At 44.2% G+C, this 269,429-nt stretch overlaps 4 protein-coding genes and 1 pseudogene across 7 annotated transcripts; 1 reads left to right on the forward strand and 4 right to left on the reverse strand.

Annotated features, from left to right (window-relative positions):
- Nucleotides 1-3,911: 3,911 nt before the first annotated feature.
- On the reverse strand, nt 3,912-45,930 carry KIN10 (SNF1 kinase homolog 10). Its single transcript, XM_086486324.1, has 11 exons — nt 45,636-45,930; nt 45,171-45,537; nt 44,886-45,070; nt 6,131-6,313; nt 5,917-6,048; nt 5,608-5,793; nt 5,226-5,315; nt 5,067-5,150; nt 4,841-4,960; nt 4,501-4,728; nt 3,912-4,364 (listed from the first exon to the last, which is right to left on the reverse strand). The coding sequence occupies exons 2-11, from the start codon at nt 45,373-45,375 to the stop codon at nt 4,251-4,253; spliced, it is 1,527 nt and encodes a 508-aa protein (XP_086342450.1). The 5' UTR covers nt 45,376-45,537; nt 45,636-45,930; the 3' UTR covers nt 3,912-4,250.
- Nucleotides 45,931-46,173: 243 nt separating this feature from the next.
- On the reverse strand, nt 46,174-50,454 carry LOC147436931 (polyphenol oxidase 1-like; annotated as a pseudogene).
- A 6,800-nt stretch (nt 50,455-57,254) lies between these two features.
- Nucleotides 57,255-201,910, reverse strand: LOC147436932 (DNA glycosylase/AP lyase ROS1-like). 4 transcript variants are annotated; one of them, XM_086486326.1, is made up of 21 exons: nt 201,722-201,910; nt 200,570-201,296; nt 200,005-200,481; nt 199,566-199,916; nt 132,341-132,431; nt 131,711-132,185; nt 131,567-131,646; nt 131,406-131,490; nt 131,175-131,266; nt 130,844-130,912; nt 130,697-130,733; nt 71,131-71,213; nt 70,429-70,481; nt 69,830-70,349; nt 69,692-69,728; nt 69,553-69,610; nt 68,601-68,698; nt 68,443-68,508; nt 68,233-68,347; nt 68,073-68,111; nt 57,255-57,453 (listed from the first exon to the last, which is right to left on the reverse strand). In XM_086486326.1, the coding sequence occupies exons 1-21, from the start codon at nt 201,731-201,733 to the stop codon at nt 57,305-57,307; spliced, it is 3,714 nt and encodes a 1,237-aa protein (XP_086342452.1). In that variant the 5' UTR covers nt 201,734-201,910; the 3' UTR covers nt 57,255-57,304. The 4 variants fall into 4 exon arrangements, 3 of the variants coding, with proteins under 3 accessions (XP_086342452.1, XP_086342454.1, XP_086342453.1); XM_086486328.1 differs by having other exon boundaries at nt 200,570-201,439; XM_086486327.1 differs by lacking the exon at nt 57,255-57,453 and adding an exon at nt 67,618-67,901.
- On the forward strand, nt 126,811-127,845 carry LOC147436933 (uncharacterized). The gene is made up of 3 exons (XM_086485848.1): nt 126,811-127,061; nt 127,155-127,272; nt 127,657-127,845. The coding sequence occupies exons 1-3, from the start codon at nt 126,811-126,813 to the stop codon at nt 127,843-127,845; spliced, it is 558 nt and encodes a 185-aa protein (XP_086341974.1).
- A 51,161-nt stretch (nt 201,911-253,071) lies between the features above and the next one.
- LOC147436934 (uncharacterized) lies at nt 253,072-253,563 on the reverse strand. The gene has a single exon (XM_086486498.1). It carries the CDS (start codon nt 253,561-253,563, stop codon nt 253,072-253,074), a length of 492 nt encoding a protein of 163 aa, XP_086342624.1.
- Between the last annotated feature and the right edge of the window lie 15,866 nt (nt 253,564-269,429).

Here is a 269,429-nt window from a genome sequence, read left to right on the forward strand (position 1 = left end):
AAAATATTATGCTAAGCAAAAAAATATTATGGCCCATTTTGAATTCTTAAGCCTATCAATGAATCAACTTACAAATTAAGGTTACCAAGTACTTTCATAATTCCTTTCATGTGAGCCTCTTGAAATCATATAAAGGCGAGCCACCCAAAAGAACCAGTAATCAAAGAGCCACCCAAATTTGAGAGTCAAGAAGAGATCTTGCAGCCAGAGAGCATCCTATGACATGCAGACAAGGGTAAGAAGTGGTAAGACTATCCAACAATATTTTGTCAAATTTAAGAACTATCCTTTTGAAGATGCAAGGTGGATGCAAAACATCTAGCCAAAGGATAATGCAAACCCTGTAAATACTTGCAATGACTCTTGTGAAAGGTAAGTACCAGGTATGAACAAGTATGTTTTGTAAAGAATTTTGTCTTGTTTTGACTAAGATTTATTTTAAATGTTCATAAGTTTTAAGTGTATGCATATCGTGAATCAAACTTGCGAAAGCTTAGTCTCTCAAACATTTAATAGATCTTGCCAATCTACTACAAAAGATGATTAGGGCTAAGTAAATACATGATTGCCACAGCTAAGCCTTCTAAGCATCAAGTGGAGTTGGTTACCATTGTGGAAGAATGTCAACAGGTAAAAAGGGATCCTCTACCCAAAGTAACAGAACTAGCTATGACTTTATTTTCCCTACCCCATAGTTGAAGATGACTATGCTTTCAAGGGAGAGGTAATGTCAAGAAAATTATTTCTAAACTTCTAAGAGTATTTCTCATCTTAATTTGGTTACTTAAGTCTAGAAAAAATAAAAGAAAACAAGCGAAGTTGATTAAGTGTTTATGGTTCATCCCAGTCAAATGCTTGGGACCAAAAGGGGAGAAGTCCATAAAAGAGCAAGGATAATTGCTATGTAATTATCTCAATCATAGGTATGCATCAAGGAAGGATGGATATATCGTGAGAAGCTTTGATCAAAGGTACATGACAAAGGAGATGGCTTAGAGTAATTATAGAAGTTTAAAAATAGAAAGTAGTTGTGCTAAGTTCAAGTCAACTCCAAGTATAAAGTCTAAGAAGCCTTTGGTTAAATGTCTAACTTATCACAAATTGTCTAAATTTAGCGGATCTAAATTTAGCAAATTGGGGAGCAGCTTGGTGGCACCTCCAAAGCATTATTGTGCTAAGGTTTCGCACAAGAAGTGAAGTTTTAAAGCCCAACGGCGAGTTTTATTTTTACCAAAGTCCATCCTAATTTAGCAAGTAGCTTATAGCTCACGTCAACTTCATAAAGCCTCCAAGGTTTATGCAAAGCTCTTGCACCCGCGCTAATTAATTCAAAAGGTAAGTCTATGGTTTTTAATAAATGAGAGAAAGAAGATAAATTCTAAGGTTAAATCAGCCCTTCTTTATTTAGAAATTTGACTCCTCCTCCTTTTCTAAGCTTAGCTAGACCACTTGTCCAAAGTAGCACTTACTTTCTTTATGTGAAGTTAGCAAGTGTGTGTGTGTGTGTGTACACTTGTCAAGAAGAGTCCAAAGAAGAGGGGGGGCAAGTTGTGTAATCTTAGAAAGTGTGGACAAGTGTATGAGCATGCATTTTTTCACATTGAGTGTGCACTTCTCATTGGTCAAGTTATATGCATTGCAACTGAAGTCTAGTTGCAAATTTACATGAGATTAAAGCAAGGGCTGATTGAGATTTTTGCTTTGTTCTACCCAAGTTGGCAAAGCAAGCTCTCTCTCTCTCTCTCTCTCTCTCTCTCTCTCTCTCTCTCTCTCATGGGAGCTCAAGATGTGACCGTCAAGGTCGTGGGGAGGGGAGCAGCTGATCGCAGCCGTCCATCCCTTGTACTTTCTCTTGCAGAATCTAATAAGCGAACAGCGGATGTCAGCCAAATCAGCACTTGGAATATGGAGACTTGCAGACCAATAATTGCATCGCAAATCAGCACGCGGAATCACACCTGCTGCGGACACCTCAACAAACAGAATGCACGAGCATGGATTAATGCAGGGCCTGCCACATCAGCGCACAGAAAACTCAATCTGCCTATGCCTTCGTGACTGTCACCCGTTTGCAGGCTGTGTGCTGGCCCCCCTCTCTCACGACCATTGACGGCCAGGAATGGTCGTGCACAGACCATTCCCATAATCAGGGCTCCCGGCCTCCGCCGGTCGCCCATGATTAACGGGAATGGTCAGTGCACGACCATTCCCTACACCATCATGCTCAAGCACTTGGCTATGGATGCAAACCCAAGCAAGTGAAAGCTTCTATTATGTTAAGCTATGCTAAGCAGTTTGCATTAATCATATACAAAATACAAATTCTCTTGCTTGAAAAATATTTCTTTCACTCTCATCTACCTCACCCCACAATTCTTTCTACTTGTTGGAGCTTGAGAAACAGAGTTATACCATGGAATCTTGAAGAATGCCATCTTCTTGGTTCAATGAAAGCTCCACAAGAGTATAAGTTGTGTTATAATCAAAGTTATCTTCAAGAGAGAATTATAATACAAATACCTTTTGGAGGGGCGACCGGCTCCAAGCAAAGCTGGTCCTCATCAAGTTGTCAATTTAATTGTGGTATTCTCTTTAAATTTTGTGCATGAATTTAGTATTTTAATGTGTAATTGTGTAATGGAATCAGCCAAGCACAACCTCTAGTCTCCTCTTGTTTTAACTCGCTTTAGGAAAATTCTTTCCTTTCATAAGTTAAATTTTCGTTAAATCTAAAGTAAGAAAATTAGATTCTCTGACAAATCCAGAAATAATAGAGGTCAGAATCCATACCTACAGCCATCATGCAAACAAAAAAAATTGTTAGAACTCGTGTAAACATGGAATGCAAGTATTGAATAGACCCGACAGTTGTCATCCATGTCCCTGTTATCATTGCATACATGTTTGTTCAAAACAAACTAATAGTAATTCTTGTCTTGCATCCATATATGATCATTTAATCGAAGTTTACGTTAGAAGAATTAGATTTCTTTATCCAACATAGGGATGAATAAATTTCGAGAAGCTTATGCATTTTACATCACATCAAAAAACATAATGGAAGCTCAAGACTAAGGAATATAATATTTATGTAGCATTTGCGTCTAGTGAAATTCAACTGAAGGATCCTCTTTTTGAAAACCCAAAAAAAAAAACCATTCCCACATATTCTAAGGGGAACCTTAGCACATTCTCGAGAAAAAAACCTCCTAAAGGCAAGCTTTTGTAATTTTGAAATACTCTGATTTTGGCTTGTAAGCCAATGAGTGGAGATTATTTCTTTAATTGAGTTCTAAACAATTTTTCGTTAAATGAACGGTAGCCAGAACAGTTAAGTGTCATTATAAGTTACAAAAATTGCCGTTTGTTATCTATTTATTGAGTATAATGAGCAAACAACGCACCTTTGTTGAAGCGAGCACCTAAGGATCAATGTTCAAAGATTTGAAAGCATGTGTATGTACCTAAATAATCTGAAGTTTTCGTTGTTTAAAAAACTAAAAAATGCATAGAAGTGATCCCTTTGGACAAATTAGCTGACATAAACCTTTCAACACTACAACCTAGGAGTTCTGGTTTTATCTGATATGATTGTTTCATTACCATGTTTCTGGTATGGTCTCCTCCATAACCATTGGTGAGCGTGCACGAAGGCAAGGAAATAAGCGTGTGCTAGGCAATGAATATATTGCTGGGAGCCTTTGTATGAGGCAAAGTATGAGCCCAAAAAATATATCTCACCAAAACTGACTGAAAAGAGCATATTGGAACAATAATCCATCCTCAAAATCATGTTAGGCAACTGAATAAATGACCAAAGTAGGCAAAATGTGTCCCATGGCTGGTACCATGACACTCACAAAGGATAAAAGCTAGAAATGGGGCAGCAGGAGATGGGAGAGCTCAAAGAATTATTCCAAGTCAACCCAGCAGCACATCTCCTTAACTTGTGCAATTTCATTACAAAGATGATCGAATGTCTTTAGAATGTCAAGTTTTTTTTCTTTCAAAAAAAATGTCACCAAAAATCCGAGGACCCCTTTAAAGTACATTCAACCTGACCAAGAACCTGTAGGCTGGGCAGGAAGTCCACATGCCTGCCCCTCCTGAACTGGCATATGGGCCCATTCAGGGTGGCTTACTTGCCATGCCACCCTTCTATAGAAGTCCCTTCCCTCAACTCGACTCAATCTTTTTAAAGCTAATGCACAATATATATATATACAGCTGGAGAAAAGCCACCCGCAGTATCACAATACCCTCAGCTCTGCCAGAAACGATGCACAGAGATCCATGAAGAGGAACTGCGGTCCTTGAACCCTTTGCAAGTCCAGAAGATATTTGTCCTCCTTGGTCTTGTACAGCTGCATACCCCATTCACATCCTTGGTTATCTATTGAACTTGATAACTCATATTCCTACCTTAAATATCAGATAAACAAAGCATGCTTGAATAATGACAATCTCGCAAACTATATGCACTCGACTTTTGACCTCTACCTGAATTTCAAATTTCACCGCATCTCGCTCATCTCTTGCTCCATGGTCCATGCCATCAGTGGAGTAAGAACCTTCCTGCATAGACAAGGGGTGCTCTTGTCTATCTAGTGGCAGTGGAGGAAGCCACCTGCACTTCATGTTGTAATGCCCAATCTTCTTCCAGCATACTGCCAGCTCTTGCAAGGCCTTCAAAACCTCAGCCATTATCTCTCTCGGGTGTGCTCGTGACTGTCAAGCCAATGCAAGTGAGCAGCACACATCATATCTTCTCTTTCATGCTGAATTCATCATGAATTCACCAAGACATTATTTACATCGTCAAACGAAATAAATAGAGCACCTGAAGACCAAGCGCCCACTTTCTTTCTGTTTGAATGCGAGCTAACGAGCTTCCATTGTCATGAATTCGTATGGCCGGCGAGTTTACCTGAGATCCAGGGCTGAACGGTGGCCTATCGACCTGCAAATAAGTACAAATAACTACCACTCCAATTGGGATTTTCTCAGACACAGAAAATAACCTCCAAAAAATTTGAAAATAAACCCGATATCCTACAAGAGTTTACCACAGCCTCAGTAAGTTCCTCCCCCATATAGCCGTTTGAAATACGTCGGCAGTTGTCAAAGATGAGATAATATGTGACAGTTGCCTACACAAAGACAAACAAATTGAACACCAAGCATCTTGACTTGGATGAACCGAGCACAAAAACACTGCTGCTGACCTGATTTTGCACCCGGTTTTGTAAGGACTCTATAAGTTCACTTCTCTCAAATCCCAGCCTTATGACCTCTTGCACAATATCCTCATCCACCTGCTCAGAAAGGATTTTTCTTATTTCTATCACACAAACCCAGAATGATAAGATGAGTGAAAAAGGAAAATCAAATGCTTTCGCAGCTCAAAATGGAGCTTCTGCTAGTGGTAAATACAGATGTTTTGAAGGTACACTAAGCAAATAGCAAGCTGTTCATTTGCCTGAGGACCCGCTGTGTTAGACACACGTGCTTTAAGAATGATGCAGAAATCTGCTTGTGTGAGAAAGATCCAAGTGCATACGATTTTGAATTTGTCTGGAAAACAAAGAACAAGGGCCATATGTATACCCTTTTTGCCTGTTGGGCAGTGTCTGGAGGAGGCACAGCAAGGTACCGGGGAAGCCCAAATTGAAACCAAGGGTGCTGTTTTATTTCTGGGATCGAGACTCGCTTTAAAGGATCGACAAGAAGCATTCGGGGAATCAAATCTCTGGCACCTGCAGAGAGGTGGCTTGGAAGCGTGTACATACCATCCTGTAGGTCAAACAACAAAACTCGAGAATCAACAATATATGATGCTTCCAATTTAGTAAATATCCAAGCACTCGTTAGTACAGAACTTGATGTGCAATATGCACAGCGAAAACAAGATGCTACCTTTATTTTCTTAAAAAGGTTGGGAATATTTTCATCATCAAATGGCAAACTTCCACACAATAATGCATACAAAATGACTCCACAACTCCAAACATCCACTTCTGGGCCAGCATACAACTTTCCCGAAATAACCTGCAAAAATATACCAAGAACAGCAATGTCACCGACAAGCTCTAAAGGAAATACATTTCACAAGCAAGTATGGTGCCATCACCTCTGGAGCTGCATAATTTGGGCTTCCACAACTTGTTTTGAGAAAATGGCCATCGCGCATAACATTGCTCAGACCAAAGTCTGCAATTTTCACATTGCATTTAGAGTCCAGCAAGAGATTCTCTGGTTTCAAGTCTCGATGAACAACCATATTTCTGTGACAATACTCGACCCCTGAAATGATCTGCAGCAACATTTAAAAATGATATCAAAAACAGATTAAAAAAGCTGATTCTCAAGTGTGTACCAGCTCCAACTGATAATGACAGGTGAAAATTGAACTTGATAAGTGGCCAACTGAGCTCCTTGAAATGTGCTTAATTTTGGATAATCAAGCGCACACCACCATGGAATTCATCCCTTAAACCTTGCATCATTTTCAGTGATCGAGATTACACGCAACTTATAGTGGTTGGACACCGTAATTCTTTATAAATGTAGGCTTGGGATTAATACAAACTCTCCGTTTTCCTTATTGCTTGTACATAGCTTCTTAGCCTCTACCTCTCGTGCTCTACACCTTCAAGCACTAGGCTTCTCTCCTCTTCTCCATCTCCCTGGGATACGCAACCCTAACATGGGATCAGAGTGAGGTAATGATCAGGACAATTTTTGAAGAAGGAAAACGCTGTTCTGCACATTTCGGCGTCTCGCATGCAGAATCAAATTCTGCACTCTTTGAGAGAGATGTCAATTTTTCGTTTCTTGACTCATCGGCATCACGGCTTCAAGCTTCTATGACCTCGTCAATGCAAAAATTTTGCTGAACTTAGACAAATTCGACGGGACAAATTTTCACACTTGGCAAGTAATACTTTTTACTTTCGGTGAGATAATGTGTGGAGTACTGTTAATCAAACAAAGTAGTGACCGTTGACTCGAGATGCTGAGTTACAATGGCTAAAACGGGACGACAAAATATATACAATCATTACACTTGCACTTACACCTAGCAATGACTTCATTAAACATATTCTTGAACTCGGAAGTCCCACCAAGAAACTGACATCAAACCGAGTGTTGAGAACCCAAATAAGAGAACCAACCAGTTCCCGACACTTTGTAGCTACATCTGGGAGATCATATTGTAACAACTTCTGATTGGGATCCATAGGGGTTGAGATAGGTTTGCACTCAGTCATACCAAATGCTTCCACAACTCTTGGATATAGCGCTCCTAAGAGAGAAAGATGTCACAAACTTGGGCACCACATGCCAATAGAAAAGAACAGACTGAACATATTTTTAGCACTTCAATAACAACTGAACTGAAAGAGAGAGACAACACGCGACACGGAGTGGCAAAATTCCACCCCAGAGAGTATTGGCCCCAAAACTTGGCGCCCCTTTTGGTACTTCTTTAAATTACTTGAACTTGATACAATGTCCGTACTCACGCTATGCACCTTCTCCACGAAGCATGCCAGAGAATGAGCCCTCTGCACATATTTCAAGGCCCTTGGCCTTGAAAAGCAATTACATAAAAAGCAGTCAAACTCAAAAGCAACTGGTCCCAAAAGCACTAGCGCCAAAGCTACCAATGTCAACGCAAAATCCGAGATTCCATACAGGCTGCCACGTCATCACTTTTATGCTGTGTGAGTGTGTGTTGCCCCGCTCTAATTTTTAATGCCTTTAGGTCACTTAGGCCCCATCGGACTGGGTCCCATAAGTTGGTGGAAACTCTTCTTTAAAAATAGGCCACTCCATAAGACTTTGCAAGTTGGTAAAACTTCTTCTGTTGCTTCTGCTTCTTCACTTAGGGTTTAGGCCCCTCTATCGGGATCAGAGGGTTGGCTCTGTTCTTCAGTGACTTGGCACGTCAACAGTTTGTGACAAAAGATGTCCCCCTCTGTCTGCCATGTCTCCAATCCAAAAAAATAGTAAAGCAAGCCAAGATCTGTCATCTCAAACTCCTTAGCCAAGGTCTCCATGTTACTGCGGATGTGCTCAACATGGCTACCTGTAATCACAAGATCATTTACATAGAGGATAACAAGTGTCATCAATCCTCCCTCACAGTCAAAGTATAAATCTGGGTCTACAGAAGATCGTCGAAACGAGTGTCGCAGGAAGAAAAAGTCTATCTTTTGGTACCACGCTCGAGGGGCTTGCTTCAAAAAGCTATAGAGAGCCTTTAGCAACCTACAAACCATGTCTGTAAAGTCTGGATTCTCAAACCCTGGAGGTTGCTTCACATACACCTCCTCCTCTTAGTCACCATTGAGAAATGCCGAAACAACATCCATCTGAAACACAGCCCACCCAAAAAAGGAAGCAAAGGTAAAATGGTCGCCATCCTCGCAGTCGGTGCGAAGGTCTTGTCATAGTCCACACCAGGTTTCTGAGAGAAGCCATTGGCAACTAGTCTTGCCTTGTGCTTGTCCATAGAACCATCAGATTTGTACTTGGTCATGTAGACCCATGACACCAATCACCTTCCGCTTGGCAAGCCACCGAACCAACTTCCAAGTGTCGTTCTTTTTTATGGAATCAAAATCTTTCTACATGACCAGCTTCCACTTTGGTTGTGAAAGTACCTCCTCAACTGTCAGAGGATCTCTATCCTTGATCATTGTCGACATCAAAAGCATAGTTCACCTGTGATAAAGTCCTAGCAAGTCGAAGTCGCTGAGATCGTCGTGTAGTACGTGTAGTACCGGCTTCACGCCAATCGGGTGGAAAATCTGAAGTTGTTGAATCTCGCAAGGTCTCCAATAGCCACTTTGGTACCGCGATTTGAATAAGGTCACTCATGTCCCCTTTGGGTTTCAAGGATACTAATGGGCTGATACTATTCTGTTGTATGACTTTATAAAACGGAATTCCCGAAATTGAATATGATTGATTTTTACTCTCACTTGACTTGTTTGAGTGCAGGAACTGAAAGACGAAATGATTGCAGTATTTCGGTCTCATAAATCTCTATAGACATGATCGCAATAAGGATTACTTAATCGGGCATCAGTGAGGCCCGGGATGGATCTAGATGCGATTACTAAATATGTTGCTAGCAGTCATGGTCTGAGATTTGGAATGAATTTTTCTATGATTTGTCATGTGATGTCCTGTGATGTCACATGATATGATTGTCGTCTTTGTACAAGTGCTAAATGTGTCATATCTAGTGCGTTGGTACTAACAGTCAATGTCTACTAAGACGGTTTATGGCCTCTGTTTGATTTGCAGGCGTAATCGAGGGCCATTACAATGAGTAGCCATCTCATCCCAGACGAATTCTTGATACGCTCACCACAGTATCCAGTCATCTCATTCATATGAGAATCTTGATGCTCTAGAACCATTCAACATGCGTCATCATTCATTCATTCAAATTCATCATTCTTATCTCGAATCGAAAGGATTTCCAATTCATTCTTGAGCTGTCGTCGCTCTTGATCTCACCATCTCATCCTTGATTTCACTTGCAAAGCAGGCAAGGAGTGTGAGAGTGAGCAGCGGAGAGGGCGTGAGCCACTCGCGCCGAAAACACGAGAGAGAGAGAGAGAGAGAGAGAGAGAGAGAGAGAGAACACAAGTTCTTTGCAAATGATGCTCTCAATACACAATCTGAATGACTACAAGACCCTAAGCATTCTATTTATAGAATCTTAGGTTGAGGTAGGGCAAAATGTGTAACTGGTGCAAAAAACATAAAAGCACAAAAAATGGCTAAAAATGTGTGCACCCAGCCAAGCTCAGAAAATGACCGGCCGAACACGTGCTAAAAGTGTCCGCCCATGCAATCTACATGATGTACATTTGGTGGCCAACCCGCGACAATCAGTACTCGTACAAAATGGCGAAGCAACGGTGGTGTAACTCTAACACCCCCTCTCAGCACCGGATGCTGAGACAACACAAATGAGACGAAGGTGAGAAGCCAAGGTCCACTAAGGTACAGCCTTCGTGAAGATGTCTGTTGCATTGTCCATTGTAGGAACATACTCCAAATGAAGGTCTCCAACCAAAACCCGCTCCCGAACGTAGTGGTATTGCACCTCAATATGCTTTCTCCGAGCGTGAAAGATAGGGTTCTTGGCAATAGCAATGCAACTCTGATTGTCGCACAACAGATAAGTCGTAGCAGTATGGGGAAAACATAACTCTCCCAGTAATCTCCGTAGCCATATGGCCTCACGAGCAGCATAGCAAGCTGCTCTGTATTCCGCCTCTGTGGAAGATAGCGCAACGCTAGATTGCCGCTTACTGCTCCATGAAATGGGTCCCGAGCCGAGTATGAAAACTACTTCTGTAGTAGCGGCACCTTGGACCATGGTGTGTTCTATGGTCGCTCCAAGGCTAGCACCTTACTTGGTTGTTGCAATTTAGATTGGGCAGGAAATCCAGATACTTGGCGATGTACTGCAAAGTACGTTGAGCACACTGCCAATGTCGCTGACGAGGTCGGGTGTTGAAGGAACTGAGCACAAAAACTGTGTAACATATGTCTGGTCGGGAATAAGTCATCCATACGAGGCAGCCAACAACATTCCTGTACTACTTCAAGTCAATCCGTGGAGAAGTATCGTGAAGCAATATGTTCTCTCCAGGCTCAAGAGGAGTGTCAATCGGTCTGCAACCTGTCATCTGGAATCTCTCCAGGACAGCCTTCACATACTTCCGCTCAGAAAAGAAGATGCCGTTTGGTGTCTGAAAGATCTCAAATCCAAGAAAATAGTAAAGAAGCCCAAGATCAGTCATCTTGAAACATGTCTCCATAGCTTTCATGATTGACTTGATCCAGTTGGTCCATGAGCCTGTGAAAATGAGATCGTCCACATAGACAATCACTATCACAACCAAAGAGTCATCAGAGACAACATAGCAGTTGGAATCTGATGAGGTACGCCGTAACCCCAGCTTCACGAGAAACTGGTCAAGTGTGAGGTTCCACTGTTGTCCAACCTACTTCAGTCCATACAAAGCTTTCCACAACTGATAGACCCAATCCTGCTTGCCTGATATGCGAAACCCAGGAGGTTGCTCCACATAAACTTCTTTATCCAAATCTCCATTCACAAACAAACTTTTGGCATCCATCTAGCAGATAGGCCAAGCAAAGTTGGCTGCGAGAGCAAACACTGTTCGTATGGTAGTCATGCGAGCGGTGGAAGCAAAGGTCTCGTCAAAGTCCACGTTTGGTCATTGTGTGAAACCCCGAGCAACAAGTCTCGCCTTGTGTTTGTCGAGGGAACCATTGACCTTGTACTTTGTCTTGAAAATCCATTTCGTAGAAACCACCTTTCGCTTGTTGGGCCTGGGAACCAAAGTCCAAGTTTTATTCCGCTCGATAGCGTCCAGCTCTATCTCCATGGCACGCTTCCAGCAACCATGCAGGAGTGCTTCCTCCATCGAGGAAGGCTCAACTGGCGAAGACTGAATCTAGGATACTGCGCCGTCATAAACGTGCCTCTGCTTGAGGCGTGCAGAACGTCGAGGCTCTCCATGGTTTGGAGAGACTGGTAACTTCGTGACTCCACAGGAAGAAACCGTAGAGTAGAGCCAACCAGGTACTTGCTTCTCCTTGCGAGGTGGGACTGCCTCCACCAAAGGAGAACCATCATCCACATCAGAATCGGAATCTAACATGGCATGATCGGGTGAAGTCACTGGCTGCGGTGTAAAGGATACAAGAGCAAGAACAAGGATAGGGGTAGGATAAGTGTAGGAGGTGGACGAGGAGGAGGCAGGGAAGGTATAGGCTTGGATGCTGCCCCCTCTGCAAGTGTGCTGAAAGCTCCATGAAAGTCACATATAAAGCTGGTATTCATCAGACTCGTAAATAGCCCAAGAAGGTGAGCTTCTTCGCCTTGAAGTCTAACTTCTCTCGCTTCTCCTTTGGCACATGGACAAAGGTAGGACACCCAAAAACTCGAAAGTGTGAGACCGAGGGCTTGCGCCCGTAGTAAGCCTGATAAGGAGTCGTGTCCTGCAAAGCGTAGGTAGGAGAACAGTTCTAGATGTAAACCGCCGTGTCGCACGCCTCTGCCCAGTAAACCCGGGACAAAGAAGCATGTTGTAAGGTACGGAAGTGAATGTTGAACTTTGCTCAAGATGAGTGCTCTGAACTTTGCTCAAGATGAGTGCTCTGAACTGTGCTCAAGGGTTCCTTTTACTTACTAGAGAGAGAGCCTTCCTTTCCTTTAGTGAGAGAGTGCAAATGATCACAAACAAAATGGATAAACACTATGAATGAAGGTACTAAGACTGAGAGATAAAGAGAGAAGAATACGACACCAGAATGTTGTCAAACCCTCCTCCAAAGGCCCCACTCTCTATGGCGAGAGCGGTCTACTATTGATTGCACAAATCTCTACAATGCTTGGACTTGCCGACGATGTCGACGACGATGAGGACGACGACGAGACGGGCTGAAATCTGAAAACACTAAGGGCTGAAATCTGCAAATCTTTATCTGCTGAATTCTAACTCTACGTCGGTGACGATGTCGACGGCGATGATGCGACGACGCGCTGAAAACGCAGATGCTGAAATCTATGTTTTCCGGGCTGAAAATGCAAACTTTGCGGGATCTGACCGTGTGACGAGGATCTGTTGCGGGAAGGTGAGATCTGCGAGGTTTGGGACTTCTTCTGCTGTGTCTAAATGCAGAAAACTGAAAACGCTGGTCTATGGGCTGATTCTATCGCGAAGATCTGCAAAAACGCTGAGGTTGATCTGCAAACCAAAAACGCTAGGGGCTGAAATCTGTCTTTGCTGAGGAAACTGCTAATGCTAGGGCTGATCTAGTGTCGATGGGGAATCTGCTATCGCTAGAGCTGATCTACTGTGTCTTGTGGTCGCCGCGGCTGCTTTCTAATGCAAAAACGCCAAGGCTAGGCTCTACTGTTGGACAAAAACGCTAGGTTGGTCTTGGGGGGTCCTGCTGAGAAGGTGCCTGTTGAACCGAAGCTCTTGCTGCTTCTTCTGTTGTGGAATGCTAGCGCTAGGTTTTCTTATATACTCACTTAGCAAAATTGCCCTACCTACTTCACAACAAAAGTCACATAAAAATAATAAGTGAAAAATGTCAAAAATAGGGAAAATAGGTTTAATGCACTAGAAAATGCTCCTGATGGATTCCGATGGTAATGCTGATGATCATGTTGTGTGCAACCGGAGGATATGCATCGAATCCAAGTGTCTGGACATGCACGGTCTACGAATAGACTCACAAGTGTCTCAGATCACTTCCTACTCTAGACTGACTTTACTGAACTGAACCCTGGTCATGCTGTAGCTTGTCCACGGACACATAGGGTTGGATGTGTCAGGTGATGTCACAGATTTCCACAGCAAGACTCATTTTCAGCCCTAGCGTTTTTGCATCAGCTTGACATCCCAACGTTTTGCAAATTCTCGCAACAAAGTCAACCATTGCATCAACGTTTTGCAATTTCAACAGTCAGACTCCACAGTAGAACCCCCAAACCTCACAGATCTCACCTTCCCGCAGCAGATCCTCGCCGCACGGTCAGATCCCGCGAAGTTTGCACATTCAGCCCAGAAAACGCAGATTTCAGCATCTGTGTTTTCAGCGCGTCATCATCGGATCGTCGCCATCGACATCGTCACCGACATAGAGTCAGATTTCAACAGATAAAAATTTGCAGATTTCAGCCCTTAGCATTTTCAGATTTCAGCCAGTCTCGTCGTCGTCCTCATCGTCGTCGACATCGTCGGCAAGTCCAAAGCATTGTAGAGATTTGTGCAATCAATAGTAGACCTCTCTTGCCATAGAGAGTGGGGCCTTCGGAGGAGGGTTTGACAACATTCTGGTGTCGTATTCTTCTCTCTCTATCTCTCAATCTCCACACCTTCATTCACAGTGTTCATCACTTTGTTTGTGTCCATTGCACTCTCTCACTAAAGGAACGGAAGGCTCTCCCTTCCGTACATAAAAGGAATCTTGAGCACAGTTCGGAGCACTCATCTTGAGCAAAGTTCAACATTCACTTCCGCTCCACCTTACATTGGTATCAGAGCTTTGGCAGAGTTCTATATCACTCAAGGAAAGAACCACAAGAACCACTTTTTTTTTTTTTGCTTGTTGAGGTCGAACATAACCCAAGTCCTCTTGAGCGTGTTGATTCCTAATCGTGTTTTTGAAGAGTGACAAGAAACCCAGGAAAGAAGAGCTTGTCCAGCCTCCCCTTGTGCCGCTTTTCACTCATTGAGAGCGGACCGTGCACTTAGCGGCCAGCCAATCGACGTGAGGTGGGAAAAAGCAACCTTGGTGTGAGCACAAGGCTGCCTAGGGGTGCGCCCGCGGGAAAGAGCAAAACTCGGGTGAAGAGAAGATCCTTCTCTAACACGGATTGCAGGCGAAAGAGACCCCCAAGAACCCAGGACCCTCAAGAACCCAAGTTCCTCATGAACTTAAGAACCAAAGATCACAGTGTATGGTCATCACTCGAAGCGGAATGGATACTTTGCTTGGAGGTGATGAGCATGAGAGAGGCGAAGAAGAATTTTCCCCACCAGGAGGTTTTTCCAACCCTCCCCCTTCCCCATCTACGCCAAGGATTACACTAACTCCTATGGAGGAGTTGAAGTTGTTGTTTATGGAAAGAAAGTTAGAACGCGAAGAAAGAAAAGCAGAAAGAAAGGCCTACGAAGAAAGAAGGGCAGTCATAGATCGTGAATACGAAGAAAGAGTGGCAACCATAGAGCGTGAGCACGAGCAAGCAGAATTTGATCGCGAGAACAAAGAAAGACAAGCAACATTTGATCGCGAGAACAAAGCAAGACAAGCAGTGAACGACCAACACAGGAAAGAAATGTTGCAACTCTTTTCTCAAGTTCAGGCACAGATGCAAGAGATTCGAGAAAAGAAGACTCTCTCAGTCTCTTCTTCTTCCAAGCATGACAAACATGGCAAGCATGATGATTTGGATGACAATGACAAGCATGATGATTTGCATGACCAAGATGTGATTTCTCACAAGCATGATGATTTGCAAGATCACGATGTGATTGTTCACAAGGATGATGGTTTGGTTGATACTTTTTCTAGTGAAGCTAACCTCATTACAGATTCGATCAATCACGAAGAACCGATCTTGGCTTTTGAGTCGAGGTCCAAAGAACCCCCTGAGGAAGAACCGATCTTGGCTATCGAGCCAAAGAACCCCCTCAAGAAGAACCGATCTTGGCTCTCGACCCTAGGTCCAAAGAACCCCCTCAGGAAGAACCGATCTTGGCTCTCGAGCGTAGGTCCCAAGAACCCTCACAGGAAGTATTATGTGTTCGAATGATTAGTAAGCATGCATTGTTCAAGTGTTTCATTCGTGATCGTTTCCTGTATTTTAGTCAGCGTCTTTATGTGATCCCCTTTCATAGGCATATCATATTGTACGTTGAGCACGATTCACTCATGAATGAGCACGGATGTATGCGTATTTCTCATGAAGAGCTGAATAGTATGCATTGAAGGAAGTCACATTCCATGTCTCTTCCTTGGCATGACACAATCGTAGAAAGAGCACAAGAAGGATTGAGCATCAAGCATCGACATTTCCATTATCGACCCTAGGTCCAAAGAACCCCCTCAGGAAGAACCGATCTTGGCTCTCGAGCCTAGGTCCCAAGAACCCTCACAAGAAGTATTATGTGTTCGAATGATTAGTAAGCACGCATTGTTCAAGTGTTTCATTCGTGATCGTTTCCTGTATTTTAGTCAACGTCTTTATGTGATCCCTTTTCATAGGCATATCATATTGTACGTTGAGCACGATTCACTCATGAATGAGCACGGATGTATGCGTATTTCTCATGAAGAGCTGAATAGTATGCATTGAAGGAAATCACATTCCATGTCTCTTCCTTGGCATGACACAGTCGTAGAAAGAGCACAAGAAGGATTGAGCATCAAGCATCGACATTTCCACTATGATTTGTGTCACGTGACACATCCAAATATGTATGTGGACAAGCTGCAGCATAACAAGGTTCCGTCAGTCCAGTCAGTCTAGATTAGAAGTGATCTGGCACTTTTGTGAGTCTATTCGTCGATCGTGCATGCCCAGTCACTTAGTGTAGATGCATCTCCTCTGGTTGCACACAGCATGATCATAAGCATTCCCATCAGAATCCATTAGTATCTGTTAGGGGATTTTTCCAGTGCATTTAGCCTATTTTTGACATGTTTCACTTACTAATTTAAGTGACTTTTGTTGGAAAGTAGGTAGGACAAATTGGGTAAGAAAATATATAAGCAAACCAAGGTTAGCCCTAAACAGCAGATGACCCAAGAGAACAGCAGGCCATTGGCGACAGGTCCTCCCCTCTCTCGGCAAGAACCACCAAGCAACCCCTTGCCTTGGCGTTTTCCAACCCTCAGCCCTAGCGTTTTGCATCATCGCTAGCCAACCTTTGGCCTTGGCGTTTTTAGCAGATTCCGCACAGCCCTTTCCCTTGCATCTAACGTTTCCATCATCGCCAATTGGGGCTGCCAATTCAGTGTTTTCAGCATCACATAAGCCTGTGTTTTCAGCATTGAATCACAGCTGGACAGCAGCGTTTTCAGCCCTAAAACACAGAAGCAATTCAGCGTTTTCATCAGAGCAATTCAGCGTTTTTCAACAGCACCAAAACAGCCCCGAAAATCAGCACTTCATTCGCAGCAGATTTCAGCATTGAGCGTTTTTGGACAGCAGTTAGGATCATTCAGTTTTCAGCCCTATTGTCGTCGTCGCCATCCCGGTTGTCATCGTCGACATAGCCTAGATTTGCATCAGTTCATGCATCATCATTGTACCCGTTTGTGCAATCAATCATAGACCACTCTCGCCAACAAGAGTGGGGCCTTTGGAGGAGGGTTTTACAACGTCTTTGGTGTCGTATCTCTCTTCTCTCTATCTCTCAGTCTCATACACTTGCACGCACAATGTCCACTCACTTTGTTCGTGATCATAGCACTCTCCATTAAGAACGGAAGCCTCTCCCTTCCATAAGAACTAAAATGAACCTTGAGCAAAATATGGAACATTCATCTTGAGAAAGAACAACATTCATTCCGTTTCACCTTACATTGGTATCAAAGCTTTGGCAGTGTTCTGTATCACTCAAGGAAAGAACCACAAGAATCAAAAGATTTTTTTTTTGCTTGTTGCGGTCGCACGAACCCAAGTTCGCTGAGGCGTGTCGATTCCTAATCGTGTTTTTGAAGAGTGACAGGAATCCCAAGAAAGAAGGGCTTGTCCAGCCTTGTCACGTGACACATCCCAACCCTATGTGTCCGTGGACAAGCTACACCACAGCAGGGTTCAGTCAATTCAGTCAAGTCTAGATTAGCAGTGATCTCGTACTTTTGTGAGTCTATTCGTAGACCGTGCATGCCCAGTCACTTAGCATAGATGCATATCCTCCGGTTGCACACAGCATGATCATCAGTATTCCCTTCAGGATCCATCATATTCAGTCAAGGGAATTTTCCAGTGCATTTAGCCTATTTTCCTATTTATTGATATTTTCACTTATTATTTTTAAGTGACTTTCCAACAAAAGTAGGTAGGGCAATTTTGCTAAGTTAACATATAAGCAAACCCAAGTTAGCACTTTCTGGCAAAAGAGGGAGCAGGACCTTCCCGCTCAACAGGCAACTTCTCAGCAGTACCCCCTGCAGCACCATCGCCAGCAGATCCCGCTTCTTCAGCGTTTTTTCACAGCATCAGCCCCGCCATTGGAGTCCCCCCCTTCTGGCGTTAGTTCCCCAGCAAGTCAGCCTGGTCCTTGGCGTTTTCCGCGACCAACTCACCTCAGCCCTTGGCGATTTTATCCCTGCATGCTCAGCGTTTTTGCAACCAATCACTAACGCTAGGCAGCCAGCAAGACATCAGCGATTTCAGCCTTAAGTGCCAACGTTTGGGGATCACACGACCTCAGCAATTCAGCGTTTTGTTAGCATGGGAAACATTGCTGAACCAGCGTTTTTCAGCATGCAACAATAGCACCAAAAACGCAGCCTTATGGTAACAGAACATCAACATTGTTGTCTTCAGCATCAACCTCGATACAACCATTGTTTTCAGCCATAGGGACAGCAGTACCACAGTCATTTTCAGCCCTGAAACAATCCAAGAAATTCAGCATAAAGAAGATCACAGATTTCAGCCTCAATCGCCATCGTCGTCATCGGCATAGTCCAACTTGCATCAGCCATTGCATACGCATTGTACACCTTTGTGCAATCAAAGTAGACCACTCTCGCCGACGAGAGTGGGGCCTTCGGAGGAGGGTTTTACAAACCTCTCGGTGTCGTATCTCTTCTCTCTCCTTCTCTCAGTCTCATTCACTTGCACACACAATATCCACCCACTTTGTTCGTGACCACAGCACTCTACAAGACGGAAAGCTCTCTCTTTCCCTAAGAACTAAAAGGAACCTTGAGCAATAAAGATCACTAATCTTGAGAAAAATACAACATTCATTCCGCTGCACCTTACAAGCCTCCCCTTGTCTCTTTTCACTCATTGAGAGCGAACCGTGCACTTAGCGGCCGGCCAATCGACGTGAGGTGGAAAAAAGCAACCTTGGTGTGAGCGCAAGGCCGCCAAGGGGTGTGCCCGCAGAAAGGAGTAGAACTCGGGTGAAGAGAAGATCCTTCTCAAACACAGATTGAAAGCGAAAGAAAATCTCAAGACCCTCAAGAACCCAAGAACCCAAGACCCTAGTGCATGGTCGTCACCCAAAGCGGAATGGATACTTCGCATACAGGTGATGAGCATGAGAGAGGCGACGAAGAATTTTCCCCACCAAGAGATTTTTCCGACCCTCCCCCTTCGCCATCTACACCACGAGTTGTACCAACTTCGATGGAGGCGATGGTCAAGTCGATGTTGGACATGATGGCACAACAACAAGAAACGAATCGAGTTGCGTTGGCACAACTAGCAAGAAAAGCAGAACAACAGGAAGCTAAGGACCGCGAGCGCGACGAAAGAAACGAAAGAATTGCCGCACAACAAGAAGCAAATCGCATTAACATGATGGCCAAACAAGAAGAGACTCGCATTGCTTTGGAACGCGAACGCGACGAACCAAAAGAAAGAAAAGAACAAAGAAAGGAGGAAGCGGTAGCACGAAGCGCAGCCTTGGAGGCCGAGCGTGAAGCTCAAAGAGTGGCCTTCGAGATCGAGCGTGAGGCTCAAAGAGAACAGCACACTCAAGAGTTGGTTCGACAAGTACTTGCCTCGAATTCCGAACCAACCAAAGATCGTGGGAGTTCCTCAAGTGGCGCAAGCCACGATGCGGATTCCAACAACCCAGTCACAGAGAAGTTGACTTTCAGTAAGTATGATGGTAAGATGGATGCTACGGTTATTCATTCTTGGTTGCATCAATTTAATGCTTATTTTGCGACAACTAAGAAGACAAGGAATAGCAAGGTATTGACGGCAGCTATGTACCTTGCCGATGATGCCATCAATTGGTACCACGCATGGCAAGAGGCACAGCTAGCCGCACACCTAGAGGAAGCCGACGAACTCACGCCCCTGTCCTTTAGTTGGGCTGATTTCCAAGACAAGCTCAAGGCGCGGTTTATGCCACCTCAATACCTCGCACAATTGAAGGACGATTGGCGCGCTCTCAAGCGAAATGGTATGCCGGTTATGTCTTTCTCTAATCGTGTTTTGCAACTCGGCACTCAATTACGCAAATCGGATTCGGAGCGCAAGGAGGCATTTCTTTACGGATTGGACGAGTATATCAAGTATGATGTCAAGGTACTTGATCCAATCGATCTCAACAAGGTGGTAGCGATCGCTCTCGCACACGAGATGAAGCACAACAAGGGAAAGCCCAAGGAAAACAAGACTTCTCAAGGAACCCCGCAGAATTCTCAGAACACACAGAATGGTAAGAACGGTAAGAATGGTAAGAATGGTAATTCTTCTAGCCCTTCTTCCTCTAATTCCTCGGAAAAGAACTCTAACAATGAATCTAAGGGTAAAGCTAAAGCACCAGTAAAACCTAAGCTAACCCAGATGAAAAAGCTGCACAAGGAATTGTAAGAGGATACATCACGGCTGAAGAACAAGTGATTTATGCTAAAGAAGGTAGATGTTTTCAATGTCACGTCAAGGGTCACATTAAGAAGGCTTGTCCTAAGACAGCCCCACCTACAGAACAAAAGGCACCCACAGCAACCACAAGCACTCTCACACACCACCCTGAATCTTCTCATGGCTCTGACACACACATTGATAAGTCTCTCATGAAGTGTTATGGTCATGTAAAGGGTCAGTGTTTTATCATATTGTTTGATCCAGGCAGTATACATGATGTGATTAGTCCCTCTCTTGTTGAGAGAGCCCGCCTAGAGGTTACTCAGAAATCTCCTCTCGAGGTTTCTGGCTTCGCCTCTGGTATAGACTCTCTCATCACGAAGGAGTGCCTTGATGTGATGTTTACCGTTCAACAAGCTTCTTTCAGTATGAAATTTCTTGTGTCTCCTCTCTCAAAATGTGATATGATTTTGGGCATATGATGGTTCCGTGAACTCAACCCTCTCATTGACTGGGAGGCTCACACTCTCACTTTACATGCCAAAACTGATTCCCCCCTCATCATTCGTGTTGAGGAGGGCTTGCATTCTTTGCCTATCATCTCTCATGTGCAGGTACAGCGTGAATTATGACGAGGAGCACAAGCGGCATTCATCTATGCTGCCCCAGTTTCCCAGAGCATTCAGGCTCCAGCTAAGTATTCAGAGTTGTTTACAAACTCTTTTTGCAGGATGATCTGCCACCTCGTCTCCCACCCGAGCGGCCGGAGGACCATCGCATCGAGCTTATGGAGGGGGCACAGCCTCTCAGTAAGGCTCCCTATCGATTGAACAAGACACAGGAGAAAGAGTTAAAGCGACAACTCACGGAGTTGGTGGCTAGAGGATTCATACGCCCTAGTGTAAGTCCTTTCGTTGCTCCTATTTTGTTTGTTCGCAAGAAGGATGGTTCGTCTCGTTTGTGTGTTGATTATAGGGCATTAAACAAGATGATCGTCACGAGCAAGTTTCCAATGCCTCGCATTAAGTATATCCTCGATAGGCTCAATGGGGCAAAGGTTTTCAACAAGGTAGATCTCAAAAGTGGATACATCAAGTACGGGTATTCAAAGGCGACATTTTCAAGACCGCTTTTCGCACCGAGCGAGGGCAATGGGAGTATATTGTTATGCCTTTTGGATTGACAGGTGTCGTGGGTACATTCAATCGTCTCATGGTAGGTCGTTTCGGCGATATGGTTAGTGTAGGTGTGTTCGTCTTTTTAGATGATATTCTCATTTTTTCTGCATCGTGGGAACAACATGAAAGAGATGTCGAAAGGGTACTAACTCGTTTGGATGAGTGTCAGTTGTACATTGCAGCTAAGAAGTCTGAATTTTTCCTTACTGAAGTCACTTATCTGGGTTATATCATTTCTGCACAAGGCGTCAAGCTAGATCCCGCGAAGATGAAACACGTTCGTAATTGGGATTTGCCCAAAACTGCATATGATGTGCGTTCTTTTCTTGGTTTATGTCAAGCATATAGTTTGTACATAGAGAATTTTGCACGCATTGCTGCACCTATGACTGATGTTTTGAAAGGGGTAAAGATTTGCCGTCAGCACGTTGCCTTGCCCGAGGCACCCATTGAGGCTTTCGCAACTCTCAAGGTTGCGGTGACAAAAGCACCGTATCTTATCCTTGCCTCTTGGGATGATCCTTTTGAGGTATGGACAGATGCGAGCAATGTCGCCATAGGAGCTGTGCTTCAACAGCATGGTCGTTCTGTAGCTTTCTTTAGTCGGAAGCTCAATAGTGCGGAAAAGAATTATTCAGTTTATGATAAAGAACTTTTGTCTGTCATTTACTCTCTTAAGCATTGGAAGCATTTTCTTTACGGTAGAGAATTTACAGTGCGCACAAATCATCAAGCCCTCAAGTGACTCCAGTCTATGCCTAGTGCACATTGGAGTGATCACCAAGCACGATGGTCACAATTTTTTGAGCAATTTGGAGATTTGATTGAGTATGTGCTTGGAAAAGCTAACCCTGTTGCAGATGCGTTGAATCGCAAAGAGTCAAGATCCACATTTTCTATTCAAGGTGAGTCTTTTGACAGCATGAAGAATTAGTATGCGGATTCCGAGTTTGGTAAGCATTGACGAAAAAACAACAATCCATCACGAATGAGATAGTTGCTTGGCCCTTGGGAAGCAACGTTTATGTGTGTTGCCCTCTCTCAGGCCAACCATATTGCATGATACACATGATTCTCTCACGGGTGGGCACAGAGAAATGAACACCACTTGGAAAAAATTGATTGATTCTTTTATTGGCCTAAAACGCAAAAGATGTGTTTCGTTATGTAACACAGTGCACTATATGTCAAAAGGTAAAAGCTCCTCGGGGTAAGCAACAAGGCCTCTTGCTTCCGCTACCTATTCCCGATGGACCTTTTCAAGATATTTCCATGGATTTTGTGACTAACCTACCACCAAGTTTGCATTCAAGGAACACTCAATGTTTGACAATTGTTAATCGTTTCAGCAAGTTTTGCATGTTGATTCCTTGTAAAGCCACAGTTACTGCACAAGATGTAGCACGGTTGTTCATTAAGCATTGGTACCCCCTCTGTGGTTTGCCAAAATCAATTGTTTCAGATAGGGATGTTAAGTTCACGTCCAATTTTTGGCGCGCACTCTTTGAAAATTTTGGTACTAAGTTGAATTTTTCATCGGCTTTTCATCCACAGTCAGATGGTCAAACAGAAATTTACAATTAATTGGCTTTTGATGTTTTAAAGTTATATGTGCATGATCAACAGTCTCAGTGGGAGCTTTATCTCCCATTGGTACAGGCTATTTTGAATGACTCTTTTTCTTCTGCTATTGGTCAAACTCCGTATGAGGCAATATTTGGCCGTCTGTTCCAGTCAAATGCCTGATGCCAATGCTGAAAGTCAGTCATTGGATGAGATTTTTGAGAGAGTGAAGCTTCGACTAAGCAAGACTGATGAATCTTATTCACGGCAAGCTAATAATCATCGTCAGGATGTTTCGATCAAGGAAGGAGATTGGGTGTATTTAAGAATCATGAAGCAACGCCTTAAGCAAGTTGGAAAGAAGTGTCCAAAGTTGTCTTCTCGTATGTATGGTCCATTTCCAATCATTAAAAAGATAAATGAGGTTTCAATGAAATTGCAGTTGCCTAACTCATGGTCAATGCACAACGTTTTCCGTGTTTCTTTGTTGAAAGTGTTTCAGGGAACACCTCCAAAGGACATTTCGGAAGAAGAACAACCGGATATCATTGATGAAGCTGAAGTCATGGAGCCGGAGCAAGTGTTGTTGCATCGGTTTCAACATGGTTCGAAGAAGCAAGTGAGACAATACTTTTTGAAGTTCAAGGATCGAGGAACCCACAGAGGTGTGGGTAGACGAAGAGTTTTTCAAGGATTATCCAGAGTTGTTGGCAGACTTCAAGGAAGCCATGCAACTTGGTACCAGTACCTCACTTTAAAAAGGAGGGGATGTTACGTGACACATCCAACCCTATGTGTCCGTGGACAAGCTACAGCATAACAGGGTTCCGTCAGTCCAGTCAGTCTAGATTAGAAGTGATCTGGCACTTTTTGTGAGTCTATTCGTAGACCGTGCATGCCCAGTCACTTAGTGTAGATCCATCTCCTCTGGTTGCACACAGCATGATCATAAGCATTCCCATCAGAATCCATTAGAATCAATTAGGGGATTTTTCCAGTAGTGCATTTAGCCTATTTTACCTATTTTTGACATTTTTCACTTATTAATTTAAGTGACTTTTGTTGGAAAGTAGGTAGGGCAAATTGGGTAAGAAAATATATAAGCAAACCAAGGTTAGCCCTACACAACAGATGAGCCAGGAGAACAGCAGGCCATTGGCGACAGGTCCTCCCCTCTCTCGGCAAGAACCACCAAGCAACCCCTTGCCTTGGCGTTTTCCACCCCTCAGCCCTAGCGTTTTGCATCATCGCAACCAACCTTTGGCCTTGGTGTTTTTAGCAAATTCCGCACAACCCTTTCCCTTGCATCTAACGTTTCCATCATCGCCAATTGGGGCTGCCAATTCAACGTTTTCGGCATAAGATAAGCCTGCGTTTTCAGCATTGAATCGCAGCAGGACAGCAGCGTTTTCAGCCCTAAAACACAGCAGCAATTCAGCGTTTTCATCAGAGCAATTCAGCGTTTTTCAACAGCACCAAAACAGCCCCGAAAATCAGCACTTCATTCACAGCAGATTTCAGCATTGAGCGTTTTTGGACAGCAGTTGGGATCATTCAGTTTTCAGCCCTATTGTCGTCATTGCCATCCCGATTGTCATCGTCGACATAGCCTAGATCTGCATCAGTTCATGCATCATCATTGTACCCGTTTGTGCAATCAATCTTAGACCACTCTCGCCAACGAGAGTGGGGCCTTCAGAGGAGGGTTTTACAACATCTTTGGTGTCGTATCTCTCCTCTCTCTATCTCTCAGTCTCATACACTTGCACGCACAATGTCCACTCACTTTGTTCGTGATCATAGCACTCTCCATTAAGAATGGAAGGCTCTCCCTTCCATAAGAACTAAAATGAACCTTGAGCAAAATTTGGAACATTCATCTTGACAAAGAGCAACATTCATTCCGCTGCACCTTACAATTTGCCACAGTTGATTGATTTAGATCGGAAAGAAAAGATTCGATCTCATTGTTTGCATGTGTTGGATGAACGGTTTGGCACTCCATCTCTATGTTCATCTACATTGCATGCACAGTCTTTAGAGAAGACGAGAGCTTTTCCAGTCACTTTACATGGAATGGGTATGTTCATGTTTTTGTGTTGGAAGTGGTTTCAGGAATTTTCAGCCTCGGAGATTCTTGAAGAAGGTACACGCATGACTATAGACGAAGTTGAAGCAGTGAAGGAGCGTCAGAAGACTTTGTGTCGCTTCCGGCACGGCCCAAAGAAGCAAGCGTTGCAGACCTTTATGAAGTTCAAGTATCACACGACCCACGCATCAGAGTGGGCCGGCCAAGAGTCCCTTCCAGGATTCCGGAGGTTATTGGCGATCTCCCTCGACGCCATACAGTTCGGTACCAATACCTCACTTTGAAAAGGAGGGGATGTCACGTGACACATCCAACCCTATGTGTCCGTGGACAAGCTACAGCATGACCAGTTTAGTTCAGTCAAGTCAATCTAGAATAGAAAGTGATCTGGCACTTTGGTGAGTCTGTTCGCAGACCGTGCATCTCCAGACACTTAGATTAGATGCATACCCTCCGGTTGCACATAGCATGATCATCAGCATTACCATCATAATCCATCAAATTCCATCAAGATCATTTTACAGAGCAGAAAACCTATTTTCCCTATTTTTGACATTTTCACTTATTATTTTTAAGTGACTTTTATTGGGAACTAGGTAGGGCAATTTTGATAAGTTGTATATAAGAAAACCTAGCGCTAGCACTTTCTGGCAGAAGAGGCAGCAGGAGCACCTTTGCTCAACACGCACCTCCTCAACAGAACCCCCCACGACCAACCTAGCGTTTTAGCCAAGCAGAGACCTAGCGATTTCATCCACAGCAGAAGCCAGCATCTTTGCACTGCAGTAGCCTGGCGACAGCAGAAGACAAATCAGCCATAGCGTTTTGCATTTGCAGGACAACCCGGCAACAACAAGACAGCAGATTTCCACAGCAAGACTCATTTTCAGCCCTAGCGTTTTTGCATCAGCCTGACATCCTAGCGTTTTGCAGATTCTTCGCGACAAAGTCAGTCTTTGCATCAGCATTTTGCAATTTCAAGAGTCAGACTCCGTAGTAGAACCCCCAAACGTCGCAGATCTCACCTTCCCGTAGTAGATCCTCGCCACACGGTGAGATCCAACGAAGTTTGTAGATTCAGCCCGGAAAATGCAGATTTCAGCATCTGCGTTTTCAGCGCGTCGTCGTCGCATCGTCACCATAGACATCGTCACCGACATAGAGTCAGAATTCAGTAGATAAGGATTTGCAAATTTCAGCCCTTAGCATTTTCAGATTTCAGCCAATCTCGTCGTCGACATCGTCGGCAAGTTTAAAGCATTATAGAGATTTGTGCAATCAATAGTAGACCACTCCTGCCATAGAGAGTGGGGCCTTCAGAGGAGGGTTTGACAACATTCTGGTGTCGTATTCTTCTCTCTCAATCTCCGCACCTTCATTCACAGTGTTCATCACTTTGTTTGTGTCCACTGCACTCTCTCCCTAGAGGAACGAAAGGCTCTCCCTTCCGTGAGTAAAAGGAACCTTGAGCACATTTCGGAGCACTCATCTTGAGCAAAGTTCAACATTCACTTTCGCTGCACCTTACACGTGACATCCCCTCCTTTTCAAAGTGAGGTACTTGTACCGAACTGTATGGCGTCGAGGGAGATCGCCAATAACATCCGGAATCCTGGAAAGGACTCTTCGCCGGTCCACTCTAATGTGTGGGTCGTGCGGTACTTGAACTTCATAAAGGTCTGCAACGCTTGCTTCTTTGGGCCGCTCCGAAAGCGACAGTCTTCTGTGGCTCCTTCAATGCTTCTACTTCGTCCATAGTCATGCGTCTACCTTCGTCAAGAATCTCCGAGTGTGAAAATTCATGAAACCACTTCCAACACAAAAACATGAACATACACATTCCATGTAAAGTGACTGAAAAATACTATTCCTTCGAAAAAACTGTGTATGCAATGCAAATGAACAGAGTGACGGAGTGCCAAACCGTTCATCAAACACACGCAAACAATGGGGTTGAATCTTGACTGTCTGATCTAAATCAATCAATTGTGGCAAAACACAATGGAAATGCCGATGCTTGATGCTCAATCCTTCTTGTTCTCTTTCTGATACCGTGTCATGCCAAGGAAGAGACATGGAATGTGAATTCCTCGAATGCAACATTTCATCTTTTCATGAATCATCCGCATACATCCGTGCTCATTCATGAGTGAATCGTGTTCATCCTACAATGTCATGCCTATGAAAAGGGATCACATAAGGATGCTGACTAAAATATAGGAAACGATCACAAATGAAACACTCGAACAATGCGTGCTGACTAATCATTCGTACACATAATACTTCTTGTGCTGGTTCTTTGGACCTCGACTCGAAAGCCAAGATCGGTTCTTCGTGATTGATCGAATCTACAACGAGGTTAGCTTCGTTAGAAAAAGTATCAACTAAACCATCATCCTTGTAAACAATCACATCATTATCCAGCAAATCGTCATGCTCGTGAATAATCACATCTTGATCATGCAAATCATCATGCTCGTGAATAATCACATCGTGATCATGCAAATCATGATGTCATTGTCATCCAAATCATCATGCTCATCATTATCATTCAAATCATCATGCTTATCATCACGGAAATCCTATGTGTCATGCTTTGGAGAAGAAGATACTGAGAGAGTCTCCTTTTCCCGAATCTCTTGCATTTGTGCCTGCACGTGAGACAAGAATTGGAACAAGACGTCTTTCCTTTCGTTGTGCTCATGCTCTATGGCGGCCATTCTTTCTTCGGCCGCCAAGCGCGCTTGTTCACTCTCACGCTCAATAGCTACCTTTTTTTCTTTGTGTTTTAACTTCCTTTCCATAAACAACTGCTTCAACTCCTGCATAGGAGTTAGTACAATCCTTGGCGTAGATGGGGAAGGGGGAGGGTCGGAAAATCCTCATGGTGGGAAAAATTCTTCTTCACCACCCTCATGCTCATCACATCCATGCCAAGTATCCATGCCGCTTCGGGTGATGACCATCCACTAAAGCTTGGGTTCTTAAGTTCACGAGGAACTTGGGTTCTTGTGGGTCTTGGGTTCTTGTGGTTCTTGAGTTCTTGAGGTTCTTGAGGGTCTTGAGGTTCTTGAGGGTCTTGAGTGTCTTGAGGTTCTTGAGGTTCTTCTTTCGCTTGCAATCTGTGTTAGAGAAGGATCTTCTCGCCTTTTTCTTCTCTTGCTTTTTATCATCCCTCTTTGAATTATGGCGTGGAGAAGAGTGTGATGGTCTTCTCCGCTTTGGTGGTGATGGAGAGCATTTAGCCCGCCGTCTTCGTGGAGCCATCTACGCAGAGGTGGCAGGAGACTCACTTCTTTCTCGTTCCTTCGATGGAGACTCTTGAGTTCTCCTTTGGGAAGGAGATGCATCATCAAGAAGTAAGTTCTTGAGCCCTTCATATGGATTCTCTTCTTCTTCCCGAATCGGAGAGAGACCTCCTTTAGGAGTCTCACAAGGAGGCTTCCTAGGTGTTCTCTCGTCATGGTGATGAGCTTGGAGAATCCCGTGAGCACGGAGCTGCCGTTGCACTTCACTTTGGAGAGATGGATTGCCCATGGCTTGTTGAAGCCTAGAAACAAGATAGTTGTAACTAAGTCAGACTTTGTAAATAATTAATTTATTTACGAGAAAAGAATTATCTAATTAGTTGTGTGCACACCAGAATAGACCTAGCAGTTCTAAAGCCTCAGGTGAGCCTAAATGCGGGCTGGAACACCTCAGAGGGACCTTAGCAGAAATTACCTTGAAGCCCTAGTGATTGGGAAATCGGGTCTTCAGAAAGGGGTAAGCAGTAGCCTCAGATTTTAGGCTCAGGAAAAATACGCGCGTCAGTACAAGCACATGAATGAGATGGGGTCCTTAGAACAGTGACCCTAAGGCTAATAAAGCTAATAAAGCCTTAGGGTAAGTTTCGTTAAATTAAATTTAACGGTCCGTGCCCGTGCGGGCGGCCGGACAAGTGTGAACAGGTAAAGGCGGTGCAGTGCCGGTGCGGCATTGCGCCGACAGACCTTTGGTGTTCTCATAAAAGAATCATTGGTAGCAGTTGTTAGTTAGTTGCACATTTTTAATTAATAAGCTAGAAGTTTTTAAAGTCAAAAGTTGAATGGTTTTTAAGTTTTTAAAGTAAGTGTGCCAAGTGGCACACTTACCAATGCAAACTAACTCTCTCTCACTCTCACTTTCACCCTCTCTCTCTTCCTAGCGCCCCCTCTCCCTGATGGCTATTTAGGAGCCCCCCTCCCCCATTTTCAGGGCTGGCAGTGCACCTACCCCCCCTAATGTGAGCGTGCTCTACGCGGTGGAGCCCTCCATTGAAGCTTGAGAGCAGCCCCTTGCGACATATGTGGTAGCCTTGTGCTCCCATTGTCAAGAACAAGGGATCTCACAGTCATAGACACCTTCTGGTGAAGTTTCATCGCGAGAAGCTGCTATAGACGCTCTCTTAGCAGAGTGCGGCTGCTGTAATTCTCTGTTTTCAGCCCCTAATCACCTCGATTAGGGCTGTTTTCAGCAGATCAGCCATAGAAATTCTCTTCTCTCTCCTTATCCTAAGTCTACATCAAGTTTGGCGCGATTCCATCGCGAAGAAGACCTCTGTTTCGGCGTAGGGATGCGCACAGGTAAGAATTTCAGGTTATGTGCAGAAAATTACAGCAAGCATGTGCGTGTGCATTTTGCTTGTTTTCTCTTTTGTGTTCGATGCATGAATGAATGAGCATGAAGGCAATACATAACGGAAGATGGACTCTCCTCTGTGAGAGCTTCCGATGAGCTGTTTTGGAAGATAGACTCTCTTTTCGAGAGCTTCCAACCAGTCTCGCAGAAGACGGGAAATCCCCTAAGCAGAAAGAAAGTGGAAACACTTTCTCAGTCAGTAGTCAGAACAGAACAGAAGAAAGAATAGAGGACGGGCGTATGCCCCGTTCCTGTGCTTGTAAAGATTCTCCCTTAGTAATAAAGATATTCTCTTTATGGGGGGGGACCAGCCCATCTTCTGGTCCCCAATGAAGTGTCAAGTTTTCTCGCTCCCTCTAATTCTCTTGAGTATTTGAAGTGCAATTAAACGTCAGTTTACGCTTCCGTATTTTTGTGACAGTGGTATCAGAGCGAGGTCCTCTTGCTCTTCCTGAAGGGATTGACGACTCTTGGCAGACTGCAGAAATGGGAGGACGCGAGATAGAGTTATCTCTCCTTCAACAGCAGGTGGAAGAGTTGCAGAAAGCTCTCTCCCATCCAGAAGTCCAAAAGATTCTCCATACTCTTGAAAAAGGGAAGGAGAAAATGCCGATGGGGTCGGGAGAAATTCCGCAGAACCCAAAGGCGCCACAACCAAGAAAAGATCCTTTGATTGGAACTTCCCGCATGCACGAGAGGCAGAAGAAACCTCCAGAACGTCATGTGCGGTTTAATCAAAAGTTCAAGAGCAGGATCCCCCTGATTCCCCTCAGTTCTCTTTCATGAAGGATCTGGAAGACATAGTTTCTCCGGAAGACATGTTTCTCGACGATCCGTCGCAGCAAGAAGTACAATCAAGGGAAAGGACTCCTGTCCCCAAGGAGTCTAAGCATAGAAAGAAGGAGCACCATAAGAAGAAGCACCATAGGAAGAAAACATTCAAGCCGGGAGATAAAGATGTGAAATTCGACACCTACAATGGACGGCGTGATAATGACAAAGCTTTGGCTTTCATCCGCCAATTTGAAGTTGCATTTGCAGAAGGGAATTTCAAGGAAAGATCCAAGCTTCGCCATGTCAGTTTGTACCTGAAAGGCACCGCCAGCAATTGGTGGTTAACCCTTATCCTGGAAGAGCGCAAACCCCAAGATTGGACCGCTTTCAAGAAGGAGTTCTACGCACAGTTCCTTCCTCCAGACTATGAGGAAGAGGTAAAGAAAGAATGGGATCCACTTTCACAGTCAGAGAACGAAACTGTTCCACGCTATGTGGATAGGATTTGGGACGTTCTCTTGAAAGTCACTCCATTCAAGAAGATTGACGATTCGGAGAAGATGCGCAAGTTTGAAGCAGGTTTGCATGAAGCCTTGCAAAAGGCTATGAAGCTTTACCCTCGAGATAACTTGCAGATACTTATGGAATCAGCCCGCATAGCTGATGGAATACATGACAAGGGTACTCCCAGGAAGATGGAGCAAAGCACTTACCATGCCAAGCAGAAGGCTCTCCATGAGCAGCCTACCTCTTCTACTTCTTCTCAAAAGAAGAAAAGAACCGCCTCCGAAGCAGAAGCAAAGCCAAATCAGCCCAAGAAAGGGAGATATCTCTCTCCTGCTGAGTTGCGAACCTACATTAGTGAAGGAAGATGCTTCAAGTGCGGACAAGTTGGTCATATGAAGGGTGACTGTCCAACCAAACCTCCACAACCACCCTCCTCCAATGCAGTCCCAGATTTACAGGGAAATACAACCAAGGATGGAAAAGAAAGAGCTCTTCTCAAAGCATGGGGTAGTATCAACAACCAGCGGGCTCTTATTTTGTTTGACCCTGGTAGTACAGACAACTTCATCTCTACTCAGCTAGCTGACGACCTGAACTTGCAGCCCAATCGTTTTGGAGTCTCTATTCAAGCGCAATCAGCTTTCAAAGGGCAGAACTCAAACTCTACTCCAATCATAGGGAAGTTGAATCTAAAGGTCGACGACTACAAGGATCAAGAGTCTTTCTTACTAGCTTCACTTGAAGGATGCGATGTTATCTTGGGAATGCCTTGGCACTACAAGATGCATCCCATTCCTGACTATGTTCAGAAAACCTTATCTTTTGCTCATAAAGGAAAGGAGTATCTTGTACTTGCAGATGCACGTGATTGGTGCATTCCTATCGCCAACCACATTGCCATCAAGAAAGAAATGAAAAAGTGTGTTTCAGCGTACTTGATTTTTGCAAGAGAGAGAGATGTGTCTGTTTCACAACTTTCTTCCTCTTTAGAGCAAAAAAAGACTTAAGTTAATAGAAAGATATAAAGATTGTTTTGCAGATGAACTTCCAAATGAACTCCCACCTTCGCGACCTGAGGATCATACCATTGATTTGATCCCAGGAAGTTCTCCTCCAAATCAGCCCCCTTATCGAGTTAGTCAAATGCAGCAAGAGGAAATTCTCAAGCAGGTTAACGAACTTTTGGAGAAGGGCTTAATAAGGCCTAGTACTTCTCCATATTGTTCACCTGTCTTGCTAGTACAGAAAAAGGATGGCACATTCCGCATGTGCATAGACTATAGATCTCTAAACAAGATCACAATCAAGAATCGATTTCCAATCCCTCGGATTGACGACATTCTTGACAAGTTACAAGGAGCAAGTGTCTTTAGTCGTATCGACTTGAAGAGCGGTTATCATCAAATCCGCATAGCTCCTCAGGATGTGCATAAGACTTCATTTAGAACAACCTTCGGGTTGTATGAATTTCTAGTGATGCCTTTTGGGCTCACTAATGCACCAGCTACATTCAACAGAATGATGGATAGAATCTTCCACTCATACAGAAGCTTTACAGGCGTTTTCTTTGATGACGTCTTAATCTTCTCAGAGACGGAAGACGAACACTATAAGCATCTCGCCTTAGTGTTTGAAGAATTACGCAAACACAAATTATTTGTGAATGCTAAGAAGAGTGAGTTCTTTCTAAAAGAAATCCACTATTTGGGCCATATAGTATCTCACAACCAGGTGAGAATGGACCCTGATAAGATTCAAGCAGTTGTAGAATGGCCTACGCCAACTACGGTACATGATGTACGAAGTTTCCTTGGCCTCTGTTCTTATTATCGGCGTTTCATTCGAGCTTTTGCCGCGATAGCAGGTCCCCTCCATGACCTGACAAAGAAGCGGATTCCATTCCATTGGGGGTCTGGACAAAAACAAGCTTTCGAAAAGCTTAAGTATCTACTCAGTCACGGACCTGTTCTCCTGATAAGATTCAAGCAGTTGTAGAATGGCCTACGCCAACTACGGTACATGATGTACGAAGTTTCCTTGGCCTCTGTTCTTATTATCGGCGTTTCATTCGAGCTTTTGCCGCGATAGCAGGTCCCCTCCATGACCTGACAAAGAAGCGGATTCCATTCCATTGGGCGTCTGGACAAAAACAAGCTTTCGAAAAGCTTAAGTATCTACTCAGTCACGGACCTGTTCTCACTGTCCCTGATCTTCGCAAACCTTTCGAGGTATACTGCGATGCATCTGGAGATTGTGTAGGAGCAGTTTTGAACCAAGAGGGTCACGCGATAGCCTATGAAAGTCGGCGCCTTAAAGATGTAGAGTTGCATGCCTCGATATACGAAAAAGAGCTAATGGCAGTAATTCATGCTCTTTCCATTTGGAAACACTATCTATTAGGAGCTGATTTTATTATCAAGACAGATCATCAAAGTCTTCGCTACTTTCTCACGCAGAGAAAGTTATCAGAAAAGCAGATGAGATGGGCCAACTTTCTTTCAATGTTTCATTTTCAGATTTTACACACTTCTGGAACAAAGAACGCAGTTGCAGATGCTCTCTCCAGGCGTCCAAAGATCAATGCACTAACAACAATTTATCATGAGGAACTAGAATCTCTCAGCGAGATGTATCCTCAAGATCCAGACTTCGCCACAATTTGGGCAGATCTTCAAGCTGGTCACTCAAAGCCACCTTATTCTATCAGGGATAATACACTCTATCGTCAACAAGCAATATGCATAGCTCAGCCCTTACGACAAAAGGTGATGGATGAAGCACATAATTCTCCTTATGCCGGGCATCGGGGAATTGCTTCCACCACTAGTGCCCTCGAAAGGTATTTCTTTTGGCCAACACTCCGTGCGGACATTGAAAAACATGTACGTGAGTGTTTAGTATGCCAAAAAGTGAAGTATGACAGACATAAAGTTTATGGCAAGCTTCAGCCGCTCCCTGTGCCTAACACACCATGGGAAAGTATTGCCATGGATTTTATTACGGATCTCCCTTGATCCAAGAATGGAAATGATGCAATCTGGACTATAGTAGACAGATTCAGTAAGCAAGCCCATTTTCTTCCAGTAAAGAAGACGATCAAAGCTAATCACATGGCTAGAATATTTCTAGCTCAGATTTTTAAACACCATGGATTGCCAAAGACTATTGTCAACGATAGAGATCCCCGCATGACTAGTCTATTTTGGCAGGCATTGTTTGAAAACTTGGGAACTAAGCTTGATTTTTCATCAGCTTATCATCCTCAAACAGATGGTCAAAGCGAAATCGCTAATGCCACTGTTTTAGATCTCCTCAAGTGCTATGTTTCGGAACGACAATCCGAATGGGAACAGTACTTACCAATAGTTGAGTTTGTGTATAATAATACCATACATTCCTCAACTGGTAAAGCCCCCTTCGAAATTATTTACGGGAAGCCACTCTTACTTCCTATTATGGTGACCAAAGAAAACATCTTCGCCGCAGATGAATTTGTGCGCAATATTGATATTGCCCATCAACAAGTAAAGCAAGCAATTCTTCGTACTCAAGAGCAACAGAAGAGAAAAGCAGACAAGCACAGAAGGAATCTCAACCTTAAAAAAGGACAATATGTCCTGCTTCGGTTTGAGAAAGCTAGATTGAAAAAGCGGGTCGGCAAAGGGAAAGTTGTCAAACTTTCCCATAGATTCTACGGCCCTTTCAAAATTACAGATAAAGTCAATGATGTGACTTTCAGATTGGATTTGCCTTCTCACTGGCGCATCCACAATGCTTTTCATGTCAGTCTCCTCCGACCATATGTTGGACCTCCTCCAGTGGCGCCAGTACAAGAAGATCCTCCAGAAGTCGAAGAGACTGAGGCAATCCTTCAACCTGAACAGATAATACACCACTCGGAGAGGCAACTCAAGTCGGGGAGTATACATCGAAAGTATTTAGTCAAGTTCAAGAATTACACTCCTTTAGATGCAAAGTGGATGACTGAGTCCGATCTCAAGGACTACCCTGACATCTTGCACAGTTATGTTGACGCTCAACAGTTGAGGTCAACTGTTTAGAACCAAGAGGGATGTAACTAAGTCAGACTTTGTAAATAATTAATTTATTTACGAGAAAAGAATTATCTAATTAGTTGTGTGCACACCAGAATAGAACTAGCAATTCTAAGGCCTCAGGTGAGCCTAAATGCGGGCTGGAATACCTCACAGGGACCTTAGCAGAAATTACCCTGAAGCCCTAGTGATTGGGAAATCGGGTCTTCAGAAAGGGGTAAGCAGTAGCCTCAGATTTTAGGCTCAGGAAAAATACGCGCGTCAGTACAAGCACATGAATGAGATGGGATCCTTAGAACAGTGACCCTAAGGCTAATAAAGCTAATAAAGCCTTAGGGTAAGTTTCGTTAAATTAAATTTAACGGTCCATGCCCGTGCGGGCGGCCGGACAAGTGTGAACAGGTAAAGGCGGTGCAGTGCCGGTGCGGCATTGCGCCGACAGACCTTTGGTGTTCTCATAAAAGAATCATTGGTAGCAGTTGTTAGTTAGTTGCACATTTTTAATTAATGAGCTAGAAGTTTTTAAAGTCAAAAGTTGAATGGTTTTTAAGTTTTTAAAGTAAGTGTGTCAAGTGGCACACTTACCAATGCAAACTAACTCTCTCACTCTCACTCTCACCCTCTCTCTCTTCCTAGCGCCCTCTCTCCCTGATGGCTATTTAGGAGCCCCCCTCCCCCATTTTCAGGGCTGGCAGTGCACCTACCCCCCCTAATGTGAGCGTGCTCTACGCGGTGGAGCCCTCCATTGAAGCTTGAGAGCAGCCCCTTGCGACATATGTGGTAGCCTTGTGCTCCCATTGTCAAGAACAAGTGATCTCACAGTCATAGACACCTTCTGGTGAAGTTTTATCGCGAGAAGCTGCCATAGACGCTCTCTTAGCAGAGTGCGGCTGCTGTAATTCTCTGTTTTCAGCCCCTAATCACCTCGATTAGGGCTGTTTTCAGCAGATCAGCCATAGAAATTCTCTTCTCTCTCCTTATCCTAAGTCTACATCAAGTTTGGCGCGATTCCATCGCGAAGAAGACCTCTGTTTCGGCGTAGGGGTGCGCACAGGTAAGAATTTCAGGTTATGTGCAGAAAATTACAGCAAGCATGTGCGTGTGCATTTTGCTTGTTTTCTCTTTTGTGTTCGATGCATGAATGAATGAGCATGAAGGCAATACATAACGGAAGATGGACTCTCCTCTGTGAGAGCTTCCGATGAGCTGTTTTGGAAGATAGACTCTCTTTTCGAGAGCTTCCAACCAGTCTCGCAGAAGATGGGAAATCCCCTAAGCAGAAAGAAAGTGGAAACACTTTCTCAGTCAGTAGTCAGAACAGAACAGAAGAAAGAATAGAGGACGGACGTATGCCCCGTTCCTGTGCTTGTAAAGATTCTCCCTTAGTAATAAAGATATTCTCTTTATGCAGGGGGACCAGCCCATCTTCTGGTCCCCAATGAAGTGTCAAGTTTTCTCGCTCCCTCTAATTCTCTTTAGTATTTGAAGTGCAATTAAACGTCAGTTTACGCTTCCGTATTTTTGTGACAATAGTTAACAAGCATCGAAGTATCATTAGTAGCTTGCTCATGAGCAAAATTAAAGTTATCAACATTAATTTCACTCTCTTTACTATTGTCAGCCATTCTAACAACTTTTAGGTGTAAACTTTTTAGGTATACTTTGACACTTCAAGCCCTAGTTGCTACTCCTCTTTACCCCTTTAGAAAAAGCACTCAAGCTACTGTACCCGCGGCTCGAATACCATTAATTGCAAAGAATAGAAGAGAGGGTCTTTCGACACCAAAACAGCACCGGCTCTTGTCAAGCTTATAATAGCTCAATAATAGTGGTTAAGCTGTAGGCAAGCCCCATAGGACTCCACTATTAAGACCATAGGTCTCGACCGTGATGCCCCGTTAACTGCACAAAGGCAGGCGCACTGCAAGGCTGAAAAATCCCTATTCTACTTACTCACAGGCAATTAATAATACCAACCATTTATAGCTAGCTTGAGGACCTCCCTTCTTGAGCAAGAAAAGAGAAACCTTGTGCTCTGATACCAATGTAACATTTAATGGTCTAAAAACTTATGTGTAGCGGAAATTAGCATGAACATAGTGGGCATTTCATTAGAATAGATTCTTAATGAGAATTACAAGAGTGCTTGGGTGGAGAGAGCAACAAAAAGCATAACACCTAGTTAGATAGCATCAACAATACTTTCAAAAGAGAGAGAAATTAAGCTATTGACAACAGTTGAGGACCGGATTTGCATGGAACAGGTCCCCCCTCCAAAAGGCTTTGTATTATGGTTTCTCCCATCAAGAGAGACATTGTACAATACAATTCTGTGTTCCTTCAAGACTAGCTAGTGCAATGAAGATGAAAGCTTCATGCACTAAGCAAAACACTTAGTAAACACAACTTTAATTATCCCTGTTCTCAGACCCAAGACCTCACACACCTTCGAAGATGGTGAGAGCTAGCAGGGTATGAGAGTAGATTGAGAGGAAGAAGGAGTATCTTACGAGAAAGATGTACATCTCCTCACATAATCACTCATATTAGAATAGCTTTAGCTTAGTAATTAGCTTGGTAGAGGAGATGAGCATGCATTGAAGCTTGGCTCTTGGTTGGATTTGCATCCACAAGCCAAGAGTGTGTCGATGTAGGCTTCTATCTCACAAGCTTGGAGTAGGTGATGAGCTCTCCATTAAAGCTTGAGAAGAGATAGTCTTCTCTTTCTTCACACATGAGATTGTGTGAGTGTGTGTGTGATAATGCCTTGCAAAAATCAGCCCCCTCTCTCTCTTGGGCGAGCCCTCTTGCTATTTGCTCTTGCTGAGCCCTCATTGGCTCTCCCCAAGTCAAGCCAATGACTATTAAGCAGCATAAGTGATAGCCTTCTGACATGTGTCCCCCTTTCCCCTTTTATGAGAGCTTTAGGTAATTAAATAATTAAACTAAACTCTCATTGGACCCCTTTGCCTCCTGGCCAATAGGAATCAGGCAAGCCATTGGGCTCCTATATGCTCATTGGACCCCTTGGGAGACTGTCCAATAGTCTTCTAGGAGACTTAATTCTCATTGGTTCTTTTATTAAGTGTTTTTAAATTAATTAAACTAGATTTACTCTAGCCTAATTCTCATTGGTCCACCTCCAAGGCCATCCAATAGGAATTGGGCACACCTTGTGGGCATCTGGGCTAGGGAGCTGACATGTGTCCCTAATTCCCTGTGTGTAAAGGGAGTCTCTGTGTGTGTGTGTGACTCTCTCTCATCCCCTACTCCCAAGGCTCGCCCCCTCCTATGTAGGGATTTGAAAAGACTTTTTGGTCACACACAAAGCATCCAATTTCCCCTGGGGTTGACCTTTGGACACAACCTTTGAATTTTGGAACCTTAGCATTTTGGAAGTCTTAATGGGCTGAACCTTAGGGTCTTTTTAGCCCATTGTTGCACATGGCTCTTTTGCAGATGGCCCCCCCTTTGGATCCCTATTTTCCCTCCTTTGGATCCCTACTGTGGCCGGTCTGCTAGCTTAACCAATATTCTAGCTTTTTCTCCCCTGGCACTTCCCCACATTAAATGATCAGTTTAATATGAGAAAATCATTTAGCAGAGTTAGATATTGATTATTATGACATTCTTAAAAATAATAAATGAAAAATGTCAAAAATAGGAAAAATAGGTTTAATGCACTTGAAAATGCTCCTAATGGATTCTGATGGTAATGTTGTGTGCAACCAAAGGATATGCATCTACTCTTAAGTGTCTGGACATGCACGGTCTGCAAACAGACTCACAAGAATGACAGATCACTTCCTATTCTAGACTGACTTGACTGAACAGAACCCTAGTCATGTTGTAGCTTGTCCACGGACACATAGGGTTGGATATGTCACGTGACAGCAAATGCTGAAATCTGTGTTTTCCGGGCTAAAACTATAAACGTTCCTTGATCTGACCGTGTGGCGAGGATCTGCTATACGGGAAGGTGAGATCTGCGATGTTTGGGGGTTCTACTGCGGTGTCTTGATGCTAAAAACTGAAAAGGTTGATGCTACGTCTTGTCACAGAGAATATGCAAAACGCTAGGGGACTATGCTGATCCAAAAACGCTAGGGCTGATCTGAGTCCTATTGCAAAAACGCTAGAGGGTCTGTAATCTTGTTGTCGCTAGGTTGGCTTGCAAATGCAAAACGCTAGGCTACTTGCTGGAATCTGCTACTGCCGGGGCTGATATGCTATGCAAAACGCCAAGCTGTCTTAATGCAAAAACGCTAGGCTGGATCTGGGGTCTGTGGCTGAAAACGCAAGGTTGACTGCTCGGGGAGTCTGGCTGAGAAGGTGCTTGCTAAACACTTGGTTCATGTTGCCTCTTTTGCCCAAGAGTAAGAGCACTGGGTTTTCTTATATACTTGCTTGTCAAATTGCCCTACCCAGTTTCCCAACAAAAGTCACTTAAAAATAATAAGTGAAAACTGGCTAAAATAGGAAAAATAGGTCTATGCACTGTAAAAATGCTCCTGATAGGTTCTAATGGAAATCTGATGATCATGTTGTGTGCAACCAGAGGATATGCATCTACTCTAAGTGTCTGGGCATGCACGGTCTGCGAACAGACTCACAAAAGTGCCAAAACACTTCCTAAGCTAAGTTGACTGAACTGAACTAAACCCATGTCATGAAGTAGCTTGTCCATGTACACATAGGGTTAAATGTATCCCCTCTTTTTCAAAGTAAGGTACTGGTACGGAACTGTATGGCGTCGAGGGAGATCGCTAACAGCGTCTCGAATCCAGGGAAGGACTCTTCGACCCACTCTGATACGTGGGTCATGCGATACTTGAACTTCATAAAGGTCTGCAACGCTTACTTCTTTGGGCCGCGCTGAAAGCGACACTAAGTCATCCGTGGCTCCTTCAATGCTTCAACTTCGTCGATAGTCATGCGTCTACCTTCTTCAAGAATCTCTAAGGATGAAAATTCATGAAACCACTTCCAACACAAAAACATGAACATACACATTCCATGTAAAGTGACTGGAAAAATACTATTCCTTTGAAAAAATTGTGCATGCAATGCAGATAAACAAAGTGACGAAGTGTCAAACCATTCATCAAACACACACAAACAATGGGGTTGAATCTTGACTTTCTGATCTAAATCAATCAACTCTGGCAAATCATAATGGAAATGCCGATGCTTGATGCTCAATACTTTTTGTGCTCTTTCGGATATTGTGTCATGCCAAGGAAGAGACATGAAATGTGAATTCCTTGGGTACAAAAATTTCATCTTTTCATGAGTAATCCGCATACATCCGTGCTAACCGTGCTCATCGTGCAATATGGCATGCCTATGAAAAGGGATCACATAAGGACGGTGACTAAAATACAAGAAAGCATCACGAATGAAACACTCAACAATGCGTACTGACTAATCATTTGTACACAATACTTCCTGTGGGGGTTCTTTGGACCTCGACTCGAGAGCCAAGATCGATTCTTCGTGATTAATCGAATCTACAATAAGGTTAGCTTTTACTAGAACAAGTATCAACTAAACGATCATCCTTGTGAACAAGCACATCTTTATCCTGCAAATCATCATGCTCGTGAATAATCACATCTTGATCATGCAAATCATCATGCTCATGAATAATCACATCTTGATCATACAAATCATCATGCTTATCATTATCATGCAAACCATGTGTGTTGTCACTCGTGCTCTGGGAAAGAAGAGACTGAGAGAGAGTCTCCTCCTGATTCTTTTCAATCTTCATCTGCACATTAGAAATGAGAGATGAAGAATGAACAACTTGCTCTCCACGAATGACAATGGGAGAGTCACTTTTGGCATTGAAAGTGAACCTATTTTCCGCCCAATCAATGAGAGTGTTATGCTCACGAAACCATCGAATGCCCAAAAGTATATTACATCCTGAAAGAGGAGAGACTACAAATTTTATACGGAAGGACGCTTGTTGAACAGTGAACAAAACATCAAGGCACTCGTGCATGAAGAGAGAGTCCATACCGAGAGAGAAGCCTGACACCTCGAAAGGAGATGTCTTGCTAGCCTCCAAGCGGGCTCTTTCGACAAGAGTCACTAATCAAATCATGCATACTGCCTGGGTCAAACAATATGACGAAACGCTGACCCTTCACATGACCATAACACTTACGAGAGACTCATCAATGGGAGGATCATGAGAGACTTGGGTCACACACGTGTTCTCATTTATTGCACTGACAAAGAAAGTGGGTTTTGAGGGTTCTTTAGAGTCGTTAGATTCAAGCTTAGGACATGTTCTTTTTATGTGACCCTTGATGTGACAATGAAAACAACGACCTTCCTTAGAATAAATGCTTTGTTCTTCCGACGTGATGTATCCCTTGTTTTGTCTTTTCATCTGGAGTGAGCTTAAGTTTAGCAATTGTTTTAGCTTTATCCTTAGGTTCATTTGGAGAGTTCTTTTCTGAGAGACTATTGGAAGATTGGTTAGCAGAGTTACCGTTCTTACCATTCTTATCGGAAATGATGACGTGGCAACTGTACGGAGGCTTCGAAAATTACGCTGACATTGCTGACGTGGCAGGCTGTACGGATTTTCGCGATTTGTTCTGACTATTGACGTGGCAGTTGTACAGATTTCCATGATTTACGTTGGTAGCTCTTTGGCATTGCTTTTGAACCAGAAGCTTTTGAGTTTAAAAACTTTTCATGTAAACTGCTTTTGGAGCCTAGGGCCTTTAAATATGAGGCCGTGGGCTCATTTTCTGGCATGCTTCCTGGAGAAGGTGCAAAGTCTGGAGTACCAGCTTGTACTGTGTTGATGCAATATAAAGAAATACCGAAAGGGGCACCAAGGGTTTGGGCCAATACTCTCTGGAGTGGAATTCCACCACTCCGTGTTGCGTATCGTCTCTCTCTCTCTCTCTCTCTCTCTCTCTCTCTCTCTCTCTCTCTCTCTCTCTCTCTCTCTCTCTCTCTCTCTCTCTCTCAGTTCAGTTGTTATTGAAGTACTAAAAGTCTGTTCAGTCTATTCTTTTCTGTTGGCACGTGATGCCCGTCTTGTGACAATGGTATAAGAGCATCAGGCGTTTGCTTTTCTGAAAGTATACCGGTCCTACAAAAGAGTAGATAGAGCTATTGGACTTTCACTTGAAGTATCTTCGACCCCCCACCCCGAACTTATTAGCCACTCCCACCCTTACTTCATCGCACATCGAGAGCGCTCTCGTCTTCACCGCTCGTGTCTTACAAGGCATAAGCCATAAAGATCACTTGCAAGAGAAGGATCCAAGATTTGTTTCGAGCTGTTGTTTTTCTAAGAGCTAGAGTGCCATGCAAATGTTGATCTCTATAGCTACCAAGCCGCACAATCCAAGGACTTCGCAAGCTTTCAAGATAATTTTTGCCCGAAGTTATATGGTTTCAGACATCTTCCTTCGGAGTGCAACTTCTGGCACAATGGGGTATCCTGAAATGCTTGCCATGAAAACCCTAGCAAATTATAATTTAAAATTCCTCAACATCTCTCAATAGATGTCTCTTCACAAGCTGATGACCTCGGAGGTCCATTGTAATTGCTATGTCTTGAGACTACCATCGCCGCCAGAGGAACATTGTTTGCCCAAGAGCTGATGGGCCATGTTGTCGTCGGCTACGACCTTATGGAAGCAACCTAATCCTAATATTTTGATGCCTGTTTCAAGATGGAAAGTCGGTCGACTTTTCTAGCTCGACTGATGTCAAGATTGCTTTTTAAGTTTGAGTTCTATTTGAGAACTTGTTTGATCATCCTGTTTGGAATTTGTTTGAAATCGATGGTATCTGTTTTGAACCTATCTTGGTGCCGCTTTGAGATGTACTCTGATTTTAATACTGGTTTCAATGATTGGTGATTTTACTCCCGGGTGGAGTAGTGAGAAATGTTGTTTTGGTATTGTTTGAACCTCTGAACGACGTAGACGGGATGTCTGGGGGAGCGTTTGGTTGTATGCTTGAAAAATGTTGTTGTAACTTCGGCCTGGACCTGGATGGTTATGAGGGAGGAGTATTAAGAAGAGCAGTGGTTACTCTCAGCACCTCCAAACGACGCAGGCTACGGTCTGGGGGGCATTTGGTTGTAAAAGGCCTCTATATCTCCGGCCCGGACCTTGTTAGGCTATGCGGGAGAAGGTTCATTGACGACTTTATAATTCTATGTCTTGTAACATGCATATGTGAGCATTTGTGTTACACTATGATGTGCCAACCACTGAATATTCCTAATTGGATGAGATTGTCTGGGTATGTAATTTTAGTGCATCAAGACACCCGTACAAGATCAGTGTGGTCTCGACGTGATGGCTAATTTTACGTCGTTGGAATATCAAGAGTCCGACATGGACGAGAGAAGGCAACTCCTTGATCAAAAGAGCCGAGAGGAGAAGCCAACTCCTTGATCAGAAGAGCCGAAAGGAGACGCCAACTCCTTAACAAAAAAAATAGCAAACTGATTGTCCCTCAGAAAATTTTTGAGCTAACTTGAGTTGTTTTGCAAATATGCTGTAATCGCGGACGATTACTTTCTTTCAAGGGGGGATGTCACAAACTGCTGACGTGTCAAGCCCTAGAGAATGGAGCCAACTTGCAGATCCCGGCCAAGGGCCTAAACCCTAAGAAGACAAGCAACAACAAAAGAAAAAGTCCTACCAACTTATGGGACCCCAGTCAATGGGGCCCAAGGTGACAAAAGCATTTAGAATAAAATTGGACCCTCACACATAGACAACGTGGAACTGATGGCGTGGCAGTTGTACGGAGGCTTCGGAAATTACAATGACAGTGCTGACGTGGCAGGCTGTACGGATTTCCGCGTTTTGCGCTGACTGTTGACGTGGCAATTGTACGGATTTCCATGATTTACGCTGACAGCTTTTTGGCATTGCTTTTGGACCAGAAGCTTTTGAGTTTGAAGGCTTTTCATGCAAACTGCTTTGGAGCCTAGGGCCTTTAAATATGAGGCCATGGACTCATTCTCTGGCATGCTTCCTAGAGAAGGTGCAAAGTCTGGAGTAACGGCTTGTATTGTGTTGATGCAATATAAGAAATACCGAAAGGGGCGCCAAGGTTTAGGGCCAATACTCTCTGGGGTGGAATTCTGCCACTCCGTGTCGCGTGCCGTCTCTCTCTCTCTCTCTCTCTCTCTCTCTCTCTCTCTCTCTCTCTCTCTCTCAGTTCAGTTGTTATTGAAGTACTAAAAGTTTGTTCAATCTGTTCTTTTCTATTGGCCCGTGGTGCCCGTCTTGTGACACTGAAACATGAACCTCAACATGGGAATAGCTCCCAATCCTTAGATGACAGGACCCCATCATGCCGAACACTGTCAAACGATAATGTCAACTTGTAGCGGCCCACCTTTCGACTTGTGCCACAATCTCCATTGGCCAAGATCAAAAAATGAAAGCAGCATGGATAATGGGACACGTATTGGGAAGCTAAACCAAGAGGTCAAGAATGGGCTCTCTCGACAACAATACGCGGAGTGTCCATAACTCCTCCTTTTTGACATATGTCCACCAAAAGCTGCACCATGGGAATGGACATTGGGGGGGGGGGGGGGGGGGGGGGGGGGGGGGGGGGGGGGGGGCCTCAAACTTTGTGTCGGCTGGCTCTCATCTCAAGCTCTGTATGAAGGTTGCTCCCTAACATCCTCAAGCAGTCTCTCCAATAGATTGTATGTACTATGTGCTATACTGAGTGCATTAAATGACAGCATGAGTTCCATTCTATAAGGAAACATATCTACTCATTCCTTACCCGTAATCTTTCATTAATCCCTCTCGACCGCGTTTGTTTATGTTTTTTAAGGCCCCATTTTGCCTATTGTTCTTACTTGTTAAACAGCAAAACTGAAAGAGGACTGAAGAGAATATTAATACCTGTTGGAAAAACCGCCGAGCTTCATCCTCACCCAATCGCCCCTTCTCAACAATATAATCAAAGAGCTCTCCTGAATTTACGTACTCCATCAAAAGGTAAATATCTGTTGGAGTGTCGATTACTTCATAGAGTCGAATGATGTGTGGATGCATGAAGAGCCTCAGTATTTTAATTTCTCGTCGTACTGTAGAATGGGAGAAAAAATGATCAATAACCCAATGAGAAAAATTGACATGATTGCAAATATTATTACTATTACATGCCAAGAAATGAGTGCACGTTACCCTTTTCTTCCATATCCATCATTCTGATTTTCCGCTTGCTCAGAATCTTAATAGCTACTTTGTAACCTGTGGCTGCATGCTCGGCGACCTTTACTTTTCCAAAGGAGCCAATTCCAAGAGTTTTTCCAAGACGATAGTTGGCCAAGAATGATTCTGACCCACCATGCATGCTACCTCCTCCTCTCAAACTACCAGTGTTATCCATCTAAATGCCACTATGTGCATAACCTCAAATGAAGAGCAAAGAAGCCGTCAGGTTTCAAGATCGCTGGAACTTCGTGCTTCAGTGCTCACGAAAAACTTACTGCAGGTAGCCTTCCTTTTTTCTGTAAATTTCTGTTTATGATGGTAGCAAAATCTAAACAGCCTGGAGCAGAAATAAAACATTAGTAAGCAACAACATGTGTTCGTAATGATTGAAAGGTCAAGATATAACTAACGCGTAGTATGCACAGACAGGGGTACCTCAAGCAGTTAGAAAAAGGACAGAGCGCGTAGGCAACTTCTGCAGGAAGAGAACGCCCACTCCAAGCAGCCACAGGACGAGGCGAGAGGAGCTAGGGTCTGACAGACGGGCTCATCGCAACCTCTCTCTCTCTCTCTCTCTCTCTCAGAGAAGCTCTCAGATCCGAGCTGTCCAAATATGTCCCCGTGATCTTGAATTTGGATCAGGCCTCCTGTTCCCACACTGGAATGTGATTCGGGTGCAAGTCTGCAGACATCACCATAACATTTCCATGACTCTTTTGATTTGACTCTTCCGTCCTCGGAACGACAAAGGCCGATAGAACTTAGGCTGGGTTCACAAGGCGCGGCGGCAATAGGTGTCAACCAATTAATTTCCCCCAGGTGGAATTTCCCGTTCAGACGGCGCAGTGGGAGATTGTAAACTCTGCTCCACGTCACGGCAAAGGAACATGAATTTTCTTCCGCCACCCCTATGTGATCTTCCGACCCCCCCCCCCCCCCCCCCCCCCTCGCCCGAAGTTCCTTCCGCCCTCCAGCTCAACTCCCCACCCAATCTTCAGCATCCACGCACGCAAGAGCTTCTGACAGCCTTGAGCGATTCCGCCTCGCCTTGTGAACACCTGCCCGGTGGAAGCTTTCTTCTCTCTCACCTTCCGCCTGGAAGACTGTATGCTTTTGGCTTTCTTCCACCGGCATCGTCTGAACCCAGCCTTAGGGTGGGAGTTAGGACAAAGAACCCTCAAAACTTTGCCACTTCATGATAGCTGTCCACCATGACTTCTTGACAACAAGTGATAAAATCACAAGGCCCGCTCATATAAATATATTTGGAATCCACAAGAGAAGAATAGGAAGGTGGGAATGAAATGAAGATAGAGGGAATGTGTTGTGTAATTGTCATTGCATTCAAAAGAGAGTTACAAGAGTTGTATGAAGAGAGGTTAAGTCCAAAAAATTTGATAAATTTTTATTTTGTACATTGCGAGGTAAGTAGGGTTATTGATGGTGGGGATGGAGGATTGGATGCACCTCCTTTTCTTTTTTTTTTGGGTGTCTGGCCCCCCCCCCCCCTTTCAAGTTGTGTTTTTTTTTAAATTATTATTATATACGTTGATGAGTGATCACACCAAAAGCAAAATTTTATGGCGCTCATGGAATTCGGTCTTGGGTTTCTCACCCAAATGTGTGTGAGTGTAGTTTTAAGTCCCATACATAGCCAAGACTTTTCCCTTTAAAGCAAAAAGAGAGTGCATAGTCAAAATAAGAAGTGTTGGCAAGGCCTTTACTAAAGCAAGGTGAGAGCTACAATATTCAATCAAAGGGCTCTTCTTTCACAAAGTCCTGCATAGCTTTTTCACTTGGGATAGAGCAACATAGATTTTTTCCAACTTTAAGGACACACAAAATAACACAAATGATTGTTGGTAATTAACTACACAACTCGGAACAAAACAAAATAAGAGAGTGTCTCCCCCAGCCACTTGTTGGATTCGCATGCATCAGAGAGGTTATCTTTCACCTCTTCATCACTATCTACATCATAGCAAAACTGTAGGTGTAGGATACAAGAAACTTAAAATCAAGGAGACAAGATTAAAAAGTTAGCTAACCATTCATCACAAGATCTATTAAGGACCAAACAGAGCCAATTTCTTGGATTTAGCATGCTTAACAACAAAAAAACTCTCTAGTGTTAACTTGCAACACGAAAAAGACATTGAGGTGAGAGGAGGATGGGATGACAAACAAATATCCTAAAATATGTTGCTGCTAATGAACATCAAGTCTCATGTTTCTTTCTTTCAAAAGGCCAAAATGACCTATGAGACCAATCTATTACAAATAGTGAATCTGATACCATGTCTGGGTACAAAAGAACTAGAACAAAAATACTACTACTACTATTGAGAGAGAGAGAGAGAGAGAGAGAGTCATTTAAAAAAAAAAACTGATTTTGTAGTGATCATTTTTATTAAAAAACTTTTTTGTTGGTTGGCTACTTAACAGAGAGTTAATGGCAAATACACCATATCATAAAAGGAGTTTTGGAAACATGCTTTTGGGGGATAACCTAATTTCGTAGGTTGCTACTTATCGGAGAATAAATGGCAAATACACCATATCATAAAAGGATTTTTGGAAATATGCTTCTGAGAGATAATGCAACAGTAGGGATAGATAGAGAGAGGAGAGAGTGATCGTTTAAAAAGAACCCAACTTCCTAGGTTGGCTACTTATCAGAGTTAACGAGACATAGAAAATTGAAAGTGAATCATGGATGGAAAAACCAAGGGTGGGAAGAAAATTGGGCCGTAGAGATGTGTAGTAGAGATGTTTGTGTGTGCCGTAGAGATGCGCAGTCTCTATGGCACCGCATCTGAGCCTCTCCAAATGCAACTCCAACCTTCAAGATCTGGATCTTCCCTCCAACTTCATCTCCGAGCCTCTCCCTTTTGATTTGTGCCGCCGTCTTACATATCTAACTGAGATCGACCTCTATATGTTCAATAAGATCAATCAGTGCAGCAGATTGATTAATGAGACGGTGGCTTGGATGGCTCTCGCAATAGTGAGCTGGGGGGGGGACGAGCTCAAAGGCATGCTTGGTGTTGGCAACAATGTTGATGTTATCGGCCACCATATACTCGTTGATGTTCTCTCGAGGAACGCCCTGCTAGAAATAGATCGATACCTTGGGACCCTCCCAGTTGCCTAGGACCGAGAAGGGATCCAACTGGCGCCCCTAAAGGTCCACGAACAACAACATGCGCGACCCTACCTTCTCGAGCGGATTGGAGGGCATGGACATGTCACCAAATGGATCCCCGTTCAACACTGGTGTTGTCGCCAGTCCTAGCGTCACCATCGTCTTTGTCAAATCCAGTGACGCCCTCATACCCTGCCTGACGCCCTCATGCCCTGCCTCGCCTCGCAATTTGCACACCTCTGTGCCTGCCTGACCCCTTGTAAACACCTCCATCTGCCCTACAAAGTTGGGTCTGCTCAGCAACGTGGCCACATTTGCGTCCGCCTCCCTATAAACACCCTTATGTTGAACGGCCCGTCGAATGCCCTCTTAATAATCTTGTCCTCCACCAGCATCCATTTGTGCAGGCAGTCCTCGGTGGCTCGTACAGCTTCAGCACGTAGGCCAGCATCTGCGCCGGCGTCCAGCCTTCCTTCCTGGCCTGGAGGATCTCCGGATAGGAATATCCGCAGTCGGCGTCCACAAGGCGGACATAGTTGGAGTTGACGAACTTGTCTGCCTGTTGAGAGGCGGAAGGGCGTGAGCGGTGTGGTAGGATCAGCCTTGCTATCTGTCACGTCTATATAGGTGCCCTCGCTGTTGAGTTGTAGCTGCTTTTGCGAAATCCATGCTTGGGGGTAGCAGTGCTGGTCCACATTTGCATGGTGGAAGAAGAAAATGGGGTCGAAGGTGACAATTTTTGGGTAAGCCAGATGCCCGCCCGAGCCGCCCATGATGGTGTGGACGACGTCGTGCACCAGCCCTAGCGATGCGTAGTGCCCATACTGTTTGCCATCGCCATGCGTTTTCTCAGACCAGAAGTGGTCGGCGAAGGGCAGCCAATGGTTATGGTAAAAGACTACGTGCACGCACTCCACCAACATGGTGTTGACATTGCGCATGAGAGTGACATTGAGCTTGTCGTTCTGGGACTGGTAGGTGGCAGTGACATTGCGCACAGTAGGGTAGTGCTGAGGGGTGAAGGGGATACCCTGATCGGGCATAACATAGTGCGGCCTGGCGGTGGGGTTGAAAACATCAACAGAGTTGAAGGGCTTGGCGACATCGACGGGGACAATGAAGGGTTTGAGGGGGTTGGGAATGGAGGTGACGGAAAAGGATTTCCAGGCATAGACAAGGGAGATTTCAGTGGATCGAGGTGAAGACTTCAGGGAGGCCTAAGATGCGGGTGGTTTGGTTAGCACAGTCTCGGCCAATAAGGGAAGCGGAGCTCGTCGGCGATGGCGAGGACGGCCTGCTGTTCCGTGGAGTCAGAGATGACAGTGGAGGCGAGGACCTTGGCATGGCGGATGATGTACTACTCTAGGAGCATCACGTAGGGGCGGTGCGAAGTGGGGAAGAGAGGGCAGCCATGTTGGCAGACTGTAGTAGCCGCCCCACCGTTCAGGACTCCATGTCGTCGAAAGGGGCACGAGGCAGGCCATGAATGCCTGCTTTCTGATAGAAAGACCACTTGTCAGACGCAAGGAGTGCTTGCACAGCGCACAGAGCTAGCAAGAACACATCCCTCCTCATGTTCAGCCGATCCAGGCTTTCTTGCGCCATCTCACCGCCTCTCACCTGCATCGCGTGTGGGTAGAAAAAGTCCAGCATGTTCTCACGCACTATGGCCTTTGTCACATCCACCACCTTATCAGTATTAGCAGCACTAGCACTACTGTCTTGGCCGCCCAGCTGATACTGGTACACGATGGTGTCACAACCAGTTCTCTGGCCCCGTTCCCTCCTCCCTTCAGAACTTGAGGCTCCTCGATCTCTCCCCCAGGCGTAAGGCTCCTCAATCTCTCCGAAAATTCCCTCTCACGACCCATCCCTTCCTCTTCACTCAGCTCCTCATCCCCATCTGCATCACCAACATCGACTTTGGTTGGAACGAGATGGTTATGGAACGACAAGAAAGGGAGAGAGCTTGGCCTCGCTGAGAGTGAGAGAGAGAGTCATTCTCCCTCAAGGGAAGATCTCAAAAGATGCCTCAACTTTGCCTTTTCCCAAAATTACTCTCCTTGCAACGCGCCCCCTCCCAACACACACACACACAAAGAGAGGGAGAGCTAAACCGTCTGCTCATCTGCCACACACAAGCGCTCACAGAGAGACACACACACACACACACACACACACACACACACACACAGAGAGAGAGAGACCTTGGGCATCCTCTTCTGGACGAGAGAGAAAAGGAGAGGGAGAGCCCTTGGGGCTTCTCTTCTGCAGGCGGAGAAACAGAGAGAGAGAGAGAGAGAGAGAGAGAGAGAGAGAGAGAGAAGGCGATACCCTAAGTCTGCTCCATTGGGGGAGAGAAGCGGCCTTGAGCACATAAGAGAGAGAGAGAGAGAAGGTGTAACATTTAATGGCCTAAAAACTTGTGTATAGCGGAAATTAGCATGAACATAGTGGGCATTTCATTAGAATAGATTCTTAATGAGAATTACAAGAGTGCTTGGGTGGAGAGAGCAACAAAAATCATAACACCTAGTTAGATAGCATGAACAATACTTTCAAAAGAGAGAGAAATTAAGCTATTGACAACAGTTGAGGACCGGATTTGCATGGAATCGGTCCCCCCTCCAAAAGGCTTTGTATTATGGTTTCTCCCATCAAGAGAGACATTGTATAATACAATTCTTTGTGTTCCTTCAGTACTAGCTAGTGCAATGAAGATGAAAGCTTCATGCACTAAGCAAAACACTTAGCAAACACAACTTTAATTATCCCCGGTCTCAGACCCAAGACCTCACACACCTTCGAAGATGGTGAGAGCTAGCAGGGTATGAGAGTAGATTGAGAGGAAGAAGGAGTATCTTACGAGAAAGATGTACATCTTCTCACATAATCACTCATATTAGCATAGCTTTAGCTTAGTAATTAGCTTGGTAGAGGAGATGAGCATGCATTGAAGCTTGGCTCTTGGTTGGATTTGCATCCACAAGCCAAGAGTGTGTCGATGTAGGCTTCTATCTCACAAGCTTGGAGTAGGTGATGAGCTCTCCATTAAAGCTTGGGAAGAGATAGTCTTCTCTTTCTTCACACATGAGATTGTGTGAGTGTGTGTGTGATAATGCCTTGCAAAAATCAGCCCCCTCTCTCTCTTGGGCGAGCCCTCTTGCTATTTGCTCTTGCTGAGCCCTCATTGGCTCTCCCCAAGTCAAGCCAATGACTATTAAGCAGCATAAGTGATAGCCTTCTGACATGTGTCCCCCTTTCCCCTTTTATGAGAGCTTTAGGTAATTAAATAATTAAACTAAACTCTCATTGGACCCCTTTGCCTCCTGGCCAATAGGAATCAGGCAAGCCATTGGGCTGTTGAATGCTCATTGGACCCCTTGGGAGACTGTCCAATAGTCTTCTAGAGGACTTAATTCTCATTGGTTCTTTTATTAAGCGTTTTTAAATTAATTAAACTAGATTTACTCTAGCTTAATTCTCATTGGTCCACCTCCAAGGCCATCCAATAGGAATTGGGTACACCTTGTGGGCATATGGCCTATAGCTAGGGAGCTGACATGTGTCCCTCATTCCCTTTGTGTAAAGGGAGCTTGTGTGTGTGTGTGTGTGTGTGTGTGTGTGTGTGGCTTTCTCTCTCATCCCCTACATGCAAGGCTCGCCCCCTCCCAAGTAGGGATTGCAAAGACTTTTTTGTACACACACAAAGCATCCAATTCCCTTAAGGTTGACCTTTGGACACAACCTTTGAATTTTGGAACCTTAGCATTTTGGAAGTCTGAACCTTGTGTCTTTTTAGCCCATTGTTGCACATGGCTCTTTTGCAGATGGCCCCCCCTTTGGATCCCTATTTTCCCTCCTTTGGATCCCTACTTTGGCCGGTCTGTTAGCTTAACCAATATTCTAGCTTTTTCTCCCCTGGCACTTCCCCATATTAAATGATCAGTTTAACATGAGAAAATCATTTAGGAGAATTAGATATTGATTATTATGACAGAAGGCGGTACCTCCAAGTCGATCAATCGCAGTGCCGACAAAAAAAACTCGAGAGAGATGCTTCCACATTCTTCCTCCGCCAAAAAACTTCACTTTCCTTTCAATTTAAAAATCGACATATAGCTTTGATTCTCCTTTCACTTCATTTTTTAAAAATTGAACGAGCATACCACATTGGATCCTTCAACAACCCCCAAAAAGCTCAAAACTAAACCCACATATTTTTCATTAGAGGGAGCTCAAAATCCTTAAAATATTTCAAAACTGAAGACATGGCCATCATTAGAGTTACACACTCTTCATTTAAAATGAGTGCCCACTATCTTATTTCAACCAATCAACATTTTTGGCCTATCAACAAATGCTTTGAAATACAACTCAATTTTTTTCTATTTTAGTCAGCAAAAAGAGAATGCATCTCTATAGCCTTTGCCCTTTGGGCAGGCCAAAAAGATGGGGTGCCAACTTGTCTAGTCACGCGTAGAAATTGCACTACCTTCTCCCACCCAAACAATTGGCGCCTTGGTTAGTGAGCAGTCCCTTACGCACTTTATCAAAAAAGTTATCTGTACGAATTGAAGAAGAGACACGTAGTGGCTAAGGCACTTGCACTAACCGCTCAACCCAATTAGCATGGTTGTTTAAATGGTAGGAAAAACTCTTATTAGGTTGTTTCTGAATTGGGCAACGTTAAAAACTAAGGTCCTCATCCATGGGATGTCTGGGACTTCCCGTTTGTAAAAACAGCCTTATTGTGGTAGGGTCACTTAGCAAGTGGAAGCTAATAGTGTGCTTGATGCTCATCATTTAAGACCCCGTGCAAATAACTATGCATGCAACCCTCGAGCAGCCCCTTTCACCCCCTTTTCTCTCGATCTATTTCTTGACAAGACTACCATGTGGAGGTCAAGTTAGATTGCAGATTGAGTGAGTTTTTCACTGTACGTGGAATTTTCAAGCCACCACGTGTGTTGATATAGCACATTGGTATACGCTTATGCTACATAGCCATGAATAAGGGTTCCTCTTTTAGCTTCGTATTGTCACCTAGCATCTGGAACATTTGCAAAAAACCAACAATTAGTTGAGTGGCTTTTCTAACTTGGCAACGTGAAGTGCATTGCATCACTAATGAAAACTCAAGATGTGAAAGCCAAGTTCAGCCCAAGGACTACCGGAGTTGTTGCGCACGAGGGGTGGCCCCCTCCACCGAAATATGAGACAAGAGTAGGCAATGAGTACCCATATACAATTTGAAATGGTTATTTTTTGTGGATGAATGAGAAGTGTTGTTGTATGCAAATTGAAGCAAGTGTATGTATATGTCCCAAGTTCCCGGTCTCTCATAAGTGTATGCTCGTAAAAGATCTAGAATGGTGCTATTCGTTGCTTGTTGTTGTCTATTAAATTCCGAATGAAATACAAAAGTGAAGTCTATTTGAGTGCCTAGATTTGTGAAAACTGTCACCCAAAAATCATTGAAATAACGTCTATCTTGATCAGATATGATAGATTTAGGCATTTCGTGCAAACAAAAATATGTTTAAGAAACAATAAATCCGCTTGCTTAACTAAGAGGGTCTTCTTACAAGGTAGAAAGTAAGACTATTTGCTAAATCTATATACGATTGTCCAAATCATATCGTTTTGTGCATGAGTGAGTGGCAATTTAGTAGTAAATCCATAGAAATGTGTTGCCAAGGAGAGTCAGAAATAGGTAAAGGCATCAACAGACCAATTTGCTTACCATGATGATGCTTGATTCATTGACAAGCAAAACATTGTGCAACTTATGTAACCATCTTTTCGAAGGGAGGGCCGATAAAATTGAGATTCTACTATGTAAATAGTTGTGGCAATCCCATGATAGCCTATATAAGGTGGTTCATGGCACGTTTTAAGGACAAGTTGACGAAATGCAATGGTTACACATAATCGCTTTTCAAAGAACAAATAGCCATCGTGAAAAAAGTATTGTCCATGAACAAAAGATGCATGCTTACAAAAGTAATAATAAATGTCAAAAGTCAAAGTCACGATCATAACTATCAATCATCTTTTAAAAAGTTTCAACAAAAACAAAAATATTACTAATTGGTGGCATGCAACTTAAATGAGTGGATGAAAACTTTAAATTAATGATGTCCACTTTGTATGACGATCAAAGATGGTTGGTTGTGAAAGCAAATGCTGAATGCTTTGTTGATCAGTTGTAATAAAAAATTAAGCTCACATTTAATAATGTTTCCATAATCTCTAAGCATGCACAACATCTAGCAATTCTTTGTCATAAGTGCTATAATTGAGCTCATTGGGTTCAACTTTTTAATTTCATATGCAATAGGGATGATTGTCTTGCATTAATACAACACCAATACCACACCCACTACTATCAATTGTAACAAAAATAAAGGGTCTTTTGGAATCATGAATTTGTAAGATAGGGGCATGTCTGAGTGCATAATTGATGTGAGAACTTTTTGATGAAATATAAAGAATTTGGTTAGCAAAATTGGTCTTTGTGCCTTTCAATCTCATTGATTAAAACCAAAAATTGATTGTTATCTTTTTGAGCTAACCTTTTCGGTTGGATATGACTAAGAAGAGGTTCTGATTTTAGCTTTTGGTTAGCTTGTAATGTGAAAGATTTTTTATTATATGTGACAATGATTTTATGCTTATCACAATCAATCTTTGGATTAAAATGATGTATCCAATGCATACCCAAAATAATTTTGTGTATTGCAATAGTGCTACTAAAAAATATCGTGATTCAATGAAGTCTCCTAATTGGTATTGCAAATCTTTTACTACATATACATAATTTATTTTGATTCCTTGGAATGTTGCTTTTACTTTACAATCTGTGAGATTCATATATAATTTAAACTTTTGTGAAATAAGTACAAAAATGAAATTATGTGTGCTTCTCTCATCACTTACAAGAATCATCATTAATTTTAACTTGCATACGTTAAAAAACTATGTAGCTAAGAAGTAGGAGTATATGTGTGACCTCGGTAGTTTGAGTTAGCTTGAGGTTCTTGATTGCTATCTTTAAAAGTGTTAGCAATGTTGACATCCATCTTTATGTTGTGTACTTGATGATCATTATCATCTTCAATCCACTAAGTACAGTGTGAGGAAGGTGTAAATGGGATGAGGATGAGATTTATTGACCTCAACATGTAAAGTGTACTCCAAGTTGGCAATATATTTCCATTTGAAAAAAAATCTACTTTTTGAAGAGCAAGTAGTTACTATGTGTGTTTTGTGTGACCCATATCTCTAGCTTTCTCCTTGTATTGAGAAGAGGGAAAGTACTTCATTACCATTCGTTGAAATTTCTTTCAAGTTTGTGATTGTTTGTGTCGTTTGCGAGTCATATTCCACCAAAGAGAAGCACGTTCCATCATTTGGTTTGCAATGCACTTGATTTTGTTTTGTTCACTAAACTTTTGTCCTTGAAAATGGTCAAGGACAAAAGTAGCATGTTTAATCATTTGGTTTACTGCACATTTGATTTTGTTTTGCTCATTGAAATTAGTCAAGAAGCATCTTTCGTCATTTCGTTTGTTGCACACTTGATTTAGTTTCATTCACTGAACTTCTGTCCTTGAAATCAGTCATCTAAGGATGATAAACAAGAGAGAAGAGTATGCGTATCCTTTCTTCCATTCTACTTTATAAAAATAAATGTCTTTTTAGATATCTTGTTTTGTTTTGTCTTCTCTTGAGCATCCAAAGTATGCTTAATCTCTTTGATGAATCATTTGTCTTAGTCGTCATCTTCATGATTGCGCTCATGGAAACTCTACTTTTGTAACTTCTCAAGCTTTTGGTGAAAGAGAGTATGTGCAGTGTGTTTCTTTTTAAGCTCTTTAAAAAGAACATCAATCTTTTGATCCGTAACAAGAGAATCTTGGGTGGTCATAGTTGATTAATTCAAGAAAAAAAAAAGAAAAAATATAGATGTAAATGTAAAATATATAGGCAAGGGTTAAATTGCAAAAAGGAAAAAGTACACAAAAGAACAAAGAAGATGATATCTATGTATGTTGAACGAGCTAGAAAAAATTCAAGAAGAGCTCCAATGAGTATGTAAAGCCTTTAAACAATCCAAAAGGGTGATAGAAGCAATTGAGAGAGCATCTTCTTGTTTCATTGATGATTGTAGGCACTTCAATTGATTTTGAAACTAATTTTCAACACTTTGCGATTGTCCCTTGAGAGTGTATGTGTGCATGAATTGCCTTTGTTGCATTTCTTCAATTGCTTGTATCACTTTCTTTGAAGTAGGTTGTGCACCGCACTTTTCAGTAGTACAACTTCTTGACGCGGTGCACGTGAAGGCGCGCTTTTGGGATTTTCTTTCTCTCTTCATGCACAAAAAAAAAAAACGAAGTGGTTGCTTTTCACTTAAACTCTAAAATAGTAGGTAAAAGGTATTTCTATTTACATTGCTTCTTTTGAATGATTTTTGAGAATAAAACTTAAGCAACAATGATAAAATGTGTGAAAGTAGTAATAGTGATAACACAGATTGCTTGTCTTCCTTATGAAGTCTCCAAAGGTTGATTACTACCAAAAAAGCGGCGCACATAATAGCCATTTCTAGAGTGTCTCTTCTTCTGTGTTTGTTTCACCAATAGTTGAAGTGGACTTTTGTTTGCATGAATAGTGTCCATTTAGAGACTCCTTGCGGAGTCTTGAGAGCCCAATCTTGCTGCCAAAAAAGTGGCACACATAATGTTGTATTTTCAATGTGCTTCTTCTTTTGTGTTTGTTCCAAAAATATAAAAAATAACTTGCTTTTTACTTCAATATAACTAAAGACAATAGTTGAAGTGAACTTTTATTTGCATAAACAATGTCTACCTTAGAAATACACGTCTTCAATTGTTTGTGAGAATCAAAGGAATAATTACATGTGTGAAATAAACAATCATAGCCTAAATGCCTAAGATTGTCCAAAATAAGTAAATTGGTAATAGTCCTCCTTGTTAGAGAAACAATGTCCTCGGTTGTGAAATAAGAAAGAAGTGCAAGTCCACCAAAATCTGCAAAGGAAAGAGTCTCTTGGAATCTCCCACTCTTCATCATAATATCCTGAAAAGAGAATACCAGAAAGGTAAAAATTGAATCAACATACAAAAAATTGCTGATATAATTGAAAGATTCCTTCGAGAGTGGGCCCCCTCAACAAAGGGAGGCAAGAACATGGCAACAATGTGAAACTATTCAATTACCATATTGTTCAAAGGAAAAAGCTTAGTCAAATGTTGTTGAAAAGATGAAGGAATAGCTATCCAAAGTGTGAGGACAAGGGTCCTACAAGAAGATCTTGGCATGGGAGCCCTTGTTTTATTTTAAATAGGGGCCTCCATGGGAGGAGAGCCAAACTATCCTTACTCCTAAACTTTCAATGGCATCAAAGCAAAGGGGGGAGAATCGTGGCTTTCTTAATGAATGAGCATGCAAAAAATCGTGGATGTCTCTCTTTCTCTCTCTTGTTTTGGCCCTAACACGCACACACACACACAAGCTACCACTTTGGCATTCACAAATCAGAGCAAGGCTAGGGTTAAGGGGGTTGCCTGAAGTAAGAAATAAAACATGCTTTAGTGTCTCCTCTACTGGGGTAGCACACACGATGATGCATGCATCTCTCTCTCTCTCTCTCTCTCTCTCTCTCTCTCTCTCTCTCTTACAATAACAGATGGCTGCTATAGCTTGAGTTTGAGGTCTTTCATGTTTTGGGCACCTTAAGGCCACTCAAACGGGCCATCCCGCAAGGGGAGATCAAGAGAGGTACCGCAAGAGATTTGGATTCTACTAACCACAATGGAATCAACAAAGAATTGACACAAATTTTGAAGGCAAGTTTTGTATTAAAAAAAAGCAAAAAATTATACACATGGCAAAAGAAAGGATCAACGTTATTGACAACTTAAGAAAGATTTTTCAAGGTAATCATAAGCTACGGCTTTGATGGCTTAAGAATTATCGCTTGCATCAACATGCAAGCAAAGGCGGTGACCACACTAGCTTTGCAAGTATCGACATGTGTAGCAATGTGAACATACATTGATTCTACAAGAGCAAGTTATAAATGGTTCAACAACTTGAAGGAAAGTTCCTCTTTCCAAGCATTCGAAGACATCTACACCTATTCTCGGAACATAAATTTGAGGTAATTATTTTTTATTCCACAACAACTATTGCATCGTGTCTTCAGATATTCCAGACACCCATCACTTCAAATTTGAGCATGGCTCACCTTTTGTAGAACGAGTGACTCCTATATGTGATGTTCAATTGAAGTGAACTTCTATTTGCATGAAGATTGTCCATCATATAGTTACACTACTTCATTTCTTTGCAAGAATCAAATGCATATTTACATGTGTGAAATATCAAATAGTAGTCTAAATTTCTAAAATTCTCCAAAGTAAGTACATTGTTAACACTTACCTTTGCTACCTCCCTCTTAACCATTCCTTTTTTTGCCCTCTTTTATAGGGATTATTCTACTGTGTTGTCCACTCCCTTTTAGGTTTCAACTCAATAGTTTTGGTGGTGTTTTCCTATCCATCAAGTCCTTGCGCCTTGGAAACATCTTCAACTTACTCAACATAAAGCCACCATTGCTTTAGCCTTTGGATTTCTCCCTCTCTTTCTCTCCCCCATGCTCCCTTCTACTCAAAAGAGTGCATTTTTCGAGAGAAGTAATGAGAAGCCATGCAGCCCTTTATCAAGACACATCAAAATGACTAGGAATACAAAGCAATATAGGGATCTGGAATGCCAAGACCTTCAACTTGGAGGACATGGACAACAACTTGTCCTTACCTTCAATGCAGGAAGTAAAAACCATGCCATTTGTTGTTCTGTTGCACCGAGAGTCATGACTTTGAGGTATATTTTGTTGAACGACCATGGTATGCTTGCAACAATGAAGAGAGTGTTATGCAAAAAGAGATCACGACCTCCAAAATTAGACCATTGAAGCCCTCTATGTCATGAACAAAGAGATGGACATGGGCGATGAAATCCTTATATAAATGGCATTTTCCCCTATGTAGGACCCATTTTCCATGGGTGCACCTCTTAGGTTAGTTGCCCTCTATCCTTCAACCCTTAGGATTGTAGCCTCTAGGTTCTAGCCCCTATGTCAAGCCAAGGGCCAGAGGCCAGGGGCCAGTCTGAACCGAGATCAAGGGGAGCTCAAGGGTTTGACTATATAAGGGGCAAGAAGCTGAGAGGTGAGAGAGGTCAAACTCCATGGTCTCACGATGGTATCAAAGCTATTATGGGCAAAGCAAGGGTGTGGACCTATTTTTAGCAAAGTTTTCATGTGAAGCCGTGGAGTAGAAGGAGCTCTCTCTCTCTCTCTCTCTCTCTCTCTCTCTCTCCTATATATATATATATATATATATATATATATATATAGAGAGAGAGAGAGATATATATATATCTCTCTCTCTCTCTATATATATATATATATATATATATATAGGAGAGAGAGAGAGAGAGAGAGAGAGAGAGAGAGAGAGAGAGAGAGAGAGAGAGAGAGGAGGACACACGCGAGCACGATCGCTTAGGAGGGAAGGAGAGCTATAGGCGATCATCATCAAACTCAGCATTTTTGGGCTTGGTGGCTACACCCTACTACGGGAAGCAAAATACACTTCAACATCTGCGTGCTACAATCGTCTCTCTCTCTCTCTCTCTCTCTCTCTCTCTCTCTCTCTCTTGTTGCGTTACTCGACAAAAATCACCATCATTGGAGGTGTTGATTCATACAAGACCGCCCAAGGGGAGGGCCACTTACCTCTAAAATCCCCTACTACACTAAAGTCGGCCAAATCTTACAAACAAAATCAACAAAGGGTTGTGCTAAGCCAAAGCCGGTCATACCTAGTAAGATCTTCTTAATCTATTTGAATTGAAGGTTTTTTTTTTACACGATCTTTTCTGACGAGATTTCAACTTTATCAACAAGTATTTCAACTAGACGGTGACTTCAGACGTTTGCAATCAACATTAACGATTAATTATGAGTTGACGGTTTTGATTTAGCAAGGCTAATCGATTTTGTTTTGTGGTTGCTCATACTTGTTACTGTTTGATTTTGCAAGGCGACTTTTACCAAGGTACTTATTTTCTCTTGCTAGCACAACATGTTACGCCATGGATTCAAATATTGACATGCAACATATGTTTGATTTTGAGAATCGTACACCAGTTTTGCCTGCTACTATACTACAGCCTTACCGTCTGCCACTCTCAGGTAAGGTGCCCGTACAATAATGGGACCAGATGATAGCATCAAATTGCTTGACATCCAAGAGTTTAGAGCATTGCAAACAGATATGACTATTTTAGAGTCTAATTTTGCACAATTTAATGCGAACACCTGTGCCTAGCAGGAGCACCCCTGGTCTGCAAGAGCAAGGCTCCAATCTAGAGGGGTTGCACCTTCTCTCTCAAAAGAGGGGGATGAATGTCAAAGAATACCAAGCCATCAATTTTTTTAGGAGAGGAAAAGGAGCGTAACAAAGATACATCCACATTGCTTCCCTGAGTATTGACATATTGTGTATGTTAGTGCTAGATAGCTTTGCTACAGACATCCGTCACAACAATCTGCTATCACACACTCCTAAACGAGACATGTGAAATTATAGTATCTACTTTCCTCATGTTAGGTAGCCATTGCCGGATCGAAAGATCTTGGTATTTGATTTCTTCAATTTCATGTTCTCTCATAACATTGAATCCATTATTGAACTTATCCGTGAGGATATATTTTGGTAGGATTTCTCCTTTATTCATTTTAAAGACATAGGATGTTTTTATTGTCTAGGAGTGATCCTTGTTTGGGATTACATGCCATTAAGAGTTCAATTCAACTTCCATTTGCCCAATGGTAAACTCCTAAGTTCTTATAATCTAGTTTTGGTTTTTCGGTAGTTCATGAATGCAATAGCACATAACCAACTAAGCCAACTAGAGGTGGTTTTGTTATCTCCATTTTCACTATTGGTAGTACCGACTATCCCCAAACATTACATTATTGGAATCCATTTTTTAAAGGAATCTAGTACCCTAAGGGTCCATGTAGTTGTCCCGTTTTTTTGAGTTAGCAACAATTGCTCAAACTCAATGTCATGGTCATCAATTTTGAATACGACTCATTTAATGGGTTTGCGTAAATATGAGCTCCATGTTTATTCTTCAAATAGAACATCAGGTCACTCAAATACTTAATGGTCACCTTAGCTCCAGAGTTAGTTGATAAGGAGGCCTTTTTTGAATTAGTGTCAGAGTATAAATCACATTCCTCTTTAAAGATTATTACCGACATTTCCCTTTGGTTGATGCTCTCTTTTGATCTCCATGGATCCTAGGTTTCCTAGCACTTGGCTTGACCTAAGGTTCATAAAGTTTCCAAATCACCAATGAATTTTGAAGCGAACCTAGCTTGCTTGATTTAGCAAGTGCTCATCATCTGCATCAGTTTTTAGCTCCAACTTACTCCTTAGCTCCACCATCTCCAAAAATGCTTCAAGTCTATAAAAGTGTTGCTCCAACTTCATTCAAGTTTGATCTGACTTGCTTTACCTCATTGTCCAGACTTTGTACCACAACAATCATGGTCTCATTCAGTTCAGATGTTGCCTACTCACTTTGCTACTCCTCTTGAGCTCATAAAGGTTGGAGTGGTGGTTTTTGAATCATGCGATCTTCAACGCATTATGGGATTTTTTGATAGTTTCCTAGCTAGATTCTAGGTGATTTTAGCTACAAGCTCACACTGTTCTTGCCACTCATCCACTACCTTCTCCTTGTCTTTTGCCTTCCGTATTGATCTTTGTTCTTCCCACTTCTTGGTTTCAGCTGTTTGATTTTCTTCTTTTCTTCTTTTTCATATGGAATATCTTGAATGATAACACCCTTGCTTCTGGTTACCACCCTGACTGGCATTGGTCCTGGTGCCTTCTGGTCAGGTGTTTCTGGTTTGGCAGCATCAGGACGCTCGGCTACAAAGTAACCATACTTCCCACATGTGTAGCAATTCAAACCTCTTTTTCTTTTTTGAAAGTCTCCTCTGCCTTTGCCTTGGCCAACAATTGCTCCTTGGTACCTACCTTGGCCACTATCAATACCTGTGCTGGTTTCATTCTCTTTGGACCCATTGGCCCCATCTGTTTTGATCGCTTCTGGATTTGTAAGTGCAATCATTGACAAGTCCTTTCCTTTTTTAAAATGATGGATTCTGACACCACAGTTGTTCCATACATGACCATATGCTTTGTAGTATGTACACTGTGAGCATTCATATGATCTATGATATTTAGATTTGTATTTGGAACACCAGATCTCCATCTTCTTTATTGAAGGTCTTGTCTTAGCTATTTCAGCTATCTGTTTAGACATTTCCTCTAGTTTCCTTGTCCACGGTTCCTTTTTCTTCCCCTTACCTTGGTCGTCTGATTCACTTTCAAATGAATTGGAGCTGGGACTGGATCCTGATTCTTCAGTGGTTTGACTCCATGTCACTAGAATGCCTCTTCCTATGGCGTTTCTCTTTCATAGACTATTTGGATGAAGAAGTTATGATCAAAACAGTGAACTGCTGTCTACTAGGTCAAAAAATGACTTTGTGTGTGTGTGTGTGTGTGTGTGTGTGTGTGTGTGTTCAGATTTTTCAAATGAAAGATGTTGATTTTGATGATCTAATGTTGTCAGTCTCATATTGCTTAAATTAGATTTTGCAAAACGTTGATTAGGAGATGAAGGTTTGAATCCGATTTTACAAAATGCTCATGGAGTTCAAAGGGATTTGATGTTTTGAATGTTTTTCTTGCAAAAGGTGCAATCTTTGATGAAAATGGTTGAGTTGCAACGAGAAGACTGTTTGGATTCTAATTTGCCGAGAATGATGGATATTGAAGAGGAGATGTTTGTGGAGTATTTGGATTATATTTTCCATGGTTTGTGGAAGCAATTTGTTTGTTTGAGAAGATTTTTTGGGAATATGTTTGATGAATTTCAGATTTGCAAAGAGATACAGTTTGCAGGAATGCAGTTTTTAGTCATGCAGATTTCAAGGAATGCAAAGGATCCTGAATCTAAATTTGGCTATTTTAATTGATTTTTCGTGGAGTAAAAGCTTGATCATAGAACTTTGGTTCTACAAGTTTGTTTTGTATGAGCTCTCATGGATGATGATTTACTTGATGGATTCCCAACCTTGGCATGTTGCCAATAAATGGTGCACTTGTTGTGGTGATACACAAATTAGGACATGGTTAGAAATCTCTTTAAGGTTTATGGACGGTGTTTAGTGATTATGTAGTGTGTAGTTTGTGAATCTTGGATTAAGCTCTAGGTACTTCAATGTACACTTTATATAGTTATTAGCACTGAGTTTTTTTGAACAAGGTATTTGTGGGAATAGAGTCGAAAGTTTTTAATGGGAAAAGTTTCTATCACCGGGCTGTGCAAGGTGTTAGATACAAAATGGGAGTAGTTTCATATTTTAAGTTGAGTGTTTGTAGTTTTCAAAGGAGATGGTCAGTAATTGTAGTCTGAAAAGAGACAAACCTCTTCATATTAGTAAACGGGTTATTCCCTGATGGTTGTAACGTTTTGGATGTGTGAAAAGAAGAAGAAGAAGAAGAGGATTGACGCCTTGTGCAATGTCAAATTCTTGTTTTACTACGTATTTAGTTTTCAGTTATCAGACGACTAATGTCTGATTCCTCTGTATGTGTTGAACGTTGTTTGTTAAGAGATTTTGTGGATGTAATGGAAGTAAAGTCTATTTTTCTTCATTCTTAATTTCATGTTGTGGTTCCCCCATAACACAAAACTTGTCCTCAAGCCGTGCCAAAAGAGGGCTCTCTTTAGCCTCAAATCTCCTCACCTCTTCCAAGCAACTCCACACACTTTGCTTCTCCCAACCTCTCAAAATTTCTTCAAAAGAGTCACCTCGAGAGACGATCTCCCACTTCTTCAAATCCCAAGCCTCTCCTCCAAGAAATTACTTTTGCACCCCTCTCTTCAGATCCAATTTCCAAAAAATAAGTCACCTCACGGTGCTTTGACATAGGCCTGCTTCTGGATCTCCAAGTCTCTAGGTGTTGGCCATCGTCAGTGTTTTAAAATGCTCACTAGACGCTCATCGCTTGAAGCAAGTTCCAAGATGAGGGTGGGTTAGTGCTAGCAGATGGGGTTTCAAAACACCGTTGGTAGCTTGGGGTGAGTATCATCGGTAGAGGATTGCATGGGTAGCGTGTCAAAACACTGGTGCAGGGGAGACCACCGGCAACGTTGAAAACAACGTGTCAAAACACTGGCTATAAGGGTTGCGCCAAACTCCAGAACAAAGACCTAGCCGACGGTTGGGCATTTGTAGAACACATGCAAGAATAAGGGTGGGAGATCGGCGCCAACCAAGAGAAGCTCTCCCGCAGACGCTAGCAAACACTAGCAATTTGAAATGCTAGTGACAATCAATGACTCCTTTTGGCAGTGTTTTGCAATGCAAGAGACACCAAGGGGTGGAGATAATGCCGACGACGAGGGAGTCCAGCCTCTTCACGGGTCTTCTCAAGTCAGCTCCTCCTCCAAAGCTCTTCAAGCACAAAGCTCCATCAAGAGCTCTGATGCCATGTCAAAGTCGATGATGCGGAAGCGTGGAGACCAAGGGGAGAGAGAGAGAGAGAGAGAGAGAGAGAGAGAGAGAGAGAGAGAGAGAGAGAGACTCTTGAACCAATCAACCTTGGCAATGAACAACTGAATGCATAATATAATGGAGGCAAGGGGTTGCATATATACCAACCTTAGGAAATTGCCCTACCAAAACTAACGGGATCACATTGGGTAGTTCACTTGAGATGCCAAAACTCTAACAGGTACATAGCAACCCTTCGTGGATAAAGTTTTGGTTGCCTAAGAGATCAATAGTGCATAGCTCATGGTGGCTCCATCTATAAGGTGCTTTGAAGTGATAAACAATATACATCTAGGTCCAATCCAAGAGCTCCATTACAACATCTGACTATACTTTGGGGTCCAACATTCCTGGATTTTGGCTCAATAAACCATCAAGCAACACATTTTCAGTATGGAAATCAAGATATGGTTGAGAACGATTGAGTAATGTATTCACATGAAGAACCCTATCAAAACAGGGGGCACATTTAAACGTGCAACCAAGGAAGAAAACCAAAGATAGATACAATTGGGAGTTTGAACTTATGCAAAGATATCAAGATTGTGGACAGATGCATGTTTTCTAAGATTGTCCAGTATTATGTAAAAGAAAAGGAGATTCAAGATACAAACTAGCACCACAACCATCACACCAACAACCTCAACATTAGACCCCACAACTTCAAGGAAAACAAAGAATCAAAGTTGAAGTAGCTCATGTCAAGGTTGGTGGTCAATAGCTTTATCAAGTGGCTTAGGAACCTTGTACATTAGGGCTCATGCATACAAAGAAGGACTCTTCCTATTCTTCTTATCAAATGAAATCAACATAATGTGAAGATTGCTACAATAGGTAGAGCTCCATCTAAGGACGACTTTGGTTCAACTTCTACTTTTCCACATGTAATGCACATGCCACCCAAAACATGTCCATAAATTAATCTCAAAGACCAAAACCACAATAAGGTTTAACTTCAAGAAGTCTCTTCTTCATCATCAAAGACATCCGATGCTAGGTTAAATGCTTGTGCACAAAGTGGTTTTACTAACTTCTCCACTTCAACCTTAGCTAACATACTAACCTTGATGGTTCAATCTCCTTTCTTCAAAAAAGTATCATCTCACTACCAATCTTGCTACAATTTGGCTGTCAAAACCAGGTCTTCCTACGGGTTTCCCATAAGCATTGGATATGCTTCTCACGTGTCTTCCATTTCTAAACAATAAAGTTGACTCAAAATGACAAAGATGTTTCACAAGGTGGTCCAATCTCAAACAAGAAAAATCATTTTTCGTTAGCTCAACTTTTTCCTCCCTGTCTGTAGCTTCTCTCTTCACCATTCTCCATACCAAGACAATTATTTAAACATATTTGTTGCACACAAAATGGAAATTATTTTGAAATTGAAACAATGAAAATCTTTTAAAGAGTAAAACATGATTGAGGCACACTAAAAAATAAATGCCTGTAGGTATATGTATCTATGTATGTATGTATGTACGTATAATTCTTTATCAATATACCATTTTACATAAAAATACTGTGTCTTTAAACACACTTTAAAGGTAACACTCCATCCTAAAATTCAAGTTTCACCAGAATTTTCCAGATATTTATCATGCTACTTTTGTTTTGATGGACAATGTGCTTGCATGAAACAAACCAAGAAAATGCTTGTACAATTACTTCCATGCAAGTGCACTCAATCCTAATTTAAATAGTTAGGCTCTTGAAATTTAAATGTTCACGTGATATAGAATCGTAAAAAAGTTTATATCTTCATTTTTGGTAATCAAATATGAAAACGTACATAATTCTTTACTTTTTGCAAACAATTTTACAAGGAAGCCTCAAAATCCGAAGTACAAAAGGATTCAATAATACGTATTATATAATTACCAAAGGAAATATGCTGAAAGGTGACATTAATAGTTTTGCTTAGAAGCAAAGCATGAATAATGGATAATGGTGATGGCTTCTTTTCCTGGTCATTACAAATGAAGAATCCTTTTTCTTCCTAAATTTATCATCACAGATTTTACCTTGAGACTTTTGTATTATATAAATTTTTAACTTTTTAGTGAGATAGCCTCAGTTTTATTGAGAAAAACAAGAAAGTTATGATGAAAAGTTGAAAATTAAAAAATCACATTCTATAGTATTAGAAGAATGAAAAGTATTTGAAAAATTAGGCATTTTTTTTGCTATAGTCTTAAAAATTAAAGCTAGAAAGAAAATTCTTAGAGAAGACGTAGACAATTTTTTAATACTAAACTAAGAAATCCAATAAGTAAAGTGTAAAGTATGAGGCAATTAATTTTTTGTAATGCATACATTCTATCTAGAAGTGCTCCCATACTTCCCTTTGTATTGAAAAGGAGAGTAGACCTGTAATGTGATTTTATTCATGACATAGTTTCTATATTTATGTATCCTTACTCAAGATATGATTGGTTTTATGATTTGTTCATAAAGCAAATGCAATCATAATATGTTCTAGTCTATGCTACTTTAAAACATAGGCACTAATATTTTTTGATAATTCATGAAAGCTTTAAGAATCTTGGAAGTAGATACACCTTACATACATAATTAAATCAGTGCTTACATCATACAAAGATTTACATCTTCAAAAATCTACAATTGTGAATTGTTGATTATAAAAGTAGTGACTACATTTGAAAGCATCATATAAACATCTAATTGGTATCTCAATCTTCTAGTCTTATAATCTTCTTGCTTTGCTCCCTACTCTCACAGAGGTGCAATCTACACACTAAAAGCTTAGGAGCTCGACTACGACGATCAAATCCTCGCACACAAACATAACCTAGAGATAGCCAACAAGATAAAGTTCATCAATGCTAGTGTAACTACTTACATAAATATAGCTAAATATATGGCATGCTAGTCATTGACTTATTGAAGTACCATCTCTAAAAAAATCAGTGTACACTTTAAGATGCAAGTAAATTTGTTGAGATCATTTTGAGATTCTTACCATTGGAAAAACATTCTTCAATCTCATCTCTGGTAAATCCTATAAATCAAGAGGAAAAGTATTAAATAGATAATTATCATTGGCCTATTTTATGCATAAAAGATGATTGCTCTTATGTGTTTGTTTTGAATTGGAGAACACCTAACAAATGTAATTGTACCTCTAACTATTTGGGTCAAAGAAGTTCCAAAGTAAACAAGACATCTATGCAAGTCCCATATCAAAGATCGAGGAACTTGAAAAGGTTGTAAGCTACTTTCATGGTCTGCAAATACCTATAGAAAGCATATATTTTAAAATCCAAATGAATTAAAGGAAACTATTATTATTATATTTTCTAACAATAATGATGAAGAAGGAAAATACATACCTCATTCACTTGAAAGTAAGTTCCATTCAATGGAAATGACCCTTGGAGTGCAGTCTTACATGGAATCTGTGGACATAAGATTTATAAGGACCTTTATCTCACTAAGGCATATAAAATAATCATAATAATAATTTGAGGTTTGGTTTAAGTTTTCATACGAGTAGAGTGCCTGATACTACTTCATTAGGATCTTCACCCTTTGGTGACGAAGAGTCACAAAGGATTCCTTGATCTTGATTTGTAAGTGGAACCTCACCTAAAAGTCAAATTAGGTCAAAATTTGAGCACTTATGACAAAGCTAATCTAGTCGCTTACACTTGATAAATATTTCATAAAAATAGAAATTAAACACAAATTACATTAAATAGGTGGTAATTGTAGTTGCAATGTTGCAATTGCTCTATGATTCCACGCAAGATTCACATTGTCAATTTGAATAAGGATTGAAATTAAAAATTATAAATACATCACAACCATGTTAGAAAGCAACTTATAAAAAGTTATATGTTGCGATTGAAAAAGACAATGTACATAAAAAACATGAGCTTAAACAAAAAAGTATCTTTTTGAATGAAACCATTCAATGATTGAGAAAAATTTTCCACGAGTATTTGATTGTATTTGGTTTAGATATGTGGTCTTTTAAGCAAATATTAATTTTTGATATTTTTCCTTTTTGTACCAACCTCTCATATGCTAACGGGCCCATTCAAAAGCATAGCTGCTTTGGTGTAAACTTTGGGCTACTCATGTCTCTCATAGAATTGTTACTCATGTCTCATAATTTTTATGTGTGATGTCTCTTACCTTTTTTAATGTCCATTATTAGGCCATTTTTAATATGCATAGCTCCACAAACACATATGCAAGTACATGCACATTTTTGCAACCAAGGGAGTGCTTAAAAAATCTTTTCCTTTCATAAATGTGTATCTTTGTGCATTAATAAGTGCACTAGTTTGTATATCATAGATAAAATCATGCATATGTTATCTTTTTATGCATGTTTATCTAAAGAAAATGTATGATAAGGTGAACAATCAATCAATGTGGAAGAACAAAATATATACAAATGAAAATGAAGAAAAAGTGATAGAAAGAGCATCAACCTGGACTCCATATTGCAAGCAAGTATGAAGAAGGATCATCCTTTCGTCGAGGTTCCACCTAACCATCAATGTTTTTCCATAGTTAAGACATGTCATAACACAAAGAACATGTTTATGTTCAACACAATGTATAAACTACCTCATCTAGTAGTGGGTGCATATCAGGGATCTCATACCTATAACAAAAAAAGGAATTCGAAACTCACTTTAAATTACTATTATATTGGATTTAATCTCACACAAGAAATAAGAGAATCAATTTTAAAGAGAAACTTACACATAATGCATGGTGCATGATCGGGTAGCTTTTTTGAGTTGTGGAATATGTACGTTTTGTTTAGTTTGAAGGGAAATGATGGCATTTGTGCTTGTTTCCTCAAATGTGAGCTTTCTTTTTGAAGATGGAGCTTCAATGTAATCTAGGTCATTACAACAATGTCGTTGTGAATAGCACCGTATGTTTGAATCTTTTGTGACATGAGGCGTCGAGCACTCCTTGGTAGAGAAATCTCCATGGCTCTCCCCCAAAAGAGGTGGACAAGTCGATTGAGCATGGGTGTTTGTTTGTATCTCAAGAGAAAGAGATGTCTCTAGCATATTTGTATATGTCGATGGTAGACTTGTTTGATTGTAAGGAAAATCTTCAATGTCCATGACCTCCTCCTCTTGACCGTCTTCCTCATCATGAGGCTCAAGTGCATGAGATGAAAATGATGGAGTTTCACCCGAATAATATTCGTCCTCACAAGGGAAAACATCACTTTCATTGTCAACCATGGTAAATGTAAGTGGTTGTGCTGCAAAATTAGCACTTGGATGATTGCTTAATTATGTCTCAACACTTGTGGAAAATATATTTATCAAATAATCACTTACTTTCCTCTCGTATTGTCTCTTCAATTGTTGGTCCAGGGAGAAGTAACTTTGCACTGCATGATCAAGAAATGTAGGTGTTATAAATATTTGCCACATGTAACAACCTTCTACTTTGATTTATGAAATGAGATACATCTAATTGATCAAATTGTAGTTTACTATCATTAATATTATAAGTCTCATAAGCTCATTAAATATTAAAATTGACAAATGTAGATGTATAGATAAAAAGGTAACCTCCCAACATGATATAATCCATCCATCATGATAGTAAAATAGCTCACTTTTAGTGCATTTTTTACTTTTAGCTAAAAACATCCTAAGCTAAAAGGGAGTTATAACTAATGATAACCCAAAGCATTTCTTTACAGAGATATTTCATGCATTTGCAAATGTATTCATTATGATGCTCAAGATTGTGATTTGTCATTGTATGAAGAAGTGTGCAGGTATAGAAGGTATCCTTGTACATAAAAGTAGAGGCAAAAAGAACTAAGGGTAGAGAATGTGAAGATTCCAAAAAAGTAGGGAAAGGACTAGAAATAGTTGAATGGAATGTTGCTTCCTATTGTCGTAATCTAACGCAATTGCAATGAATATAAAACATAAGTTTTTGACTTAAAAGATAGCTTCTTTATCAACTTCTTTGACAATTGGTTTCATGATTCTAGTTTGGCGCACAAAATTCAAAGTTTGTTTTACCTTGAGTAGGCACTGGCGAAGTGCTTGCATCCTTTCTGCATAGGACAAGCATTACAATTTGGCCTACTCTTTGTACAAAAAACCTAAAAACCCAACAAAAGAGAACTTGTTAATAGAGGAATAATTACTTGTTCTCTATGTTGGCTATCCAAAGAAAAAGTACAAAATTTGGTAGATAATGTTATCGATTTTAACATGCCATGTTTCCACATTGTCTATTGAAAGAATATGTCTTGATCTTTTTGTGATAGAAAAATTCATTGGAATGATATCATTAACATTCACCAGCCCTTGATTCCAAGGTATCATTGATTTCTAAAGAATGCACACATTCATTCTTTGATAATATGTACAAAATTAGAGCATGCACAAACAAACATATCCATGACTTTGATTGGCATATTTACACAAGAGGCAAGCAAACAAGTGAGTATCTCAAGAAAAGGAAAATCAAGATTCTCTCGAGTGATACTCTCTCTGCCCCCCTGGTGTGGTAAAAGGAATGAAGGGGAAGGTGGGTTCTGACAACAAACTTGGCAATGGTCCCTTCTCTCTCTCTCTCTCTCTCTCTCTCTCTCTCTCTCTCTCTCTCTCTCTCTCACACACACACACACACACACACACACACACACACACACACACACACACACGCGCGCGCGCGCGTGTAGAAGCTTTGTGCAATGCCTCGATGTGGTTCTCTTCCTCTCTCTTTGTTGCAAGGTCGTGCTCTCTCTCTCTCTCTCTCTCTCTCTCACACACACACACACACACACACACACACACACACACACACACACACACACACAGAGAGAGAGAGAGAGAGAGAGAGAGAGAGAGAGAGAGAGAGAGAGAGAGACTTAGGGAGGCAAGGGCGAAGCCTCACGCAAGCTTGTGTCAACCATTTGGGGGGGTTTGGGTGGGAGAGGATCTCTCTAATTAATATAATTTATTATCATAGTAAGCAGAGTAGTGAATAGAAGGAAGAGAGAGAGAGAGAGAGAGAGAGAGAGAGAGAGAGAGAGAGAGAAATTTTTTTTAAATATATATAACCACACATATAAAGCAAGAGAGGAAACAACGATAAACTTTAAACGCAGACATATATATAGCCACACACGCATACATATAGAGCAGGAGAGGAAGAAAATGGTAAAGTTTAAATGCACAGAGTATGACATGCGTCCCAACAAGAACGGCATGATGCCGCTTGCGTGAGGTTCCTGGCCAACTTCCAAAGTAAGTCCTACCGTATTTTCAGGTTTTTGTTGCAAACACGCACGTGGGCATGGAATGAAGGGCACGCCAACTAGATGTTGGTTCTTTGTGTTGTTGTGGAGGGATCACCAAGCCAAGGGGATGACTTGGATCGAGCCCTATTTACACACATAGCATGTGCACATGTGTATCCGTCTTCAAGAATCACCACCATAACATAACCCACTCACTCTTGAGTGCCACATCTATAAGGACCCATGTCATAGGCTGGTGTTACTCCTTGCAAAGTGGGTGCTCTTCACAAACGTGTATGTCTGATTATCTGCCTTTACATGTGCTAGAGAGAACTCTTTGTTGCCCCACACTATTTGGGAAGCTACACTCTCTACTCTTGCTAGGACCCTTGCCCTACCTTTACCTTGCCACACAGAATACAACTTTACTTCTAGAGCTCATTGGCTCTTTAAAAAATAATAATTTAAATGTCAATTGAAAGACCCTTGTCCAATACTTGCTTTGATTAACTTCTTTCCACCTTTATATCGCAAACCTGATTAAAATTTTTCTGTTGGCCCTCCAATTTCACTTCTCTTCCAACTAGGTCAACCACTTCAAAGGCTTCTAAAGTGCTTCTCAGGTCAATTGGATTTAATAAAAGATAATAGATGAGGCTAGTGTGACTTCCATGTGAAAGTATAGCCTCAAAAAGACTTTTCTTGCAAAGCTCTGCATTGAGCAAGTTCTTCCAAAGCTTGCGATTTGTGTAGGATCTTATGATTCTTGAGATCTAATGCTTCTCAAGCACACATATTGATGTAGGAGAAGGAATCTGTGTTGAAGGGGCTATGCAACCACTTATGTATTGATTCATTGTACCTTATGAATTGTTTTTTAATAATTTTGAGGCTTGTGTTTTTATGCAAATATTGCTTTGTTGAATGATATTTGGATGGTTCCTAGATTTATGTTTTTATGCAATTTTGTCTTGAAATTGTCCATATTTTTGTCTTCTCTTTGCTGTGTATGACTTTGGTGTTTTCAAGTCATGGAAATTTCCATTTCAAGATCCACTTTGTAGGTTAATAATTGTTTGGGATTTTATGCTCCATTTAGAGCTGAACCTTTTTTCCCTCATGGCCCATGCGATATTTCAATTTCATGGGTGAAGCATGTTGTTTCTTTTTAAAATTGCCTAATCAAAGAACTTGCAAGGTCATGAGGCAAAGATCAGAGGTAATATCAACATCAACATCAACAAAAGTGTTGTGTTTCTACTTTTGTTGTGTTTCTATTGACACCTTTTATGTACATCATGGGCCATCGAGCTTCTAACAAGCAATTAGTAGTATTTCATTGTAATATGCAAGAAGTTTGGGTACATTCTTCTTGATGGAGCTCGGACCACATATCAACCCTTGAGTAGTCACGGCATTCTCGTACCATGAATAGCTATTAGATCACTTTAACTATGTTCTCATTAAGAAAAACTTTCTTAGATGTGGCCATAATGGCTTTCTATCAGATTTGCCTTCATATTACATCTATTATCTCTTTTTAAGGGACGTTCGTGGTTTCAATAGCACACATGGCCTTGGTTCAACACAATGATATTTGTTTTAGTACTAAGCTTCTCTGAAGTTGTTTTTAGTGCCTATGTCACGTGCACATCTAACCATATGTGCATGTGAATAAGATATAAGTCCTACTTCTAGGGTTTAGAACAACCTAGGAAGTGTTCTAGCACCCTCACGAGTCTTTTACACAGGACATGCATGTCCAATTGCATACTCTTTGATAGCACATGAGCACAACCAATGTCTCCAAGGTGTAGGCATTGGGGAGTGTTCCGATAGAGATCATCAATACTGAGCCTAGGTAGTTATTAAACTTATTAATAATTCCATCATTTGCAAAAACGTGGGGTTTTATTAAGCCTTGCCCGACCCATATAAAGGTGACCCTAGGGTCACTACCAACACATCAAAAGTCAGCACCCCCAATATCCTATGGGAAACCAACCCATCAATATCCTCATCCCGTAGTGTTTTTCAGCATGGTGGCACAACTAGCCATCCCTCACCGGATCAGCCCCGCCATGGCATTCAACAGTTTTTAGTCCCAATCTCATTGTACCGTTGTACGGTTGCAGATCCAACCATTTCCACTAGCGTTTTTGCAAATCAACCCTTAGCCTCTTAAATCCAAGCATCCTAGATCCAAGCATCTGTATCAAGATCCCATCAACGTGTATCATGACCTAAAGCTAATACCTCTAGCAATAGAAAGGGGGGTTTGGGACCCCATTTGGTCTCTCTCTCTCTCTCTCTCTCTCTCTCTCACACACACACACACACACACACACACACACACACAACCTTAACTCACAGTATCTCTTCTCTCTCTAGTCTATTGCACAATCTCTCATGAATTAAAAAGAACCTTGAGTATGCACGAGGTACTCATACTGAGTTAAATCACCATAAATCACTTTCACTACACATTACAACCTAGTCCGTTGGTTGAAAGAAAAGAAACATACTTGAATGGAGGCACTATCTAGCCACGCTAGACATTATGAATGCCAAATTTGTAGCACCGAGAGGAATAGTTCTATTTTATGAAATCAATCCTCATGTTTCAACCACAATCAAGGTAGTTGGGACAACTTGGAAAGCCATAACTAAAAATACAAAAGCTTAAAAAGAAACACTTTTCACTTCAAGTGTGTGTAGCGAGGTGCCACTCAAAACTCCCCATGAAAGAATTACACCATATTCAGTTACCATTGATTTTTGTATGGCTGAGGCAGATCATTCATTATACTTGCGGAAAAATGAGAAAGATATTGTGATAGTTTGCATTTATGTGGCTAATTAAATCATTGCTAGTAATAGTGAGGCTAAAGTGATTCCTATAGCAGCTCTCTTAAAGGAGGAATTTGATAGGAAGATTTAGGTGAGCTACATTATTTTTTGGGCATTAATATCATATGGATGGAAGAGGGCATATGGCCGTCACAATGATAGTATGCATTAGTTATGTTTTCAAAGTATGGTATGACTGATTTTAAGCCTATTCTTGCAACCAGGGTGGTGCTTAATGCCAAAAGCATCATGCATGTGACTCGGTCATGCTCAAGCTAAAAAATCAACCTGTAAATCAGCTCTGCATAGAGACAAAAAGTGGTGGGGTTCTTTTTTGAGGGATAATGCCCCCTAAAGTGGGCACCCCTTGTGGTATTTCTTTATCCGTATTCTTAAGAAAAAGAGCGTACAATGCATCTTGTTAGAGACAATATTTGAGTATCTAAGCTACAATTGGCATGCTGGTCTATTATTTATAAACCATGATGCTAAAAGGTAGCTTGTTCGCCTTGGCTGTTGCTCAAAATCTTTTCGATGAACAACAACTTAGGTGCACCTAATCCCATGAAGAGATTTCCCCAAAAATCATTACAATGGGCTGTAATTAAAAATAGCGGCGTGGACTACCGTGTCAGCATGTTGCATCTATTGTTAGCCAAGTCTGATGGACCTATGCATTGCCATATCAATAGTTAGTTAGCCATATTCCTACAATGCTACGTCAGCAATATGTAGAAATGAAAGAGCTTCCCCAGCAATTAAAGTCTAAACTTTGTGGCGTTGAACACCATTCCCAGTGCCTCTCTTTTCGTAGTAGAATACCCTTGTTCTGCCTTACTAAATCTCCGACTGGCAAAATACACAAGGTAATCAACCTACCGCATCATCACTTTTGTGACATACCTCCCTTTTTGGAAGAGCCCTCGTTTACACCTGTTAAAAGAGACATATTATAATAGACATGGCACCGAGAATCAATTGACACTCACACCTTGAACATGCTCAGCAAGATAGTAGAATTTGTGGACACCTTGAACATGCTCAGCAAGATGAAGAAGAATTTGTGGTTGTAACTTTAGTAGCATATGCCAGACATGCTGGAATTGTTATTACATCTAAAACAACACGTGAAAGTCATTTTATTTTTTTTCCGACACACCAGAGGGCCCATAGGGAGAGGTGCTTATCCCTTCCAAATATTAGCCATGTTACATGGTCGGACAAGGGCCGCATACCATCGGGCAAGAGCCATGTGTAGGCATCACCATGGACACCTAATTGATGCACCACGTGCTGGGAACGACGGAGAGAACTCGTAACAACCAGCTAGGAACCTCATCCTTGGGTGACCCACCCGAGGAGGAGGATGCACTCAAGTGTCCAAGGGCAAGAGCCCTAGCAAGGTGAACACCAAGTGAGCACAAGGTGTCCCTCTAGGGTGTGACCTAACGGGGGATTTGAACCCACACCACGCAGGTTGAGAGGCCAAAGCCTTACCGTTAGACCAACTCTTTGGGGACCGTGAAAGTCATTTTTCTTCCTCTTATAGAGAAGAGCACTTTCCAAAGTAGGAATCATCACCATCCATATCCACCCATGGCATACACACCATCGAGCATGCATAGTTTTCACATTGGGGCCTGCCAAGAGTACTATTGAACTCATCAAAATGTCTATCACTAGCCATCCTTCTGATCTGACATTTTTGATCAGTACAAGGATCAAATGTACCGATACAAGGATACAAGGATCAAATGTGATGATGGACTAGCACTAATAGAGAATGATGCAAACATTTATCTCACAAACTCAATCAAAGAGACAAATTAGTCATAAGTTGAGAGAGTTCACATTGTTGCAACAAACCATACATGTAGATGCATAGAGTCCTCAAGTTGGTTAGCTTCAATACTTGAAATGCACTTAAAACATAGAGTACACTTGCATGACTAGTATGAATCCTCGTCAGTTGTCATGGCGGCGAAGCAGAGTTTGTGGAATGCACTGAGAACATAAAGTACCTGTGAATCTTGGGCTTGGATCTAAGTGTGCTGCCAACCAGAGTCTTTACTGGTTCCATGAGTTAGCCGAGTTCCATTGCGTTCTGAGTCTGTTGTTGTGTCTTTGAGTTTGCTTTTTCCATTGCCCTATAGTGTATTCTTTCTGTTGGAGTGAGGTTTCATGCATATTGCATTGAAGATCACCCACAATAGGGAGCACGACACTTTTTCGAAGTGCACGACACACTTTTCTTGCTACAGGTGTTCTCATTTTTGGCACGCCGGATGGGACCTCAACTGAAGTCTCACTCCACTAAGAATACGTGGTCGAGGAGCTAGCTGGTTCAGCCCCTTGCCTGGTCTAGACGGCTGGTTTGGTCCAATTTGGTATAGTCCACCTTTGCCCTCGACCAGCTTCAGCTACACCTTCACCCTTATCCAGCTTGGTCTAACTGGTCTCGTCGACTCTCTTCCTATTCAAGTGGAGTCGGGTTTAGCCTGGTCCAGGATTTGTGGCCTAGACTTTCCACCAACTAGTCCAAGGGTCTTCTTGCGCAAAGTTGGGTGGGTCTATTGCCACTGCACACATACGAGGCAGTCTAAAGATTGAACAAGTCCCCTAAGGAGTCCTTTGTAGTACGACCACAGAAAAGATCAGCCTTTCGTACCGAGTAGAAGTCCTCCACCCTTGCTACCTCGACTCTCTCGGGCATCCTCTCCCTCAACCAGCTCCTCACCACCACGGTCACCTTCCTAGTACACTTTTCACCGACAGGGTTACAACAGGCTCCTGAGTAGGCATCAATAAAGGAGCTGACTAGCATTTTGGCTAAGGTGAACATAAAGTTTTCGACTTTCAAAGGACTCTCAACAGAGGATACAAACAATCATGCTAGGAGATCATGGTTGCATCCATACAATACAGCTCCATACGTATGGATAGGGATCTGTACGGATGTTTAAAAAAAAAAAACCGTGCAGTGCGCAGTTTGCAGTACTTATTAGAGTCAGGACTTCATACTTCAGTCTTGGATTATCATTAGGTACTGTTTTTGATGCTCTTAGTTTTATGAGACCATGACATCAGACATCTGACATGATTTGTTTGGTTAGAGTCGTGGACTCTAGTCTTTATTTGAAGTCTTGGTGATGCATAAGTAAATGTATGAAGTACTCTCAAAGGACGAATTTTTATGTACCTAAATACTCAAATCCATTCTATACTACATACCCTACGTACTGAATTTGTACCAAACACTACGTACCTACCTATCTTGTAGAATATTCGTATCCCTCTGCCAGTTTGCTTACACCTGGGAAACTCCAAGGCAATAGTTCTATGAAGCTTTTAGACTAGGTGATTTTCAAGAGAGTCTTGGATGAGTTGGCAAACTTGGTGCGCCAACCTAATGAGACATTTGCAGAACCCATGACAAGAATACAGTCTCTGATGGCCAAGCTTCCTCAGCAAACCAAGAGAATTCATGGTCAAGATGCAGGTGGAGAAGACATCTCAACAGAAGCTACAGGAGACTCTTCGACCTGAAGCTCTGGAGGAGTTTGTCGCAGCCACTATCAGAATAGAGGGACGATTGAATTGAATTTGGAACTAATAGAATTTGATTATGAAACAATGACTTTGACCGATGATATCCTAATACATTAGGATATGACATATACTGCTTATTCTCATGGTATGGGACACTAGAATATACAATATGCGGATGAGGACATGCATAACCCATGATATTTTTGACACAAAATTCTAACCATTGTGTTTGATAAGTAAGATTTGCAGATTAATTAACATAGCAACTGAGGAGAGTTGCTTCCTAACGGAGAGGTATGAATGAAATCGGACTTACGGTTGTTTATTAAAGTTGACAGATGGAAAAAGCGCGCTTGATAGCAAGTCATTGATATTCTAATATTAAAGAGCTCTTTATGAGCTACGATCACTTTATGCCTAGGCGGACAGCTTGTAATCATTTTGAGCATTCAAGAAATCTATTAGTAAATATGTGCAAGAGGAAAATGCTCACTCTTTCATGGGGGAGATTGCATGTCACAAACTGCTGATGTGTCAAAACCCTAAAGAATGGAGCCAACTTGTAGATGCTTGCGGAGGGGCCTAAACCCTAAGAGAACAAGTAACAGAAGAAGAAGTGCTACCAACTTATGGGGACCCCGTCTGATGGGGCCCCAGTGACATAAAGGAAGTAAAACAAAGCAGGACCCACATACACACACGCAAAACTGATGACGTGGCACCTGTATGGCAGATTTTCAAAAATTGCATTGACATGATGACGTGGCAGGCTGTACGGATTTTTGCGTTTTGCGTTGGCTGATGACGTGGCAGGTTGTACGGATTTCCGTGACTTACGCTGACAGCTTTTTGGCATTGCTTTTTGGACCAGATGCTTTTGAGTTTAAAGGCTTTTCACTGTAATTGCTTTTTAGGCCAAGGGCCTTTAAATATGAGGTTAGGGCTCATTCTCTGGCATGCTTCCTGGAGAAGGTGCAGAGTCTGGAGTACCGGCTTGTACTGTGTTGATGCAATATAAAGAAATACCGAAAGGGGCGCCAATACTCTCTGGGGTGGAATTCCGCCACTCCGTGTCGCGTGTTCTCTCTCTCTCTCTCTCTCAGTTCTGTATTTATTGAAGTGTTAAAAGTCTGTTCGGTCTGTTCTTTTCTATTGGCACGTGGTGCCCGTCTTGTGACAGTGGTATCAGAGCATCAGGTGTGTGCTTTTTTGAAAGCATACCGGTCCTACAAAAGAGGAGACAAAGCTATTGGAATTTGATTCGAGGTATCTTCGCCCTCTTCGCCCTCCAACCCGGACTTTGGAATTTGATTCGAGGTATCTTCGCTCTCCAACCCGGGCTTATTAGTCACTCCCACTCTTACTTCATCTCGCATAGGGTGCGCTCCTGTCTTCACCGCTCATGTCTTACAGGGCATAAGCCATAAAGATCACTTGCAAGAGAAGAATCCAAGATTTGTTTCAAGCTGCTGTTTTTCTCAGAGAGAGTACCATGTAGATGTTGATAGCTACCAAGCAGCATACTTGGCAAGCTTTCAAGAAAATTTTTGCCTGAAGTTGTATGGTTTCTGACATCTTCCTTCGGAGTGCAACTTCTGGCAGAGTGGGGTATCATGAAATGCTTGCCATGGAAACCCTAGAAGATTATAACTTGAAATTTTTCGACATCTATCAGTAGATGTCTCTTCATGAGCAAATGACCTTGGAGGTCCAGTGCAATTGCTATCTTGGGACTACCATCGCCGTCAAAGGAACACCGTTTGTCCAAGAGCTGATGGACCTCGGCTATGAGCTCATGGAAGGAACCTAACCCTAATTTTTGGTGCAGGTTTCAGGATGGAAAGTAAGCCGACTTTTCGAGCTCGACTGATGTCGAGATTGCTTTTTAAGTTTGAAATCTGTTTGAGAACTTGTTTGGTGATCCTGTTTGGAATTTGTTTGAAATGGATGGTATCTGTTTTGGACCTGTCTTGGTGCCGATTTGAATTGTTTGATTGGTTTTAATACTGTTTCAATGATTGGTGATTTTACTTTCGGATGGAGTAGTGAGAAATTATGTTTGAAAATGCTTGTTCATACTCATGGCCCGAACCCTTGTGGCGGGGGGAGTATTGAATGATTGAAAAGTGCTTTTTTTAAAAAACTCATGGCCCGGACCCTTGTGGTTATTTACGGGGAGAGTATTGTTGTTGTGACTCCGGGCCTGACCTGGATGGTTATACGGGAGGAGTATTAAGTCTGAGCAGTGGTTACTCTTAGCACCTCCAAACGACGCAAGCTGCGGTTTGGGGGGGCGTTTGGTTGTAAAAGGCCTCTATATCTCCCGGCCCGGACCTTTTTAGGTCATGCAGGAGGAGTGATGAGGGAGTCGTTCAACATCTCCCGGCTCGGACCTTATTAGGTTATGCGGGAGGAGTATTCATTGGCAACTTTATGTTTCTATGTCTTGTAACATGCATATGTGAGCATTTGTGTTGCATTGTGATGTGCCAACTACTCAATATTCCTGATTGGATGAGATTGCCTAGGTATGTAATTTTAGTGCATCAAGAAACTCGTGGAAGATCACTACGGTCTCGGTGTGATGGCTAATTTTACTGCATCGGAATATCAAGAGTTCCGATCTGGACGAAAGGAGAAGCTAACTCCTTGATCAAAACAGCCGAAAGGAGAAGCTAACTCCTTAATAAAAAGAGCACACTGATTGTCCCTCGGAAATTTTTTAGCTAACTTGAGTTGTTTTGCGGATATGCTGTAATCGCGGACGATTACTCTCTTTCAAGAAGGGGAGATGTCACAAACTGCTGACGTGTCAAAACCCTAAAGAATGGAGCCAACTTGCAGATGCTGGCCGAGGGGCCTAAACCCTAAGAGAACAAGTAATAGAAGAAGAAGTCCTACCAACTTATGGGGACCCTGTCCGATGGGGCCCCAGTGACATACAGGAAGTAAAATAAAGCAGGACCCACATACACACACGCAAAACTAATGATGTGGCAGATGTATGGTAGATTTTTGAAAATTGCACTGACATGATGATGTGGCAGGCTGTACGGATTTGCGTGTTTTGCGCTGGCTGATGACATGGCAGGTTGTACGGATTTCCGTGATTTACGTGATTTACGCTGGCAGCTTTTTGGCATTGCTTTTTGGACCAGATGCTTTTGAGTTTGAAGGTTTTTCATTGTAATTGCTTTTTAGGCCAAGGGCCTTTAAATATGAGGTTAGGGCTCATTCTCTGGCATGCTTCCTGGAGAAGGTGCAGAGTCTGGAGTACCGGCTTGTACTGTGTTGATGCAATATAAAGAAATACCGAAAGGGGCGCCAAGGTTTGGGGCCAATACTCTGGAGTGGAATTCCGCCACTCCGTGTTGTGTGTCGTCTCTCTCTCTCTCTCTCTCTCTCTCTCTCTCTCTCTCTCAGTTCTATATTTATTGAAGTGTTAAAAGTCTGTTCAGTCTGTTCTTTTCTATTGGCACGTGGTGTCTGTCTTGTGACATTGCACCCAGTACCCTGTGTCGTTCTTCTTTTCTCTCACCTCTCTTCTCTCCATGCTCGTGTAGCCCTTTGCTCTAGCATGTACTTTTGTGCTCTATCTCGCTCCTTGTCTCTCTTAGAGAAGTCTTGCTCAGAGAGATCGAGCGATAGTGAAAGATTACAGATTTCTTTTAGTCATGGACAGAGAAGTTCGAGCAGCCCCCACAACATAACAACACCAGAGGCACCAGAGGCATACTGCTTGATCGGGCGATAAGAGTTGGGGCGGTCCCGTCGCCCATGGATGAGGGTGCCCTCTCGATATCAACGCAGATTGCGACAGAGGATCCATACCATATTGGCGCAACATAGGAGCCGTCCCGGATACTGATGTATATGTATATGATGCCTCGACTCTCAGAGAGCTCCATTGTATCAGCTCACCCTTTGTATTTCCTATTCCCTTTGTATCAGCTTTCACCCCACCCCTACCCACTATTTTATTTTCTTTTCAGTTCTTTGTACTTTTTTGTACCCAGACCTAGTATTAGATTCACCACATGTAACCTTTTGGTCTCATAGGTCATTTTGGCCTTTTGAAGATGTTAATACTACATTTGATTTCATTTCTCTTCTTCTTCTTCTTCTTCTCTCTCTCTCTCTCTCTCTCTCTCTCTCTCTCTCTCTCTCTCTCTCTCTCTCTCTCTCTCTCTCTCTCTCTCTCATGCATTCTCTTCCAAGCTCTACGCTTCCACATCGTCTACTTTGACACCTCAAGGGGTTGAAAACATGTCTGAGACATGAAATTCAGCTTGCACATACAATTTCATGGACCAGAGTGGTGCAGAAGGTTTTGAGGGTAGAATTGTAGAATTGTGTATGTAGAGCCATGGAAGGCTGAAAACAGAGCAAAGATCAGTGTAATGGCTCAAAACACACACCCCATCGTCGTCGTCATTGTCGTATATTTGAAGAAGCGGTGTAGAGGGGTATACAAAGGCTCAATCAAATGCAAGGTGCACTACCGGTGCCCGAAAGTTTCCTCCTACTGAGTCTTGCCAAGTCCAAGGCTTGACCCTGCTAGCTATACTGTCACATGAAAATGTAGAGAGAAGGGATCTGCTACACAAATGGAAAAGGGGTAATAGCATTCAAAAACTCTCGGGAAACCTTGCGTCTAAACAAAACTTTGGCGAGCTGTAGCGCAAAGAATAAAACACAGCCAAGCTTTTTAAACGAAACTTCAAGGGAGAAAGAAACTCAGCCAGCGTAGAGAAAACACAGAGCAGCCGGTAGGAGATCGAGTGCAAGGGGAAAAGAGGGTTGCTTGGATCAGCGATCGAGTGTGGGCTCTGATACCATGAGAGAGAGAGAGAGAGAGAGAGAGAGAGAGAGAGAGAGAGAGAGAGAGAGAGAGAGAGAGAGATTGTATTATCGTCCACGGAGGTCAGATATGACCCATTGGACCAAAAACAAACATTACATTGGTTCCGACTAAGCAAGAGATGACGATGACGATACATATCAGTTAAGGACTGAGGGTCCATTGGGAGAGTTAAAAGAAAGGGAAATGAGGAAAACAAAAATCTAGGGAGGGTTAGCTATGGAGAGAGCTAATTTAGGATTTCAAAATTCTTGGATGATGGCTTTACCACCTCGGTAAACTGCCCATTTACCTTGTCTGCGGGCTTCATGTACCTTCTTGAGCTCGCTTGCTTTGGATTTGAGTTGGTTTGTGGTTAATTCTTCAGTGATCCAAAATGTTGTTCCCTTGAGGAGACGGGATTGGCGTAGTAGCTTTTTCCGTTCTTCTTTGTCCTTGAAGGTGAGAATACAATGTTCGGGTGGCACATGCTTGTGTGTGTCATTGATCCGGGAAATGGCTTCAGGCTCGATGCTGATAGGTTGAAGAATGTCATTGAGTTTGGCGATTGCCTCTTCAAGAGTGTCCTCGATTGTGCACCAAGGTGCGTGAAGCCCTCCAATCCTGACCTTAAGGCCAAGGGATTCTTGTAGTTTGCATTCTTGTAAAACTGCTTGTATCTTGGCGTTGATCTTCTCATGTGTCGCTTCATGGGCTTCCTTCACTGCTTTGACGGTTTCGGTAAGGGATGCTTCAACACCTTGGGCTTTTGCGAGTAGGTCTTGGCTCTCTATCTTCGTCTCCTCCAACTTAAGCAAGCATTGTTTGAGTCGCTCATTCTCTCCAATAAGTTCCTGAATCTGAGCTTCAAGAGTAGTAATCCTTGCTTCTTGACGAGTGGCGGGATCCTTCTTAGGTGCAGCTACCACCGCAAGGAAACTCTTGCGTGTGCTGGTCATTGGTGTGTTGAAAGAGGCCATTAGATCTTCGGAACTTCTCGACTCTGTTGTGTGAGCAGGCCCGATTATGGGAACCAAGATCAAACTTGGTTGATGGTGCTCAAAGGAAAATAAGCAGAGAAGCGAGGAAAACTGTATGTTAAGCTTGAAACTTTGCAACTCGCCAAAATGGCTCTATAGCTCGCAAAACGCAGAAAACGAGGTGAAGCTTGAAAGCTCTGCAACTCGCTGAAACGGCTTTGTAGCTCGTAGAAGTGCAGAAAATGAGGCTCTGTAGCATGAGAAGTTTGAGAGCTCTGCAACTCGCAAAAACTAGGCTCTGTAGCTCGTAATCTGTTGGCGGTGGCGGTGGCGGGACAGAGCTGCAGAATAGTGTGCTACTGGCGATGGTGGGACAAGGCTGAGCTAAGGGATGTAGACGCCCCCCCCCAGAGGGCTGCCCCTCGTCCCAGGGGAAGGCTTGCAGGCTAGGCGGCTAGGGTTTTCGTAACGAGAGAGAGAGAGAGAGAGAGAGAGAGAGAGAGAGAGAGAGAGAGAGAGAGAGAGAGAGAGAGAGAGAGAGAGAGAGAGAGAGAGAGAGAGAGAGAGAGATATGAAATGTAATATTAACGTCTTCAAAAGGCCAAAATGACCTATGAGACCAAAAGGTTACATGTGGTGAATCTAATACCAGGTCTGGGTACAAAAAGTACAAAGAACTGAAAAGAAAATAGTGGGTAGGGGTGGGGTGAAAGCTGATACAAAAGGGGGGCGGGGAGGGGGGGGGGGGGGGGGGGGGGGGGGGGGGGTAGGGGGGTGGACTGATACAATGGAGCTCTCTGACAATAGAGACATCAATATCCAAAAGGCTGTAGAGGTTCAATGTCCTCTATGGTAAGCACTCTGTTTGGACGGCTCCTATGTCATGCCAGTATGGTATGGATCCTCTATCTCAATATGCATTGATGTAGAGAGAGAGAGAGAGAGAGAGAGAGAGAGAGAGAGAGAGAGAGCAGGAAAAGTATGTCACGCTCTCTACTGTGGGTGCCCCTTAGTGCAATAACAACAGCGTAAACTCAAATGACTCAATAGTAGACTCCAAACACGATGAAACTCGACTAACTCATGAACCACTACAAATGCTGGTTGCGAGCACACTCAGCTCCAAGATGGAATGATTGACGAAATGACTGCAACATTTCAGTCTTGAGAAATATATGGACATGATTGGAATAAGGATTAGTTAATCCGACATGAGTGAGGTCCTGTGTGGATCTAAATGCGATTCCTAAATACGTTGCCAAGCATCATGGTCCTAGATCTGAATGGATTTTATGTGATATGACTTGAATGTGATGTGAAATGACTGTCGTCTTTGTACAAGTGCTGGATTTGTGTCATCTAGTGTGTCGGTACTTAGAGTCAGTGTCTACTGAACTGGTTTATGGCTTATGTTTGATTTTGCAAGCGTAATCGAGGGCGATTATAATTCTTTCAAGAGGGGGGTATGTCACAAATTGATGATGTGGCATGACGACCCGGACTCAGACTTGATGGCGTGGCTGCTAACGTGGACAACCGTACGGATTTTTGCATTGATGATGTGGCTGCTAACGTGGACAACCGCTGGCATGTTGACGTGGCAACAATAATGATCTCCGTGTTTTGAGCTAACATGCCACGTGGAAGCCTCCGCTGCCAAGATGAGATGTCCCCCTAGTCATCTGTCGTACCTGCGCGGCCTCACGCTGCTGTCTGAACCGCGTGGCCGCTGTCCGCTCATCCTCCCTGATCTGCAGCCACGTCTCGTGTGGGATGCCCGAAGGCTTCGGGGAGCCGATCCTGAAAGCCTTCCGAGCTGCATCTCGTCGATGTTTGATGGTGTCCCGTGCAACACCCTTGATCCACCGCGCCGAAACAACGGAAGAACCCGGAGCAGGCTGGTACTCTCTCAGGATGGTCTCCACTATGTAAGTGACTTTTTCCTTGCCAATGCATGTGATGTATTACAATAGTGAATGCAAGTTGTGTATCACAGTAGTGAATTCACCTTGGTGCATCTTTACTTTAGCTCTATATAATTGATACCATACTATCGAAATAATTAATATCATACTATATATGTCCTCGTTTCTCTCGTACTAGGTGTCAGTATAAAGTTCTCAAGACTTAGAAGATTACAGTCCAAGTATCAATAAGCTAGGGAGCAAACTGCAACCAACTTGAAACTAGCTTACCATTTGTATGCTAGGTCATGGTATAGAATTACTGCATTGTATAAAGATTGGAGCATGTAATCTGACATCTTTGTTCACAATCTAGAAATATGTCCCTCCTGCACGGTGGCATACCTCACATATATAGCGATAAACCAGTTCGAGTATTTGCCACGTGTCCTTGCTCGGATGAGAGTCCATCCAATGTGAACCCAAGACCATCTGTAACTGCCTGTATAGCGCAAGTGACTATGTAGCCCTACTCTACAGATTGCCCGCCACAAGACCAGTCACAGTCTCCGTGAGACAAGACATTGAAAACTATGAAAGGAAATTGCTATGTGTACTAAGACAGCTGAAATGAACTGCATATCTACAACACAATGATGCTGAGATAAACTCTCCCCATCGTTCGAGAGGGAAAATGGAGAACACACCCATAACACACACAAATGCCCCTATATAGCTTAGGGTATTCACGGAACCCCTTTCCTCTCAAAAACACCTTCAGAAAAAACACTATTTCCTTGCAAACTTTTGACTATGCACAATCCAACACACACATACTCTGCAAAACCATAATCCGGCACACACATCCAATGCTTTGGATCTCCACCACACACAGTAACCCTATAGCCTTGTAGTCTAGTGCAAGCGACACAATAGCCCTGTTGTAGATTGCCCGCCACAAGACCATTCACTGTCTCGATGAGATAAGACATCCAAAACTACGAAAGGAAACAGCTATGTCCTACAACACAATGATGCTGAGCTAAACTCTCCTGATTGTTCTAGAGGGGGAATGGGGAACACACTCAGAACACACACAAATGCCCCTATATAGCTCAGGGTATTCTCGACACCCCTATCCTCTCAAAAACACCTTTTAAAAAAACATTATCCGCTTGCAAACTTTGGACTATGCATAATCCAATGCTTTGGATCTCCGCCACACAAATACACCTCTCTTGCTCTCTCTTTGCACACACCCACAATCCAAGAGGCACACACACGCAGTTAACCGGCGCACGCGCGCACACACACACACACACACACACACACACACACACCTCTCGCTATCTCTTTGCACACACCCACAATCCGGGAGGCACACAAGCACTAAAACGGCACACACAAGCAAACCTCTCTCGCTCTCTCTTTGCACACACACACACACACACTCAACCGGCACACAAGCACAAGAGATTCATGGGAGAGAGAAAGGGGGAATCGGCACCAAAAAGCAACTAAAAATGTTTTGATTGTGCAGAGCTTCCGCTTATAAAAAATGGCTTTCAACCTGCTCGTGCACTTGCTCCTGTTCCTGCTCTTGCACTTCACACAGTCCAACAAAAGCTCCTACACACTTCCCAAGGCGTGTACAAAGAGGATTTTTTATTTACTTTTTTTAATTTAGTTTTCAATTACACAAGAGTCCTACTTCTTTTAGTATTTTTGCATGTGCAGCGCCACTTGGTTGGTGTCGGCCATGGACTTTGCCTTGCCCACCATGGCAGTGTGAAACAACCCCAGGATCCATTCTAAAAGAGGGTGCCAAGCGGCCCCCTTGTGGGAAACAGCCTGCAAGACAACAATCAACAAGCATCACTGACGACCGACAACTGCCAACAACCATCGCCACAACGCAGCGCCAACCACCACCACCACAACGCAGTGCCCGCGCGAGGAATGAGAAGGGGGCATTGTAGCCGGTGCACCTAGCTCCCTCTCTAGTTGTGATACCCCTAATGGGATGCCATGCTATATAAATACCCTGCGGCTCCAAGCCTCCCCATCACATATGGGTAAACTCCAGTGCCACATGGAAGCTCCAGAACATTGCACCCCTTTCGGGGTTAGAAAACTCACCAAATTTTTACCTTTGGGCACAACTTTGTAAGCTCACAGTTCCTTGCTCACTTTCCTGTTGAACATATTGTAAAAACCCACTAAAATTCCACTTTGCTGATTACAATCCCCAACTGCACCTCCGCATTTTGACATTCCTGTAGCCTCGAACTGCCCTCTGTATTTCGACATTCCCGTAGCCTCGAACCGCTGCTCCAAAAACCGGCAAAAGGCATGTGCCAACTAATTGCAACCATAATCTACCGACTTCAACCAGTCATAAATCATTGCCGAGAGCTTCGACTGGCATGTTGTAACTTTCAGAGTGTTCCATACGCTATATACTATCTCTGCAAACCCTAGTGAGCTTGAGAAAAATGCCGATGGCACGCTTTCCAAAGTGGCCAAATCACTGCAAAACCGGCCCTCGATAAATTTTCTTTTGCTCATAACTTGACCATCTGGATTGCAATTGCAGATCTAAAAAGATCGGCATGCTCCATAAATTGAGGACTTCAACCATTGCCGCACTTGTCCATCTTGGCAGGAGTTTGCAAACCACTTCTTCCTTTTATCTGCAATACCTTGACCATTATAGCTTCGATTGACGAGCCGTCTGGACCAATTTGAAGAGCACTTTGAAGACGACCTTTCACAACATAATCTCCGCACTTTTAGACACCTTGAGCAGTCATCTTGATTAGCCCCAAAACAAAGCCTCCTGGGCAAGAAAACCATAAAAAACACACAGTTTTGGATACCTGTGGTTGCCCTTGATCTTCATACCTGCTCTTGCACTTGGGTATGCACTTGTAAACATTCATAGCTTGGCTTGTGCCCACCTCTAGCTCTGACTCTCTCTGGTCGCACACCATTCACCCTTTGTTTGAGATGTTTACCATTTAACCGCACCAGCTGATATGTACCATTGGAAAAAGATTTGTAAACTTTGTATGGCCGCGTCCACTTCTTCCTAAACATCTTTTGGAAGTTGAAGTCGAGATAGCTCCCTCCTATATCTTTGTAATCCGCTTCTCTCTACTTACTGGTACACATATTTCTTAAGCATCTCGACAATTTGTCGATTGGCACTCTTGACTAAACATTTGCACTGAGGATGGTAGGGTGAAGAAAACTTGTGTTGGATGCCCAACTTTTCCACTAGTGCACGAATCAATTTGCTTCGAAACCCTTGACTTTGATTATAAATCAACACCCAAGACTCTCCAAAATGGCAACAAATGTGATAAAAAACAAACTCGGCTACTCTATGAGCACTTACCACTTTAAGTGCTTTTGCCTCGATCCACCTGGTAATATAATCAATGGCCACCACAATATACTTCTTACCGCTTGCGAACTTGGGTAGAGGACCTTTGGTGTCCAAACCCCACTTTTCAAATGCATTTTGAGCTATGATAGCCCTTGTGATTCCGCTATCAACCTCTGTTCTCCCATGGTCTGTCACTCATACAGGTCTTGCACCAATAATGAAAATCTCACACTATAGAAAGGCAATTAAAACTACCTCAGAGAATACAAAAAAGTACCTGATCTTTGCCTTGATGTTTGCTTTCCTCATGACACTGCTCTAGAAGCATACCAATTTCCTCTTTGTAAAGGAACCTTCTCAGTATCCCATCACGACCATAAACCATCATATTTTTAAACCATGATCTCTTTACCCACCAAAGTGAACTTGCGAGTTTTTTGCATAATCCTCCTCCTCTGTAGCTTGGACATATCTGATGAACACATATCTATGAAAATCATCAATCTCCTTCACAGTTTCTTTACTTCATATGTGGCGGGTGCTACATATAGTCCAGCTATATAAACTTACACACGATTACTAGCCAATTGGTTTGCCACTTGATTTTTCTCTTTTGAGATGCTTCAACTGTACTACAAAAAAACTTCAACAACTTCTTAATGGAGAAAAACCGATGCTTAACAGAATCTCTTGCTACCTACCACTCCCCTAGAAGTTGCTTGATGACCAAGCGTGCATCACCTTTCACTATGAGCTTGGAAATGCCAAAAACCACACATTGCTTTAAACCTAGATAGAGAGCCAAATTCTCGGCCTTATTGTTTGTGTGAACATCTTCCACATCATAAGCTTTAGAAAAAATAACATTACCTTGTGGATCGTGTATCACCACTCCTCTTGCTTTCTGCACCACTTTCCTGTATGCTCTATCAAACCACATCACAAAAGCCCCTTCCAATTTATGCTCTTTACCCGCTTCTTCTCGAACTACTCTTGGATACACTGGCAAATCGGTAACCTTGTTAACGAAAATGTGTGCCAGATGAGACCTGCTAGTGTCTAGTGTGGTCAATCTTGAATTCGAATTTGAACTCTTGTAACTCCAACATCCACTTCATGAGATGTCTACCTAGCTTTAGATGAAGCACCACTTCAAGCAGCAAATAATTTGATATGAGCACATAAAATTTGTAAATAATTAAGTATAAACTTCCTGCATGCAAACACAAGTGTCATCACCCACTACTTAGCTTCAGTATAAGTCATTTCCTGAGGGTGATACGACTATCAAAATAGATGGGTTGGTAACATCTACCCATTTTCTGCAGCAAAACAGATCTAATGGCACTAATGGCAACCGTACCCACCATCGTAGCAACATAGAAGTCATCCTCATGGCTGGGAGAACAAGCAGTACGCAATGGCAAAGGATTTCTTTCACCTTGTTAAAAGCTCTCTGTGCATCTTCAGTCCATTGAAAACCATGAACCCGTTGGCTCATCTTTTGAAGAGGATATGCATACCTTGAAAGCATCCAAAAAAACTAGGACAAAAACTTAAAGTTGTGCACAAGTAAAGCCAAACCTGTAGCACTTGTCAAAGGTTCCATCAACATTAGAACCTCTTTACCATTTTGTGAGACCACATGACCTAATAAATAAGCACGAGATTGAACCAACTTATACTTTTTTGGATTCAATTGATCACCTTGCTTGTCCAACCTTTGAAAACACAGCTTCAACTTTGACAGATGATCAACCGTGGAACTGTAGCAACCTATATAATCCATAAACACCTTGATAAACTTACCCAAAGAAGGCTTGAACACCCTTTCATCCAATCCTGGAAAATTGCATAAGCATTAACCAAACCAAAAGTCATCCTACAGTAGACAAAACATTCCCATGGAGAAATAAATGTAGTCTTCAACTAGCCTTCAAGAGAAATACAAATTTGAAAATACGCGGAGAAGCCATCCATGATCGAATACCTCTCATGACTTGCTACATTGTTCAAAATTTCATCTTGGAACAACAAAGGACAGTGATTCCTCTTTGTAGGAGCATTTGATGGCTTATAATCGACGCACACTCTCAACTTCCCATTCTTTTTTGGTATATCAACAATGAGAGAAACCCACTCAGATAAATAATACCTGATTCAAGTAGCTTGTTTATCTCTTGCAGTAAAGCTTCGTTTTGAATTTTCCCTAGCCTTCGTAGCGTCTGTGCCCTTGGCTTGTACCCCTCTTTAAGTAGAATCTGGTGTTCCACCCCTTTTGCCCCTCATAGATCTTTGTATTCCATAGCAAACAAATTAGGATAAGATGTAGACCACTGCACATAACTCTCTTTCTCTTGCTTAGTTAAGTCTTCACCTAGCATACCCTCTCCCTCTACTGCATCTACATCAAGAACTTGAGACTGCTTACCTTCCTTGGCAAGGGGAGTATCGATGGTAACTCCAAACAGATCAACATAAAACTTTAAAAGGTCATCATTGCTCTTCTCTTGTGAAGCTTTCATCGTAAGCCGACTTAGTCTCATACTCGTAGCTTGTAGTCAAATCACCCCTGTCACCCTTTGCCATAGGATGAAATTGGATTTCCCCGGTCTTCAGGTCCAATACTACCTGCGTGCTAGTCTTTTTGTCTGGCAAGGTGAATACCCCGCTTTCCCAATCATGCTTGGCTCTTATTGTAAGAAGCCATGGCCTCCCCAAGATTATAGGATAGGTATTATCACCTGCTTTAATCACAAAAAAGTCAATGAGGCATTCGATACCCATCACTTTTACCTTCACATCCTGAGCTATACCCAAACACCTTGCCTTGGTATGATTGGTCATTCTTATCCGCACATTGGATTTGACCACTGCTACCTCTACATCCCTTATAGCTGCCTTTGTCATAACACATACTTGAGCTTCACCATCGATGTATGCGTGTACTTGCATCTTCTTTTCAATAAGCGCATCAATGAGAGGAAGCACATCCGCCGGATTCTCTACTCTTAAGGGCATATTTAGCACCGCATGCCTATCTCTTCCGACCCATGGGAGCCTAGTACCAACACTAGTGGATCATTGTCTTCTCAACTTGGGGTTCAATGCTAGCAACTGACCAAATGTAATATTAGCCTTTTGATTCTTAACATCCCTCACCAAATCGTATTCAGGATGACCTCGCACAAGCTGGAAGTCAGTTTGCTTGATTTTGCAACTCCTTCTCTTGTAGGTCTCTGTCTTCATCTACCTTCTCTTTACCTTTGCGGACTCTGGTTTCTCGTTTCGTTTCTGTCTCCCTTTCTCCACGTGCCCTCTTATTGGCCAAAACATCAATATCTTGTTTATCCACTCCAATAATATTAACTCTATGAACTTCCTCATTCCTTGGTGGAATAGGTGGTACAGGATTATCAACGGGTTGCTCCCTTGGACCATTGAGCGGATCTTCCACTCTGCCAAACAATATAAACATACCTCCTCTTTCTCTAGGCGGATGCAGACAATTTGGAGCGCAGTGCCATTCTTCCCGCAATTGTAGCACCGGCCAAGGAACGGCCTAGCTCTGCCCCTATATGTCCTTGGCCGTCCTTTGTCCACCACACTTAAATGAAGCTCTTGCATTTGTTCGGAAAAATCTTAAACAATATGTATCCAATGTTGTGGAACGGTTGGCACACCCCCGTTTGCTTGATTTTCCACTTGTACTTTTATCTCATGGACTCCGGGTTCAATGGGAACCACTACTTCATAGCCCAATACCCCAACTTGATCTTCTTCTTGATCTTTCTACTCTTTTCTCTTGCAATCGCCACATCACCGTTGCAATTCTCGGGGATCTCAAAATCCACCTTTTCTACACCTTGGGGTGCAAACATGCCATAAACTTGTCCAATTTGATGTACTCACCATTGGCCAATTGCATTGCCGTTGCCAATTCTGCCCAACGTTCTTCAAAACGATTAAGAAAACACTGAAATCTTCGATTACATCTTGTTTGAGAGTCTTCAATTTCGCATCCCATGTCGACCGGAGACATCTCTTTGCGAAAATCTTGTAGAAAACGAATTCATAGGGCCGGCACGCTTGCCTCGGTTCACCTTCGAATGCATCAAACCATATATTGGCCTTCGTGCGCTTATACAATTCGAGATCGGCAATCTACTCATATAGATTCTCTTTGCTAGTAAAAATGGGTCCATAGCTTTGTGCCACCGTTTTCTTGTCCAAAAAACGACCCTTTCGCTTTGTCCAAAGAGCAATCAATGTGCTCCTCAGCGGGGCACCTGAAGATGGAGAGGGGGAATGGAGAACACACCTAGAACACACACAAATGTCCCTATATAGCTAAGGATATTCACGGCACCCCTATCCACTTGCAAATTTTTGACTATGCACAATCCAATACACATACTGTGCAAAACCATAATCCAGCATACACATCCAATGCTTCAATTCTCCACCTCTAAAGAGATTGCGAAGGTTATGGGAAAATGATGCACACAAACACATCTCTCTCTCTCTCTCTCTCTCTCTCTCTCTGTCTCTCTCTCTCTCTCATACGCACTCAATCGGCACACAAGCACAAGAGATTCACCAAAAAGAAAAGGGGGGAAGGGAAATCAACACTGAAAAGCAATTGAAAATGGTTTGATTGTGCTCCAAGAACATGTACAGAGCTTCCGCTTACAAAAAAATGACTATCAGCTTGCTCTTGCACGCTTCCCAAGGCATGTACAAATAGAGTGTTTTTTACTTTTGTAGTATTTAGTTTTCGACGACACAAGTGTCCCACTTCTTTTGGGCCTCTGCAAACCGTGGCCAACTTGAGAAAAACTCCGATGGCACACTTTCCAAAGTGGTCAAATCACTGTAGAATGGGTCCCTGACAAATTTTCTTTTGCTCATAACTTGACCATTTGGATTGTGATTGTAGATCTGAAAAGACCCGCATGCACCATAAATTGAGCATTTCAAAGCTATCAGCTCACATACACCTCAAGCCATTGGCACACTAGTCCATCCCGGTGGGAATCTGCAAACCATTTTTTCCTTATACGTGCAATATCTTGACCATTATAGCTTTGATTGACGAGGCATCTGAACCAGCTTGGAGAGCACTTTGAAGACCACCTTTTGCAATATAATATTTGCACCTTTAGACACCTTGAGTAGCCATCTAGATTAGCCCCAAAACAAAGCTTCCTGGCAAAAAACCAACAAAAAACACACTTCTAACTATCTCTGGTTGACCTTGACTTTCATACCTGCTCTTGCACCTGGGTATGCACCTGTAAACATCCATAGCTTGGCTTGTGTCCAGTTCTAGCTCTGACACTCTTTGGCTGTACGATCGTGTCAACCAAGAGAGTGTCGTTGCCACTGCAACACCTGGAGTGTCTTCCCCGGAGGTGGATCCATAAGATGGATAGTGGAAGCCTATTGGATTATAGACGGCTGGACCCTGCTCTTTACAAACTGGCCCTCTGTGAAAGGAGCGGCACGTGGTGAGCAGCAAATGGAAGCACCTGTCTTGTACCAAACTGAGGCTGCTTGACACAGCCCTTTGGATATGCGCCATCAAATCCAGAAGGAACTCTTTGTGTTGGTTGCGTTTGTCATGTGGGCGGGCTGCTGAAACCCCCGGGGATAATAGTCAAATTGCTGAGACTGAGCACATCCCATAAAGTGTGTAGAAGGACCTAGCTTCCCATAACCCATAGGAGTTTGTACCCTCATTGACCAGCCCACGCATATCCCATAGCATCTTGGTATGGCAATCTCTGGTGTTCGGCTGCTGAGCCCCCATATCTCATTGTAACAGGATTTCTTGTAATCCTTGAACTTGAGCTTAGAGGTCATTGATGAGTTGAGATTTCACTCTGAAGGCCTAGCGCAAAGCAAAGAACGTAGCATTGCGGTCCGCTATTACGCTCTCAGCGATACATAAGCATCTCTCCATGGCCGCATAGGTGGCTGAATGGCATTGGTTAGTAGCAACGAACCTCCCTGCTGTAAGCTCAATTGGTAGGAATAGCGTTCTTTGAATCCTGCAAGGTCTCCTCACAGATGGCGTGAGCAACGAAAGTGAGTGTGCCGTAATCGGCGTTAAGATCCAACAATAGTGTTGGGTGGTCTAGGGCTCTGAAGGTGCAAAGCAAGTGAGCTTGGAACATGCTCAATGTGTGAACATGAGACAGGGAGAGGTGACGAGGCAACTGTAGGTGGTGTGTGGAAAGTAGTAAGTGCCGTAGGAGTGAAGACGGGAGTAGTAGGTAGATGTGCATGTGAGATAAAGCCGTAGAGGGAACTGGAAGCGAGCCGGGAATGGCAGAACTGACCACCAATACAGTAGAACCAGGGGTGGATGTAGAATGAGGGCATCGTGGAATGTACGTCACTCTCAGTTGGCTTTTTTGAGGATGGCAAGGATAGAAGAGACTCCGCTGTATCCTTCACTATTTTGACCTTTTTCATTTTCTACGGCTGATCTGCAACACTTTCACTTCCAAGAGACTTTCTTTGTGTTTTTGAAGTGGGCCGTTGGGACATATCTGCAAGGCTAACATGGATATTGATTAACCCATGCCAACATTGCGACTGCAAAGAGTTGGAAGCTCACTTGAGTGGACTGCACTTATGCTCTAAATCTCTTTGCTCGCGACTGCAGTGATGTGTATAGTATCTGATGAAACCCATAGAAAAAAATATGTATCAAGCAGTAGAGACCATCACTATGTGGAAAAGTCGAGTGCCAGCACACTCAACTCCAAGCCAAGAACTCACGGGTACAATGGGGATGTTGAGGCTCCGTCGGTGCGGGGAGAGTGCAAGCGCAAGACTGAACACAAGACTCAGGACTCTAGACTCATAGAAAGCTCTAGACTCATAGTAGTATGATGCCTCCGACAACTAGAATCAACTAAGCATATATAGAACCATAAAGAGCAACCACTGGCTAACAAAATATCCTTGATAGTCTATCTTTGTCTATCTCCAAGCTGTGGTGGCGATGAACTGGACACAATGTCTACTAGACCATCACTCTTTGTGTCTTGCCACGTCACTGCTTGGAGGAGAGTCCACCTAGTGTGAACACAAGACACAACTGTAACTGTCTGTCCAGTGCAAGTGACACTGTAGCCCTGCTAGAGCTATGATGAAGAAGGGGGCTGAACAATCCCCATTACAATCATGATCTCAAGGCCTCAAGGGTCAACAAATACAACCAGAATGTGTTAAGTCTCCCTAGCCCTGCCTATTTAGTAGATCAAGGCTTGGTCGGGAAAAGTCCACCTGGAAAAAAATAGGGAGGGTATATATATATATATATATATATATGCTGGGTGTTTTACATTCGTTCAAGAGACACCCCCCCTCCCTGATTTCTTGAGTGCAATTGAATTGCCCCTTGTTTTGAGACAAATATTTTGCGATAGTTGGTGTACACACATCTGCGTGTGCGCACAATTGTGGGATTGCACTTTTGTGCACAAGTGGCTCTTCCCTTTGTCCTTTCGTTTCTCAGTGGGTAGCTAGCCTAGGAGACACTAGCTGTGCAAGCATGCCCTTGATCATTGTGAAGGAGTAGTGTGGGGTATACTCAAACAACCCTTGCCCCCATGTGTTGTTTCTCTCTCTATCGCTTATTCTTTCTCTATGTGTTCTCTCTCCTTCCTCACTGCATTTGTGTTCTCTCTATGGATTGCTCTACCTCTCCCTTACGTCGCTTCGTGCAAGTCGAGGCTCTAGAGTAAAGGAGCTGTTTTGCAGATTGGGCTGATTTGGATCATGATCTTCAGCGGAGCTGTTTTGCAGATTTGGCTGATTTGGATTGTGATCTTTGGCGATTTGTTTGTGGTTTTGTGGTTGCTCACACTTGGAGAGAGTTTTCATTACCGGTTGGTACTCCGTTCATCATCCAGTTCACCTTTTCTACTGCCACTTTGACAAGTACCACCGGTGTGGTGATGAAATACTCATATCAACACCTCCTCTTTTGTGCAAGATAGGTGATCCACCGTGCAACTATCAACAATGCAAGCACACGAGCACGTTGAAGAAGAAAAATCAAATAAATGCCGAGAAAGAGCTCGGTGAAAAGTTTTGTAAGATTATCTTTTGTCACTCCAAGCTGATAAGAACGTTGTTAACTTAGTCCAAACAAAGTAGTTATGAGACATAGTAGTCATGGTACGCCCATGAACAAAATAGGATTGTGTGCTAGAGCAATAACACACTAAGAATCTAAGTGGATAGTGGTAGGAGGTGATGGTGGAATTGCAAACTGATCAAAGATGCACCGTAGCGAAAGAGCTACTATAGTAGTGTCAAGATAGGACTAAGTAATAGTAGACTGCTTTGTTTGTGATCTCCGGGCCATAAGCCCGGAACCATATGGAAAGCAATAACTTAAGAGGAAATCTTTGAGTGTCAACACAACCAGCCTATGTAGGATCGCTATAGCTAGCTGTAGCAGGCTACAGTGTCACTTTCACAAGACACACAGTTAGTATAGTTGGTCTAGTCTGGTTCACACTAGACGGTGTCACTTTCACAGGACACACAGTTAGTACAGTTGGTCTGGTTTGGTTCACACTGGACGGACTCTCTGAGCTGGGCAGTGACACATGGTAGGAGTTACGGCCGTTGGTCTAGTGGACATCGTGGCCAGGTCATCACCACCACTCAGTTTGGGGATAGACTTAGATGGCTGACACTTAGAGCCATTGGTGGCTCTTTATGGCAGTACATGTGAGTAGTAGCTGTTGGGTCATGATTATCATCTTCTTCATACATGGCCAGCGTCATGGTCTGGGGCAGCAAGTCTATACACACAGCATGTCTGCACCATCCCTGCACATCTGAGCCTCGACACCCCCATTGTACCCGTGAGTTCTGGGCTGGAGCTGAATCAGTTCTTTGAGATAGTCAAGTCCATATGTTATGGTCTGCTATTGTGTCTCTGTGTTGATTAGCTGTTATCTATTGTTTCTTGTGAATTTTCATTCTGTTTAGAGTGAGATGTCACGCACATTGCATTAAGGAGGACCCACTGTAGAGAGCACGACACACTATTTGCGCTACAGGTGCTCTCATTTTTCGCACGCCCGATGGGACCTCAACTGAAGTCTCACTCCGTCAAAAGTCGAGCCGAGGAGCTACTGGGTTGGGCCTGCCTCAGCTTGGTCTTGTCTAATTTCCCCTCGACCTGTTTAGTTTTCAACCTACTTGTGTAGACCTGCTTGACTAGTCTCTCAGTCTGGGACTAGTTATTCTCGTCCACGTCTAGTCAAGTGGTCTAGTCTCTCTCGGCCAGGTCCAACTAAGTGGTCCAGTCACTCGCCTTGGTCTAGTGGCGATTGGACCAGTTTTTAGCAAGTTCCAACAAGTACAAGGTCTTCGTGCCCAAAGCTTGTGTGGGCTTTTGGTTACTGCATGACACATACAAGGCAGTTAAAAGAGCGACAAAGCCCACTACTCAGTCCTCTGAAGTACTACCACAGGAAATGTCAACCATTCGTGCCAAGTAGAAGTCCACCAGCTCCAGTACCCCTACCTTCCCCTACAACTACCTCCATTCCCTCAACAAGTTCTACACCTCCCCAGTCACCCCAATCAATAAACTTCTCATCCCCTGTGTTACAGCAAGCTCTAGTGCAACAAGCTCTTGCACAAACAACCATGGAGGAGCTCACAAGCGTTCTAGCTAAGGTGAATATTAAGTTTCCAACTTTCAAGGGTCTCTCCTCAGAGGATGCTGACGACCATGCTCTGAGGTTTGTTTCTCTCTGCAGAGGTCGTGGCCTCAACCGAGAAGATGCCTACTTAGTACTCTTCCCATCTACCTTGGATGGTTTAGCAGACAAGTGGTACATTTAGTTTGCAGAGAACCACTTTGCGACTTGGGCCACTTTACGACAGCAGTTCTGTGCAGCATTCAGGCTACCAGGAAAAGGTTTTGGATGAGTTGGCTAACACGGCGCTCTAGCCAGAGGAGACTTTTGCAGAACTCATGACTAAAACCAAGTCTCTTGTTGCCAAGCTTCCTCAACAACCAGGGGAATTTATGGTTAAGAAGTGGGCGGAGAAGGCTCTTCCCAAAACTTCCCAGCAAAAACTCGGAGAGTCTCCGACCTGACGCCACTCCGGAGGAGTTTGTTGCGGTTGCTACTAGGATAGAGGGAGCTAGGAAGCTGTTTTCCAACTCTCCTTAGGTAGAGACCCCCTCAGCGTTTTTGGAAAGTCCTTCTGATCCTTTAACTTCTTTACGCAGGGAACTAGAAGCCCTAAAGTTACAGCGAGCTCTTAAAGAGGAGAGGTCCTTCTCTCTTAGACACGAGAAGCCTCCACATCATGAGGCATTGGAATAGATCAAGCACGAGCTAGAAGAGCTCAAGTCTCAGCAGGAGACTAAGGCTATGGTTTGGTGTAGCTCATGCCGATCTCCAGGGCACCCTCCACAGGAATGCCCCCTTCGGGTTTACTGCTACTTTTGTGAGAAGTCTGGACATGAGGACAAGGACTACTACTACCTCAAGGGATTACGACAAATACAACAAAGTCTTGGTCCTACTCTTCAACAAGGACCAACACTTGCATCCAACATGGTTTCTCCCTGTGGACATCCACACCACATGCCACCTTTATTGACAACCCCTCCTATGCAAGGTATGCAGAGCACTTTTCCCTCTCAGAGATTTTATCATACCCATGCTCCCTCATCACCTCAAAGCTTCTATGCTTCCACCTCCAACTCCATGTACCGGGAGCAAGGACCACCTCGCCCTTTGACTCGCCCATTGAATCGGCCCATTTTGTGCTACAGATGCGGGGAATATGGGCATTACCAAATCAAATGCCCTCTGCCAGAAGTGTCCTCTCCCTGCCGTCATTGCCCTGAAACGAAGGATCACTACAATAAAGATTTCCCTAAACTTTGTGCATCCACGGTTGCGAACCCAAGTCAAACCCAAAATGAGTTTACCTTTCCAAAGCTCAATCTGATAGCAGTTAGCACAACTCATCTTTTACTCAGTATTTCTTCTGCTCAGTCTGGATTCCGCTTCTCGACACTGCTCTATGCTCTATGTACAACCTTTACGGTACCTATACCCACCCCCCCTCACACTCCCTCGCCCTACCCACCCCGTTTCCCCTTCACCCTACCCAACCCCACCCACCCCTCACCCCTCTACCCACTCACCCTCGCCCCCTACCCACCTCTAGTTTCCCCCCCACACCCCCTCGCCCCCCCTCACCAACCCTCGTCCCCCTCACATCCCCTCCCCCCTAGTCCCTCCCCATCACCCCCCCTCACCAACCCTTGCCCATCCCCAACTCGTCCCCCTCCCTCCCCAAATCACCCCTCCTTAATCCCTACTCGACCCCTCCCCCTCTCCCCAACTCGTCCATCCCCTCTCTCCTCACTTGCCCCCTTTCCCCCTCTCCAATTCGTCCCTACCTCCCAACTCGCCCCTCCCCCTCCTCTCTCCAACTCGTCCCCCCTCTCTCCCAATTCGTCCCCCCCCCTCTCTCCCAACTTGCCCCCTTTCCCCTCCCCAATTCGTCCCTCCCCTCTCTCCCAACTTGCCCCCTTTCCCCCTTCCCAATTCGTCCCTCCCCTCTCTCCCAACTTGCCCCCTCCCCCTCTCCCCAACTCGTCCCCCCTACTCACCCCTCGCCCCTACCCACCCCCTCCCTTGCCCTCGCCCCTACCCACAACCCCTACTCACCTCTCACCCCTACCCACCCCTCGTCCCCCTACCACTCACCCTCGCCCCTACCTAGTGCCATCCCTCCCCTCTACCCACCCCTAGTCCCCCCCTCACCAGCGCCCACAGCTCTCGTCCCCTACCCACTCCTCGCCCCATTCCCCCTCCCAGCCTCGGCCTAAGCGAGTTCTCCCCCCACCTCGCTCATCAGCCCCTTAGCAAGCTGCATAATCATACACGGTCCTCTCCTATTCCTCAATCGACTCCCCTGCACTTCAAGCCTTTGGGATTTGGTTGCTGATAAGCCTTTTGGCTATTTCCTTGTGGCTTTCAAGCATTCACTTGGTTGCCATCTGTTGCTGATAATGCTTTTCGTTCTGTCATTACGATGGACCTTAACATTATTTGCAGTGTTACTCGAGCTTCTAATCATCGAAGAGAGTGTTGTTGCAAAAAGTGTTGCCAGGTTCATTTGCAAGAATGGACCAGGTCATTTTCCTCTCACTATGGTTATGGAGGATAAAGATGCACTGGATCCAAACAGAGCATATCTCTTTTGCTGAGGGCCTCGTTCTGTTTTGCCAATTGGGATTCTTGGACTATGAAATCATAATGGGTTTCTACCTATTCAAAGGCTTAAGGCGTTTGTAAGCAGTGCAGTGTTTTTGAATAGGTTGAATAGGCAGGCGTTTGCAAGCACTGCAGTGTTTTTAACTCCACTTTTGAGACATGTAAGGTCATGGGCCTAGCACCTGCTTCACTAAAGATTTACGGATACAGTACCTAGTGGTTTTCTTTCACAGTTTTTCCGTATTCCTCTCACCGAGAGGGTGAGCGGTCTTGTGGCGGGCAACCTGTAGAGCAGGCTATAGTGTCACTTTCACAAGACACACAGTTAGTACAGTTGGTCTGGTTTGGTTCACACTGGACGGTGTCACTTTCACAGGGCACACAATTAGTACAGTTGGTCTGGTCTGGTTCACACTGGATGGACTCACTGGGCTGGGCAGTGACACATGGCAGGGATGCGGACGTTGGTCTAGTGGACATCATGGCCAGGTCACCACCACCACTCAGTTTGGGGATAGACTTAGATGGCTAACATTTATGAGCCATTGGTGGCTCTTTATGGCGGTCCATGTGAGTAGTAGTTGTTGGGTCATGATTATCATCTTCTTTATACATGGCCAGCGTCGTGGTCTGGGACAACGAGTCTATACACACAGCACGTCTGCACCATCCCTGCACATCTAAGCCTAACACCCCCATTGTACCCGTGAGTTCTGGGTTGGAGCTGAGTGTGCTACCACGCTAGAGTCTGTATCGGTTCTTTGAGATAGTCGAGTCCATATGTTCTGGTCTGCTACTGTGTCTCTGTGCTGATTAGCTGTTATCTATTGTTTCTTGTGTTTTCATTTTGTTTAGAGTGAGCTGAGGAGCACCCATTGTAGAGAGCACGACACACTATCCGCGCTACACTAGTACATGGAATACATTAGTCAATACAACCACAACATTAATGAAATACTTGCATAACGGCCAATGATTAGCTGTGATGCCGAACAAAAATTTGACTCTTAAGATCTTCATAGAATAAGAGAGATTGATTGTCTCATGATTTCAGTGTGCACCTTGCAGTTTGTTGGGTTAAATATTCTGTTGTTAATTTCCGATCTCAATGTCATTCTCTTTTTTCAAAAAGTGATGTTATGGCATTGGAAGTTTCCAAGTCTTTGTCTGATCATGATGTAACTGTTAAGCGTTATTTGGATTCCGTTTTGCTGAAGTTGCGGATGCCCTTTTGCCGGATTTACCATTATTTGGATTCCGTTTTGCTGAAGTTGCGGATGCCCTTTTGCCGGATTTACCAGATGGACTTCTACTGTCTCATGGGCTTGATCTTGATCATAAGATAGGGCGTGTACCCGGTAGTCATCCCAGATCTCGGCAACCTTAGAGGTTCAACCCAAAAGAGAAAGATGAGATAGCTAGGTAGCTTCAAGCCTATCTTGCCAAATCTTTTTATTGAACCTAGTAAGTCTCCGTGGGACGCTCTGGTTCTTCTCACTAAAAAGAAGAATAGAGGAATACGCTTCTGCATAGATTACAAAACTCATCTGGGTCACGTCATCTCGGCCGATGGCATTTGCATTGACCCTGAAAAGATATGTATTGGATTGGTCCATTCTTCGCACGATTAGACAAGTAAAATCTTTTTTGGGTTTTACTGGTTTCTTTCGGAAGTTTATCAAGGACAACACTTGTATTGCCGAACCCTTTACTCATTTACTGAAGAGCATCCAAAGCAAAAAACATAGTGTTAGTCCATCGATTCAATGGACCAATGAGCTCGATCAAGGTTTCCAAACATTGAAGCGGCTTGTTACTACTGCACCGATGTTGCAAATAGTGGATCCGAACAAACCATTTGTGGTCGAACCGGATGCCAGCGATTATGCAATTGACGCTGTCCTATATTAGGATGAGCGGCCTGTAGCTTTTGAGAGCCGTAAGCTCATAGACGTGCAAACACATTATTCCACATAGGAGAAGGAATTGTTGGCAGTCATTCATGCCTTGAGCTTTGGCGCCATTACCTCTTTGGTGCCCGTTTCGTATGGACGGACCACCATTCTTTGAAATATCTCTGTGATCAGCCCGACCTTCGTGGCCAAACTCATGCAGGAGTCGACAGGAGTCAACTTTGAGATATGCTACCATAAGGGTGATAGCAATATGGTAGCCGACGCCCTTAGTAGAATTCCAGAGATCAATACTCTTTCGTTTTGTGAAATTTCGACCGACTACTATCTTTCTCTCAAAGGGGGTTGCCAAAACGATCATCACGTTGGTGCAATTTGGCAACGAGTCCAAGAGGGAATACGTAGCCCGGAAAGCTATGGAGGTCCAGACGCCTCTGAGCTGGTTATGGAGAGAAAGGTTGCGAAGTATTCCATTCGTAATGGATTTTTTTTTTTTCCAGAAAAAGATCCTTCTATTAGTTAATGAAACTGCCCATAGGGCTACAACCACCTCTACTACAGAGGGCTACAGCAATCATAAGGGGAGACTCTCCGAATGAAAAAAAAACAGCATATGTACAATGAGGCTAAATCAGGAGATGGGAGGAGGGAAATCCACAAAGGTGGACGGTAGTGCCATCTGAGCCCACCCTGGACCATGGTGAAGAAAGGCAGAGGGCGCCAGAGTCGAAGAAAAACCTCTCTACGCTCCCGCATGCGGTTGGAGCTGCCCTGGAGTCTCTCGAACTGTCCCTTGAGAGTATTGTAGCCTGCTACAGTGTCACTTTCACTTTCATATGACAGTAGTTTACAGTTGGGCTTTGGTCAGTTGGTCTTTAGTCTGGTCGGTTCACACTTGGGCAGAGACACGTGGCAGGGTGGTCTAGTGGACATCGTGGCCAGGTCACCACCGCCACCCAGTGGGGATAGACTTAGATGATGTTCTTTATGAGCCGTTGGTGGCTCTTGATGATTGTGCATATGAGTAGTCGTTTTGGTCCAGTGGCATTATCTTTGTACGTAGTAGTCGTCTAGAGTGGGTTTTACACAGAGCACTGCTTCACCATCCCTGCACATCTGAGCCTCGACACCCCATTCGTACCTATGAGTCCTGGGCTGGAGCTGAGTGTGTTGCCACGCCAGAGTCTGTACATGGTTCTTTGAGCTAGTCGAGTCCACATGTTCTGGTCCACTGTTGTGTCTCTGTTGTTATCCATTGTTCCTGTGTTTCATTCTGTTTGAGAGAGTTTCCATTTGTTTGAGTGAGATTGTCACGCACATTGCACTGAGGGGCACCCACACTGTTGAGAGCATGACACATTATCCACGCTACAGGTGCTCTCATTTTGGCGATCATGGTGGGACCTCAACTGAAGTCTCACTCTGTTGAGTATCTGGTTTCTTCGCTTCGCCTGTGCAGCCTGTTGGTCTGGTCCAGTTTCACCCTTGACAACTTAATCTAGCTGGTCTAGTCTCTCGCCTTGTTGGTCTGGTCCTCTCTCGCCCTGGTCCACCCAGTACTCGTCCTGGTCTAGTCCTTCTCGTCCCTGGTCTAGTCCTTCCTCGTCGTGGTCCAGCTAGGTGGTCTAGTCACTCGCCCTGGTCTAGTAGAGTCTAGACCAATGTTCAGCCAAGTGAAGGTTGTCTTGCCCAAGTGAAGGTCTTCTTGCCCAAAGCTTGGTGGGGTTGGCGGTTACTGCATGGCACATACAAGGAGGTCTTTGGAGCCTCAAAGTGCACTACTGAGTCCTTTGAAGTACTACCACAGAAGGCGTCAACCCTTGGTGCCCAGTAGAAGCATATTAACCCCATCACCCATACCTACTCATACGGCTACCTCCATTCCTTCGACCGGTTCTACATCCTCCAGGTCACCTTCTCCGGTAAGGCTCTCCCCCATTTTGTTACAGCAAGCTAGGGAGCAACAGACTCAGGAGCAAGAGGCCATGGAGGAGCTCACAAGTGTTCTGGCAAAGGTGAACATCAAGTTCCCTACCTTTAAAGGTCTCTCCGCAGAAGATGCAGACGACCATGGTCGGAGGTTTGTCTCTCTTTGTAGAGGTCGTGGCCTCAACAGAGAAGACGCATACCTGGTGCTCTTCCCGTCCACCTTGGATGGTCTTGCAGATAAATGGTACAGTCAGTTTGCTGAAAACCACTTTACTACTTGGACCATGTTAAGACAGCAGTTCTGTGAAGCTTTCCGACCAGGGGATTATCAAGAGAAGATTCTAGATGAGTTGGCCAACCTGTTGCTCTAGCCCAAGGAGACATTTGCAGAGCTCATGACCAGAACAAAGTCCCTGGTCGCCAAGCTGCCTCAGCAACCAGGGGAATTCATGGTGAAGAAGTGGGTAGAGAAGGCTCTGCCTAAGACTTCTCAACAAAAACTCAGAGAAAGTCTCCGTCCTGAAGCCAGTCTGGAGGACTTTGTTGCTACTGCTACTAGAATAGAGGGAGCAAGAAGGCAGTTCACTGACTCTCCTCAGTTAGATACTGCCCCTGTACTCGTGGACAGTCCATCAGACCCCTTGATTTCTTTAAGAAGGAAACTGGAAGCCCTAAAGTTACAGCGGGTCCTTCACGAAGAGAGATCCTTCTCTCTCAGACAGGAGAAGCCTCCGCATCAAGAGGCTTATGATCAACTTAAAAGAGAGTTAGAAGAGCTCAGGTCTCAGCAGGAGACTAAGGCTATGGTATGGTGTAGTTCATGCCGCTCTCCAGGACACCCTCCACAAGACTGTCCCCTTTGCTCTTATTGCCACTTCTGCGAAAAATCGGGTCATGAAGATAAGGATTGCTACTATATAAAGGGATTGCACAAAATACAACAAAGTCTTGGTCCTACTCTCCAACAGGGGTTAGCACCAGCATCCAACATGGTTTCCCACTACAGCCATCCCAACTACATGCCACCTTTGCTCAATACCCCTGCTGTCCAAGGTATGTCAAGTACTTTCCCGACTCAAAGTTTCTATAATGCTAATGCCACCTCAACCCCTCAGAGCTTCTACACTTCAGCCTCCAACTCCATGCAACAACCACCTTGTCCCCCGTTTCGTCCTTCCAATCGGCCCATACTCTGCTACAGATGTGGAGAATATGGGCATTATCAGAGCAAGTGTCCTTTACCTGAGGGGTCCCCTCCTTGTCGTCATTGCCTTGATTCAAAAGATCACTACAGTAAGGATTGTCCCACGCAAAGGGCATCCACGTCTTCAAGCTCGACTCAGAACCAGCAAGAATTCACCTTCCCGAAGATAAACTTGATTACTGTGAACACCGGGCCTCAACCATCACCTGCTACTCAAGTGGTTAAGCCACTACAAGAGGAGGAGCCTGCTGGTGTCCTTACTCGGGCACAAAGAGCAGTTCTTGGTCTCAGTTTGCCCACAGGTCCACCTCGCCAGTCCTCACTTCCTCAAGCTGGTCTATTTGACCCAAAGGACGAGTCCTTCAAAATTGCTCAGAGCAAACCAAATTCCCTGTTATCTGACATTGATGGAGCCTTCTTGGAAGTAGTGGCTGACTTGGAACAGATTAAGGCCCCAAAGGGAGCCCAGTTTGAAGGCGCCAAGCCCACAGCAGAAGCCATCTTGAAAAATACTTTTCACCAGGTGTCACTATACGATATGCTAAGGCTCGACGCCACACTTAGAAGTGACACCCTGTTAGTCATTCAGTCTCTGTACCCGGGAGCTGGGCCTAGTGGCGGGCACCTCCCTGTATAGCCCTCAGAGTCTTATTTGATTTCCTATCCATATGCTCCCCTCACCGACTATAAAAGTCCTCGTCCCACTATATCTATTCTTGGGCACCAGCTATCCGGCGTCATTGTTGACGGTGGATCTGGAATCAATTTGATGCCCGAATTCACTATGATGGCCTTAGGTCTAAAGCCTACCCGACCTGCTCCTTTCACTGTTACATTGGCCGATCAGAGAACAGTCTACCCAGTGCGCATAGTCGAGAAGGTGCCTCTGAAGGTACAAGATTTCACTTTTAACTTGGATTTTGTGGTAGTTAATCTTCCCCAGGTAGAGGGAGGTTATCCCTTGCTGATTTGTAGGCCATGGTTGCGACATACGAAAGCACTTCATGACTGGGGAACCGACGCCATGTGGATACATACTCCTGGCTCTCCAATGCAACAAATTCGTCTCGAAGGAGGTATAGATCCGGTCGTTCAGCATAGCTCTTTGTCAGTAGAGTCCAACCCTGACTTGGAGTAGCCGGTCCCTCCTGTTGGGTCCGATGAAGACTTACTGCAGTGGTTAGAAGCTACCTCTTCGATGCCATGCTATGTAGTCTCTCTTCAACCCTTGCCAACAGATTCACCCTCTCCCCTTGATCCTCCACCTGAAGCCAGTAATCCCAGTCAGCCAAGTGAGCCAGAACCAAGTGGACCGGTCTCTGGTGCCCATCCTTCAGAGGGTCCCTTGATGGAAACCGTCGGCCTGGGTGAGCCTATAACCCACCATAGAAGGGGGAAAAAGTCTCCCTTGCAAGAGTTGGCCTACACCCCAGCTCCTTCCTTAGCCTCTACTCCATCTGACTCTCCACCCATGCCGGAGCACTTTGAGGTATCTAAGGATTTACCATTTGCAGAGCTTCCATCAGGATGGTTGTAGGAAGAGTATGCTGATTTCAACATTGATCAGACGCCAGCTCATAATGTCCAGAAGCTAACAGAAGCGGCACGGTCTTCTCTCCCTGACACATCCTCGCCCACTGCACCCTCTGACCCAGTTAGAGAGGTCAACCTAGGCGGCCCTGACAACCATCAGCCCATCTTGTTAGTCACTTGGTTATGGGATCACCCCGCTCTACTCGACCTGGTAATCTCTTTCGTGCGCTCTTTCAAGGATGTGTTTGCTTGGTCTTACCACGATTTGGAAGGAATCCTAGCAGAGCTAGGAGTCCACACAATTCCTCTGGTTGAGGGGGCTAAGCCGGTCAGAGGACTGGCTTACAAACTGAATCCCAAGTATGCAGAAGCATTCAAAATCGAGTTGGAAAAAATGCAAGAAGCAGGTATTATTGTACCAGTAGAGCACTCAGAATGGTTGTCCCTTATGGTTATTGCCACAAAGAAGCAGTCCAACAAAATTCGAGTTTGCGTCGACTACCGGGCTCTGAATAAGGTCACAATCCCGGATGGATTTCCGACACCTTTCACTGAGAGAGTCTTCGAAGATGTCGCTGGCCATGTACTGTATAGTTTTATGGACGGGTTCAACGGCTACAATCAGTTAGGAATACATCTTGACGACCAAATCAAAACAGCTTTTGTGACTCCCTGGGGTATTTTCATCTACACTAGAATGTCTTTTGGGCTTAAAAATGCACCGCCTTCTTTCAATCGCATAGTATATCTCATCTTTTGTCCTCTGCTTACTGATCACCTTCGCATATTCATGGACGACTTTTCCACCTTCTCGGGTGCTCAATGTTCGACCCCAGTTGAAAATCTAAAGGAGTATCTTGCTCAGCTCTCTGCAGTCTTCCTCAGGTGCAGAGAGGCACGTTTGAAGCTCAATCCGAACAAGTGTCATTTTTTGGTCACAGAGGGCACACTATTGGGCCATGTGGTGTCTGCTCAAGGTTTAGCACCTGACCCAGAGAAGATAGTGGCCATCTTGAAGTTACCTCCTCCCATAAATCCCAAAGGTGTTCAGAGCTTTGTGGGCCACACCGGCTATCATCGCAGGTTTATACGTATGTATGCACAGGTGGCTCAACCATTGACCCGGCTCACCAGTGCTGCTGTTCCCTTCCAGTGGTCAACACCTGAGGCCGAAGCATTTGCATACCTCAGAAAACGCCTCACTGAAGCGTCTATTCTAGTTTCCCCGGATTGGGCACTACCTTTTCATGTGCATACAGATGCCAGTCTGCTGGCTGTGGGTGCTGTGCTGACTCAGCTTAGCAAAGAGTTCAACTTGGATTGCCCTGTACATTATGCAAGTCGCCTGCTCACCAAAGTAGAGCGCAACTATAGCACCATAGAGAGGGAAGGTTTGGCTATAGTGTATGCTCTACAAAAATTTCGTCACTATTTGCTAGGGGTCCACTTCACAATTATTACTGATCACCATGCCTTGCGCTATCTGCTTAATAAGCCATAGGTCGCAGGTCGAGTATGGCGATGGCTCCTCCTATTCCAAGAGTTTGATTTTGAAGTGGTACTCCGTCCTGGTAAGCATCATGTAATGGCTGACCACCTCTCTCGCATTCACACAGGTGAAGAAGCTACCGGGATTGCGGATGACTTTCCAGATAGCAGTCTTTTTAAAATCGATACAACTCCGGAATGGTACGGCGAGGTCCTACATTTTCTGTCTACTGGGCTGTACCTAGAGAAGGCATCTCCACTGCAGAAGACGAGATTGCTGTTGAAGTCTAGGCCTTTCACTCTCATTGGGGGCCAGCTATACAAATCAGGGCAGGATGGTGTTCTGCGGCGGTGTGTCTCCCCTCATGAAGTCGAGTATATTTTAGAGGATGACCATAGTGGTCCCACTGGTGGTCATTACCCTGGCCATATTACTGCACAAAAGATTCTCTAGTGTGGCTTATGGTGGCCCTATATTTTCCGCGATGCAATTGCCTATGTAAAGGTATGTGATGTATGTCAGCGCTGTGGCCCTAAACCAAGCAAACAGTCAAACCGTCCTCTGCAGGTCTCTATGGCATGGCAACCCTTTGAGAGATGGGGCATAGATTTTGTAGGCCCAATTACTCCCTCTGCCCAACCAGGCAATCGGAAGTATCTCTTGGTGGCTACCGACTACGCAACAAAGTGGGCAGAGGTACTTGCAACAACGGACTGCACTGGCACTACGGTAGCCAAGTTTCTCTACGAAAATATTTTGTGCAGGTTTGGATGTCCCTTGGAAATCACCAGTGACAGGGGTAGTCACTTTGTGAATGAAACAATTTCTACCTTGCTGGCCAACTACAAGATTTTTCACAGAAAATCTTGTTCCTATTACCCTAGAGCAAACGGGCAGGCAGAGAGCACTAATAAGGTTCTGATAGCACTCCTGCGGAAAGCATGTCATCTTGATCCCTCGACTTGGGCTCAAGCTATCCACGGTACACTTTGGGCTTATCGAACTTCTTTCAAAGCTACAACCAATCACACCCCATTTCAATTGGCTTTCGGGTTGGAAGCGATAGCACCTTTTGAATTCAACTCAGGATCCCCGCGAGTGGGGAGTCTTCGTGCCAATGGAAATTTGGGGTCGGCATCAGTCTCTCGTCTTTTCCTTTTGGAGGAAAGCCGAGGTTTGGCTTCACTGGCTCTAGAAGCAGAGCAGCTTCGTCGTAAAGCCTGGCATGATCGCCATCTCAGGAAGCCGCAAATAACGCAAGGAGCCTTGGTGCTACTTTATCAGGCCAAGTTTCTGAAAAAAGCAAAGAAGTTGGTCCCAACATGGCAAGGACCGTATAAGGTGATGGAGATTCTACCCCACGGCGCTGTACAATTAGCCACTCTCGAAGGAGTTTCTCTGCCTTTAGTCAATGGATCTCGGATCAAATGCTATCATGCTTAAGAAGCCGCTCAAGGGTCTAACCACGCGACAATCAAGTGTTGAGCTTCGCCGACTCTGAACCTTTAAATAGCCTCAGAATCACTATCCTCGGAATCACTATCTTCCGCATCTTGCTGTTCCGTTTTATCTTATCTCTTAGACCCTCTCCTTAGACAACTCTCCTTCTGCAGACTCTGTTAAGCTCATAGGTTTGATTCTGGACTTGGATCAACTCTATCCTTCACTCTCTCTGTCTTCAATCCCTGTCGGTCTTGGGCATAAGCAAATCCCCTCAGTCCTCAATCTCTACTCAGTACCTTTTCTCATCTTTTGCCTCTCAAGTGAATCACAATTCTTTGATATGGATCAATGCCTTTGTATCATTGAGTGGGGTGTTTATGAAAGTACTTCGCGTTCTATCCACTGCTCATTCTTTCTCAGTACCTCGAAATTATTCATGCTTTCTATTAATCAAGTCTGTGTATTGGTTGTCGCTAAATCTTTAAGATCTCTGGGATAGTTCCTACGTGTTAAAACTCCCTCTTTATTTTTCTACCCTCGACTTTGTCTATCCTCTCAACCCCCACCCTAATCGTAGCCCTAGTGCTTTCCCCGCCCTAGGCCCTAGGCCCTAGCCTTGACCTTACTCCCGCCCTCGCCCTAGCCTTGGCCTGCTTCGCCCTTGACCTAACTTATCCCTAGCCCCTCGTCCTCACCCCCTATTTGCTCCCCCCTAGCTCCTCACCCCCTATTCCTCGCCCTAGCCCCTCGACCATGGATCCGCACCCTCTCGCCCACTAGCCCCTCTTCTCTCACCCTAGCCCGCCCCTAGCCCCTCGCCCTCGCCTCCTTATCCCTCGCCCCTAGACCCTCACCCTCTCGCCCTCGCCCCCTAGCCCTCGCCCTCAACCCCTATTCCCTGGCCCCTAGCCCCTCGCCCTCGCCCCTAGACCCTCACCCTCTCGCCCTCGCCCCCTAGCCCCTCGTCCTCAACCACTCCTTCGCCCCTAGCCCCTCGCCTCTCGCCCTAGACCCCCTCACCCTCTCGCCTTGTCCATCCCCTCGTCCCTAGCCCTAGCCCTAGCCCTCCCCTTCACCCTCTCGACCTCGCCCCTAGCCTCTAGCCTTGGTCCTAGACCTAGCCCTTCCTCCCCTCGCCCTCGCCTCTTGCCAAAAAAAAAAAGAAAAAAAAAAGCAAGCACCGCGGATCTGTGAAACGCAATTTGGGGCGGTTTCTCACTTCTCACCAAGGGCATATTTTGCCTGCGAAAAGCATGCAAAAAGCCAACCCCAAAAGCAGAGAGCCTTTATAGCCTTGGTACTCTGTTCAGTCTTCATCCAGTATCGAAGTGGGTCTCGCCTTTTTGCTCCTGCTACAGTGGGACTCATCAATCAATATAGATTCTCAGGCACACTTGATAAAGATGGTTAGAACTCGCAAAGAAAAGCATCTCCAATCTGAGGAAGAGTCCTCAGCCTCTGGGGATAGCTCTGACAGTAAATCAGATTACACTCCTAGTTCAGAGCAGCTTTCAAAGGAATCTTCAGAGGAAGAGTCGCCCCAGTCAGTCACTGCTGACAGGGTCACCACTCTCCTAGTTCAGAGCAGCTTTCAAAGGAATCTTCAGAGGAAGAGTCGCCCCAGTCAGTCACTGCTGACAGGGTCACCACTCTCCAGGTGCCTCACCCGTCTGGTGCCCTCTCCAAGTACCTCTAATAATGATATATCATTTACAGGCTCCGAATCCAGCACTCAAGGATGTGTTCTCTCAGCAGCAACTGATACACTTGGGTCTTCAAAATTTGGCTCAGTCCGACTTGTCTGCCAATATCTCTATTGCCAAGCTATGTTTCCTCTTGCTAACTTTTCCAAAGTTGAATGATATTGCACTTACAGCGGAGGATATAGGACAGGCTATGGGAATATTCACTGTGCTGGCACCTCTGCCCGCAACACCAACATTCTCGAATCTCTCACCAGAAGAAACTGCGAATGCTTGTCAGGAACTTTTGCTGGACTCATATCCAGACTATCACAGGAGTCAGCAACTGTATTCAGTGTTACAATATTATTTTTAGCTGTGAGCACCTGAAAGAATAGGGGTTCCATCTTCTCTAGGTTCTCCAGCAATATGCGATGCTCTTTTTTGTCTCTATCACTGCTTGCCATACCCATTTCACAATTTGTTGTTTAGAGCGCTACAGGACAGGGCAAAGCGTTTTCGGACTCAACGTAAAGGCAAAGCGGAAAGGTTCAATTGCTATGCAGCGCCTATTATGTATTGGGTAGTACAGATTATGCAGCAAAAGACAGATGCAAAACCAGTTCACCCTTCAAGATGATCCAAAAGAGTAAGAACGTTCCAAAATGGCCAAAGGGAAAGGCATCTTGCGCAAGAGGGCAAAGGTGCAAAAAGATTCATCTGAGCAGCTGGCAACACTACCTTTCTCAGAATCACAAGTCAAAATCTCGGACGTCCATACTACAACACCAGCAGTGCGTATGTCTACTTCTATGGACGCCACCACTTTCACACCACCTCTTGTGAGTAGTGTTGCAGTCACTAAAACACAACCTCCAGTTGTGTCGCCAGCACCACGTACTACTCTTACTATTGGGGCACCGAAGGATACTGCAGGGGCATCTAGCTCTGGGGCGCCTACATCTGACAAGCATGACATGTATGATACTTTTGCGCCTCAGGCCGACAGACTTTTAGAGGCAGATAGAAGAGCCATTTCAACGATTATCAATGCAGCCCTCTCATTGCAAGGTACCAACGGTATGCATCGCGCTTGCTATGACGGTATGACAAGGGAAGTGCAAACACATCTTCAACGAGCGATGGATAGGGACAATTTCATTGCTACAGCTCAAGATCGCATAAGAATCTTAACTCAACAGGTAGTGGACCTCAAACATATTGTCCACACTCAGCAAAAACAGTTAAAAGAGGAATATGATACGACCGCAGCAGTTCAGGACCTCTCTCCGGTGGTACATACACTATGTCCTTGCGCAAAATACCAAGCTGTAGCCATTTCACAGGCACTTCCAGCTATAGCTACAACTACAACCCCGGTTTCTCAGCAAGTTCCTGCTATGGCAACACAGGTACCGACACAGACGGACGTTGCCAAAGCACATTCAGGAGATTCTCAAACAGTAGAGAAAGCAAATCCTACCAAAATGGAGTCTAAACCAACAAGATCGGTCTCATCGCACTTTTAGGGTCCCTCTATGGCCTCCCCCTCCCAGTCTCCATCCTTTCCTCAACACTTCTACGGATTCCACGGTTTCCAACAACATGTTCCACCCTCGCAGCCTGCGCAGTCTTTTCCTCGGTTTCCACCAGCTCCACCTACTCACAGTCAACCGTCTCACATGACGCAGCCTGCTGCTCATGGGGTGGCTACTCCATACCCGATGTACCCTCCTCATGGCCACTACCCCTCACCATACACTTGGCCTCCATCTCCTTACCCACCTTACTATCAGCCTCCTCCACCTCCTCCTCCATCATCCGACCACCAACAGTAGATCGTCGATATTTCAGTTCTTCAGTTTCGCTCTCCGAGACGGGCAGCGGTCTTGTGGCGGGCAACCTGTAGCCTGCTACAGTGTCACTTTCACTTTCATATGACAGTAGTTTACAGTTGGGCTTTGGTCAGTTGGTCTTTAGTCTGGTCGGTTCACACTTGGGCAGAGACACGTGGCAGGGTGGTCTAGTGGACATCGTGGCCAGGTCACCACCGCCACCCAGTGGGGATAGACTTAGATGATGTTCTTTATGAGCTGTTGGTGGCTCTTGATGATTGTGCATATGAGTAGTCGTTTTGGGCCAGTGGCATTATCTTTGTACGTAGTAGTCGTCTAGAGTGGGTTTTACACAGAGCACTGCTTCACCATCCCTGCACATCTGAGCCTCGACACCCCATTTGTACCTGTGAGTCCTGGGCTGGAGCTGAGTGTGCTGCCACGCCAGAGTCTGTACATGGTTCTTTGAGCTAGTCAAGTCCACATGTTCTGGTCCACTGTTGTGTCTCTGTTGTTATCCATTGTTCCCGTGTTTCATTCTGTTTGAGAGAGTTTCCATTTGTTTGAGTGAGATTGTCACGCACATTGCACTGAGGGGCACCCACACTATTGAGAGCACGACACATTATCCGCGCTACAAGTATGGATCAGCTCTAGCCAAAGATCTCAAACTGTCTCTGTTGGTGGTACAGGGCGAGTCTCGAAGATGCGAAAGCAGGGTCCCCCCATATGAACCAGAGTGTCAAGCCACAGATGAGCTCCCAACACTCCTCTCTCTCACTGCACCACTCCTATGGAGTAAGCTCTGTAGCAGGCTGGAGTGTAGGTCGACCCCCCTGGATCACTATCATCCTACTCGTGGAGGATAGCTCAAACTGTAGTGCCGGGCCTATGAAAGTGGGCCAAGCATCTGCCGCCCAAGTGTACTGTTGTCCTATGGAAAAAGCTGGCATCAGACGAAGGACACGAAGCCAAAACCTAATATGCCATAGGACAGTCCCAAAGACAATGACGTTGACTCTCCACAGGATGGCCATAAGCTGCGCATGCTGCCAAGAGACCACTATGTACAAGCCAGCTCCCCACTGCTATAGCTACATGTGCAACCAACCACTGGAACAAAGTGACTCGCCGCGGGTGTTTGGAATCCCATAACCTTGCCCAAAAAGCTAACAAGAACTCAGCTGTGAGACCCTCCTCTTTGCCAATGATGTGCTGCAGCAGGATGAGCCTCTCTCCGTGCTGCTAGTATGCGACGTCCCAGTCGAACAGTGTACTGAAAGAAAGGGACACCTGGATGGTCGGTGTAGCAGGCTATAGTGTCACTTTCACAGGACACATAGTTAGTATAGTTGGTCTGGTCTGGTTCACACTGGACGGACTCTCTGGGCTGGGCAGCGACATGCGGCAGGGATACGACATTGGTTCTAGTGGACATCATGGCCAGGTCACCGCCACCACTCAGTCTTGAGATAGATTGAGATGGCTGACATTTATGAGCCGTTGGTGGCTCTTTATGGCAGGACATGAGTAGTAGCTGTTGGGTCATAGAGATCATCTTCTTCATATATGGTCCAACGTCGTCGTCTAGAGTAGTGGGTCTATACACACAGCACGTCTTCACCATCCCTGCACATCTGAGCCTCGACACTCCCATTGTACTTGTGAGTCCTGGGCTGGAGCTGAGTGTGTTGCCACACCAGAGTCTGTATTGGTTCTTTGAGATAGTCGTGTCATATGTTCGGGTCTGCTGTTGTGTCTCTGTGAGCTCACTTGTTATCTATTGTTCCTTTGTTTTCAGTCTGTTTTGAGTGAGATTGTCACGCACATTGCATTGAGAAGCACCCACTGTCGAGAGCACGACACATTATCCGCGTTACAGGTGCTCTCATTTTTGGCGACCACGATGGGATCTCAACTGAAGTCTCACTCTCTGTTGAGGTACAAATCGAGAAGCTAGCTGGTTTTTACCTAGCTTTGCCTACTTACCTTTTGCTGTGCAGCCTGTTGGTTTGGTCCTCTCTCGCCCCTGGTCCAACTGGTCTGGTCCTCTCTCGCTCTGGTCCACTCGTCCTGGTCTAGTCCTTCCTCGTCCCTGGTCTAGTCCCTCCTCGTCCTTGGTCCAGCCAGGTGGTGACTAAGCCAAGTGGTCTAGTCACTCGCCTGGTCTAGTAGAGTCTAGACCTGTGTTCAACCAATTAAGGGTCTTCTTGCCCAAAGTTTGGCCCCAAAGTTTGGTTGGGTTTGTGGTCACTGCATGACACATACAAGGCGGTCATTAGAGCGTCAAAGCGCACTACTAAGTCCTCTGAAGTACTACAACAGAAGGCGTCAACCCTTGGTACTTGGTAGAAGTCCACCAACCTCATCACCCATACCTCCACATACAGCCTCATCCATTCCTCCATCAAGTTCGACATCTTCCAGGTCACCTTCCCCAGTGAATCTCTCCCCCATTTTGTTACAGCAAGCTATTGAGCAACAGGCTCCTGAGCAAGAGGCCATGGAGGCATTGACCAGTGTGTTGGCCAAGGTAAACATCAAGTTTCCTACCTTCAAGGGACTCTCCTCTGAAGATCAGACGACCATGCAAGGAGGTTTGTATCTCTCTGTAGAGGTCGTGGTCTTAACTGGGAAGATGCTTATTTGGTACTCTTTCCATCTGCCTTAGATGGCTTAGCAGATAAATGGTACAGTCAGTTTGTAGAGAACCATTTTGCAACTTGGGCAGCTTTAAGACAACAGTTCTGTGCAGCATTCAGGCCAGGTGACTACTAGGAAAAGGTGTTGGATGAGTTAGCCAACATGGTGCTCCAACCAGAGGAGACTTTTGTAGAACTCATGACTAAAACCAAGTCTTTGGTTGCCAAGCTTCCCGAGTAACCCGGTGAATTTATGGTTAAGAAGTGGGTGGAGAAACTTCTCAGCAAAAACTCCAAGAGAGTCTCCGACCCGACGCCACTTTTTGAGGAGTTTGTCGCGGCTGCTACTAGGATAGAGGGGGCTAGGAAGCTGTTCACCAACTCCCCTCACACATAGAGACCCCCTCTGTATTTTCGAAAAGTCCTTCTGATCCATTGACTTCTTTACGTAGGGAACTTGAAGACCTAAAACTACAACGCGCTCTTCAAGAGGAGAAATCAATCTCTCTTAAACAGGAGAAGCTCCCACATCAAGAGGCTTTGGATCAAATCAAGAGAGAGCTAGAAGAGCTTCGGTCTCAGCAAGAGATTAAAGCTACGGTATGGTGCAGCTCGTGTCGCTCTCCAGGACACCCTCCACAGGACTGTCCCCTTCAGGTTTATTGCCACTTTTGCTAAAAGTCGGGGCATGAGGACAAGGACTTCTACTACTTCAAGGGATTGCGACAAATATTGCAAAATCTTGGTCCTACTCTTTAACAAGGGCCAACACCTGCATCCAATATGGTTTCTCCCTGTGGCCATCCACACCACATGCCACCTTTATTGTCAGCCCCTCCTATGCAAGGTACGCAGAGCACTTTTCCCTTTCACAGCTTTTATCACACCCATGCTCCCTCCCCACCTCACAGCTTTTATGCCTCCACCTCCAACTCCATGCACCAGGAGCAAGGACCACCATGTCCTTCGACTCACCCATTGAATCGGCCCATTTTGTGCTACAGATGCGGGGAATATGGTCATTACCAAAGCAAATGCCCTCTGTCCGAAGGGTCCCCTCCCTGTCGTCATTGCCCTGAAATGAAGGATCACTACAGTAAGGATTGCCCTAAACTTCGTGCATCCACGGCTTCGAACCCAAGTCAAAGCAAGAATGAGTTTACCTTTCCCAAGCTCAATCTGGTAGCAGTTAGCACCGTTCCTCAGCCGCCCCCTTCTACCCATGTAGTTACCCCACAAAATAAGCTGCACCTGGTAGAGGAGCCATCAGGTGTCCTCACTCGGGCCCATAGAGCCGCTCTCGGTCTTAGCATTTCAGCAAGTTCAACTCCCCCACACATTCTCACAATAGTGGATACTCTGTCTTCAGCTGGCGCCAAGCCCTCAGTCAGTGACAAACAAGAATCCAAATCTTTGCTCTCCGATCTTGATGAAGCTTTCTTGAAATCAGTTTGAGATCCACAGAAGATCAAGGTACCAGAGAAACCACTGGTAGAACAAGAAAAGCTTACAGCAGAGGCAGTCTTGAAGAACACTTTCCAACAAGTGTCTCTCTATGACATGTTGCGGCTAGATGCGAGTTTCAGAAGTGAGACCCTTGCAATTATTCAATCCCTTTACCCCGGAGCAGGTCCTAGTGGCGGGCACCTCCCAGTGCGACCATCAAAGTCCTATATGATATCCAATCCTGCTGCTCCACTCACTGATTATAGAAGCCCTCGCCTGACAGTGTCCGTCTTGGGTCGGAAATTTTCGGGAGTAATTGTGGATGGTGGATCTGGCATCAATATGATGCCTGAGTTCACTATGATGGCTTTAGGCCTGCAGCCTACTCAACCTGCCCCTTTCAGGTAACAATGGCCGACCAGAGGACACTATACCCTGTGGGCATAGTGGAAAAGGTGCCTCTGCAGGTACAAGATTTCACTTTTAGTTTGGATTTTGTTGTGGTTTGTCTTCCACAGGTGGAGGGCGGATTTCCCTCGCTCATCGGTAGACCATGGCCGCGACACACTAAAGCACTTCATGATTGGGGAAACGATGCCATGTGGATACATAATCCTGGCTCCCCGATGCAACCAATTCGCCTAGAAGGAGGCATGGATCCCGTCGTGCAACATAGTTCTTCAACCTCGAATTGGACCAGCCTACTCCACCTGACGGGTCGGATGAGGATCTGTTGGAGTGGTTAGATGCTACCAAATCTATGCCTTGTTATGGCGTCTCTATTCACTCTTTGTTTGAAGGTACAGCCTCTTCCAATGTTTCCACAGTAACTATACCTAGTGATCCACCTGAGCCAGCTCAAAGGTTAAAGGTCATAGAAGCTATTCCTGATGTGCCCTTGGTGGAAGCCTTTGAATTTGGTGCGCCTATGAAGAATCATAGAAGCGGAAAGAAATCCCCTCTACAGAAGTTCACCCCCCTTTACCATCAGCCCTAGAGTCTGCTTCTCCAACCAGAACAAAGCTCTCCTTTGTGTCTAGCGAACTCCCTTTGCAGAGCTTCCTCAAGACGGGATACAACCAAAAAGATGTTGATTTCAAGCCTGATAAATTCCCTGTTCATGCTCATGATATCTCTCTGCTCCATGTCATTCCAGCCTCACCATTCACTACCCCTACCCACCCCCTCTCTTACCCTCGTCCTTGCCCTCGCCCCCCCCGTACCCATCCCCATACTAGCCCTCGCCTCTACCCCTACCCTTTTCCCCCTTCGCTCGTAGTCCCCCTACCCACCCCTAGACCCACTATCTACCCACCCCTAGACCCCCTACCCACCCTAGACCCACTATCTACCCACCCCTAGACCCCCTACCCACCCCCTACCTAGGCCTCGCCCCTACCCACCCCTAGACCCCCTATCTACCCCTCACCCCCTACCCACCCCTCGTCCCCCCTACCCTCCCCTCGCCCCTACCCACCCTTTCCACTCTGCTCTGCCAGGGCTGCTAGCTTCAAAGTTTCTGAAGCAGGTCTTTTGGTATTTCACAGTAGACGAGCAAGATGAAGAGCCTTTTAGCTATTTCCTTGTGGCTTTCAAGCATTCACATGGTTGCCATTGCGTTGCTATAAATGCTTTTCGTTCTGCCATCACGATGGCGCTTAACCTTATTTGCGGTGTTACGCGAGCTTCTTATCATCCCTCTTTTCGAGAAGAGTGCTGTTGCAGAAGGTGTTGCAAGGTTCATCTGCAAGCATGGACCAGGTCATTTTCCTCTCACTATGGGTATGGAGGATAAAGATGTGCTCGATCCAAACCGAGCATATCTCTTTGCTGTGTAGCCTCATTCTGATTTGCCAATTGGAATTCTTGGACTATGCAATCATACTGGGTTCAAGTCTATTCAAAAGCTTAAGGCATTTGCAAGCAGTGCAGTGTTTTTAACTCCACTTTTGAGGCATGTAAGGTCATGGTTGGGCCTAGCACCTGCTTCAAGAAAGATGTACAGATGCGGTACCTAGTGGTTTTCTTTCAAGTTTTTTTAGTATTTTCTCTCACCGTCTTAGCGGTCTTGTGGCGGGCAACCTGTAGCGGGCTACAATGTCACTTTCACAGGACACATATAGTACAATTGGTCTGGTCTAGTTCACACTGGACGGACACTCTGGGCTGGGCAGCGACACGCGGCAGGGATACGACATTGGTTCTAGTGGACATCATGGCCAGGTCACCACCACCACTCAGTCTGGAGATAGACTAAGATGGCTGACATCTATGAGCCGTTGGTGGATCTTTATGGTGGGACATGAGTAGTAGCTGTTGGGTCATAGAGATCATCTTCTTCATATATGGTCCAGTGTCGTTGTCTAGAGTAGTGGGTATATACACACAGCACGTCTTCACCATCCCTACATATTTGAGCCTCGACACCCCCATTGTACCTGTGAGTCGTTGGCTGGAGCTGAGTGTGCTGCCATGCCAGAGTCTATATCGGTTCTTTGAGATAGTCGAGTCATATGTTCGGGTCTGCTGTTGTGTCTATGTGAGCTCACTTGCTATCTATTGTTCCTTTGTTTTCAGTCTGTTTTGAGTGAGATTGTCACGCACATTGCATTGAGAAGCACCCACTGTCGAGAGCACGACACATTATCCGCGTTACAGTCTGCTGAGGCGAAAGAGTCCTGCCAAAACCACTCTCCAGGATCCCATTGCACTCGTGGCAATGGAAAACTCTCACAAGCCCACAGCCTCCAGTGGGCAGTCTCAAGAGCTGCTGGTCAGGATCTATGACACAAGTCCTCGCACAGATGCCCACAACTCGGATCCTCTGAAAACAGCCCTCTGCAACCTGTGGGGCCTCAACTTAAACTCGGTGTAAACGACCCTCACCCTGTAGCTCGAAAAACAGGGAAGGTACAGTCTCTGAACAAGCCCGAACTGCGATGAGGACCTCCAGTCGCGTGAAGGCCCCCATCCATCTGGACGCTGCTGACTCGAGAGGTGTGAGCCACTTAGCTGGTACTACCTTTGTGATGTCCTGACACTTGCTCTGCACCCCTCTCATACCCTGTAGCTGGATGCTCTGAAGCTCCTCTGACAAACCTGAGAACTGTAGTAGCAAGTCACCCAAGGTGCGTGCTGGACCCTTTGCCATGGAAGCATGAGGCCTACTACCAACCAAGGGGCCTCTCTAAGTGCTAACCATGGGGTTCCAAACAAGGGGTTGTCGCAGACGCTCCTCCGTGCAAGTAGGCTAGTGCTGCTCCTGGCCTCTCCTTAACTGCTCCCAGGAGCGGAGCAGACTCACAAAAAAACGGTCCTCTAGTCTCCTACTCAGGCCAACTCTGCGCATCTCTGTGAAAATCCATCTGGTCAAAGGTCTCCAAGGGCCTCCAGCCTGAGACACTCTAGCACTAAGCCGCTGAAGCAAAAACTCCTAGGACTCCTCCCTTGGAAGCAATCCTCTGACAACAAACTTCCCAAGAAGGGCTCTGCTGTGCTGTGCTAGGTCTATGATCCCCAAACCCCCCGAGAACAAAGGAAGAGTGATGACCTGCCAGGCCACTTTGGCCCGAGCTATCTGAATGTTGCGCCCTGACCAAAGGAAATTCCTAATCAGCCTCTCTACCTGGCTGATATAGGAACTCGAAAAGATCCAACAAGATGTGATGTACCACATAGTAGCCAGCAACACTTGGTTGGCCACTACAACTCTGCCTGCCAGAGAAAGTCATGCGGAGCTCCAATGTAATAGATTCCTTCTGATGGATAGGAGGAGAGAAGCGATCTACTGCTCAGAAGACAAGTCTAAACCAACCTGACAGCCCGAGTATTGAACTGCAGTCCTTTGGGGAATCCATCTGAAACCCTCACCTAACAGCCAATCAGGCGTAGTAGCACTACCAACCGAGAAAGCCACTGTCTTTCTCCAATTGATCAGTGCTCCTGGTGCACAACAAAAGGTCTCAAGAGCCTGCTCACACCTGTGAAGGTTTGCCTCCTGGCCTTCCAAGTACAAAACTGAGTCGTCTGTAAACTCAGCATCCAGTAGCTCGTCGCTCGACCTGCTGTGAAACCAAAAATCTGCTCATCGCCTCAGCATAGAACAAAAAGAGGAAGGGAACAAGAGGGCAGCCATATCTGACCGAATGTGTGAGCATGAAGCGATCTTCTCTACCACCTGCCAAAAGTACCTGACTGTGTGACTGTGTGCCCGTCTGTAAAGAGCTGACACACCTCTGATCCTACGTAGAGTGCCCTCCAAAAATTCCCATCCTGCGTAGAGTGCCCTCCAAAAAATTCCCAGTCAACTCTATCGTAGGCCTTCTCAAAATCAAAAAGAAGTATCACCAGATCCTCACCACGGAAGCGAGCAAAGGCAGATGCCTCCCAAAACGTAAAGATGTTGTAAAGGATACTACGCTCCTTGACAAAACCTGTTTGTGTCCCATGTATAATGCTCTCTAGAAGTGGCTGAATCCTCAAACTCAGAGCCTTGGCAAGAATTTTGTAGGCTGAGTTGAGGATGGTGATGGGCCGCCATTGTCGAATCTCATCCAAGGAGCCACCCTCCTTGGGAATGAGATAGATCAGACCCTCACTCATGCTGTCAAGCATCTCTCCTGTGTGCAAGATGTACTGAAAAGTGCTGTAGAGATCTGAGCCATGCAAGTCCCAATAGTCAAAGAAAAATCTGGGAGTCAAACCATCCTCACCTAGACACCTAGACAGCTACCATGGGAAGTGCTTTGAGGGCCGCGTGGAGCTCCTCTAGCTGAAGAGGCAGCTCAAGCCTCTGGCGCATCTCCTCAGTCACAAAGACAAGGCATCAATGCCCAAACCTGCTCTCTGCATGCATCCTGACGCTTTGACTGAGGCACTGCTAGCAGCACGTCATGGTAAAAGTCAGTAGCAACTGCTCGCATGTCCTCTGGCTCTGAAGCAACTGACCCGTCAGGCCTCCTCAACTGGCTGACCTTCGCATGCATATGACGGGGTCCAACTGTCTCAAAGAAAGTCCCTGTCACTCTATCACCCACTTGGGTCCACTGAGGTGCCTGTCGATGGAAAGCAAACCCATGGCATCCCTCCTTTGTGTTGGCAAGCTCCTGGCGAGCCTGCTGCAACTGCTCCTCCAACCAAGAACTGTCTGGATGTTGCACCTGCATCCTCTTCAAGGAATCAACGCCCCGTTGGAGACGCTACTCCTCCTCTATCACTGCAGCTAGGCGGGCCATGGACTCTTGAAGAAATAGCCGACTAAGCTGAGCAAGTCCAAAGGCCACTTTGTGAGTAGGAGAGTCCTGCATGTCTAAGCCCTCTGTCCAAAGAGCAAACACTCGCTCTCTGAGCGCAGAGTCCAGCAAAACTCTCTTAGGGATACGTAGCATCGTGCTCCCCTCCTCTGTCTATCTGTCACTGTGAGGATCACTGGTGCATGGTCCGAAAAAGAAGTCCTAGCCAAAATGCAAACTATCCCACCCAAGTCACAAAAGTGGTCACTAGTGTAGAGCGATCTATCCGAGATAGATTCACTCCTCCCACTTTGCAGTCCGAACGAGAGAAGGCCCAGGCTGTCTTGGGGCCTCACAAAGCTAGAATGCTGCCACACATCTGAAACCCGCAGAGTCATACATAACCTCTTCCAAACTGCCAACTCAACTCCATGCACAATAGTATGGCTACCTCCAATCCTGTCAGAGGGGTCCTCCAACATGTGAAGTCACCCCCAATGCACCATTGCTCTGCCTGCGGTAGAGACTCTACAATGTGAGACCAAAACTTTGCACGTGCACTCGCCACATTGGACGCATAGATGTTCAGGAAGCCCATGAGGAAACCCTGAACTTGCATAGTAATCCATTGAGCCCTGCTTGGCACAATAATCCATCTACCCACAATGGCATGCTGCAAAGAATCTGCAATAGTCATACATACCCCTCCCTGGATGCCTCCAGGTCCAAATGCACCTGACAAAACGTCTCATAGCGGCCCCGCAAAATTTGACCACACCGTCTAATGAGGCTCTTCATTAGACTCTCACAAAGATGATGCTCCTGTAGCATAAGAATATCAATCTCACCACCCACAAGACATCTCTGAAGCTCCTGACGCAGCCGACCCCTTTGATGCTGAAACTGGGGCCCTCCTAATCCCTGCACATTCCACGAGATGATCCTCATGGAGTCAGTGAGAGAAAACAGATGCTACCACAGCAATCAACCTCACTAACTTTGAGGCCGGTTTGGATAGGGAGTAATCCGTATCCAAACGACCTCTAGACAAGCGCGAAAGGAGTGACTGTCCCGCCCAGGCCCAGCTGAGCATGCAACCGGAAGGGCTACATCCTCTGTCCAAGAATCCTAATGTACAAATACATAACAAGGAGGGCTCTGAGTGTCAGCAAACAAATGCACCACAATGTGCCTGCAACCCGCTGCATCCAGAGATGTCACGTTGAACTTGGCAAGAGGCCAAAGTGTCTGCACCAGAAATGTCACCCCTAAGTCCCCTGTGTGGTGTGAGAACTCAGTAGCCTGAATCTGGAGCCAGTCAAGGACTGTGTGTTGGGTCCACTCTATGGGATCCCTACCGCACAACAGAAAGGAGAAACCCACCGCTTTGTCTAAAGCCTCAATACCTCTAGCTGCAAGAAAGAGGACGTGGACTCAAAAGCAAGCCTCCTCCAGGTTAGGAGAAGAGTCACCCAGGAACTCTGTGAAGATGTAGTCGAAGAAGTCCCAGCGTCTTGGGGGGGGGGGGGGGGGGGGGGGGGGGGGCGCTTTCTATTTAAGAGGACCCAAGGTCCCAAGGACCAAGACTAAGTGGCTCAAGAGGAAAGCCTCATACATGATCACATACCCATTGCCCAAGGGCCAAGACTCTCTCCTTACCCTCTTCTTTCCCATGGCCATCGGGCCCAAGGCGGCAAGCCCTCAACCCTCAAGGTTCATAGCCTCATAGTCACCATAGCCTCATACTACATACCCAAGCATTCAGCCTTGCCCTCCCCTCTCTAGTCTCTCCTTCCCTCTCTCTCTCCCATCTCTCCTCCTCTCTAAGTCGAAACTTTGGAGCCTTGAGGCTTGATTCCTTGAAGCCTATCCCTCTCTCCTTCTCTCCGAGCGACGAGCTTTTTCTAATATCTATCATCTATGGCATCTCAAGATGGATCTGACGCTTCTCTAAGTCTAAGCCCTCCTCCTTCTCCTCCCACCGGCTCCGCTGCGGCTTCTCAACCCCCTTCCTCCGCCAACTTCACATGGACATGGTGGAGTGAGGTGATTGCTCCCAAGTCCGGTGTTCGAGGTGGAAGCAAGCCATGGAAGTGCTATCATCGTGGCTACGAATGCAACAATTCCGTGAGGAAGGTGCACACACACACTTCCTTCACAAAAAAGGGCATCAAGTTTAATTTTGCTCGCAAATTATCTCGGATGAGGAGAAGCAAAATCTCCTACACCTTGAGAAGACTCTTGAGGATGTCAAAGAGGTCAAGAAGAATTGCACCAAGCGTCGCACGGTGAATCCAAGGGAGATGGCAACGGCGGCTTTCATCCGAGCATCTGCGTCCCTTTCTTCGGAATCATTTTGTGCATCAACCGGCACCGACGGTGACCGCCCACCTCCACCCTCTACCAACCCTTCATCATCGTCTTTCCCTCATTCTCGTCCACCCAAACGGCAAGCAACTCTTGAAGAGAGTTGGAAACCGGCCTTGAAAGAGGAGGTAGATGTGGCCGTGACAAGATTTTTCTACAACGACCATATTGCTTTCAATGCGGCACGGTAAACTCTATAGACTATAACTTATAAGGCTTAAGCTTTAATCTTTAGTTTGTACAATGTATATCACTAATGTACACATTTTTTTGACAAAAGGTCTCCATATTTTAAAGAAATGGCATGGAAGATCGGAGAGTTTGGACCTACATATGTCCCTCCCTCTTCGGAGAGCTTGCGCACCACTCTTCTTGATAGGGAGAAGATGATGGTGGAGGCGGCATGTGTATCCACAAGGTCTTCATGGAAGAAGAATGGGGTATTCCTCATTGTAGATGGGTGGAGTGATACCCGTTGTCGCTCCATTCATGGCGTGGTGGCATATTCTTGGAGGCAGATGTATTTCATTGACTCCCATGATGCATCGGGGACCGGGAAGACTGCGCAAATACTTGCATCGGAGTGGATGCTTACCATTGAGAAGGTGGGAAAGCATGATGTCATTGGCATCGTCGCTGATGGAGAAAATAGCAATCGTGCCGCTGGAGCCATCATCGAATCCATTTATCTAAAAACCACTGTCACATATTGCATGGCTCATTGCCTCAACAATCTTCTCAAAGATATAGGCGTCTTGGAATGGATTTTCCCCGTCATTGAGCATGCATATAAAATGGTGACGTTTGTCAACAATCATCAAAAGGTAACCATTAAGTGTCAACCAGTCTCATTTCAATCTATGAGTTCATGGCAATGCCCGAGTCAAAAAGTGCCAATGGAGTGGCATGCTGAGCACGGGCCGACATGCCGGAATGGTGGGAGGAAGGAAAGACAATCTCCATTATGGTGAAGCCTATCATCCACCGCGAGTGTTGGATTCCATAAAGCCTTGCATCGGCAAGATATATGAGGCCATGAACACCATGATTGCCTCTCTTGAAAAACTCATGACCCACCCCGATAGGTAGTCACGAGTCACTTTTCCCTATGCTTTACAGGTTTACTCTCTTGATTTTGTTTTGAATCTTGATTCAAGCCTTGTGCATGTGCCATGTACTATGTATAATGTAGGTACGAGGAGATCCAAGAATTGTGTGTTTCAAGGTGGAATTCTTACCATTCTCCTCTTAATGCGGCGGGTTATGTAGTGGATCCACAATTCCAACAAGGGAACCAATGTAAGGACAAAGAGGTGATGAATGGTTGGCAAACCATCCTTGCGCTCCTTGTGCCTGCCGACCCAAAGAAAAGGACCGAGATTTGGAGGCATATCAATGTCTACAAGAATGGAAAGTGAGAAATTTGTCACATGCCCCATGCACAAGAGCTCGCTTCGAGATGGGGAGTGCTCTTTGGTGGGAGGATTTTGGGGCGGGATTGGGCGGTTTGTAGGATTTGGCTATTCGCATTCTTAGCCAAGCATGCACTACGAGTTGTTGGAGAAACTTTGGAGTATGTATGCTCATGTTGCCTCAAAGAAGAGGAATCGTCTTGATGTGCAGAGAGCCAATGATCTCATATATGTCTTATCAAATTTGAAGATGCTTTCCAAGTCACACCAAAGTGATGATTTCGCAGAGTGGGCACTTGCAGAGGATGATCCTATGCCAGAGATAGAGATAGATGCAAAGGGAGAGATTGAGACAACACCACTTGAGAATGATCTTTTGGAGCAAATGGACTTTGCAGAGCCAATTGTCATTCAGTTGGCACCATGGACCAACATGTAGACCTCTTGAGTCTTGACTCTTGAGTCCTTTCATTTTTGAGTCATATTTTGTACTTTTGTCATTTGACATCGTCCCGTACATGCTAAACTCTACTTATCCACTCTTCACTTGTACATCATTACTTTTTGCCCTTTGACAATGATGATTAATCACCACATCAACGTGCGCGGTGTCGCGCACGCCCTTACCGCATGTTATATTTTGGTATTATGTGATATGAGTGCAAAACCCACTTTTTCTTTGCAATCTTGTGCTCTTAGTATTGTCTAGTATATATCAAATATTAAATCTTAGTTTTTTTAAAGCGCGTTCCCTGTCGTGTCCCCCGTTCCCTGTCGCGTCCCCCGTCCCCTATTTTGCCATGTCCCCATGTGACTATGCAATCAGCATCGATAGCCCTGCGAACTCCAGGAGGGTATGTGGGTGTACCTTAGGGTACCGAAGGATTCCGAAACGATCCAAACTGGTCCATGCTCAAAGTTATCCTCTTGTTATTGTGGTCCGTTTCAGATCATAAAGAAGATAACTTATAAGTTGGACCTGCCTCAAGGTATTATTGTTCATCCCATGTTCCACATGAGCCGTCGAAAAGAACAGTTAGGACAGGATGACTTGATAATTCCTCCTGAGAAAATCCCAAACATGTAAGACACCACCCATTACATTCCACTTGAATCCGAATCGGTTCTCGACCACAGGGTCCGCAAGTCTTGCAAGACTTCGTATCCCGAGTATTTGATCAGTGGAAGCATTGTGTTGATTCCCAAGCTACTTGGGAATCAATTAGATCGTTAAGAAATCGCTTTCCCGGTTTCATAACCGAGGATATTTATTGCTGAGGACAACAATTAAAAATAAGGGGGGAAATGTTATGTCCCCAGACATCAAGATGGGCGCCTGCAGTTATGTCCGGCAAGTGTGAACCTAGCCCTTTAGTTATGAAGTCCTATAAATAGGGCTTGAGCCTCATTTGTGAGAGATCTGGTGGGATCACCACACTTTGGACTCGTGGCTTTTGACAGCTCTACCCGCACACCCGTACTAGTGTGGGCTCGGTGGTATGGGACACCGGCCCTTGCGGCAGAGGCTAGCCCGCTTGGGTGCAAGCTCTTAGGCTCGGGGGTGAGCCTATATTGGCTCTATGGCTGGGAGGTGAGCCTGATGTCCGCTCACTATGTATGTCTAGGTGTGAGTTTGGCTTGTGTCACATCATGTGTGCAGGATGGATCCGGCAAGGGACTAACACTGGGAGCTGGAATGGGGAAGATACACTTTCCATCCAGTCACAAGGGCTTGGGGCAGCAGGAACAATGTGAGGAAGCTGTTGCAAAATCTCCAACTGATGTAGTCACTAGCATAAAATAGGCTGGCAATGAGCAGCAGATGATAGGCAATTGCAGAAGCTGTCGTGAGGGCATGCGGCGACTGCTGTAAAGTCTGCCTGTGATGTCAGCCACTTTCTGTCAGCAAACCACGTGCAGGAGCAGAGCAAGCAACACACAAGCAGAGGATGCAGGCTGCTGTAGCGGTAGATTGATGCCCTGAGCGTAAGTGGCAAGCTGCAGCAGGCATAGACTGGCAGAGATGGTCTCCAGATTCAGCCCGCTGCTTCTCGTGCGACAAGCAGCACCACACAGGCAGGGGTGGGCACTGAGACCTTGGGTTTGTACAGGGAAGCGCCCTTAGTCTGTCCATCTCTTTTTCTTTCTCTCTTTGCAGCACTGCTTCCTTTTGCCAGTACCTATAGTTTTTTCTGATAGGCCATTTCTCCTTGACCTCTACAAAAAGTTAATTTAAAGTCTTCTCTTTCACATGCATGCACACATTCACGTACATTCACGTACATGTTAATGTAAAGTCTTCTCTTTCACATGCATGTACATATTCACGTACATACATTGGTGCAAAGAGACTGGCCTTGTTGAATTAAGCAAACAAGTAACATAAAACAGAAGCCATTGAGAAACGGACCTTTCCAAAGGTTATCAGTTGATAGTGAAACTCATACCTGAGAGAAGGCCAAAAAAATAAGTGTATGAAGAATGTCAAATCTTGCGTTATTAGAGCTGATTAATAACTGGAATAGCTGTAATAAATAACAGGAATATAAGGTATTACAGTGTTTTCTGGTCAAGGGTGCACAGGCGTGGCCATAGATACTTCTGGACAGTCTCTTGCAAGGGATATCTGCAATCAAAAAGCCTTCAGCAGGAAGCTTCATGAAATTGAGAGATGACTTTCACTGCATGCATCTCCACCATCAATGAAGTTCTACGATTTTAATGCATTCCTCTTTTCAGTGATGAGGTAATGGAAGAGATGTTCAGTGCAGAATTGAGCATTGCATTTATCATGCTGAGTGTGACTTAAGCATGGGAGGTTCTGAATTAAACTGGTAATTTTGGAATAATTTGACCAACCTTAACATTCTCAAAGAAATTCGACTTACAAGTCAAGCAGATGTAGCTGCAGCTGCTCTGGCAAGGGCTCGATAGGAACCCAACCAAGCCTCACACATATTCGTCCAACATGAACATCGACCTACAAAAGAAATTATGATACCAACAAAAGTCGGTCAGTTGACAGCCACAAGCTAATTCCAATTGTTTCACAGTTTGTGGTTTTATCTTTGTAATGAAGCATTTTTAATACTGTGTGATGGACAATGGCAAGAAATTACCGGAAAAGCAACGTGATGTAGTGTCAGCAAGCGAATGCATTCAGTGCTCTTCACATTCAACCCATGAATGCTCATGAGATATGCTCTGTATGAAGTCAGAAAATTGGAGCTCTCAAAGCTATAGATTCTTCTTTGGAAATATAACGTACGATTTCATGTACCTTGCATTTTCAGGAGAAAGTTCCCTCAGCCATTCAAGATCTATGCTTCCATGCTCTTCATCAAGTGCTTTCAATAAAGCCTACCAATATAGAAGTTACATGGAGATGAAAAACTCAATTGAATTGCTGAAAGTAAGTTTATACCTTAATTCTCCCACTTAAAACATGGTGCATGCCTCTTTCCTTTATAGCCTTGGCTAGGTCTTCCACCTTGGAGTGTCGGACAGTGTCCCAGTCGACAGAGTTCTCATGAAGAGGCATGCTTTGGTTATGCCTTGAAGGATTATTGAGTGTCTGTCTACGCATTGATTCCCAATCTCGACTACTGTTCTTCTTCCATCCATTTAGGTTCTCCTCGATATGAGCTCTTTCAATTCCACTGATGTGAGAAAGCTTTCGTTTCTTAAGGCTGTCAAGTGCTGCAGGAGCTGAATGCAGTCTTGATGGTCTCTTTATTTTGTTGTCTTGTGAGTGACTGGCTGTGGTACCTGCCTCTTTCTTATTAAATAATTCTGTTGCGCTGTTGGTTTCTATCGGAGATTGAGCTTCACTTGTGGCTTTATATGTGTACTCTCTTTTCCGAGGGGGATACTGAGATGCAATGGACATGAATGCTGAGCTGAATGCAAGATCAAGGAGTCGTCATTGTGGCCCTTGGGTGGATGTGGGTCTTGATGATATGGCTTGTCATGCTTATATGCTAGACGGATACTTCTATATGCAAAAAATAAAAACCAAACCAAATTTCTGTGCATATAAATCTTTGGGGGGTACCTTGAAAGGTGATCCAACACATTTTGAGTTAGAAAAGCTCCAACCACAGAATCCAAAACTGAACCTTTCCAAGGCGAGAAGCGACGATCTCCTGTCAACAGAAGAGAGAAGTTAGGGGGGCTTGTGTGTGTGTGGAAGGGGGTGGGGTGGTGAAAATTTAGACTAATGTTGTTATACATACAATAATACTTGGGGGTGTGTGCTACAATCTACTTACTGCATATATATATCACATACATACACACAGGTGTGCGCACCTTTCATTATACATATAATGGTTGAATATGAATTAAAAAAATGATACTACTTGACACTCTGCAGACCTGTGCTCTTCCGAATACTCTGCGCGGTTTCGAAGACGGACAACAAAGATGAGACGTTAACTCTGCCCGCACCATCTGCGGGGTGGTGCCCGCCAGTGAACAGAGAGGGAAGCTTTGCATACTGGCAGGTTTACGCAAAGCAGTTCTCACCACCAGGTTCAAATAGGGTGAGTCGACAAGCAACAGACCAGCGACTGTGCAACACGCCCTTACGATAAAAGCAAAGGAAGGGGGACTCGCGTAGACTTAGGGCTTGTAGGAATAGAAAACAGGGGCTGTTATGATGGAAGTCATGAGAGCTTCACCAGTCTGCAAGTCCCGCACGAAGGCAACCTTCATGCTTACAAACAAGCGGATAACACAAGTGGAAAGGGAGATGGAGGAGTGGAAAGCAGAGATGGAAGGATGGTGGAAGGAGAAGGCAAACCTTCTTCACATGTTCCTCAACGAAGGCACGCAATGGAAGAAGGAGAAAGAGGACCTGCACGTAGAGATACAGGCACTTAAGGCGGATTCAAAAGCGCTCAAAGAAGAGGTCTCAGCCCTCAAGCGAGAACTTGCAGATAGTGCAAACAATGGACTAGAGGAAGGTGAATTCAAGCCCTCGGTGATAGAGGAAATCAAGGTCATCAAGGAACAAGTACGAATGGTCAAAGAGGAAGAGAAACAGAATGGGGCAAAGACGTCCTTGTGGGTGGATGTAATCACGAAGACACAGAAGAAGGCGGATGAGGCCAAGAAATGGATAGAAGTCGCTAAGAAATGGAAAGGGAAAGAAACCACATCTATCCCCACTCCTACAATCATCAGCATGACTTTAGAAGAAGAGGAGCGAAGGAAGACTAGAGCTTTGTACATATGAATAACCGGTCTAAAATACCGAGATGATGTAAAAGGGGAAGTCAAAGAACTTCTCCGCATGATGGGTAGTGAGGCTACTCATACAAAGGCATGGAGAGTAGGGAAGAAGACACAAGGAAATGGGGAGACTCAAAAGAAAGAGCTCTAATCATGCGCTTCCCATCCATGGAGGCAAAGAAGGACTTCTTGAAGAAGTGTCCTGCACTAAAGAAAACGGGCATATTCCTGGGAGATGACCTCACACTCACAAATCTTGCTCATATGAAAGAAGTTATGCCCCAGATAACGACAGCTCGAGAGAAGGGGAAAGTGGCCTTCTACAGGGATGGACGAGTGGTTATTCTGGAGAAGCGTCCCGCATGACGGTGCGAGACCTATGGGACCACACTCAGAATGGCTACATGGAATTGTAATGGATCTTTGCGCCTTGATGTAGGGGCCTTTGAGGATAGTTTCACAGGTAGAGACATCATTTTCTACACTGAGACGCATCAGGCCCTGGGGCAATCCATGCCCCATGTGAGCGGATACAGATGGGAGACAACTTGTAGACAGGAGACTCGATCAGAGCGCAGAGGACGAGGTTCAGGAGGAGTGGCAGTCTTATTCAGGGAGGAGCTACAGTCTCTGATACATATAGCTCGTAGGGATAAGCATGCTAGGTACATGTGGGTGAGACTGAAGGGAGAAACAGATAGATATTCTCTACATCACTATTTGCTATTTACCTCCTAGTACGTTAGTTTATGCATCACCTAGAGGACAGTCCCCCTTCTCTATTTTAGATGATGGTATATGGGAGTTTTCCAGAGATGGCGACATTATTATCTTGGGGGATTTCAATGCTAGGACTACCCATCACCAGACAGTATTTTATGATACCTCAGAGGAGTTGATGCGGGAGCTTGATATTACAGAAATGGGTCTGTCTAGATTATCACAGGATGAAGAGCACACTGAGTATGGTAGATACTTGACTGATATGGGAATTGCACATGGATTGGCCATTTTGAATGGCTTACAAAGATTCCCTGCAGCTAGTGGTTTTACATGCTTTCCACACCAACATGGCGCTAGTATAGTGGATTATGTTATGGATCCGCCAGGACTCATTCCTTCCTTTCAAGATTTTGTGGTGGGAACTAGGCCGGTTGGGATAGCAGTCGATCATGCTGTCTTGTCTTTCACTTTATCGTTCTAGTTCAACACAGCTCCATTGGGAGAGGCCTCCACACATACTCGGTATATTTTCACGAGGGAGACGGATCACGTGTACACTGATGAGATGTACAGGCAGCTATGCACTCAGATGCCAGGATGACCACTAGATGAGCTCACCCAGATTTTGACAGAGACGCTACATGATGCAGCCTCAGAGGCATATCCCCACAGCCAGCCTACACGCAGACGATCTGGAAGGATGCCTCAAAACAATTGGTATGATGAGGAGTGTAGAGAGATGAGGATCAGATTACAGAGAGAGGTGCTCATGGGTACTACTACACATAGACAGTCACGGATTATCTTCCCTCGCCTAGTGAAGCATGGAGGTTTTTCAATGAGCACTCTCCACCGCCAGCCATCACTTCCACAGAGACATGGGGGAAATATGCTACATCTCTCTACACAGCATTAGGGCAGCCACCTTTGCCTGAACCTCCAGAGGCATGCCCAGAAACATGTACTTTCTTTACTGCTGAGAGGGTAAGGAAAGCCATTGACAAGATGAAGACAGGAAGAGCACAGGATCATGATGGTCCGGTAGCAGAGCACTTTATCCATGCCAGAGATATGCTTGCATAGTCTCTTGCTATGATGTTTAATGGAGCCATGTATGAGGGTTTCCCTAAGACCTGGAGTATGTCCACTATTGTGCCTATATTCAAGTCGGGAGATCCTATGCTTCCCGGGAATTACCGAACCATCATGGTTGGTCACACTCTGGCTAGGCTATATGCATCAATTCTTGAACATGAGCTGAGTGGATGGGCAGAGAGGGAGGGCATACGAGCAGCAAGACAGGCAGCAAGACAGGCAGGGTTCAGGAGAGGTTTCTCCACTCTTGACCAGATTTTGACACTCAAAGCCATTATTGAGGAGGGTAGACACCATGGCAGGAGGATATATTGTAGCTTTGTGGATTTCCGCAAAGCCTTTGATACAGTGCCACGAGCCAGACTTGTACGTAGATTGCAGGACATGGGGGTGCCCACAGAGCTGATATGGGGGATCTTAGCTTTATACACGACAGTGGTAGGACAGGTACGCACTACTCAGGGCATGTCCGACATGGTTCACTCCACCATTGGGGTGAAGCAGGGTTGTCCCCTATCTCCGACTCTCTTTGGGATATATGTAGATGAGTTTTCAGATTATGTACATACAGAGGGTGATAGAGGTGCCCAGCTTGCAGGGACATGGATTCCGTTGCTATTATATGCTGATGATATTGTGTTGATCTCCGATTCTCCAGAGGGGATGCAGCGTCATTTGGATGCATTGCATGGACTTGCACGGGACAGTGGATTGTCTGTGAACCTTGGTAAGACCAAGGTAATGGTGTTTAACAACACGACGCAGTGGGTAAGGAGGTTTGCCCCCACTTTTACATATGGTCGAGAGACTGTGGAGTATGCAGATACATACACTTATCTTGGGTGGTTTTTAGTGGTCCAATATTTTCCCTGAGGCGTATAGCAGATACGCGATTGATCAGAGCCTATGTAGCGTTGGGGAGACTTGCGAGGATATGTTCGCAGGTTCAGTTCTAGGAACCTCCGACAAAGATTTGGCTCTTTGACACTTTGGTGACTTCGGCCATGCTATACATAGTGGAGATATCGGGCCCCTTAGTTGATCACCATAGCAGAGCTAGCGTACTGATGGATGGAGATGTATGGAGAAGCCCTTGGTGTCTATGATTTCTAGGATGATTAGGGCCAAGGCCTCAGTACCACATGACATTGTTAGGGCGGAGCTCGTTGCTCCTCCATTGGTAGTGGAGGCACTCACTCCATCAGTTTCATTTATGCATAGCACTTGGGCTCTCCCTAGAGACAGATATGCTCGATTAGCACTAGAATCTTCACGACAGCTGGCATTGCAGGGAGATAGATCATGTTGGTATGCAGAGATGGCATCTTGGTTTCAGTTACATGGCTTTAATATGGATCGGCCACCCCCATTTCAGTACTCTTTGGATGCACCCTCCATCTCCCTCACTAGGGTAGAGATTACTAGGCTATTAGACAGGACTTGATTCAGCTGGATACGAAGAGGACATGGATACGACCTACACATGAGCTAGGTACGAAGATGACTTTCTATAGAGAGCATCTTCTCCAACTCACGGAGGATGGTTTTGTGATTAGACTAGGATACATGGACACTCATCTATCCCACGGGATCCGATGTGCTGTTGGTCAGATACGCACATCAGCTAGAGATCGAGACAGACAGATTTAGAGGAGTACGCGCTGAGTCCAAGATTTGTCAGGTGTGCCAGATAGAGCCAGAGACAAAGCTACATTACATGTCACTGCCTAGTATACTATGAGATACGAGGCCGCTTTCACTGTCTATTCAGAGAGGTTTTGGGCCACTTTCTAGAGTCATGAGATACGAGGATCAGAGATGCCTCGGATTATACTTACTGGAGATTCGCATACACAGAGAGGACCTCTTGAAGAGGGGCACAATGAGAGAGATCCAGCAACAGCGGAAGATTACAAATTTTTTCCAGTCATAGACAGAGGAGTCCGAGCAGCCTCAACAGCATAACAACACCAGAGGCACCGGAGGCATACTGCTTGATCGGGCGATAGAGTTGGGGCGGTCCTGTCGCCCACGGATGAGGGGGCCCTCTCGACATCGACGCAGACTGCGACAGAGGATTCATACCATACTGGCGTGACATAGGAGCCGTCCCCACAGAGTGCCTACCTTGGAGGACATTGAATCTCTATAGCCTTTTGGATACTGATATATATGTATATGATGCCTCAACTGTCAGAGAGCTCCATTGTATGAGCTCACCCCTTTGTATTCCCCTTTGTAGCGCGGATAGTGTGTCGTGCTCTCTAGAGTGGGTGCTCCTCAGTGCAATGTGCGTGACAATCTCACTCAACACAGACGGAAAACAAAGGAACAAAAGATAACAACTGATCACACAGAGACACAACAGCAGACCAGAACATAGGAGTTGACTATCTCAAAGAACGGATACAGGCGTGGCAGCACACTCAGCTCCAACCCAGAACTCACAGGTACAATGGGGGTGTCGAGGCTCAGATGTGCAGGGATGGTGTAGACGTGCTATGTGTATAGGCTCGCTCCTCTAGACGACGACGCTGGACCATATATAAAGAAGATAAAACATGACCCACAGCTACTCCTCATATGTACAACCATAAAGAGCCACCAACGGCTCATAAATTTCAGCCATCTAAATCTATCCCCAAACTGAGTGGTGGTGACCTAGCCACTATCACAAAGTGATGACGTGGCTGCCCGCTCTGCTGAAACCCTAATCCTAAAAATCTGAAACCCTAATTCTGCTAACCCTAAAATCAGAAACCCTAATTCTGCCCTAACCTAACCCTAACCCTAACCCTAACCCTGCTGATTGTTGACGTGGCAGCTTTTCGTACGCTAGCTGATGTGGCAACCCGCAAAACGCGGCGAAAATTGCAAAGGCTGACCAGCGGCAGTTTTTGCTTTTTTATGCAATTGCAAGAAAGAGAGAGAGAGAGCCAGCTTTTTGCATTATTCAAGGGCTCATGAGAGCTTGAGAGAGAAAAGATGGAATTGCTTTATTTTTACAAGATTTTGATTTTAAGCTTTTGGGGCTTTGCTTTTTGGCATCCCTTGTAAACAAATAAATAAGTGGTTTGGGCTCCCACTCTGCAGAGCATCTGGACGCAGAGTTTGAGAGTGAGACCCAACTACTCTTGTACTTTGAACTCAGATTAATACAAAAAGAAATACCGAAAGGGGCGCCAGTCTTTGGGGCCAATATCTCTAGGCATGGAGCTCTGCCGGGCCAGTGTAAATTTATTGTGAATTGTGAACTGTTTTGAAGTGGTTATTTGGTGCTGTCGCGGTCGATTCTTGACTTGGAGTGTCCAGTCTGTTACAGTGGTATCAGAGCACGACCAATTTCTCTTCTACGGGAAATCCGATCCCAAATCTTTTTTTTCCGCAGCACCTATGGCTTCACGCAAGGATCAGTCGACTCCCTCTGCATCCGGAGATGCGGGAAGGGATCACAACAAAGATTCCGGCAAGGAGTTCGGCCCGCCTCAGCCTACTCAGGCGGAGCGATGAGAGATGGAGCGTTGTCAATTGATCGGCGATGCAACAAAGATGATGCTCAATTTTGCGAAGGACCCAAAATTTGCAAAATATATGAGCGAGACTTCTTTTCAGGAAGTGCACGAGCAGTGACAGAAAACCACACCACCACCCCCGAAACCCGCTCTCAAGAAACCTTCTGCTCACAAGAAATATTCAGAGAAGGAAGTAGAAGAGGTGGTTGATGCACGGATTGCTCAGCTTTTTGACACCCAAAACAAAGCTAAAAAGCATGGCAAAAAGCAAAAGAAAGGCATTGACTTCCCGAGATATTTGGATCGTCAGTCGACATTTGATAAGGCAAAGAAACAGAAGAAGCGTGTTCGATTTGAAGGAGTACCCAGTTCTTCTTCTGCTTCTTCTTCTGGCAGTTCTTCTAGCTCTTCTGACTCGAGTGAAGAAGACAAAAAAGGCAAAAAACGAAGCAAGAAACAACGCTTCAGGAAGGGCAAGAAAAAGGGAAAGAAGTCTAAAACTCGCCCAATGAGTGACAATTCTATAAAGGACTCATCTACAGACAGTTCAGACTCTGACAACGGCAACTTTTATGCAAACAAGAAGAATTTTTATAAAGCCAACTAGTATGACTTTTTGGAAGACAAAAGCAAGAAAGTTCGAGAGTTTAAGGAAAGTGGACAGTCAATTAAATTTGACACGTTTTTGGGATATAAAGATGCTTCGAAGGCTTTGTCTTTTATACAACAATTTGACATCGCTTTCGTGGGAGGGTGCTATTCAGAGCACTCTAAGATTCGGAGAGATGCCTCTTATTTTAAGGGGAATGCTCGAACTTGGTGGTCCACGCTTCTTTTAAACAAAACTGCGCGAGTAAATGGATGAAATTTAAGAAGCTTTTTATTTCTTCTTGGCTGACTCAAGAGTATGAACGCGATATACGAGCTGCTTGGAACCATCTTAGGATGACCAAGAAAGATACAGTGGACGCTTATTGCGAGAGATTCTAGAGCTCTTTTCTACCCGCCTCTTCATTCAAGAAGATCTCGTTTAGAGAACAGATTGAGCGGTTTACCTTGGGTCTACCTACAAAGATCCGAGATCACTGCTTGGAACAGAAGTCAGCTTCTATTCAGGAGTTGATGAGTCATGCAAAACGGGGTTTTGCCATTCACTATGGCAATCTGACCTACCCCACCGATGAGGTCATGACACAACGAGACGAACAGACTTCGGCGAATGAAAGTAGAAAGAGAAAGAGCAACCCAGAAAAGAAGGATGCACGACCCAAGCTTACTCCGCAGGAGAGAGCTCGCTTCATCAGGGAGGGGAAGTGCTTTGGATGCGGGGAACATGGACATATCTCTGCGAAGTGCCCTAAAAAGGCACAGAAAGAACACAATGACAAGGACGAAAAAAGGCCTGAGAGTTCGAGAACAGCTGAGGAACGTGGAAGAAAAGGCAAGATGAAAACAGGACTGGTTTAGATTGTGTGGGTACCGATCCCAACACCATGGACGAGAGTACAGAACTTTGCCGAGCTTGGGGCAAAGTGAAAGACCAAGAGGCCCTGATCTTCTTTGATGGGGGAGCCAAGGCCAACTTCATTTCACCGGAATTGGCGGCTTGGCTCGAGATCACTCCCGATCGGATGGGACCACTTGCGAAGGCTGTTCTAGCGGCACCCGACAGGGACGTAGCCATTACACCTGTCATTGGCAAACTTCGGTTGCATCGTCAGAGGTATTTGGGGCATGAGGACTTTTACATAATGCCTTTGGAAGGTTGTGATGTTCTCTTGGGAATTCCCTGGTACCACAAGAACAACGCCGTGGTCGATTATCGAGCGAGGAAAGCGACATTGACTACAGAGAAGGGCAGAACCATTGTACTTGACATAAAACTAAAGGGCAAGTCTGTCCCTATTGTATCGGCTTCGGTCATTTCTAAATTAATGAAATGCAGTCTATTTGTTTACTCGATCTCTATGAAAGAATTGAGTGATAAGGATAGAACAAATATGTCTAAACTTGATAAAGAACGCCAAGATTTTCTCCACTCTCACGCCGATTGCTTCTCAAAGGGCCTACCAGGCGAGTTACCACCTGCTCGTCCTGAAGATCATACCATTGATCTGATACCTGGAAGCACCCCACCAAACCGGCCACTTACCGTGTGAGCCGAGCACAGAATGAAGAGATTATGAACCAAGTGAAAGACCTCTTGGAAAAAAGGGTCTTGTCTAGCCTAGTACTTCACCATATTTCTCTCCAGTGTTCTTGGTTTTAAAGAAAGACGGATCGATTATAGAGCTCTCAACAAAATCACCATCAAGAACAGATTTTCGATTCCTAGGATCGATGATATACTTGATAGATTACAGGGATCCTCGTGCTTTAACAGGATTGATTTGAAGAGTGGATATCATCATATCAGAATCGCGCTGGGAGACATCTACAAGACAGATTTTCGGACGACTTTTGGGTTACTTGAGTTTTTGGTGATGCCTTTTGGCTTAACCAATGTTCCTGCGAAATTTAACCGAATGATGGACATGATTTTTCGAGAGTACAGGTTGTTTGTTGGCACTTTCTTTGACGATATCATTGTTTTCTCCAAGAATGAGGTAGAACATAGGGATCATCTGCTTCAGGTCTTTCAAGCATTACGAGATCATAAGTTAGTGATTAATGCAAAGAAAAGTGAATTTTTCCTACCAAAGATACACTTTTTGAGACACATTGTCTCAGCAGTAGGAGTGCAGATGGATCCGGCCAAGATAGAGACTATTCGTGATTGGCCCAATTTGAAGAATGTCCATGAAGTTAGAAGCTTCTTGGGACTGTGTTCGTACTACAGGCGGTTCATTCGAAAGTTTGCAGAGGTTGCTTCCCCTTTGTATATCTTGACACAGAAAGGAGTCCCTTTCTCATGGGGACCCACAGAGGTGACTACCTTTCAGAGCTTGAAAGAGAAATTGACTACGGGACTAGTTTTGACTCTGCCGGACTTGCAGAAGTCTTTTGAAGTATATTGTGATGCTTGTGGTCGTAGTCTGGGTGCAGTCTTAATGTAAGAAGGCCATGTCATTGCTTACGAGAGCCGATTGTTTTCAAGGCCGGAAATGACAGCACAGTTTTATGAGAAAGAGCTTTTGGCGGTTATCCATGCTCTTACTCAGTGGCGGCATTACCTACTCGGAGCGGATTTTACTGTCTTTATAGACCATCAGAGTTTGCGATACTTCTTGTCACGGAAGCAACTATTGGAAAAGCAGATGTGGTGGGTGAACATCTTGTCACAGTTTCACTTCCAGATTGTCCATGTGCCCCTACAAAAGAATGTGGTGGCAGATGCTTTGTCTCGAAGCCATTGGTTCTAGCTATTTCCGTGATACATCATAGAAGCTTTGAGGATATGGTCGACCAGTATGCCACTGATACAGATTTTGCAGACGTTTTCACACGGATACGGAATGGGAAGATAGTAGCGGGATATTCCATTCGGGATGGCTACCTGATGAGAAAAACCATGTTGTGCGTTACACAGCCGTTGAGGGAAAAGGTTATGACCGAATGCCACTGTCCACCTTTTCGGGTCACCGCGGCATTGCTACCACCATGAAAGGGGTAGAGAGATACTTCTTTTGGTCAAGACTCAAGAAGGATGTGGAAGAGTTTGTGCGTAGTTGCTTGGTATGCCAGAAGGTCAAGTTTGACAGGCATAAAGCACAGGGATTGTTACAACCTTTACCCATATCCACCCGCCGCTGGGAAAGTATTGCAATGGGTTTCATTTTTGATCTCCCGAGAACACAGAGTGGTCACGATGGTATCTGGACTGTTATTGACAAATTTAGCAAACAGGCTCATTTCATTCCAGTGAAGAAAACAGTCAAGCCGGATCACTTAGCGAGACTGTTTGTGGCCCAGATCTTCAGATTACATGGCATGCATGAGACTATTGTCTCCGACAGGGACCCCAGATTTACGAGTTTTTTTTGGAAGGAAATTTGGGAGAACATTGGCAATGCGGTTGCAGTTCTTGTCATCTTTTCACCCGCAGACTGACAGGCAATCTGAGACTGCCAATTCAGTGGTTTTAGATTTATTGAAGTCTTACATCTCAGATCAGAAGACTCAATGGGAAAAGTACCTACCTTTGGTGGAATTTGCCTACAATAACACGATACACTCTTCGACGGGTAAGCGCCATTTGAGATTGTTGAAGGTGCTGCGAAGGTTCCACCCTTCCTAAGCACAAAAGATAAGATTTTTGAAGCTGATGAGTATACACGTGACTTAGACACGGCTTTTGCCAAGGTCTGCGAGGCTTTGTAGCAATCTCAAGAACGACAGAAAAAGGCAGTGGATCGCAATCGTCGCGATTTGAAATTGAAGGAGGATGATTGGGTGCTCTTACGTTTTGAGAAGGCACGCCTGAGAAAGAAAAGGGGAAAGGAGAAGCTTTTTCCAAAGCTTAGTATGCAATACTACGGACCTTTCCAGATCTTTGAAAAGATAAATGATGTCTCCTTCCGACTGAAACTGCCTGACACTTGGAGGATTCACAATGCATTTCATGTGAGTCTCTTGAAACCTTTCAAAGGTGATGTGCCTGATGATGGGGATCCTGATGAGCAACCCGAAGTGGAAGAAAATGAGGAGATTCTTGTTCCTAAACAGATTTTGGCACATAAGGATATGAAGAATAAAGGTAAAGTCCGAAGGCGGTTCTTGGTTAAGTTCAAGAACTATCCTGCATTGGATGCAAAGTGGATGGAGGAGGAGGACCTAGCAGATACTCCTTAGATTGTGAAACTTTACCTCGAGGCTTTTGGTTTAGCATAGTCTACTCCAAATGGAACCTAGAATTCAGCTTGACCGGAGATCTGGTGCAGTGGGATGCACAAGAGGGGAGTTACTCTGCTCCTTTGTCAACAGATGCCTCGATTTTGATACTAGAGTCACTGATGTCTCTTTGAGCTTCAGGGATACTAAGAGCTGACAGTATTCTGCTGTATGACTTTATGAAATGGAATTCCTGAATATGATACTGATTTGTTCTTGACTTCTTTTTAAGTGCAGAAACTGATAGACGAAATGACTGTAGCATTTTGGTCTAATTGATCTCGAATAGACATGGTTGCAATAGGGGTTAGTCACTCGGACATCAATGAGGTCCCGACTAGATCTAGATGCGATTGCTAGCTACATTGCCGATAAATCATGGTCTAAGATCCGAATGAATGTTGAATATCATGTGATGTCTTGTGATGTCGAGTGATGTCCTTGTGATGTCGTGTGATGTGACTGTCGATTGGTACATGTGCTAGATGTGTGTTCCTAGTACGTGCTAGACGTGTGTTCCTAGTACATAGGTACTAACAATCAGTGTCTGCTATGTCAAGTTCTCATCTCAGTTGTAATCTGTGTTATCTTTAAAATTCTCCTTGTTTTACTCCATGCATCAAATTCCTTCTCATCTCATAGAAACAATTGGGGTTTTGGATTCCAGCTATAATCTAGCCTTTTCTTTTTAATTATTTAAATTCACTCATAGATTGGATGATCATCTTCCTCCTGTTTCTATCTCTGTGTCTATATGTATCCCTTGGTATCTCTATCTCTAGTCCTTACAGCTTACAGCTCTCTCTCTACTGCCTCTCTCTCTGTCCTTGTGGATTTCTTCAAAATGTCCGAGGTTCAACTCTAACCGGATAGAATTTTGATTTTCCTTGGTATTATTCATAGCACTACTCTGTTGCATCTCTTTGTCTGCCCCGTCTCTCTCACACGTATTCACACACACTAATGTCACTTCTCACGCAACCAAAGTTCTAAAACAAAGCTCCTACTCTATAACATCCTCCCTCTTTGTTTCCCCTCTCTCTCTGTACACGATGTCTTTATCAATATGGAAGTCCTGATCGGCCATTAATTCTTCATCTAGACACTCTCTCTCTCTCTCTCTCTCTCTCTCTCTCTCTACCTACCTTCAACTCCGAATTGCCGGTACCGCCGTTGAACCATAAGGAATCTCTTGGAGCTGAACCCTAAAGCTTCTGCTGCTGCAACTGATAGCCTACTGCCTACCTAATTCCAACTCTAACGATTTCTGCTTGCTCGCTCTCTCCCCTCGCCCCCTATCTATCCCTCGTCTCTACCTAGCCCTCGCCCCCCTTACCTACCTCCAATCTCCCTCGCCCCTATCCTCTTATCCCCTCGCCCCTAACTAATCGCCTCGTCCCTACCCAGCAAATCCCCTACCCAACAACTCTCCCACTTGCCCCTTCCCAATTTCTCCCTCTCGCCCCCCTATCTAATACCCCTCGCCCCTATCCTAAGCCCATTGCCCCTACCCTCATCCCCTCTCTGCTATCGCCCCTACCCTAACCAAACCCCCTCGCCCTTGCCCACCGTCTTCCTCCCTACAGTAATCGGGTCAGTCTATCGCGCCCTCTTCACCCTACAGGCGATCCCTATTCACGGACAGATCTCACCCTTTGCAGGCAGAAGCTGTTTCACCTTTTCATCTCACGCTTTTCAATCAGAACCTATTTCAGCACACAGTGAGTTCAAAAAAGAGAAAAAGAGAAAAAAGATCAATTCAAGATGGCTGGTACAAGCAAGAAGGCTCGGAAGAAAGCTTTGTCTCGACAGAGACCCACTGAAACACCTCGAAGTTCTTCAGAAGAAGAAGATGTAGAAACCTCCAGCCATGGCCTCACTGATCTATCCTCCACTGATCACAGTGATAAGAGTTACAAAGTGTCTGACTCCGGCTTCGCCTCTCACTCGGACTCTGACTCTTCTAGCCAACAGGAAGATGATGAACAGGAAGATGCTGTGAAAGACAAAAAGAAGAAGGCCATCACGCAGGTGCTGCACCATCAAATTTCTCGGCCTCCTTCCTCCAAAACTTAAACCAAATTCACTTTGAACTTCTATCTGCAACAGCGTCATCCGTCTCTTCAGGAAGTTTTATCAAAGGATCAGCTACATACGCTAGGTCTGTCAGCATTAGCAGAGGCCGATCTGCCTACCGATATTCCCATGGATATGGTGCATGAGGTTCTCAAGCTTTTTCCCAAAGTAAGAGGGCACCCACTGACTGCTGCGCGCATTGGTCACGCTTTGGGAATGACAACCTTTCCTGTAGTAAAACCGGCTACGGGAACCTATTCATAACTTTCGAAAGATGCGACCATTGAAGCATGCAAAGAGCTACTTAGTACTAGTCATGCTGACTATGCAAGAAATAAAAAGCTCTGGCCATTTTCAAGTACTACTTTCTGGTTAGAGCTGCTAAAGTAAGCAGGGACAGATGTGACTTACCTACTACGTTCTCTCACTACGATGGCCTATACTGCCTCATCAACACCATCCCGTGTGGTTTTCATCAAATTCTATTTACCTCTTTACAGTCGTGGGCAAAAAGATTCAGAGCTCAGGTGCAATTTGTGTAATCTAACTTTCAATGATTTGCAGCTCCCATGTTGGCCTGGGTCATTAACATACATGTTAGCCCCATGGATGTGGATGCGGATATGTGGCGTAGAAGCTCTAAGGCAAAAGGGAAAGCTATTGAATAGACAAAGGATCTACCTGGGAAACCGAAGGAAAAGAGGGAGAAAGTAGTGAAGGACACATTAGAATCTTTAGTATCACTACCAGTTTCTGAAAGCCAGCGGCTTTGAGTGAAGCAACCTTTGATGTTCTTCGCATACTCCAACTACTTGTTCGATGATAAGTTCAGGCACTGCAGATGACACTATGCATGTCACAACTGTGGCTTCTACAGTGTGTGTTCCTCTCGCTATTGGTGCTATTTTTACTCCTATCACAGTGACTAGCTCCTGAGCCCCAATTGGAGTTTCTTCTTCTCCTATGTCTAGTCTTATTGTAGCCACTCCAACCATCTCTACTCCACCAGAGAGGCATGCTCCCAATCCACCACGAGCAGTGCCACTTGCCACCTCAATGCCACCAGCAGTACCACTTGCCAGCCCTCTCCAGCCCTCTCCCGCCTGACACTGTTACATGATCTTCCACAATGTCGGACTCTACATCACTTTTTCGCCTATCTAGGGATATACTGCAGGAGTCCAGGCAAGCCATTGCCACCATTGAGCATGGAGTAGAGCGGTTGGCAACTACACACCAGCGTCATGCAGCTACTTACGCAGCTATGGAGGGATCTCTGCGAGTTGCTGAGAGCGCAATTGCCGATCGGGATGCTACTATTTTCGCACTCCAATAGGCCTTGAAGTTAAAGTCTCAAGTGATTAATGACCTTCAAGCTCAGGTACAAGGATTTAGAGAACTGCTTTTACATGAAAATAGGGTAACCAAGCCTACGATGATGGGTATGGGGTATGGATGGACTGGAGCAGGTACACCAGTGCAGAATGCAGCAACGGGTCCTTCTCAGCAATTTATGGGACTCTACCCACAGACTCCAGTTCAATACTACAATCAACAGTATCCTCAGGGGTTTCAGTTGTCAGCATTGCCTCAGATGTAGAATGTTCCTTGCTGCGACGATATTGCTGGAGCACACCGCCATGGCTGTGTTACTCGACGTCCTCAGTACACTACAGGACAGGTGCTACCCTTTGACCAGCAGCAGGTGGCTGGTCCCTTCCCAGGCGGCCCAGTTACGGACAGGAGAGCCCACATACAGCAGGGCTCCACCATTGATTTGATGGCTCCACCTTCAGAGGCTGATGCTTCGGGTGGTGTGGCGACTAATCTTTCTCTTGGGTAACTGGGCAGTTTTTTATAATGACAGTGATATGTGATACCACTGTAACAGACTTGGACACTCCAAGTCAAGAATCAACCGCGACAGCACCAAATAACCACTTCAAAACAATTCACAGATCACAATAGATTTGTACTAGCCCGACGGAGTTCCGTGCCTAGAGATATTGGCCCCAAAGACTGGCGCCCCTTTCGGTATTTCTTTTTATATTAATCAGATCAAAGTACAAGAGTGTGGCTAGGGTTTCACTCTCAGACTCTGCGTCCAGATTCTCTGAGAAGTGAAGCCCTCTCTACATATTTAAAGGTACAAGGGATGCCCAAAATCAGAGCCCCAAAAGCTTTTAAAATAAAAAGCATAAGAGCTCAAAAGCTCCTCTCTCTCAAGTTCTCCTTTTTTTTTGTTAAAAAAAAGCATTCTCTTCAAAAGCGAAATTCGTGTCGCTCATCATTAAATTTTTATTTTTATTTTTATTTTTATTTTTTTCAACCTCCGTGATTTCTGGAAATTAGGATTTTTGGTAGAAATTAGGGTTTGCAGGAATTTTAGGGTTTTTGGCAAAAATTAGGGTTTTTGCTATCCGCCAGTGCAATAGTGGTTTCTTTGCGGTCGATTAGCAGTTTCAGTTGTTTCTGTCACTGAGACGGTGAGCGGTCTTGTGGCGGGCAATCTATAGCAGGATACAGTGTCACTTTCACAGGACACACAGTTAGTACAGTTGGTCTAGGCTGGTTCACATTGGACAGACTCTGGGCTGGGCAGTGACACGTGGCAGCAGGGATACGGACGATGGACTAGTGGACATCATGGCTGTAATAGACTTGGACACTCCAAGTTAAGAATCGACGGCGACAGCACCAAATAACCACTTCAAAATAGTTCACAGTTCACAATAGATTTACACTGGCCCGGCGGAGTTCCATGCCTAGAGATATTGGACCCAAAAACTGGCGCCCCTTTCGGTATTTCTTTTTGTATTGATCTGAGTTCAGAGTACAAGAGTGGTTGGGTCTCACTCTCAAACTTTGCGTCCAGATGCTCTGCAGAGTGGGAGCCCAAACCACTTATTTATTTGTTTACAAGGGATGCCAAAAGCACAGCCCCAAAAGCTTGTAAAAATAAAGCAATTCCATCTTTTCTCTCTCAAGCTCTCTTGAGCCCTTGAATAAAGCAAAAAGCTGGCTCTCTCTCTCTCTCTCTCTCTCTCTCTCTCTCTCTCTCTCTCTCTCTCTCTCTTGCAATTGCGTAGAAAAGCAAAAACTGGCATTGGTCAGCCTCTGCAATTTCCGCCGCGTTTTGCGGGCTTCCACGTCAGCAAGCATATGGAAATCTGCCACGTCAGCAATCAACAGGGTTAGGGTTAGGTTAGGGCAGAATTAGGGTTTCTGATTTTAGGGTTAGCAAAATTAGGGTTTCAGATTTTTAGGGTTAGGGTTTCAACAGAGTAGGCACCATCCCTGAATAGATAGGGCCACCATAAGCCTGTTTGTAAGATTTTTTGTGCCGTGATGTGACCAGGGTAATGGCCACCTGTAGGACCACTGTGTGCATCTTCCAGAATGTGGTCTACTTCATGAGGGGAGATGCACCTGCGCAGCACACCATCTGGCCCGAATTTGTAGAGCTGTCCGCCAATCAAAGAGAAGGGTCTAGACTTCAGCAAGAGTCTTCTTTTTTGCAAGGGAGAAGCATTCTCAGGACATAGGCCAGTAGAGAGCAGATATAACACATCTCCATACCATTCTGGGTCGTGTCGACCTTAAAGAGATGACTATCCAGAAAGTCCTCATCAACTCTAGTATCGGGCTTACCTGTATGTATGCGAGAGAGGTGTTTGGCCATGACATGTCGCTTGCCTGGACTAAGAACTACTTCGAAATCGAATTCCTGGAATATCAGTAACCACCTCCAGACTCTTCCTGCAACTTGGGGTTTATTCAGAAGGTAGCGTAGCGCATGATGATCCGTGATGATAGTGAAGTGAACCCCTAACAAGTAATGACGAAACTTTTGTAAAGAATACACCATAGCCAAACCTTCCCTTTCTGTGGTGCTGTAGTTGCGCTCTGCTTTGGTGAGCATGCGACTTGCATAGTGAACAGGGCGATCCAGGTTGTACTCCTTACTAGGCTAAGTCAGCACAACACCCATAGTCAGTTGACTAGCATCAGTTTGCACATGAAAAGGGAGAGACCAATCTGGAGCCACTAGAATAGGTGCTTCAGTGAGGCGTTTCTTGAGGTATGCAAATTCTTCAGCCTCAGGTTTTGACCATTGAAAGGGTACAATAGCACTAGTGAGTTGGGTCAATGGTTGAGACACCTGTGCATACATTCGTATAAACCTGCGATGATAGCCTGTGTCGCCCACAAAGCTCTGAACACCTTTCGGGTTGATGGGAGGTGGTAACTTCAAGATGGCCACGATCTTCTTTGGGTCAGGTGCTAAACCTTTGGCAGACACCACATGGACTACAAGTGTGCCCTCAATGACCAAAAAATGACATTTGTTAGGATTGAGCTTTAGGCGTGCCTCTCTGCACCTGAGGAAGACAGTAGAGAGCTGAGCGAGGTGCTCCTCTAGATTTTCCACTAGGGTTGAACATTGTGCACCTGAGAAGGTCGAAAAATCGTCCATGAAGATGCGAAGATGATCCATAAGTAAAGGACAGAATATGAGATGTACTCCTCGATTGAAGGAAGGTGGAGCGTTTTTCAACCCAAACGACATCCTAGTGTAGATAAAAATACCCCAAGGAGTCACGAAAGCCGTTTTAATCTGATCACCTAGATGGATGCCCAACTGATTGTATCCACTGAACCCATCCATGAAACTGTACAATACATGTCCTGCTACATCTTCTAGCACTCGCTCAGTAAAAGGTGTGGGAAAACCATATGGGATAGTTACCTTGTTCAAAGCATGATAATCGACGCACACACGGATTTTATTGGATTGCTTCTTAGGCGCTATCACCATGGGTGATAACCACTCAGAGTGCTCCACAGGTACAATGATCCCTGCCTCTTGCATTTTTTCGAGCTCTGACTTGACAGTCTCTGCATACTTTGGGTTGAGATTGTAGGCTCGGCCTCTGACAGGTTTAGCCCCTTCAACCAGAGGGATAGTGTGGACACCCAATTCTGGTGGGATCCCTTCCAAATCCTTTTAGGACCAAGCAAAAACATCTTTAAAAGAGTGTATTAAAAGAAACTACCTGATCAAGTAATGCAGGATGCTCCCATAACCAGGCTGCTAAGAGGACGTGCTGAGGGTTGTCAGGGTCGCCCAGGTTAACTTCTTTGACCGGGTCAGGAGGTGTAACTGGGGAGGGTGCTCCGGAAGATGAAAAGTGAGCTGCCTCTTGGAGCTTCGAGACATCATGGGATGGTGTTTTATTGATTGGAAACTCTACATACTCCTCTTGTAACCGTCCTGGTGGAAGCTCCTCGAAGGGTAAGTCTTCAGACACAGACATGGCAGAGTGCTTTTGAGTGGGCGGGGCATCAGACCCGGGAGATGTTAGAGGAAGAGGTGGAACATTGGCGAGCTCATGCAAAGGAGATTTCTTCTCCCTTCGGTGATGTCTTATAGGTTCACCGAGGCCGACAGTTTCCATCAGAGGAACACTTGAATCATGGGCATCAGGGACTAACACACTTACTTCTTTGACTATCACACTTTCTGCTCTAGGGCTTGGGACACTGGTGTCCGCCTGAGGAGCTGGGAGAGAGAGTGTTACAGACACAGGTGAGGCTTGAATAGAGACCACATAGCACGGCATCGATGTGGTAGCTTCCAACCACTGCAGCAGGTCTGATGAAGGTCTTCATCAGACCTGTCAAGTGGGATGGGCTGCTCGGGGTCGGGGTTGGACTGTACTGACAATGAGCTGTGATGAACCACTGGATCCATACCTCCTTCGAGTCAAATTGGTTACATAAGAAAGCATTGAGTATGTATCCACATGGCGTCGTTTCCCCAATCATGAAGTGCCTTAGTATGCCCCAACCATGGTCTACCAATCAGCAACGGAAATCCTTCCTTCACCTGGGGAAGACTGACCACCATAAAATCCAAGCTAAATGTGAAGTCTTGTACCTTCAGAGGCACCTTATCTACTATGCCCAATGGATAGAATGTCCTCTGGTCTGCCAATGTAACAGTGAATAAAGCAGGGTTGGTAGGCTGCAGACCTAAAGCCAACATAGTAAACTCTGGCATCAAATTGATCCCAGATTCACCATCCACTATGACGCCTGAGAATTGATGCCCAAGAATAGACACAGTGAGACGAGGACTTTTGTAGTCGGTGAGGGGAGCAACTGGATAATAAATCATGTAGGACTCCAAGGGCTGCACGAGTAGGTGCCCGCCACTACGCCCTGCACCAGATACAGAGACTGGATGATGGAAAGGGTGTCACTTCAAAAATTTGCATCAAGTCGAAGCATGTCGTACAGTGACACTTGCTAAAAGGTGTTTTTCAAGATAGACTCTGCTGTAGGCTTCTCTCTTGTGATCAGATCTTGCTCTGGTATCTTAAGCTTCTGCAAGACCATCAAAATATCTGATAGAAGAGAGGTAGGTTGGCTCTTGACACTACCTGCTGGTTTGTCAGCTACTAGGGGAGTTTGACTGATTTGAATGAGTGGAGACGAAAAAGTTGGACCGCCAGGGAGGCTGAGACCAAGAGCAGCTCTCTGTGCCCGTGTGAGCACACCAGCCGGCTCTTCCACCTGCTTCAACTCATCTCAAGAGGCAACTACAAGAGTTGAAGGCTGGGCCTGTGGAATGGTGCTTACTGTGATGAGGTTAACCTTTGGGAATGTAAACTCCTACTGGTTCTGGCTTGTGCTTGCAGATGTGAATGCACGTTGTTTTGGGCAGTCCTTACTATAGAGATCCTTAGCTTCAGGGTAGTGTCGGCAAGGGGGGGACCCTTCTGGCAACGGACATTTGCTATGATAATGTCCATACTCTCCGCACACCTATAGCACAAAATTGGTTATTGGAGGGGCGAGATGGTCTCGGCCCTTGCTGCATGGGGGCGGATGCTGACGTGTAGAAGCTTTGAGGAACTGAAGGAGTACTAGCATGATAAAAGCTGGGGGATGTAAAGTTGTTGTGCATACCTTGCATAGGAGGTGTTGTCAGTAGAGGTGGCATCGGGTTTTGATGGCCATAGGGTGAAACCATGTTGGATGCAGATGCTAGCCCTTGTTGGAGAGAAGGACCTAGACTTTGTATTGCCGCAATCCCTTGATATAGTAGCAATCCTTGTCTTCATGCCCAGAGTTTTCGCAGAAGTGGCAATAAGCCCAAAGGGGACAGTCCTGTGGAGGGTGTCGTGGAGAGCGACACGAACTGCACCACACCATAGCCTTAGTCTCTTGCTGAGACCGAAGCTCTTTTAGCTCTCTCTTGATTTGATCCAAAGCCTCGAGATGTGGGGGTTTCTCCTATCTAAGAGGGATTGATTTCTCCTCTTGAAGAGCACGTTGTAGTTTTAGGGCTTCAAATTCCCTACGTAAAGAAGTTAAGGGATCAGGACTTTTCGAAAACACTGAGGACGTCTCTACCTGAGGGGAGTTGGTGAATAGCTTCTTAGCTCCCTCTATTCTAGTAGCAGCCACGACAAACTCCTCCAGAGTTGTGTCAGGTCGGAGACTCTCTCGGAGTTTTGCTGGGAAGTTTTGGGAAGAGCCTTCTCCACCCTAACCATAAATTCCCCTGGCTGCTGAGGAAGCTTGGAAACCAAAGACTTGGTTTTAGTTATTAGTTCTGCAAAAGTCTCCTATGGTTGGAGCTTCATATTGGCCAACTCATCTAAAACCTTTTCCTGGTAGTCACCTAGCCTGAGGGCTGCACAGAACTGTTGTCGTAAAGCTGCCCAAGTTGCAAAATGGTTCTCTGCAAATTGATTGTACCATTTATCTGCTAAGCCATCTAAGGTAGATGGAAAGAGTACCAAATAAGCATCTTCCCTGTTAAGACCACGACCTCTACAGAGAGATACAAACCTCCTTGCATGGTCGTTTGCATCTTCTGAAGAGAGTCCCTTGAAGGTAGGAAACTTGATGTTTACCTTGGCCAACACACTGGTCAACGCCTCCATGGCCTCTTGCTTAGGAGCTTGTTGCTCAATAGCTTGCTGTAACAAAATGGGGGAGAGATTTATTGGGGAAGGTGACCTGGAAGATGTAGAACTTGATGGAGGAATGGGTGATGCCGTATGTGGAGGTATGGGTGATGAGGTTGGTGGACTTCTACTAGGTACCAAGGGTCATCTTCTGTTGTAATACTTCAGAGGACTCAGTAGTGCGCTTTGAAGCTCGACCGCCTTGTATGTGTCATGCAACTACCACAAACCCAACCAAGCTTTGGGCAAGAAGACCTTACACTAGCTGAACACAGGTCAAGACTCAACTAGACCAGGGGAAGTGACTAGACCCCAGGTTGTGGACCAGGGACGAGGAAGGACTAGACCAGGGACGAGGAAGGCCTAGACCAAGGACGAGGAAGGACTAGACCAGGACGAGAGTTGGTTGGACCAGGGCGAGAGAGGACCATACCAGCAGGCTGCACAGTGCAAGGCAAAGTAGGCAAAGCTAGGTAAAAACCAACTAGCTTCTCGATTTGTACCTCAACAGAGAGTAAGACTTCAGTTGAGGTCCCACCGTGATCGCCAAAAATGAGAGCACCTGTAGCACGGATGGTGTGTCGTGCTCTCTACAGTGGGTGCTCCTCAGTGCAATGTGCGTAACAATTCCACTCAACACAGACTGAAAACAAAGGAACAAAAGACAACAACTGATCACACAGAGACACAACAGCAGACCAGAACATAGGAGTCGACTATCTCAAAGAACGGATACAGACTCTGGCCTGGCAGCACACTTAGCTCCAACCCAGAACTCACAGGTACAATGGGGGTGTCGAGGCTCAGATGTGCAGGGATGGTGTAGACATGCTATGTGTATAAACTCGCTCCTCTAGACGACGACGCTGGACCGTATATAAGAAGATAAAACATGACCCAACAACTACTCCTCATATGTACTACCATAAAGAGCCACCAAGGGCTCATAAATGTCAGCTATCTAAATCTATCCCCAAACTGAGTGGTGGTGACCTGGCCACGATGTCCACTAGTCCACCGTCCGTATCCCTGCTGCCACGTGTCACTGCCAAGCCCAGAGAGTCCGTCCAGTGTGAACCAGCCTAGACCAACTGTACTAACTGTGTGTCCTGTGAAAGTGACACTGTAGCCTGCTACACCCTTGTATCAGCTTTCACCCCACCCCTACCCACTATTTTCTTTTCAGCTCTTTGTACTTTTTGTACCCATACCTGGTATTAGATTCACCACATGTAACCTTTTGGTCTCATAGGTCATTTTGGCCTTTTGAAGACGTTAATATTACATTTCATTTCATTTCATTTCTCGTTATATGCAGTTCCTGGACAGGAACCCCTTCCAAATCCTACAGAGCCATGCCCACCTACTAGCACCTTCTTTACCACTGAGATGGTAAAGAGAGCCATTGAAGGGATGAGGACCAGCAGGGCATATGATCATGATGGTCTAGTAGCAGAGCACTTTATACATGCTAGAGATATGCTGGTAGAGGTTCTTGCAGTGTTGTTCAATCGTGCCATGTGTGAGGGGTTACCTGAGACTTGGAGGTTGTTTACTATTGTGCCTATCTTCAAGGCAGGTGATCCTACATTGGCACGGTTGTATGCATCCATTCTTGAGCAGCAGTTGAGTAATTGGGCAGAGGGTGAGGGTGTACGAGCAAAGGGCCAGGCCGGTTTTAGGAGGGGTTTCTCCACTCTTGATCATATTCTGACACTCAGAGCCATCACTGAGGAGGGCAGGTCACATGGGAGACGGATTTATTGTAGCTTTGTGGATTTCTGCAAAGCATTTGACATGGTACCGAGAGCTCGATTGATGTGCAGATTGCAGGAGATGGGGCTGCCCATAAGTGTTGATTTGGGGGATTATGGCTCTACACAGATCAGTGATGGGACATAACCATGTATGCACCCCGGAGGGGTTATCTGATTTAGTTCACTCCACCATTGGGGTTGCCCATTGTCTCCTACTCTATTTGGTATGGATGTTGATGAGGTGTCTAATTACATTGACAGAGAGGGTGATAGAGGTGCCCAACTAGCAGGGATGTGGATCCTGTCACAAATTGATGATGTGGCTGCCCAATACACCTTGCACAAGCCGAGAAGATGCACTAGTGACACGTGGAAATTTTTTGAAATTTGCGCTAAACATGCCGACGTGGCACACTGTATGGATTTTCGTGAATTGCGGCGCTGTTTGCACAGGGCTGCTAACGTGGCTGGGTGTACGGAAAGCTGGCTGCTTTTTCTACGCAATTGGAGAGAGAGAGAGAGAGAGAGAGAGAGAGAGAGAGAGAGAGAGAGAGAGAGAGAGAGAGAGAGAGAGCTCTTCTGCTTTATTTTAAAAAGCTATTTTAAGGACAGCTTTTGGACCCTGCTTTATTTTACAAGCAAGAGAGAGAAAAGAGCCTTTGCTTTATTTTTGGGCTTTTGATTTTCAGCTTTTAGGCTCTGCTTTTAGCATCCCTTGTAATCTTTAAACATGCGAGCAGGCCTCTCACAACTCAGAGCATCTGGACGCAGAGTCTGAGTGTGAGCGCCTGCCCGCACTCTTGTACTTTGAACACAGATTAATACAAAAAGAAATACCGAAAGGGGTGCCAGTCTTTGGGGCACGGAACTCCGCTGGGCCACTGTCAAATAAATTGTGAATTGTGAACTGTTTTGAAGTGGTTATTTGGTGATGTCGCGGTAGATTCTTGACTTGGAGTGTCCAAGTCTGTTACAGTGGTATCTAAGCATGGCCGATTTCCCAAATTTTTTTTTCCACGGCACCTATGGCTTCAGGCAAAGATCAGTCGACTCCCTCTGCATCCGGAGATGCGGGAGGGATCACAACGAAGATTCATGCAAGGAGTATGGCCCGCCTCGGCCTACTCAGGCAGAGCATCGAGAGATGGAGCGTCAACGATCAATCGGCGATGCAACAAAGATGATGCTTAATTTTGCCAAGGACCCAAAAATGGCAAAATATATGAGCAAGACCTCTTTAGAGAAGGTGCATACACAGTGGCAGAAAACCACAAAACCACCCCCAAAACCCGCTCTCAAGAAACCTCCTACTCCCAAGAAGTATACAGAGAAGGAATTAGAAGAGGTGGTTGATGCAAGAATTGCTCAACTTTTTGACGCGCAAAACAAAGCTGAAAAGCACGGCAAAAAGCAAAAGAAAGGCACTGACTTCCTGGGTTATTTGGGTTGTCAATCTACTTTTGAAAAAGCAAGAAAGCAGAAGAAGTGTGTTCGATTTGAAGGAGCACCCAGTTCTTCTTCTTCTTCTTCTTCTTCTTCTTCTGACAGTTCTTCTAGCTCATCTGACTCGAGCGAAGAAGAACAAAAAGGCAAAAAGCGAAGCAAAAAGCAACGCTTCGGAAAGGGCAAGAAAAAAGGCAAAGAAGTCTAAATCTCGCCCCGTGAGTGACAGTTCTACAGAGGACTCGTCTACAGACAGTTTAGACTCTAACGACAACAACTTTTATGCAAAGAAGAAGAATTTTTATAAAGCCAACCAGTATGATTTTCTGGAAGACAAAAGCAAGAAAGTCCGAGAGTTTAAGGAAGGTGGACAGTCAATTAAATTTGACACGTTTTCTGGATATAGAGATTCTTCGAAGGCTTTGTCTTTTGTACAACAGTTTGACATCGCTTTCGTGGGAGGGCAATACTCAAATCACTCTAAGATTCGAAGAGCTGCCTCTTACTTTAAGGGGAATGCTCGAACTTGGTGGTCCACGCTTCTATTAAGCAAGACTGCGCCAGTTAAATGGCTGAAATTCAAGAGGCTTTTTATTTCTTCTTGGTTAACTCGAGAGTATGAACGCGACATACGAACTGCTTAGAACCATCTTCGGATGACCAAGAAGGATATAGTGGACGCTTATTGCCAGAGATTCTGGAGCTCTTTTCTATCCGCCTCTTCATTTAAGAAGATCTCGTTCAAGGAATAGATTGAGCGGTTTACCTTAGGTCTTCCTACAGAGATCCGAGATCACTACTTGGAACAAAAGTCAGCTTCCATTCAGGAGTTGATGAGTGATGCGAAACGGGGTTTTGCCATTCACTCTGGCAGTTTGACCCGCCCCACAGATGAGATCATGACGCAAAGAGTCGAACAAACTTTGAAAAATGAAAGTAGAAAAAGAAAGAGCAACCTAGAACAGAAAGAAAAGGATACACGACCCAAGCTTACTCCTCAAGAGAGGGCTCTCTACATAAAGGAGAGGAAGTGATTTGAATGCGGGAAAACTCGGTATATCTCCGCGAAGTGCCCTAACAAGGCACCGAATGAACAGGATGACGGAAGGCCAGAAAGTTCTAAAGCAGCTGAGAGACGTGGCAAAAAAGGTAGATAAAAAGCAGAACTGGTACCACATTGCGTGGGGCCTGAACTGAATTAAATGAATGAAAGTACAAACTTTGCCAGGCAAAGGGAAAGATCAGGAAGCTCTTTTGAAGGAGCAAAGGCCAACTTCTTGAATTGGCGGCTCGATTTGGAATTACGCCCGACAAGTTGAGGCCACAGGTGGAGGTAGTTCGAGTGGCACCTGGACGAGATGTTGCCATTACACCGAGCATTGACAAACTTTGTTTGCAATGACAGGGGTGTTTAGGGCACGTGGAGTTTTACGTAATTGCCTTGAAAGGTTGTGACGTTCTACTCAAAATCCCTTGGTACCACAAGAACAACACCGTGGTTGACTACCGGGCCAAGAATGCGACTTTGACAAATGAAGGGCTCAGAAATTGTACTTGATGAACTTCAGTTTCTTTACTCACTTTTTTCGGAGAGAGACCTGAACGATGGATGAAGGTCGAATTTGTTTTGACTAAACAAAAGAACGCCAAGATTTTCTCCACACTCATGCCGATTGCTTTTCAGAGGGCCTGCCAGGCAAGTTACCAGCTGCTTGTTCTGAAGATCATACTATTGATCTGATACCTGGAAGCACACCACCGAACCGGCCACCTTACCGTGTGAGCCGAGCACAGAACGAAGAGATTATGAACCAAGTGAAAGACCTCTTGGAAAAGGGTCTTGTCCAGCCTAGTACTTCACCGTATTGCTCTCCAATGTTGTTGGTTTTGAAGAAAGACAGATCTTGGAGAATGTGCATCGATTATAGAGCTCTCAACAAAATCACCATCAAGAACAGATTTCCGATTCCTAGGATCAATGATATACTCGACAGATTACAAGGATCCTCGTGCTTTAGCAAGATTGATTTGAAGAGTGGATATCATCAGATCCGAATTGCGCTGGGAGACGTCTACAAGACGGCCTTTTGGACGACTTTTGGGTTATTTGAGTTTTTGGTGATGCCTTTTGGCTTAACCAATGCTCCTGCGACATTTAACCAGATGATGGACAAGATTTTTCAACAGTACAGGCGATTTGTTGGCACTTTCTTTGACGATATCATTGTTTTTCCCAAGAGTGAGGTAGAACATAGAGATCATCTGCTTTAGGTCTTTCAGATATTATGAGATCACAAGTTAGTGATTAATGCGAAGAAAAGTGAATTTTTTGTACCAAAGATACACTTTTTTTGGGACACATTGTGTCAGCAGCAGGAGTGCAAATGGATCGGGCCAAGATAGAGAATATCCGTGATTGGCCCGATTTGAAGAATGTCCATGAAGTTAGAAGGTTCTTGGGATTGTGCTCGTACTACAGGCGGTTCATTTGAAAGTTTGAAGAGGTTGCTTCCTCTTTGCATATCTTGACACAGAAAGGAGTCCTTTTCTCGTGGGGACCCATAGAAGTGACTGCCTTTCAGGAATTGAAACAAAATTTGACTACATGACTAGTTTTTGACTTTGCCAGATTTGCAGAAGTCGTTTGAAGTATATTGTGATACTTGTGGTTGTAGTGTGGATGCGGTCTTAATGCAAGAAGGCCAAATGTCATTGCCTATGAGAGCCGATTGTTTTCAAGGCCGAAATTGACAGTATAGATATGTGAGAAAGAGCTTTTGGCAACTATCCATTCTCTTATTCAGTGGCGACGTTACCTACTCGGAGCCGATTTTACGGTTTTCGCAGATGATGGGAGTTTATGCTACTTCTTGTCATGGAAGCAGCTATCAGAAAAGCAGATGCGGTGGGCAACATCTTGTCACAGTTTACTTCCAGATTGTCCATGTGCAGGGACAGAAGAAATTGGTGGCAAATACTTTGTCCCGAAAGCCGTTGGTTCTGGCTATTTTTGCAATACATCATAGAAACTTCGAGGATATGGTTGGTCAGTACGCCACATAATAGATTTTGCAAATGTATTCAATTAAATACATAAAGGGGAGATAGTAGCGGACTATTCCATTCGGGATGGCTACTTGATGAAGAAAACCATTTTGTGCATTACACAGCCGTTGAGGAAAAAGGTTCTAACCGAATGCCACTGTCCGCCTTTTATGGGTCACCGCGGCATTGCTACTATTTTGAAAGGGGTAGAGAGATACTTTTTTGGCCGAGACTCAAGAAGGATGTGGACGAGTTTGTGCGCAATTGCTTGGTATGCCAGAAGGTCAAGTTTGACAGGCATAAAGCACAGGGATTGTTACAGCCTTTGCCCATACCCACCCGCCCCTAGGAAAGTATTACAATGGATTTCATCTCCCGAGAACACAACGTGGGCACGATTGTTTATCGTGCCCAGATCTTTAGATTACATGGCATGCCTCAGACGATTGGGACACCAGGTTCACGAGTTTGTTTCGGACAGCTATTTGGGAAAACATAGGCACGCGGTTGCAGTTCTCGTCATTGTTCCACCCACAGACTGACGGGAAATCAGAGATTGCTAATTTGTTGGTACTCGATCTATTGAAGTCTTCTTTGTCGGATCAAAAGACTACTTGGGAAAGGTTTTTACCTTTGGTGGAATATGCCTACAGAAACACGTTTGACTCTTTGATGGGGAAGATGCCATTTGAGATTTTTGAATTTGCTACGAAGGTTCTACCCTTCCTTAGCACGAAAGATAAGATTTTTCTTTGAAGCCGACCAGTTCACGAGCGACTTGGTTCGGAAGGCTTTGTAGAAATTTCAGGAAAGATAGAAAAAGGCAGCAGATCGCCATTGTTGCGATTTGAAATTGAAGGAGAAGGATTGGGTGCACACCCGAGAAAGAAAAAAAGGGAAAGGAGCGGCTTCTTTGAAAGCTTAGCATGACATAGTGTGGACCTTTCCAGATTTTTCGAAAAGATAAATGATATCTCCTTTGGACTGAAGCTGCCAGAATACTTGGAGGATTCGCAATGTTTTTCATGTGAGTATCTTAAAGCCTTTTGAAGGTGATGTGCCCGATGATGGGAAGCCAAATGTGCAACCCGAATTGGACGAAAACGAGCAGATACTCGTTTCAGAATAGAAATTGGCATAGAAAGAAAGTAAGAAGATAAAGCGAACTGACGGTTCTTGGTTACATTCAAGACCTACTTCGCATTGGATGCGAAGCGAATGGAGGAGGAAGACCTAGCAGATATTCCTCGGAATCAGAATCTTTACCTTGAAGCTTTTGGTTTAGCATAGTCTACTCCAAATGGAACCCGGAATTCAGCTTGGCCGGAGATTTGGTGCAGTGGGTTTGCACAAGAGGGGAGTTACTCCGCTCCTTTGTCAACAGATGCCTCGATTTTTTGAATACTAGAGTCACTAATGTCTCTTTGAGCTTCAGGGATACTGAGAGCTGACAGTATTCTGCTGGATGACTTTATGAAATGGAATTCTGAAAAAATATGAAACTGATTTGTTCTTGACTTGTTTTTAAGTGCAGAAACTGATAGACGAAATGATTGCAGCATTTTGGTCTAAATGATCTCGAATAGACATGGTTGCAATAGGGGTTAGTCAATCGGGCATCAATGAGGTCCTGAGTGGATCTAGATGCGATTGCTAGCTACATTGCCGATAAATCATGGTCTAAGATCTGAATGAATGTTGAATGTGATTTGTCATGTGATGTGACTGTCGATTGGTACATGTGCTAGATGTGTGTTCCTAGTGCGTCGGTACTAACAGTCAGTGTCTCCTAAGACAGTTTATGGCTTCTGTTTGTTTTGCAGGCGTAATCGAGGGTGATTACAATGCTTTCAAGAAGGGGGTATGTCACAAATTGATGACGTGGCTGCCCAACACACCTTGCACAAGCCGAGAAGATACAGCAGTGACACGTGGCATTTTTCTGAAATTTACGCTGGACATGCTGACGTGGCACACTGTACGGATTTTCGTGAATTGCGGCGTTGTTTGCGCTGGGCTGCTGACGTGGCAAGGTGTACGGAAAGCTGGCTGCTTTTTCTACGCCATTGAAGAGAGAGAGAGCGCTTCTCCTTTATTTTAAAAAGCTATTTTAAGGACAACTTTTGGAACCTGCTTTAGTTTACAAGCAAGAGAGAGAAAAGAGCCTTTGCTTTATTTTTGGGCTTTTGATTTTTAGCTTTTGAGCTCTGCTTTTAGCATCCCTTGTAATCTTTAAATATGCGAGCAGGCCTCTCACAACTCAGAGCGTCTGGACGTAGAGTCTAAGTGTGAGGCCTGCCCGCACTCTTGTACTTTGAACATAGATTGAAATACCGAAAGGGGTGTCACTCTCTGGGGCCAATATCTCTAGGCACGGAACTCCACCGGGCCACTGCTAATAAATTGTGAACTGTGAACTGTTTTGAAGTGGTTATTTGGTGCTGTTGCGGTAGATTCTTGAGTTGGAGTGTCCAAGTCTGTTTGCAGATCCCATTGTTATTATATGTTGATGATATTGTGTTGATCTCTGACTCACCAAAGGGTATGCAACGACAGTTGGATGCAATACACAGTTTTACAGAGGATAGTGGATTGTCTGTAAATCTCGGTAAAACCAAGGTTATGGTGTTTAACACCACACCACAGTGGATCAGAAGATCAGCACCGACTTTCACATATGGTCAAGAGATTGTATACATATGCATATATGGTTGTCTTCACTGGGCCAAGGTTTTCTTTGGGGAGAGCAGCAGAGACTAGATTGACTAGAGCTTATGCGGCCTTGGGAGGCTTGGAGAGGATGTGTTCGCACGTTCAGTTCCAAGAAACTCAGACAAAGTTATGGCTCTTTGATACTTTAGTGGCCTCAGCTATGTTGTATGCGGTGCAGATATGGGGACCTTCTGTAGGCCAGGATGGTTGGAGACATATGGAGAGGCCCTTGGTATCTATGATCTCTCGAATGATCAGAGCCAAGGCCTCCGTACCCGCTTGTGGGATACTACTAGAGACAGATATGCTAGAATGGCCCTTGAGTCTTCAAGACAGTTAGCTCTTCAAGGAGACACTTCATGCTGGTATGCAGAGATGACATCATGGTTTCAGATGCATGGCTTCACCATGGAGAGCAGGCTGCCCCCTTTCAGTACTCTCTTCAGACACCGTCAATGTCTCTTACACGGGTGGAGATTACCAAGACTTGATCCAGCTAGATACCAGGAGACATGGATAGAGCCGCCACAAGAGTTGGGCACGAAGATGGCTTTCTATAGAGAGCATCTTCTCCACCTCACAGGAGATGGGTTTGTGATTCGACCCACCTACATGGATACACATATGTCTCATGGTTTGCGGTGTGCCATTGGTCAGATACGCACATCCTCACATCAGCTGGAGATTGAGAGTGGTAGATTCAGAGGGATACCAGCAGAAAACAGGATATGCCGCTTATGCCAGCTAGAGCCAGAGACAGAGCTACATTACATATGTCATCTAGGGTCATGAGTTATGAGGATCAGAGATGTCTTGGGCTATATCTACTTGAGTTGCACAGATATATAGACACTTTACTGGGGAGAGCTAGAGAGAGACAGTCCCAAAGACAAATTATAGATTTCTTTTCACTAGATATGGGACAACCAGAGGAGCAGCCATCACTGCAGAGCTCGGCCCACACTCATTCGACCACTACCGGCACTCTCATCGACCGAGCACTCAAGCTACAGAGATCCAGACGGCCACGATTGAGGAGGGGCTACACAGCATCGATGGAGACTACATCAGAGGATTCGAGCCATACTCTCTCGACATCCAGAGTGCAAATGAGGATGGATTCTAGTAGTAGTAGTATTTTTGTTCTAGCCTTTCTATACCCAGATATGGTATCAAATTCACAATTTTGTAACAGTTTGGTCCCATAGGTCATTTTGGCCTTTTGAAGACGTTAATATAACATTTCATTTCATTCTCTCTCTCTCTCTCTCTCTCTCTCTCTCTCTCTCTCTCTCTCTCTCTCTCTCTCTCTCTCTCTCTCACACACACACACACACACATACACTCTTTTTTTTTAATAGTAAATCTGTTTTTATTAATTTACCTGTGGGAAACCTCAAAGCGAGGAAAACCCATCAAAAAAGTCAGATACAAAGGGAAGAACACAGACGTGTTCCGCAATGCGAAAGCGCTAAAAGCAATCATAGAAGAGTTGCAAGATTTCCAGGGATATGTCCCCAATGTCAAAGGCAAAATGTAACGATTGCCTCAGCAAAACCTTGAACGATGGAAAAGGATCTGCATTATGCTGGTGAAATATGCGGAGATTGCAATAGTGCCACAAAGACCATAGCTACCAAAATCTGACCCATGCAAAGAAGATGGCAAGTCGTTGGAGGGAAGTCGGAAGAATGCCAAAAAGGCAGAATCGTTTGTGGAAAACTGCCCAGGGAAATTGAAGGTGCATACAAGCAGAAACGCGGCAAAGGAAAGCCCTCGTGCAGTAACACTCCCAAAGCAGATGTCTGACAGTCTCATCAGCAACGGAGAAACTGACGCAACGAGAGGAGCTAATGTAACGCACTGTAAGGAGAGTTATAACCGGAAGAACTCCCAGCAAACAACGCCAAAGAAACATACGCTTCTTAAGAGGCAAGTAAGATTTCCAAGTTGTAGTAAGAGCCTGTCTCCACCATTGATCAGATTTTTGTAAATCCTAGAGCGCATTGCAATGATCAGCCAGCCAAGAGTCCTGCACGAGAGAAGCATAGATATGGTGGGCAGAAATCGCATCCAAAGGAGTGTCCCATAAATATGACAATAATGCAGGCCCAACCCAAAGCGTGCTGCCGCTTGAGAAAAGGTAAGCAGATACCCATATGAATCCACCACATCATCCGTGCGTATGCCACGACTAGAGAGGAAGTAGGCTTGATGAGGCGACCGATCAACCAGGGTAAAAGAGAACACCCTGCTCCAATGAATGCTTTCCAAACGCAACGAATTCTGCTTGTTGCCGAGAGAAATGATCCGTAACAACTTTCCAAGCGGAGAGCAAGCCAAAGGTGATCAAGCAACCAGGAATATTACCGACCATCTTGCCAAACACAATCTCCCAAAGGGAAGTCTGCCAATGACCAAAAGCAGGAGTAGTAACATGCCGACATAGATCAGTAACCAAAACTGTCGACGGATGAGACTGCAGTGCAAGAGTAGGCAATAACATAGACTTCCTTGCCAATGCATGGCGACAAAGGTCCAAAATATTCAGCCCCCCAAGATGCTTTGGAGTGCAAAGTTTCGCCATTGCTAACAAACGGAGGCCTTTCTTGTGAGAACTAGTGCGCCACAAGTGAGATACAATCTAGACATAAGCAATGAGAGGCGGGAGCGAGGCCAGTGCAACGGCGAAAAGTAAAATTGAACATATGTCATCGTGATACTTTGCACATTACGAAGTCGAACGTGTAGCATGTAGAAGGTTTCCAATAGTGAAATTTGACATTCATTTGTTGCATGACTCAATCGATTTGCTGAGTATCGGTTACCTACCAGCCGATAGGATATCCTAAGTGTCTGACCACCACATGCAGATCGAGAATCTCGCCAGGCCACAAAAGATGATGTCAGTCACAAACAGCAAGAGGCAAGAGTTTAAATTTCCAAAAGTTTACCTTAAGGTCTTCTGCCAAGTCAAATGTATCCAATGCCTGCATAATTTCAAGCACATCATCCTGGTTATTGCGAGGCATGAACAACGAATCATCAACATAGGCCTGCCCTGCAAAGTCTTTTCCATTGGGTAATTTCAGCCCATGAAAATGACCGAGGGAAGTCAAGTGATCCAAATACAATATCAAAGGGTGAGTGGCAATGGCATACAAAAAGACGCTAAGAGGGCAACCCTATCTGACTGAGCATCCAAGAGGCCAAGGTTCTGTAAGCTCTCTATAAAGGAGGCCTAAAGATGTACTATGAGCATACAAGAAGTATACCACATTGACCTCTTTGGACCAACAACAAGGGCCCGCATTGTAGCGGCAATGAAATCCCATTGAACCGTATCGAAAGCCTTTTCAATGTCTACCTCCATTACGAGAACATCTTGCTGGGTATACTTAGCATATTCGATTCCAATCAAAACATTAGCCAGATTATCCAAAATCTAGCAACGAGGAATGAAGCCATACTGCGCGGAATGGATACCAGCCATAAGAGGTTCCTTGATACGATTCACAATGATTTTAGCCAAGATTTTATATATAACCGGCATAAAAGAAATCGGCAGCCAATGCGAGAGCTGCTCACAAAGCGTTTGTTTAGGCGGAAACTTCAACAAACCCTCTTTCCAAGACATTGGCAAATCCTGTTTCACCCACGCAGTGTTCATCATATAAAGTAAAGGTTCTTTCAGAGGCTCCCAGAAAAAGATAAAAAATTTCCACAGTGGGCCCATCCCAACAAGGAGAACGCCATCTTTTGAGAGCAAGTAATGCTGAGTGCAATTCATTTTCTATAAAATCCGCCTCCATGGCCAAAGCATCCTGATGCAGGACAATTGGATGCACTGTAGATAACAAAACCTAGCGTGCATGAATAACTTCAGCGGATGCCGCAGGGGGAGCGAAAAAAACATTCCTAAAATGGGACACCATGGCATCCGCAAGCTCACGCTTTTGAGGGTCCAGGCTCCCGATCGGAACATAACCCGCTTAATAGTTTGAAAAGCCCTTGAATGATGCAAGTGCTAAAAAAACTATTTTGAGGCACATCCTTGTCCACAAACACTCGATGTCACGAGTCTGCCACTTATCCAATTATTGTTTATCATTATGCTACAAACACACCCGGGCCGGACAAAGGGCTGTGGATTCACTTTTCGACACAACGAACATGTGTCAGCTAAGAGTTGGAGCTGTTGATACACATGCTTGGCATCCTCAACATCACCACGTAATTGAAACATGGAATACTTGCCATGGTCCTGAATTACACTCTGCACACACACAACAAAGCAAACCTAGGCAACATCAAGATCAAGATACATTTGGGCAACCAAAGGGCGAATACCATCATAGATCATCTCACAAAATGCTTCGTGCGAAAGATATGGATTGTTGATGTGCAACAGATGTTTCTTAGAAAGAGGTTGATCATAATGTAGTTGGCCAAAGCGCAGCAGCGTCACAACAGGAGCATGATCAGATAACTCTCTCTCTCTCTCTCTCTCTCTCTCTCTCTCTCTCTCAGACACACACACACATTGTGATAGATGGTCTCCCCAAAACAAAGGTTGGGAGAAACCTGGATAGGATTAAGAAAGAGATGAGTACATTATAGATGAAGAATAGATAATCCAAACTTGTTGGTGGACCTTGGAGATCTGGTGGACAAAGAGTGCAAGGGAACTAGCCTCTTGCACTAATTGTCCAAGGAAATCAATTGCCAGGATCACCACAAGTATGTACAACCCACAGATGTAAAGACTTGGTGTGCAATTGCCAACATGATTTGTTTGTATCATTGCTATGGGATCATCTTGGTTTCAATTCTTTTGTAATGTTTTTTAATTTTTTTTAAGGGTGCTTACATACCTCATGCCAGCAAAACACACCTTGGCCTTTTCATCTCCCTGTCATAGCACTAATACCCATTTTGGCAACTTGGTCCTCTGGCACGTCGAGCTAGGGATGTTGCTGAGAGAGCCTTATTCATAGGCCTAGCATGTCATTGAAGCTAAGGAGAAGGCCCACACTCATGAAAATACAAACAGGCACATTATTGTGGATCTATGGTAGGTGGGGGGGGGGGGGGGTTGGGGAGGGGGGGTTGGCGGCTTACAAAAGCGTTAGCTTCATAGACCTATAGGGGCCAATATCAACCACAAGAAGTAACCTAGGATGCATTCATGCAGGAGAGGAGTTATACTAGTGAGAAGATAGCTGTAGCGTAGATAGTGTGTCGTGCTCTCTACAGTGGGTGCTCCTCAGTGCAATGTGCGTGACATCTCACTCAAAACAGAATGAAAACACAGGAAACAATAGATAACGACAAATCAACACTGAGACACAGCAGCAGACCAAAATATATGGACTCTACTATCTCAAAGGAACCAGAACAGACTCGCGTGGCAGCACACTCAGCTCCAGCCCAGAAATCACGGGTACAATGGGGGTGTCGAGGCTCAGATGTGCAAGGATGGTACAGACGAGCTGTGTATAGACTCACTACTCTAGACGACGACGCTGGACCATATATGAAGAAGATGATAATGATGACCCCACAGCTACTACTCATATGTACAACCAAAAAGAGCCACCAACGGCTCATAAATGTCAGCCATCTAAGTCTTATCTCCAAACTGAGTGGTGGTGGTGACCTGGCCACGATGTCCACTAGACCACCGTTCATATCCCTGCCACATGTCACTGCCCAGCCCAAAGAGTCCATCCAATGTGAACCAGACTAGACCAACTGTACTAACTATGTGTCCTGTGAAAGTGACACTGTAGCCTGCTACAATAGCTGTCATGCGACAAAAAAGGTCTCTCAGAAGTATTTCCATTTGATAGAAAACAAGCTAACACCGTTCCACTTAAAGAATCAGAGATTAGAGTTATCAAAAGTCACTGAAGCAAGGAAGGATGGGACGTATAAATAGAAGGACAAGCTGTCATACGAGAATCCATCACGACGGTGCCACCAAAGTGGCTAGATCTTCCATGTACAAAATTAGAAAAATTACGTGTTTATTTTTCATGAAGAATATGATATGTTTTCTGTTAATGGTAGCTCACTGATGTTGTTTAACGTTTCTTTTTCCCTCCCAAATGCATTGTACTACAAATAATGTATTCAGTATTTCCTATAGGTTGGCTATGGCCTCTATAAGACTATATAACATTCTTTCTTGCTTTCTCTTTGGTGAAAACTAGGCCCGAGAAAAACTCTCAAGTACTAATCCATATGGACAAGTGTGTATGGACATAGATGACATTGTCGTACGGATAGAGCCATATTGACATGTGAATGCTCATGATGTGGAAAATTGTACAGAAGGGCACTTGATGTTGTAGAGCATACATTTGTTGTTGACTTGGCTTATATCTTTGCAACTCCTTTTTAGAAGTTCTCGACGCGGGCTGCTTTGAGAGAGAGATGCTTGTTTTGGACAAAGTTTTTTAGAAACTTGCTTTTTCTTTGAGCAACGAAGAGCTAAAGTGGCCATAGTGTCAATTGTAACACAAAAACAGTGGAATCTTTGAGCCCATAGAACCATTATAAGGAAATACCACCAAGGGTCCGTACCTTAGGGGTCATCACACCAAGAGAAACTTTCTCTCATTTCTCTTGTTTAGGTGATTGTGTCTCTATTTGAAGCGTTTTCAAGGTCTATGTCTATGAAGTGCTTCTCCAAATACCCGCCGGTTTGAGTGATATCATAGCTCAATTGATTGTTCTTCTAAGGGCAAGCCGCTTCAAATATTGTAGCAGACTTGGGACATGAAAATGACAAAGAATTGATGTGGTATCACCATACCTTAACATGTCACAAAGTGATGATGTGGCTCTTGACACTTGATTGAATAAAGAGAGAGAGAGAACTAGAGATGATGATGTGGCCAACCGTAGGGACGATGATGTGGCAAGCCTATGAATCATCGGCAATTTTCGTCGCGATTAAGGAGATGCTGCCATGGAAATTGAGCAACAACTTTTTGCGCTTTTATGAAAGCGGTTGACTTATCGTGCTTTTGGGGCTCCATGTGTTTAACAGTTATGCTTTTGGGGGCGCCTAGCTTTTGTAGCTATTGCTTTTGAGCCACATTATTGTAAATAAGTACCTTGGGGGCCTACTCTAATAGATCAGTGCACGGTTGTAGTGCAACATTAGCTCCCCCATAGTTGTACTAAACATTAATATAAAAGGAAGTACCAAAGGGGCGCTAGACTTTGGGCCCAATCATCCAAAAGTAGAACTCTGCCATTTCATGTTTCGACTATAGTTGGTTTTCAAGTGAAAAGTGTTATGAGTTATCAATTTTATTTGTGGGTTTTATGTGTATTCACCGCCTCGTTAGTGGCTTGCCGGTTACAGTGGTATTAAAGCTTCATTGGAGGATCCGGTGTGACTATTTCTAGCACACGCCATCGACAAAGAACATGGAAGTAGTTTGGTGACAGTGGCAAAAGATATTGTACTTGAAGTCAACTGGAATGTGGATGATGAAAGCAGGTTGAAGAGGATGAGTTGGAGGCTCAACTCGACTGGTCCCTGACTGTGGATGTAAGTTAATCTTGTGCCAATCGGCTTCTCATGTGTACAAAAGATCCTCAATATGTGAAACACATAAAGTTTATGAGATATGGCAAAAGGTTGCTAACCCAGATCTCAAGTCGGCAATGAAAGTTAAAGCAAGTCCGAAAGTAGAAAAGAAATCTATATTTTCTATAAGGAGTTTGAGGGAGCAATAGAGCGCCAAGTGAACAAGTTTGGAGCAGCGAAGGTTGATGAAAATAAAGCATAAGAAAAGAGAATCTCGGAAGCATTATAGTTGCTCTAGCAGTTTCGATGAGGATGATTATAAGTCTTTGGACAATTCAAATGACAAATCCTTGGATAGTTCTGATGAACTACCTTCCACTTTTGGTTCGACTTTTGGAAAGAAGAGGAATCATTCAATAAAAAGGCTACGTATGGGAATTTGGAGCCTAGGAAGGGCAAAAAGGAATTCAAGGATGCTAGATAAAGTGTCAAGCTTGATACTTTCTCAAGCCTCAAGGACACTAGTGAAGTAATATTTTTTTATTCAATAGTGACATCACCTTCTCGAGAGGCAATTTTATGGAAGCTTCCAAGGCTCGAAAAGCCATATCTCACCTCAAAGCGACCGCACAAACGTGGTGGTCAACGCTTGTATTGCATGGAAAAGCACCTTGCAAATGGGTAAAGTGCAAAAAGTTGTTTTCATGTCTTTGGTTGACACCACAGTACAAGGCAAATGTTTTGATTGCTTGCGACCTTCTTCAGATGGAAGAAGAAGATACTCTTGCGACATACAATCAAAAGATTTTGGGATTGCTGCTTCATTACAAGAAGGTTTCTCTCAAGGAACACTTAAGCTATATTATTGGCGTCTACCAAAATAACTTCAAAGATATTGCCTAGAGAAAAAGTCCTGTAGCATTCAACAACTTACGGACCATGCTTTGGATGGTAACTCAATGTCAATGGGTTCCTTCTTTGACATATGCTAAGGATGTTCCAATGTCCAAAGCCTCAGACAAAGAATCTTGAAAAAGGAGGAAGAAAGACAAGACGTTTGCACAAAAAAGAAAATCACCTCTCTTCAATTGTCTGTCGAGCAAAGGGCGGAATACAAGCAAGGAAAGTACTATGGGTGTGGTGAAGTAGGGCTTGTGTTGGCCAAGTGTCCTAGGAGAGAGGAAAAGCTTGAGGACAAAGGAGAAGCTCCTAAGGCAGTAGAGAAACAAGCAAAGAAGGGAAAGACAAAAGGAGAACTTGTACTGGATTTCATGGGGACACCTGAAGACCAGAAGGATGAGAGTACCGAGCTCTACAAAGCCGATACATGATCGAGAGTCTCTCATTTTCTATGACTCCGGAGCCAAGGCCAGCTTCATCTTGTCAGAGATGGCGGCTTGGTTGGAATCAAGCCTAAAGAGATAGGACCACCATGGATGCAATGTCATCGGCACCAGGCAAAAAGAAACTCATTTCAAAAGCAAATTTTTCCAGAAGCAACTTGTTCAATAAGCATCTTCTTCTTTTCCCAGATATAAAAAGCTTCCTCATAAAAAGCTTTTCTCGAAAAAGCTTCTTCTTCCAAAAGCGGTCCTTTCATAGTGGATTGCTACAATTTTGGACCGGATTGCTCTGAGAAGAACAATCGTTTTGAGTGTCAGAGTTTCCTTCTAGCTCATGCCTAGCGAAATACCTCCAAAACAACCCAAAAATCATACCATAGAGTGAATCTTGGCAGTGCCCTTTCAAATCAACCAAGTAATCAATCTTAACCTTCCATCTCAATTGATGATGCAAGTGATCAATCTTAACCTTCCATGTCAATTGATGATGCACACACCATAAGTTTGGTCAATTAATCATGATGATTGGTGAATTATGCCGATCATTATTGATTAATTGGATTCTAATGCAATTAACTAGGCATTTCGTGAGCAAGAGAAATAACTTTTTGAGAAAAGGGTTTGATCTAGCACAATACTTCACCTATTTGTACTCTAGTGCTACTTACGCAAAAGAAATATGGAGCTTGGAGGATGTGTACCGACTATAGGGCTTTTAATAAGATTACCCTTATGAATAGGTTTCCAATACGTAGGATAGATGCTATACTTGATAGAATATAGGGTTCTACTTGTTTTAGTAGTAGGATCAATCTTAAAAGTGGTTATCATCAGCTAAGGATTGCTCCTAGATATGTATGCAAGGCTATGTTTAGGATATCCTTTGGATTGTACAAGCATTTAGTGATGCCTTTTGGTCTCTTTGATGACATCATTGTTTTTTCCAAATCTGAAGTAGAACCTCCATACCATTTGTTGTAGCTGAGAGAACACAGATTGGTGATCAATGGGAAGAAGAGCGAGTTTTGTCTACTAGAATTACACTTTTGGGAGACATTGTTTCTGTTAAGGGTGTTACCATGGATTCGGCTAAAATGGCAATTAGTCAAAATTGGCATACATTGAGAAATGTACATGATATGAGTACCTTTTTGGGCTTGTGCTCTAGGCAGTTTGCGGAGATTGTTTCACTGTTGCCTTGCTTGACTCAAAAAATAGTATACCGATCACTCAGGGATGTTCACAGATTGCATCGTTGGAGAGAATACTAGTTAGTATAGAAATCTTTTGAGGTTTACTATGATACGTGGGGAAGCAATCTAGGTGCGGTCTTGATGCAAGAAGGCCATGTCATAGCTTATGAGAGACAAATGTTGTCAAAACCAGAGAGCATTCCATAGATTTATGAAAAGAATCTCTTAGAAATTATTCATGGTTGTACTTGCTCGTGAGAATGGATATCAAAGTTTGAGATATTTCTTGTCCAAACTAAGGTATTACGAAGGCAAATGAGATGGGCGAATATTCTGACGTAGTTCTGTAGCAGGGCTACAGTGTCACTTTCACAGGACACACAGTTAGTACAGTTGGTCTGGTCTGATTCACACTGAACAGACTCTCTGGGCTTGCAGTGACACATGGAAGGGATACGGACGGTGGTCTAGTGGACATCGTGGCCAGGTCACCACGACCACTCAGTTTGAAGATAGACTTAGATGACTAACATTTATGAGCCGTTGGTGGCTCTTTATGGTGGGACATATGAGTAGTAGCTACGGGGTCATCATTATCATCTTCTTCATATATGGTCTAGTGTCGTCGTCTAGAGCAATGAGTCTATACACACAGCACGTCTGCACCATCCCTGCACATCTGAGCCTCGACACCCCATTTGTACCCGTGAGTTTTGGGCTGGAGCTGAGTGTACTGCCATGCCAGCGTTTGTATCGGTTTCTTTGAGATAGTCGAGTCCATATGTTCTGGTTTGCTGCTGTGTCTCTCTGTTGAATTGCTGTTATCTATTGTTTCCTGTGCTTTCATTCTGTTTTGAGTGAGATGCCACGCACATTGCACTGAGGAGCACCCACTGTAGAGAGCACGACATACTATCTGTGCTACAGGTGCTCTCATTTTCGACATGCCCGGTGGGACCTTAACTGAAGTCTCACTCTGTGTTGAGGTACAAATCGAGGAGCTAGCTGGTTTTTACCTAGCCTCGCCTACTTCGCCTTGCACCGTGCAGCCTGCTGGTCTGGTCCAATTCCACCGCTTAGTCTAGCTGACCTAATCTCTTGCCCTGCAGGTCTGGTCCTCTCTTGCCGTGGTCCAACCAGCTCTCGTCCTAGTCTAGTCCTTCCTCGTCCTTGGTCTAGCCAAGTGGTCTAGTCACTCGCCCTGGTCAAGTAGAGTCTAGACCGGTGTTCAGCCAATTAAAGGTCTTCTTGCCCAAAGCTTGGTTGGGTTTGTGGTTACTGCATGACACATACAAGGCAGTCATTAGAGCGTCAAAGCGCACTACTGAGTCCTCTGAAGTACTACCACAAAAGGAATCAACCCTTGGTACCTAGTAGAAGTCCACCAACCTCATCACCCATACCTCCACATACGGCATCATCCATTCCTCCATCCGGTTCTGTATCTTCCAGGTCACCTTCCCCAGTAAAGCTCTCTCCCATTTTGTTACAGCAAGCTATTGAGCAATAGGCTCCTGAGCAAAAGAGGACATGGAGGCGTTGACCAGTGTTTTGGCCAAAGTAAACATCAAGTTTCCTACTTTCAAGGGACTCTCCTTCGAAGATACAGACGACCATGCAAGGAGGCTTGTATCTCTCTGTAGAGGTTGTGGTCTAGAAAAGATGCTTATTTGGTACTCTTTCCAGTACCTTGGATGGCTTAGCAGACAAGTGGTACAGTCAGTTTGCAGAGAACCACTTTGTAACTTGGGCCACTTTACGACAACAGTTTTGTGAAGCTTTCAGACCAGGGACTTCCAAGAGGACCTGGATGAGTTGGCAAACCTGATGCTCCAGCCAACTGAGACTTTTACAGAGCTCATGACCAGAACAAAGTCTCTGGTGGCAAAGCTTCCTCAGCAACCAGATGAATTTATGGTTAAGAAGTGGGTGGAGAAGGCTCTTCCCAAAACTTCCCAGCAAAAACTCCGATAGAGTCTCCGACCTGACGCCACTCTGGAGGAGTTTGTCGCGGCTGCTACTAGGATAGAGGGAGCTAGGAAGCTGTTCACCAACTCCCCTCAGGTAGAGAACCCCTCAGCGTTTTTGGAAAGTCCTTCTGATCCTCTAACTTCTTTACGCAGGGAACTGGAAGCCCTAAAGCTACAGCAAGCTCTTCAAGAGGAGAGGTCCTTCTCTCTTAGACAGGAGAAGCCTCCACATCATGAGGCATTAGAACAGATCAAGCGCGAGTTAGAAGAGCTCAAGTCTCAACAGGAGACTAAGGCTATGGTTTGGTGTAGCTCATGCCGCTCTCCAGGGCACCCTCCACATGAATGCCCCCTTCGGGTTTACTGCCACTTTTGTGAAAAGTCCCGAGATGAGGACAAGGACTGCTACTACCTCAAGGGATTGCGACAAATACATCAAAATCTTGGTCCTACTCTTCAACAAGGGCCAACACCTGCATCCAACATGGTTTCTCCATGTGGCCATCCACACCATATGCCATCTTTATTGACAGCCCCTCCTATGCAAGGTATGCAAAGTACTTTTCCGTCTCAGAGCTTTTAAAATAACCATGCTCCCTCATCACCTCAAAGCTTCTATGCCTCCACCTCCAACTCCATGCACCAAGAGCAAGGACCACCTGGTCCTTCGACTCGCCCATTGAATCGGCCCATTTTGTGCGACATATGAGGGGAATATGGTCATTACAAAAGCAAATGCCCTCTGCCCGAAGGGTCCCCTCTCTGCCATCATTGCCCTGAAACGAAGGATCACTACAGTAAGGATTGCCCTAAACTTCGTGCATCAACGGCTTTGAACCCAAGTCAAATCCACAATGAGTTTACCTTTCCCAAGCTCAATGTGATAGCAGTTAGCACCGTTCCTCAGCCGCCCCCTTCTACCCACATGGTTACCCCTCAAAATAAGCTGCAGTTTGTAGAGGAGCCATTGGGTGTCCTCACTCGGGCCCAGAGAGCCGCTCTTGGCCTTAGCATTCCAGCAAGTTCAACTCCTTCACACATTCTCACAACAGTGGATACCGTGCCTTCAACTGTTGACAAGCCATCCCCCAGTACCAAGAAAGAATCCAAATCTTTGCTCTCCGATATTAATGAAGCTTTCTTGGAAGCAGTTTCTGATCTACAGAAGATCAAGGTACCAGAGAAACCACTGGTAGAAAAAGAAAAGCTTACAATAGAGACTATCTTGAAAAACACCTTTGAGCAAGTGTCATTGTACGACATGCTTTGACTTGATGCAAATTTTCGAAGTGACACCCTTTCCATCATTCAATCTCTGTATCCTGGTGAAGGGTCTAGTGGTGGGAACGTACCAGTGTAGCCCTTAGAGTCCTACATGATTTCATTTCCCGCTGCTCCACTCACTTATTACAGGAGTCCTCGTCTCACTGCGTCTATTCTAGGGTGCGACTTTTCTGGCGTCATAGTGGGTCGGGTATCAACTTGATGCCAGAATTCACTATGTTGGCATTGGGTCTCCAGCCTACCCCGCCCGCTCCTTAACAATGACTTTGGCAGACCAGAGGACTGTCTACCCTTTGAGAATAGTAGACAAGGTCCCTCTGCAGGTACAAGACTTTACTTTTAACTTGGATTTTGTTGTGGTTCGTCTTCCCCAGGTTGAGGCCGGATTTCCCTTGCTCATCGGTAGACCATGGCTACGACACACTAAAGCACTTCATGATTGGGGAAACGATGCCCTGTGGATACATACTCCTCGCTCCCCGATGCAATCCATTCTCCTAGAAGGAGGCATGGATCCCGTCGTACAACATAGTTCTTTGTCCCTAGAAACCAGCCTTGAATTGGAAAAGCCTACTCCACCTGACGGGTAAGATGAGGATCTGTTGGAGTGGTTGGACGCTACCAAATCTATGCCTTGTTATGGAGTCTCTATTCACTCTTTTCCTGGAGGCACACCCTCTTACAATGTTTCCACAGTAACTAAACATAACAGGCCACCTCAGCCAGCACAAAGGTTGAAAGTCACAGAAGCCACTCCTTGTGCGCCCTTGGTGGTAGCCTTTGGATTTGGTGAGCCAATAAACAATCATTGAAGCGGAAAGAAATCTCCTCTATAGGGGTTCACCAACCTTCAACATCAGCCCCATTGGTGTCTGCTTCTCCAACCAGAACAAAGCTCTCCTCTGTGTCTAGCGAACTCCCTTCACAAAGCTTCCTCAAGACGGGATACAACAAAGACCGTTGATTTCAAGCTTGATGAAATCCCTGATCATGATATCTATCTGCTTGAGTGCCATCTGCCCTCACTACCCCTCCCTCCCTCCTCGCCCTTTCTCACACCCCCTCTCGCCCCTACCCACCCCCTCTCTCTCCCTCGTCCCCCTACCTACCCCTCGCCCCCCCACCCACCTGGCCTCGCCCCCCCCCTACCCACCCCTCACCTCCTGCCCACTCACCCTCGCCCCCTCCTACCCACCCCCTCTCTCTCCCTTGGCCCCCCTACCCACCCCTCGCCCCCTCCTACCCACCAGGCCTCGCCCCCTATCCACCCCTCCCTTGCCCTCGCCCCTACCCACCCCTTCTGTCACAAAAGGGGAGCGTACACGAGCACTTAGAAATCTGAAAAATGATATACTTTGCAAAAGGGAGAGAAGGGAGAAGATCGACACAGTATTGGGGACCAGAAGATGAGCTGCCCCCCCCCCGTTAAGAGTATTCTTTTATTCAGGGAGAATTCTTATACAAACACGAGAACCCAAGGAAACCCCTCCGTTCTGTAATCTTAGACCCGAGGGTCGTGCTTTCCCGTAAAGGGCTTGGGCACAAGGCCGTCCTTCCCGTAAGGGACTTAGGCGCGAAGCCGTACTTTCCCGTAAGGGACTTAGGCGTGAACCCGTACTTCTCGTGAAGGGCCTTCCCGTAAGACGAGAGATTCCTGCAAAACAAACCACATGAAGCAACAATTCCAATGCGTATCAACACCTTATACCTGTCGCTCCTTGCTCGGAGGATCGACCTCCGTACTCAGTCGTCACGCGAACACTTGCAAGTTCCGTCGCCAGCCTCTACTCCAGAATCCCAGCGCTAGTGTTTTTTTGCTGCTTCCGGCTCTTCGAAACTGAAACGCTGGCTACCCTTTTATAGGGTCTGGCACCCGGCGAGAATAGCAGCCAAAAGCAGAACTGGGCGCTCCTAGAGAGAGGAGAGAGAAAATCGCTGAAGCTGGCGCTTTCTAGAGAGAGGAGAGAGAGAGAGATGGAAAATCAGCCCCCCCTGCGTAGGTTTTAGCGCTGGCTTTTCTTTAAGAGCCTTGCTTGCTTTATTTTATTAATAAAAGCCTGGTCACTTAAAAGTGACCGGCCACTTTAATAAAATAAAGTGTGAACCTGTTCAAACTTTAAAAACTCACTCAGTTAGTGAAAACAATGCTACACGGACACATTCTAGGCGTCCCCGGGTGCAGGACACGACACAGATGCAATGCAGACACAGACTCCTCGCGGAAAAACATCTGTCCTCCCGCGACTGTTCCTACTTTTCGTAAAAAGCTTCATCGAACCCATCTTTATTCTTATGCATGCGTTCTTACGCATATTTTCTTACTCAGTTCGGATTTCCTCCTTAGCCTACGGGATGCCCCCTTACTGATGCACCCGTCACCCATCATGTGACGCATCAGGGGCACTCGTAACCCGGCCCTTTCCACCGAACTTACGGAAACTCCTTCGCGATGTTTACCGTCACCCATCAAATGACACATCAGAGTTGTCCGTTCTTGATGGCAGTTCCTGTAGCTACAATCTCTTAACAGTTCTTAGTGCACATAATAAAATATCCTAAAAAAGAGATTAATCATTAAAAATAAGAAAATAGTCCAATTAGCAACATCCCTCTGGCTTCTAAACAGTTGACCTCAACTATAGTGCTTGGACATATATCTCCAGTATCTCGGGATAAGCTGCTAATTCCTCCTGCGTCATCCACTGAGCATCTAGATTCGAATAGTTCTTAAGCTTAACCAAATACTTCCGTGTTATCTTTCCGGATTTGAGAGGCCGCTCCTGATGACTTCCTATCTGCTCCGGTTGGAGTATTTCTTCTGTTTCCTCAACCTCAGGAGGTTCCTCAGCACTAGGCTGGCTCGGAGGTGGTCCCACATACGGCCGGAGTAAACTGACATGGAAAGCATTATGGATCTTCCAATTAGGCGGTTTCTCTAATCGGAAAGTGACATCATTCACTTGCTCAGTGATCTTAAACGGCCCATAGTAGCGAGTAGAAAGTTTTACCACCTTCCCCTTATGAGATGCTTGTTTCTTAAGTCTTGCCTTCTCAAACTTGAGTAAGACTAATTGTCCGACTGTTAAGTCTAGATTCCTTCTGTGCTTGTCTGCAGCTTTCTTATGCTTTTCCTGAGAGCGTAGAATAGCTCTCCTAACTTGCCCGTAGGCTGTGTCCAAATCCCGGACAAATTCATCCGCTGCAAAGATCTTATCCTTAGTTAAAAGGATGGGTGGAAGCAAAGGTTTACCATAGAGAATCTCAAAAGGTGCTTTCCCCGTCAATGAGTGTATGGTATTGTTATATGCATACTCGACAAGAGGAAAATATTTCTCCCAGTCAGATTGCCGGTCTGACACATAAGCTTTTAACATATCCAATACTGTGGAATTGGCTATCTCACTTTGCCCGTCCGTTTGAGGATGGTAGGCAGATGAAAAATTCAGCTTTGTACCAAGATTATCCATCAAGGCACGCCAAAAATTTCCTGTCATGCGAGGATCTCGATCGCTCACAATAGACTTAGGCATTCCATGATGCTTAAAGATCTGTGCTAGAAAGACCCTAGCCATATGATCTACTTTGATCGTTTTCTTGACTGGTATAAAGTGTGCTTGCTTGCTAAACCTGTCCACAATGGTCCAGATCGCGTCATTTCCAGTCTGAGTTCTAGGGAGGTCCATGATGAAGTCCATGGCGATACTTTCCCAAGGTTCATTAGGCACAAGCAAAGGTTGTAGGCGTCTTATGCCGATCATACTTCACTTTTTGGCAAACCAAACATTCCCTGACATACTTATTAATGTCAGCTTTAAGGTTAGGCCAAAAGAAATATCTTTCCATTGCTAAGGTCGTAGGGAGAATACCCCGATGTCCCGCATAAGGCGAAGCATGTGCTTCATCCATGATCTTCTTTCTTAATGGTTCCGCCACACATATGGTCTGATGGTGGTATAGATAACCGTCCCGAATGGAATAGGGAAACTCATTCTCTCCACGATGTAGCTTTCTCCAAATGGTGGAGAAATCTGGGTCATTCGGATACAAATCCGGTAGTGCTTCTAATTCTTGGTGATACACCGAAGTGATAGCGTTCACCCTTGGCCGCCTAGACAATGCGTCTGCGACCACATTCTTACTCCCAGCCGTGTGAAGGATCTAGAAGTGAAATATAGACAAAAAGTTTTCCCATCTCATCTGCTTCTCAGTTCCTTTGCGTAAGAAAATACCGCAAACTCTGGTGATCAGTCTTGATCACAAAATCCGCTCCTAGAAGATAGTGCTTCCAGTTGGATAAGGCGTGAATCACAGCCGTCAGTTCCTTTTCATAGATTGATGCATGCAACTCTGCATCCTTAAGCCGTCTGCTTTCGTATGCCACTGCATGGCCTTCTTGGTTTAACACTGCTCCGATGCAATCGCCTGAAGCATCGCAGTGAACCTCAAATGGTTTCCTTAAGTCAGGGACTATCAAAATAGGTCCATGGCTTAGCAAGTACTTGAGCCGATCAAAAGCTCCTTGTTGTCTCGATCCCCATCTGAAAGGAAACTTCTTCTTTGTCAAATCATGAAGTGGTCCTGCTACATGAGCAAATCCTCGGACAAACCTTCGATAATATGAACATAATCCCAGAAAGCTACGTACATCATGTACCGTAGTGGGAATAGGCCAATCTTCTACCACTTGGATCTTGGCAGGATCCATACTCACTTGATTGTGAGAGACTATATAGCTGAGATATAGCACAAATGCATTAGTAGATACCGGTGCTCGAATGAATGCAGTCAGTTATTCCACTTACACGAAAGCTACGAATCAGTCACTATGGGAATCACAAAATAATGCAATATCAATGGATGATGAATGGTTGGATGGAATTGACCTTCGCATTACAGTGGTTATTACATAAAATTTGCCAAATACATCATGAAAGTGATCGGGAGGAACAGAATGAAAAGAGTGTATTTGTTGTTCTTGACCGTCCTATCCCATACTCTAAACATGAAAATGGGAAAACATTCCCACTATTGGTTTAGGATAAGTACCTTGCAAGCTCGTGTAGTTTCGACTGTCGGCGACTACAACAAATCAAATGCATTGATGTAGAGAATTTTGTTAGTGACTTGAATTTCGCCGCTGCAAAGCTTTACTTTCATCCAATTGATCTTGCATGGGGAGAAAGAACTTGCTCTTCTTGGCATTCACATGAAACTCGTGCTTTTGCAACTCTTGAAACACTAAATCCAAGTGCTTCCAATGTTCCTCTTCTGACTTAGAGAAGATGAGTATGTCGTCAAAGAATACTCCCGTAAAAGCTCGATACGGGCTGAAAATGCGATCCATCATGAGATTGAATGTCGCAGGAGCATTGGTCGAGCCGAAAGGCATTACCAAAAATTCATATAGTCCAAAGGTTGTGCGGAAAGCAGTCTTATGGACATCCTCAGAGGCGATCCGTATCTGATGATACCCACTCTTTAAGTCTATGCGACTAAAGACACTTGCACCCTGCAACTTATCAAGTATATCATCAATCCGAGGGATCGGAAAGCGATTCTTGATTGTGATCTTGTTTAAAGACCTATAGTCTATGCACATTCGAAACGTGCCATCTTTCTTCTGCACCAGTAGAACTGGAGAGCAGTAGGGTGAAGCACTTGGCCGTACTAACCCTTTCTCTAGAGGCTCGTTGACTTGCTTCAAAATTTTCTCTTGCTGAGCAAGACTTACCCGATAAGGGGGTTGATTGGGAGGCGAGCTACCCGGTATGAGATCTATGCGGTGATCTTCCGGGCGTACCGGAGGGAGTTCATCAAGAAGTGTTTCCGTGAAACAATCTTTGTACTTTTCAATAAATTGAAAACGCTTAATTTCCAGACTAGAGAGAGAGTCCCTACTAGTTTTATCCTTCTCACGTGCAAAAATCAAGTAAGCAGAAACACACTTCTTCATTTCTTTCTTAATGGAGATATGGCTTACAATTGGGAACTGCCAATCTCCTGCATCAGCATGAATCTTTATTTTCTTACCCCCATGATCAAAAGTGAGGGTCTTTTCCACATAATCAGGAATAGGTGTCATGTGGAAGTGCCATGGCATACCCAAGATGATATCACATCCCTCGATGGGTGCCATCAAAAATGATTTGCGGTCCTTGTACTCGCCAATCCGAAGATTGAGCTGTCCTTGCACGGGAGTTGCATTGGTTGTCAACCCCTCGAATGCCGATCCGGATGTAACCGGTGTGCCAAGCTGAGCCGGTGTGAGGCACAATCGTTCCGCAGTATCCAGGGAGATGAAGTTATCCGTGGATCCTGGATCATAAAGAATCAGTACTCGCTGGTTGTTCAAAGACCCCCAGCCCTTCAGAAGTTGACGCTTCCCTTTCTCCGTTTCTGTGTTTCCTTGAACATCTGGAATTGAGTTCGAGCTTGGTGGAGCGGGTTCCTTCCTTGCTTTCTCTTGTCTCGTAGAGGCTTGTTCTTGCCGTTGCTGCTTTAGCGGGCAATCCGGTTTCATATGTCCTTTCTCGCCACAGTAGAAGCATCTTCCTTCCTCTCTGAAAGTTTGAAGTTGAGTAGGAGAAAGATACTTAGTTCGCTTGCCATTGCCCTATGGCTTCTTAGAATGATCATAGTCCCTAGATGGAGGACGTTTTCTTCCTTGGCTCCCTTGGTCATCGTAGACCCCTCTTTGTCTTGCATGGTAAGTGCTATGCTCCATTTTTCTGGGTGTCCCGGTTGAGTGCAAATCCTCAGCAATGATTGCTGACTCCATCATCTTCTGAAGAGTGTCATGCGGATACACCTTCATACTCTTTCGAAGCTGCGGTTGGAGACCCGCTTCGAACTTTCTTTTCTTTTCCTCGTCGGCAATCTTCATGAAGGGAGTGACCTTCAGAAGAACCAACCAATACTTGTCCACATAAGTCGTTACTCTTTCATGTTCCTTCTGGGCAAGCCAGTCCCATTCCTTCCGTATGTCCTGCTCGAAGTCAGCAGGTGGAAGAAATTGTTCATAAAATTCAGATTTGAAACTCTCCCAAGTTCTGGCCTGAGAACCTTCCAGAATCTTGGCTAACCACCAATTACTTGCCGTTTCCTTGAGGTGCATCCCCACATGGTGTAATTTGGTTCTTTCTGTGAAGTGCCCATTGGTAAAGGCGACTTCAAACTTTCTGATGAAGGACAGTACTTTGGAGATGTCTCTCCGTCCGTTGTAGGTTTCGAACTTGATGTCCTTGTCGCCCGATTTGAAGACTCTCATGCGATGTTGAGACTTGCGACCATGCTTCTTGAATCGAGGCTTATCTTTAGGTTGATGTAGGGTAGTGGCAGTAGTAGCGGCTTCCTTCTTCTGACGAGATGATCGAGAAGTAGAAGTATAATCCGGAGAGTAAGATGGAGATGAGATAGAGATGTCCTTGCTCTCGTCTAGCAAAGAGAGCGCTTTTTCCTGGCCTTTCCTTGAAGTAGGACGTTCATTCCGATCTGAAGATCCTTTGTGCACCTCGGCACATTCTTCTTCTCTTGCCTCCTGTGGTCTCACGCCAACAGTGTTGTCTGGATGCTTGGCTGCATCAGTTCCATTCGTTTTCTTCATTCCGCCCAAAAGCTTTTGGACGTCTGGCAACAGTAAGATTTGTTGCAACTCAGCAAGCTGAGCTTGCACTTGTTGAAGCTCCTCTTCAACGCTTCTCCCTTGGCTCGACATGGTTCTTCCCGTTCTTCACGGAATCGTCCTCCTTTGCAGAGAAAGAGAGGAATCCGAGCTCTGATACCACTGTCACAAAACAGGAGCGCACACAAGCACTTAAAAATCTGAAAAATGATATACTTTGCAAAAGGGAGAGAAGGGAGAAGATGGACACAGTATTGGGGACCAGAAGATGGGCTGGTTCCCCCCCCCCCGTTAAGAGTATTCTTTTATTCAGGGAGAATTCTTATACAAGCACGAGAACCCAAGGAAACCCCTCCGTTCTGTAATCTTAGACCCGAGGGTCATGCTTTCCCGTAAAGGGCTTGGGCACAAGGCTGTCCTTCCTATAAGGGACTTAGGCGCGAAGCCGTACTTTCTCGTAAAGGACTTAGGCGTTAAGCTGTACTTCCCGTGAAGGGCCTTCCCGTAAGACGGGAGATTCCTGCAAAACAAACCACATGAAGCAACAACTCTCAATGCGTATCAACACCTTATACCTGTCGCTCCTTGCTCGGAGGATCGACCTCCGTACTCAGTCGTCACACGAACACTTGCAAGTTCCGTCGCCAACCTCTACTCCAGAATCCCAACGCTAGTGTTTTTCTGCTGCTTCCGGCTCTTCGAAACTGAAACGCTGGCTACCCTTTTATAGGGTCTGGCACCCGGCGGGAATAATAGCCAAAAGCAGAACTGGGCGCTCCTAGAGAGAGGAGAGAGAAAATCGCTGAAGCTGACGCTTTCTAGAGAGAGGAGAGAGAGAGATGGCAAATCAGCCCCCCCTGCATAGGTTTTAGCGCTGGCTTTTTTTTAAGAGCCTTGCTTGCTTTATTTTATTAATAAAAGCCTGGTCACTTAAAAGTGACCGGCCACTTTAATAAAATAAAGTGTGAACCTGTTCAAACTTTAAAAACTCACTCAGTTAGTGAAAACAATGCTACACGGCCACATTCCAGGCATGTCCCCGGGTGCAGGACACGACACAGATGCAATGCAGACACAGACTCCTCGCGGAAAAACATTTGTCCTCCCGCGACTGTTCCTGCTTTTCGTAAAAAGCTCCTGCTTTTCGTAAAAAGCTCCTGCTTTTCCATCTTTATTCTTGTGCTTGCGTTCTTACGCGTATTTTCTTACTCAGTTCAGATTTCCTCCTTAGCCTACGGGATGTCCCCTTATTGATGCACCCGTCACCCATCATTTGACGCATCAGGGGCACTCGTAACCCGGCCCTTTCCACCGAACTTACGAAAACTCCTTCGCGATGTTTACCGTCACCCATCAAATGACACATCAGAGTTGTCCGTTCTTGATGACAGTTCCTGTAGCTACAATCTTTTAACAGTTCTTAGTGCACATAATAAAATATCCTAAAAAAGAGATTAATCATTAAAAATAAGAAAATAGTCCAATTAGCAACACCTTCACACCCTCTTGCCCCTACCCACCCCCTTCCTGCCCTCGCCCCTATCTAGCCCCCCTTGCCCCTATCTAGCCTACCCACCCCTTCCCATCTAGAAAAAAATGCAAAAAAAAGAAACACCGCAGCTTGGCAGTCTTCAGTTCCTACTTTCTGGTCAGCTTACCTAGCCAAGGCATTACTTCTTCAGCATATTTTGCAAATATCGGCATTATTTCATTGGTACTTCCTCCTTAGGAACTCAAAATCTTCTCCAACATCACCTTCTTCAGTCAGAGTGTACTGCATTTTTTCCCGTTTTTCCTGGTGTTGCAAATGTTCTCTCTAGTCTCACTGTTTTGTCTCACCGAGACGGTGAATGGTTTTGTGGCGGGTGTAGCGCGGATAATGTGTCGTGCTCTCTACAGTGGGTGGTCCTCAATGCAATGTGCGTGACAATCTCACTCAAACAGACTGAAAAGAAAGGAAACAATAGCCATCAACAGAGCTCACAAAGGCACAACAGCAGATCAGAACATATGACTCGACTATCTCAAAGACTGATACAGACTCTGGCGTGGCAGCACACTCAGCTCCATCCCAAGACTCACAGGTACAATGGGGGTGTCGAGGCTCAGATATGCCAGGATGGTGAAGACATGCTCTGTGTATAGACTCACTCTAGACGACTACGTACAAGATCCCTGACCCAAAATGCTACTTCTCATATACAATCATAAAGAGCCACCAACGGCTCGTAAATGACATCACCTAAGTCTATCCCCACTGGATGGCGGTGGTGACCTCTGGCCACGATGTCCACTAAACCACCGTATCCCTGCCACGTGTCGCTATCCAGCGAGTCCGTCTAGTGTGAACCGACCAGACCAAAGACCAACTGTAAACTAATTGTCCTGTGAAAGTGACACTGTAGCCTGCTACAGGTTGCCCGCCACAAGACCGCTGCCCGTCCCGGAGAGCGGAACTGAAGAACTGAAGCATCGGCAATCTACCATCCCGGCACATCTGAGCCTCGACACCCCCATTGTACCTGTGAGTCCTGGGCTGGATCTGAGTGTGCTGCCACACCAGAGTCTGTATCAATATTTGAGATAGTCGAGTCATATGTTCTGGTCTGCTGTTGTGCCTTTGTGAGCTCTGTTGATGGCTATTGTTTCCTTTCTTTTCAATCTGTTTGAGTGAGATTGTCACGCACATTGCACTGAGAACCACCCACTGTAAAGAGCATGACACATTATCCGCGCTACAAGTGCTCTCATTTTGGAACTCCTCGAAGGGTAAATCTTCAGACCCAAACATAACAGAGTGCTTTTGAAGGGGTGGGGCGTCCGACCTTGGAGGTGCTAAAGGAAGGGGAAGATCTTTGGCGAGTTCATGCAGAGGAGATTTCTTCCCCCTTCGGTGATGTGTTATAGGTTCCCCGAGACCAAGGGCTTCCATCGGCGGGTCATTCGAAGCATGAAAATTTGGGGCTGACACACTTCTTTGACTGGTCTACTGTATGCTGAAGGACTTTGGACACTTGTGTCCGCCTGAGGAGTTGGAAGAGAGAGTGTTACCGGCGGCATAGGTGAGTTTTGAATAGAGACCACATAGCATGGCATCGATGTGATAGCTTCCAACCACTGTAGCAGATCCTCGTCAGACCCGTCAGGTGGGATGGGCTGCTCAGGGTCGGGATTGGACAGTACTAACAATGAGCTGTGATGAGCCACTGGATCCATCCCTCCTTCGAGCCGAATTGGTTGCATTTGGGAGCCAGGAGTATGTATCCACATGGCGTCATTTCCCCAATCGTGAAGTACCTTAGTATGCCGCAACCATGGTCTACCAATCAGCAAAGGAAATCCTCCCTCCACCTGAGGAAGACTGACCACCACAAAATCCAAGCTAAATGTGAAGTCTTGTACCCTCAAAGGCACCTTCTCTACGATGCCCATAGGATAGACTGTCCTCTGATCTGCCAATGTAACAGTGAATGGAGCAGGGCGAGTAGGCTGCGGACCTAAGGTTGACATGGTAAATTATGACATTAGATTGATTCCAGATCCACTATCCACTATGACGCCTGAGAATTGATGCCCAAGAATAGATACAGTGAGACGGGGACTTTTGTAGTCGGTGAGGGGAGCAGCTGGATATGAAATCATGTAGGACTCCAAGGGCTGCACAGGTAGGTGCCCGCCACTAGGCCCTGTACTAGGGTACAAAGACTGAATTATTGAGAGGGTGTCACTTCTAAGGGTTGCATCTAGCCGGAGCATCTCATAAAGAGACACTTGTTAAAAGGTGTTCTTCAAGATTGCTTCCGCTGTGGGCTTAGCTCCTACAATCTGGGCCTCCTCGGAAACTTTGACCTGTTGCAAGTCGGCCACTGCTGCCAGGAAGGCTCCATCAATGTCCGAAAGCATAGAGATTGGCCTATTCTTTTCACCACTTAAGGGTTCGACATTTTGATCAGGTTGCGGAAGTGATGGACGAGATGGTCCTGTTAGCAAGCTTAAACCCAAGGCTGCTCTTTGTGCCCGAGTGAGCACGCCAGCAGGCTCTGCCGCTTGTTGTGTCCGAACTGTATGTGTAGCAGGTGCTGGCTGAGGGGTGGTGTTCACTGTGATTAGATTGATCTTCGGGAATGTAAACTCTTGTTGCTTTTGATTCGAGCTTGAAGATGAGGATGCCCTTTGCTTGGGACAATCCTTACTGTAGTGATCCTTAAACTCCGGACAATGTCTGCAAAGAGGAGACCCTTCAGGTAAAGGACACTTACTTTGGTAATGCCCATATTCACTGCATCTGTAGCATAAGATTGGCCGATTAGACGGACGAAACGAGGGACGAGGTGGTCGTTGTTCTTGTTGCTGCATGGAGCTGGAGGCTGAGGTGTAGAAGCTTTGAGGAACTCAGGGAGTACTAGCATGATAAAAGCTGGGGGATGCAAAGTTGTTATGCATACCTTGCTGCATAGGAGGTATTGTCAGCAGAGGGGGCAACGGGTTTTGATGGCCATAGGGTGAGACCATGTTGGATGCAGGTGCTAGCCCTTGTTGGAGAGAAGAACCTAGACTTTGTTGTATTTGCCGCAATCCTTTGATATAGTAACAATCCTTATCTTCGTGCCCAGATTTTTCGAAGAAGTGGCAATAAGCCCGAAGGGACAGTCCTGTGGAGGATGTCCTGGAGAGCGACAAGAGCTGCACCATACCATAGCTTTAGTCTCCTGCTGAGACCGAAGCTCTTCTAGCTCTCTCTTGATTTGATCCAAAGCCTCAAGGTGCGATGGTTTCTCTTGTCAAAGAGAGATTGATTTCTCTTCTTGGAGTGTGCGTTCTAGTTTTAGGGCTTCAAGTTCCCTGCGCAAAGAAGTCACTGGATCAGGAGAACTACTTTCCAAGAACACAGAGGGAGTCTCTATGTGAGGGGAGTTGTTGAACAGCTTCCTAGTCCCCCTCTATCCTAGTAGCAGCTGCGATGAATTCCTCCAGAGTGGCGTCGAGGCGGAGGCTCTCCCGGAGTTTTTGCTGAGAGGTTTTGGGGAACGCCTTCTCCACCCACTTCTTAACCATGAATTCACCGGGTTGCTGGGGAAGCTTGGCAACCAGAGACTTGGTTTTAGTCATAAGCTCTGCAAAAGTCTCCTCTGGCTGGAGCACCATGTTGGCCAATTCATCCAACACTTTCTCTTGGTAGTCACCTGGCCTGAAAGCTGCACAAAACTGTTGTCTTAAGGCTGCCCAAGTTGCAAAGTGATTCTCTGCAAACTGGCTGTACCATTTGTCTTCTAAGCCGTCCAAGGTGGATGGAAAAAGTACCAGATAAGCATCTTCTCTGTTAAGACCACGTCCCCTACAAAGAGATACGAACCTCCGTGCATGGTCGTCAGCATCTTCTGAAGAGAGTCCTTTGAAGGTGGGGAACTTGATGTTTACCTTGGCCAACACACTAGCCAACGCCTCCATGGCCCCTTGCTGAGCCTGTTGCTCAATAGCCTGCTGTAGCAGAATAGGAGAGATCTTTGCTGGAGAAGGTGATCTAGAAGATGTGGAACCACATGAAGGAATAGGGGATGTCGTATGTGGAGGTATGGGTGATGAGGTTAATGAACTTCTACTAGATACCAAAGGTCGTCTTCTGTTATAGTGCTTCAGAGGGCTCCACAGTGTGCTTTGACGCTCGATTGACCGCCTTGTATGTGTCATGCAGTGACCACCAATCCTACCAAGCTTTGGGCAAGAAGACTCTAACTGTGGACTGAACAACACTGGGCTAGACCAGGACAAGTGAGGATAGGGACTAGACCACCTGGTCCAGGACCAATGACTAGACCACCTAGCTGGTAGGACGAGGAGGACTGAACCAGGGCGAGGACTAGACCAGGACCTTAGACGAGGATGAGGACTGGTTGGACCAGGGTGAGAGAGGACCAGACCAAAAGACTATCTACACAGTGCAAGCAAGTGTGCGGAGATAGGCAGCAACCAATTAGCTTCACGATTTGTATCTCCACAAAGAGTGAGACTTCATTTGAGGTCCCACCGTGATCGCCAAAATGAGAGCACCTGTAGCGCGGATAATGTGTCGTGCTCTCTACAGTGGGTGGTCCTCAGTGCAATGTGCGTGACAATCTCACTCAAACAGACTGAAAAGAAAGGAAACAATAGCCATAAACAGAGCTCACAAAGGCACAACAGCAGACTAGAACATATGACTCGACTATCTCAAAGACTGATACACACTCTGGCGTGGCAGCACACTCAGCTCCAGCCCACGACTCACAAGTACAATGGGGGTGTCGAGGCTCAGATGTGCCGGGATGGTGAAGACGTGCTCTGTGTATAGACTCACTCTAGACGACTACGTACAAGATCCCTGACCCAAAACGCTACTACTCATATACAATCATAAAGAGACACCAACGGCTCATAAATGACATCACCCAAGTCTATCCCCACTGGGTGGCAGTGGTGACCTGGCCACGATGTCCACTAAACCACCGTATCCCTGCCACGTGTCGCTATCCAGCTAGTCCGTCTAGTGTGAACCGACTAGACCAAAGACCAACTGTAAACTAACTGTCCTCTGAAAGTGACACTGTAGCCTGCTACAGCGGGCAACCTATAGTAGGGCTACAGTGTCACTTTCACAGGACACACAGTCAGTACAGTTGGTTTGGTCTGGTTCACATTGGATACTAACTGTTGGTCTGGTCTGGTTCACATTGGATGGACTCTCTGGGCTGGCAAAAGAGACCTTTGGAGATGCTCAAAGGCTTGTCATCCAAAGGATGTACAAAACGCCCCAAAGACCTCACATTGTGCCTTGGCTATCATTGCTTTTTTCCTTCCTCCGACTCTGCTAAGTCTAAACCTTCTTTGCCTTTGCATCCCTTACCACTTCTTCAACTTTTGCAACCTCGCCAAAAGCCTTTTGTTGCCACAATCTCTATGTCCTCATACTGCTTATCCTCTTCCTCCGCTCCAAGGTGCTGCTTCCACAATTGATTGCTACAACTTTTGGCCAGATTGCTATGAGAAAAACATTTACCTGATCTCTTATCAAGAGACGAATCACCTTGACAAGGCGATAGAAACAATGCACCAATATTGAAGTGAACCGAAATAACAAACACTTGAAAAGAGAGAGAAAATTAGACAAGAGACAATGTGTGGCGAAATTCCACTCCACATAGACCCCTCAACTAGTGTTGTTGCTTGGTGCTACATCCTCTCCCCAACCCCCGGGGCCCGCGTGGTATTTTTTTATTCCATAAGACGAAAGTCAAAGCTTACAATGCTCTCCCTTTGAGTCATCTACAAAGTCCTATTCCACTAGGCCAATCTATGCTCTAATGGCACCTCTGGTCCCTCTTTTATAGCCACAACTCCGAAAGCAATCCTCAAAACCAACTTTAATGATCACAATCGCTTTTTACAAGTGATAAAAGTACCAAAGTCAACTTCTAACTAAAAACTGATGCTCAAAAGTACCAAAAGTCAACATTTTCCATAACTCGCTTCCAGAAGCTAACTGTCAAAAAGTGATGTGGCAACTCGTAGAAATCTCGCTGTGATTCGCGCTGTTTTTGAAAGGGTTGACTTGCAAAGCTTTTTGGTCACATATTTGTAACTGATAGCTTTTGCTTTTAAGCCCAGTGTCTTTATAAGTGATCCTCAGACCCCCACTTTGGCAGATTTAGTGCATGGTTGCATAGTTGACTCCCCGTCAATTAAACTTTGTGACTTTTTTAGATAAGGTTTAAAAAGAAGTATGGAAAGGGGCGCTTGACTTAAGGGCGAGTGAATTTGGGCAAAGAACTACACTCTTACCATGTCTCGTCTTCAGTTGTCATAAAATTCAATTGTTATTAGTTTTGAAGTTCTGATGTTTGTTTGTTGGTGAGTCACGGAGTTGCCAATGGAAAATTGGATACAACAATACCACAGATTTACCAGATTCTTCTTCTACAGAGGATCCACTTCGACTTTTTGCAACACGTGCCGTGTATTTTGACAAAGAATGTCATAGGAAACAAGATAATCATATCGAGTCAAAAGAGACACATTCTAGAAGAGAGATTCCGGAAGATAATTTGAAGATAAGACAAAGGAAAATGACAGAGAGGTCGAAGATGACAGGGTCTATCAAGATGAGGAACAAGATTAGGAAAAACAGGATGATGATGTTGAGTTGGAGGCTCGGCATAGAGAACCTGCAGGAGAGGGTGCTCTTACAGAAAACCTGATCACGACTTGGTTGTTACAAGTTTCAAGCGGCACAAGTCCAAGCTTACACAAATTGACTTCTTAGCTTCACAAAGGATCCTCCTGATACAAAACACATACAAAATCACCTGCTCACTAAAGCCTACGAGAGGTGGAAAAGTTTCATCAATCTTAAACTAAAGTCAACAACTAAGGTCAAAGCAAAGCCAAAGGTATATCTTGAAATATCAAAGGACACTAGAGGAAGGTAGAGCGCCTAGTAAGCCAGCTCATGAAGAGTGTGGGACGTTTAATGACTCACAAGGGTTCAGTCCATGTCTTTTCTCAGCTACTTGGACTCTAGTTCTAGTTTAACGAAGAAGAGAGGTGGCTTCCGAAAAGAAAGAATCGAAGAATCAAGTCATAGAAGGCGCTATGACAGTAGTTCACCCAAAGAGCTACAAAGATGCTAGATGGTTATTCGCTATTGACTGGCTCCTTGACATTTGTAACGGATACACCTATATCCAAATCTTCAAAAAAAGGAAAAGAAGAAAGATAAGAAGATCGTTCAAAAGAAAAATTCCAAAGCCCCTCAGATGTGCCGAGCAAAGGGCAGAATCCTACAAGCAAGGGAAATGTATGGATGTGGAAAAGTGGGGCACATTCTGGCAAAGATCATGGGGACGCCCAAGGACACTGAAGATGAAATATTGACTCTTGAGCTCTATACAATGGGGCAAAGTAAAAGATCAAGAGACCTTGATCTTTTGCAACAACGGAGCCAAGAACAACTTCATTTTTACAGAGATGGCATCTCACCTTGGAGTTAAGCCCAAGAACAAGGAACCACACAAGGGCATCAAATCATTGTAATGCCTCATTGGTGAGCTTTGCTTGCATTGTCAGTATTACATAAGGCACGATGACTTTGATATCATCCCACTTGAGGGTGTGATGTGGTTTTGGGGATGCCTTGGCATCACAAAAATGATCTGGTGATTTATTCAAAGTCTAGGAAGCTTGAACAAAAAATAGCAAAGGCAAAGATGTAGTCATAGATGTTAAATTAAAGGGAAAATCAGCCCCTATTGTATCGACTTCGACCATTTCTAAATAAATGAGATCAATTCTTTTTGCTTACTGCATCTTTGTAAAACCTATGAGTAAATCTGAGGATTCGGGTTGTTTAGGATGACAACTAGATCGTGAGAGTTTCTCACAAGCCCATGTTGATTGTTTCTCGGAGTGTTTACCTGGTGACATATGTCCAACAAGGCCAGAGGATCACACTTTTGACTTGATTTCAGGAAGTACTTTCTCCGGCAGGGGGGATCTAAAACCCAAATTAAGTGGCTATCATCATATCAAGATCGCTCCTAGAGATGTATACAAGACCACGTTCAGGGCGTCCTTTAGATTGTACGAGTTTTTGGTGTTGCCTTTTGGTGTCACAAATGCTCCTGCAACATTCAACATGATGAAATGGATAGAATCTTTTGAGAGCATTGATACTACGTGGTACCTTCTTTGGCAACATCATTGCTTTCTCCAAGACCGAAAAAGATAATCGAGAACGAGTGTTCAGAGCACTCTTCGAGCACAAATTGGTGATCAACCAAAAGAAGAGTCTTCTGGCTAGAGATACACTTCTGGGGACACATTGATTCATCCAAGGGTGCTAGCATGGATCAAACGGAAGTTGGCAACATCATTGCTTTCTCCAAGACCGAAAAAGATAATCGAGAACGAGTGTTCAGAGCACTCTTCGAGCACAAATTGGTGATCAACCAAAAGAAGAGTCTTCTGGCTAGAGATACACTTCTGGGGACACATTGATTCATCCAAGGGTGCTAGCATGGATCAAACAAAAGTTAGGCTATTCACAATTGGCATACATTCCGGAATGTACATGCTATGAGGATCTTCTTGGGCTTGTGCTCTTACTACAAGAGGTTCATCAGATGGTTTGCCTTTGGATACCCTAGCTCAAAAAGGGATACCATTCACTTGGGAACCTTAACAGATTGCGGCACTTGAGCAATTCAAGCAGAAAAGTTGACTACTGGTCGAGGGTTGATTCGATCTTTTCACATGATCTTATGCTTGCAAACAGGTTTTTTGCAAGATAGATGCATATTGGACAAGGTGTTTTGTTTTCATGAGGCATTAAAGGGGGCTAGATCCACAGAGACTCCTCTTGCGTTGCTCCTTGATTTGAGAAGGCATATAATATAGTTGACTGGGAAAGTTCTTGGAGGAAACATTGCTCTGGATGGGGTTTCGGCAGGCTTGGAGTAGAGGTGTTTTCGCTTTATGCCACTCAGCGACGAGCGTAGTGACCATTGGGGGCTTCATTGGACGTATGCTTTCTAGAACTATGCAACGGGGTTGCTAGCTACCACCATACTTGTTTTTGTTTGTGACGTGGCCATGTCAGTTTTCCTTAGAGCTCAACGACATGCTTTTAGAGGTTTCTGCATGTCAGTATGCTTTCGATACCCTATTGTTCTTGCAGTATTTGTTATTGCAATATGTGCCTAGCATTTAAGATGCGACTCGCAAAGCTCTTGATGTTTATTGCTAGTAGTACTTTCATCAACCGGCACAAGTCATATGACATGCTAGTGGGTTCTGATGATATGCCTACCTGGGGAGTATCTGAAGGTTTTACTTGGTTACGCCCTGGACAGGCATGCAGATATTTGGGTTTTCAATTTGGAGTCGATACCCCTCAGCAGCAGTTTGACCATCTTGCAATCTTTGAGGCAGAAGCTGTCATTGGTCCTTTCAGCACCTCTCTTTGGCTGGCAGAGCCTTCGTGGTCGGTTCTCCTTGCTTCAATCTGGTTCATTGCTTCATGTTGGATTCTTCACGCACGAGTTATGTCTCAGTTTTGTCACTTGGTCAGAGGGTGGCTTGGATATTATTGATCCAGAGATGTAGAGTTGAAGCTCACCAAGTTAATTGTCCGAGGCTTTTTCTCCAGCAATGAGCCTTGGAAGAATCTAATAATGTCTACCCTGGCTTTGGTAGACCGTAGTTCCATGGTTTGGACATAGAGATGGGCCACTCTTGGCGGCAAGGCATGCGGTTCCTTTTGACTGACACACCTTTGTCACTATCACATGTGTCTCTTTTTATGGGTTCAATCATATGGATCACGATTTCCATGAGCATTGAGGGGCAGATTGATCTATGTGCCACGACGATGAAGCGGGGAGATTGAGAGACCACCTCTTGTATGGAATTCTTTCGTTTTAGATTCTGAGCACAGACATCTTGGGGAGCAGAAGTCCGTTGATTGGACCATTTGGGATTCTGGGATGTTCTATGATCCCTTGGTGTGAGGCCAGAGTCTTACCAATGCATGAGATGGTAGAGCAATAGAGGACTGTTGAGATAGAGGTTAGCTTTACCTATGCATTGGGACAAGGTACTTCGAGGTGTAGTTACTATGCTTGAGCATGTAGGTTGGTGGACTTAGTTTGATGGGAAGGGGATTCCAATCTTAGTTAACACTAGTCCTGTAAAAAAATGGCCACTTTTGTGGCTTTTAGAGAGATTTTTTGTAAAAAATTCTCTAGCACTACACAAATTATCTAAATAGAAAATTCTTTTAGGGAATAATGCCCAACACTCAATATGAGTTAATAAAATAAAGTACAAAGCTAAATTAAAGTCTACAGGTGTCTTTCCATGGCCATCTTCAATAACTAAATTGTGGAGCTGGATAAATTTTTTAAATTTTCTTTTGAAAGTAAATCAAATCATTGTTAAGCAAGCTCAAACAATCTCTCAATAAGCTTGTGACATGCATAATGAGCTTTTTTTACCTATATTCAAAGACTGCCAATATTTTTTACTCCAAGTTAAGTTGTGAAGTGCAGTTTTATGTACAATTTGCTAATTTTAGATAAGTGATTTTTTTATTTTTGAGCTTTTCATGTAGATTGTGTATTTGAAAACTTTTTTTATATATTAAAACCCATACCTAAGAAGTTTCATGAGGTTTTGATGTCATATAAAAAAGTTGTGTGACTTTAGCCAGTTTTGTGGCTCATTACAAGCCTAATGTTAAGCACCTCCTACTTCTTTTCCCTATGGCTCCACGACAAGGTGGTTCTGGTCATGTCCGCAACCTTTTTAGTAAGGAGATCACAGTCCCATATTGCCCAGTTAAAGCGACATTGTGTACACCCCCTATTTTCCAGCAAATCATGGAGGTTATTTATATGGGAGGGGAGACCAATCTCTCAGCTTTATTGGGATCCATGGGAATGGCTATGGTCTTCAAGAGACCAAGGTCGGGGATCCATCGTCCTTCTTTGAATATACAATCGAGCTTAGGCACATTCCTTTAGTTCGACGGCAGAGAGAGTGGTCTATTGAGCTCCAGATTTGATAACAGGCAGGTCTTTCATATGCATATGTGAGATAGTACTGGTCCGCACTCAGGGACCTACATAAAGCTACATGAATCTCTTCTCTCCTTTGGTTGCTCATTTATGGTGGATTACCTGGTGGGACGTGGCTTGCTTCCATGGGGCATGATTCCACCTGCATGAGATGTACACTCCAGACTGTTAAGAGTCCCAAGTGATTAGCACTCTGCGACTTGCATATAGCTAGATGGATATCTTATTTCCTATGGTTGCTCATTCATCGTGGATTACTTGTTGGGACATGGATTGCTTGCGTGGGGCATGATTCCACATGCATAAGATGTACACTCCAGACTGGAGAGTACCTAGTTTCTGCTTATAAATTTGCCCTACTTCCTATGCCATTTGGAGAGCATCTATACTCCTCTTTAGGAGATCTGGTGTACAGTTTGGCTTTGTCCCTTGGGGTGCAGTATCTTTGCTCATGCACCTCCTCGAAAAGCATTTGTTCTACGAGTGTTCTGACACTGATCCAGTGTTCATGCTGACAGCTGATGGATATTACGAGGCACGTTGAGCATGAGTCCGGCAATAGGCAAACAGGGTGATCCACAGTCCAGAGATGAGATATTTTGCATGATTGCTAGTGCCACTTTGTGGAATGTTTGGAAGGCTTGTTGCCTCCACTTTCTTAGTAAAGCCCAAAGGTGCTCTCTCGCGTTTGGCTTGACATTATCCAATCTATCCAGATTTAGTGGAATACCTTATTCCCTAGTTGGCTCCTCTAGGGCAATGGGGGAGTGACGACATGCTTTTCTTCTGCATTGGAGTAGATCAGAATTGTTTTTTTTTACCAAAGGGCAGATACAGTGGCAGTATGCTCCGCCTAGGTGGTTTCTCCTCCATTCCTCACATGCGCCACCTTGATGTGTTCTGGACTAGGCCTTTTTCTATGACTTTGTATACAGTTTGGTACACCCTACGAAACAGGTTTCCTTTAGCATCTTTGGGGATTCTGTACAAAGTAATAAAGATATGACTTTCCAAAAAGAGAGAGAGAAATGAAATGAAATGAAACGTTACATTAACGTCTTCAAGAGGCCAAAATGACCTATGAGACCAAAAGTTTACAAGGTGAACCTGATACAATGTCTGAGTACCAAATATAAAAATAAAAAGGTACTAGAAAAGGGGTACTATTGAATCCTGAATTGCTAGATGTGAACTAAGCAGCTAGCTAGAATTGTGTAGGATATGAGTAGGGTGAAAGTAATGACTGAGGGCTAATACAACACCATGTGGGTATGTGTGTGGGGATATAATGGGTAAGAGCTGATACAAAGGTTGATACGAAGGCTGATACAAGATAAGCAGGGTGTACAATCCTCAAAAGAGCTAAATCACAGGAGATCCATCATCGGTCGTTGGCGGATCTCATGAATCTCCTCCATGGTCAGTAGTTTGACCGGGTGTTGTGCATGTCAGCCCAAAATGATCCAAATCCTCTGCTGTGTAGTCCTCCGTAGTCATGGGCATCTGGATCTCCCTAGCTCGGTCACTCGATCGATCATCCTGATTCTGGTGTGAGGAGAATGTGAGTTGTGGTAGCTGCTCAATGTCCTCTCTAAAGAAGTCTGTGATCCGTCTCTGAGACTGGCTAGCCTCCTCTCATCAAGCTCTCTCTTTGTCTGTGCAGCTCCAGCAAAAACAGTCCGACATCTCTAGTCCTCATACCCCATGACTCTAGAGAGTGGTCCAAAGCCCTCTCTAAACGCAGTGAAAGTGGCCTCATATCTCTTAGTAAACTGGGCAACGGCATGTGTAATGCAACTCTGTCTGAGGCTCCATGTGACATAGGAAACATGTCCTAGCTGCTAGTACTTTGCTGTATCTACCAGTCTCTATCCAAAGCTGGTCTGAAGGTGTGCGTATCTAGCCAATAGCACATCGTATCCCACGAGATAAGTGGGTGTCCATGTATCTGGGCCTTGTCACAAAACCATCCTCAGTAAGCTAGAGAAGATTCTCTCAATAGAAAGCCATCTTCGTGCCCAGCTCCTGTGCTGGCTGTATCCAAGTCCTCCTGGTATCTAGCTGAATCAGGTCCTGGCGGTTGGGCGTGGTGATTTTGGACTATGTAAGAGTCAGAGAGGGTGCATCCAATGAGTCAGAGAGGGTGGAAGGGGGGCAATCTGTCCATGCTGAACCCATGTACTTGAAACCAAGATGTCATCTTCCAATATCAACATGATGTATCTCCCTGCATAGCTAACTGTCGAGAGGACTCAAGTGCTAGGCGGGCATATCTGTCTCTGGGGAGGTCCCACAAGACGTGTATAAAGGAGACTGATCTGGTAAGTGCCTCAACCACTAGTGGGGGGCAGCTAGCTCTGCTCGAATAATATCATGTGGTACTTAATGTCATGTGGTACTGAAGTCTTGGCTCTAATTAGCCACGTGATCATAGAGACTAGAAGCCTCTCCATGTCTCCCCATCCATCAGTGCGACCCGACCTCCCGTGATGGTCCAATGAAGGCCCCCATATCTGAGCTCCATAGAGCAATGGAGAATCCACCTGTGTCAAAAAGCCAGAGCTTCGTCCGAGACTCCTGAAACTGAATATGTGAACACATCCTCTCCAATCCACCCAGTGTTGCATATGCTCTCGTCAGTCTAGTCTTTGATGCTCTCTACGTACAATGAAAATGTTGGTCCACTGAAGACCACCCCAAGGTAGGTGTAAGCATCTGTATACTCCACTGTCTCATGGCCATATGTGAATGCGGGTGCTGATCTCCTGGTCCACTGTGGGGTGGTGTTAAAAACCATAACCTTGGCTTTATCAAGGTTGACAAACAAACCAATGTCATGGGCAAAACTATACAAAGCATCCAAGTGACATTGCATCCCCTCCGGAGAGTCGGAGATCAACAGAATATCATCAGCATATAATTATAGTGGAATCCATGTCCCTGCCAGCTGTGCACGTCTATCACCCTCTCTCAATATAGTCAAAAACCTCATCCACATACATACCACGCTGCTTCACCCCGATAGTGGAGTGAGCTGATGTAGATAACCCCTCACCCCTCTGGATGTGTACATGCCCCACTACTGACCTGTATAATGCCATGATCCCCCAAATCAGCTCTGTGGGTACTCCCATCTCCTGTAGTCAGGCATCACTCTAGCTCCGGGCACTATGTCAAATGCTTGTCCACAAAGCTACAATAGATCCGTCTCCCATGTGATCTTCCCTCCTCAATAATGGCTCTAAGTGTCAGAATGTGATCAAGAGTAGAAAATAAAAAAGTAGGAGAGAGAGAGAGAGAGAACCTTGAACTCCATGCATTCTCAAGATAAAATCTTTAACCCGTTCTTTCATCAAACTCCTTTCCTTCTCCCAATATGCGGTGTCATCATTATCATTTGGTATGCCGCCTTGTGCAAGTAGAGGCCATATCCTTTCATTTTCAGCACTGATTGGCACCTTGGGCCTCACACTCTTCATTCCCTTTGGGACTTTGAATAATACAATCTCTCGCCTTCGATCGTAGAGGACAATTTGTGTACTAGTGTTGGGAGTAGTCGAAGGATGATGGAGCTGTGGTGCCAAAACAAGCTGGCTATTAGATGCATCAACTTGTTGGCAAACCTCATTTGATGCTGATGAGGATGCTTCAGCAGCTGCAAATGGACATGAAGGTAAGGTAAAATTTGCAGATTAGTTAAGGAAAGAGTATTTTAAAGAAAAAGCATAAACAAAAATCTTTACACGAGATTTCTTTTCCATTAGACGGATTGTGTATACAGATGATGAGCGTGTCTTTTGTGCTCTGTAGAGCAGGCAAAGCCTTTACATCATCTCGGTGCCATGGACATGGAATGATGTTTAAAACTTCAGGACATCCAGACACCACACAGAAGGACCCCAAGAGATCTTCCATATGAGAAGGCAGGATGTTTTCCTTTTTCCTGCCACGCTTTTTGACATTAGTGGCTTGTTGCTTCCTTCCCTGTGTTTTATGCAATCCAAAGCTAGGCTTCCTGCCTCTTGGAGCATTGTGTATTTCTTGCACTTTTGGCCTGTGCTTCTTTCGCTTTGTCTTTGCCATAGGCGAGGATGGCCCTCTACTAACCTTAGAGTCCCGCACTGTTGCCTTATTGGACGTTCCTTTGTCCTTTCCACCCACAAAAGCCTTTGAATTGTTGCCTTGTGAAAGAATCGCTGAAGACTGGTGGTTCGGAAGGTCTGTCAAAGTTCTAACATAGATCAGAGCAAGGGCAGAAAATTTGCAATCTGAAATCTGCTACATTTTGATAGAAAGCCATCCACTTACACTTCCTGTTGTTCTGGGCCTTAGGATGCATTTCTGACAGAGCGTTTTCATGGTTTCCTCTTTGGAGCCCAGACTTCCCCTGTGGTAAGACCTTCACTCGAGAAGTACTAGGTGTTTGGCGAAGTTTACCTTTTGAGTTAGCTGTTTTTCCAAGCTTTGTATCAGCTAGGCTTCTCTTTATTCTTGCTGTAGTCTTCCTCAGGACCATCTGACCTGCTTTGAATTGTAGTTTACCTTTCATTTGGATCTTCTTCATGTTTTTTGATGTCTTCTTTTTGCCTTTTTTACTTGATTGTTTTCTAGATGCATACAGAGGAGTGTGTGGGCGTGGGACAGTGTTGCGACAAGCCCGAGATGGTTGTACATTGGTCGAAATGGGTTTCTTCCTCCTCCTCCTATAGTACACAATTACCGGAGGCTCGCCGCCAACGGAGGATATGCCATATTGCAGTTCGTCTTGTTTGTGGTGAGACAGGTAACTTTGCATGTGGGAAGAACACAACATCCTCCAATCCGGTAATTCATCCCTTTTCTCAACATTCATTTGACTCTGCATTGCAGGATTACCTTTGGTATCGGCTTCAGCATTATTGATGCTTCGACTGTGGACATCTCTGTTAGTCTCTCCTTCGGCTTTTTCATCTTGATAGTGCTGGTTGTAGTAGCTCATTGTTTTGTCGCATTCGCCTGTCCCCTCGCTAAGCTCTTTCCTCTTGGCATGAGCTTTCTGTTTGTACGGCAAACATCATTCCATCTATCTCAGATATAGATTTGTAGGCCGTTATGCAGCATTTGTTGTTTAGAGTTTCAAGCACTCGACATCTTCTGAGCTTTGTTTGCATTTACGGGTATTTAGCATGCATGCATGAGCTGTATGCACAGGAAATTCTCTCTCTCTCTCTCTCTCTCTCTCTCTCTCTCTCTCTCTCTCTCTCTCTCTCTCTTACACACACACACACACACACACACAGCCATAATCCATTGTATGTCCTTTGTCTACACCTTTGTGTAAAGGGTGGTGCGACACACACACGCACACACTGCCATAATCCATTGTATGTCCTTTGTGTACACCGTCGTGTAAAGGGTGGTGTGACACACACGCGCACACTCTGAGAGAGAGAGAGAGAGAGAGAGAGAGAGAGAGAGTACTGTTTTGGCCATGCTTATGAGAGTATCTTAGTTAAACAGGTGACGCTGGAAGCCTCTGTTATTGTCATGCTGAACAGGTTGACGACGGAAGGTATGCTTTCCATCCTCCACACACTCTCGCGCGCGCGTCTTATAAACAAAAAGTGTGCGTGTGTGCGTGTGTGTGTGAGAGAGAGAGAGAGAGAGAGAGAGAGAAACGAATGCAGCATTGCAGAGCATGCAACGAGTAGACGTTCTCTTGCACTCTTCATCAACTTCCAAAAATGAGCATTGCGTACAATGCATTTCTGGCTGACGATAGCGTGACGTCATGTCAAAAGGAAAATCCTTCGATCGTACCATCCGACTCGGCAGTCGGAATGCTATTTTGGTTTTTGGCCTTCCCCAAAGGGGTGAGGCCTAGAGGCTAGGTGGGTACGCCACCCTCGTCTCTAATTGACACCCTCAATTTTTAGAGGGGATCTACGGTTGAAAATCAGCGTCACTTGTCGGCGAAGATCACAACTGTTGATTCCATATGTGAACTTGATGTAAACTCGGACAAATGTGAACTAGTTGTGAACTTGCATGTAAACTAGATGTGAACTCTGCAAAGTCTGTGAACTATAATATTGTGGTGTAAACTCGATGTGAACCCGAGGTAAACTCGATGTGAACTAAGATCATAGCATGCCAGCTCTACGCAATATGATGCTACCGTTCTACATGTTTATCAAAACGCGTGTAATAGCGTAGTGGTAACGCATTGGTCTGGGAAAGAGGAGGTTGTGAGGTCGAATCCTACCCAATTTATTTTTTCCTCTCAATGAATCGACGACCCACGATCAACAATGATATGGGACCGTAGATCCCCTCTAAAAATTGAGGGTGTCAAATAGAGACGTGTGTAGGCCACAGCACTACAAGGCACGGGTAGAAAGAGATGTGATCGGCGGTGCAGGTTTAAAGGGGGGATCTCGAGGAGGATTGAGGGTGGTAAAAAATGGGCGTCCATCGTGGGCACGGACTCTCGAACCCTCGCCACCACCATGAGAGCCCAATGCACTAACCGCTACACCTGCGACGGGGAAGTTGACATATGTGCAAACCATATGATGATAAATAAACTTGGACAGGCCCCCCTGCTTGCCCCCCGCCCCCTCCCCATGAACACGCGGTGGAGTTGTGGGATCAACGACGACCATTCAATCCACCATTGATCATTGCTACATGGGGTAAAATGTTGGCTACTCAAGCCCTCGACCTCCTCCACTAGACTCCCACACCTTATCCAACCGCTTATCACGCATCCTTGCAAGGATTACGAGCCCGCACATATAAAACCCTACCCCTTGGTCGCGTGGAACCGACGGTCCAAAGCCCCTCCTGCCCCGTCAAAAAGGTGCCCCGTTGTTGATCCCACGACTCCCACCCCGTGTTATTTATAAACGAGCCCCCCCCCCCCCCCCCCCCCCCCCCCCCCTCCCCTCTTGGCTCTACAATAATAAAAATCACCCTATTTCTTTCCCCCACGATTCCTCTCCCCCGCAAAGGCCTTCCCTTCTTGCCCTTGCCTCCTTTGCCCACCCTCCCCTACCTCCTTGCCCTCGCCCTCCTCCTCTGTAGCTCGCATGTAGCTAGTTTGCCTCCTTCCCTCACCTTTCCCGGACTCACACCTGCACGCACAGAGTGTTCTCTACCGCCTCAAAACCTCCCGCCAACAGCGTGCTCCTCCCCCTTCTTCGAAAGATCTCAAGGGGCAGTGTCAAAAGATACGGGACTCAACCCTGGATCACATGTTGAAAAAGTGCCGATGAAAAGAGTGATGCAAAGATAGAGGGGGGCAAGCGTGTGTGTGTGTGTGTGTGTGTGTGTGTGTGTGTGTGTGTGTGTGTGTGTGTGTGTGTGTGTGTGTGTGTGTGTGTGTGTGTGTGTGAGTGAGAGAGAGAGAGAGAGAGAGAGAGGTGAAGAGAGCCTTGTGGATCTCGGTGCCTGTATCCCCTCCTCATGCGCAGGCGCATGCAAGGACGGCACCTCAAACAGAGAATCATTCAATGCAAGTTGTGATTTTAGCTTCCTTTTTTTTAGTTTTTACCTACGCAGAACCTTTAAAGATTTCATTAAATAAAGCTTTAAAAATAATTTGGCCCCCCTACTCGTTACAAGGATAGAGCTTAAAAGACAATCATTACAGGAATCAAGACTCCCTAGGTTGTTGTAACTTGTATCATGAATGACGATGAATGGTGCATGCACCTACCCTCAACACTATCTATCATGTGGTCTTAAAGAGGCCCAAACGGTGGGATCGATGGCGAAGCTTGTTGCACGCAAATCTTGAGGCAAAAGAACGGCTTTAAAAAAGTCAACACCATGGACAACAGCCCAGGATTTGAACCCACCACCCCACGTATGGAAGCTTGATGAGCTAGCGACACGGGCGCGTGTGGATTGTTTAAATCCATGTGAGTGCCCTTGATGATAAAGCTAATTTATTTCTACCCCCAAATGTCCTTGTTTACTTTTCAACATCCGTCATCAGCGTGCAAAGTTTGGTTTTGCGCCTGCACTTCCCTACCGTTGATCCTACTGCCTTAGCTTCATTTAAGATGCGTGTTAGATAGTGCTGAGGTGCACCTACCTTACTCGGTCGATGTCACTTGAACCCAATTTTTTGTTCTTGAGATTTGTTGGAAATCTAGAAATTTGAAGGCACTCCTTGCCCCCTCCCCTCCCTCCAAATTCACCATCATCAGCTCCGCAATATCGCCCTTGACATCGCCACCTCTATGCACTCCTCCCTGCCTTTCCATTACCTCGCTGCACACCCCTGACTACACCACAACCCTTGCCCTCAAAGGAATGGGAGATCCTCTTCGGGTGCTTCTCCGCTCCCTCCCCACCTAAGAGCCTCTTAGTCATGCGTCTCGCGGAATAGCGTAGCAAGTACAAGTATGAGAGAGAGAGAGAGAGAGAGAGAGAGAGAGAGAGAGAGTTTTGTACACTAGACCTCCTAATTCGTGCACCTCAAATGTCATGCAGTGCCAACATCGAGCCCTTCCATATAGAGTTGCGAGCGAAGTGCGGCAAAAAAAAAATCTCTTTCGGCCATCCTTCTGATCCATTGCATGCCGGATAGTGATGCGCACATCGTCTCTCTCGATCTACCTCTCTCATCCATGTGCCTCTTTGGTTTCAGGTTTCATTTATAGACATCTCCCATCGGATCCGCTCCATCCATGGCTCGCCTCCACTTTCTACTTCTATTCAACCTAAAGAATCTATCGAGATTACTATTAATAAATTGAGAAAAAAACAATATATGTCACTTACTCTGAGTAAACATTTTAATTTCCAATGAATATTTCGCTCCCCCTCCCCCCAAAAAAATGAATCTAGCTAACAACCCAATTCCGTTGCATGCTCATCACCCCTATCTGTATTGGATTCTCTAACTTGAGGCAAAAGGTTCGATGCACTCCGCCTCGAGGCATAACCTGTCACCTAGAATGGAGCACAAGCAGAGAGTTGTTGCCGTGCAGCTTGACTATGAGAGAGGACGATTATAGCCCTGCACCTCCATACTAGTTATAGACTACTCCAAATATGAGGCAGTCTTCTGGCTTCTCTCTCTCTCTCTCTCTCTCTCTCTCTCTCTCTCTCTCTCTCTCTCTCTCTCTCTCTCTCTCTCTCTCTCTCTCTCTCTCTCTCTCTCTCTCTCTCTCTCTCTCTCTCTCTCTCTCTCTCTCCACCCACAAAGGAATACTTTCATCACATCTTTCCTCTCTATCTCTCTTCCCTCTTTCTCGTCTCACAATTTTTTCTAGCTTCTGGATGTGGTCGTATGGTGTGATGGTGTAACTCTATATGCCTCTGAGACCTCCCTGCACGCCATTCGACGAATTGGCAATAAGTCACAACGTTTTCAGGAAGTTGTTGTATGGCGCAATGGCGTATTTCTTTTGTTGCAAACTAGCCGCTATGTACCTTTATGTATCTCAATTTCTCTCTCTCTCTCTCTCTCTCTCTCTCTCTCTTTCTATATATATATATATATATATATATATATATATATATGAGCTTCTATTTATCTCTCTCTCTCTCTCTCTCTCTCTCTCTCTCTCTCTCTCTCTCTCTCTCTCTCTCTCTACACTTTCACTAAGATAAACACAACAGCCCAGTAATACTTAATTTGATGACACCTAGGGAAATGTAATAGGCCTATAAATGATTGGACTTGGTACGGGCACATGGCCCAAAAATTGAACTTAGAACTAATTTTTAGTCAGGTTATAAGTTCTACTAGTTAGGCTAACTTGAATATGTGATTAAGTTAGTGAGCTAACTACCACTACCTGACTGAGACCTAATGGACTAACTAGATTACAAAGGAAACCTAACTAGCTTAGGCTAAGGCTATATGGAATGTACTAGGCCATAATACCTTTGACTTGAGGACTTGGGATGTAATAAACCCAAGGGCTTATACCCTGGGCCAACTTGAAGGCAGAATATTCCTTTTTGCAGGCGTGGTGATCAAGGCAGTTAAGATAAGCCCGACGGTGCATTTATAACATCTTTACTATAGTTGAAATCGGTGACAAATGCCTCAAAATTTGTGAGTCTTGAAAAGCAGTCCACCTTACTCTGAGCAAGAAAAGCAGTACTTAAAGGCAAGCTCATTATTTTGAGCTCACTTAGTTTCCTTTTCAACATATCCTAAACAACAACTGCTTAATATGTGAGCATAGCAAGGGCTTTCTTTGTGATTAGAGCCTTACTGATTAAGATATCAAGTAAGAATAAATCATTAAATCTACACCTTCTTAGTGGGTTAGAAGGTTATACCAGCACTGAACTTGGAAGTTTGAAGGTTCAAACCACTCTACCATGGCATTGAACAATACCATTGGACCATCTGAGGTACGAAAACAAAAGGTCTTTAAGTAACACTACAAGAGACTGAGGTCTTTGCCACACATGACAACTGCATCCCGATGAGAAAGAGTAGAGAGAAGAGGCATGGGGGAAGAGCTAGAGAGACTACAAATGTTGATTTGCCGCGTGTTTTTCCTAGCTGATTTTCGTGTAGATAGCTTTAGCATTTGTCTCGCTTATAGCCTCTTAGATACCCTATTATGAATATAATATACCCCTTATGATATACCCGTCCACGTCTCTCCTTTATATTATATAATATATATAATAAAAATTACTTTCATTTTGTATGATCCTCTCTATATACTATACTTACTTACTGGCCCTCTCCTCAAAAGAAATCCATTAAATTTAGGATTCCCTTGGAATATTCTATCCCCCTTCCTACTTCAAAATTTCACATCAACAGAGACTGCTCGCTTCGCCTCCCTCACGAGTTATCTACCCTACATTCCCTTCCAACCCTCTGCAGTAGCTTAGTCCTTTGTAACCCCCCCCCCCCTCCCCGTGTGCATGCCTTTTCCATCAACGTCCTCCTTCGTCTCTCCCACACGTACGTCCTAGCGAATTCATCCCTCTGCAAAGACCACCTCACCTCAGCTCGCCTTGTTGCTTCTCCTCGCATCTACGAACGAACGAGCCACACACACACACACACACACACACACACACACACACACACACACACACAGATCAAACAAATGTGTTACAATGTATGCTAGCAGAAGATCATTAACAAAGCATTCATAAAAGCAAGTGATTGACATTAGCTACAACATCCTCATTACGATGCATTAAAACATGGCCTTACTTAATCATCCACTACATCATCATCTTCTAGTTCCATAGTCGTGATGTGGTCTATGTGGAGTCCCAGTTCATCAAAATCAGTATAGGGATCAAAACGATCATCCTTATCATCATTCTCTTCTTTTAGCTCTTTATCCTCTTCTTCATCTTCCATGTAGGTTTTCTCTTCTTCATCGACATCATTCTCATTCGCTTCGTCAATCAGTCGTGCTGGAAGTTCTTCACCATCATGTCTGCTTCATTAACCATCATTGTGTTCGTCCACAGTGGTTCCTATGTTCGCTGCGTCTTGTTCTTGGCGTGACTTATATGACAAACCAATACCTTTGATCGTAAATACTTGGAAGATAGATCACTTGCTCACAACTTTCTGGAGAGATGTAGATATCACTTGTGCCCATATGGAATCTCGTAGAGTCCACCATGTAGATACCGCTTGCATGTCTAGACAAAACAGCTGCAAACCACTTCACACCGAACACACACTTTTGAAAATTTCAAAAATCTACTCGGTAGATTCTTTGGATAGCTCCACAGTATCTATTTTCCATATCGTTAGGAGTTTGCGCATCAAAATTGTCCATCACTCCACTATCATTTTTTGTTCGTTTTTTGTCTACATTATCAGTTTGAATGTGCCTTCCTTCATTGCACATCGAGTTGAACATCGTTGTCTATTGAAAGTAGAACAAGTTTGAGTATAGGTAGCTATATACTAATACTTTATATTGTGCATAATGAGTTTGATTATCAATTACCTTTGGTAGAAAACCTCGCGCATACTCCCACTCCTCATCGCTAGCTAACATGCTCAACATATATCAACTTTAGCTTTAGCCATTTGTTCATGCAACCAATCAGGAAACATGGCAAGGTATGGTGGGGTAAACCACATTGAGACTTCTTCTGCGAGAGTGTATTTCCCTATATGCTTCTCGATCTTCTTCACACTTTCTTTTCAATTCTTATATAGACATTGAGACTTCTTCTACGAGAGTGTATTTCCCTATATGCTTCTCAATCTTCTTCACACTTTCTTTTCAATTCTTATATAAATCTACTCACTTTGCATCATTGGTGCATTAAGGACAAGGTAGTTGTTTACTGCATCACGTATGTGCCTTTCCATGAGCTTTATCTTCTTTATCATTCCATAAATGAGGCATCGTTTCATCCACTATAGCTAGGTACTCAGAGATGTACACAAACGACTCTTGAACAATCCATCCTTCGACCATGCTAGCCTCTTGCTGTGAGCGTAGCCTCACGAAGTCCTTGAGTGTCTTAAGAAAACGCTCAAGGAAGAACATCCAACGGGAATGGACCACTCCACAAATCTCTACCTCACCCACAAGATGCATTATAAGATGGAGTTGGCTCACTAGTATGGACCTGGAAAAGTTCTCTTCAATGAGAAAAACTGCTTCTTTGGCTAACAATCTTGCAGCTGGTATGGATGCGACTTCAATCTCCTTAGAGCTCACCCACCTGACAAGCTCTCCCATCTTATATACAGCATCATGTACTTTTTTGCTCTGCATCCACGTACTGATGCTCAATGGTAAGATGAACTGCAAAGTGTTTTCAAAAGTAATAACATTAGAGTAGCAACAAGTAAGATAAAACATAAAGGTTGGATAATATCCTGGAGAATCTTGTGCCAATCGTGGGATTTCAACCGGTATAATATGGTCCATCACCTTTCTTTGTCTTTGAGAATGCTCCCTTTAAAGACCGCATGTAACATGATGGAAGCAATAACTTCTTTCACTTTGATTTGGTCAGTGTTTGATAATATCCATGCTGCCTTTGGAAGACAATACTTCACGTTGTTTTCCATCACTGGCATTGTTGATGCTGGCAATCTGCGTTGATGTTTCATGTCCTCCCTAATGCCAACACTCTCGCTCTTTCCTATGATGCAGTCCCAGATCATCTAGCCTACGTTTTTGAATATGGACATTGGATCTAGCAAATGTTGGACTTTCGAATTGGTCCAGTAAGGCAACTTAAAAAACACAGAACATCATCTCATACCCTTGGGTGGCTGTCGAGGAGGGGTGTCCATTGAGCAATGCCTATCCCATGCTCTTTTCCAATCTCTCATTGTCCAACTATATGGGGCCTTTCCATTTGAAGGTTCTTTGTATTTTTCATGTGTTGGTGGTAGAAAACGATGACTATTAGGATAAATGACCTTTTTGAGGTATGATGGACCCTATGTGACGAGAGGGGACCACAAACATGGTGCATTGCATGTTTGAATGTAGACAAACCTGTTGGTAGTACATTATATTCATAATTAGTAAAAACCTTTGGTAGACAATAACCCATAATTGAGGGCTACATGTATGGTTACCAGAGACCTCTCCAAGACCCAAAAAGTCATGCATAGTCCACATAAGTATGCCTCCAGTATGGGTTTGACACTCCGTTGGTGGTAGAGACACATCTAGACAAGGATACCAGTCCATAGCTCCTTTAACTCCTCAATAAGAGGGGCTAGATACACATCCAAGTTTTTGACTTTGTACTTTTTGGGGAAGGATCAATAAAGATATCATGATGTATCCTTTCTTGGTGCTCTTCCAAGGGGGGACGTTGTAATTGATCAGGACAATTGTCCATGTGCTCCATGACGTATTGTTGGTGCCGAAAAAGTTGACACCGCCACTTGCAAGGCCCAAACGAAGATATCGTGGCTCTCCTTTGAACACTGACCATTTTTCCTCAATATGTTTACATGCTTGTGAATCCGCTAGGACATGCATTATACCATCCATAGAGCGACTATCGGCATGCCATATAAGGAGTTTGTTGAAGGTCATCTCCTCCTCCCCATAATCACCTGCACTGGATCTCAACCTCTCGCCTATTGTTGGTGGAGGGACAAACCTGTTTTCTTGCAATTGTCTCTCCGACTTTCTCACTCAAGAACCTCTCCTACAACACTCCAGTGAGGAGCGGTATCCATGTGCGAAAGTTTGCAAAGATTGGTTATTCACGTTCATGGATCATCCCACATTCCATAGTCCTCGGCATGCTTCAAAAAACAGACTCATCGGAGCTGGAATGGCCCTCCTGCAACGCTCGCACGGATACAACAACTTGTTGTTCAACCATCGATCGCGTTCCACCACATTGTCTGGTCCGCCCTCGTCCCACACTGGCGCTTGCATCTTCAAAATGCGAGAGGGGAGGGAGGGAAGAGGAATAAGAGCTTAAAATGAGAATGATTTTGCATCAACTATGAGATTCTTCTTAAAAGAAGTGGAGGGAGCAGGTCGGCAAAAGAAAGGGGAATTGATCAATTTTTTTTAAAATGCACCCTAGGGTATAAATGTGGCAAACAACACGGCAAATATTAACTAAAAATTATATGAATATGTCAACAGGCTGGGCTAGGCTTTTTTTACCTTAACCCTGTGCACATCAGAGAGCACATGACAATGCCTTTGCCTGTGTTTTTTCTCTTCTTCTTCTCTTCTTAGTAATCTCTCTCTCTCTCTCTCTCTCTCTCTCTCTCTCTCTCTCTCTCTCTCTCTCTCTCTCTCTCTCTCTCTCTCTCACACACACACACACACACACACATACACACACGGAGGAGACAAGCAAACATTGGCGACAAGGAGACAAACAAAATCAAACGCGTTGGCACAGCAAGGAGACAAGAGAGTGGCAAAGGAGAGGTGGCGCCAAGGAGACACACAAAATCCAACACGTGCGACACATTTTTTATGTAAGTGCACTTATATTCTTTTTCTGGCATGCATTTTGTCTTAAAATTAGTGTTATTTTCTCTTATTGTCGAGGTAAAGGCTCACATGATCCCATGGCCGGTTGTCCCCCATGCTCATGATTTTTGAATTCTATTGCAATTTTGCATGCAATGGACTGTTCCAAATGAGCGTTCCATTGCATGACAAAATACATTCCAAAACCCCTAGTTTATGGGCATAAAGTTTGTCCCCTCTATTGGAGGGGTTTTGGCATGCAATGAGCAACCCATTTGGGTAGCCCATTGCATACAAATAGGCATGTCAAAACCCCTCCAATAGAGGATATGCCATCTGGACCCTCTATTAGAGAGGTTTGGGAATGCTTATTTGCATGCAATGGGCTGCCTGTATGGGGAGTCCATTGCATGCAAATAAGCATGCCAAAACCTCTCTAATAGAGGGGCCAAATAGTAACCCAAAACCCCTCTAATAGAGGGGCCAAACTCATCTCAAAACCCCTAGTTTTATGTATGAGATTGGCCCCTCTATCAGAGGGGTTTTGGCATGTCTATTTGCATGCAATGGGCTCCCCAAACAAGCAGTCCATTGCATGCAAATAATCATGCCAAAACCTCTCTAATGGAGGGGCAAAACGGTAGCCCAAAACACCTCTAAAAGAGGGGCCAAACTCATCCGAAAACCCCTAGTTTTAGGTATGAGTTTGGCACCTCTATTAGAGGGGTTTTGGTATGCCTATTTGCTTGCAATGGGCTGCCCGTTTGGGGAGCTCATTGCATGCAAATAGGCATGCCAAAACCTCTCTAATAGAGGGGCCAAACGACATGAGTTTGGCCATCTATTAGAGGGGTTTTGGCATGTCTATTTGCATGCCATGGCTTCCCCAAACGGGCAGCCCATTGCATGCAAATAGGCATGTCAAAACCTCTCTAATAGAGGGGCCAAACGGCATGAGTTTGACCCCTCTATTAGAGGGGTTTTGGCATGTCTATTTGCATGCAATGGTCTGCCCATTTAGTTTGTTTAGGCATTAGAAAGAGGATGGGGTCTAGGAGGGCCTTTTTATTTGCCATGAGATTATGGAGGTGATTAGCATTTTGACGAATAGGTTCATGCCATGTGTGAAAGAATGGTGGGTGTGTAAGAGAGGTGTAAGAGTGGTCAAAGGATACACTTTTACCCCCAAAAAGGGAGGGAACAACTTTATGATTTTTGTCCTTCCATAACTTCTACATACTATCTCCAATTTGAGCGGAGATTATAGGCCCGTAATCTACACGTTGAGCTCTTTCCATAGATATGTCATACGATATGGTTTTGCCCGCTAGATTTTGAATTTCATTTTGGGGGGAAAATTTGAATTCAAATAAACTAGCCATTTAGCATGTTTGAATTCGAAAACTGTTCTTTGATTGCTTTCTTAATACTAGAGGTTTGACTTCCTTAAACTGCCAAATAAAGAGGCCCTCCTAGACCCCACTCTCTTCCTAATGTTGTATTTGAGTTGTCTTTTCTCTCTTTTTCATTTGTCACATGGCTAGGCAAGACAAAGACTTCTTCCACTCTTTTAGAACAACCGTGGGTTCCTCTTCTGGGAATCCTTCTGGGGGCTCCGATCCTTATGACCACTCCCCTCCTTGTCCTCCTCCTCATTTGGTCCCTATGGATCCCCAGATAGCCTCATTCTTGCGCATGCGGAAAGAGTATGAGCGAGCTTCGCAAGGGATCTTCTCTTTATATACGCCACATCAGCTATCCCAGTATGGGATTTCTTCCTCACCCTCGTCCATGCCCTCACAGGCCCCCACTACCTTTCCTTTACCCTTTCCCTCAGCCACCCCTACTACATTTACTTCAACCTATCCCTCGGTCCCCACTACCACATTTCCTTCACCATTTCCCTCGGCACCCTCTTCTACAATTCCCTCGCATCAACCCTCCCCACTTCGATCATCAGTACATCCTAGCCCTCCTGGTTGTTGATCTTCTTTAGGGTAGAGTGAGCGACGTAGTTCGCGTGGCTCTAGGGACCGACGAGAGTCGACTGACAGCCAGCGGAGACGAGGATGTGGGGGAGGCTCTTGTTTCAATGCTTGATTTGGAGGAGGTGGGGGAGGATCATCCACTTACTTGCTAGATCCGGGGTACATTTCAGATGTGGACATTTGAGATGCCAATGATGATGGCCTATACTATAGATGTCATCGAGACAGCGCCCCCGACCTTAGCACAAACAATGGCAAGTGCTTCCACAATCACTTGAAGAGCAACAAGATCCTCAGAACCTGTAGTATATTGTTGATACAATGTGGCTGCGATTTCCTAATCCCCAAGGCCAATCTTTTACCAGCTGTGGATGGAAGGTTTTATCAAGACCTTCCTTTGTAATAAATGGTCCACCGTTCACAAGGCTGCTAAACAACAACGCCAACACACCAATCTCCAAAAAAGGGGTTCCAATATGCATGATGCCGAGTGGGAGTTTTCCCTCCAAGAGAGGGATAGTGGAGTCGGCCATCCTCAACAGAGGCAAGCAAGGGTAGGACACCAAGCTCATAGTTGGGGTTCTGGTAGAAAGGACGTCTGGAAGGACAAAGTGGTCAGTAACGTTTTTAGTTTTTATTTGAACCATAATCTTGATGTAAACTAATATAAATAATGCTTAATATGCAAGCAAACATCATAGGACATCGAGTGTCAAGGGAGGTGGTGAAGTATCGTAAACTCAACGATGAATACAATACCTACTTGTGGATGCTCCAACAAGGCCACATCAATCAAGCACTGTTCAATGCTCTCATCGACACCTTGACCACTACACAAGTACGAAGTCAATCTAACTAATTAATTATTTTGTTTTTTACTTATTTTAATGTCTACTAATTATGTGGTTTGCTTTGTTATTTGTGTAGACTTGAAGAGGTGGTACTAATGAGGACAAGGACGATGAGGGCGGCCACGGTGACGATGAGGGTTACTAACCTACTAACACAATTCCCTCCCATTTCGAACGCCCGACCGAGAGCCCTTGTACAACATAATCCCCTCACATTTTGAATGCCCGAACAAGAGCCCTTGTAAATATTTTACTTTTATTTTGGATGCCTGGCTAAAAGTCCTTGTATACATTTTGCGAACTCTTGATATCAATAAAAATAATTTTGTCAATAAATTTTTTAAAGTTTCTTGTGTTTCAAAAATTGTATGATATTGTTAAATCTTAAACAATAAATAAATGTGATGCAAAGTATTCACATATGGGGACTTGAATCATGCGAGATCCTTGATTTTTTTTATTTAAAAAATTGAGTGGAGGGTATAATTGCGGCTATCATAGTGGCTATCGATGTGGCAATCTGCACGAAAATTAATAAAAGCATACCCACGCTTATACTCTTGAGGATTGCCACGAGCTGACAGCCGTGCTAACAGTTGAGATGATCGCTTATACCCTTGAGGATTGCCGCGAGCTGACTGTCGTGCTAACAATTGAGATGATACCCGTATACCCAATCCTTTCTCTCTCCAAAAACGCTTGTTGATGCGTGGCTATTTTAGAGGCATTCAACCCCCTTTCTTATAGTGTAAATGGAAAGGAAGGTTGCTACCTGAAAAGATTCTCCCATCATTTTTCAACACTCTCCTCTTTTAGTATAAGTTAGGGTGACATGGATGACAACAAGAGTCGCCCAAGTTACCTGTAATGTTGTTTGGAAACTAATATGTTGATTATTTTCTTAATGTGGATGCAGGTAAGGGTGCTCTCTCTGGCTTTGCTAAAGGAAGGACATGCTGTAACTTTTCCCTTTTCTCTAGCAGGACCCCAGAGAAACTAAGACCTGGCCTACACATTAGAAGAATGTATCTTTTAGTGTTAATGACTCAATAGATTTTTCTACTTGAAATGGGTGGACCTTGAATTTTTTATGAAGTCTCATGCACTGCTACTCCAGCCTTTATAAGTAACATTCAGGATGTGGTTGTATGGTGTGATGACACATTTTTGAGTTCCCTTAAGAATTCCTTGCATGCCATTTGGACAATTGGCAATGATACAACTAATGTGGTTGTATGGCACGATGGCGTATTTTGGAGTTGCTTTAAGACTTCCCCATGTGCCATTTGAACAATTGGCAATGATGCAAATATACCTCTCTCTCTCTCTCTCTCTCTCACACACACACACACACACACACACACACACACTTTTCCCTTTTCTCTATCAGGACCCTAGAGAAACTAAGATAACTAAGGTCTGGCATGTGCATTAAACAAATGTATCTTTTAGTGTGAATGACTAAATAGATATGTCTACTTGAAATAGATGTTGTGGTCTAAGGTTCTTGAATTTTTTATGAAGTCATATGTGCTATTTTAGCCTATGTATATAAGAAAATCTCTCTCTCAATGCTAATCCTAGCCTTTGCCTTCCTTTCTCTTCCACAATCTCCCCCCCCCCCCCCCCCCCCCCCCCCCAAGGCAAGGAACAACCCTTGGGGGGGGGGGGGGGGTTTAAGGTTTATCTCTGACCTACTCTACTCGAGTCCTCAACCAAGTGCCCTATGGAAACATTGCAAATCTCGTAAAGCAAGCTCTCACGACTTTTACTCTACTTGAATCGTGAAGATCCCGTAGAGTGAGCTCTTGCGACTCTTGCTCTGCCCTGCTCTACTCGAGTCCTCAAACCATCATGCGACAACATTGCAGATCCCGTAGAGCTGGCTTCAAGCCCTCTGTAATAACAGGTCTCAACCTGAGCTTCAGCTCATTGGGAGAATGTAGCCCTTGGGCAACGCTTACACAAGCTTGAGGTCGCAACGGAAGCAGAGAGCCAAGCACTCCTTACGAAAGCACGAGAGGTTGAAGCCTCCATTGCGGAGTCCGTCACAATGGTCCAAAAGGAATTCATAGATGGCATCACACTGAATATTGACACCGAGTTAAACATCGCCCTCCAAGAACACCAAATACAAGAAGCCCTCAACCTTAATGTTAGGATCGAAGGGCTCCCATCACCATGATGCACCACCAAGGACACTCTCAAAGAAGTGATCATCAAGCTCAAAGACATCCTTCAGCCAATCACTATTGAGCCAACACAGTCCCTTGGCTCAACGACACAAAAAGACGCTTGCCAACTTGGCGATGCACACTTACCTTCAAGGACAATGAGGAGTGGTTGAAGCTTTTATGCCAATCTCGCCTCGTGAAGGAAACAAATTTTTGGATTTTTGAGGAGACTACAAACCAACTCAAACTCAAAGCAAGCGAGATAAATAAAATGCATGACTCCTGTAAACAAGGAAAATGGGCAGTCTATCGAGATGGGCGAGCTCTCATTCAAGAGTTTCAAACTCCTAAAAAGACCTTGTTGCTATTGGCGAAAGATACCCCTTAGGTTTTTCCCCTTGTTTTGTCATTTTGTCCCCCTTCTTTTCATTTTATGACACTCGGCCCATGTGCCCCTTTGTATTATGCCCTTAAAAGCTAGTACTCCCACAGCAAGTCTCTACACCAACCATTGAGTTGTATTAGCCATATGATGCCCGCTACCTTTGTAATGTTTTTGGTTAGTCCCATATGTCATATTTGACCTTTGAGGACAATAATCAATCAACTCGTGTATCTATCTATCTCTTCCTTTGACTGTTTGACCCTAAACCTCTTTAAGCTTATGAGGGCAAGCCTCATGATTTTATCATTTGTTTGATATGGCATGAATGATCTCCAATTTAGAGTCCATGAGTCTCATGCTTGAGACCCCAATTGGGTGCAGAAGGTGTAGGGTAGAGTACTCACTATTGAGATATGTTTCAGTAGGTTATTTTTTGACACTACAAGAGGCTATTCATATTAGCGACGCTCACACAGCGACGCTCAAAAAAAAAAATCCCGGCGTCGCTATGAGCGTCGCAACTTTCTTTGTAAATTTGCGACGCTCATAGCGACGCCGGCTGGGCTAAAAAAATAACCGAGCGCGCCCAAAAACTCAGATCTCAGATCTGAGTTTTTCGGCGCCCTCAAGCAAGGAGCAGGTAACGCTCTCCCTCTCTCTCTCTCTCTCTCTCTCTCTCTCTCTCTCTCTCTCTCTCTCTCTCTCTTTTTCTTCTCCACACACACACACACACACACACGAGGAGAGGAAGGAGAGCCAGGTATGCTCCTTCCCTCTCCTCATTCTCATGTTCCCTTCCCCTCTTTCTCTCTCCCTCTCTCTCTCTCACACACACACACATACACACACACACATAGTGTTTGAGAGAGAGAGAGAGAGAGAGAGAGAGAGAGAGTACAAACAAAAACAAAAACGCACACACACATACATAAACAAAGAATGCACACACACATTGAGAGAGGAAAAGAGAGAGAGAGCATGCATAAACAAAAAACGCACGCATTGAGAGAGGAAAAGAGAGAGAGAACATGCATAAACAAAAAACGCACACATTGAGAGAGGAAAAGAGAGAGAAAACATGCATACGATCCAAAAAAATGCACACACATTGAGAGAGAAAGAGAGAGAAACTAATTTAACGTCGTAGGAAACTAATTAAAATTAAAAGACCTAAAGATCTAGTCGACGAGGAGTTGAACTCAAGACCTATTATTCAAGAGGGAAATGGCATAATCAATCTATCATACTTGGCATGGGTGATAGAAAGGTTATACCATTTATCTCTTTTTATTGGCACACACGCGCACACACACAAGAAGAAGAGAGTTATAATGTCGTAGGAAACTATCTTAAAAGACGTTAAAGATTAGGTTATATGTAGACTTACATTAAATTAGATTTAGGTTTATTTTTAACTAGATTTACGTTATATTAGATTAGATTTAGGTCTCCATAGACTGCGATGCCTGCATGAAGCGAGTGAAGAAAGCCCTCAATGGAATATAGGGTATTGCTGCCTTCACTCATGGTGGGCTCCGTCGATCCAAAAGTACTGGTGAAATGTCTTCAGAAGATAGGGAAGAAGGTGGATCTTCAGGGCGGCAAGAGTCACTACATCCCCGACACAATGACCATCTAGCAACCTCTAGTCATTCAACAGCAACTTCAAAGTTAGTAACAAGAGCAAGAACGGTCTAAAGGGCCAATTGCTGTCGTCAGATGTGGATGGAGATGAGGCAGCGTCACCGCCGGAAGTTAACTCTCACATCTTTAGTGATGAGAATGCCAACTCTTGCCGAGTTATGTGAAAAATTATGTGTTAAATCAGTTTTAAGGTTTTTATAATCCCTGTTAGTTTAGTTCTTTGTTTTTAATATAACATAATTTACGTTAGATTTAGATTTATGTTATATTAGATTAGACTTAGGTTTATTTAGGTTTATCCACACACACACACACACACAAGAAGAAGAGAGTTTTAACGTCGTAGGAAACTATCCCAAAAGACGTTAAAGATTAGGTTAGATGTAGACTTACGTTAAATTAGATTTAGGTTTATTTTTAGTTAGATTTACGTTTATTTAGATTTACGCTTATTTACGTTAGATCGAGTCCACGCAAGAATTACTTACGGTTTAGGGTTTAGAGTTAGACGAACAGTGAAAAGATCTACTGTGAAAAGATGTTAAGATGCTGTGAAGTGCTACAGCTAGAGAAGAGGCAAAGGGGTTTTGTCCACTACATGCAGTATCATGTAGACGTGGGTGTGTAGATTTCTTCTACCCACAAATATAGGTATTGACCAATAAAGACGAGATTATAACCCGGTGGTTCTGATCTCCGTGCACCTCTAGACCGAGGTGTGCGGGGATTGGACATGACTAGAGAATGTGAGGTAAAGAGAGTGAGAGAGAGAGAGAGAGAGAGAGAGAAGACGAAGAATGCCAATAGAATATTAAATTTGTTGTCTAGGTTATAAGTTTTTTATCCTCATTATGAGTAGTGACGAGGATGTGGGACCGTCCAACCGAAACACCTATCTCTCAACGAGGGTCTTATGTCCTTGTAATCAATGCAAGCATGCTGTGCGACGGACAAGACGTGTTTCTTTGCATCACGTTCGCGAATTTGGCGAGTTCGATCCATCTATTATAGATCGAGTTGTTGCCAATTATAACTCGTCGGACTCTGACGCTGGCCAACAAGCAGCAATCTTGCAACCCAATAGACATGTTCGCAGGCGCTTTGGTCAAGCAGCATATGTGAGGCCACAAGATGTAGCCTCTGACAGCTCGGGGGATGATCATGCAGAGCACATTCCCAACGAGGCAATGTTTGAGCCCGAGATTGATGAAATGATCGAGACGATCATGGATTCAGAAAGGCTTATCTATTATGATATGAAAAGTGAAGCCGATACGCCATTGTATAATGGAGCACGTATGTCTAGATTGAAAGCACTCCTGGTTCTTCTCAACATGCAGACAAAGTTTGGATGGAGTGACACTAGCATCACAGCGCTTTTCAGGTGATCTATTACAATTAGTTTACTTTAATAAAACTCTAAATGTATAATGATCTGATAGATTTTTACACGACTGTATCATATTTTTATGTTGTGTAGATTGTTGAAAGAGCACATACTACCAGCTGACAATGTGATGCCAGATTCCCGAGATGAAGCAAGAAAGATTTTGCGAAACTTGGGGATGGATTACAATTCTATCCACGCTTGTCCTAATGACTGCATTCTTTTCAGAGGGGAATACATAGACATGGAGAAGTGTCCGAAATGTGATTCCGAAAGATATCGAGTAGATCTCCACGGGACAAAAAATCCACAAAAGGTTTTGCGACATTTCCCTCTGCTTCCTCGCATCAAGCATTTCTTCGAATGTAAGTCCATGGCCGCCCTAGCATCATGGCATGAGGAGAATAAATCTTCGGATGGTGTGCTACGAATTCCTGCAGATTGCGTAGCCTGGAAACATATAGATGGAACATGGTCGGATTTTGCCAGGGAAGCTCGAAATTTGCGCTTAGGCCTGGCTATGGATGGCGTAAATCCATTTGGTCAAAGATCAACATCTTACAGTGTATGGCCCGTTGTCATCGTCAACTACAACATTCCCCCGTGGTTGACTACGAAGAAGGGGCACCTATGGCTAAGCTTGATTGTGCCAGGGCGATATAAAGTGGGGAATATGGATGTGTATCTTCGTCCACTATTGGAAGAGCTACAACAATTGTGGATTGGCATAGAGGTGGTGGATATGAGCCGACACACAGGACGACAGAATGCTTTGATCAGAGGCATTCTAATGTGGACCATGCATGACTATCCCGGGCTAACAGAATGCTCAGGTGATCTATTGACACTCCTCACTCAGACACTGTAAATCTTGTTTTTTCCCATAGTTGATCTATTATCATGTGTATACATGCAGGGCTTCAAACAAACGGATACAGAGTATGTGTCATATGTGGACCTAGACTGAATGCACGTAGGGCACCCTCATTGAAGAAGCAAATCTACAAAGTTCATCAAGCGTATCTTCCAGAGAATCATGTGTTACGCGACGGCTTTTTGGGAAGAGAGCCACCAAGGATGTCTGCACAAGCATACTTAGAGCAGAAGGAGATGTGCGATGACGGATTGCCTCCAGGGATGAAGAGACTATCTCTATGGTACGAGTTACCATACTGGCCCCGACTCATGATCAATCACTTGCTCGATCCAATGCACATATTCAAGAATGTGGGTAATCTACTATGGGACCATCTGACCGGCAAGAAAGATACTTTGGGAGCCAGAGTTGACCTTAGAAATGTGGATCGTATGGAGCAATATTGGCTGCAAACAACGTCTGATGGATCGATAAAACTCCCTAAAGCACCATGGATTTTCACAGGAGCCCAAGAACGCAAAGTAAAAGAGACCATTCGATCTTTGCGGACCCCCACTGGCATAATGCACTCGCTCCGAACGTGTTTTACTAAAGAAGGAAAGCTTACCGGTTTGAAGTCACACGATTGGCATAAAATGTGTCAGGTACGTTCATAGTGGACTTTAATATCATTGCATAAAATGTGGACATTAATATCATTGCTGCACATACTTTACAGTTTATTTTACCGGTTGCCATTGAGGGATGTTTGTCTCTCGACATCCGTAACACAATCTACAAACTTGCAAAGCTAGTGCAATGGATCTCACAAAAGGAGATCAACGTAGACTCCATACCATTCGCCAAACTAAATGTTGCGGAGCTTGTGTGCATGTTTGAGAAACATTTTCCTACTACAATGCTAACCATTCAGGTTCATCTTCTTGTTCACATAGTTGATGAGGTGGAAATAGCTGGCACAGTTCATTCCAGATGGATGTTCTTCTTAGAACGTTTCATGAAAACGCTTAAGGGATATGTGCGTCAAAAGGCACGTCCGGAGGGTAGCATGGCAGAAGGTTGGTTGGTATCAGAGTCCCTAGTGTACATTGGAGAGTGGCTAGATGGATTTGATAAAGCTCGGGACACGCTATGGCGAACCATAGATGATGAGCGCATATCTGGGATTGTCATGTGCAATCTCGGTGTTGAGAAGAAGATGACGGAAGATCTAGAGGCTAAAATCAACCGATTTTGCATGCTTCACAATCCAGTGATGCAAAAGTGGATTTCACAATATGAGGATGCAAAGCAAGAGTGACAAAGGGCACGAATCGAGTGGAGACGGGGAAGACGACCACCGATGCACTATCCTGCGGTTCCGGATTTGATAAAGCCCGGGACACGCTATGGCGAACCATAGATGATGAGCGCATATCTGGGATTGTCATGTGCAATCTCGGTGTTGAGAAGAAGATGACGGAAGATCTAGAGGCTAAAATCAACCGATTTTGCATGCTTCACAATCCAGTGATGCAAAAGTGGATTTCACAATATGAGGATGCAAAGCAAGAGCGACAAAGGGCACGAATCGAGTGGAGACGGGGAAGACGACCACCGATGCACTATCCAGCAGTTCTAGAGAGTCTACCAACCTTCATGAGCTTAAGATGGTTGCACAACCAATTGAAAAGCGCACAACAATGCGGTGACGAAGTGACTGAGGAAGAGTGGGAGTACTCTCGAGGTTGCGCGACCAAGGTAAGTTTGCAATGTACGACTAGCAAGTGACTTTATTTATAAACGTTTGAACGGCCACTCATAATCTTTGTTCGTTGTAGTATAAGTCATACACAGCAGCATGGTGTAAAGGTTGACATTTTAGGGTGGAACGAATCGACAAAAAGCGTTTTACTCAAGATTGTGGAATCATGGCAAAATTTGAATAGTCTAGTCGACGACGTTCCTCTGATGCAGATCCTGTGGTGGCGGAACTCACTTACTTCGGCACGCTGCAAGAGATTTTGAGGATCGATTACAGAGGATTTTTTGTCGACTTGTTCGACGTGCAATGGTTCAAGATAATCATGGAGGGTCGCAACGCTACTGTGTGTAGAGGAGAGTCTGGTTTTCTTGAGGTGGATTCTACTAAGAAATGGACTGACCTAAGAGACACTTTCGTACTACCCGAGCATTGTGAACAAGTAAGTATGTAAATAGTTAACATCCCCCTTTTACAAGTTAAGTGCTTGAAAGCTCTCATGTAAGTTATGTGGCTCTGGCAGGTAATATTTCATCCTACAAAGTCTACATCAAACTGGTGGTACGTCATAGAGGTAGCCCCTCGTAGTGCAAGGACGTATGAAGGCTACCATGTGCCGATCACAACGGCATCAATGGAGGAGATCAGAGAAGATGCTCAATCAGAAGCCGCTGCGGTGGTGCCAGACGAGCATCAAGATGCTACTACTCTATATGGGGTACATGCAGAGAAGCTACAAAATGAAACAGAGGATATGTGTTTAAACGGAGAGCTCTATATAGATATAGGAAGTTATGCTGAGTTATGCGAGGATGAGAGAGAGATCTCTTAAAGCCACAAATATTTTATTTGAACAATTTTGCTCCGTGTTGTAAAAGCTCTGGCTCTCTAAGTACCTTCCATGGTGTATAACGCTCTTTTCTACTCGCGCTCACATCTTTTGATTGAAAATTCTGAGTTTTCGACTTGCCTCTTCTATCACTCAATTCATTGCGTCATTGTATTTATATGCGTCATTACGTCATTGTATTTAATGGTCTTTGCGTCATTGTCTACTCTATTCATTCAGTATTAAGTTTAAATATTCGTGTGTTTAATGCAGGTATGGATGATGAGGAGTTTCTTTCTTCTTTGTCACCGCAGCAGAGACAGTGGTACGTGGAGCGTCATCGCTCTGGCGCATCATCGTGCGTTCCTACTCCATCCGCATCTCCCTCTCTTTCGGAGCATTCGGCGCGCTCCGAAGCTTCGGCGTCGACGAGACGAGCTTCACACTCGTATAGACACCGGTGCTCTAGTGGTGGCGATGGCGGTTGTTGTGGGGATTCCGCCACCGATGCCTCCACACCGCCTCGTGTTCGACGAGGCTCTTTACCCTCCCCTTCTTTGCCCGCCCCCACACCAGCCACAGCATCGCCATCTACGCCAAGTTTTGCACGGCTGACTGTTCCTAGAAGCTACACACCTCTACCTACTCCGCCAGGAGCCACCCCACTCGACACTCCTCGCTTCGGGGCCCAGACGCCGGTGGAGACACCTGACGTCCGTACCCCCATCGACACGCCGCTAGAGACCCCTGCCGGGACACCCAGGTTCACGCGTCACCGGCCAGAGGGCTTGTCTTACTCCATCGACTTTAGCGGCGGCATCATCATGGATGATGACGGCAAGAAGGTGATCTCGCGCATGCGTGGTCTTTGCTCTCAGCTGTTTAGACACTACATACTAAACAAATGGAGTGAAGTACCAAGTGATTTAAAAAACAGATTCATTAGCATACTTCATGATGAGTTTCCCGTTCCAACACGGGATCAGCGCTTCAATAAAGACCTGATGAAGATTCGAATGCGCGAATACTGCAAACACAAGCGTTCCGAAGTGCAAAAAGCAATCAAGAATGGGTGGAACAGGCCAGATTGGCTGGCCAAAGAAGATTGGAAGAATGCGAAGAAAGCAGCGCGCGAGAATCCCAACAAGTGGAAGCAACAAAAGGATGCAGCCAGAGCGCGAGTAGAGGCAGGGAGCTCGCACCACTTGGGGAGCGGTGGCTGGGCATCATTTGAGGCCGATTTTGTAAGTGTTTTCACATTGCTCTTTATGTTCGATAGTTTAGGGTTTATGAGTTTTTTCTAACATAATGAAATCTTTGTATGTTTTGACAGTGGTCGATGACAGGACGTGATCCCACACCGTACGAGCGTGAGTACGTAGGCAAGAAGGGCTTAAACGCCCTGATGGACATTCTCAGTTCTCGCGGCGGCATGGTTAGTATTAGGGTTTACTCTTTTTTATTTTTTGTATTGTTTTATAAATGTCGTTATATGTTTATACTTACTGAAAGCTGTCTTATTGTCTTTTTTTGCAGAATCCGACAGATACGCCGCTTGGACGCGATGAGACGCCTGACTAGACGACGTCAGTTTAGCCGTAGCTAGATAGCATTAGTTTAGGATTTCTCATAGCTTATGTATCATGAGACGGATTTTATACGTCTTTTTGAACCATGTATATTATTACATTTGTCACCGCAGTTCCTTTTGCCAATCAATTCTTTATGCCTATGATGTTGTACAATTGTCATTATTACATTTGCCAATCAATTCATTTTGCCTATGATGTGTACAATTGTCAATTTTGCAAACAATGCGTCTTGTGGGTGACTATTTTGGGTCTATTATCTACCCTTGCACTTTTTTTATATGGGGCATCAAGTATAATATGGTTGATGGGTGGCAGGGCATTCAATGCCCTGCCACCAAAAAAAAGTTCTCTCGGGCGTCGCTATAACCGTCGCTATTTATGGCTCTGTAGCGTCGCTATGAGCGTCGCTACAGTCTTCAGTGTAAACGTCGCTATAACCGTCGCTATGAGCGTCTCTATATAGCGACGCTTATAGCGACGCATATAGCGACGCTCTCGTAGCGACGGTTTTAGCGACGCCGGGGGTTATAAAAACCCAATGTATTTCCGTCGCTAACAACGTCACAAGAGCACACAACCTCTTGTAGTGTGAAAAAAGGAAAGAGGAGAATCAACACAAATGTTTCTCTTGCGAGTTGAGCACGTCAATTAATAGGGTCGTAAGCTCCAATTGAAAATGACTATGAGTTGAATGGCCTTGCTAGGAGTTGGATGGTGACGAAGTGGAGTTCAACTCTATGAGATGCATGCTATCCGTCCACGTGGTGGTGCATGCGAAGGCCTCATTGAAATTGTTTATTAGGTGTGTCAGCTCTCCGTCCATGTGGTGGTGTATGCGAAGGAGGCCTTCTTTATTGTAGCGGCATTGGCAAAGAAATGTGAAGTGTCTGAGGAGCAAAAATGTTGAAACAACAACGCTTGAGCAACAACAACAAGATGATATTGTGCATTGCCTTAAGATAATCTCCGCTATTAAGATAGCTTCACATTACATACTCACCTTAACTTTGGATTATGACATTAGTATCAAGGCTCAAACAATGACAAGTTTAGAGTTAAATTGTGTGCATGCTCTAAGGAAAGTGTGTGCTTTTATGACAATCTCAAAAGATGGGTGGAAAGAAGTATAAAACTCTTTGTGAATGTATGTGGAGCATCAATAAGCTTTGTGAATGTAGGGTTATTTCACTACAATAGGAGGTATTTGCAAGTGTAGTATGTATTTGAAAGCCTTGCCGTAGGAAGTGATAGCTGCAGAAGCTACATAGGGTGAAAGCTTGTATCGGTGATACTGCGGCCCGCTATTTTACTTTTAAGGGGTACCTCTTAGAGACTACTTTGAAAAGAAAAATTGTGATATATTTAAAAATAATTTTAAAAGATTAATGGTCCATTAGTTTGAATATTAAATTGTAGACCACTTATTATAGGGAGGGGTGAGGTGTGTCCTCATCATCATGTCCTGTTTTTGCATTCCCACATGAAACTTCCCTTGTGGGTTCACTCGCCTTCTTCCTCACGAGGAGATTTGTTGGACTTGGAGGGTAAGGCATAGTCTCTATTTGGGCTACTCTCCATGCGTGTCATTCTTGCATGTCGTGCTTTTACATTCCTACTCTACTCGAGCTGCTTTGTAGGCATTAGCCCCTCTCCTCCTTTGCATAGGTTGCATGATAAGTCATCAGCCCATTGTTTACCAAGCCACATGACCTTGAAAAACACATTGCCAGGAATTGTTCTTGAAGATCAAACTCCTCCACCTAATAACTTGGCAGCCTCAAGCATTCTGCATCCAACTTAAAGGTTTCAACAAAGCCATCAAAAGGTATGCATGTGTCTATTTTGCATTGCGTTTTTATTGTTACAAGGGCTACAAAGATGGGATTTCAACAAGCTCTATTTTCTGGTGCTTGCAGCGTTTGAGTACACGCATCTATCCAAATTTTTCTACTTTCTCGAGGAACTACAGGAGGAGTACGTCCTCAGCCTAAAGGGAAGGCTACCTAAAGAGCTCACAAAAGAAGATATCTCCGATCAGGAGTGACTGAGTGCTTTCAAGTGCTTCCAAAAGAAAAACACAAAACTATTTCTTCACCATGGGAGGGATGAGTTTGTCGATGAGTGAAAACTTTTATACCAAAAGGTATATTAGGCGGCCCAATCCAATGGTGAGTTGCTAGCAAAATTTACATGGGGATTCATGTATGAGAGGTGTCAAGCAGTATCGAGTGAACTGACGGAACATTGAATTTCATGGACAAGGTTTGGTGGAGTTGTCCTTGATAATTGCAGGATGCAGAAAGGCGGGTTGGAGAGGGAGATCAACAAGCTCCGCATTGATTATGACTTCAAAGATCAACTGAGAACCATCTATATGTGACAGCACCTTATCATCAATATCGACAATGTCGGCAAGCAAATTGCACCCATGCGAGGTATTAGAGAAGCCGACGTATATTCAAATGGTATTGGGCATGGAAGAGGGAATCAATGCCAAGGAGGATGAGCTGCAAAAGCTAGGGGGGTTGGAGAGGAAGATAAAAAATTTCAATGCCAAGGAGGATGAGCTGCAAAAGCTAGGGGGGTTGGAGAGAAAGATAAAAAAATTTCCACATTGATTATGAATTTGAAGATCAATAGAGAACCATCTATCTGTGATGGCACCTTATCATCAATACCAACAATGTCAGCAAACAAACTATAGCCAAGCGAGGTAGTAGAGAAGCCGATGTATATTCAACTGGTATTGGGCATGACGGAGGGAATCAATGCCAAGGAGGATGAGCTACAAAAGCTATTGGCCAAGTTGAAAGCACAACTGCCTAAAAAGAGGGACCTGTGGCTCAAAAATGAAGGGTTTTTCTGTGCTTATAGTGACTTCTACATTGAATGGGAGCAACTAAACAAGGAGTTGGAGGTGCTCAAGAACTCACCAAATTTCAATCTACGAGCGGTTGACTGCAAGGAGCCAAAGATCAAAATAAAAACCAAAATGCTATCCAAAATGGATCAACTTAAAGAAGATTTGGACTCCTTGCAGGTGAGCTTGTTGCTCAAAGTGCAAGAAAAGTGCTTCTACTGCTCTAGAATTACTGAGAAACTACTTGAGCTATGCATAAGTGGTTATTATGCTAAATAAAGTGCATAGGAAGTGCTTGAAAAGTGCACATGGAGCACTAGGAAGTGCTTAAAATGTGCTCAAAGGTGCTTATGAAGCGTTAGAGACAACTTCATAGTGCTTATGAGGTGCTAAGAAGTAGCTTAGAAATAGCTTCATAGTGCTTATGAGGTGCTAAGAAATAGCTTAGAAATAGCTTCATAGTGCTTATGAGGTGCTTAGAAAGTACTGAAAAATGCTTCATAGTGCTCAATGGAGCTTAGAAAGTGCTCAAAATTGTCTCAAAAGTGCTAAAGACAAAACTATTGAAAAGCAGGTTCATAGTTAGTCAAAGTACCAACACGATCATCAACAAAATAAGAAGACGCTCTCTTAACTGCTTTTATCCAATGTTTTGTATTGTTTAAAGGCTTTGTGTATTCATTGGAAGTTTTTCTTGGAATTTTCTCCATCAACATACACAAGTATCATCTTATTTGTTTTCTTATGATATTTTTTCTTTTTCCAATTTAACTCTTGGATATATTTTGGATTTACATCTATATGTTAACTTCTTTTTTGCTTGAGTTAATTAAATATGACCATCCTAGACTTTCTTGTTATGAATGAAAAGATTGATGTTATTTTTGAAGAGCTTGAAAAGAAACGCACTGCACATGCTCTCCTTCAAGAAAAGCTTGAGAAGTTACAAAAGTGGAGTCCCCACAAGCGCAACCATGAAGATGACAACAAAGACAAATGGCTTATCAAAGTGATTAAGCATACTTTGGATGATCAAGCCAAGACAAAACAAAACAAGATCTCTAAAAAGGCATGTACTTTTGTAAAGTATGATGGCAGCAAGAATGCACGTATGTTTCTCTCTTGGTTATGATTCTTTTAAGACTACTTTCAAGGAGGAAAATTCATCGAAGGAGATAAAATTAAGTGTGCAACAAACCAAATGACGAAACGTGCTTCTCTTTGGGGAATGTGACTCGCAAAGGACACAAACAACCACAAAATTGGAAGAAATTTCAAAGAATAATAATGAAGTGCTTTCTTCCTTCTCAATTCAAAGAGAAAGCTAAACATGCATAAGATACTCTTTAATCTAGGGCATGGAAAACCACAACCAAATTTTGGTGAATTTTACTTACTCTTCAAAATGTTAAAAAAAGTTTCTCGCTCTATTTTCAAATGTAAATATATTGTCAGTTTAGAATATACTTTGCATGCTAAGGTCAATAAATTTCGTCCTCATACCTTGGAAAGAGCTATTTCTTTAGCTTTTGATGTCGAAGCTGTGAAAGATAAATATTCAACTCCAAAAGGATAATCAAACAAAAAAAAAAAATCTTATCTTCCACCACCACAATGTACAAATCTTGTGTACCTCAACCAAGGACCAACGACACCAATGGATACCGATGGATGCAACATTACAATCAATATCGACCACATTTGAGCAATTCAAATCAAAATGATTTTCAATCAAAGGAAGGTAGATGACAATAATTCAAATAATGCTTTTAAAATTTCATCCGTTCCTTTTTTGAAGTCACAAAACAAGGCTCCATATAGTCACAGTAATAATAATAACAACGGCAACAAAAATAATGAAAAATCAATGTGAAGACTCTTTTTTGCTACACTTGTCACAAGATAGGAAATATAGCTAACAAGTGTCTTGAAAGCAACTCAGCACCCTTCTCACACTTTATTGAGGGAATTGAAGAAGATAGTGACTATCAAGTGTACAACATGGAGATGGATGCCAACATTGCCAACACTTTTAAAGACAACAATCAAGAACCTCAAGGTAACTTAAACTACCAAGATCATACAGGTACGCCTACTTATCTCTATAGTCTTTTACGTATGCAATTAAGATTGGTAATAATGCTTTTAAGTTATTACATGATGATGAGAGCACACATGATATCATTTCTACCGATGTTGCACAAAAGTTGAAATTGCACATGACCCACGAATTATAAAGTAAAAGCATTTTTTCAAGGAATGAAAATAAATTATGTCACATGTGTATATAATAAAAGACTTACAATACCAATTAGAGACTTTGTTGAATCGTGAGATCTCTTACTAGCATCATTGCAAAAAACAGATTTAAGAGATACCATTTTAATGCAAAGGTTACAATGATAAGCATACACTTATTGTCACACATAATGAAAAATCTTTCACATTACAAGCTAACCAAGTGATAGAACTAAAACCTCTTCTTAGTTTCATCTAGGCTAAAAGGTTAGCTTAAAAAGATAAAAAACAATTTTTTGTTTTAATCAATGAAACTAAAACAATCTAAGACCAATTGCCTTCTTCCCTAGAAATGTTTTCGATAAAATATAAATAAATTTTTGTAATAGATTTATCTTCAGGACTCCTCTTTTTAGAGTAAAAGAGCATACAATAGAGCTGATTTCGAGGAGTGCACCACCTTGTTGAGCATCATATTGTCAAAATCAAATTTAGCAAAGTAAAATTTAATATCGAATTGAAAAATCATTAAGTCATAGTTAAATTAAGCCAAATAGTTTACCTTTTGGTGCACTAGTTCTCTTAGTCAAATTCTTTTTGATGCTTATCATTTATGTATTAACTATAGAGCACTTAATAAAATCACAATAAAAAACTATTTTCCTATTTTTGGTGTTGATGACTTACTTGATGAATTAAGTGGTGCATCCATTTTTAATAATATAGGCACGCCTCCAGCTCAATCCAAACATATGTCATTTTTTGGTTACTGAAGGTACACTTTTGGGCCATGTGGTGTCTGCTAAAGGTTTAGTGCTTGACCCAGAGAAGATAGTAGCCATCTTGAAGTTACCTCCTCCCACCAATCCTAAAGGTGTTCAGAGCTCTGTAGGTCACACAAGCTATTATCACAGGTTTATACGCATGTATGCACAGGTAGCTCAACCATTGACCCGGCTCATCAGTGCTACTGTAGCCTTCCAATGGTCAAAACCCAAGGTTAAAGCATTTGACAAATGTCTCACTGAAGCACCTATTCTAGTTGCCCCCGATTGGTCTCTCCATTTTCATGTGCATATGGATGCCAGTCAGCTGGCTATGGGTGATGTGCTGACTCAGCCTAGTAAGGGGTTCAACCTGAATCGCTCTGTTCACTATGCACGCCTACTGCTCACCAAAGTAGAGTGTAACTAAAGCACAACAGAAGGGAAGGTTTGGCTATTGTGTATGCTCTATAAAAAATTTGTCACTATTTATTAGGGGTCCACTTCACAATTAATATTGATCACCATGCCCTTTGCTATCTGCTTAATAAGCAGCAAGTTGCAGGTCGAGTATGGTGGTGGGTACTCTTATTTCAAGAATTTGATTTTGAAGTGGTACTCCGGCCTGGAAAACATCATGTCATTGCTGGCCACCTCTCTCGCATTCAAACAAGTGAAGAAGCTACAGGGGTTGCGGATGACTTTCCATATAGAAGTCACTTTAAGGTGGATACCACTTGGGAATGGTACGGTGATGTATTGCATTTTCTATCTACCAGCCTGTACCCAGAGAATCTGTCTCCACTACAGAAGAGAAGATTGTTGTTGAAGTCTAGACCATTCACTCTGATTGGAGGCCAGCTCTACAAGTCGAGACCGTATGGTGTTCTGAGGTGGTGTGTCTCCCCTCATAAAGTTGAGCATATTCTGGAGGATGCCCACAGTGGTCCCATTGGTGGCCACTGCCCTGGTCACATCACCACCCAAAAGATTCTACAGAGTGGTCTATGGTGGCCCTATGTTTTTTGGTATGCAATTGCATATGTGAAAGTCTGTGATGTGTGTCAGTGTTGTGGACCTAAACCAAGCAAGTAGTCCAACCATCTTCTCCAATCCTCTATGGCATGGCTGCCCTTTGAGACATGGGAGATGGATTTTGTGGGTCCAATTTCTCCCCCGGCCCAACCAGGTAACCAAAAGTAATTTTTGGTGGCTATAGATTATGCAACCAAGTGGGCAAAAGTACTAGCAACAACTGATTGCACTGGCACTACTGTAGCCAAGATTTTGTATGAAAATATTTTGTGCAGGCTTGGATGTCCCATGGAGATCACCAATGATAGGGTCAATCACTTTGTTAATGAGATGATTTCAATCTTGTTGGACAACTATAAGATTTGTCATCATAAATATTGTGCCTATTACCCTAGAGCAAATGGGCAGGCCGAGAGTACCAACAAGGTCTGATAGCCCTTCTACACAAATCATGGCATCTCCATCCAACGTATTGGGCTCAAGCTATGTGGTCAAAGGATGCGCTTTTCTCCCCAAACAGAGGATGGACAATTTTATGGTTTTTGGCCTTCCATAACTCCTACATATGATCTTCAATTGGAGCGAAGATTATGGATCTATGATCTACACATTGAGCTCTTTTCATGGATATGTTACCACGATATGGTTTTGCTCGTTAGATTTTAACTTTTATTTTGGGGGAGATTTGAATTCAAAAAAAATTCCATGGCACCCTTTGGACATACCGAACTTCTTTCAAAACCACAACCAATCACACCCCATTTCAGTTATCTTTTGGTTTGGAAGCCATAGCCCCATTCAAATTCAACTCAGGATTTCCTCGAGTAGGCAGTCTGCATGCCAATGGGGGTATGGAGTCTCTCTCTCTCTCTCTCTCTCTCTCTCTCTCTCTCTCTCTCTCTCTCTCTCTCTCTCTCTCTCATCTCTCCCTATTGGAACAAAGCCACCGTTTGGCTTCTCAAGCTCTTGAAGCAAAGCAGCTCCGTTGCAAGGTGCGGCATGATCTCCATCTCCAAAAGCCAAAAATCATGCAAGTTGGTACTACTTTATCAAGCTCGATATTAAAAAAAGCAAAGAAGTTGGACCCAACCTGGCAAGGACCATTCATAGTACATGAGATTTTACCACAAGGGGCAATAAAATTACTAACTCTGGAAGGTTTCCTTTGCCCCCACTGGTAAATGACTCCAGGATCAAATGCTATTATCCCTCGCAATAGGCTAAAAGAGATTCTTTCCCCACTAGTACTTTAACCTGCGTTCAAACTGTCTTCTAACTCATTCATTATGGTTTAGCCCCGCCTTGTTCTCCCTACCAACCTGCCACCTATTCATCTCACTTCTATCTTTTGTCTTCATCCCATCGCAGTCCTTGCATGGCACCTTCATCTTTGACCCACTGTTAAACGTATTCTTCCTACTGATTATGTCTATCTTTTGTCCCGTAAGTTCTTCAATTGATTCCCACTCTGTATCCTGGTGTTCTTTCTTTGAGCATTCTCTTATTTGGTTTGGTTAATTGACTATGTATCTTTGCTGAGATCTTATACAAGAAATAGCCCTCTAAAGTGGTTGAAAGCACTTAAACTTCTACTTCAAAGTGGCTTTGAAGTGGTGGTTGAAAGCACTTTACCTAGTGCCTATTCTTACTATGCAAGAAAACAAAGTTTTATTGCACAACTCATAATACCTGAGGTTGTTCTAGAAAATGTAATTGATGCTTAACAGTGTGCATTTTCTTGAAGAAAGAATGGAACCCTTGAAGTAGACTCAAATTTTGGCCACCTTAGATGTTTGTGTCAATGAGATCACACCTACCAAGTTTTGCAATGACAATGACCTAGACTTGGTCCGTTTTTGCATGATCAAGGAGAATCCAAAAAGAGATAATCAAGAAACAACCGGGAATAATGAAGTGACAGAACAATAGGAGACTGGAATATAGTAATTGCATATCCAGGATGAGAATTCAATTTGAGATCTTACCATGGAAGGTGATTTGAGCAACATTCTAGGGGATAATAGGGAGCCAAGTAATGAATGTTACTATGACACCCTTGATATTCAAGAATACTTAGAACTTAGTGTAGATGATGAGAAATCACAACGTCATCAAAGTGATCCTGAAACAAAATCTGAAAATCTCTTTGATTTTCCCAATCAAAAACCCAAGAGATAACAGCGTTATAAGAACAAGCACACAAAAAGGGGGGATGTCTTACTTATGATTAGTGGGGGCCCTGTATTTCTTAAAACAAAAAGTACCTAGAAAACCCTCAACGCCTTCTTAGCCGAATAAATTGAAACAAAAAAAAGGACAAATGACAAAATCTCCCAAGGACGCATCAAAGAAAGTGGACGTTGCTAACGAGCCTTGATGGACAAAGGTTGAGCAAAGAAAGAAATATAGTGAACTGAAACGGACATTGAAAGAGGTGTGGACAATGGAAATGGAGAGTGAAAACAAGAATGAGGAAGAGTTAGAAAAGGACAGAATAAGCGTATCATCTCATTACAAGGAGTACACTATTCAGGATCGCAAAATCATAGCCAATTAGGGAGAGGGTTGAACTAGGAAAATCTTATGATGAACTTGAGGATGCTAATGAATAGATCTAGCAGAGCCAAGAGAAGAGCCCAAACTTGCTTATATTTCTACAAATCTATCTCCAGATGAGGAGGAATTATTGATTCAGATACTCAAGGAGTATAAGGATATGATTGCATGGTCTTATAAGGACTTGAAGGGATTTGATCATGCCATCTGTCAGCATACAATTTATTTAAAGCCTAATGCTAGGCAAAGAAGGCAATGCCCTTACACTTACAATGAAACTTTTGCAAAGAAAATCAAAGAGGAGATCAATACGCTAAAGAAAGGTAAATTCATTTACAAAATTGAACACACAAATTGGGTGTCCCCAATAGCGGTGGTACATAAGAAGAATGGCAAGTAAAGAGTGTGCATCAATCTCAAAACAAAGTGAATGCAGCTACCATCCATGACAATTGAGTCATATTCCTATTACTGGACATGTCTTGGAAAGAGTATTGGGGAAGCGCACATATAGCATTTTGGATGGAATTTTAGGTTATATTCAATTGGCTATTAAATTGGAAAACATTCTTTGCTAATGAGTGGGGTATTTTTGCATAGCGAGTGATAACTTTTGGGCTGACGAATGCACCGACCACGTTTCAAAGACCCATGGCTCATGCGTTTAGAGAATACTTGTGTATATTTTTATAAATCTATATGGATGATCTATGTGTGCACTCAATGTTACGAGAAGACCATATAGAGCATCTAAAATAAGTGTTTGGGAAATACCGCACCTATAGATTTTCCTTAATCCAAAAAAAATTGTTTTCATGGTTAGATAGGGAAAAATCATGTGACATATCATATCCACGGATATGGATAAAATCAAGGTGATTATGAACATGCCGTTTCCAAAAACAATGAGTGGTTCAATCATTCATGGGACATTGTGGATACTACAGAAAGTTCATTTACATGTATGTCGTCATTGTCAAACCTCTTTAAGGTTTGATTCTCACCTTTGATTGGATAGGAGATTGTGAGGAATCATTTCAAAAATTGAAGCAAGCATTGGTATCAACACCAATCTTTAAGGCCAGATTGGAGCAAGATCTTTCATGTCCATGTGGATGCCTCTACTTTGCCATTGGATGTATCCTGGCACAACGTAGCGAAGGGACTATGGAGTTTCCCATATGCTATGCTAGTTGTCAATTGAACAATGCTGAACAAAATAACACAACTACAAAAAGGAAAGGATTGGGAATGATTTATGCTATGAAGAAATTCAGGCATTATCTCCTTGTCAATCAATTCATTTTCTTTGTGGATCAAAAAGCATTGTTGTATCTTGTCAATAAGCCATGCAACACAAGTAAACATCATCTTGCTTGAATTTGATTTCACAGTTGTGGTAAAGAAGGGGACAACCCATCAAGGAGTTGATCACCTTTCTAGGCTACTAAACAAAGAGAACCTAGAAGGATTTGAAGATACATATCTCTTTAACCTAGAAATGATACCTAGGTGGAGTGAGAGTATAATTCCAATTTTGACTATTGGACAGTTGTTGATAGATCAAGAGAGAATAGCTAATAGATGATTGATCAAGCAAATCAGTCCTTTCCAATTGCTAGGTGGATGACTATACTATAAGAGTTGAGATGACATCCTAATCATATTCCTTTGTACCTAAGAGAAGCACATGTCACAATGGACTTTATCCATCGTGGAAAAATTAGAACCTATTAAAACTTAATGACATTAGAAAGAGGATGGAGTGTAGGAGGGCCTCTTTATTTTCCATGAGTTTATGGAGGTGATTAACATTTTGACGAATAGGTATACGCCATGAGTACAAGAATGGTGGGTGTGTAAGAGATGTGTAAGAGTGGTCAAAGGATGCACTTTCCCCCCAAAAAAAGAGGTGGACAATTTTATGATTTTCGGCCTTCCATAACTCCCACATATGATCTCCCATTTGAGCGGAGATCATAGATCTACAATCTACGCGTTGAGCTCTTTCCATAGATATGCCACATGATATGGTTTTACCTGCTAAATTTTAAAGTCCATTTTGGGAGAAAACTTTGAATTCAAATAAACTAGCCGTTTTGCTTATTTGAATTCAAAAGCTGTCCTTTGATTACTTTCTTAATACAAAAGGTTTGACTTCCTTAAATTTCCAAATAAAGAGGCCCTCCTAGACCCCATTCTCTTCCTAATGAGAATGGGAGTTTTTTGGCCTAGTATGAAGTTTGACGCGCACATGCATGTCAAGAATTGCAAATCATGCAAAGGCGGAATCCCTAAGGAGTATGCTACATTGTTTCAGGTAAATGTAGCACCTCATTGGAGTAAGTACATCATGAATTGTTTGAACCGAGTTTCTTTCTTTGCGAACATGTACAAAACTAGGATAAAATATATAAAAACAAAAGCACATTCAGATTGGCAACCAATTGTACAAGTGTTGCAAAGATAATCAACTCAAACTTTGTGCATCAAAGAGTGAATACTTGGCAATCTTTCAAGAAGTACATGTGGGGCAGCAAGAGGTCATTTTTCTACTGAAAAAACGGCCAAGGCTATAATGTTTACCAGAATTTGGTGGCCTACACTCTTCATTGATGTTGAAGAATTTGTGAAGAGGTGCGATGAATTCCAAAGAATAAGAATTTCATTAAAAACGGATGAGGTGTCAATATAGATTTCATGGGTCCCATAGCACCATCGGCTTATAGCACTCATGCAGAGTATGTTATAGTTGCTACAGACTATTTAACCAAGTGATTTGATACCAAGACCACACAAAAGAATGATGCACACACCATGACACAATTCTTGTATGAAAATATCTTTACACGGTACGGTTTTCCTATTGAGATTGCCAGTGATCGAGGGACACATTTTGTTGATGAAGTCATTGAGTATTTACTTGATGAGTTGAACATAGAAAATCAGCTCGGTATCACCCATAGGCTAATGGTCAAGCGGTGAGTACCAACAAAGTCTTGTGCACGATTGTAGCCAAAATTGTGAACAACAATAGGTCGAATTGGGATCAAAAGTTGCACTTTGTTGTTTGGGCCTATAGAGTTGCATACAAGACTGTTCTCAAGACTGCACCTTATAACATGGTGTTTGGACTTAATGCAATTTTCCTCATAAAGTTTTTGATTCCAACCTTGCATATAGAAAATAAAATTGAATGGATTTGACATGAATGGTCTGACCATCTAGACGACCTAAAGAGGCTAGATGAGATTAGGTTAAAGGTAGTAGTCGCAATATACGCCCAAAAATGACGCATGAAAGAGTTTCATGACAAGCATGTAGAGTCCAAAGACTTTGTACCCAAAGATTATGTGCTTGTTTACATTCTTAAGCAAAAAACAAAGAAATTGAAAAGGCAAGGAATGGGACCATTTGTGATTCATTCTATATCACCAAGTGGGGCCATTAAGCTTGCTACATTGGATGGATAGGAAAGGACAAATTGGATCAATGGATGCATGCTAAAAAGATATCACTTTCTATTGACTCAAGAGATTCTTGAAAGGGCACATGCAACTAAAAACAAAAAAGAAAAGCAAGATCTTGCAATTTAACAGGCACAAGAAGAAGCCAAAGAGCGTGTGGCAAAGAGAAAACAGAGAAAAGGACATTTCAAGACACATAAGACTGTGCGGATCCATCAGATTATAAGCATAGAGAAACATGAAGTAAATGTGGACCCATCCATCTCTGGAAAACTAGGAGCCAACACGGTACCTATTCACTAATCCGCTAATACTAGGTACACCATGTCAATGCAAATACAAAGCATATACACACTAGCCTGATAACCAAGTGTATTTTATAGCTAGTAATTATGTAACATATGTCAATTTTTCTTCCATCAAAGGTACCGGATATTTTTTTGAGAATGCCAGCAACAAGACCAAGGAATTGGCCAGCAATCTCACTGCAATAGAGACACGACAACAAATACCACTAATAATACCAAAAACAACGGCCAGTAATCCGCTCCCTTCAGTGTGACCCATTACTTGTTTTAATAGGACAACTACCTATCACCAAGCGGGTCTCAAAACCTGCCTAGCCAATTTAAAGCAAAAACATGAAGCAAATGTGAATACCAAAAGAGGCAAGTGCTCAAGTAAAGCCAAAGCAATCCAAAGTCCCCTTACACAACATATTTGGATACCTAAAGGAACTCAAGGAAACTTCTTGTTGATTCCCAAAGGTAGACTACAAGGCTTATCTTTGAAAAAGCAACAACAATTATTCTCTATAACTACTCTAATTCAGAATGTTAGGCGGCCTACTCAAATTCCAAAACCACGAAAAATTAGATACACACAAGTGGGTACCTAAAACCATGACAATTCCGCCATCGATAAAACAGAAGTAGATTCTAAAGCAATGAAAATTTTGAAAGCCACAACTCACCAAGATGTTTCGCAGCCTCCACAATACTCTTCCAAGTCAACAAACGGATGCCTTATCAGTATTTGATCGAGTCATGGACCGGGCTTGTCGGTCCAATAGGTGTGTAGGTGATCCCCGATGAGAGACGCACCACTTATTCCATTTTTACACGATTTTTACTATGATCGGCCACTGTGGGCGCCCATGTGTGAATGGGTCAGACTCTTATTAAAGGTCCATTTTGACCTAAAATCCTCATTCTTTGAGGTGCATGCTAAGAAAGTGCTCTTGCTCTACCTCTATCTCCTTCTCCTTTGTGTGCTCACGGGTGTGTGTGTGTGTGTGTGTGTGTGTGTGTGTGTGTGTGTGTGTGTGTGTGTGTGTGTGTGTGCACGCTTGAGAGAGAGAGCATTGCGGTGGCGAGGTGGTTGAATGCGATAGCAGCCACGGTTCCTTCTTCTTCGCGGCACAAGATCCTTCAGGACAAAAGCATTGAGTGGTGAGTGACACACCATTGCACCTTTGAGCTTGCTAGGATTGTCTAGTTGTGTACCTGCAACCATTCGTGGCTTGTACACAGTGTTTTGGTAAGTTCCTAGCCTTTGACACATGCGGCAAAGCGCATATTTTTGGCACCGTTGTCTGGGACTGTCTTGTACTAAGCTTGAAAGGAAAACAAAAGGAAAAGTTTAACCTGCCTACAACGAACAGAATTAAGCTGCCACAGAAAATTGCTAACAGAATTAGTCTAGCCATAGAATTTTTTTTTTTTTAATTGAGACCAAAAAGAAAATTCAAAAACAAAAGAAAAAAAAAATCTTATTTTAAAAGGAAGGATTGGGATCATTCCCCGAGCCCAGGCCTCAGTCCTCAGTCTTATGATATAGTATAGATACTACTATATATATAAATACTATCACTTCAAGTGAGGGGAGGGCATGTGGGACAAGTTCCTCAAGTCCTCCACCATTCCCTTCACAATCACCCTTTGGATTTACTAATTCTAGCCTTCTTCTCAACTAAGAAAAGACTATTTTTAGGATTTTGAGGGCTTTATGTAACCAAATTGGCGGCTGTAAAGCACGACCCGTCCCTCTAGCCAAGACGCTAGTTTTGAGCTATCACACACCATACTTGGTGGCTTCGTTACAAAAAAAGGACCATCACAAAAAAGAAATTCAGGGTAAATTTGGGTTGCAAATGTCCAAAAAGCTAGTTGAGTGGCCTTCACGGTCACTCACCAACACTTCTATAGTGTTGAGGTCACATGTACCTATGATCTAGTCGCGTGCTAGAGGAAGACCACATAGAAAGTGTCTCTGTTTATGCGGGCACCCATTACTCCTCCACATTAGGCTCTAGGTCCTTAGCAAGAATCCAAGGTAGCACCACTTAGGACCCACATATTGCATCTAGTGACTCTTCCTCTAACTACGACATCATGGAGCGTTACCCGATTCCCAATCTCGATAGTTCAAGCCAAGACATGCATGTCATGGAGACTTTAGCGACTTGAAAGAGACTTTAAGTAGAGCCACTCGCTCCGAACATGGAGCTAACGATGTAAATGAGGGGGGTGGGAAAGTAAATTCACCATTCATGACCAACGTAGATCCCACGCTCCTAGAGAGTGTGCATGTGAATATTCCATTCACTGCATCCCTTGACTCTTCAAAGCTATTCCCCTCCGAGGTTATATTACCTGATGGTAGAAGCCTTGCCGAACTGCAAGAGGTTGAGCGATATCTCATTGCGGCTAGGGAAAAGAAAATTGAAAGCTTACGCAAGGCGGAGCAATGGAGAGAGCTAAAGGCGAGGCCCCTATGTCAACATCCATGCTAGTTAAGCAATCGAGTGCTCCTGAATTAGCAACTACTAAGGGTCAACCCATAGAGAGCCACATTGCATCTAGTTCAAAGGCCACCCCTAGCACCTCAATCCTAAAGGGAGCGTTTCTAAATGAAACTTGGAAGTATGAACTACAAAGAGAGGCTTTAACCGACCTATACACAAGTCACACCTATCAGGTGGGTTGGTTAGATGTCCTACAATCCACATCGGGTGCTACTAGCATAAAGGAGCAACAACAAAGAGTTTGTGATGTCATCCATAGGGTTATTGAACTGGAGAGGCAGAACCTCTAATTCACCCTTGGTTCAAGGTCATCAAGACACCCAGTTAGGACCGAGCACAACCGTCAATGCGTTCCCCTATGGTGAGTGTATTATAATCTACACCAATCCCTCGATCCCAAGTTGTTCCCCGCTCCGTAGATCCGAATCCCTTTTTCCCCGCTCTGGACTTAATTGCTAAGACAACATAAAATTAGGTTTAACTTTCCGGCCAACAATTAACCCTCTGGAATCCGCCCACCCACCGAACCATTTGAAAAATGCACCTTCACAAGGTAGTACTATGATACTAGAAAATAGTATTCCAATCATGGCGAACCAAGAATACATTTCAAGCATTTGAAAGCAACATGCAAACTGTTGCATACCCTTGCAAATGTGCACTTATCAGATCGTTCCCACCTTTTCCTTTATAGAATTTTTTTACTTCCTTTCTCCTTTAATATTAGTAAGATTATCTAGTTATCTTTCAAGCAGTCACATATACTTCTCCCAGCATATTCCTATCCTCGTCCCAGGACCAGGGTATCCTGTCTCCTCCGCCACGTGAAAAGGCGGCACCTTTACACAAATTCCAATTCTTATTTTTCTTTATCTTGTGTGGGAAAGGCTTCAAAAATAATCTACTTTAGGTTCCTTTTAAATCAATAATCTCGAGAAGAAGAGCAAAGGTCCGGCTGATGAGAACAATTGCGGAGTAGCCCAATTAGGTTCCTAGCCTTTCCAAGGTTCCTAGCATTTAGGTTCCTAGCCTTTCCAAGGTTCCTTTTTCCCAAACAATTTGAAGAGTTCCATAATTAAATCACATCCTCCTCCCTTATCATGATCCCTCCATGGATCCTTTTTCCTTCCTCCTTTTTCTGTTGGCATTAGGCCTACCTGGACTAAGCCGATTTCCATACGCATCCGCAGGTCACATCCACCGATCGGGACACACTCCCATTCAATCCCATTTCTAGGGCAATGAATGAACCCTGAGCACAAACATATACCAACGGTTATCAGTCCTAGCCGAAAAGGACCATCCCCTGTTGTATCCCACAGGTAAACACCTGCGCTGGCCTTTTTCCAAACATGAAGACAAGTTCACACTTAAATCGCTATTTTATGCTAGGGCTATCCACGTCAATCTTCTTGGTAAAGTTTTTAATCCTAGTTTAAATTTTAGAGTAAGCTCCTAGAGTTATAAACCATTAATTCGTAATTCCTTTTAATTTTCTATTCAAAGAATACCTTAAGAAAACAACGAATCTCATGGAAATTTAAGGTTTTGTCTCTATGAAAGTTTCAAGTTATCCCCGACTTCGATGAATCCCATTTTGGTCCCTTTTCATCATTTCCATCCATGGGGCATCTCCATGGAAGCGTTGGGAGTTTTATGTTCAAGCAACACGATCACGACATCCGTGAAGCTATCCCCTTACTCCCCCCCTTCGAATTTGCAAAACAAACTTGAAAGGGATCCACGTGCCTTCAATGGGCCTCATGAGATTCTTGGATACAAGGAAGGCTAAGCAGCCAACTTTATCGCAAATGGAGGCTCCCTTTGTAAGCCCGAATTTCCATACGTTGTTTTGCTAGGAGTCTCAGTACAATCTGAGCCCGCAAATGATAGCTTTAACTTCCCAAGTTTAGCTCATCTTTCTCTTGATGACACCACGGCTACCATGCCTACCCCAGTGATGGGCATGCCAAAAAACATACCATGGACCTCATTTGTTACCCATCACTCCTTGAATATATCTCTCACTATCGGGACGTTATCCTTAAGTTGGAAGGCTTAGATACCTTTCAACAAGTACGGGGGTTCGTACGAGGTCTAACACCCGAGCTTAAGAAGTATGTCAAGACCCTAGACCTAAAACACTTGAGGAAGCCAAAGTGAAAGCACATATTCATGATGATCTTGATGAGAAGAAAACACATAATAGTCACGTGTCTGCTAATATACATGGTAATACACGCACTCAATATGGACACAATAAAATAAAATTTCTAGTTTCCAATTCAGATGCATCTAAAATACCCAAGGGGTCCAGGGGTCCTCTCTCTCCTGAGGACTTTGATAAAGCCAAGAAAGAAAAATTATGTTTTCAATGTTTAGGAAGAGGTCATGGCAAAAAGGATTGTCCCAAGGAGAAATCTGTTGCTCAGGCCAAGGAGAAAGCAGTGTACACGGTGCAACTGTTGCCTCTTGAGTCTTCCTCAAGATTCTCTAAGTGGAAGTAACACACACTGAGGTGGTGCATGAATGCTATCTCACAGCTTTCATGTGGCAACCAACCTTTGGACCACATGAGTTAGTACGTATGCACGGATATTTGCAAGGGCACAAGGTGCGCATCTTGGTAGATGACGGTGCTACTCACAATTTCATCAATTACGGATTGGTGAAAAAACTCAAACTGCGTCAAACTCCGAGTACCCACCACTACAAGGTAGCAATGATGAATGGACATGATACTGAAATATGGGATACTCAATGCCAAGCTATTCCATTGGAAGTACAAGGGTACTCTACATGTTTGAATTTTCAGGTTATGAACATGGAAAGGGCTGATGTGGTTCTTGGTAGGGAGTGGTTGCATAGCCTAGGACCATCACTGAAGTGTAGCTATGAGCACAACAGCTTGATGTTTGAATCCCATGGCAAACATGTGTTGTTGTTAGGAGAAAAAGATATACCTTCATCACCACTGATTTGTACCGTTGAGCTTATGCAGCTCGTTTCTGATAATAAAATAGATCAAGTTTTCTTGTGTTACTCACTGTCTCATTTTCTTTCAAACATTGAGTCTGTTGAACATTCGTCAACGCCGCATGCTTCTCTCTCCTCTATCCCACCAATTGCTAATTCTAAACAAGCAAACGTTGCTAGTCAATTACAAAAATTATTAAAGGAATTTCAAGATGTATTTCCTAATGATTTTCCATTAGGATTACCACAAACACGATCAGTACAACATAGCATTGACGTGGCTACAGGCTGTAAACCTGTTAGTAAACCACCTTATCGTATGAGTTATTCAGAAGCTGTTGAGGTGGAACGTCAGCTTGCTGACTACCTTAGTAGAGGGTTTATACAACCCAGTTCTTCACCATGGGCTTCGCCTAACCTCTTAGTGAAGAAAAAGAACGGCAGTATGCGCATGTGCGTAGACTATCGTGGCTTAAATGCGGTTACAGTTAAGAACAAATACCCATTGCCCAGAGTAGATGAGTTGTTTGATAAGCTTACTCATGCTGACATTTTTACAAAAATAGACTTGCGGTAAGGATATCACCAAGTCCATATTCGACTTGCCGATATACCTAAAACTGCATTTCGAACACGATTTGGACACTACGAGTTTTTGGTAATGCCCTTTGGGTTAACCAATGCGAACGCAACATTCATGACACTTATGGATAGTGTCTTGAAGCCATATTTGGGCAAATTTGTCATTGTTTTCCTCGATGACATCCTAGTCTATAGTGCTTCTGAAGAAGAACACTTACAACATCTCACGCAGGTGTTTGAGTTGTTACGCACAAACAAGTTATATGTCAAGGAATCTAAATGTGATTTTCTAAAAGATGAAATTCATTATTTAGGGCATGTTATTTTAGCTAGCGGGCTATGCATGGATCAATCCAAAGTGGATACCATCCGGAAATGGTATCCTCCTAAAAATCTGAAAGAATTACATATATTTTTAGGATTTGCAGGTTTTTACCTAAGGTTCGTTAAAAAATATGCTCAAATTGCTCTTCCTATGACAGATCAACTAAAAGGAAAAGGTAAAACTTTTCAGTGGGGATCCGCTCAACAGCACAGTTTTATACGCTCAAGGATGCATTAGCTACAGCTCCTATACTGGCTATTGTAGAGCCTTTGAAACCATTCATTTTGGGATGCCAATGACCATGCTATTGGAGTAGTCATGTTACAAGAAGGACGGTCGGGGGGGAAGGGGGAGAGTATACCCCCTAAGTAGTCCCCCTACTTGCTTTGGTCGACCCCCTGATGGAAGCCATTGGCCTTGGTGAATCTATCACACATCATAGGAGGGGAAAGAAATCTCCTTTGCAAGAGTTCACCACTATCTCACCTCTCCCCTTAGCCTCCTATGTGTCTGACTCCGCCGACGCAAAAGCATTCTTTGTGATTGAGGACTTACCTTTCAAGGAGCTTCCACCAGGATGGTTACAAGAGGAGTATGCGGATTTTCACATTGATCAGGCACCAATCCATGATGTCTCAAAGCTCCAAGATGCGGCTCAATCTTCATCTTCTGATGCACCCTCACCAGCTACACCTCCTCACCCCGTCAGAGAAGTCAACTTGGGTGACCCTAACGACCCTCAGCACATCCTCTTACCAGCTTGGTTATTGGATCATCCGACGCTACTCGATCAGGTAGTCTCTTTTATGCACTCCTTTAAGGATGTTTTTGTCTCGTCTTACAAAGATCTGTAAGGAATCCCACCAGAATTGAGTGTCCATAGTATCCCTCTGGTTGAAGCGGCTAAACCAGTCAGAGGCCGAGCTTACAAGCTTAACCCTAAGTATGAAAAGGATGTCAAGAAAAAGCTAGAAAAAATGTAAGAAGCAGGGATCATTGTCCCAGTGGAGCACTCTGAGTGGCTATCACCCATGTTCATAGCGCCTAAGAAGCAATCCAATAAAATCCATGTGTGCGTTGACTACCATGTCCTGAACAAGGTCACTATCCCAGATGGTTTCCCCACACCCTTCACTAAGCGTGTGCTCGAAGATGTGGCAAGGCATGTACTCTACAACTTTATGGATGGGTTCAGTGGCTATACGGATTTTGTGACTCCTTGGGGTATTTTCATTTATACTATAACGTCTTTTGGGTTGAAAAATGTTCTGCCTTCTTTCAATCGCACAGTATATCTCATCTTTTGTCCTTTGCTCACGGACATCTTCGCATATTTATGGACGATTTTTCAATCTTCTCGGGTGTTGGGTGCCCAACATTCAACCCCAGTGGAGAATCTAGAGGAGCACCTCGCCCAGCTCTCTGTCATCTTCCACAGGTGCAGGGAGACATGTCTGAAGCTCAATCCAAACAAATGCCATGTTTGGTCACTAAAGGTACACTTTTAGGCCATGTGGTGTCTGCTAAAGTTTTAGCGCCTGACCCAGAGAAGATACTATCCATCTTGAAGTTGCCTCCTCCCATCAATCCCAAAGGTGTTCAGAGCTTTGTAGGCCACACAGGCTATCATCGCAGGTTCCTCCGTATGTATGCACAGGTAGCCCAACCATTGACCCGGCTCACCATTGCTATTGTACCCTTTCAATGGTCAAAGCTTGAGGCTAAAGCATTTGCACATCTCAAAAAATGTCTAATTGAAGCACCTATTCTAGGTGTCCCCCATTTGGTCCCTCCCATTTCATGTGCATACGGATGCCGGTCAACTGGCTATGGATGTTGTGTTGACTCAACCTAGCAAGGAGTTCAACATGGATCAGCATGTTCACTATGCAAGTCGAGTGCTCACCAAAGCAGAGCGCAACTATGGCATCACGGAAAGGGAAGGTGTAGCTATTGTGTATGCTCTACAAAAATTTTGTCACTATTCATTAGGGGTACACTTCACAATTAATACGGATCACCATGCCATGTGCTATCTACTTAACAAGCCGCAAGTTGCAGATCGAGTGTGGCATTGGCTACTTCTATTTCAGGAGTTTGATTTCGAGGCATCATGTCATGGTTGACCACCTCTCTCCCGTTCAAACAGGTGAAGAAGCTACAAGGATTGTAGATGACTTTCTAGATAGCAGTCTCTTTAAGGTGGATACAACTCCAGAATGGTACGGCGGTGTCTTGCATTTTTTAATCTACTAACTTGTACCCAGAAAATGTTTCTCCCTTGCAGAAGCGAAGGTTGATGTTGAAGTCTCGACTATTCACTCTCATTGGCGGCCAGCTCTACAAGTCAGTCTCGAATGGTATTATGAGGCAGTGTGTCTCTCCCCATGAGCTTGAGCATATTATTGGGGATTCCCACAATGGTCCCACTGGTGGCCATTACCCTGGTCATATCACCAACCCTGAAAATTCTACAAAGTGGTCTCTGGAGGCCTTATGTATTCAGGGATGCATTGCATATGTCAAAGTTTGTGATGTTTGTTAGCGATGTGGATCAAAACCAAGTAAGCAGTACAATCATCCTCTGCAAGTCTCAATGGCGTGGTTACCATTTGAGAGATGGGGGTTAATCTTTGTGGGTCCAATTTCTCTTCCGGCTCAATTAGATAATCAAAAGCATCTACTTGTGGCTACAAACTACGCTACCAAGTGGGCACAGTAACCTGACAACAACCGATCGCACTGGAAATATGATGGGAAAGTTTTTGTACAAAAATATGTTGTGCAAGTTTGGATGTCCCTTGGAGATCACCAGTGATTAGGGCAGTCACTTTGTTAATGAGATGACTTCAACCTTACTGGCCAACTACAAGATTTTTCATCTTAGGGTCTTGTGCCTATTTATCCTAGGGTCAATGAACATACCAAGAGCACAAACAAGGTTTTGATCGCCCTTCTATGGAAAGCATGCCATCTCCATCCAACTTCATGGGCTAAAGCTATCCACGGAAACCTCTGGGCATACCGCACTTCCTTAAAAGCGACAACCACTCACACCCCTTTCGAACTAGCCTTTGGCTTGGAAGCCATAGCTCCTTTCGAATTCAACTCAAGCTCCCCTCGTGTAGGCAATCTTTGCGCCGATTGGGGTATGGGCTCTGCTTACATCTCTCGTATCTCCCAACTAGAAGAGAGTCGCTTGTTAGCTTCCAATTTGATCCAAGCGGAAGAGCTAACAAGTGTGGCATGATCATGATCTTCGCCATTCAAAATTCAATCTTGGGTCATTGGTGCTACTCTATCAGGCTCGCTACCAAAGGAAATCCAAAAAGCTAATCCCTGCTTGGCAAGGCCCTTACAAAGTGCAAGAGATTCTGTCCCAAGGAGCTTTTCAATTATCCACCCTAGAAAGCCTCCCTCTATCCCTAGTCAATGGATCTCGGATTAAGTGTTATCATTACGCCCTTTAAAAATCTCTATTGGCTTCTCCTTTGGTGGTCCTGAACCGAGTCTCACTATTCAGTAGCTACTTTCATTCCCTCTCCTATCTGAGTTCGTATCTTCTCTCTGAGAAGGTCTACTTTGTGTTGATGGGTTTAGTTAGGTTCCAGTGGTCCCTGGTGTAGTTCGTGCAAAGCACCAAGTCTATGTTATTCTTAATTTTGCCCGTTGCTTTTCTTTCCAGGTCTACTCTTGATCTTCCTCACCTAAACTTGGCTCTTGGTCACTCATCATATCACTCTTTTCAATACAACTACTCCTTTCACCATTCTGGGCACTAGCAGTCCTCATTAACTACGGTGTCTCTAATCCTCATTGTCTATTGTGTCTCTGATCGCTCTCACTGAGTAGGTGTGGAGGTTCTTTTCATAAATGTTCCTTTACAATTCATGCTACAAACTGCATTCAGTAATTAACCTTCCCTGTGAGCACTCCCTTGTCCATGCTTCTGTGTTTTGTTGAACATAAGATTATTAGAAATTGCTCTGTCTATCTCTCACAAATTCCTCATGAGTGCTCTTCTCCATGCTTCTCTTCTATTGCGTGCTTGCCAAGGCCTCTAATTTTCCAGCTCTCGCCCTGCTGATTAAGATATAGCCTCGACCTGCCTTCTCCTCTCGGCCTCAACCTCGCCATGGGTTAGTTAGTCGCCCTCGCCCTCCACCTGCCTTCGGCCTCGCCCTCGCCCCATGCTGGCCTCCCTCTCGACCCCGGCTGGAATTGGAGCTGATCTCTTGAGATATCTAATTCCAATGTTAGAAGCTTTTAGCTACTGGTGATGTATTAGTTCAGACAGTAGACTGGACAAAGGAACAGAAACTGAACTGGAATACATCTACTGAAACAGGAACCAGATTAAGTACTGAGAATGATATTCAAATTCAGATTCAGAGTAATTGAGTACAGAGTAGGTATAACTGGAATATATTGCACTGCTCTAATTGGAATTATAGATTAAGGATTACAATGAAGATGATGTGGCTTATGAACAAAAGGATGAACACAGTACAGCCGACAACAACTGCCAATGATTGCCAACCCAAGTACAATTGCCAACAAATGCCAACCCGATTACAATGTAATGGGCCCTATTCATATGACGTGGTTTACCATGGTAATTACCGTAGTAATTACTGACTAATTCACTGCCCGTCTCACAAGAGCCGGTTCCCACCTAGTGAAATTGTCACAGCCGTCTACATCCTTCCCTCCTTTCTTGAATTTTGGCAAGATTCCAAAATTTCTGAAAAGAAAAATTCCCCCGTCTGATTCTGGTTTGAAGAGAAAAAAATCCATCGTCTGATTCTTATTCTGGAGACCGGACTTGACCAATGATAGAGAGCCAGCTGAAAAGGCCAATGTAGAGCTCTCATTATCTACACAGACTGATATCAACCTTCCAGTTGAGAAGGAAAAGCCTCCGACTGAATTCTGAGATGGAACTACCCAGTATCCTTCCACTGAACCAGCTTCCGTTTACCCTTTGGCCTGGATGGCGTCTGAGAAGTCCCAGTGTCAGCATTCTCCTTCTGAATGAGTCTGTAAATGGCCTCCTGCTCAAGCTGATCCGGCCTTTCTGTGGTCATCTCCACTTCATAAGGCGTAAGAGAATGATAGGTTTTGGTGTCAGGATCATAGAGCGTGCGTCTGCCTTTGGTGATCCTAGTTTTGGCCAGTTTGTGATAGTGCAAAGCTTTATGGATCCATCCTTCTGGGAGAGGCTGATTGATTTTGACCCGAGCTTCAAAAAGAATTTCCACCATCTCTCTATACTGTGGTCCTAGGCCTGGTTTAGCTGCAATATCCTTTTCAGGCAGATTAGAGGACTCAACAGTAAGTTGCAGCAATTGATTGGTGATTTTGGTGAGGCCTCTGATCTGAATCTTCCACTGATCCATACACAGCCTGATCCTCTGCACCTCCTATTTCAGCTCTTGAATATCATTCAGTTGGAGAGCATCATTGAACAGTGTTTGCCAAGTTTTCCATTCCACAGTCGATCGCTCATACCAATCCTGTAGATCATCAATAATCTTGAAATATGTAAGGCGATCGACTGGTTCTGGATGTTGATGGTAAAGTGCTAGAAAAAATCTTGGCAATTCTGTCTCTCTTGCTGGTAAAGCATACAAAATAACTGGGGAATCAGGCACAAATTCTAAGAAGTTGAGGACAGCCTGGTTCTCTTGCTACATCATTTTTCTGGTTACTCTCACCAGCTGAAACAGTTTCCGAAGAGCAGTTACCTGTTCTCCGACTGACATTCTAGTCTGAGGTCCTTTACTGGTGGCCGTCTGATCTTCAAGAATGGCCCGCACCCTTTGATCCAAGACTCCTCTAGCCATTTTCATCTGTACCAAAACCTCTTTCAACTGATTTCTGACATCCTTCATACATTTGTAGGTTGGCTTTTTTCCCAGCAGATATTCTAATTCTATAGCCAGAGATCGACAATTTGCAGTAGACTGTTGTTGCCAGTGTGGATTGGTCACTCTCTCTTCAGCAGTGATTATCCATTCAGGTACCCTTTCCAGCAGCAGTTGGACTGTGTTGGGATGTGCACGTAAATGGAAGGTCTCTTGATCATGAAAAGCAACTAATTTCCAGTGCTCCACCATTTCCTGGCTCCGACATACAGTCGCTGAAAGCTTTCCAGATCAGATAAGAGATAATCATCCTCCAGATATTACCTGGTTATGGGAGCCTGCTGATGTCTCAATCTCCTGTTTAGTGTGATAAGCTGTAATGAATTCTGCTCATCAGCTTTATCCTCTCTACTGTGTTGGGATTGGTTTGCTGGCAGATTCCCAGTGTTCTGGGTCGTTGTTCTTCTGGCTGCTGATTGCCTGACTTCTGGTCCTTCATATTGGTATGGCTGGTCTGCCTATGACTAACTTCCTCCATTTGGCCCTGTGCCACCAGTACCAGGTCCTGGAGGTGGAGATGGAGGATAATCATCATCATCATCATCATCATCATCATCATCATTAGTATGCCCTTCGTCTTGGTCATCCTCCTCCTTATCAGCTTCTTCTTCCTTATCTTCTGCTTCTTCAAGGGAATTTTGCTGTTCAATATAATCTAGGATTGCTTGATTTGCTAGAGCAATATTATATTCAACCACTTTGTCCTACAAGTCACTCTGCATGATCTCCATAAGAGACTTCAAGTTCTCTAGATCAAAGACAGCATTGCCTGATGGATTTATAATTTCAGCGAAGTTATTATAAATATATCTTTCAGTGAGGGTAGTCTTCAGAGCTTTATGACGAAGCAACAAGGAGTTGAAGTCAACTCTCTTCATTCTCAGCATCGTTTCAAACCAATCTGCAGCTCTCTGTGCTTCATCCTTTTCTTCCTTCATAATCTGCATAGTAGATTCTGCCCTAGCTAGCTTACTTTCCAATAGCTTAATGGACCTCTCTGAATGAGCTTCAAGTAACTTGTGGCGCAGATTCTGGTTGTCTCGTGCTTCCTTCAGCTTCTCAATCTGATCTTCAGCTCCCTTCAATTCAGCTTTAACCTTATTCAGTTCATCTTCTGACCCTGCAACGTCCAGCATCTGTCCCATACAGTTGACAATAGTGTTCCATGAGGACTGGATGAGGACTGAACATCCATCATTGACTATTGCTAGGTCAGAATCAGTTGGTTCATACACTGTAAAAACAGGATCCATATAGGATAAAGCAGCATAATCATATTTTTGTAAAAAGAGACGCCCTTTAAGTGGATGGGTCTGCAGCTCTGCAACCTGTCCTTCTTCATCAGGTGCAGAGCTTCTTCATTGTTTCGGATAGAGACACCACCCATTAGGGTTGGAGATTTTGGACCTTTGCCCTTATCCAACTGTTCTGCTGACTTTTCAGAGGCAGTCGCTTTTGCCTTATCTTTGCCAGTACCAGTAGTGACTGGTTGACTTCAGTGGTCTGAACAGGTTGTTTGTCAGCCTGGCTGACTAGAGTTTTTTCAGTAGTCATTGTCTTGACTTGACTCTCCATCTACTTCAGAAAAGCACTTCTCTTCGTCAGTGTCATCCTCGGTTTCTTTGAGCTGCCAGATTCATCTTGGGTAGCCTTCCTTTTCAGTCCAGTCGGAGTGGTCTGACTGTCCGTGGCTTCTTCATCCGAAGATAAATCAATATTTTTTGACACTGGAAATGCTATTCTTACCTAGTCATGAGCATCTGGAGCAGTTGCCCAATAAAAAAATTGCCAAACATACCAAGCTTTAAATACACTCTGGGATTTCAACTTGGCAGTTTGTTGAAGCACATTATGTGACAAGATCTGACAAAGGTTGATAGAAACCTTTGAATCCAATGTCTTTGCTAGCAGCATAGCGAAAACCTTTTCTGACACATATGTTGGATTATTCTTAAGACTGACAGCTTCAGCTACAAACCTATAAGTAGCGGAAGCTTCCAGTCCGACAACTGGAATCCCTTGACCATTGGCTTTTCTTTTTCGCTTGGTAGCATCATCCTCCTTCAAGACTATGTTGATCTGCTGTGGAGTTTCCACAGACGGCTTGGGCTCATTTGGCATACGAAATGCAAAAGCTATGTTGTTTGGTGTGGCAGACACCTTCTTACCATATACCATAGCACTGCCATCTTCAGCATCGAAAGAGTCTAGAACCTGCTTGATGATGGTTGTGTCAAAATCGATTCTTGTGGCTTGCAGAACCACACATAAATCCCACAGTTGCAGCAAAGCCATAGCTTGGTCAGTGAACACGTAACACTGAATCTTGTTGTAAGGGATGAGGGGAAGGCTTGCCTTTGCAGTAGTGACAATAGCTTGGGTTTCATTGAGATATTCTTGCATCTTTTCTGAACGTTTCCTCCTACCCATACACTGTGAAGATGATGAAACGGGTGAGGAAGAGGAAAACTTACTTGATGCTTCAAAGACGTACCCAGATGTTGCTGGCAAAGCTAGACAACAGTCCACTGTCTCCTCAGAAGACGAAGTCTGCGGGCTGGAGCGAAGATACCTCAGAGCTTGGCGATGGCAAATGGACAACAGGAGGGAATCGTCGCGCAGGAGATTTGTGAGGGAAAATGCCGACTCTCCTTACTGTTATACGCGTTCGTGCCATAAAAACTCCAACACTTGCCGTTCCTAGACTTTTGTGCATCGCTGCTGTCGTGGCAGACATGCATTGGACAAGACTTCTACCCATCCTTGAAATGATTACTACTGGAGTACCATCTAACCATTGGGCGCTTAAAAATTGATAACTGTGTTCCCACTGATACTGGGCTGGGCCCCTGGCTTGATCACACTAGTATTGGTCCGGGTACCCTTTAGCTTGGTCCCAATGGCACTGGTTGTGTAACTGGAACTGGCTGCACATGAAAAAGCTCAACAATATTTGATTCTGGTATCTCTTGATCTTCAGTTCCCAGCTCCCTAGAACCTTGTTCCTGGCCAGGCTCTCTAGCTTCGGAATAGTAGAGCTTGATCTTCACGCCATTATACACCCCTGGCAGCAGTAATCCAGATAAGTCTTTCAATCTTACTATGCCATTGGAGAAAACCCAGTCTACCTCAAATGGTGTTGTCCAGCCAATCTTCAGGTTTGGCTTCTTAGGACCCAATCTGGACTGATAGAGGAGCACCAAATCCCCTTTCTGAAATTCCCGGACCTTAATTGTGTGATCATGCCAGTGCTTCTTTCGTTTCTGAACAAGTTCTTGTTCCAGCATAGCCCGTTTCCTGAGTTCATCTAACTGCATAAGCTCATCCAGGCGCTTTTTCGGATTGTGGTTGAAGTCTAACCCATATTTCATAGCCATTCTCAGACTTGGGATAACAAACTCCATAGGAACCACAGCTTCAGTGCCATACACCATTCTGAATGGTGTCAACTCCGTAGTGACCTTGTAAGCTGTCCTATATGCCCATAAAGCAGTCTGGAGCTTCAAATCCCACTGGTCTGGCTTCTTCTGCACAACCTTAGTGAGAGTAGTCTTAATTGTCTTGTTACTACTTTCAGCCTGTCCATTGCATCTGGGATAATAAGGGGTAGATTTCCGATGCTTGACTGAAAGCATATCCAGTAGAATCTCCATGGTGTCATTAATAAAATGTGTCTCTTGGTTTGACACAATCTCCATAAGACATCCATAGCGACAGACAATATTCTCAAATAGAAATCTTGCAGTTGACTTGGATGTGTTGTCAAGAAGAGCCTTAGCTTCAACCCACTTAGTGACATAGCAAGTAGCTATCACTATGTACTTATTCTTTCTGGGGGTAACCTTCTTAAAAGGTCCCAAAAAATCCAAGCCCCATTTCATGAAAATGCCCAGTGGTTGTACTGGCGTTAAAGGAGTCATGTCTGCAGCTATAGATCTACCCATTCTTTGGCATATGCCACAAGTTTTGCAAAAACTTCTAACATCAGCTATCAATTTTTGCCACCATAAACCAGCTTGCAGAATCTTCTTATAGGTAACCTCATTGGAAAAATGTCTACCAAATTCGCCATTATGTGCCTCTAAGATGACTTGCATTCTCCCTTCCATAGGCACACAACGCCGAAGGATACCATCAACACCTAGTCGATAGAGTGAACCCCCGATGATGGTAAACTTCAAACTCTTGATAGCCAAAGCCTTCTTCTGGTTCTCCTTCCAGTCATCTGGGAAAGCACCCTAAGCAAGAAACTTATAAACATCATACCATTCAGGGTCAACTGATTCTCCTGCTTCCAGCTGAAATAATTCATCATTCACTGGTTTGTCCCTCAAGGATGCTTCTGAATAACCCTCTGTACTTCTGGATAGAAAATCAGCACCACAATGATTCTTGCCAGGCTTATGAAAATTTTGAAATTCAAACTCCATGAGGAACATCATCCACCGTAATAGCCTACCTTGAATAATGACTTTATTAATCAAGAACAAAAGAGCCTGATGATCCACATAGAAATGAAATAGTTTTCCTAGCAGGTAATGCCTGAACTTTGTAGCGTTGAAAACCATTCCTAGGGCTTCTCGTTCAGTGGTCGTATAACCTTGTTCAGCCTGAATGAATCTGCGACTGGCAAAATAAACAGGATAATCAGTCCTTCCAGCTGACTAAGCCAATATCGTCCCCATTGCCATTCCCGAAGCATCCACATGTACATGGAAAATAACATCTCAGTTTGGTTGCCTGAGGACTGGTTTACTGATGATGGCCTTTTTCAAGTTCTGAAAGCTTTCCTCACACTCAGCAGTCCAATTGAACTTACTGGTCTTCTTTGTGAGCTCATATAATGGTACTGCTTGAGAGGCAAACTTATGCACAAACGTTCTGTAGAAGTTAATATAACCTAGGAAAAAGCTTAACTCAGATGCATTTCTGGGTGCTTTGGCTTGTTGAACACACTGGATTTTATCGTTGGTCATTTCTATTCCATTACGAGATACTACATGTCCCAGTAGCTGTCCCTTCCAAACTAGGAAAACGGATTTAAATGGATTCACACAAATCCGCTTCTCCTGGCATCGTTTGAAAACCATTTCTAGGAATAGTAAGTGTTGTTCCTCATCTGAATATATAGTAAAATCATCGATGAAGATGGCGAGGAACCGATGAAGAAACTCATTGAACATTTCCATCATACACCGTTAAAAAGTAGCTAATGCATTGCACAGGCCGAAAGGCATCACCAGATACATGAAATCTCCGCACTCTGTGATGAAAGTGGTCTTCTCTCTATCCTCAGGAGCGATCTGTAACTGGTTATAGCCATTGTAACCGTCCATAAAACTATACATTTCGTATCCTGCAATCTCATCAAGCAACATGTCAGTAAAAGGCAATGGGAATGGATCTTTGATAGTTTGGGTGTTGAGTTTCCTATAGTCAACACACTCTCAATTTCCCATTCTTCTTGGGAACTACTACTATGGGAAATAGCCAATCGCTACTGGCCACTTCTGTGATGAACCTAGCCTTGAGAAGGTTGTCGATCTCCTCCTTGACCTTCTTAGCATAGTTGGGGTTCATTCGGTATCTTTGCAGTCTTACTGGCCGAGCATCTGGCTTCAACGGTATCCTGTGCTGGAATACTTCGGGATCCACCCCTTTCAGGTCCGTGTGTTCCCGGGAAAATACGTCTTTGTAGTTCTGGAACATCTTGCGTGCCTTTTCCTTCATTGTAGGATTGAGATGCTTACTAACCTTGATCATCCTAGGACTATCCTCAGAGCTTAGGTTCCATTCTTCAACTTCTTGGTCGTCTGGAAGCAACCAATTAGGCCCACCTCCTTTTCTCTTGGTCGATTCCTCAGCATAATCCCAAGATGACCTGTTAAGTTCTGAATCAGCATTCTGATTCACTGTGTGCTCTCCCCAAAATACATTGGCTCCTCTGCCATGCCAGTTTCAGTTGATTCCTCTAGCCTCCCAGTTAACTGAACTAATCTTTCTCTTGTATTGATTTCAGTAAACTGATCTGGGAATTGCTTTTTCTGCTTGTCGGTATGCTCTTTGTTCAGTAAAATCGCATTCAAGTCAATTTCTGCTAGAGGAAATATGTTAAGAGCTGCTAACATTCGTTCAATCTTCTTTGCCTTCTACTTCTGGCATAATTCCTTAGGCCTCATCTCTTTTCTCCAGCTCCTAGTATTGTTCGTCTGGATCTGAATTCTGCCGCTGGCCCCTTGTATGGTTAGGGTTTGATTTGCATAGTCATGAACAGCATGTGATGTTCTCAACCATGGGCACCCTAGCAGCATTCCATATGCCCCTTGCACATCAAGAACTAGGAAGCTGGCTTTAAATTTTTCCTTGCCTACTCTTATCTGCATGTTTTCAATCATACCAGTAGCTTGTACTACTCTGTGATCTGCCATTCTCACTTTAAATGGTGATGGCTTTAGATTTGTGATGCCCATCCTCTGCTGGAGATGTACTCCCTTTATATTGACTCCTGCTCTTCCATCCAAGATGACACTTGAAAGTGGTTCCTATTGCTTCCGAACCTTGTAATCTACCTGAATGAGCGGTACTTCATCATCTCGGATAGCCGTCACATTAACTGTTATGGCCTCCGCTTCAACTTTCCTTCAGTGTCTGATGAATTTCGCCACTTCAGGCAAGGTTCTTCTGATATCTTCCAACTCCACAGTAAGCCTATGAATTCTATCACAGATCTTAACATGGATTTCTTCCTTCTCCTGATCAGACTGGTTGTCGGAGCTTGAAGAACTGGTCGTATCTTCACAATGCCATTCCTTCCTTGCAGTGCTTCTAGTTCTTCCATCAACTCTCAATTCTCCAATCATTCCTTGTACCAGGTATGCCAGGCTTTGACTGATCTTTCTCAATAGATTGGGCTCGTATCTTCTGAATGGCTCGGGCTTCAGAACTTTCTCGCTGCTCTGGTAGCTTCTTGGCTAAATCCTCCGTGATTTTCGCCGCTAGTTCTCTCTGCTCCTGCCATTCATCTACCACATCCTCTTTAACCTTGGCCTTCCATATCTCTCTTTGTTGAGCCCATTTGCTGCTTTCAATAGTGACTCGTTTTTCTGGAGTCTGGAATTTCTTCAATTACTACTCGTTACTGCCTGTATTGGAACTGGGTCTGGTGCCTTTGCCTCCGTAGCAGCAGGTGCAGGTGTGTCTAGACATTGAGCCGCGAAATGCCCATACTTTCCACAAGTATAGCAATTCAAACTCCGGCTCTAGAAGTTGCCACGCCCTCGACCTCGGCCAGTACCCACTTGGTATTTGCCGCGCCCTGGACCAGTACCACCGGTACCTGGTTTCTCCTCCTGAGAGACTTTGGCAGTTTCCACTCTTACTGGTTCCGTATATGCTACCACTGACAAGTCTTTGCCCTTCTTGAAATGATGAATTCTAATACCACAATTATTCCATAAATGGCCAAAGGCCTTACAGTAAGTACACTGTGGGCACTCGTTGGAAACATGGTCCTTGGATTTGCATTTTGAACATCAAGTCTCCATTTTTCTCACAGGTTGTCTGGTATGGCTAATCTCAGCAATCTGCCTAGCCATCTCTTCAATCTTCTTAGCCCAAGACCCCTTTTTTTACTTCTCCTTGGACCGCTCATTGGAGCTACTTTCAGAACTGCTAGAAACTTCGTTGGAATCAGAGTTCTCAATAGAAGAACTACTGCTACTGGATCTTCTCTTCTTATGGCTCTTTTCCTTCTTGGCTTGTTGTTCCAGCTTCAGTGCTCGTTGGACCAGATCATTGAATTTCTTCGTTGGTGCTGGTACCTGCTTCTCTCTAAGCTTCTTGCTACAAAAGCCATTCAAGAACCATGCACGCAGTCGCTTTTCTGACGGCGGTTCCTGCAACTGCCTTGTCAGCTCCTTGATTTTCTCCACATAGCTTCGGACTAACAGATTCCTGTGCTTGATCTTATCCAATTCACAAAGAATATCTTTGTCACCTCTGTTGTCAAAATACTATAGTCTGAAGGCTTTAAGTAGTTTGTTATAGGATCTAAGCTGACAAGCGGGGTAATGGTAGTACCACTTTCTCGCTGCCTCCTTCAAGGTTTGCGGAAAGTATTCACCCCAGTCATCCTCATCAATATTCTTCAGCTCTGCATACTGCTCAAAATCCTGGATGTGAACATCCGGATCATCCATCTTGCCCCCTTTGAATACTGGAAAAGAGATTTTCAGTGAGGATGTGTAATCATTCCGATTACCGATGGTCCTGCCGCTTCTCTTCTTAGATTCTGAACGGCGCTTTGGAGTCTTCTTACAGTTGTCAGTATCTGCATCCCAATCAATATCTGTTTCTATCTCTGTGTCAGTGTCCTCTCTGGTCTGTCTACTGGAAATGTGGCGGCTGCCTTTACTACCTTTGGTACCCTCATCCCCTTGCCGAGACGGAGAACTTTTGGCCTTACGTACTTCCCTTTCTGCCCGTCTGCGTTTAGAGTGACTGGAATGTTGTGAGTCCTGCGTCTCATCAACCTGACTATGCTCCTCATGAGCCTCAGCGTCAGTCACCCTCTCTTGCTTAGGGTCAGATTCTCTTCCCGACTCCTCAGGAATAGGATCAACACGGATGGTTGATTTCCGGCCACGACTGGTTTTGGGTGCCATTGTTGTAGCTAAGAACTTCCAACTGGGAGAAGAGTGTTCCAGTCAACGAGCTTCAGCTCTATCCACCGTGATCACCAAAATGGAATTGGAGTTGATCTCTTGAGATATCTAATTCCAGTGTTAGAAGCTTTTAGCTACTGGTGATGTATTAGTTCAGACAGTAGACTGGACAAAGAAACAGAAACTGAACTGGAATACATCTCTAGAATAAGAACCAGACTATGAGAATGATATTCAGATTCAGAGCAACTGAGTACAGAGTAGGTATAACTGGAATATACTGCACTGCTGTAATTGGAATTACAAATGAAGGATTACAATGAAGATGATGTGGCTTATGAACAAAAGGATGAACAGAGTACAGCCGACAACAACTGCCAATGATTGCCAACCCGAGTACAATTGCCAACAAATGCCAACCCGATTACAATGTAATGGGCCCTATTTATATGCCTTGGGTTTACCATGGTCATTACTAATTACCATAGTAATTACTGACTGATTCACTACCCGTCTCACAGGAGCCGGTTCCCACCTAGTGAAACTGTCTCAGCCGTCTACACCGGCCCTCACCCTTTGTCCACTTTGCCTCGCCATTCGGCGTTTGCCTTTCGCCAGGCTGGAAATTAAATTGACACATCATAAGTTTTCCTATGTCAATTTTAGCTTATTTAAAAACCATCTCCCAGCGACTTTTAAAAATTTCTGTAATTCGATGGAGAGACCAAGAAGATGAAGAGTCTCTCGAATAGGTCAAGCAAGCAAGAATGAAAGACTTTTAGCGAGTCTGGTGTATATGTGAGGGCGTCATCCTCCCAAGCTTGAGGGAGATGGTGTAGTCCTGCTAAGTTCGAGTGCTACATTTTGCTTTGGTGGGGTCCAACCAGGTCGTTCATAGTTGAGCCCAGCGGTTCAGGTCACCTTCCACTCCCCAGCTTTCTCCGAACCTATGCTATACACTCTAGGGTGGTACCCAGCTCCGCCCTGCACCGAACCTGCATTCTACACTTAAGAGGGTTCACTCGCGGCAAGATTCATCTTCTGTGCGATTATTTACTCGGCTTGGCCCTTCGTGGCCATTTCCTCAAGCTTCACAATTATCAGTTAATAATCGCGATAACTATCTATGGCCATGCTTTGTGGGGTTTTACATTAGGAATATTGTTTTGCTTTGTGATATTGTTTTTCTTTGTGGTATTGTTTTGCACAGTCTTTGCAGTATCGATTATATATCCCTTGCTTTTGGTTTAAGTGCTGTAAAGCCTTGTTGCTCCTAGGGTCTTGAGGTTAACCAAGTCACTTGATAATGGAACCCGATGTTGTCAAATTCTCAAAGAGGGTAAAATACCCAAAATGGAGCTAGCCGTGCCGATGGATGAAGGCGACGGCTCGGTCTTGAGACCGCTAAATGATGCGCAATGTCAAGCCCTAATTCGCCAAAAGCTTCACCCACAAAAAAACTGTCTCGATTGAAAAAGTTCCCTTTGAGGAAACAAGGGAGAAAATGGCCTCAGCTCAAATTCGAGGTAAAAACCCTCAACGACGGGGTCTCTCAGGGTCCCATATGTACGAACGTTAATAAATCGTCAAGTGCATCTGCAGCTTGCAGGCCAAGCATTTCGTTTGCTAGCATACTCAAGGGGCCTAACTATAAGGATTATGTAAAAGGCTCATCAAAAGGGATATCGGGTGAAGGGGATATCAAAAAACTGCAGAATACAAGAGCTAGACTTCTGCACAAGCTCATGGAAGTCAACAAAATGATTGAGTCCAGCCCTAACAACAACAAAAGAACTTGCTTCCAAACAGATTACAGTGCGCTGGTTGAAGACAGGTTGGCAGATTCTACTTTGAGAAAGTCTTTTCCACAGCAGGTGGAGGTTGCTGAGGCTATTACTATAGTGATTCCACCAACACTTATCAAAAAACAGTTAACCAGGCAAGCTCAGCTAACGCTGGTATTTGGGTTCAGTGGAAAAATCCCGAACAGGTTTGAGATGATTCAATGGCTTCAGGGCCCTCAAATTCTTAGTCATGGAGGAGCAGTTGAAAGTACTTCTTACCTAGCTAAAGGGTTTTGTTAGTGAGAATCAAAGAGGCCTCCAATGTGGAAAAGATCCTGGACAAAGGGCCCCTAGTATTTAATAGGACTATGATCTGTGTGGTGCCGTGGGAGCCAGTGTTCGACTCGGCTGAATCTCTACAAGGGTTTCATCCGGTCTGGGTTGAGTTTGTGGGACTGCCTACTTGGTTGTGGGAAACCTCAAACAGGGTTTGTATAGACTGAGATGTGTCTAAAACGCCACCTAAGAGCATGGTAGTCAATGTCGGAGCTGGGATTGTTACTATGCCGCTCAACTTTGGAACATACTTTGGAGCATGTTTTGAATGCAACAACTTTGGACGCTTCGCCAAGGATTGCCTTTGAAGTCTAATGGTACTGCAGCTCCGGCAGCACAGGCCACCAGTGAAATGGAAACCCAGATGGAAGGGTTGAAGAAGCAAGGAGGTAGTAACGAAGGAGCAAATGCAAGGAAGGATAAAGAAGGTATGATGGATGTAAAAATGCAAGAAAAGACTGTGGAGGAATCAATTCCCATACAATGAATTTTTGAAGGTGCATGCAATAATAATAAGATCATTATTCCCGCTGCTACCCCGAAATTTAAGATAGTGACAACGGGGAAGGCTGTTCAAGTCCCTGGTCTGAAAAGAGCCAAAAGGGTGAAGGCAGTGGAAAGAGACTCCAAAGTACTTCAAGTCGTGAGAACACTTGAGGTGAAAGGTTCTAGTCCATCCTCCACCCCATTGAAAGGAGGGGGGTTTATTGTCCCACTGCACAAACCATTTGTAGCACTCGGATTCTTCTGAGACTAAGAAATGGGATGATTCGGATGTTGAAGAATTCATTCCTCTTTCCCAATGAACCCCTCATTAATGATGGAGTCTCTCACTATCCAATCTTGGAACGTAAAGGGATTGAAAACCCGTAAGAAGAGTACCCTATTCGGGAAGGAAATAAAAAAGGAGAAGGCAGTCAACTTCTGGGCCATCCAGGAACACCACTTAAATGCCCATAGCAAGAGAAAGCAGGTGCTAGGAAAGAAACTAGTATTCTATGGAGAAGGAAGTAACGGTTTCAGTGGCATCCTCAGCATTGTGGACAGAGAATTAGAGCCGAAGTTGGTTCTAAACCACCCATCTGGCAGAATCCTGGGGATTAGAATCAGATGGGAGGTGCAAAAGACAAAGCTAAACTATGGATGCATCTTAGAGATACTCCTATTGAAGGTGAGTGGTTGTTGGTTGGCGACTTCAATATGGTAGAAAAGAGCAGGGATAGAACAGGATCCTCTAGTATGTTGGCTGGCTCAGAAAGGTCTAAATGGCAAAGTTTGTGCAAAAAATGGGCAATGATCGACTTATGGGAAATCGGCCCATGGAACACCACGCTTGGGTTCATCTACACAAGCCTCCAGTATGCCTGCACTGTCTCTAGGCTGGACAGATGCTATTGCTCACACGAAGCTGACTGGATACCGTCGTTGATGGAGATGAAAGTAGTCCCAGCAAAAAGCCTTTCGGATCAGCCTTTCGGATCACATACCTCTGCACATATATTTTAAGAAGAATACAGGGGAGGAGCAGACCCCAAGAGGTGGGAAAAAACTGTTAGTATTAGGGGCACACCTATTCAAAGACCCTCTTTTCAAGAATCTAACCAAGAAAGCACTGGGTAAGCTCAAAAAAGATGTCAGCCTCAACAAACACAATGCATGGGACCTCTTTGCTCGGAGCATCCAGAAAGCAATCAAAACCTCGGGCCCCCGAATCAAGAAAGTTAGGGAGGTACACCTTCTGCATCTTACAACGGAGGTACAGTTGCTTACCTCCAAAAAATCCAATGGGCTTGCTACTGAGGATGAGCACAAATGATGGCTCGAAGCCAAATCCAACCTTGCTGATGAGCAGTTAGAAGATATCAGAAAGGCAAGGCTTCTCTCCAAGGGGACTGCCCTTCAACTTGAAGCCTCTAATCAAGCGTAATTGTTTTAGGGCACGAGGACTTCTACGTAATGCCCTTGGGAGGTTGTGACGTCCTCCTCGAAATCCCTTGGTACCATAAGAACAATACCATGGTTGACTATCGGGTTGAGAAAGCGACTTTGACAAATGAAGGGCAAAGAGATTGTACTTGATGAAATTCAGTCGATTTTTCTGGAGAGAACTGAATGATGATTGAAGGTTGAATATGTTTTGACTGTGATAAAGAACGTCGGGATTTTCTCCACACTCATGTCGATTGCTCTTCAAAGGCTTGCCAGGCGAGTTACCACCAACTCGTCCTGAGGATCATACCATTGATCTGATACCTGGAAGCACACCACCGAACACGCCACCTTATCGTGTGAGGTGAGCCCAAAATGAAGAGATTATGAACCAAGTGAAAGACCTCTTGGAAAAGGCTCTTATCCAGCTGAGTACTTCACCTTACTGCTCTCCAGTGTTGTTGGCTTTGAAGAAAGATAGATCTTGAAGAATGTGCATTGACTATAGAGCTCTCAATAAAATTACCATCACTAACAGATTCCCAATTCCAAAGATCGATGATATTCTTGATAGACTACATGGATCCTCTTGTTTCAACAGGATCGATTTGAAAAGTGGATGTCATGATATGCGAATCGTGCCGGGAGATGTCTACAAGACAGCTTTTCAGACGACCTTCGGTTTATATGAATTTTTGGTGACGTCTTTTGGCCTTACCAATGCTCAAGCGACTTTTAACCGAATGATGGACGGGATTTTCAGAGAGTACAGATCTTTTGTGGGCACTTTCTTTGATGACATTATTGTCTTCTCCAAGGATGGGGCAAAACATAGAGAACATTGCTACAGGTCTTTCAGGTATTGGGGGATCACAAGTTGGTGATTAATGCAAAGAAGAGTGAATTTTTCCTACTAGAAATACACTTTTTGGGACACATCGTCTCAGCAGCCAAGCAGGAGTGCAAATGGACCCGACCAAGATTGAGACTATACGTGATTGGCCCGATTTGAAGAATGTCCATGAAGTTGAAAGCTTCTTGGGCTTATGTTCTTATTGTTGGCAGTTCATTAGAAAGTTTGCAAAGGTTGCTTCCCCTTTGCATATTTTGACACATAAAGGAGTCCCTTTCTCGTGGGGACCCACAAAGGTGACTGCCTTTCAGACTTTGAAAGAGAAATTGACTACAGGACGAGTTTTGACTTTGCCGGATTTGCAAAAGACATTCGAAATATATTGTGATGCTTGTGGTTGTAGTCTGGGTACGGTCTTAATGCAAGAAGGCCATGTCATTGCCTACAAAAGCCGATTGTTTTCAAGACCGGAATTGACAGCACAGATATATGAGAAAGAGCTTTTGGCAGTTATCCATGCTCTTACTCAGTGGCGACATTACCTACTCGGAGCTGATTTTACTGCCTTCACAGATCACCAGAGTTTACGCTACTTCTTGTCGTAGAAGCAGCTATCGGAAAAGCAGATGCGGTGGGCGAACATCTTGTCACAGTTTCACTTCCAGATTGTGCATGTACAAGGACAAAGAAACTAAGTGGCAGATGCTTTGTCCCAGAAGCCGTTTGTTCTGGCTATTTCCGCAATACACCATAGAAGCTTTGAAGATATGGTCGATCAGTATGCCATAGACACAGATTTTGCAGATATTTTCAGTCGAATACAGAATGGAAAGGTAGTAGCGGGATATTCCATTCGGGCTGGCTACTTGATGAAGAAAACGATGTTGTGCGTTACACACCCGTTGAGGGAAAAGATTTTAACCGAATGCCATTGTCCACCATTTACGAGTCACTGCGGCATTGATAGCACCTTGAAAGGTGTTGAGAAATACTTCTTTTGGCGGAGACTCAAGAAGGATGTGGACGATTTTGTACGTAGTTGCTTGGTATGCCAGAAGGTCAAGTTTGACAGGCATAAAGCACAGGGATTGTTACAGCCTTTACCCATTCCCACCTGCCCCTGGGAAAGTATTTCTATGGATTTCATTTTTGATCTCCCAAAGAGAGTGGACACGATGGTATCTGGATGTTATTGACAGATTTAGCAAGCAAGTTCATTTCATTCCATTGAAGAAAACAGTCAAGCCGGACTTAGCGAGACTGTTCATTGCCCAGATATTCAGATTACATGGCATGCCTGAGACAATTGTCTCTGACAGAGATCCCCGATTCACGAGTTTGTTTTGGAAGGCTATTTGGGAGAACATCGGCACACGGTTGCAGTTCTCATCATCTTTCCACCCGTCGCAGACAGATGGGCAATCTGGGATTGCAAATTCATTCGTACTGAATTTGTTGGAGTCTTCTTCTATGGATCAGAAGACTACATGGGAAAAGTATTTTGCCCTTGGTGGAATTTGCCTACAAAAACACGATCCACTCTTTGATGGGGAAGACGCCATTTGAGATTATTGAGTTTGCTACGAAGGTCCACCCTTCCTTAGCACGAAAGTTAAGATTTTTGAAGCCGACAGCGGACTAGTTCACAAGGGACTTGGCCTTGGTCCATGAGGCTTTAGAGAAATTTCAAGAAAGACATAAGAAGGCAGCAGATTGACATGGTCGCGATTTGAAATTAAAGGAGAACGATTGGCTGTTCATACGTTTTGAGAAGGCACGCCTGAGAAACGAAAAGGAAAGGAGCAGCTTTTTCCAAAGCTTCGCATGAGATACTATGGATCTTTCCGAATAAAAGAAAAGATAAATGATGTCTCCTTTAGACTGAAGCTGCCCGATACTTGGAGAATTCACAATGCTTTTCATGTGAGTCTCTTGAAGCCTTTTAAAGGCGATGTTCCCGATGATGGGGAGCCAGATGAGCAACCCGAAGTGGAGGAAAACGAGGAGATACTCGTTCCAGAACAGATATTGGCACATAAAGATAGAAAGATAAAAGGTAAAGCGATAAGGCGGTTCTTGGTTAAATTCAAGAACTATCCCGCATTGGATGCGAAGTGGATGGAGGAGGAGGACTTGGCAAATACTCCTCAGATTGTGAACCTTTACCTTGAAGCATTCGGTTTAGCATAGTCTACTCCGATAGAACCCCGATTTCAGCATGGGCAAATCTAGTGCAGTGGTATGCACAAGAGGGGAGTCACTCCACTCCTTTGTCGACAGATTTCCCCGATACCTTGATTTGGTATAGAGTCATTGATGTCCCTTTGGGTTTCAGGGACACTACTGAGCTGACAGTTTTCTGTCGTATGACTTTATGAACTGGAATTCTCAAAAATGATACTGATTGATTTGTACTTAACTTGTTTCAGTGCAGGAACTCATAGATGAAATGACTGCAGCATCTTGATCTGATAAATCTCTATAGACATGATTGCAATAAGGATTAGTTAATCGGGCATCTGAGAGGTCTCGACTAGATCTAGATGCGATTGCTAAATACGTTGCCGATTAATCATGGTCTGAGATTGGAATGATTGTTGAATGTGATTTGTCATGTGATGTCAAGTGATGTCTTGTGATGTCCTATGATGTGACTAGCGATTGATACATGTGCTAGATGTGTTGTTCCTAGTGCGTCGGTACTAACAGTCAGTGTTTGCTAAAACAGTTTATGGCCTCTGTCTGTTTTGCAAGCGTAATCGAGGGTGATTACAATGCTTTCAAGAGGGGGGGGTATGTCACAAACCAGTGGCGTGGCATGCCCAGATACACCGAACGCATTCCCAGATGGGATACCAACCTGAAAAACGAGACAAGAGGATGATGTGGCAGTACCATAAGGATTTCCGCTTTCCAAGTTAACAGCTGTACAGAAATCCCGCTTTTTGCGCTGCACAGCTAACGTGGCAAAGTTGTACGGAAACCTTGCTTTTTGCACTGGCTAAAACTTACATTGGGTGAAAATTGAGAAGTTTTGAAAACCTTGCTTTATTTTTACAAGCTTTTAAAAGAGAAGTTTTTGGGACTCTGCTTTTGGGCATCCCTTATAACTTATAAATAAGTGGGTAGGACCCTCACAACTCAGAGCATATGGACGCAGTCTGAGAGTGAGCACCCTCCCACTCTCTTGTACTTTGAACAGAGATTAATATAAAAAGAAATACCGAAAGGGACGCCGGTCTTTGGAGCCAATACCTCTAGGCACGGTGTCAGGGAATATGTGTTCGCTACGTGAGCCGGGCAGGCGCCGGGCCTCTGGCTGTGGCCTGTTATCAAGCCATGATCACTGTTCACTTAATGTGTAGGCTTCAAAGAAGCTTAGCTTGCATTTCTCTGCTCTTTTCTCTTCATGGCAGCGGAGCTGCACGACAACGGAACCCCGCCAGGCCGTGTCAAATCAATTGTGAATTGTGTGTGAACTGTTTTGAAGTGAATCTTTGCTGTGTCGCGACGGTAGAATCTTGACTTGGAGTGTCCAAGATTGTTACAGGTGCTCCCTATCCAATGTACCCTCCTCATACATATGGCCACTACCCTCCACCATACACCTAGCCTCCATCTCCTTACCCATGTTTCTACCCGCCTCCACCTCCATCATCCGACCACCAATAGATAGCACCTCTTGGGTGTCTTCACCCTCCAGTGTACATAGCAGTAGACTTTTTTGCAGCTCTTTCAGGCCACCACTCTCCGGGACAGGGAGTGGTCTTGTGGCGGGCAACCTATAGCTGGGCTACAGTGTCACTCTACACGAGAAGACAGTTGCAATCGATCGTGGGTTCACACTTGGTGAACTTGACACGTGGCAGGAGTGGTGGTTTAGAGGACACCGTGGCCAGTTCTTCTCCACCACAATTTGGAGATAGGTGCAACTGGACAGTCAAAGATATTTGATGATATATGTTGGTTGCCCTTTTGGGGTTGTATACATGTTCACATTTGCTTGAGTCGATACACTGTTCTAGATGGTCTATGAGTCTTGAGTCTAGCGTCGAGTCGAGTCTACATCACAGACAGCACCCTCCCTGCACATCATGAGCCTTGACACCCCCACTGTACCCGTGAGTTTTGGGCTTGGAGCAAAGAGTGTGTTGCCGTGCTAGAGTTTGTACTGGTTCCTCTGAGTTAGTCGAGTCCCATGTTGTTCTTATTGTTCATCGTCTACAGTGTTTTCTTTCTGTTGGAGTGAGATTTCATGCACATTGCACTAAGGAGCACCTACAGTAGAGAGCACGACACATTATTCCCGCTATTGGGGGGTCAAGAGTGCTCAAGATCTGCTTAATGAGGGCCAAATGCTTTTCGATTGCATGAAGGGACAAAGAGCCCTGACACTTGCGTGATTGACCTTTTTAGGTGGGCAAGGCATTTTGATAAAGCTATGAGATCAATCTAGATGATGCCATCATATGACTATCCTCCCCCGGGTGGGTGGGTCTTCTAGATGCTTGTCAAAGATGGGAAAACGTGAAGCTTGGCTTTGAGCGTGCAAGAAAAGTACAGAAATATAATGCAACAGCATTATCCCACATTTGTGGGAGTCCCCCCCCCCCCCCCCCCCCGAGAAAACGTTTCTCACCTTGTTCAATTCACTCGAAGCGAATTAATTTGGCAAAGAAGCTTGGGGATAATGGTGATGTCTTCACGCACGATGTCATCCTTGGTGATCCTTATAACTTTGCTTTAAGTTCGTCAAAACAGGTTCTTGTGTGTTTATGTAGGGAATGGTCTGCTGCTGACCATTCCCTATTTTAAAGGCGACCCCATTTGGCGACCGGCGGGGAGCCGGGGCGGGCATTCGGCATCCCCATGGCTCCCGGCTCCCCGCCGGTCGCCAAATGGGGTCGCCTTAATAGGGAATGGTCAGCAACGGACCATTCCCAGCCATCAAAGGCCAAGGCGAGGGGGGCCAGGTTAGGGTAAAACCCCCAACTTAGAGCCACCTAAGCGGGGCAACAGGTTGCGCGCAGCACAATGCACCATTTTTGCTGCAAAGGCACTCAATGGATAGAGCGGATCTATCACTACCTCCCGCAAAGTTTTTGGCGTGATCGAAGCTCTCACGAGGCCATGCGATGGCGGAAATTGAATTGTGTAACAAAAGCGGGCACCGGTAGCGAGCCGCATAAGGGGGGTAATGTAAGCCAATTGCGCCAACAGGGCTTGAACACATATCTGACGGTGGGGATTGCATCCTCAGCTGCGCTGGCCGGCTCACCAAGGGGCCAGTGGTGTCTTTAGAGTGGACACAAACTAAGTTAAAGTGAGGGGTCCAGGGGTCCCTTCACAGGACCCCGGGTTTTTAATGGCCCCTTTACCCTACACTCCGATTCAGCTTAGTACAGTCTCACAGGCAGCGCGTTTGCACCCCAGTGCAGCAGAGAATTCTGGGTGCTGAGTTGTCAGCAGGAGAAGCTATTCCGAAGGCTGATATGGCTTGCTATCAATGGCTTGCAGAATGAGTGCGCCCTCTTGTATTCTGCATGCTGAGTTGGCTATCATCCAAGTGCTGCTGGCCCATATTCCGCCATGGAATGAACAGTAAACGGACGGAGCAGCCCCCCTCCCCTGGACTTTCACAGTCGTATGTAAGTGAGGAACCCTTGCTGGAAATCCAA

The sequence above is a fragment of the Adiantum capillus-veneris genome, chromosome 17 (assembly GCF_014529385.1).
Source record: "Adiantum capillus-veneris isolate H3 chromosome 17, ASM1452938v2, whole genome shotgun sequence".
NCBI lineage: Eukaryota > Viridiplantae > Streptophyta > Polypodiopsida > Polypodiales > Pteridaceae > Adiantum > Adiantum capillus-veneris.

Excerpts from the sequence above, each read along its gene's own strand:
- KIN10 (XM_086486324.1), bottom strand. The coding sequence starts at position 45,375 with ATGGATAACACTGGTAGTTTGAGAGGAGGAGGTAGCATGCATGGTGGG. Across the intron at positions 6,049-6,130 it reads CAAATTATGCAGCTCCAGAG|GTTATTTCGGGAAAGTTGTA; the intron begins GTGATGGCACCA and ends ATATTTTTGCAG. Across the intron at positions 4,961-5,066 it reads AGGAACTTACTGAGGCTGTG|GTCGATAGGCCACCGTTCAG; the intron begins GTAAACTCTTGT and ends ACTTATTTGCAG.
- LOC147436933 (XM_086485848.1), top strand. The coding sequence starts at position 126,811 with ATGGCAACGGCGGCTTTCATCCGAGCATCTGCGTCCCTTTCTTCGGAA. Across the intron at positions 127,062-127,154 it reads ATTGCTTTCAATGCGGCACG|GTCTCCATATTTTAAAGAAA; the intron begins GTAAACTCTATA and ends TTTTGACAAAAG. Across the intron at positions 127,273-127,656 it reads GGGAGAAGATGATGGTGGAG|CATGCATATAAAATGGTGAC; the intron begins GCGGCATGTGTA and ends CCCGTCATTGAG.
- LOC147436932 (XM_086486326.1), bottom strand. Across the intron at positions 130,913-131,174 it reads CAGCTACATCTGCTTGACTT|ATATCCCTTGCAAGAGACTG; the intron begins GTAAGTCGAATT and ends TTTTGATTGCAG. Across the intron at positions 68,699-69,552 it reads GCTTGCAATATGGAGTCCAG|GTGAGGTTCCACTTACAAAT; the intron begins GTTGATGCTCTT and ends TTTGACTTTTAG.
- LOC147436934 (XM_086486498.1), bottom strand. The coding sequence starts at position 253,563 with ATGGCTATGAAATATGGGTTAGACTTCAACCACAATCCGAAAAAGCGC.